Source organism: Strigops habroptila, chromosome 2 (genome assembly GCF_004027225.2).
Source record: "Strigops habroptila isolate Jane chromosome 2, bStrHab1.2.pri, whole genome shotgun sequence".
Lineage (NCBI taxonomy): Eukaryota > Metazoa > Chordata > Aves > Psittaciformes > Psittacidae > Strigops > Strigops habroptila.
The window spans coordinates 49372764-49597221 of NC_044278.2; the positions used below are offsets into that span (position 1 = coordinate 49372764).

Below are 224458 nucleotides of genomic sequence, written 5' to 3' on the forward strand. Positions count from 1 at the left end.
CTAAACCTCCTTGAAATCTGGAAACAAAGAGTTAAGGTAATGCCGGCTAAGCTTCTGAAAATTAGGAATGGAGTTAACAATATATTCTCAACCTTAACTCAGCCCCCTGAAATTGGCAATACCCTGCCAGGGATTATACTGCAATTTCAATTATGTTCCGCTTGCATTCAATGTTTTAAATTACAGCTCTATGAACATTAATTGCTGCAGTGTGGTTATAAATGCAGGAAATTAGAGGACTTCTGCTCCTGACTTCTTAGGCCTTTCTCTCCTCCCTCTCTCTTCCTCCCACCACTAAACCATTAGTTATCAAAGAACAGAGCAGTGCATGGGAGAGGCAGTACAGATAATAGGACAGATCAGGCGTTTTACCTATGTTTTGTAGGTTATTTCAATAATAGTAGGCTGGAATCTTCTTACCAAGGCTATAGTGAGTAATGAGGTATGATAAGAGAGTAATATGTAGGTTTAGTGATGAAAAAGGAACGCAGTGTATGAAACTGAGGGCAATGGTGAAGTAGATTAGAAGTGCAGTAAAGGTGTAAAATTTATCAAACGTGAGGTTGTAGGTCTGATCTTCAAAATCACGACAGGTTATGTTTAGATCAGCTCAACAGAGAGTTTGCTTCAGCAGACACTAGATTGTCTCATGGGTGCCTGAGACTCCAGTGGCATCTCCAGGAGCAAGGTGCTGCTTGTGTGTTATGGATGGTTTTGAGGCATATTTCAAAGGGGGCAGAGTTAAGGCACTGTACAAACTCTCTGGTTTTCGGTGGTTGCAGTTCCTATTATTTTGTCTCCCAGGTTTTCAGAGGTTTTATTTAGCAGAGGTAGGCATCCTCAGTCTATATTAACAATGTCTCAGGACACTGGATTTTCTTGTTATAAAGAAACAAAACAACAACAACAAAAAAAACCCCTTCATTGCTTTTAACATCCTTGCATCAGTTACCTTAGCACAAAGTCTGCCCAGCACAGCACCATGCCAGGACACTGGACTAGCTCATAATACTTGGAAGCAGTAGAGCCAGGTTGCTATAATAATCCACCAAAACTAATTAGCCCTGGTGAGGATACGTGCAGCACCGCCCTCCGACATGGGCTGGTTTTTCCTCCTCAGTCCCCAGAGTCCCAGGAGAGGGTCAAGCTTCAGTAAAGAACCTGTAGATGGAGGTTACAGGAACTGTGGAACTGACCATGGAGGCAGCAAAAAGATTTCAAATGGGGATCTCAACACAGCAGTGGGCAAGAGGGAAAATGGCGAGATTGTGTGTGGAACATTTCATTCAGCTCACAGCCCTTTGACTAAATTCTTGTCCTAACTTTGGCAAATTGCTCCAGGTTAGAGCCAGAAAAGGACTTGGCTGGGCTGTGGTTTCTCAAGCAGAATTATAATGCACATGCTCTGTGTAAAACATGAGCTGTATGTCCAGTGTGGCCTGGATGTCTTGGATTCATTATAAATGCAGTTGAGGATGCATATACTACTATGTAAATGACAGGTCCAAGATTTTCAAGTGCACTGTAGCCGCTTCTGCAGCTGACAGGTTACATCTCCCTAAATCTTGAACAAACATGAAAAAAAAAGAAAAATCCCTAGATTCTGCCTGGGCAAAGTTTTCAGGCTAAACATGAGAAAACATCCTAAAACCCTCAAACTTAAAATTGTCCTAAACTTCAGATCTAACTTTTAGGCTGCCTGTATCTAGAAAAATTATTTTCTTCAGTTAGGAGTTTAAAACACTGGTGAATAAAGGTGTTGAAAACCTTGATTCCAAGAGTCCAGCCAACTGTGCACAGTTGCCTATAGTAACCAGTAGGGAATGATGGGGCTAGCAGTTGCCTCATGAGAATAGAAACTCCCTCTGTCTGCAGCACACTCATGCCAAGATACCAGGCGGAACTCTCAATTATTTTTCAGGCCAGAATGGTACCCTTCCTCGGATGTTACCTCATCCCTCTGCCTGTTCCTTAGGAGGAAATGAACAAAGCATTCAAGAGCCAAGGACTATTTTTGAGTAACATGAAAAGGCAAAAAGAGAAAAACATGAAAAAGTCACTGTAGTTTTCATACCAGAGCACTAATTTGCAAAGCATTTTGGCCATCCTTTACCCTACAGTGTAACCCTCTCAAGTCTGCATTGCTGCTCTCTCCCTTTTATTTTCCTGCCTCTTCAATGTCTGTCATGCTTCAAGAAGGTAAAGAGTGGGATGGAGAACCTGGTACAACACAGCCTATCTCCATTTTGGGTTGCAGAAAGAAACCCCTCTGCCAAACAAAGATGACCCGCATGGAATGGAACAGGTAATCACATGGAAGATTTCAGTTTAGAAGAGATAGAAGTCTCTTAGGAAATTCAATGCTTGTAGTGCACATTTTAATCAATCTGCACAAATGCCAATGTATCATATTTCATATAAAGGTATACCAATATAAATTTAGTCCCTCATCTCGCTTATACCTTCTCCATATATACACGATACACATGTAAATTCTCATGTATTTCACACACCTTCATTTCACACCTGGTTTCTTTTCCTTCCATTTTTTTCCACCCACAAACATTGCTCACACATTCATGCATTCCTCAGGCACACCTATTTCCATTAACTCAAAATTACATAAGCAGTTTTTCTTCATGTACTCTCCCTTGCCATCTTCAGTGTTTATAATCACAGATTCAACCTACACATATATCTTATATATGCTTTTATACCCAGGTGCATAATTGATAGCATATTTTCAGTAGAAAATGTAGATAACATTTCCCACTGTAGGTTGTAGATAACAAGTTCCAACTTCCCTACTGTCCACAGGAAAAGCCCTTAATTCTGCATAAAAGTCCCAACCTTATTTTGGCACTCCACTTCTTTCTCACAATTGCTGGAAAATGCCATTCAGTTATCTCATTGTGTATAGTAAGTAACAGCTCCATCCTTATCTTGTAGTTGTGAGCACTTACTTGCAATTTATTTGCCATTTCCCAGATCCTCCAACCTGTGTGGGACCTTATACTCTCTTCACACCTAACTAAAAATTGTCACTTCTCTGTGATCATAGATGACTTCTGGAATGGCAGTGCAAAGGCTTCATCACATTGTCTTGATGGCCAGCTATCACACTCATCCTGCAAGCTGGGGCTTGCTACTTTTCCCGTATCCAACAGGACAAAATCATAAGAGACTGGGACACATTTTCTCATTAGCTCTGTCCCTTCAGGTCTCTTCTGTTCACCACACATCCACATCTGTGTAAAAATATAAACATAAACATAAAGAGAGAGAGAGGACATAGAGATATGTACACACATATACATACACACATACACACAGAAAGGTCTCTGCTAAGGCCCATTTCTCCAAACCAAATAAATCTACACACTACACAACCTATTAGCTAGTTGAATTGCTTTACTGCTGAGAAATCTGCCTCAGGGAAAGGTTTTCCTTGGGTTGCCATACAGAAATTTAAGCATCCTCCAGCATGGTGGGAACTGCACTGGCCACCCCAATTTTGCGGCTGCAAGCTGACATTCTTTCAGAGGGTTGCTGGGCAAAGGAGAGAACTGACACTTGGGTTTAAGTATATGAACAAGGTGGGACTGTGTCCCTTCCATAAGGGTAGCAATTGAGATGGTATGGAAGGGGAACTGGGCAAGCACCAGCCCCTGAACCAGGAGGTTCAGGGATGGCGTAATAGACGACACAGAGAGATACGGTATGTAGTAGGAAAGGTGATCAACAGTCAACCACTTCAGAAGAAGTGAAGAGTAGCAAACCCTCAGCCCTTGCTTGCTGTCAGCACCCAAGAGCAGGGCTCCAGCTCTGCTGATAATCATTCTCTGGCTCAGCTATAGGTGTGAAGAGTGCCAGGAAGCAAAGCAGAAATGTAGAACCCCTGAGGACTTTCAAGGTGGGAGACAGAGTAGGGATCTGCGTCTGTATACATGTGAAGGAAGCAAGTCTTTCCCTCTATGCACTGAGCAGGTCTGTAAGATACTCTTCTTGAGGCACGGTGTTTCCATCTAGAAAACAGACTGAAAATCCCAAATCGGGGAGGGGGGAGAGGGGGTGCGGCAGGAACCCCAGATAAATCTGAATCTAACATGAAGTGTAACTGTAAGATTTCACAAACATGAGTGTTTTATCAGGAGGCATTTATATAGAGGAAGATGTATTAATTCTGCAGGAACAAGTCCATCTGAGAAAAGAAGTAATCCTACAAGTCTTTTGTAATCATTGTTTTCCCCTCTGCTTCTTTTCTTCATAGTAATTCCCATTAAATGGATCATAGGTCTGTAGTTACAGTCTTTGGGTCAGTAGTCCACATCCAGCCAAGGAAATAAATAATAACAACCTATTGTTTGGTGCTTCACTTCCTGGTAGGAAAATAACATAAGGAGTTTCATTGTCATAATGCATAGTATGCATAGATGACACATGAGGTAGATGAGAGGAGCACATGAAGAGAATGGTCCCTTACAGAATTTTTAGTTCAAGTGTTAAGGCTGTGGTTAGCCTTTGAATGAAAGTGATTTAAGTGCTTTTAGATACTCATTGCAATGAAATGTATACACAACTATTTGGTTTCATATCGTTATGCCCATAAAACACTAAAATATGTATATAATGTGCTTTTATAATGCACATTCGAAATTTCGTGGCATGCCAAAATTCTTCATTTATGACACTGATTCAATACACAGTATATAGGTGGAATTATTGAACAGAAAATTTTAAAGAAACCCAATTGTGTAGAAACAGTAGGATATGATACTGCTCTAGGCTTCACAGCTTAATAAGACTGTATTAACTACAAACAGAAATGTTACAAAATAAACAGATTTTAGATACTAAACAACTGTAGCAATAGATTTAAATATAGATCAAGTCCCCTGAGCGTGCAGGCTTGCTTACATCCAGTTTGCATGTCCCTTTCTAATCCTCCATTTCATGGCACCTACTCATTTGTCTCTAAAAGGCCTGGGATAAAGGCAATCTGAATTTCTCTTTATCGTTTCTAATACAACATTTCACTCAACTTACTTATCGACTGTCAGTAGTATTTGCTTCAAACAGTGTAAGTGTGTGTATTCAGGAAATCCTGCTGACCATGTCCCCTTGGACAAATCCCATTCTTCATGCTACACCCCAGCCTGCCAACCATTTAGATGCCCAGATTCAGCATTTTATCTATCAAAACATTCAGGATGTTTATAATTATGAAAAGGTTTTCTGTTTTGTTTTTTTTTTCTCATAGAGACACAATAATTTTTTCATGTGCCTTCCTGTGGTATGTTCTGTCCCAGTCAACTTTCAGGTCTGAAGCTCATCATGAAGTGCTGTGCCTAAATTGCACAACATTTAAAATTTTAGATTTTTTAATTCTCTGTAGGGACCTAATGAGTCATCAAGCTAGTTCAGTCAATAGAAAACTCCTGCTCTAACATCCCACGGCAGGGCTTGAGAGGGTAGGGGGTAGTTACTCCACAGCCTGCCCTCTCTCATCTGTGTCTTCACTGTGAATACTCACCCACTTATTCTATTTGCAAACTTAAGCCTATTTCACTTAAGTGCTTTCCCAGACAACTAAAAATAGGCTCTTGGAAGTGGTAATTAAGTCAGGACCACATTCACTCACAGGAATTTAGCAGCTTCTGCTGGCAGAATACAATTGTTTTTTCCTCCTCAATCCAGGTCTTTGCAATTGGCCACAGAGGACCTGGAAAGCTTTAATGGTTCAAACCGTTTGCAGTATGATTGCATACTGGCACATTATTAGTCCTTTTGCCTCATTATTCATGCTGCTATTAATTTTTATTTAAAAAAAAAAAAAAGTTGAGAAACAGATTCAGTCTGAGCTCAGACTTGTCATGTGCCCAAAATAAAACAGGATGGTGGAAGACAAGGTGGAGCTAACCTAGAGGACCAGGAGGCTGGAGATGGTGGGTGTTAGGGAGAACCTGTGGAGATGTGAGCAGATACAATTGTGAACTCTGACATACAAGAAGATATTTCAACTGACTGAGATTATAATTTAAGGCTTATTGTACTGTATTTACCCCACATTATATTAACTTCAGTGACTGCAATGACAATTTTGTGTTATTTCTGTCATCGTAACAAGTTGCTGTAAGGCAACTTCTCTTAAAAAAAAAAAATTGAAGTTTTCTTGATTTTTTTTTTCAAATATTAGTTAAACTTGGAAGAAAAAAGTCACCTCCTGGAGTTTTGTTTCACTTTATACTTAAAGTAAGGGAGATCTGTTTGTCCTGTTAGGTTTCAAAAAGCTAGCATGCCTTTATGCACCCGGTGGCCACAGCCCACCCCATTTCAACCCCAACAGGACCTGGTTTTTTGCCCCCTGGCCTTAGAGGCAGTGTGGTGCTGTGCCACCCCATCCACACAGCAAGGAGACCTCCTCCCCACTGCGCACTCCTTGGGTAGGGCCCTCAGGGAAGGCCTGAAGACTGGTATGTGTCTTGTGTCAACCTGAAAGATGGTATGTGTATTCACTCTCCTGCATAAAGCTTTTAAAAACAGAAATAGAGAACTTTCTAGATATATTACCATATATAGGCTTTCTGCAGGATTCCCCAGCACATTCGTGCAGTGAATCCCAATTACTTCAACAACACTGTAGTGCTTGTTCTCACATTGACATCACCGGAGAGATATTTATTCCAACACGAGATGTTTGCTGTGCAGAATATGCCCAATTTTGTTTTACAAAAGCACATTATTACAGTTCATTTTTCATTTTCATCCAAAGATGTATTGTCTCTGGTACCGCATACTCTTAGGGAAAGAAACAACACAAAACAAATATCCAAAATCCCCTTTTTTTTTCATCTAAAGAAACATGCCAGTTCACATGTGTTCCAGCAAGTACACATTCCAGTTCAGTAATTCAAGAATAACACTGGCAAAGCATGTTGTGATTTAGATACTGGCAACATGCTATAAAACCTCTGTAACATGAGAATGTTCAGCCAAATATCAAGTCGAACCAAAGTCCATGCAGCCCACCACTGTTTTTCTAATGGTGGCCACTACCAGTCGCTCAGAGTAGCGTAAAGACAGAACAGACACATAGAGACCATCTTCCCATCTCCAGCTAATTCCAACTTAGGATATTTTGGCCCAGAGCTGTTATGCTTGTATTCAACAGCTCCTGAGGGATATTCTTTATTGAATTAATCCATTTGTTCTAGCATCCACAATATATATGGCAAAGGTCTCTATCTACACACTTTGAAAAGTATTACCTTTTGTTTTGAAACTTCGTGCTGTTACCAGTTGATGCCTTCTATGTGTTGTGCTAAAAGAAGCTGATTATTATCTGTCTTCTCCACTCTCCATCCTGGCCAAGATGTATTTTTTGTGATATTCCCAGCCTTATAGAGGAAGAAATCTCCTCTTTATTTCACTCAACTTGGGCCGAAGTGGTCTTTGCCCTCATTCACCATGCTGAGTGACCAACGAATTAGAAAACAGGGTTGGATAATACTCCCCATTAGTCTGTCCTTTCTGAAATAAAGGCAAAAGTAAAATTCAATGGTTTATTTTGGCCTTTGGTGCACTGGATGTGCATGGAAGTGCTGAATCTCAGAATCCCCAAAGGCAATACCAGTTCGGAAAAACAGAATTCCCTACAGAATTCTCCAGTACACACAGATCAGAAAAAACACAGCCACAATACTATTATAGTGATGCTATAGGCATATTACATTCATAACCAGAATAGTTCCTCTCATAGAGCAGTCACTGATATTTGCTGAGGGATTTTTTCTTTTTTGGTTTTTTGTTTTCTTTTTAATTTATTCTGGATAGCACTGCCAACCCAGCTGGATGGATATTGGTTTTTGGAGCCAGATACACCCTCAGAAATCAAGTCAGTATTTTATAGTGGTGTAATGGATCATTGCTAGATGATGGATACATGCAAAGAATTTCTAATTTCTTTAACTTAAAATGTTCAAAACAGAAAAATAAAAATATGCAAAAATAGTTTGATGATTGTTCTTTGTAATTTTTGTCCTCTGTCATCCCTTTGTGAACATTGTCTCGCCAAAACTACCTAGACAAATTACCTAGGCAGAAGACTTCTATGTGCTCTGAGAGCTTTTAAAATTCAGATATCCTCAAGTTCTTGTTCAGTTTACATTAACATTTACATTTAAACTGACCCCCAGAGATTACTTTTTAAACATAGCTGGATTAATGTTCTCAGTGGATCACATATAATGTTAAGGAAAGTTTAAATGATCATTTTGGCTGCTTAGAATTTTTTCCAGTGTTTAAAAACCTGTAATTGGCTTTTAAAATTTAATTCTAAGATCTTTCAGCCCTTTAAAATCAAGGCTGTTTTCCTTTATTTTACCATTACTATAGGAAAATCTGCAAGTTTCTGTAATGCCTAGTATTGTAAAAACTATATTGCTATAATTGGTATAGCAATAATACAGCCTAAAGAAAAGCATCTGCTGAGATCACTATATTGAATTAAGATTAGTAACCAGCAGTGAGCTTCTGTCACTAAACAGGAATCTGGCACAAAGTTAAAAATCTAGGGTTTTATTCATTACTTGATCTAATGCCTCATCTGAACAGAAAAATCCTTACGCGAAGGTCAGTGTCCCCAGAACGGTTTGATCCTGGGGAGACAATGTGCTGAGATACTCCTTGTGTCATGCCAGTGTAATGCTGAAGATTTGGTCTGGCTCCAAGCAGAGCAAGCTTCTCTACCATGCCCCTCTAGAAAAGTGAATGTATTTTTTTCCTCTCTACTGACTGTACCAGCGATGTAGGCATCTTGCTTTGGAAGCTCCAGATTTTTATATCCAAGTTACACACTTTGAATTGCCTGAAGCAATTCAATGATAATGAAGATATTACCCTTTAGTAATATCTGTTACAAACGGCTCCCCATCATCACAAAGAATGAAGAATTTTGTGGCAAAGGCAGGGCTGCAACCCAGTTCTCTGGGGTGGGAGGCAGCTGATTTAATCACCAGACTTTCTCTTTGCACAGTTTCTTGCCTCATTCACTAAACAATTCCAGTTTTGGGACACAAAAGTGAAAAATGCAAAGTTCTGTCAAAACCAAAGTTGAAAGGTTTAAAGTGACACTGAGTATGCAGTTAGAGACGTTCCTGGATGACCACTATGCCACTGATGAGGGCCACTGACATCAGACTCTGCAGGTCCAAAGGCCGCATATGTTTTCTTCACAAGGTCTGACACTGGGATTGCCAGAGGGAAATTTCCATGTGGGAAAGTTGAGGGACTGTTGCTTTCTCCTTTTAGCAGTTGCCAGTATCCTGCAAACATCCAGTTGAAAGATGGAAAGGGGGCTGCCATGCCCAGCTGCCAGGCCTGGCTATCCTAAAAAGGTGAGCTGCCTGCTAAATTATTCCTTGGTTTGTAGGTCTCAGACATCACTTGTGCCAATCACTGACATGACTGAGAGAAAACAAAACTGCAAGCCATTAAGTGTTTCATGGAGTTGAATCAAAACAAAACCCAAACCACGCAAAAAAAAAAAAAAAAAAAAATCCCCAAACCAAACAGCATGTGCCATTTGCCTTAAATCTGGTGAGACATCATTTTAATCTATGCCTGCATTGAAGATTATGGATTGTACCAATTTAATTTCATTATCAGATCTGCTAGAGCTATAGGGAGGTCACACAAAGGGAAATAAAAAATTAAAGAAAAAAAGAAAGTAAAAAAGAAAGCATTAATTTACCATGCTATTCAGAATGTGGTAACTCTGTACATAAAAACTATGGTAGTCCATTGGATCTTTCTGTTGTCATCCACCTGGCATAGATTATTAGTATAAGCTTTTCTATAACCACTAGCTCTGCTGAAGTTTTGGTCAGCATATTTAGGATGTTCTATATTCTGCTGTGAAAATAAAGTCTAGAAAACGAGCCATGACTATTTCAGGTGGCATTCTCTTTTCTGTTGTGAGATTCCTGATTGTGGTTTCTTTCTTTGCTCTGGCTGTCAACATTCTGATGAAGATTTAGGACCTCACTGTACAAAATATGCCCACTGAAGCATATGTCAGCGGTATGCTTTAAGGCTGAAATAGTAGAATTTTTCTTTGGCTGGAAAAACTTATAAATGACATTTTCCTTTCCACAAAGGTTATTCCAATGCAGTTTTTTTTTTTTTTTTCTGTCTATGAGACAGACTGTATATGAACTAGGTTAATAGCAGCTAATTTTCCTATTATCATTACCCTCTGGGAGTATCATTTTACTAGAAGTAAAATGACATATAATCCTCCCCCCCCAATACCACCATTATTTATTACTAGTCTATTAATAGATCCTGTAACTTGATTTTATTAACAAAAGATATGACTGCGTATTTGGTAGTAACTCTCTTGATATGAAGGCAAAAAGCCACAAGATTAGAATCATATTTTCTCAAAAACACTTTCTAACAATAGACAGAATTCACACCAAAGAACATCTTGCTAAGAATAGATGGAATTATTGTGTAAAAATGCTTCACGCACAATGGAAAAAATTCCAATAATTTTGGCTGGGAGACTATGACAATTTGTGACAAAAAGCAAATGACACTGTCACAAGCGCAGAAAAATGTTTCAGCTCTGCTAGAGTGCTGCTTGATTGCTCACCCCAGCTGAGCGTTTCACACTCTTTTGGAAGAACTTTACCTTTTTAAAAATTTGCCACTTTTATGTAGTTGTCTATCTCCCACATTAAAAATGTAGTTGTGACTATCATACATGAATGAAAATTGATACTACTTTTTCTCTGGATCATGGTTTTCTGAATGTGTATCATCCCAGTGTAACACATCTTGAAGAGGAGGAGTGCTTCAGTACTATCTTCAAAGCTACCCCACTCATCCTCAAAACACAATTTGATGATACCTGCACAAAGTCTGACTACAGTTAGAAGGCCAGTGTGCTGACTGCGTATTACACTAATACTGTATCACACTTCACACTTGCCTTATAAATGTCTGTCTTGACTTTTCAAGCTCCTTCTTCAGCAGAACAGGATCCTACCATTCTTAAATGCTAGTCTGTAATTAGCATAATTAGCAACAGCAGTTTCTTCATTCTCATTTTTAGCATCCCCTTATATCTGGAAGAAAATAAGTCCAGTGTCTTTAGTTTAGAGCTATGATGTGTTTTTCAATGGCGACATAAATCACGTCATCCACTGCAATTACCATGAGAATGGACAGTCCACTGTTAGAGTATAGTTGACATACATGCAGCATGCATGTTTCACATTATATGAACATGTGACTTGAACAAATCACTCTTCAACACAGCTGTTATAACCTAACCAAAGTGAATAGGCTCACCTCCAGCTCCAGCGATGCCACATTGAATGAAGCACCCGCACAGTGCAGAAAGGCGACGCTCCCTGCTGCTGCATGCCCCCCTTCCCTTTGCCTTGTGTCCCACAAGCGAGGTGGGGAGCCGAAAGCCAGGCAGCTCTGCTGCGGTTCTGAGAGCAAGACAGTGAATCTCATTCTCAGTGGGTACTTGGTGGGTCTGCACACTGAAAGCAGGGAGGCCTGACTTTCATTTAGTAAGTCTTTGCTCTGCCAAAGCAACTAAATGTAAATGTCCCCGTGTACCCCATTTAGAGAAATTTAAATCTACTGTAGAAGAATGGATACTTTTTATTAATACATCCTCATTTAGATGTATTTTATTTAAATGCTTTCTTCATTTAATTTTGGACTTGTCTACCCATAAATTTGAAATGATGTAATGAAATCTGTTCCTGGCAGTTCAAACTAAATGTGCAGGTTTGAGTGTAGCAGGGCCACGGCATCAGAAGTCCTGCTATGTTATACAGCTGATAGGAAGGCTAAGTTTAAAGCTCTTCCAGAGGGCACACCTTCAGGAGACAGCTTAATTCCCTTTTTCCACAAGTTACTGTGGCTTTTTCCATGCAAATTTCTTGGTCTTCAGCGTCTTCTCTCATCCTGAGTGAAAAGCACTCCTGCATTTCAGAATCTTTTCAGAGTCATGGCTGGAAGCTACATTCCCGACCCCCCTGCCCCCGCCCCTTTACCTCCCATATTAGCCACAAAATGCAGAACTGCCTCTTTAAAGAGGGAAAAAAAAAAAGTTAGTGAGCGTAGCTTGCACTGATTTTTACGTTCTTTCACATTTTCCTGCCACACTTCCTTTATTTTTGTCTGTCGTTAGGTTAATTGCAATTTCATCCGGCTTAGGCATCTGTCATTTTGTTTATCTTTTCTGTACCATGCATACCAATGGCACTGCATAAGGAACAGTACAAGTGTGTTTATGTTAATAACAACAAGCATACAAGGAATTGTTCTATGTCAGGTGCTATCTTACAGCATCCCATTAAAAGAACTGATTACCAGTGAACACTGAACACCTGTTTTTTACATTCTTTACTAAATGACTAATGTTTATATACAAAGAGAAGGTCACCTCAATTGCAAGCTGTAGCAGCTGGCAATCACATTGCCAAATCCTTGCAAATGTTAGCCAGTTAGCAAAAACAAGTTTTCTTTTTGTGACTTCCAGCTGTCAGCTTTATTTGTTCTCAGCTAACTCAAATACTACCTACACATACAGGATTGCAGGCCAAAGAGCTTCCTGCAACCAGCTGCTGGCACCGACTGTGCCCCGTTATCAATAGCTAAGGTGGTGCAATCACAGTATTTATCTCGACAGAAGACTTCAAAGATTATGGATGAAAGAGGAGTAGGTGCCGTACGTGAGCAATGTGAAGCCGTATAGGGTCCCTAGAGGAGGAGCAAACCCGATTTCCTGCCTGGCTGCGATGGAGGGCAGACGGAAAGGAGGAGAAAAGGAGATACTTCCATTGTTTACAACAGAATAGAAATTCCAGCTCGCAGAGACGGAGAAGCAGAGGCCTGAAAAGACTTAATGACATTCCTCCTGCCTCAAGTGTTCACCTCCAACTGGTCTTTGAGAAACATTTACATAAATACCTTCTATAAGAAGAAGGAGAAAAGTATTCCTAATCTTCCCACAAAACACACACAGAACATGAGAATCTTAACAACACACGCTTCTAGAGGGAAGAATATTTCATTGACATGAAAATCAAAGTAGCACACTACATTATATTCAACAGACACATCTAGTTTGGAGGGAAACAGATTTTCCATATCCCTATCCAAGCAATGCCATGGGCAGAGATAGAGGTATGATTCACAAACCACAGCTTTCAGTTTGCCTGCTCCTAGTACCGCAGGTTAAAAGCCAGCACACTAATCAAAAGAGGAACAAGCTGTCTTTTCAAAGGAAATGGCTTGTATTACAAGGAAACATGCAGAAGTCTTTATGAAAGCTAAGTAGCCAAACAGATCGTTATGGTAGCACCAAAGTAAAAACCAATGTGTTAATTATTATCATTATATACATGCCAACTAAAAGTAAACCAATTTAATTAATAATTTTAATTGTGGGGTTTTATTTCCTTGTTGTAAGAAACTAAAATCTTTCAAATGTGTTTGCGTATTGGTCACAGTCCTACAAATTGTTCAGTAGGAACTTTACTTGTTCTAATCCATGAAGCTGCTCACTCACAGGGCATATGCATTTTGGTGACCAATCTATATTTGAAAATTATGAGGAAAGAATGTAAGTTCTATCTATTTCATGGTTCTGTCTGTTGTTTTAATGTAGTATTTCATATTAAATGTTTTGTCATCTTTCATATTGCTGTATTTACTGAAAGCTGCCTATACATATATATAATCTTTTCCCAGAATTAATACTGCTTTATGCTGCTTCTTTCCATCTCAATCTGTTTTGTAACCCAGACTAAGCCTGAAAATTTTCAGCCAGGAAAAATGTTTATGCTACTAGGCATGGCACGACACATACCTGTGTACATGCAAACACTCCCTCTTGCTGCACAACATTGCAATTTCTTTCTAGCTCTGTAGATCTTTATTAAAAAGTCAATTTATGGGTAATGCTTATCCAAACAAGAGCTGTCATGACAGCATCTGAGTTAAATTAGTGTAGACCATTCATTTTTGGTGCGGTGGAAGTCCTGAATAGCTTTTGCCTTCTGTCTTGTATTACCCGTCAACATTACCTGCTAAGGAGTTTCCCTTTCCCACCTCAGCTGAATTTTCAGTTCTTCACTTAGATAAAAACCTGGAAGCTGGAATGAAAGGAGACTTAAAGATTTAGGTGTCCAATACTGACTTCCAATCAAAGAAAAAGAAAAGAACTGCTTTCTGGTTAAAAGTGGTTGAGCACCAATAACCCTTAAATCTTCTGAAAAATCCCAGCCCAAACAGTGTGTAAGTAAAGCGTATTATGCAGCTAGTCACTTCCTTCAGCTTCCTTAAATCAGTGTGGAATGACACCAGCTCAAGTAATGTTGTTTAAATGGTAGAGCAAAGGGCAACTTATTAGCTGTCTTTGATAGCTGTAAGATTTCTGCACCATTGTGTTATCTCAGTTCTGCAATACCTAATTATATAAATTCTCATAACAGTTATCATGCAGTTTAAAGTGGATGTCATACTCTGCTACCCACATACCTTAATGATAGATTTAAATCAGGTGCTTCCTACCTGGTCAAGACTCTTTCTAGTTGCATCTATGAGAGAACCACAAGTTATTTTTAAATAAAAAGCTTTTTTCCCCCCTCCTTTCTATAGATTCTCCAAAGGAAGGAAGTCTTTACCAGAAGGCTTCTCTGGTCGTTTTCCTTTTACTGGCATAAGAAATGTCATTTGATGGTTTGCCTTGAAACTGAATCCAAACACCTCATCACTGACTGTCCAAGCCCTCTTCCAGCTTGACTTAATTGGCCAGATTAAAATGCGAACAACCTTAAACATTCATCAGAGTGTGACATGTGATACACAGTGTGTTTCTCAGGACACGTTTTTTTGTACTGTCTGCTTTCCTGAACTGTCAGAGATGTGTCAGCACCATGGAGGGGAGCTTACCAAACAATGTCAAGCACCAGGAAAGTTAAAGAGAGAAAGGAGAAAAACCTCTCCAGCAGCAGGAAACTGAGGTCTTCAGACTTTCTGCCTTAAAAACTGAAAAGAAAAAATTCCTTCACAGTAATCATAATTATTTTTGCCACAGTAGTATAACTTAGTAATAAAAAAGAATTGCTATAGAATAAACATATCCTTTGTAGCTACATCAATAAATTACCACGCAAGTGACTGCCTCAGCCTAGGCTGCAGTAGACAGAGTGGTCTACCATGTTACCATACTCAACTGCGGTTTCCAGAACTAAAACAGCATTACGGTACAGTGCTGTTCGTGTGCTAGACCCATGCCTCTGAGCTTCATTCTCAGTGTAACAGTGTAGAACCTTGCAAACATTATATGTAAATTTAATTCTGCCCTGTGATATATATATAGCAGTACTTTCTTTTTTGTAATATGCGAACATATGTTTTTCCAAGGAAAATTAACATCCTCTTAGCACACCAGAGTAGCATCATGCAATGTGGGAACAGAGCAAGAACCCTAAAGAGGGCTCCAGCTCAACAAAGTATGCCAATATTGCATGGTTCAACAAGCTTCATGGTCTCAGCCCTCTATAACTGGAGTCAGATGAATTTCTGAAATTGATTTTCTAGAAGTGGTAGAATTTCAAAGTCAGTGGAATGGGGCAAAATGTACTGATATGTCAGGAAAAAAATGTTAAGGAAGCAGGGGCATCTTTATTCCCCTTTCTGTAAATTCTAAATTTGGCTTCAAGAAACACCTTGTGAACATCAATAGTAAAAAATGTCACTGTGTTGAATGGAAAGAGAAACCCAACAGCTCCAGTTTCTTAAACTATGTATTATTTTGGAGGAAAAGATTTTGTTGAATGACTAGAACTAATATACCTCGCACTATATGCTGCTGTTAATACAAATCACCTTAAAACCCTCCTTAACAGGCGGTTAACAAAAACAGGTAATCTGGTTCTCCCCTTCTGTTTGTAGACAGTGGAGAGAGGCAGCCTTCTAAGGAAAAAAATTTGGGGCAAGACTTCCAGGCGAAGCTGTCTGTGTGAATGGAGCAGCAGTGTCCACTGGTACCCAGTGGCGGCCAACAAGCTGAAGCCTGCTGAGAGGATGACCATGTGCCTGCCTGGGCCATCATTCTCCAGCTGACCCAAAGAAAGAGCTACTCTCCTTCCCATATGGACTATACCGGTCTGCCGGGCCTGACCGGGGAGAAAGCAACCACCGCAAAGGCATTTATTTGCTCTCCGTGGTGCGTGCTGCAAGTTAAAATGCCTGCCCCGGGTATAAATACGAGCGGTTAAATCTACCTTCCTTCTTCCCAAAGCCTTCCTTCCCGGGGTGTGAGCGAAGGCGTACGCGCCGCATTGCTCCGCTCCAGCACAAACACCGGCGTTCGGCGGGGCAGACCCGGGTCCCCGGGGACACCCCAGGCCCGCCCGGCCCGGCCTCGCCCGGCACCGCTTCACGCAGGCGCCCTCTGCCGCCTCCCGGCAGCGCGGCACCGCGGGCCTTTCCCTCCGCCCCGGCCCGCTGTGAGGGGCTGGGCTGCCCTCGGTTCTGCTGCGGCCGGCGGGCAGGTCGCGGTGCCTGGCTTTTGTGGGGCAGGGAGGAGGCAGGAAGGCGTGTGGCTCCTCCAGAGAGCTCTGCAGTGCTGGAGGGCCAGGCCCACGGCGGCCCTCGTGAGGCTTTTCTCTCAGACCTGTCGATTTTTCCTGGACTGAACATCCCAATTATTAACCGTATGTGTGGTTTGAAGCTACCTGAAAGAAACCTTTCAGGGACTGTAGAGATAGGACAAGGGGTAAGGGGTTCAAACTTAAACAGGCGAGATTTAGGTTAGATGGAAGAAAGAAATTCTTCACTGTGAGAGTAAAGGCACTGGCACAGGGTGCCCAGAGAAGCTGTGGCTGCCCCATTCCTGGCAGTGTTCAAGACCAGTATGGACATGGCTTTAAGCAACCTGGTCTAGTGTGAGGTGTCCCTGCCCATGGCAGGGGGGTTGGAACTGAATGATCTTAAGGTCCCTTCCAACCCTAACTATTCTATGATTCTATGAAAGCTTTGCTTTCTCATCTGTAGACCACTCAGCAGGCCACCTTAGGATACCATGTAGTCCTCTTGTGTCTTTCACAAGTGATGTCAATGGCTCGCTACCCTGCAAAGCCTTGCATATGACAGCAACCTTTGATTCTGCTGCTGCTGGTACTCCTGCCTGGTTTCTGCCTTGGTTCGTTCACAAATGAGCATGGTGCAGGCTGTCCACACCTTTTGGTGACCCTGAGTCTGGGCCACCCCGAAGAAACCACAGAAACCACAGAAGTGGCAATGCTTAAAACCACTATAGGACTATCCTTTTCCAGACAGACAAAGATTATTACTATTTTTTTCTTATACTCTGAAAGGTAAAAAAACCCACAAAGTTGTAGCTGTGGACATATACACGAAGTAAGCTACGCAAAGTAAAGCTAGTATAAAACCTGCAAACGTTTGGCATGGATGTTATGAACAATACTTCCCCGTCTAGTCTTGGCAAGTTTGATTTGCAGTCCTTGCTTTTAAACAGCACTCTATATAAATTTCTTGTGCTTTTAAACGTGGGATTTACTTATTTTTACACAGTGCTGCAACAAATTTATGCATCAAGTTTTGCTTCCCAAAGTATGGGACATTAAGTAGTAGAAAGTCTGAACGTGAACATCATCAAGAAAGCAAACTCCTACCCTTTCTTTCGGTTTTTAAAGACCTTTTTAAAGACCTTTTTAAGTTTACTAAAGTAACAATTTGACAGAGAAGGCAACAGCCTGAAGTAAATACCAGCTGTAGAACTAAACAGTTCCTCACATTGCTATAACCTATAGCTTTGTCAATCAATATATTTTCAAAGACAATTTAATGAAATGCTGAGTCTAAAATGTAAAATATCACCATCCATTAACTTTAATAATGTAAAGGCATTCAGTCTTTTAGTGTTTGTACATGTCCATAGGTATCAGACCGGAATTTGGTGAGGTCAGGCCAATGTGTGGCCTCAATATGGCGTAATATCCTGCAGAAGACAGTGGGAGACACAGCACTCACTAGAGGACACCCAAAGGTGGTTTCTTTTCACCAGTTATACAGGTACAACACCTGTGTTACAAGTGACAGAATTTGCTTACCCACACTGTAGATATATTTAAGTACCTAAACAACTGCAATGAAAGCAACAGATAAGAGGCCAAAGCTTTTTAAAGCCTCAAAACTCTACAGAGCAAAGAGGCCCAAGCATATTGCTGCCGTCTCCACAGCAGCAGCTAGCATAGGGCAGTTTTGGTTGGCAGTAATTTCCATGGAGGCAGGAGGATTATAACACAAATGACAAAAACTTTTAGAAGAGTTCTTTCAAATAATGTAGGGCTTTCCAGAGTCTGAACCATAAAACACCCATGGATGAGCTAGAAGTAGAGTCCTCAGTATACCATGGTTTCCATTCTATAGGAAGCATTAATGCTATACGCAAACCCTGCCCTAACATAAGGAAAGCAATTCAATTAGGCAGTATAAAAAATGATAAACAAGAAATTTTTAACCCGAAGGTGATCAACTGTTGTCAGGTTTTTGTTGTATGCGATATTGGCTGTACAGAAAAAACACTGCAGGGCTTGTGATGAGTATGAACTTATAGAAGGCCTGAGTTCTGGGGTGATCTGAAGCCTAAGTTTTGCTTTTTGTGTCCTGAAAAGCTTTAATGATGCCTGAATCATAGAATCAACTAGGCTGGAAAAGACCTTTAAGATCATCAGGTGTGGTATTTTGCTCTGTACATGGGTATAAAGGTAGATTTTCTTTTAAAATCTGATTGAGGAAAATACTGGTTTATTCTCGTTCACTGTGCTGGGAACAAAGCTATAAAAACTGATGTTTCTGGGCTTCTAAAACTCACATGTTAGAGCATGTCAACATGTGAGCATTCAGAATTTTGTCCGAAATTGGCACCAACTCATTTCTCATCCCAGCCCAGGTCTCCAGTAGGTAAGCCAAAGGAATAGCTTCAGGACGTTGTAGCAATGATGCATTATTCCTTGATTTCATCCTAGTGGGCTGCATCTATAAAGAATCCTCAAATTACTGTCCTAAGATTTTAATTTTAAATTAATTTATTTAATCAATATTGAAATTGTTAGAGGAGATAGATTTCCATTAAGGGAATGTGTCAAGAAACTGTGGATAGCCGGTATGAGTCAACAGCACTGCTATTGCATCTGTGGTCTAAAACACTTGGATAAATTATTTTGAGCAGAATCTTTCTCTTTCAACAATTTTGCTTAAATTCATAAGAAACAAACTTTCTTTCATGCCTTTCATGGGAGTAGAGAGTTTCTCAGTCAAGATGAACTTCTTTTAGATTTTACAAATTCCTTCTGCAAGAGTCCCCAGGCTTGAATCAGTTATTTCTCTCAATAGTAACCTTTTCAGCCTGAAGAAGTACAAGTTTTAGGCCATCAGAAATGCCTATAATAAAAAAGAAGAAAAAGGATACATGCAAAATAAGAAAAGTATTATTTGCTGAATGATCAGAAAAGAGGATTCAAATAACTAACACAGACATCACAAATTACATGTTTGTTTTTCTGTCGTAATCCCATTGCCAGGTGGTTACTTTGAGAAGGCTGAACTAAGGTTAGTAGAGTTATTAAGTGTATTTAATCTTCATGTATGTCTATTATAGGACAAGACTCAGTTTCTCAACTAATGTTAATTGGTTTCATTTTATGATGTCAGCTGATAATCTTTTTCCCAGCGATGATTTGGCAAAAAGGCAGCCTGTCCTAAAACTAAGCTGGTATCTGTAGCTACTTGCTTACTACTCACTCTTAATGATATTAAATCACTGATCCTTAGTTCACTCATCCAGGTGTAGTCTGAGCAATGCAAACAATTTTGTGAGTAGTTCACAGACATGAAAACTTCTCCCAACAGCTGTGCATCTAGCATCACACAGAGATTAGATCACTTACCACAGGAGCTGGGTAACAGCATTTTTGTGGTTCCTAATCCAGACTTTGGTCACTAACACCAATCTGCCAAAGTGGACTGATAGGAAAAAGTCTGTGATTTGTAAAAGCTTGAAAGCAGAAGCTTCTCCTATCAAGTCTATCTACTCTGTTGTAAACTGTTTCTGGTTTAAAAGACAAAGAGCTTTTTTTATTGGGACTTTTTGCCGTTTTTGTTTACTCACCAGCACTGGGTTCATCAGAGAGAGCACTTGTAAAAGGCTGTGCTAGTATGGGCTTTCTCTGCTGATTTTTCAGTAACTGAGCACAATTTCTAAGATTTTGTGCAAACAATGGATTAAGCTGTCTTTGGGGTTAAATCTTCCTACTGCAGCATAATTCATCAGAGTGGAGCGCAAGGACAGAGAAAGCTATTAGTTGGAAGTGACCAACATGGATATACCTTCTCAGGATGAAGATGTTGGTCATCTCAAATAAGATGTGGGCCATCAATTTGCAAACTCTTGTAACTCCAAAAGTTAATTCCTGAGAAAGGCTTAGGCAGATGAATACTAGTATAAAGACAGGAACTGCCAAGACTCACATATGCTGCAAAATATATTTTTTATATGTGTTGTATAAATCTGCATTGGCATTCTCCACTGTCAGATGTACCTTCTATAAGCTCTCCAGATTTGAGTGCTAGACCCTCAGTCAACCATGAAGTCACAGACCAGCTATGTCTGTGTAACTTACTCTTTTTGTCTTCCTTCTGAATCTGAATCCCTAAAGTAAAACTGTCCATTCTCATTTTCTGAGTAGAAGACCATTTCAGGCTGAATTCTGCACAGGCAAAACCTGTGTTTTCTGAACCTTTGTCCAGATTTTATCCTCTACTCTTCCCTGTCTTTTTTAAATCACCTTTCTCTCAGTTTACCCTTCTGCTTCTCTCCTTTCGCATTTTCCTGCCTCTCTGTTTTGTCCTCAGTGACTCACTCAACTTTTCTTTTCACCTCCTTTTTTTTACAGTTCTTCAGTATTGCTATTCTCCTATGCCTCCCATGGTTTGCCCTTCATTGCTTTTATTCATGTGTGTTCTTTTGTCTCACTCTTGAACTCCAATTTGCACAAGAAAACATGATGACAAAAAAGAAAAAAAAATCTCTTAAGGCATTGGAGTGGCCATTACAATGATGATGATTTTAATTTAGGTAATTTAAAAAGAATTGAAGTTCTTTGATAGATGTTCTAGAAACAACATGATTTGCAAATAGAGTAATAGGGTAATTTGGGTCGTATGGATTTCTGATAGTTTTCTTCAAACTATCTAGTTTTTCTTTAGTTTAAACCAAGAAATTTTGACAGCATGGCCTTAGGCTGTTACATTGCGTACCAGAGCTTAGCCTTTCTAGACTAAAATTAAAGAGCCACCCTGCAAGATGCCGAGTACTTTCCTAAATTCCCTTTGGCTTCCATGATCAGACTCCTATAAGACCCACTTTTCAGGCTAAAAGCCTGAATTATCTTTCCACACTCAGATTGGTTTTGGTTATATCTACTCCAGAGTACTTTGTATTTGCTACTGCAAGTACAAAGCTTCACTAACCAAAAATTTTCTGAAGCACTGCTAGGTCTCTGAGAATTAAGCAATGCTTTCATCAGAAGCATGCTTTTCTGACTGACAATAGCAATCTTGATATGACTGCTGTTTAAAAGTTCATGTCAAAGCTTGTGAAATTTGTGGTCAAAACTCCTCCTGGCATAGTGTATGGGTGATGTCAATCACAGAATCATAAATTCAAGGTTGGAAAGGACGTCAAGGATCATTTGGTCCAACCTTCCTTGGCAAAAGCATGATCTAGACAAGATGTGCCAGCATGCTGTCCAGCTGAATCTTAAAAGTGTCCAATGCTGGGGAATCCACTGCTTCCCTGGGGAGATTATTCCAATGGCTGGTTGCTCTCATTGTGAAAAATTTTCCTCTTGTTTTCAGTTGGACTCTCACCAGGAGTAATTCTTTCTTCAAATGGATTGTTGACCAGCCTTTTGGGAGAAAGAGCAGAACCCGACAGCAGCTTCTGAGTGAGGTCCAGACTGAGCATGGCAGCTAGAAGGACCCTGGAAGCACTGAAGACTTCCACCAGCTTTGGCGACTGTCTGCATCAGCTTTGAATGCCATTTGGGAATTCTGGACTACTAGCACACCAAGCAGTGTTTACTATTACAGCTGCAAAACATAAGTCCCAGAATTCCTGGATTATCACTGGAAATTAAGCTATTTATAGAGAGATGTCCTGGCGGATACAAACATTTCTGAGAAGTAGCAGCAAGAAGATAAGGTGTTAACGCTTCTGCAGCTAATCACATTGATAGGTCCATGCGGTATGCTTTGATGGCCTGAGCTCACCGAAGATAGGATGAACTGGCATGTGCTGAGTGCCTTCCTGCCAGAGGGGTATTATACCAGTTAGTTGAAAACCCTTACATTAAAAATACTGTCACTTCAACAATCCCATTTTATTCCTACAATAGGTTATAATATTTAAAGCTACACTTAACCAGGGCAGATATCTTGTCTGTCCTCCTGCACAATGCAGGCCATGATCACTCTGTGAACTAGTACAGGTCAGTTCTAAAACGATGTTATTAAGAAAAGCATCCTTCAAGTGGCTTTTGGTAAAGGCACCGTTGGTACAGTATGTGAGTACAGTAGGCATAATTCAGTTAAATGAACATTAAATATACATATCTCTGAAAAACAAACAAAACAAAGTCCACCTATACAGAAGGTCACTCCAGAAATAACTCTCATCAGCAACACTAAAGTGAACTCAGCTACACGACCAAGACATAGCAGTGTTTCAGAGTTAGTTAATAAGAAATAATTCTTTAGGTGAAAATCATTTGTCTCATAGTTTATTTCTGTTCTGCTGAATTCAAACAGCAGATTATGAATGTCACTGGAGAGTCACAGCTGAACCCAGAGAGCTCCTTAAGCAGATGAAGTCACTGGGTTGCTATGTTTATCCCATAGCCCTGCCTCACATTTCTCACAGGCATCTGAAGCTTGTATTATCAGAAGAAGCCTTGGCATCCAGCACAATAGCATGTTTATGTTAAAGAGAAAGGGTCCCACTTGCAAGCGGCAGGACAAGGGCTGTAATCCCAGCAGGAGTGGCAGCACTGGCTTCCTGCACCCTGGGCTGGCGTGGGGAGAATGGGAAATGAGACACTGGCTGCACACTGCAGAATAGAAATTGCAGCTCATGGAGACTGACACACATATGCTAGTGAACAATTCCAGTATCCCCCCAGCTAGGAAAAGCTGGTGTGTGGATTGTGAGCACAGCCCTTATAAATATTTCTTAAAGCAAAGCTTGTAGGTTTTCCCTAGTGGTCCCAGGATCATAGCAGCCAAGTGGAAGCTCCTAAGCAACCAAGGTTTCCAGACTTATCTTCACTGAGTCTGATTCTGTGACAGACCCTTATTCAAAAGTCCCTGGAGACTCCACAGTAACTGCTCAAGTTTCCCCATTCCCACCTGAGCAGTGCTGGAGGAGGTGATGGAGGTGTCATTGGTAAGCCATGCTCAGCGCTGCATGGGAGGTGACACCTAGCATCCAGCCCAGCATTCCTGATGCTGAGCAACTGAAGGTGGTACCAAACAGGGCATAGTCCAGACTCCTCTGTGAACTGCTACAACCTTGCCATAGGCACATGCAGCCAGGCTGGATATGCTGGGGGAAAGTACAGCAAATTATTTGTTTGCCTCACCTGGCCAGCACAGTGGGTTTCAGCAGAAGCAGCTGCTGCCTGCACTCAGCCAGTCGCGTATCGGATGTCCTCAGTGCTGCAAAAGGATGCAATCCCCACGTGAGTCATTGCCATCAAAGAGGACTCTGCTGAAGCTGGGGTGGTTAGATGGGAGCATGATGGGCCCCTTCCCTGCTCTTTTACAAGGTTGTCTTCTGTATCATTTACCTCTGTTTTTCTTTTGCTTTTCTTCAGTTCATTTTGGCTTCTCTTTGAAACAGGATTCCTACTTTCTTACCCTTTTTTCCACATTTGACCCATCACCTGTTAGTCAGCCCCTCAGCCTGTTGTTGTAATTTTAATGAATTGATGTCAATTAACAATAACATTTTTTATTTTTATAGCATCCTAGAATCTGCCTCTTGTTCCTTTTCATTCCCTCTTTTCTTTCTTCTTTTCCCTTGCTGTCCTAGTTTTTCCCCCCTTTGCCTTGCCTGATGCCATTTCTTTTCTGCCGCTGCTCTGTTAATAAGGCAGCATCACACACCCGAGGGACTTCTGCATCCTTGAGTATGGCTTTGGAGTGAGTACAAACAAAACCCAGGGGTCAACAGATATATTTCTATGCCTTCTGTTGCTCCTGTCATACTAAACTTTGATGTATTTATTCCTGTAACTTTCTGTGAGTTGCTACTATCCGTATTTTACTAATGGGAAACTGTCATATGGAAAGACTATGCATCAGATTTCACACATTTGTAACTATGTAAAGCTCAGATGTGAGGTCCACTGAAACAGGTTACTCTGAAAGTCACATATCATAGAATCATAGAATCATAGAATCGTAAGGGTTGGAAAGGACCTTAAGATCATCTAGTTCCAACCCCCCTGCCATGGGCAGGGACACCTTGCCCTAAACCACGTGGTCCAAGGCTCTGTCCAACCTGGCCTTGAACACCGCCAGGGATGGAGCATCCACAACCTCCCTGGGCAACCCATTCCAGTGCTTCACCACCCTCACTGTAAAGAACTTCTTCCTTATATCCAATCTAAACTTCCCCTGTTTAAGTTTGAACCCATTACCCCTTGTCCTACCACTACAGTCCCTAAGGAAGAGTCCCTCCCCAGCATCCTTGTAGGCCCCCTTCAGATACTGGAAGGCTGCTATGAGGTCTCCACGCAGCCTTCTCTTCTCCAGGCTGAACAGCCCCAACTCTCTCAGCCTGTCTTCATACGGGAGGTGCTCCAGCCCTCTTATCAACCTCGTGGCCCTCCTCTGGACTCGCTCCAACAGCATCATGTCCTTTTTATGTTGAGGACACCAGAACTGTATGCAGTACTCCAAGTGAGGTCTCACGAGAGCAGAGTAGAGGGGCAGAATCACCTCCTTCGACCCGCTGGTCACGCTTCTTTTGATGCAGCCCAGGATACGGTTGGTTTTTCTGGGCTGCAAGCACACACTGCTGGCTCATGTTAAGCTTCTCATCAACCAACACCCCCAAGTCCTTTTCTGCAGGGCTGCTCTGAATGTCTTCTCTGCCCAACCTGTAGCAGTGCCTGGGATTGCCCCGACCCAGGTGTAGGACCTTACACTTGGCTTGGTTAAACTTCATAAGGTTGGCATTGGCCCACCTCACAAGCGTGTCAAGGTCCCTCTGGATGGCATCCCTTCCCTCCAGTGTATCAACTGAACCACACAGCTTGGTGTCATCAGCAAACTTGCTGAGGGCGCACTCAATCCCACTGTCCATGTCACCAACAAAGATGTTGAACAGGACCGGTCCCAACACCGATCCCTGAGGGACACCACTCGTTACAGGTTTCCAACTGGACATCGAGCCATTTACCACAACTCTTGGCGTGCGGCCATCGAGCCAGTTTTTTATCCACCGAGTGGTCCATCTATCAAATTGATGTTTCTCCAATTTAGAGACAAGGATGTCATGCGGGACAGTGTCGAACGCTTTGCACAAGTCCAGGTAGATGACGTCAACTGCTCTGCCCCTGTCCATCAGTTCCGTGGCTCCATCACAGAAGGCCACCAAATTGGTCAGGCAGGATTTCCCCTTAGTGAAGCCATGTTGGCTGTCACCAACCACCTCGTTGTCTTTCATGTGCCTTAGCATGTTTTCCAGGAGAAACTGTTCCAAGATTTTGCCAGGCACAGAGGTGAGGCTGACTGGTCTGTAGTTCCCTGGGTCTTCGACCTTCCCCTTCTTGAAAATGGGGGTTATATTACCCTTCTTCCAGTCATCAGGAACTTCACCTGACTGCCAGGATTTTTCAAGTATGATGGACAGTGGTTTAGCAACTTCATTCTCCAGCTCCTTCAGGACCCATGGATGGATTTCATCAGGTCCCATGGACTTGTGCACATTCAGGTTCTTAAGATGGTCTCGAACCTGATCCTCTCCTACGGTGGGCCTAAGGTCTTCATTTTCACAGTCCCTGCATTTGCTTTCCAAGACTTGGGTTGTGTGGTCAGAGCATTTGCTGGTGAAGACTGAGGCAAAGAAGTCATTAAGAACCTCAGCCTTCTCCAAATCCATGGTAGCCAGTTCTCCTGATAGCTTCTGGAGAGGGCCCACATTGTCCCTAGTCTGTCTTTTATTTGCTACGTATCTATAGAATCCTTTCCTGTTATCTTTTACATCTCTTGCCAAACTTAATTCTAGCTGGGCCTTAGCTTTCCTAACCTGGTCCCTAGCTTCTTGGGCAATGCTCCTATATTCTTCCCAGGCCGCCTGTCCTCGCTTCCACCTTCTATACACTTCTTTCTTCCCTCTAAGTTTCCTCAGCAGCTCCTTGTCCATCCATGGAGGTCTCCTGGCCCTCCTGCTGCACTTTCTTCTAGTCGGGATGCAACACTCTTGAGCACGTAGCAGGTGATCCTTGAATATCAACCAGCAGTCTTGGGCCCCCCTGCCCTCTAGGACTGTATCCCATGAAACCTTACTAAGGAGGTTCCTGAAGAGGCCAAAGTCTGCTTTCTTGAAGTCCAGGGCAGTGAGCTTGCTGCATGCTCTTCTCACTGTCCTGAGGATCTCAAACTCAACCATCTTGTGATCACTAGAGCCAAGGCTGCCTTGGAGCGTCACATTTCCAACCAGTCCCTCCCTGTTGGTGAGCACGAGGTCCAGCATGGCACCTCTCCTCGTCGGCTCCTCTACTGCTTGAAAGAGGAAGTTGTCTTCCACACAATCGAGGAACCTCCTGGATTGCTTGTGCCGGGCCATACCGTCCCTCCAACAGATGTCAGGATGGTTGAAGTCCCCCATGAGGACAAGGGCCTGTGAGCGTGAGGCTGCTCCTATCTGTCTGTAGAGCGCTTCATCCACAGAGTCCTCTTGATCAGGCGGCCTGTAACAGATCCCCACCGTAATGTCCCCTGTTGCTGTTTTCCCTTTGATCCTGACCCACAAACACTCTGTTACCTCATCACCCGTCCCCAGACAGAGTTCCATACTCTCTAGCCTATCACTGACATAGATAGCAACACCCCCTCCCTGTCTGCCTGGCCTGTCTTTTCTAAACAGCCTGTAACCTTCCATTCCGACACTCCAGTCATAGGAGCCATCCCACCATGTTTCTGTGATACCAATGACATCATATTCCCGTAGCCTTGCACACATCTCTAATTCCTCTTGCTTGTTCCCCATACTACGGGCGTTTGTATAGAGGCACCTTAGCCGAGCTCCAAATGCAGCCAACTCAATGGCTGGAGCAGCTGGAACATCTCTACATTGCTCCAAGCACTTATTACAGGTGCTGGCAACTGACCAGGAGTGTTGGGATGGACCAGTGCTCCCCTCCCCCAACACATCTAGTTTAAAGCTTTCTGGACCAGCCTGGCAAGCCTCCTACCAAAACAGCTCTTCCCCTTCTTTGTCAGACCAGCTCCACCAGCCTCCAATAGATCTGGCCTCCCAAATGGAGCCCCATGTTCTAAATAGCCAAACCCCTGACTATGGCACCACCATTCTAACCATTTATTAACCTGCCAAACACGCCTAGCTTTTTTAAGGTCCTCCCCTTTGTCCTGGAGAATCGATGAAAAAACTATCTGAGCTCCAGAGCCCCTAACCACCTCTCCCAGGGCTCTGTAGTCCTTCTTAATGTTCTCCAGGCTACTGCTATCTATATCTCTAGCATCCACATGGACCACTAGAAGGGGGTAATAGTCAGCAGGACTTACTAGAGCAGGCAGCCTCTCAGCAACATCCCTGATCCGAGCCTCTGACAGGCAACACACCTCCCTCGAGACTGGATCAGGCCGGCAGATGAGTGCCTCTGTGCCTTTCAAAGTAGAGTCCCCTACTTCTATGACCCTCCGCTTTTTCCTGGAGGCACCAGTAGCGATCCTCTTTACTGATGCATCAGCAGGATGCTCATTACGTGTGGTGGGTGCTTTCTCATTAGCCCCCTGCAGAACTGATAAGCGGTTCTGGGTGGGGACATCAGATTTAGGAGGGAGCCCCTTGTCGTTAATTGTCCTCTTCCTCCTTTTTTTGTTAGTTTTTCTCGTAACTAATTCCCAGCTTCCTGGGTTGCTGCCCTCCTTCTTTCCTATATGAGCAGTGCTAGACGTTTGCAGCCCCTGTGCAGTTTGGGCCTGGAGCAAGCAGCCCAGCTTCCTCTCAGCTGCCCTGGCATCTTTTAGCTCTCCAACAGCCTCCCGCAGCTCAGCCACCTGCTGCAGGAGGACCTCCACCAGGGCGCACCGAGTGCAGCCCTGTCCATTGCGCGCCCTCGCCTCAAGAGACCAGTCGAGGCACTCTCTACACTCCGAGGTCTGCGCCGCAGCCTCCCCTCTCATCGGCTCTGTCTGGGTGCCTACGCTGGCCACCGCCGGGGCAGAGCTCCCAGAGCGGGCCGGGGTCCTGAGGCGAGTGCTCACCCCCCAGCTCGCTGCCCGCCCTGACTGACGTGCCACGCCCTGTTCGCCGCGCTCCTGGTCGCTCGCGCTCCCTGGGATGGGTTTTTCCCCACTGAGGGCTGGTGCCGTCACTCCTGGCACCGCCCCCTGTGAGTCAGCTGCTCGCGTGAGCTGAGCTGCCGGCTCCTGGGCAAGTCCTGTCGAGGGCTTGAGGCTCCCTCGGTCGCTCTTGCCGCTCCGAACTGAGGGTCCTGGGCGCTGTGCTTCCCCCCGCTCCGGTGTTAAAGGCGTCCTCTCTGGAGATACTCACCTCGGCAATTCACTAGAAATCACTAGGAATCTGGCTTTATGTGTTTTCAAATTCACCCAAGATCTAGTACTTTTTATTTGGCCATGGCTAGCTGCTGGATATTACATAGTTCTTTTAGAGATAGATGAAACAGCTCCATATTGGCCAGTTTTATTCCCATACCCGCTACCTACCTATTGGGTACAATGCCTCTAGTTTTCAGTTTCTCGTATGCTTTCTCTCTTCCTTGCAGTCTTTCCTGAGGCCATGTGGGTCAGGCGGGGTGGGCAGATACACATTGTTCTCATCAGCTGATGTCAGTTTTCTGGTAATATTTTGGCAATGTCAGTTCAAAGTGTGATCTATTTTTTTACCTTTCCCAATTTAGACCGTAATGGGTCTGCATATTCAGCTGCTGAAAATAACCTTGGACAGTCAAAATATATATGCTTCTTCAAAATATCATCCTGGGAATTAACCTCGCACTTGGTCTTTTCCAGGTGTATCCCAAGAGAAACAGGGTGATATGATGTTCTGTGAATTGGATCTTAACAGTGCATACTGTACCCCATTCCCAACTATAAGTCAGTATTTGTTGGCATTATAATTCGGAGATGAGATTCACAATAACCGAGAGCCAATACACTCCAAACCACTGCCCTAACTATTGAACAATCTCACCTCTCTCAATCAAGGGAAATAAATTATTTGAGTAGTGGAAAGAGAAATATGTCAGTTGAAAATGTGTTTTCATGAGTGGATTCTGGATCTGACAATGCAGATGTTGGCAAGAATGAAAGGAATCCCAGTTCAGTTTTGAAAAAGTATATTTTCGCAGAGAACATGTCTCTTCTGGGAACCTTTAATTTAATGTACATTGGTTTCCTATTTTAAGAAAACATTTTGCTGTTAAACACTATGCCAGCCAGACTTACATTTTTTAAGCAAAAACTCTTTGTCCTGAAGTATTTTAATGACCAAAAGAGCAGGAAATTGCCTGTGACATTTCAGTTTTTCCATTCTGAGGGAAAAATAGTCCAAGGTCTAAAAATAGCTGTCTCCTGAAAAACACCCTCCCTCTCATCGCTGTAATATACCATAAGCCATGTGACAACAGAGACATTTCTTTCTGAGCCTAGCGTTGGTTTTAATCAGCTAGATCGGCAATTAAGACTCTTTTCATCTAAAACTGCTGACTTGAATAAGAATTTTGTTTACTGACTTAACCCACCTAATTTGATGATCTGCTCTGCAGTACAATGTCTCCAGTTCCTCCCTTTTCCTTTACCCGAACACAAATGATGTTGCTTGGAATTGCATATTCACCTGGGGAGAAAATCTCAGTAGGCTTTGCGCTCCTAGCCTGTTTTACTATTAGGCACTTTTGAGCTTTGTTCACTATTTGAGCATCCCTTTTTGAGAGGAATATTGAGAGAATTATGTTCATACACATTTTGGTCTGTGGTCATGAATGGACAAGTGAGAAGACGGCATGCAATACATAAGGTTTACAAAAAGCATCATGTGGAAGATTAACGCCAAAGAATATGTTGTGGAGGCCAAAGACGGGTGCCTTATCATTATGTCTGGAAACCCAGCAGAACTCAAAGGGAGTCTTGGTATTCAGATCATTCCCCCAGCATTGAATTCAGACATGTGAGTGAATCACAAGACAGTTGTTTATTGTCAATTCAGAAAAAATAAAGCGAGACTGGTTTGTGTGTAGACTGAGGCCAGCGTGGAGACATTCCTAGACAGGGTGGAGCCCACAACGCAAGCGGTGCTGTCACTGGGTAGGCAGCAGGTCTCAGTATGCACCGAAGCCGGAGACGGAGCTTCGTGATATGATCTCTTCAGTGGGGAAATTTGCTGAAGAGGTTCTTGCCCCTTGCCTCTTTACCTCAAGGCCGCGACCCCTCACTCCTATCTGCATTACAGCTTGCTGCCTGTCCTCACATGTGCTGCTGCAAATGACTGTGGGGCCAGGCTACAGCACAGGTCCCTCTATCAGTCTAGGTTAAAAATAGCTTTCCAAAAAAGTTTTGCATTTTTGCGTTTTCAATCAAAATCATTTCAGCTGCCAGATTTTGCAGACAACCCTAAAAATACCTGTACAGCACAACTGAAATGGTAACAAACTGACCAACTGAAAGGTAACTTAGCTTCTCAAATTCTAAAACAACTGTGTCGTGAAAATACACACAAAGAAGCTAGGCTTCCTCGCTGGTCAGGTAAAAGCACAGGTGCTTTACTTTTCTCCAGTGCCAAGAGCTTAATGAACACAAACATTCACCAAAATTTAATGAATCCCACAGCCTTGAGGGACTGAAGTTGGACAGGGTCAATTCCATTGAAATCGATGGAAGCTTTGCCTCTCCCTTGTTTTGAGCTAAGATTTTTTTTCTACTTAGTTTTTCTTCAGGGAAGGCCTGGGAGTTTTAATATAGCGTGGTATTTGACCACAGACTATGTTTTATCAAATATCAAAATATAATGTTGATATAACGGAGTATGTGACTACCAATAGACTGCTGTACTGGAGACCTAGGAAGTACAGCGGGAAAGGATGCCAAAAGATCCATCTAGATGACCCCTCTGTCCTGAGGCAGGCTCCCTCATACCTACAGTCTTCATGGCACTATTTGCCCAAATTTATTTTGACAAAATGTTCTTTTAAAAACCCACACATCTCCTTAGCTAAGCTATTCCAGTGTTTGGCTGGGGAATTTCCTCCCCATCTAGCCTATGTTTGATGCACCACCAGTGTTCCATAGCCACACATCAGCACGGATGAACATAATCCCTGGTGGAAACAGCTGTGGCAGCAATGCAGAAACTTAGCATGTGCCTGATGTCATTTGTTCCTTTTTCTTTTAGCCAGGAAGAATAAATGCAAATTTAGTGAAGATAGCTAATAAACACAGTTGGGGTTATTGGCATTTCTGTGCATATATGAAATGCACAGTTGAAGACAGTTATTTTCTGTTAAAGTTCAGATTCCTTGCCAGGGAATATTGGGGGTTTATTAGTGTGGGGAAATGCTGGCATAAACACATGGATACATCTTTTTTTTTTCCCCTTACAACTACAGTAAGATAAAATCTAATATTATTGTAGGCCCTGTGGGAAGAGATAACAGTTCTATTGACTTGCACATTTAAAACTGAAACCTACCAACATTGTGAAGGACGTATAGTAGAATTCAAACTAGAAACAGTGTATAATAAACAAGCTATTAAATTTCTTGCCTTCATTGAAACACCACTTGAAAGTGCTTTACAGCATTGTAAACAGTCAAAAGATAAATCCTTGCAGCAGATGAAAAAATTACCAATGATGAGACAAGCTGCTGTTTCGGAAGAGACTGGAAGACGGGAGAGGAAATGAAGGTGCTGTAGAGATTCTGTATAAACAGACAGTACACCAAAGTCAAGACGGTATGGAAGATGTGGAGGAAAAACTAGACTTCTAGAACAAGATGAGGTAGTAGCAGCCACAACCAGTCAGACCTGGTTTGCTGGCGTTTTACCTTTTCTTGCAATGTACAGGAATTATTTCATTTTTGTTACATTTTCTTTTCTTCTTCCTCTGAATCCATTTGTATTTTAGAAAACGGAGGACAATGAAAAGAGTAAAACTAAAACTACTTAGATTCCTGTAGCATTTCTTTAAAAGTGTAATAACTTTTTGAGGAGTCTGTTTTCAAGAGATCATCAGTTTTTCAGCACTGTTTATTCATTCCTCCCAACCTCTTTATTTTTTTTTAACTGCCCTCCATTGCAGCATTTGTGACATTTCTCCTTTTCTGTTGTTGTTTATTTTTTAATGGCACTGGCATATGAAATGCCACTTAAGTGACAGATTAATTTCACCTAGCTTTATCTAGCTTAGGTGAAGTTTGCTTGTGTACACCAGAGTTAGCAACTGTAGCTGTTTGCAGCCATTACAGCAGGTTAAAAGAAACAGGTTTTTAGGAAGCATGTCATCTCCCAGCCATTCTAGACATCTATTTTGGAAAAAAGACTGTCTTTGTCTCTAAATTGACGATAAACAGAGCCTGAAGTGACCAGTTTAGTTTAGGTATAGATGTCTCCATCAGATGAATCATACCCTGAAAGTTGTACTGAATATTCCTGGTTACTGAGAATTTGCTGGCAGTTTTGTAATAACTTGTAGAAGTTGTTTCCATCTTTTGCAATACCTTTGGATTTGGTGAAGTGTCTGATGAAGAAGCAAACCCTTGCAGACTTTTTGGCTCTGCCTAAGTGAGGAAATAAGCGCACCTTGCCCGCAGGCAAACATGTTGCAACATAAAATGCAAATAGCTTGAAAGGAAAATAGAAGCATTAAAGACTTGTCTCTTTATGTGCCCTCGAGGAAGAGGAGAAACTAGCAACACCTTCATAAGACAATTCAGGGAAGACTCTGACACAACCATGATGACACTCATATTATTGGTATTAAAAGTCTTGATGTGTCACAAAAACTACTTAGCTACAGAAGTAATTAAATAATAGACAAAATAGCTTAGTACCAACAAGGAAACAAGTTCACATTTAACATATTATTTCACATTTTTCTAACAGGACAGTTAGTTCAAAGTCAACTCTTTGAGCACAGTAAATACCTTACACAAAAAATAAATTAATCAATAACATTTGTATATACAAAAGAGGACAACTGGTAAAACTTAACCACAGGTGGTGTTCAACGGCAATCATCTCAAAGATGAGTAATTCCGCTGGTTCATATACAAAATAGTGTGGCTACTATAGACTAAAATCAAATTCTGCAGTGCCTTGATTCTAAAGCCACTTGTGCTGCCATCCTTATCTCTTGACTATGCTCTTGTTCTGAAACAGCTTGGGGGGATTTATCCTGTCAGCATTTCATGATAGTGTTTGTGGTCACCGGAAATCTGTACAAGAGAGAAAAAATCCCACTTAGCAGCAGGAGGATGACAGCTACAATCCCGACAGGAATGGCAGCACCGGCTTCCTGTGCCACTGGGCTGGAGGGCATGTAGTAAGAAGGAGGAAAAGCAATGCTCTGGTTGTGCGTTACAGAATAGAAATTCCAGCTCACGGGAATCAGGACGCACAGACCAGTGAATATGTAGAAGCAGCCACCCACCAGGAAGAAATGGGTAATAAAAGTTTTGTGAGTGATTCCCATGTAAACATTCCTCAGAGCAAAGATTGTGGCAGTCAGTCCCAGCAAGCCCGTGAACATGGCAATTAACAGGAGACCCTGAGCGGCATAGATTTCAGCAGGGATGAAGGAGTCATAGCCACTGAATTTGTGGCAGAACTGTTCTTTATAGCCAGGTGAGACCTGAAAGTAACTGATGAAGCAGACTTTCCAAATCCCCACCCAGGCAATGCCGGAGGAGATGATGGTGGTGTTGTCCACGTGCCACACTCTCCATTCCACACTTCCCATTGAAACTGTGCATAGGATCCAGCCTACCATACCCAGAGCAAAGGCAGCTAGCTGGAGGTGCGAGCTGCTGACCAGGGAGCTCATCCTCTGGAGGTCTTGTGCTCTGCCGCAGACACAATTGCCATGTGAAGTGAGAGAGGCACTGGAAAGAAACAGTATAAGATTACAAAAGCAATTATTATTTGGGTGAATAGGTGAACCTGATAGTGAAAAAGAAAAAGCGGGAGTGAATATGTGTACAGAGGGAGAATGGTACTCATCTTTCCCCAGCTGTAATGAATTGTTGAAGTTTAATGTCATGGACAAATAACATCTAGGTTTTATTCTGAATATGTCGTTGTATCACAACGAGAAGAATGGGTCTCTGGTTGGCTCCCATTACAATCTCCTTTTTACATCCACAACAGGAAAATTCACATCTTTTTCCAAGCTATTTGCTTCTTTGGTAATGAACCATTATGTTCAAAGATCCTCATACGTATTACTCATAATCACGTTACTGGCTAGGAGAAACTAAATCTGACAAAATCCTCAGGATCCTGGCTGTTGCAAGAGATCCTACAGAGCAGCCGCAGAAGCCATGCTCCATGCTTCTCTCTCCTGGCAGCTGTGTTTTCGGTGCAGCAGCCCAACCTGAACAGACTTTTGCTTTTGTGCTGCCCTGTCTGAGAGCTGCTGAGACCAGCCTTGGGCACAAAACACTGTAGTTCAGAGACATGAGCAAATCCAGGCCACAGAGTCTAATACTTTGACCATTTTTAGATTATTTAACCATGACTATGTTAGCAGGAACACTTGAATTAATCAGAAATATAATGCTCTGCGCAGGGGCTGGAGCCTGGCTGTGCTGCCATTGCTTTCTCACCCTCAAACTTTAACCAAGATTTCTTTAGTCTTCCCCCTTTGCAAATCACACTCATTCATAACCTGTGCAACTTCTCCAGTTCAAATCATCCTAGCACTGCAGTGGAAAAGATTTTAGTCATTTAGCTTAGTAACAGATTTTTGTTTGTTTGTTTGTACATTCTGAGTGCAAATTAGGTGTTTATTCTAATTTAAAAAAAATAATCTGTTGATCTCCCATGTCTTTCATACAACCTTCTCAACTACTATAGGAATCAGAGAAGATGTGGCCTTGAATTTATTATATAGATATGACAGGTTCTAGGGATCTTTACATTTTATGAGCTATCAAATACTTTAACTTCTGGTTTCATTGAATTCAAGACTGGATAAATACTGCTCACTCTAATAAGAAGGTAGATCTGCAACTATGTGTTGTTACTAAAGCGATAACTTTTCTATTTACTTAAGCTAACAGATTCAGTTGGTGATACAATCTAATTGCAAAAATACACCTGTGGAAATCTTAAATTAAAAATATCTTCGTAATAATATAGCCTTAAGCAAACGCTGTCTATCATCTCATACCAGTGCCCACCATATACTTACTTCAGTCTTGGAGCTGATGCCAGTGATAAGAGGATGGGATGGGGTGGTTTTTAATGCCAGCCAAACGCAGCAACATCTGCAGTTTTATCATTTTGGCCTCCCACTTCATCTGTGTATCATCTCTGATAGGACTGATTTCCTGTGGGACATATTAATCTCCATTATTGCAAATGTACATTTAATCCTTTCCTGCATGAAGGAAATTGCTCTGGAATAGCCTCCTGTGTTTTATCTGCTTAAACAGAAACCAATTTATAAATGCTTTCTCGATCTGCTACATTATTTACAAAGTGATTATACCCCCTCTGTCTAATTAACAGTTAACCAGCCACATAGCACATTAGTAGCCCCATAGGACATTAAGAATGGTTTTCTTTCTGTTCCACCTCAAAACAGTGTTGTTTTTGTACATGTCTAGAGATGGGAAGGTGATAGACAGGAAAGAGAGTGACCAAAGGAGGCCTGCACTGTTTCCTTCTGCTTCTGTTTGAATTAGTTGTCCACACAGAGGCCAAGCCTCAACCATATTAAAGTACCATTTTGTGCAGAGCCCATATTTCTGTAACGCTTTTTGTATACATTGTAAGTAGTCGTTTAAACAACTTGGTGCTATCAAGGTCATAAAAGATAGGGAAGCAGGCCAATCCGTGTCATTGAGAGCTGCTCAGAGAATGGTATCAGTGTACGTCTTCAGAGACTGAATTTACTCAGCTGTCTGCTTACAGAAGTAAATGAGATTGTATCCATGATTACTGAGCCTTCTATCAAAGCTTCATGTGCTAAGCTACTTAGCATGGTGTCTAGAATTGAGTTATGAAACTAAATAATAGGAAAATTCTTTTTTCCTGTGAGATTCACAAAATCCACAGAAGCAGCAAACACACAGGATGAAAGAATTCAAGGCTTTCACAAAAATTCTGAAAACACTGGATAATAACCGGCTAACAAAGATAGGCTTTAGATGAGGTATCAAATGTCTAGACACAAAAAATTGCTTATATAAGAAACAATTCATTTTGGCTCATTTCTCCACACCCTGCCCCCTGGAACTTACTTGATCTAACCTGGTATCACTGACAAATCAAGAGCAAAATCAAGGTGACAAAGAAATACATTTGAGACCGACAATGAAGTTGAATTACAATTCTCGTACCCGCCTCGTTTGGAAAATCAGAAGCCTGTACTTAGGACCTCTTGATGTTAAGATTCAGCAAGAACATAAGGAACAAAATATCAAGGTGAAATAGTTACAGGAATTTGCTTATCATATGAAAACATGTCAAAATTAAAACAAAGATCTAGTACTCATTCCAGTCTCTATCATTATGAATATTAATAAACACATTGTAGGTTTTACATCAAATGAGACCAGATATGTATCGCTTGCCAAAAGCAATTGATTTTAAGGGAAGACGTTGGATAAGAACATACTTAGTTTCAAGTTTCTGACATAACCCTAAGCCTGAGCACCACTGGAGGTTGCAGCATCCATGACACCTTGGGCATCCCATGGGACAAGGGCATCCCATGGGACTAGGGCATCGAACTGCAGCGGTCCAGCCAGAGCATCAGCCCAGGTCACGCCATGTGACCGCCTGCCAGCGGGCGAAAAGCACCAGGGGAGCTCGTTTCCCCCTAAATGCAACGAGATACGTTTATTTTCCAGGACTCCGCTGTGCAAACATTTCCAAAGGCGGGGGGGCGGGGAGAAGACTTTTCGCTTGCAGATGCAAGTAAAACCGGGAATGAGCTGCAGAGGGCGTCTCCCTCCAGGATTTCACCCATCCCGGCGGCTCCCTGGCTGTGAGAGGGAACGGAAGGGAAGAGAAAGGAAGGGAAAGGAAGGGAAGGGAAGGGAAGAAAAAAGGAAGGGAAGGAAAAAGGAAGGGAAAGAGAAAGAAAGGGGAAACGCTGCCCAAGCCTCCATCCGTGCGAGATGATGCAGGCACTGAACTCAGCTCCAACACCAGCAGGGCCCTTCCTGTCGGTTTCAAAGACAGAAGCATCCCCTTCGGAAAGGAAGAACTGGATCCATCACTAACTTGTCATTCACATAAAAAAGCGAAGAAATAATTTTCTTTAATAAGACCTTTTGGTCCCTGGGCAAATGCCCTTTCCAGCCTTCTGAGAGAAAAATGTGACAGTTCAGTCCCTGCATGTTTCGAGCTATACTGGATAAAATACAGCTCAAAGCCCAGATCATATGGCAGTCCGTGCTAACACAGACAGTATTGGCATAATCTGTTGGTTGGTTTCATGCTTTAATAATCATATAAGTATTTTTAACTAATTTAATTAGTATAGTAAGATTACCTATATGCTTTGAATAATACAATGATGTAACACGATCACTCTATGAAATTTCCTAAGGCAAATGAACTCAGCATGAATTCAGCCAGCTATTAGTTGGTGTTGCTCACTCAGATTTCAGTATCCAATGTTTGCATGCCAGCTATGTCATGGGACGGAGGTAGCCTGCAAAGGCAATCTTGCCAGGAGGAACAAGCTAGGCCTATATGATGTGTATGTCAGTGGACCAAAAAGCATGACTGAAAACACTTTTCACCCAAAGAAGCAAGTTAAGTAGTGGCTATAGTTCTATCTCAGTGTCCCATGATTTCATCATTTTCATTTAAAATCGATTCAGTCCAATCCACAAGCATTCCAGCAGCTTCTGGGGACAGCCTTTGGGAAGTCCAGAAACGATAGCTAAGAAAGGAGAGCTATTTCTACAAGCTTCTCACCTGATAGTCCCTTGCTATCATTTTATCTCCTAACACATCTTTCATTTCCTTCCCTGCATGGATGTATTTTTAACTAAATACCCTACCTGAGTAAAAGCAAACTGTAAACTTGCTAGCATGCAATGGAAATTTGAGAGAGAAAACAGAAGCTAATGGTAAAAGATGATACATGCTAGTGAATTCATCCAAATACAGAAACTTCAAGGATCCTTTTGTATTTACTGCTTATTTTTATTTAAATCAAGTGTTGCACAGTGAGTAGTCTGTTCATAGAAAGTGTGTTGAGCCACTGCCTGTATTCTTTAGGGGCAGAATGAAACAAGACTTTCCCCCTCTTAGCTACAAGAAACAGAAGAGGGTGCCCAGGAGATGTGTTGACTTTCCTACAACTGCAAGCTTGCTTCTAGGAGGAAAAATGGAGCAAGCTGCTCTCTCAAATGCCAAGTGTTTCACAGAGGGTTTTTGGGGTCATCTGTGCATGAGGCTTACCTTTAGAAAGACTAAAATGAAATGCTGCAGTTGAAGAGATAACAGTCTGTCCTTTGTGGCTACAGCCCCCCCTCCTCATGTTCTCAGCAGCAAACAGAAATGGAGCTGTACTTGAAATTTTGTCAACGCTTCTTTTACTTCCAGTAATTGCTAGTGACAAAAGGCTGGGGCTGTGATATCAGTTCTCAGAGCAGAGAAACCTAAATGGCACCAAATGCATTTCACTTCTGGAATTAATACTGGGTCCTCTGAAAAGCTCTTTTAATTCCATTCAGCAGTCTGTACACATCAGCTGGGTTTCAGATCTGCTTCCTAAAACTCAACCTGCCTTAAGCTCCTGAAAGAAAGATTTGTAAAAGCTGCAGGTAAATGCAGGGAAAACAGTTAGCATGCTTTCTTAATTAGTGCATTTAAATATAATGGGGCTTTTCAGGTTAATGGGTCTCAGACTCCCTCATGGGGTGAGGGCCTGTGCCAGGAGCTGATGTCCATCTTGTGGGGGGCATAAGAGAGTGCCCCCAACTACACAATCACCAGCAAGATTTCTTAAATGCATCATTTTATATGCATGAGCTTCAGAAAGCAGAGGGAAGCCCCAAAGCTTGCCTACCCTGATGTCTGGTACAGAGAAAAGAGCACTAAGGGGTCAGAAGTGTGACTAAGGCAACCGCATGCAGGTCCCAGAGAGCTCACACATGAGTGGGAAGATAAGGGCACTGAATACAGGCCCTCATGAGATGTTCCCCAGCAAGAGCCACCTCCCAGCCAAAAGAACAGGAACTAATGCTGCCTGGTGCCTGTGGGAGAAATGAAGAACACCCAAAGCATTGGCCTGGATGTGCTGCCCAGGCACCCGGTGAGGAGGAATAAGCATTGCCCGTGTGACCGTGCATGTGGAACTGCCCATAGAAGGGGGAATTGGAGGGCACTCAACCTGCAGACCGCAACCTGATGATGAGAGTTTTTCTGCAGACACTGGGTGGGTGGTTGAAAGAAGAGCTTTCCAAAAGGATAGGAGACAATACCTGTTTCTTTGTAAGTGACAGCACAGCTACACCAAAATACACTACAAAATGTAACAACCGAAGAACGAAGTGTGAGTCTCCCTGCCTGCAGCCTGTCTGCCTGTTGAGAGACAGTTTTGCTTTAGGATTTCTACTGCAACTTATGAATACCTTGAAGAGAAAGTTCATGATAAATTCTTCTTATATAAAATACACACAAAGATGTTTTTCCCAGCCTGTGTAAGCAAGAATTAATTTATTTCCATTTTTTTTCATGTTTTAAGCAAATATTTTTGCATTGGATGTTGCCAGACACCACACACATTTTGAAATTAACATTCAAATCTTCCTTTTGTAAAGTTTTACAGCCAAGATGCAGCTTTATTGGTCTATACTGGACATGGTTTACTAACCAAATCCTTTGTTCAATCTAAGTCTCACTGTGGAAAGGGAGTCTAAACCAACCCCAACGGCACAGTAATTAAGAAGGTCTCTTCTTAGCAATATCCTTATGATTTAATGCTTGAAAACTTAATTCTTCAGTTCCCAGTTGGGAAAACATTCTTTATAGGAAACAAATAAATATTTCATTCTCTCCCCATCTGTTCTCTATCAGTACTTCATAAAATAAGTCGTATTAAAAAAAAAGGAGACTTACTTCTGTAGGTCTGCGAGTTGCCTGAGGCTTTGAAGCAGTGTCAGCTGCATGAAGCGAGTTCCAGAAGGGAGGTGGAAAAAAATGCCCCTGCAAATTGTCTGACTTGTTACACTACCAAATAGGTACCTCACAGTTCCTTGTCACTCTCCCACTAAGTCAACAAAGATGTAGGAAGTCAGTTAATCATTAACATATTATAAAAATATTAAAACTTTCCCATATGCCATCTTTTCTAATTGCTCTAAAACACTTACAAAGTACAGGGATAACTCCTGTGGAAAATCCAGTTTTCTGTAAAATACCCTTTCAGAAAATCTGCCTTTGTGATGACAAGATTTTCCAGCCTGCGACCACCACATTGTCCCGGCCTGAAGGACACACAATTCTCATCTGAAAGAAAATGAAATTATTTCATAACTCTTTATTCTTTGTTAGGAGTTTTCCTCCTGTATTTATGCAACCCAAATTAGTTCAGCTCTGCAGTGGGAAGAAATAGAGGGGAGAAGGAGGAGGTTTTCTGAGGAGTGAACTCAAGTTGAACTGGTCTCTTTTTAGACTGTGGTTGGCAGTACCCACACGAGTACAAATAGTACCATGCTTTCTATCTCAGATGCTTTTTAAAAAGAACAAAAACAAGACTTTTTTTTAAATTATATTTGCCTTGCTCTGTGGTTTTCCTATGAATGTAAACAATGATTCTTACAAATCATAGGAGAGTTCTTACCTCTGCTCTGGTTTCTCCTCTTCGAAACCTAGAATAGCAATGTTAAACTCCACTGATGCACTGGCTTCTACAGTGGTAAGATATTTCCAGAGCTGGTGTTGAAAGTCGAGGAAGTTGATTTCATGGAAGTATCCTGAAATGGGAAGCCCTCATCGAAAAATTCTTCACACCTCTAACACACACCATGACTGCTCATTGCCAGCACTAAAGAGGGCTTTAAAATGGCAGTAGTCCATAGCCTTCAGCTTTCTGCATCACCTTTAAGCCAGCTCCCCAGCTCTCTTACTGTATCTTCCAGCTGATGCTGATTCACAGGTTTCATGTGCAGATAGCACAGCCCGGCCATGGCCACAGAGTTTTACCTTCTTCTGCAGCTTACCACCTGGCTGGGATCTCCTCTCTGGCTGGTCACAGCTAGATGGTGTTAGTTTATTGCATAGCCAAACTCAGCTACTCAGGCTTTGCTGTTGCGTGCCAAAACCCCCTGACACATATGGACCCCGATGGGCTTGCTGTCACGTGTTTGACTTGAATATAGCCTTTTGACATGGTGATGGGCCTCCTGATTGAGAAGGACAGCATCCTTGAGCAGTAGGCAGCTGGCAGATAGGTTCCTTTTCTTGGATTTAATAACTGTGTGAGGCAAAATTTGCAGGCAAACCTATTGCTGATTTTACACATGAAGCTGCTGCATGCAGCCTATCTGCCCAACTGTGCGATAGGAGTGGCACCCCCTTCACTACTTCTAGAACAACACTCCTTTTTCCCCCCAAATTCTGTATGTCTGACATAATTCTTCTTGGTCACAAAAAACCCATTATGAAGTTTTAAAGATTAAATTGTACAGAAATATAATGACTTTGATGTATTTGTCAGCCAACATATGGGCAGTGAAGTTTAATTCAACTGGAAATCTACAGTGCCTAGTCTGTGATAGCATAACCAGCAGCGTAAGCACCATTACATTAGTGAGAAATATAATGCACACAAAATGGAATGAAAGCAAGATAAGAAGCAAACAACAGTAGTAAGTGGTTTTCTTCTCAGTAGATGATTGTGACTTCTATAAATGTGTTCCATTTTGGTGTATTAGTGACAAATTACTAGGAAGCAGATGGAAATTAAATAAGTTTCTGAATGCCTTATTTAAAGGAACCCATTTTACACATCAGATTTTATTGTTTGTTGAATGCCAATGGTTAATACTTGTTTTGGGCAGAAAACGTTTGCTTTCTTCCTCTTGTGGCCTTGACCCAAAGCACACTGAAATCAGTGGGAATAGTTCTGCTGACTTCAAAGACCTTTAGATCAAGCCTGGTCCCTTCTGTGGTTTACAATTTCACTGCTAAATACCATAGAACAGGAAATGTTTGTTTCAAGTTATTTTTCCTTTCATTCCCCACATTGAAAAAACAGCCTGAAATCAAGATGCTGTGCAAGATACATTGCCCAACGAGTGGTGTCAAACAGGCAGCAGACAGAGCCCCATAACCAGCTCAGAGGCTCAGCACAAGTACTTTCTCACTTCTTCTTTTGAGACAAAGGTTACCCCCAGAAACACAGCAGCCTCCCTGCATGCAGATTGCCAGCCTGTGGTCAGTGAACTGGGGATTACAGTTATTTCATCCTCACTCTTCGTCACCACTTGTCCTCAGCAGATCAGCAGAGCAGCACCTCTCCAAATCCAACACTGAACCAAAGTGTGGGCCTCTAAAAACCGCAGCTTGAGTCTGAGGAAAATATTTACATAAACACCTTTCCTAGCGGTGTGTATTTATGGTGTCCTTTGAAACCTGGGAAATCCAGAAATCAGACAAACAGCTTGACTGAATTCAACACAACTCAAATCACAAAGTGCTTCACAGCCCAGCATTTTGCCTGTGCCTATTTTGACTATGCCTCTTCAGACACAGATCACACATACATTGTCAACGGTATGTTAAATGACATCGAAAAGCTGGACACTTAAAAGATGAGGATGCATTTTCAAAGAGTGCACAATAATTGCATTGCAATTGTTGCCCCACTGTTGAGGCTAATCCCGTAACAGCCCACTGGACACCTGCATGGATAAACTCTACAGCTGTTGCAATAACAAACACCCAAAAGCAAGATGGGCTTTTGGAGGGGTTAAAATCCCTTGCACTTCATCGTGCATGCCCTGGGAAGGGGGAAGTCAGCTTCCAGGCCAGGGCTTTGGGGTTCCTGTTGCTCTTACAGATAGAGACCACCAGCGGTGGTGGGATGGACGGCCACAGCAGGCTCCTAACACCACCCTGGGACAGGGGTGCTCTTGTCACAGCACAACAAAGGGCTCGGTTGTTAAACAGCTCAACTTTTGCTTTTAGAGTGGTTATCGCTCTCTTCCTCCTGCCAAGTCTGGCTGCGGCTGGGACCGTGCAGCCCAGGGCTTGCCTCTGAAGAGAGGCACCCGCTGCCAAGCTCAACGGACTCCACAGGGAAACACCACACATTATCACATACTCAACTCAATCCCAAACTACGTTCACCCCATTCATAGCTGCCAGCGGGTGCTGCTTGCTTTTGTGGTTGATCCCATCAGCTGGGAGGTTCTCTGGCTCCGGAGAAGTTGGTAACCATTTTGTTGTGCTACTGCCATTATGTCTTGTTAGCTCTGTTTGTACTTTTTCTGTCCAGTGTGGGTGAAATTTAAACACATTTTAGTCTAACACTGCAATAGGCTTAAATTATGAGACATTATACATTGTTCCTCCTAGCAAGAGAGACAGTGTTCAATGCTCAATTTAGGTATTGGAAGCTGGAGAGCCTGTATTTCACCGATGTCTGGATTTGCTTCCTTCCAAACACAGCACTAGTATCCCTATTGATGGTCAAATACTTGTTTAGTGCTTCTTCTATCCAAACTATGTCAGAGATCTTTCGCTCACCATCAATGCCTCAGACTCCCTGCTGACACACTAACAACTCTTCTTTTGTCCTTAACTTTTCCTGGATTGCCCTTATAACTTAGCTAGAAAACTTGCAGAAACTTCCTATGAAGAAGTTGACCCTTTTACTATTGGTCAGTTAAACCCAAGGGGGAAATAGGAACACACAACACACAGCTGCCCAGATTATGTCCGGCATGTGTTGTTTAGATGCTTTCTCCAGAGATCAGGAACCATAGATCCTTTGGAATGGTCTCAGTACCAGGTTTTGATGCAAAATTGAGATGACAGTTACAGACTCGATAATTTCAAGCGGGATGATTTCACTGTGATTGTGACCCAGCAAGGGGCTGATTTAAAACCAGAAGAATTTGTGTTTGGCTTAGCAAGAAACTGATGTTTTTCTCCTGGAGATGCAGAACACAAAAGCTCGCGTGCACAAAATGAAGGGCTGCTAAAATTAGATGCACTTTTGTGGCTTGCGTAGGCTTCTGGTTATTCCCAGGTACCCAAAGTAGGTCATTCAAAGCTTAACAAAGACATTTCCCTCAGACTTGCTGACATGTTAGAGCTGGTGGAAAGACCACCTGATGGGAGGATGTTATCAACACGTTACACTCGGGTTTCGCTCTGGCTCTGCAGCATTTCTGCTCTGTGAGAGCAGTGTTACAACACTGGGCTTTTTTCACTTCATTGACACTGCCTTAGCAGCTTGTTCTTATCAGCCATTAGAAGTCACAAAATAATCAAATTTGTATAAATTTTCATTGAAGGAAACGAAACCAAGAGATCAATAGAAACCTTTAGCTGGTGTGGAGTCATGGAGGCTTTAAAGCTTTACAAAGCAACGCCCTGCACAAATCACAGGGCACTATTAAAGTCCTATGTTAGGAGAAACGTGTGACTCACTGGTTGCTCATTAGATGATCATGGCTATGACCTTGGCTAGAAGAACAACTTCAGGATCATTACTGACAACCCTACAAGGGTTGCTGTGCCTTTAGCCCCCTTCCTGGTTACCGTCATAGCTAAACAATGACTGTGATCTTTCAACTGACAAATACCCTACTAAGATTGATGCAGTAGGAAACAAAAACAAATGTTCTGGTGAGACAGAACATAAAATTGGATTATGCAGAAAACAAAATAGATTGCTTAGGAACTACCTTAACACCACAAGCAGGGTGCCGGTGGGGAGCAGTCCTGCAAGGAGCTCCAGACAGGCAGATTCCTTAAATATGTGAAGGGCAGCTGCATTTCACAAGTGTTTTATTGCAGCAACTCTACCTCAAAGGTAAGACAGCTCTACTTTTATCCTTGTGCTAGTCTCTCATTTGCCTGAGTGCTGGGGAAAGAGGTGTCAGCCTGCCCCTGCTTTGCTTTCCCTCCACGCATTCCATAGCCAGCTCACAAATTACAAGCACAGGAGATGAAAGGCCATTGATCCTCCAAAGCTGTGTGCTCCAGCACACATGGGGGACAGTTTCAGAAAGTGGGGGCAACCACCGGGAAGGAGCCGATGAAGAGAGGTCAGCTTTATGTTGGCCCAGGGAAATGCTTTTACAGACAGCGAGATTTGTCAGTGCAGGAGCACTGGTAAGAGACTCACCCATGTGCAATGCATGATCTCAGAAAACATGAAGATAAACAAAAGCAAACTTAGGAACTAATCAGACCAGTTTGATTTGTGGCAGTTCCTGTAGGTGTATGTGCGGGGGAGTCTGTAATGGAAGAAGACAAATTGTCTGAGATGTGCTGCCCAAAGCACTCAAGCCCGGTTGGCAAACTGAGGGCTTACAGACTCCCACTTATTGTGCTGACCTGTCAGCCTCCCAAAGCCACGAGTTATGATGACTTCTGCTCTTTTAAGACCCCAGTTATAAAACTGTTGGCAATCTAAATATTTACCGAGGTAGTCACACCTTGGTATGTGACCGTGTAACGTAAGAACTGCAAACATCAAAGGTGCCTTTATGGTGACCATAAAATTCTCATTCCAAGTTTCCTGACTTGCAGAGACTTAGCACCCGACCTTCACACTGCACACTGCTGTTCATGACAACAGCACTGTACTGCTGCCACCCCGGAACATTGGCAACTAATCTCTATTTTCACGTCTGCTTTGTGCTCACTGGTTCTCAATAGGTCTTTCTCTGCTAAATGAGTCTCATTTTGCCTGGCTGTGGAAGCATGTACATGGCAACCTTTGCAACCCAGTTTTCATCAGTGAAAGCTCTCTGGTTTAGTCATTATGAGACATTTTCTCTCCTCTATAATCATTTACATGAGTCTTTTCTCATGTTTCCCAGTTTTTCAACTCCTTTGCATTGGATGTGGATAGTAGAACTAGACACGATATTTTAGCTTAGAAAGCTTAGAAAGTTTTCAGTAACATTGCATAGCACGTTTCCAGTGTTCCTCTTCTCTTCCAAGACACTGTTTCAGCCATCATCCTAAAGCTACAGCTCATATTAGCTGTTCATTCACCATGACTCCACACACTTTTTGAGAGTCATTGTTTCCTGGCCTATATGCCACCACCTTGTTCATGTGCTCTCCATCACTTCTCTTTGCATGTTACTGTATGAAATGGCAATTTATTTGAACACACCCAGATGTACTGATCTTGCTCTATACAACTTTTGTCTCCATTGTTTGCCATATATGTGGTGACTGTTACTGGTGCATCTCTTTTGTAATCATCTCTCTTATTCGTGTGGTGGAACTGCCCATCACTTACAAATGCAGGTCTAAATAACTCCACCTTTGCAAAACTAGTGTGACGAGTTTACTCACCTAGCTTTTCCTCTTATTGCAGTAAAAACAGGAGGAAAAGCTATTCTTTTACTTCTCAAACTATAAATGTATACAAACACACACAGAGGATTTGGGGAACAGAGTAACTGAAGAGTTTTGTCAGAATCTCTAGATCTTGCACACCAGAGACATTTCTTCTGCATTCAAATCAAAAGGATTCAGCATGTGCAGGCATTTGACAATTTTGTCAATGTGTGCAATTAATGCTGTGTGCCACAACACCTGGGCTTTTAGAATTTAACGGTGATTTAGGCACCTAAGACATGGATTAATCCCACTTTGATTTCAGTGCCTAAATTAGATTTGTCTCTCTAGAGAAAGAGAAGGATGCAGGGAAGGGAAAGAGACCTGGGTTGAACCACCTCTTTCAGCTTGCCTATGGAGGGAATCCAGGCCAATCGGGCTCCAATTCAGGCCACCAGCTATGTACCTAAATGGTAAGCCAGATCTAGCATCCCATACATGCTGAACAGGAAGAGTTGGGCTTCAATACAGGTATTAATATCAGTGTCTGCACCCAGACACCTCAGACTAGAAAAAAAACAGGAGAAGGGTGCATCTGTAGCTATACCCTCCACAGCTTTTGGCACCCAAGCTGCAATTAGCCAGCACTTTGAACTTGGGTTCAGAGCCTGATGTTATATACTGCATCTGGAGGGTAGGTAGGGCAGCAGGGCAGATTCCAGTCATCCTTCTCCTAGGACTATTTCTGTTTTCTAATGTGCCTACCATGAACTATGCAAGTAGTCCTAGGAACAGAAACCCTGGATCCTCTGCTTCCTATTGATACCCAGATGCTGGGGCTGAATATTTAGGCCTGCTTTGCTCCTGGCTTTCTAAACCATGCTTTTCTGGCAGCTCATGATGACCCAGTTTAAACAGGAATTGGGTATCGCTCTGCCCTCAACCAAAAGCTTGGTGGTAAAGCAAGCTCTGAAGAGGTGGTAATTATGGAAGCAAAACACCAGAGAACAGGCCAGGTGGGTCACTTGGTAGATGTGCAGTGTGCTGTACAGGATGGAAAACACCCTCATCTCCCAGCCCAGGTGACTTAAGCATCTCAGCACACGTAGCTGTCTGGGCTGCCTAGAGCATTAAGATGACTAGAAGGAAAGGACACCTTCTTCCCCCTTGTAATGGGTTCAAACTTAAACAGGGGAAGTTTAGGTTAGATATAAGGAAGAAGTTCTTTACAGTGAGGGTGGTGAAGCACTGGAATGGGTTGCCCAAAGAAGCTGTGGATGCTCCATCCCTGGTGGTGTTCAAGGCCAGGTTGGACAGAGCCTTGGGCGACATGCTTTAGAGTGAGGCGTCCCTGCCCATGGCAGGGGAGTTGGAACTAGATGATCTTAAGGTCCTTTCCAACCCTAACTATTCTATGATTCCTCAATGCTGAGTGCTCATTAGCACCAGAGCTGTGCCAGTGTCTCCTAAGCCAAGAAATGGGCCTTACTGAATGCATTTTACCAGCACCATGGTCTCCTCCTCATGCTGTAAGACTTGCGATCCTGAAATTCCAAGTTGTTCCCTGAAAGTTTAAATTTCAAAGATGCTTTGTATGGTTTGTTTTTTTCACACTACAGTCATTAAGAAAGCCTGCCCTAGCACATGGAGACAGTATGGTTTTGTGGCATCACATATGGACAAAGAGAACAGCAGGGAATCCTCAGCCCTGATGCACTTTACCACTGCATTAGCTTTTCTTCCTTCAGGGCACTGATTCTTCCAGGTTTTCTTGGTTTTCACTTCCTTGAGATCTGTATCACCCTATTATAAAATAAAGCATTTGACTGCTCCACCCCTTTCGGGTCAGTGTTGGCCACTTCGATCATCACAGCTTTATTTCCCTTTTTATCTTTGGAGGAACCACACCTGCCTGTGAAAGCTGCTGAAGCTGTAACTCCTGGGAGTGGCTGTGAATGGTACCCACAATCCTTATGCTTTCGTATTTAAGTTACTGAGATAAATAATCTTACCTTCCATTGCTTACTATTTAGTCTGCAATTGCTCATTGTATTTGAATTTCTCTGAGGCTGTTAGAAAAGACAGAAGCCTAATTTACCAGTAACAAACACTTTATGAAGAGTAGACAGCTGGGAAGAGAAATAGATGTTGAAACTAAACACTTGAAACAATCTTCATTGGGAGGACTTTGTTAATTCCTCTCAGGCTTTTGGACTTTCCAGCTCTACCAAAGTCATGTTTTGTTAAAACTCTTGTAACTATATGACCATTACCTGGTTTACAGAATACGCTCCTCGATTGGGAGGGTTGCAAGTGGTGCTTTCACAAAAACCAGCAGCAAACTACCAACTCTTGCTAAAGCATGTCAGAACACAGCTTTTTCCCAGCTAACACTGGGTCATATGGAAGTTGCCTGGAATGAATGAAGTCTGTGTTAACGTAGTTGCAATTTAGGATGTGCTTATGAGAAGCCTTTCTTTCACTAACTCCATTTAACTGCATGAACACAGATCTAGAATCCTGGAGTCTTCTCCTCACCTGTGACTTGTAGCATGCAGGCTTCATTTAGATACTATTTTGCTGGAGATTTGTGCTACTGAAAATATGATTATTCTTCTATATCTTTCAACACCTCGTACATCAGCTCCACCGCCACAAATCTATTTGCTTTGATTAAAATCTATCCTGTGTCAAGACAGGCAATCACAAATAGCAAATAAAAATACTCCAATAGAAGTGGATGTGCAGTGGCAATCTGGTTGTTCTTTAGTGGTACTATTATATTTTAGGTTAAAGACTCGCCCCTAGCCAGCAGGAGATGCATCTAATTCCTCATCCCTCTTCAACCCAGGAGAGATGCCAGAAACCACCACACCAGTTGTCCAGATGTTCTTGGTATCCCACCTGTGACAGCAGCCGTTCAAAAGCAGCAGCAAGCAGTAACAGTAAGTTTTTGTTAACCTTAACCAGTTAGCAGGTTGTTGCATCCAGAGAAGTGAGAATTAGATCTATAGCAACAGACTCCACTGACATGCTTGGGAGGAGAGGAAGGCACAGCCTAGTCACAAGGCCGTCTCCCCTGCCAAATTTAGGAGACTACCTGCAAGACAGAGATACCAAAGCACCTAAAAACGAAGCTGTTGTGAGGATTTTAATTTAACACAGGAAGTAAAAAACCCAATCAACATCTTACCAGCCCTGTTCTCAGGAAAGGCTCAATTGCTTTGATTAAAATAAAACTCAGCCTAAAATAAACAACAGCCTATCTGCCTACATGGGTATAACCAAGGAAAAGGTCTTAAATGTAACCCATCTAGAAAATACCTGTCCTGCTTCTAGGTGTGCTACTGTAGTCTGAGAGAGAAATTACCTTCTGCTATTTAAACTGCACTGGATTTATTTCAATTCAGATTTTCTCCCGAGATGTATTAAATTAAGTTAACCTACTTCAAATGGAACAGCTTTATTCATGGAAATATAATCAAAAACAGTTGTAGGGAGAATGAAAGCCAGGACTTCAGAGGTGAGTTCTGAAACCACACAGGTAACCCATCTTACAGATTGTGGATCATTGCAGTTAGTTAAGTTACAGCCTGGAACTGCAGTCAGTGAATGCGATGACCAAACTACCACTGCTGACAACTGACAGTATATAATCCAGTACGTTAAAGATGTCATTATTAATTTTTATAACATCTACTCTGTGGGCAGGTTCCACCCAAGTATGTAGAAAAACCAATTATCCTCTAAAAAACACCCCACAACTGAGAAGCCCTTAATTAGAACAAGCCTATGAACTTCTGCAGTAAGTAAGTGACTAGACACCATTAAAAGAGGAGCTATTATTCTATTGTGCACTCATCATAAGGCCTTTGCTAGCTACTGGATTGCCAAGAGATTACTTCAGCTATAAAAACTGATACGATTAAGTGCACCAAAATTAATCACTAGCACTTGATTAGAAAAGAACACCGTAAACCAGTGACTCCTTCGAAATCTCAGGGTCTGAAATAAATACCCCAAAACAGAAAAGAACGAACCTAATTTCAGTTTAAAGAAAAGCTTTTTTTGCCAATTCAAACAGTTTACACAACCTAAACTGTTGTTCCCCTATAGCTGCCATCCTGGATTATACCAAGTGCCAGTAAACCAGGCACGAAGAGGTGGGTCCACGTCCATGCAGAGAGAGAGAAGAAAGGGGTAAAAAACGCTGTCAGAAGTTTAGACAAATCCTACGAATACCCAAGTATTTTCCTTCCCTAGCTTCCTTTTCCCTGACAGTTTCTATGATAAAGACCTTCACAGACAATTACTTTTCAGGATGATTTATCAAGCTATAAAACATTATCTGTGGTCGCCTCTACTACAGATTTGTGCACACTTCGAATCATAGAATCAGAATAGTTTGAGTTGGAAAGGACCTTAAGATCATTTAGTTCCAACCCCCCTGCCATGGGCAGGGACACCTCACACTAGACCATGTTGCCCAAGGCCCTGTCCAACCTGGCCTTGAACACTGCCCCAATAAGGCAGAAAATTCTGCAGTTAATCTGAGAGACCCCATTAAACTGAAATTGAACAGTTTCTGTCAAAGTCTGTTAAAGATGGAGATTTCAGAGTGAGCTGTTCTTGCGAAGAATCTTGAGAACCTCTGACTTTAGATACATGCATATGAAGTATCCTTCTAAACACAGGATGAAGCCGAAACAGTGCAATTGCCCGAGCAGAAAAATCTTAACTCCTTCCCAGGTATACACTCCATAAGTCGTGAGAGACTGATCTATTTTATCCACCTCATAACACATCTTCCTTTCTGCCCTCTCATACTCACTTAAAATACTGAACGGACACGAACACATTTCTGGTACTTACTTACACTGGGAACCTGAGAACGATCAATTAGTCAACATGTTAAATAATCTGTGAAAAGACAGCAAACTACTCCAGACCACAAGGTAACTGGCCTGGCCTTTACAACCTATAGGCACTCTTAACAGACACCATGAGATGGCCAACGCCACATAGCAAACAGTAGGTTTTGATCATTAAAACTGCACACAGAAACTAACTCCTCTACATTGAAATATACAGTTTATTTTCTCAAAGTCAAACAATACCATTTGTCAGTAGGTGAGTGTTTAAGTGTCAGGCAGGAAAACTGTAACATTTTCACTCTGGGCTGCAGGATCCAAACAGCTGGAGAAACATTGTGGAAACCTTTCACTATACAAAGGGATGTAGAGTTGAGAACAACAGTGTGAAGAAACAGCCATCCCCAGGATGTCAAAGGCAAAACATAGCACCAGATTTTTTCAAGAAGCAACAGTATAGCTATTTACAGATTTACATATAACATTGGGAGGCAACCATCTTCAGGTTCACAGCGTGAGAGATTTTCAACAGTTTTAAAAAAGAAAGGAGAGAATGGTGTCTACTCAACTGTTCTGTGAGAAGAATAATATATATATATAGCTTTCACAATATTGCTACCTTTTATCAGAAAGATCTAAATCAAAGTACTGTATACAAACACATGGTAATTATATTATTATTCACATTTCACATACACATTTCAGAGTAACCACAATATGTAAAATTTTTTAAAATGCCACAGATAAAACAATGCACACTTTTCTCCAAGCTAAAAGACAAGCATAATTTATTTGGGAATTGTTTAGTTTTGGGTTTGTTATGGTTAAGGGATAAGTTTAAGGACAAAGGGATCACTTGTCCTAGGAACATAGCAGCATATAACTGTGAGATGCCAGAAGACTACATTTCTGAACTAGGAGGAAGAAACTAAGGTCAGCTGCAGGCCTTGTAAAATGGTAGCTCCATCTGACCTCAACCGATACACATCAACATCATTTCATTAAAGATTTGGTCCAGGTATACAAAGTAGTGCACTATAAGGGGGGCAACAGTCCTTTTAACATTGCACCTGTCTGAACACGAACAGGTTTCAGAAGATTTTTGCTCCCCAATTTCCCAACTCACAAGGAATTTGCTGCTCAGCGTCTCTCCGGTTCTCTCCTCACAAGAGAGGAGTGGGGTAAGAACTACAGAAAACCTTTTAGTGAACGCTGCCACTTCAGGAATAATGGGAAGAATTCTTTTCTCTCTCTTTTCACCACCTAACTATGTCTATTTTCAACCTGCTTAGCTACAGACTGGCATTCACATTAGCCTTGAAAATGGCTTCTTGTTGGGCAACCTGTTTGTCTGTGGAGAGAGAAACATTTTCCGTTCTACAATGGAAATGGCATATACACAAAGTCAGCTAAGACTTTTCTTTGCCTGCAAAACTTTATCTTAACATAGAACTTGACATTTAGACACTACAGAATTTCTCCGTAGGTATCTGAGCAACTCAGCGCAACCTATTACCACGCTAAATCATGAGTTAGCACCCCTGTTTAGAGCTACTGGAAATGATCTGTTATAAGTCAATGGCAGTAATAGAGAACACAACCAGTAATCTGATACTGTGAACTAGCATTGTCTCGTTTATCATTGTGCAATGGAAACAAACAACAAACAAACCCCACTTATGTTCACAGTTACAAAGCAGAACTGCTCTGAGTAGTGCATGGTATTTACATGGCAGAAGTGTTTATATTGCATTTGGTAGTCTGAGGATGTGGAAAGAATGAACAACATTATGTAGGTCAACCACAATATAACTTAACTGGCTATATAAAACCATCACAATTTTGAGCAATCAGAAGAAAAAGAGAAGCACTGTCCTTAGCCTACATTTATTTTCATAAAGTGTAGTGGGTTTGGGGGAAGAAGAATAAACACATGCATAAAAAGCACAAGAAAGAGCAAGTGAGCCTTCTAAATAATTTAGATAAGAAATGTTTTGAACAAAATCAGCACAGTACTTCCAGCCTGTTTCTTAAATCAACTACAACCCGGTAAAGAAAATCACTTGCATTGCAGTAAGAAGGTGTACAAATATGTTTTGCAAAATAATGTTTACAAAAATGTGCAGCAAGGCAGCCATTAGGTGATTTGCAAGCTGGTTTAAGAAGTGTTTAACTGAGACTGATTTTAAAATTATTTTCTGCAAGGGGAAAGTGCCATCCTATATACAATATTACAAAAAAGTGTCTGATGCCACAGGATCAGAGTGACACTACATTTCAGCAATCTGAATATATTAGCTATAAGATGCACGCTTCCCCTATTCAATGTGTCTTTAAAAAACAAAAATAAAAAGCCACTCAATTTAGAACTTCTAAATTTGTGTGCATTCATACATTGCTGTTGGGTTTCCCAGCAGCCTGTACAACATAAAGAAAGTATACACCCTATTCTAAAAACATTGTTTGCATGCACAACTGCCACAGACTTTCAACTTACTAAGCAGAAAGGTTAAGAGTCTATCCTTTCCTGTGGAGCCTTCTGTAAGTTAAGCAATGAGAAACAGCTGTAGAGTCCAGCAATAAAAATGTGTTCTAAAAAATTAAATATATCATCCCAAAAAAATGAAAGAGAGCATTATTGCTGTTGCGGGAGCTATCATTCTCTTGTGCACTTGTTTCTCTACTGGACACTCAGACAAGCCAAGATACTAATTTGTATCCTTGGAAAGTCCCCCATCCCTTCCTTCTTCTTCTCATTTTTCACATCCTTGGTCAAACTCAGTCCTCTTATTTGAGCCGTTCAGGTTGGAGGCTATCAGTCAGACACTTCAGCTGCTCTTCCCCCAGCTTGATCTTGTCCTCAAGCTCTCGCTGCTCAATGATGAGGGCTGACTTCATTTTTACAAAGTGCTCATAGTCTGCTAAGTTCTCCTCACTCAAGTAGTTTGCCAAAATGTCAAAGACAATGCGCTCTCGACGATCCAGGTTCTCCTTCAGTTCCTTTGCATCTTCATGTTGCTGGGTCAGCAGCTTCTGCTTCTCTACCAGTGTCCGCTTAGGAGAAAAGAAAAAGAGTTAAAAATTCACCAGGTTCACCAGGCTGGATCAACAGCTTCAGTGTTTAAGACTCAAGTCTGTTTTATCTGCAAAGAAAAAGACCTTCCTGAGAGGTAGAATAAGGTTGCTCCTTAAAGTTTACTCTTAATAAAATGCATTAACAAACAGAAAAATCATGTGATGAATCAGTGAAAGATGCACCATTAATTTCTATTGGCCTCAACAGCAAGAACTTCAAAGACTACTTTACTATTTAATAGTTCAAAATAGTTACATAAAGTACAGCTGCCTTTGAGAAACATCCACGTTCTCCAAATTAAGACTTCACTCAGCAACATCTTACATCTTCAGTACACGGCACTGAACTTCCACACTGAAACAGCTGTGTTTAGAGAACCCAGAAAGACTAATTAAGAAAGCAATTTCTTCTTACACAGCTCCTGACACTGTGGCATTTTGCTGTTCTGCTGCAATCCGCATGGCTTCTCCATGAAATGCGAAGTCGTGTGGTCTTAAGACATGAGCAAGAGCTGGGGCAAGACAACGGGAGGGAAGTAAAAAAAAGCATTATCTTCCCAAAAGGGCTGTAAACTTTCTGCTTTGTGCCTTCACAAGAGACAAAGTAAGAAAAAGGAGGGTTGAATGGAGACTCACACAACGGAACAGGACAGGAGCTATATCCCATTCACACATATGCATGAGCAATAAGGGTGAGGTTCATTTCACCCAACTTCACCCGTCTATATAATTGACAGCCACACCTGAATCACTCAGCTGCACTCCCTTAGCAGTATTATGGAAAGAAACAGGAGCATTATTAATCTGACCTATTTCAGACGTCTGCCTAGAAGTGATTGCCTTTTTCCAGCAACAGATTATGGCTGGCCTACTCTGACATCAAGAATTCCTGTACAGACTTCCAAACTTAATTAAAAAGTGCCCCTAAGAGGTACCACTCCATTACTTCTAGCTTTGCTTCAGAAATGAATTTTCTTTGAGAAACTATGTCTTCAAATAAACCAGTCTGTTCAAATAAATGTGTCCCTTTTTTTCATTTGAACTTCATGTTAAATCACACATGCTATAATAAGCCCAAAGGATTGACAGAAAAGTGCTTTTGTAGTCTGCAGAATAGTCTTTTCAAGATGGAAGTATGAGACAAATGGGGATACAGACCAGCAAGCTTTAACAGACCTATCTGCCAGAGTCAGATAGGCTCTGCTCAGAGTGGCACACATATCCTGCCTCTTTTTCAAAGACAGCACAAAGCTCAGAGGGCAAAACGCTTTCAGACTTGTGCTCTCAATGTACTTAAAATACACTGCCTAGATGAACTCAGGATTCAAGACAGCTACGGAAGGCAAGTCACAGAAATCACACATTATTAGATAAACTACAGTTTAATTTTCCTTCAAGCTTACGCCAGGGAAAAAAACCCCACTGCAACTTACAAGCAGAACTATCTGCTGCAAAGAGATAGAAGTACTTGTTTTCTGAGTTCACCAGGGGAACTAGGAGCCAAGCCCAAATTTAGGAGCATGGCTACACCACTCTCCAGGGCAGCCCTGCCACTTGTGTGCACACTGAGCAGCAGCAGCAGCAGAATTAGACAGCATCTGATGAACACAGGAGGGCATGTATCAAACAGCTGGTAGCTCAGTTGTAGTGTTACCTGCATAACCTTGGGATGAAATAGCTCTGGTTTTCAAGCCATTTGCTATTACTGTCAACAGACACAAGAACAATCAGATGTTTAGTCCTTCATAACAATTCCTGAGATTTAAGTTGTATGGCTTCTTCTTACCAAGCCTATGGCATGACTAAGATGAACATGAGTAACCTGACAGTTTAAGGAAAGCAAACACTACTTTTATGAACTTTGAATGACACCTCAGTACCTCTGCCCTTGCAGAGGCTTATGGAGTGCCTAAAAGAAGTGGTATGCAGAGAGGAAAAAGGCAAATGAGGCACCTCTTGAATTTGCTTTTACCTCTGTCAAAGATGACTGACACCAGAAATCCTGTTTTGAAGGGTCAAGTGAAATACACTGTAGCAGGCTCAAGACGCCATTCTTGAGGTGGTCCTTTGAGCAACATGTAAATGGCTCAGCAAGCGTAAGGCATAAATGATGTCAGATGGTTTCATCTGTCAGTCTTCAAGCAGAGTGCAGAAGGGTCTTCTGCAGTTAGCATTGCTCTGAAGACCCATTGAAACACAGGACACCTGAAGCTCCTCTGATGGAACAATCTTTGGCTCTTTCTGTTGCGGAGTTTTTTCTCTGTTTTGAACCACAGCCATATGAAGATGAATTCTCTCCATATATTTGACCTCTCAGCATCCAGCTCTTAAACTACTATCCCTGGTACTTGTCCCTAGTGTTGCAATAGCTGGTCTTGTGGATATAGGCACCTGATCATATCTGTGGACTGCTGGTTCAGTGCTTCAGGGTTCTCAGCACACTCTGGCTTTGACTGATAAGGAAAGTAACGAGAAGACACTGGTCTCACTGCATGGAAGGAAGGGCGCTGGTAGCTATTTCAGATGAAGCACCTTCAGAAGCTGAAGCTGAAATACCTGATACTGTTCCTTGTGGCAAGAGAGACCTATGACAGAGCATCTAATAGTCAGAATTAATTCAGCCACGATGATTTGCCTGCTGACAGACTGTTTGTTTAGAAAGTCTGCTGAGCTGTTGGTGGTTCCTAGAAAGTGGAAAAACTATCAGAGTAGTTTATTAGACAGCATCAGCTAAAAAAAATAAATAAATAAAATCAGTGATCACTAGAGATATGTTCTCCAGGGACTGAGGTAATCTCCTGTTTCGTATATATGGTACACTAGTAGTACACCAACATCATCACGTGACCTACAAAATACCAAATGACAACCAAAATTCAAAGCCATGCACATGCAACCCTATATGCATTGTATTTATAGTTGAAGTACCTGGGGACTTGATACATCTGAGAAGCATCTCCGACTAACACTTTTAGATATATTTCTGATGTTACTATGGCAAGACTTTGGTGCCAGTGCTTGAGATGAATGGGGATTAAAATATGTTAGGGATTTGGATTTCTGCCAGTCTAAATTTGACAGCAGAGCACACAGACAATTCCTAACTACCCTTACTACACACCACCTACTCACCTTCTTCCTTTCGCACACCTAGCCAAGAAGCTATTTTTATCACAGCTTTCAAACTGCTTCCTATATGCTCACATCATCTGGTAGCTGTTTCCCCAGCTCACACTCCCATCTTTGAGCCCATTAGGCAACTGCAACCACATTTAGAAAAAAGGAGTCTGAAGAAGGATTAAATTTCTTTAAGTTTCAGAAGCTTTGATCTGCTCTCTAATAAGCTGTCAAATACCTTCCCCTCCCCTCAGTCAGAGAGGGGTCTGGACAGCCATTAAGCAAGTATGTCTGGCAGCAGCTAAGGCCAAATAGCAAAAATACAGCTTTAGACTAGTCCCAGCACTTAACTGGTTCCTACTGGTGAAAGAAGGGAGCATGCTGAAGAAACACAACATGAATCCACAGGCCACTGAAGGAATCCTGTTGCCACACTTAGGTGGGTTGCTGGCATTTCAGTGCACAGCTACAAGCCAAAAATCCCACTTCACGTTCATTTAACTGTAGAAGCTACACCCACTTGACAGATACCTGCTCCCCACCCTCTCTGTTTATTTTAGCTTTTAAGTTTCACACATGCCTGCATCTCTCCCGTTGGTGCACATCTGTATCGCTAGATATCTCCTGCCCAGCTAAGACCTGATGGGATTTGGAGTTAAACAAAATGCTGCCCGCAGAGGTGGAATCCAGTAGGTAAGAGCACCTTGAATGCTCCTGAAATTTTCACATCTGCTGGGATTCCTCCACATCACTATTGGGCTATTCTGCTTGGGGTAAAATATGCTGTCTATTGAAAAATTCTTTTTGCAATGCCTCCCTCCTGCTCCCCCCTCTTTTAAAAAGACTTGTCCTTCCGTCATTTCTTGCTCTTGTTCCTCACTAGGCATTGTGGAGGAAGCTGTAGTATAGGACAAATATTATCTAACAACCTTACAGATTTTTGTCTGTATCTGTTATCTATATCCTTTATCAAGATCCTTGTTGAGTATAAAGAAGCTTTCCACATTACAGCAAAGTGACACTCTTTTCCCCATCTTGAATTGTTACTTTTGTTTGCCTCCTTTTTATGCTCCTATCAGTAGTTCCCTTCTTTCTTTAAGCTTTCACTATGAAGTCTGTTTTCCAGTATGTTGAACCCCAAAACACTGCTTTTTCTTGGCAAGCCACTTGTAGTTCTAGTATTTCAAGCAAAAGCAGCAAGGCAAAGAGAAAAGTTCTAAGAAATCTAAAGCAAATGGCTTTATGAGATTTATTTATTCACTATCCCTCATCTTAAGCTCTCCAATTTAGATAAACAAACCAAGAAAAACTTCCCACAACAGGTTCACTAAACACAGAGATACTCTTATTGGCCTTTCTCACCCGTTCTTCCGCAGAGGTATTTTCATCCAGGTTATTGAGGGCATTTTCCACCCGGGCCAGACGACCTGACAGTGACAGCAGGAGGTTGACCACTTTGTCAAGGTCGCCAATAAACATCTTGAATTTGTCGAACTCATTTGGTTTGCAGACTTCTTTCACAATGGCCTCTACCTCCTCCCCCAGTATATTGTTTGCTTGGATGTCTTCCAGAAGTGTCTCCCGTGCTTCCCTCAGCACCTGCAGCTTCCTACTAATGCTGTCAATAAGTTCTTGCTGTGGAAAATAAAGGACATGAGAATTTATTAGCACTACTGCATTCTTCCCCACTTCTGAAAGTCATGTCAGAAATCTAGCATTTTACTACACTGAAACTCCCATGTGGCTTTGACAATGATCGCACTACAAATAAAAATAAGTATATGCCTAAGGTCTGTACCTCTGGACTCAGAGGTTCACAATGCTCAGCTTGAGACCTGTGTTAAAGCAATTTATCTTTGTGACACAAGATGAAGGACTCCCACCCCTCCCCAGCAAGCATTCCTGCTGCTTCTTTGAACACTTTTGAAGCCAGCTATGGAAGAGCATAAAGTACAGTGCATCCTTTTCTCTCTAAATACCAGGTCCATAATACCTTTCTGAAAAGCTACATTTAGAAAGATAAGGAAAACAATGTACCAGGAAAACAATGCTGTATTTTCCGCATAACACAGTTAAAACTAGGGCACTGTCTAGCTTTTTCTTCCTTTCTGCGTAATGTTAGCATCCCCCCAATAGCAGTCCTTCCGCTCTCAGAGAACCTTAGCTTTAACAGCGCACTACAACATTTCTGTAGGAAAATTGTAATCTCTGTGGCACAAAACAGAGAACAAAATCTACTTTATCATACAAAGCAGCCCTGTGCGAAGCTGTGCAAAGCGGCTCTGCCAAAGGACTGGCTGTCACTGTCCTACCCCAGGTGAATATATCACCTCGCCTACGGTTTGCCGGGGTTTCCCATTGCGTGGGATACACATGCCCAGGCTTAGAAAAAGCATGTCAGGTGCATCACCAGCAGAGCCAGACCAAGAACCCAGATCTCCTCCCTCGGTGACCTGTGTTCCATCTGCGCTGCCTGGCCACCTCCTTGCATCTGGACAAAAGGACTTCTTCAGTGTCCATTAGCTTTCATTTGTGCACAAGGGGTGGGAGTCAGTTCAGCTAGTCATTTACTCTAACATGAGATGAAGCACACCCTAAAAATGCCTCATCCATTTAAATGTAGATGCCTCCTTAGTATTCAGCTAATATCAGGTAAGAAAAATTCCCAAAGCATTCTCTAAACATACACCTCTTAGGGCAACTTCTCAATGAAAATGACATCCTTTAAAGTAGTCACTATTTCATTCCCCTTCCCCTTTTTTTTTTTTTAATTCCTCATGCCATTCTTTAGGAACTCTGCTTTCTAAATGCAAATCTGATAACAAGCCTCCATGATCACCGAGAAACATACTGACTGCAGCTACCGCTCCTAGATGCCACTGAACAATCACTGCCAATTTATTTTGGGAACAACCACCACCAAAAAGTGTGCCATCGTAACAGAAAGCAACTACACCCTGAAAGTTTAACAGCCATTTTGAAAGTAGAAATTCAACACATGGATTATCTAGGCGGGTTTTCTCCCTTTTGATTTAAGATAGTGAGACCAGGTTAATCTGGATTTGGGCTGTTAGTCTGGGTGTCCAAAAGATTAAGGTAGTAAGCAGTTCTACAGATGCCTGCTTTACTGACTGATTAATCTGCAGGATTTGATTCCCCCCACCCTGATCTCTCATTGCAAATGCAGTTTGATTTGGATTATGTAGGTCACAGTGCGACCCTCTCATTTCCCTCAAATGACACGCACATGCACAATACTGCTGTTTCACCACCCGAAACACAAGGGGATACTGTTGTGCTCTGTTATTGAGTTTTTCACTTCAGCAGCCATTTTCCCAGTAGCATCCTATTTAGATGTCCCAAGCAGCTGAAGCTAGCATCTAAAGGATTGCTTTTGCAGGTGAGAAGGCCGTAAGTACTTGCCTCTCCAAGACTGTCATGTCTATTAAAGAGTTGAGTTATGATCACTGCCTGCTTCCTACTCAGACAAAGCAGCCTTTGGATGCAGCAACTGTGGGCTCCCTACATGCTTTTGCTAACCAGCAGAAAACCTGTATTACACACAATATCTACTGAGCCAGAAAAGCTCCAATCTACATCTTGAAACTGGCAGATGAATAATTTATAGCTTTGAATTCTGTACCACTAAGCAGGAAAACAATAAAACCTCATCTTTTTCCCCATAATTCTTGCTGATCTGACTAGCAACACAGAAAGTAGCTCAGCAGAGCGCTGCTCAGGTGGTTCGCTGCTTGGCATGCTTTACATAAATTACTCTGCTCTCAGGTCACCATCTCACATGAATTCAGGCCTAAAAGCAGAACAAACTTGGTATTATTCAATGATTTTTACACTCTTCAGGAGTTGCTGTAACTCTCCCTAAAGACCATGAGGACTTCCTACTCAGCCAAACATGGATTTTCCTTACTAAAAAACCACTTTTGTAGTGTTTTTCAACATCCGTTCAGTATTTTATAATTGTGCTAAATCTACATTTAACTCAGTATGTTAAGACACACACATTCCATTCCTGCTAGCTGAGAATACAGAGATCACTCCCTTCCCCCCCCGTAAATTAATGACTTCATATGAAATTCCCATACTTATTTCAAAATAATAATAATAAAAAATAAAAAGCACCACCACACAATTCTGGTTTGCAGAGAATGATAAATATTACAATGATTCCATGATGGACTGCAATTAAGATCTCTCATAACAGAACTGATTTCAAGGAATCAAGGAACAGGTCCTGGGTGTATGCCTCCTCCAAAATAACTGGTCATAAAGTGTGCTATCCAAGTGTTCAAGTCCTTAACAATCCCTTGTTAAAGTGTTGACAAATATGTGAAGCTGAGCCAATTTATATATTCTGGCTGTTTTATAAAGATGCCTTGACCCACTTAGCATGAGTTTTATGTTTTCTGACAAGATCCAAGATGAAAGCCCACTGAACTGAGTGCTTGCATCCCACTGCATGTTGGAGGAGCACGGAGAGGAGTAAGGAGCAATGTGCGTGTGGCTACAATATGTATATTCAGCGAAGATGACGGGGGAGCTTTGCTAAAAGGTCTTCATTAAATACTTCCTATGTCATATGATTAGTGGTGTATACTGGAGATAAAGGCAGGAGTATACAAAGGGTGAATATGGTTTTCCTGTTAACAGACACTAACACAAATAAATGGCACTTCTATATGCCTGAAGTTTTAGTCTTTAGTCTGTTGGGCAAACAAGGAAGGTTTAACACCCCCCCACACAAACACTCCATAATTAATGAGAAGGAAACTAATTCTAGCAAAAACGATAAACGTGACAATCGTGTGCCACCAGACGAAACCAATTTATTCAAAAAGCAGTGAAATCCTTAATTTGTCTGAGTAGTACAGCTGTTGGATGCAGTGGCTGTCTGGCAGAGGGTAAGGGCAGCTCTTGAGCTGCAACCACACCATGCCCCCAGTGGTGCACACCATATTGAATGGTGCGATGCAGTGGGGGGAGAGGGAAAGAGGGAAGGCTGAGGGAAAGGAAAAAACAGAGTGATAATAGAAAACACTACAGGTCCCTCAAGTGCAGTGGCATCCATTCCTGCACTGAACCAGAGGTGGGGATCTCCTATGGAATCTCTCAACCTTAGAAGGTATTTCTTTGGGACTGGATTATTGAAGGCACCCTGGCAATTCATTATTAAGCAGAGAGCTGATTTCAACTGAAAAGATTTGTACACCACTGCACTAGTGGCTTAAACAGAGTTAAACTACATCACTTTAACTGATCAAACAGACCATTTCCTCCAGCTTATCTGTACTGGGAACTATAATTAAAATATTTTGTGCCAAATAACTAAGGAGATGAGTGTGATGATTTTAACATAGTGCAACACTTTCTCAAACCACAGAAATATCATTATAGCATCATTTTAATACCATAGAATCATAGAATGGTTTGGGTTGGAAGAGACCTTAAAGATCATCCAGTTCCACCCTCCCTGCCACAGGCAGGGACACCTTCCACTAGATCAGGTTGCTCCAAGCCCCGTCCAACCTGGCCTTGAACACTGCCAGGGATGGGGCAGCCACAGCTTCTGTGGGCAGCCTGTTCCAGTGTCTCACCACCCTGATAGTGAAAAATTTCTTACTAGTATCTAATCAAAACCTACCCTCTTCCAGTTTAAAGCCACTTCCCTCTCGTCCTATCCCTTATGCCCTTGTAATAAATCCCTCTCCAGATTTCTTGTAGCCCCCTTATAGAAGCAAGCTGTGGCACAGAGAGGGGCCAGCTAATGGGGGAGGCCTCAGGGCTGCAGGGTCAGTTTCTGGCCTGAGAGAAGAGAAACGCCACTGGGTTTGTTGTTGGAAGCCAGGTGGCAGAGGACATGTCAGGGATGGCCACGAGCTGTGCCCAGTGCAAGGCCAGAGGGCAGGGTCAGCCCCCTGGGATTCCCGAGTGCAGGGACTGCCTGCGGCCAGCACCCCGAAGGCCTTCCCAGGAGGGTGCTGGGTGGAGAGGCGGTGAGTGGGGCTGCGCTTGGGGGGAGCGGTCACCCGGTGGTGTAATGCCATACCCAGCAATGGCGCACCACAAGGGCCCGGGCACCGGGAAAGGCAGGGACACTCAGACACAGGGCAGAACTGGCCCCCAGGGCAAAGGCATGCAAGAGGTAGAATAGGCAAACAAAGGCAGGCAGGGGTTTTTGTTTTGGAAAGATTGCTTTTGGGGTGTTTATTAATTTGTATTTTTGGTTTGGGGCTTTGGTTGCTTTTTGGTGTGTGTTCTTTTTTGGGTTTTCTTTTTTTGTTTGTTTTTGGTTTTTTTTGGGGGGGGTTACCTTTTTTGAGGGGTTTATTGGTTTGTTTTAGGGTTTTGATTTAGTTACTTAGGAACAGGAAAATGAGGGAAAGGCAAGGGACAGGAGAGGAAAGGTGAGGGAAAGGCAAGGAAAAGGAGAAGGACAGGCAAGGGAAAGGAGAGGGAGAGGGAAAGGCGAGTGAAAAGAAGGAAAGGAAAGGGACAGGTGAGGAAAATAAGAGGGAAAGGAGAGGGAAAGGCAAAGGAAAGGAGACGGAAAGGAGAGGGACAGGCAAGGGCAAGGTGAGGGACAGAAGAGGGAAATGCGAGGGAAGACAAGGGAAAGCAGAGGGACAGGAGAGGGAAAGGTGAGCGAAAAGAGAGGGAAAGGACGGGGTAAGAAGAGGGAAAGGAGAGGGAAAGGAGAGGCACAGGCGAGGGAAAGGCAAAGGAAAGCAGAGGGACAGGAGAGGGAAACGTGAGAGAAAGATGGGAGAAACGCGAGGGACATGCGAGAGAAAGAAGAGGGAAATATGAAAGATAGAAAGAAAAAAAAGGAAAAGGTGAGCAAAATATGAAGGACAGAGAAAGGTGTGTGATAGGAGAGTGAAAGACGAGGGAAAGGAGAGAAAATGGAGAGGGACAGAAGAGTAAAAGGTGTGGGGTGGGACAGGTGAGTGAAAGGAGAGGGAAAGGCAAGGGACAGGAAAGCAAAAGGGGAGGGACAGGAGAGCGGAAGGAGAGTGAAAGGTGAGGAAAAAAGAGGGAAAGGCAAGGGAAACGAGAGGGAAAGGAGAATGAAAGGAGAAGGAAAGGAGATGGAAAAGGGAGGGACAGGCGAGGGAAGGAAGAGGGACAGGTGAGGGAAATTTGAGGGAAAGGGGAGGGACAGGCGAGGGACAGGGGAGGGAAAGGGAAGGGAAAGATAATGTAAAGACGATGGACAGATGAGGGAAAGACGAGGGAAAGGAGATGGAGAGGCAAGGGAAAGGAGAGGAAAAGGAGAGGGACAGGCGAGAGACAGATAATAGAAAGACGATGGACAGACGAGGGAAAGGCAAGTGACAGATTAGGGAAAGGCCAGGGAAAGATAACAGAAAGATGAGGGAAAGACGAGAGAAAGGTGAGGAACAGGTTAGGGAAAGGTGAGGAAAAGGTAATGGAAAGACGAAGGAAAGAGGAGGGAAAGGTGAGGAACAGGAGAAAGAAAGGCGAGCGAACTATAATGGAAAGATGAGGGAAAGGCTAGGGACAGGATAGGGAAATGCAAGGGAAATGTTAGGGAAAGATAAGGAAAGATGAGAGAAAGGCAAGGGAAAGGATAGGGAGAGGATAGGGAAATGCAAGGGAAATGTTAGGGAAAGATAAGGAAAGATGAGAGAAAGGCAAGGGAAAGGATAGGGAGAGGATAGGGAAAGGCGAGGGAAAGAGAATGGAAAGAAGAAGGAAAGGTGAGGGAAAGGTAACGGAATGACAAGGGAAAGACTAGGGAAAGGTGAAAGACAGCCAAGGAAAAGATAAGGGACAGGTAACAGGAAGATGTGGGAAAGGAGAGACAGGTGAGAGACAGGTTAGGGAAAGGAGAGGGAAAGATAACGGAAAGACAAGGGAAAGATGAGGGAATGGCGATGGAAAGGTGAGGGACAGGTTCAGGAAAGGTGAGGGAAAGAGAACATAAAGATGAGGGAAAGGCGAGGGAAAGATAACGGAGTGACAAAGAAAAGGAGAGGGACATGCAAGGGACAGAGAGGGAAAGGCGATGGAAAGGCGAGGGTCAAGCATGGGACAGGATAAGGAAAGGAGAGGTATAACAACTGAACGACAAGGGAAAGAGGAGGCAAAAGTGAGGGATAGGAGAGAGACAGGATAGGGAAAGGCAATGGAAAGATAACGGAAAGAAGAAGGAAAGACAAGGGAAAGGAGAGGGAAAGGAGAGGAAAAGATAAAAGAAAGACGAAGGAAAGACAAGTGAAAGGCGAGGGACAGACAAGGGAAAGGCAAGAGAAAGGTAACAGGAAAGATGAAGGAAAGATGAGGGAAAGGAGAAAGAAATGTGAGGGAAATCTAATGAAAAGACAAGGGAAAGACGAGGGAAAGGCTAGGGACGGGACAGGGAAAGGCGAGGGAAAGATAATAAAAGATGAGGGAAAGGCGAGGGAAAGATAATGGAATGACAAGGGAAAGACGAGAGAAAGCCAACGAAAATACAAGGGAAAGGTAAAGGAAAGATGTGGGAAAGACAAGAGACAGGTTAGGGAAAGGCAAGGGAGGTAACAGAAAGACAAGGGAAAGGCGAGGGAAAGGCGAGGGAAAGATAACGAAGAGATGGGAAAGGCGAGGAACAGGATAGGAAAAGGGGAGGGAAAGATAACGGAAACATGAGGGACAGGCGAGGGAAAGGCAAGGAACAGCTGGGGAAAAAAAGGGAAAAGAGAGGCAAAGGAGATGGAAAGGCTAGGGAAAGGAGAGGAAAGGCGAGGGAAAGGCGAGGGAAAGCGAGGGAAAGGCGAGGGAAAGGCGAGGGAAAGGCGAGGGAAAGGAGAGGGACAGGCGAAAGAAAGGAGACAGAAAAGTGAGGGAAAGACGAGGGAAAGATAACGGAAAGATGAGGGAGAGTGAAAGCAGAAGGAAATAGGAGAGACAGGCTAGGGACTGCATAGGAAAAAGTGAGGGAAGGGCGAGGGAAAGGAGATGGAAAGGAGAGCAAAAGATAAAGGAAAGATGAGGGAAACCAGAGAAAGGTGAGGGACAGACAAGGAAAAGACAGGCGAAAGGTAATGGAAGACAAGGGAAAGGTGAGGGACAGGAGAAAGAAAGGAGAGGGAAATATAATAGAAAGATGAGGGAAAGACAGGGGGGAGGCTAGGGACAGGATAGGGAAAGGCGAAGGAAAGGTAAGGAAAGATGAGGGAAGGGTGAGGGAAAGGAGAGAGAAAGATAAGGAAAGATGAGGGAAAGGTGATGGAGAGGGAAAGGTAACGGAATGACTAGGGAAAGACAAGAGAAAGGCGAGAGATAGCCAAGCAAAAGACAAGGGAAAGGTAACGGAAAGACGTGGGAAAGACGAGAGACGGGTGAGAGGCAGTTTAGGGAAAGGCAAGGGAGACAGAATGGAAAGATGAGGGAAAGGCAAGGGAAAGATAATGGAAAGATGACAGAAAGACAAGGGAATGGCGAGGGAAACCCGAGGGACAGGATAGGGAAAGGTGAGGGAAAGAGAACGGAAAGATGAAGAAAAGGTGAGGGACATGTGAGGGACATGCAAAGGAAAGAGAGGGAAAGGAGAGGGAAAGACGAAGAAAAGATAAGGGAAAGGTGAGGGGAAAAATGAGAGAAAGACAAGAGAAAGGCGAGGGACAAGACAGAGAAAAGTGAGAGAAATGCAAAGGAAAGGAGATGGAAACCCGAGGGACAGGCGAGGGATGAGACAGGGAAAAGTGAGGGATAATAACTGAAAGATGAGATAAGGATGAGAGAAAGGCGAGGGATGGTATAGGGAAACGGGGGGGGAAAGATAATGGAAAGATGAGGGACGTGCGAGGGACGTGCGAGGGACAGGAGAGGTAGTGATAAGGGAAAGACTAGGGAAAGATGAGGGGAAGACGAGGGACAATATAGGGAAAAGTGATAGAAAGGAGAGGGAAAAGCGAGGTAATGATAATGGAAAGACGAGGGAAAGGTGAGAGACTGGCTAGAGAAAGGCAAGGGAAAGATAACTGAACGACGAGGGAAAGATGAGGGAAAGGAGAACTATAGGAGAGGGACAGGATAGCAGAAAGACGAAGGACAGGTGAGGGAAAGGCGAGAGAAAGGTGAAGGAAGGTGAGGGACAGGACAGGGAAAGGCGAGGCACAGGTGACAGGGTTAGAGTGAGGGAAAAATGAAAGAACGACAAGGGTAAGAGGAGGGAAAAAGGAAGGAAAAGCAGAAGAGAGGCAGAAGAGAGGCAGAAGAGAGGCAGAAGAGAGGCAGAAGAGAGGCAGAAGAAAGAAGAGGGAAGACAGAAGAGAGAGAGAGCAGAGAGAGAAAGGGAGAAGAGAAGAAAGAGAGAAGTAAGGGGGAAGTAAAGGAGAAGTAAGGGAGAAGTAAGGGACAAAAAAGAAGAAACAGGGAAGAAAGAGAAGAGAGAAGATACAAAAGAGAAGAAAGAAGAAATAGGACAGAAAGAAGGCAGAGAAAAAGAAGATAGAAGAAAACGTGTCTGCACATTCACAATAAAAAGTGTGAAATGAGAGCACAAAAGGAGAACGCAAAAGGAGAGACAGAGAGAAAGGAGAGATAAGGGTCAGAGAAAGGAGGGAGAAAAAGCAGAGAGAAAGGTGAAAGGAGAGAGAATAAGCGGAGGGAGAATGGAGAGAGAACCAAAAAAAAAAGAAAGGGAGAAGAGGGAAGACAGAGAAGAGAGAAGAAATGGAAGAAGAGAGAGAAGAAAGAGAAGAGAGAAGCAAGGGAGAAGCAAGGGAGAAAAAAGAAGAAACAGGGAAGAAAGAGGCAAGATAGAAGAGAGAAGAGAGAGAAAACAAAAAAAGGAAGAAGAAATGAAGAAAGGAGAGAGAAAGGAAAAGAAAGAAGAAAGTGAGAAGAATAAAGAGAAGAAGAAAGAAAAGAAAGAGGGAAGAGAGAAAAAACAGTAGAGAATAAAGAAGAAAGAAGAGAAGAAAGAATAAAGAGAAGAGAGTAGAGAGAAGAAAACGAGATGAAAGAGGGAAGAGAGAAGGTAGAAGAGAGAAAAGAAAGAAGGAGGAGAAGAAAGAAAAAAATAAGAAAGAAAGAGAGAAGAAAGAGAGAAGAAAGAGAGAAGAAAGAGAGAAGAAAGAGAGAAGAAAGAGAGAAGAAAGAGAGAAGAAAGCGAGAAGAAAGAGAGAAGAAAGCGAGAAGAAAGAGAGAAGAAAGCGAGAAGAAAGAGAGAAGAAAGCGAGAAGAAAGAGAGAAGAAAGCGAGAAGAAAGAGAGAAGAAAGAGTACTGCAGGTGAGGTCTTATAAGAGATCAGAGTAGAGAGGAAGAATCACCTCGAGCTGCTGGTCACGCTTCTTTTGATGCAACCAGCATGTGGTTGGCCTTCTGGGCTGCAACCGCACACTGCCAGCTCATGTCAACCAACATCGCCAAGCCCTTCTCAGGGCTGCCCTCAATCCATCCTCTGCACAGCCTGTATTTGTGCTTGGGATTGCCCATCCCAGGTGCAGGATCTTGCAGCTGGCCGTGTTGAACTTCATGAAGAAGTTCCCCTAGTTCCATGGAGATTATCTTGACCTTATATCAGAAATAAAACACCAAAGGATGGGGATGAATGAGAGGGAAAGGCAAGGGAAAGCTAATGGAAAGATGAGAGAAAGAAGAGGGAAATGAGAGGTAAATGCAAGGGAGAGGATATGGAAAGGTGGGGCACATGCGAGGGAAAGATGAGGGAAAGGCAAGAGAAAGATAACGGAAAGATGAGGCAAAGGCGAGAGACATGCGAGGGAAAGATAGTGGACAGATGAAGTAAAGACGAGGGAAAGGTGAGGGAAAGATAATGGAAGACGAGAAAAAGAAGAGGGAAAGAGAAGAGAAAGCTGAGGGAAAGGGAGAAGAGAGGGAGAAGAGAGGGAGAAGAGAGGGAGAAGAGAGGGAGAAGAGAGGGAGAAGAAAGAAGAGGGAAGACAGAGGACAGAAGAAAGAGAGAAAGGGGGAAGAAAGGGAGAAAGGGAGAAGAGGGAAGACAGAGAAAAGAAGAAGGGAGAAGAGAGAGAGGAAAAGGAGAAGAAAGAAGAAAGAGAAGAAAGAGAGAAGAGAGAAGAAAGAGAGGAAAGAGAGGAGAAGAAAAGGAGAGCACAAAAGGAGAGACAAAGGAGAGAGAAAGGCCAGAGAAAGGAGAGAGAGAAAGCAGAGAGAGAAAGGAGAAATGAGAAAGAATAAGTGGAGAGAGAATGGAGAGAGAATGGAGAGCGACAGGGAGAAATGGAGAGAGTTGAGAAGACTGCCTCCCTTACGAAGGGTATCTTCCACTGAATACACCAAGCTGATTAGCTACATCTCCACTACTTTGGGTGGTAGGAGAAGTAGAGAGAAAGGTGTTTTCATGAGCAACAAACCAAATGGACAAAAAAAAAAAGGAAAGGGGGGGGGGAGAAAAGGTGCATAGCCACGTGTGTTCCTTCTCTCTCATGACAAACCCAAACCCTGGACCTAAATTCTAAACTTCAAAAACATGGAACTAAAACCACCACCAGTGGGATACATAAGCACTCCTGTTTCTTTGTACATAGCAAGTGAGAGAAATATACCAGAATCTCAAATGGAAAACAGTATTTGAAAATAACCTCCCCAAAACTTCTCCCCTTGGGACCTTCCACAACATGCATGAAGCTGCAAAAAGCAAATTCACAGTTGGACACATAACACTCTTCCCTGCCCACCTCCCTCCATCCCCCCCGACCAATCCAGACTGATTTTCCAAGTGATCTTTAATATCTAAAAAGCCTTTTATTTAAGGGTGTTTACCTAGCAAACTCACAGTTATGAAATGTGTGCAAATGAGAGCCTCTCACTACACTTTTGAAATGTCTTTTACCTTCTTTTCTGACAAGTCATGATCCAGCTCATCTTCAGAATCTTCCTCACTCTGCTGCTGCTGCTCCTGCATGTCCTTCATTTTAATCAGCAGCTCTGCCTTTGGTGCAGATGTGCTGTAGTAAGTAGAACTGGTCGTCAGGGAGATGGCAGACGGTACGCTCTGCTCCTCTTTCCTGGTAAAAAGTCAAAACTTTCATTAACTGCCTTGACACCTTAGTCACTGCAAAGGAAGGACGATCTTTTAGAGCCATCATTTCACTAAGCAAGCAGGGGGTTCAACAGGAAGCCATTACCTAAGTAAATAGGATAAATAAAAGCCGGTTGTGAAGAACATTTGAACTCAGCACATGCCCATCAAAAGCTAAAACTGAAGTAGTGCAGAAGACCTTTCAACATTACAATGAGTGAAATGGATCCAAGATCCCTCAGCTGGAAACAAAATGTAGTTACATTTTTCCAAGTAGTACAAAGACCTCAGTGTCATAGAAAGTATCCTTTCAGACTTCCAAATGTGGGATACTAGAACCTAAGTATTTATCTTTTTGATTATGGAATTACACATAAACTTCATGAGAAGGCTACAACTGAATTTGGTAACTCCTTTCAAGAAAACAAAAGACCCACAGAACATCAACAGGGATGGAATTAAATGGAACTTCAATCTTTTCTTTGTTCTCATTCACTTCCAGGAAATGTCTCATGCCCACTTCAAGCTGTCTTTTTAAATTTTCATCACATAAGCAAGGTTAAAATATTTTTCCTTCTCTATCCAGTTACTAGACCAGACGATCTTGGTAAAGTATCTAATCACTATGAAATGGAAGAAGTTAGTTATTCCTTAAGTTCTCACACAAATAGTTTTCAACGAGATCTTAGAGGAAACTTTTCATATTGTGCAACATTGTTCTTTTTCTGTCATTAAGGGTTACTTAGCAGTATTATGCTTGACTGCAATTCTGACGGAAAAGTCTCAGAAAAGCCCCAAACCTCAACAGCAGGAAGATCCTTGCCTTCACCCGCCTAGGAAAACTGACACCCTTTGGACAGCAGCTCACAAGGCCTACAGAAAGTAATACTCACTTCTCCTCTGAAATTTTTGGAGAAGGAACTTTTGGCAGGAGCTTCCTGCGCTGTTGAGCTTCTTCTAGGAGGTGTTCATCTTTAGGGAATATACCAACCATCAGATCCATTGTTGTTTTTATTTTCACATTAGGATCTAGTATGTCTGCTAGAGATTTATCTCTTCCCACAATCTCTCTGGCTAGCTCCTCTGACTTCCAGTCTTCAAAGGTCTTCTCTTTGGCCTTTACATAGCTGACTGCTGGTGTGGCAGCACTGCTGTCCTTCAAGTTGCTCCCAGGTTCTTCAGCTGGTTGAGGGTCAACTGGTTTGGTTCTGGCTTCTGGCTCTGGCTCTACACCTTGCCTGGTGTAAGCACAGAATCGTGAATAGGATTGCTCAGAAGTGCTGAGTGTTTTAATTTGGTCCTTTTCCAAACCACTGGGTAAAGCAGGAGGCTCCATGGTACTGACAAGACTTTGCCGACTCTCCTTCTCTGCGCTGCTCTCAGAATGAACTATCTTGATGGGAACCATTTTCACCGTAGTATTGTTGTCTATAACCCTTTCAATTCTGGAAAAGAAGGAAAACTCATCTTTAGAAATGGAAGAACCTTACATTTCAATTCTTATCCCCTCTAATCAGAAGGGAAGCCCAAATATAAAAGGAAGGTAGATAAGAGACCTAGGTAATGGAATCTGTGTATCTCAAACCCTAAATCTACATGTTTTCTTTTCTGCCCACACATGTTACACTGGACTTCTGTTTGTTTCCATGAACATCAGGGTCCAATCTCAGCAGCCAGGACCCAGATTTGAGAGAGTGCCGCTGAACTGCGTTTTACCCCTTTGTGGCCACACATACAGAGGAAAACACGCCTCAAGCTCAAACCTCACTGCCTGACACAGATCCAACAGTGGCCTCAGCTTTTGGCCTAACAGGCAGCTTAACTGCCTGGGGAGTTTGCGATGCTCCCACATTAATTCCCAACTCTTCCAAGGGATGTGACAACAGAGCAGACAGAAGCATCCTGCAGGCTAGGCCTTTGCTGAGCTACAAGAACAGCAAGTAAATCACTCCTGGAAAACCTGGAAATAATTCAAAACTTAATTATATGATTAAAAAAAACCAAAAAACATTTGTATTTGTAAAATTTCACACAAGATACAGAAGTTTAACAGATCTCACCATAATGTCCTAGTTTTCTACTTAAAGAAGAAAAAACAGCCTCTGGAGAGTGTAACACACCATTCTGGATACTCCTTTTAAGAGAAGCTCATAGCACAAATTCTGTACTGCATAGCACAAAGGGCCAACTTGGACATTCGGTCAGGAAAGCTATTCAAAGAGGATCAGATTTTTTAAGTGGACAGTAACATGTTAACATTACTGAAACATCTGTACTGTATGTAAACCATATAAGAAACTAAAGTCTGGTTTGGTGGTTCTGAGCTTGCAGAAAGTATAAAATTATTGTCATACTGTGGGTTTGGAAGCTCTACAGCAAGTGAATGAATATTGCCTACTAGCTAAAGTATCTGGTTTCATCTGGCTGGGTAGCTTGTCGCCTTCCAGATAAGTGACCAAGACATACTATGGCCCTTTTCCTCTAAGTGTGGGTGTGTCACTTTCCTTAAAAATAAACTTACACTTTATTGTGCTGTACTTTTCTTTTGTTGGGAATAGCAAAATCTGTTTGACTTCATATTTTTCAGAAGTTCTACCTTACATTGAAAGATACATTTGCTTCCCAATAAACGTGCAGCTTCCCAATAGGTATTTACTTTCCCCAAGTGCTTTGCAGACATGCTTTGATACTGATCCAACTTTTGGGGCAGGTTTTCCAGCCCATGCTGAACCCCACCACTCCCATTTGGTTGGGTGTTTTCAATCAAGGCATCTGTCATTTTAAAGAGCTCGCTCCTGTGTCTGCTGCTCAGCCCCAGCTCCCTGCCTGCAGACATGGGCTCTCCTCCTCCCTACAGCCTCTGCCCTGACACCTTCTTTTGCTTGTTTTTAAGTAAAGCCCACACCTTTTTGACTCCACCAGACTGTAAGGAGGAACACATTTTCGAATTTGAGGGAAATGCACGCATGCATAAGTCTGTGGGGGGCAACTGGAAGAGAAAAAATGAGCTGACCGCAATTCTCTACCTAAAATGCCTGGCATCTGTTTTGAACCACCGAGTACATTCCTTTCAGCCTAGTAAAAGATTTTCCAGATACCTAAGGCATCATCAAGGCAACTGACTGCAGTCAGAGCAAAGACAGTTCAACACCAGGTGCTTCAGAAATCCTGTTTCTGCAGTCGCCATCCTCCTGATTTCTGAAGGTTTTCCACTTGTGGAACTGTGGCATGAAATTTTAATTTGCGGCAATTCTGCTTGTTGCCACTACAAAGCTTTACTTCAACCACGAGCACAGTCACTCCTTGACCTGAGTGTAAGTTTACTGCAAATCTATTGATGCACATCTACTGATGCACTCTTTTCTTATTGCTAAACAGCCGGGTTCTGCACACCACTAGTATTCCCTCACACTGCATTGTTCTACCTAAAACGCTGCAGGAAACCCTACCACACTCACTCAGTTTATCCTGCTGATGAACCAGACACCTTTCTTAAAGAAAAGTAAATAGCTACACGCTGACATCATCAAACATTAAATGCCCACAGCATGCAAACTGGCATGTCCAAAAGCTCACATGCAAGAAGTCAATAGAAGCAATAAGCCAAATCTAATTAACTGCATATTAAGATAAATCTACTGGACATATTTTTCTCATATGAAATAAATGCCATATAGAAGGTTCAGAGGTGTGGCCCGCATGTCCTCCCATTTTTGCCTTACCTGTTTTACTGAGTAATGTAATTATTAGCTGAGGACAATACATTGTGCAGAAGCAAGAGCTGTCTGGGCTTAAGAATTTTAAATGGTAACAAAAGATTTGCAGGGTAAGTGTATTATCATTGAGATATGGGCATATAATTAGGCACACCTTAGTGCTCACTTCAACATTAAAGCTTAGTAAAAAGGAAGAACAGACACAATTAGCTTTCTATGCAACCTTAGCATCTATTCATTAAGCAATACATTAAGGAAGTCAAAGAAATATATTAAGGAAGTCGTTACTGTCATCTACCTTTGCACAGAGATGCCAGGGCTCACATGATACATAGCACTTTTCATAGTAAATTGTATTATTACTTCATGTTAAAAACACTGCAGCATGAAATGTCACATTTCTCTTCTGGTTACAAGAGGAAAAACATAGAATCATAGAATGGTTCGGGTTGGAAAGGACCTTAAGATCATTTAGTTCCAACACCCCTGCCATGGCATGTTTAGGAAAAAAAGTAATTCATGTTTTCTATGTCATAAGGCACACTGGAAAACAGCATGATTCAGTCTATTCAACTACTTACATTACAGTAAAAAAACTTACTCTAACTACTTTTGCTCAGAGAAGCAACCTCTGTGTTCATTCAGCTTGGAGGTTTTATTTTCATTCTTTAACTATGAATTGTTGTGCCAAAAGATTTATGAAAAGATTCCTGAGCTTCCTGGAAGAGTTTGTTATCTTTTGGGAGAATAATGTTTTATGATATTAGCAGCATATGACAGACACAGAAATCAATTTCAGTCGGTTTGTCTGCGTTTATCTAGCCTGGGAAAACACACACAGTGCTGTGGACCCCTCCGCAGACTACCTGGAGTGCCACATTTCATTGTAAAAGCAACATGAAAACAGTCACGAATTGGCAGGGTACCTTACTGCGTGCACTTCAAAACAGATGTTCTCACAAAGGATACAGCTTCCCTTCCCACATCTGCTTTGTCCCTGCAACAATTCATATTCATATACAGGCTTGGGTGGGGGAAATGATGACAGGGAATCTTCTGATTTCACCCAGACTTATAGAGGAAAATCCATTTGAAACCATCCCTTTCATTTTCTACTACCTACCAGCTGTTAACACCTGAGCAGCATCAGTCAACTAAAGAAACCACAGACCAGTTGAAGGACTTTAATGGTACCAGTTGGAATTTCACACAAGTCTTAGGTCTCTTTATGACATGCTGTCATGGCTCATGCTTAATGAATACAAAGGATGTGCTTTTAGTAAAGAAAATTAAGTCAGCCATTAATAAGGTCTAACTGGGCAAAAAGTGTTAATAAATTAGTAAAGGAGTTACATCTAGTACCTGGCTGGGTTCTCATCCTGTACAGACACAGGAGGTTTATCAGTGAGCTTCTGTGGTGCAAACTGAGGAGAAGGGGACCTTGATGTCTCCATGCCAGGTTTTTGAAGATACCGATACTTGAAAGGTAATACAGACTCGGACTTAAGGTGCGTTTTTTCTTCTAAGTGCTGACAAACATTCTCTGTGGATGACGCTTGCCGGAGCTGCTGTGGATTAGCACTCTTCAATTTTCCATTGAAAGTTGCAGGACTCTGACAGAGAGAGGAGTGGCTGGCAAATACTTCGGCGGAGCTGGGGGACGAGGATGGAAAGGGCCGGCTCGGCGCTACTAGCAGAGATTCAAAAGATGTGCCGAGTGACGGTGCAGGATTATCTGGTCGCCTGTATTTATCTCTTTTAGGTGGTGGTGGCCTCTGAGGAGCAGGTCCACGCTTCTTGTTCAGCAGCACCGGCTCTACCCTATGGTTTTCGTCTCCTTTGCCCTGGGACAGAGAGGAGTGGTTCTCGTTCAAGGTCTGTGGCTCAGAGCAGGGGAGATGAGGCAGGCTACGATCCCTGCTCTTCTCGTTCGCGTTTTCCTGAGAGTATCGGTAATCACTAGGCAATGTCCCAGACCTCCCCCGACTCTCGTGAGGCAGAACCGCAGGCTCTTGCGCATGCAAAGGTCTGACAGATGCTTTCCACTTGAGGCCTAAATTCTGGTCCAGCTGATCCCTCTTCTCCCGTGGGTTTTCCCGCAAGGCCCCTGTGTCAGCTTGCCTAGAGAGAAGAACATGTCATTAGTGTGCTGCTGATTTATTTCCTTCGGTGCGAGGCCACTGCACCGATCCAGGAAGCTTGAACACCAAGATCACATAGAACCTTTAACACCAACTCCTCTGATCTACAGTAACTGTACAGCACAAAACCTTCCTCTCATGTATGGGCACACACATTGTACCTAATCTAATGTGATGAGTCAAAGCATAATGTCAGGCTAAATTAGGGTATGGAGCGCGTAGTTAAATACACAGCACACCTCCAGCACTGATGTGTGTGGCACAGTCAAACATGCAAATGTTGGTAGAAACTATCTTGAGAAGAGGAATTCTAACATTCAAATTTAATTCTCTTTTTGCTTCAGAGTCAGTAACCAAGTATGGAAAACAAATTTCTTCTCTATGCACAAAATTAATACTGCAGTGTCATTTTAAATGTGAATTGAATACCGTGAACTTTAATTATGAATCCGGAGGTTGAATTCTTGCATAACTGGTGAAAAATGAAATGAGTGCAAAGGAAATGTTTGCCGAAGCTAAAAAAAAACAGAGAGGAAAAATTAATATCTACAGAAAAAAGGCAGAAAAGGAAATTCAGAAAGGATTTTCCAGTCAAGCTTATTTTAAACTTGAACTTCTTTTGCCCTGTCAGCACAAATGACAAACAATGGCCAGAAAGGCCTTATCTTAGACAGAAATATTTTTGGGCTCATTCCAATTTCACACTCTCTATTTCTCTAGCCAGAAAACAGGCTTTCGCAGCTCCAGGCTTATGCTTTGCCACAAGACATGTAGTTCATTTGTGCTCACCAGATAAACACAAATTTGGAAAGAAACAGAGGGCAGGGAAAAAAAACCAAGTACCTCTGGAGCCCTGAGAGGAGACAGGTTTGCTCTCTGCTTACAGGAGGCTGAAGAGACACTGTGAGCTTAGAAAAGAAGCTGCAACAGAGAAGTAAAAGCTTTCAGAGGACTGCTAATATAATTTATGCTACTGACGGTGCTGGTCTCTGTATTGTGAAATACTAACCCTGTAGACATGCACAGCTTTCTTTTGAGGGGACTGAAACAGGCATCTTTCCCAGCCTACGTGTAAAGCAAGGCTAACTTGAATTTTCAATCTAAACACGTTATTAATATTACTGTACCAGTTTGGAGAAGAGGTCTATAGGCGGTTGAAATCAGTGTGTATGAAAATGAAATCTGAGATACAGCACATAAGTAATGCGTTAAAGTCCATTATAAATTCAAGAAGAAAAAGAAAAAAAATTGGAGCAATTACACTGCATTACACTGCAATAGTTAATTAAATTAAAACAGATCTTTAAGATGAAGTATTGTGGGAAGACAACTGATTAGATGTTGTCTGATTAGATCAAATTACTTTCAAAATCATTATTTTTCAGTCCTTGGATCTGTAATGTTTCAGCACTTACAGAAAAAAGTTCTAAAAAAATCTTGGCATTGTCATTAAACTGCCTGATGTATCGAAATTTTAATAACTGCACTTCACACTGATTTTTACATGTCAAATAAAATAGTATTGTACTTCCAAGAGAGATGGCTTTTTCCCAATTTAATTCCTGAACAGTCACATACACAAATATCTCTGTCTCCTGTAAAGTGTTAATTTTTAAAATTCAATTTTAATGGGTAATTTTGTATTTAACATGAATGAAAAGCTGAATCTTATTTAAACACAGATCTCTTCATAGTGCTCTTAAGTAAGCGCAGTCGGTTCATTCAACTTCAAGTCATCTGACAAATTCAATGTCAATTCTGTTTTACAAAACAGTATTTATTGACTCCTATTTTAACACTAGAACAACAGTCAAGTTTTGTTAAGTAAAATGATGTAGGCCAGAAAGACCAACGCTACTCAGATTTGGTTACATGGCATCTCTAGAGTCAGATGGTTTTCCCTGGTGAACTCAATGTAAGCAGAACCAGGCCTGTAAATAGTTCCACTTTTAATGGAAATGTTTACCAAATGAAGACTGCAGGCCTTAAGTTTGAAATGCTGTGTTTAAATCAGCGTTTTTGACTGTTCAGATAACCCATGTAGAGTTAGTAATCCCTAGTTAACCCGTGCCAAAAAACTCTTTGGGCCTCTCTATTTTTCACATACACAAGCCATAACATAAGACAGTGTAATAGCTGCACTTAGGTGCATGGGAGAATCAAGGGCATGGCGCAAAATGTCACAAAGACATAAATTACATGCATTACCTCAGCCAGTTTGCAAAGTATACATTGAACTTCGCATGCACATCAGGAATGGGTGTGCTGGTGGAAGCAAACAGGACAGAGGATACCACCAATCTGACATGTTTACATATCCAAAGCATGTAACCAAATGTATTTAATATTACCCTGGCTCAGAAGCAATAAACGCTTTAGTAGTCCTGTCACCTTCCAAGATAGAGTAAAAGGAAATAAAGAACCACAGCACAGAGAAATTTGGAGATGCTACATTTGCAAACGTGGAGATGAAATTCTGATATTACATACGTGCCTTCATACAGCTTCCACAAAATTAATCAAACATTTTGCAGTGCTACAGGAGATGGGCCTGAGGCATTCAACACTGAGGCTATTTTGCATTCAGTGTGAGTGGGTCCTCATGCAAAACATGCTTAATGTTATTTTGGAGAGATTTGAGCTTACTGTTCAGAAAGGAGGAAAAGAAAGCAAGCTTCAAGCCCCAGGAGAACACAGTGGCAAGAACCTGTAAAGGTGTTACATTATTATGAATACCAAGAAGTCCACCAAGCTACTTTAAATCTGTTGGTGCTTCATGCAATGATATGCCCAGAATACAGCTGTTTCGGAAATGAGGCCCATAGCATTATGCAACGAAAACATACGACTGAAAAGAACTCATCATTTATAATCAAACATCACAAAGTGAGACAGACCATTTTAAAATAACCTGAAAACATGACAATTGACTTAATTACCACTTTCATTCTAGATAACAAACCAGTCATCATCACAACCGTTAAATTCTAAGTTATCTTCAAACCTAAAGCTCCCCTACCCCCATGATACAATGCCACAACTGTCCAAATGCAAGAGCCTTCCTGACAGAACAGAATCAAGAAAGCTCACACCACGTTCCCATCCCCGCCATGTGATGACTCGACAGCTTTGACTGTCAGACCACTCACTTAACGTGAACTGCAAAGGAAGCGTCATCAACAGCCATGCTGTTGATACGAAGTGGTATTCAGCAAGGGCGAGTCTAGTAGAGGAGGCTAACATGTGCCTCTTCTACTGTGACTGCTTTTGGTATTTAGGTATAGCAGCCTTCGTATATAAATGGTGGGGGGCAGAAACCCAAAAATGCTTCTAACTGAAATGAAGGAATTGCTTCATCACAAAAACCAGTCCTCCATTGGACCCAGGTCTTCCAGAGGAGGTCTGTGTGGAGAGACAAGAGGCTGCACACTTGTCAGCCAGGTGAGCTCAGCAGGAACTCTGCTCTGTGGCTTGCACGTACCACGTAATGGCCATAGCCACCAAAACCACCACCACCACTTACCACTGTGGGGGTGGAAGTGCATAACAAGTACTTCCTACCCAGATGGGCAAGTACATCTCTCCATTTCCTTCTGGCTCTGTTAGCTTGGGGCATATACGGTCAAGACTGAAATGTAAAGGCTAAGTAATCACTAAGCCGGGGAAATCAACCAAGTCTCCTCCCCAGTCTGGACACTCCCAGGTCACTCCAGCAATAACTCAACAAGCTACACTAACAAACCACAGACAGGTATCAGTAACGTAAGCTATTACATGCAAGTTAAACCATGGAGAGCTACATACACACATAAATACATGTCACTAGGAGCCTGCCAGTGGAGTCAATGAGCAATTACGAAAATGAATCATTATGTGCAGATGCCTATCAGAAGGATAACATTTTGGTTGCCATAAAAAACACCACCAAACCACTTCCTTCATTTGCCCATACTCAGGATTTGACTGTATCTGGACAGAGAGGCAGAATGATCTGATTGAATGTCATATCTCAATAACTGGAAGTCACTTCGATCAACTCAATGTTTCTGCTTTTTATCTGTCTGATTTACTGTTTCTTGAGAACGCTTCAGGCCAAGACAAACAGTGCCACAAGACACTCCAACTTTAAAATCCCAGACTAGATAAGCTTTGCAGAAACGTATTTGCCAACATTTGAAAAATGCATCATTTTTTAAAGACCTCACCTCTGTGCAAAAGTTTCACCATAAAACATAAGCATGGTTATGTAAGCAACAACATGCCCTGCACTTACTTCCAGAAGAAAGCAAATGGAGTGGCTGGTTTTGATTTAGGCTAAATTCCTTCTCAAACACTACAATCTACACTGGAAAAAGGCCTTCATACCTGAGTAAGACTCCTCCATAAAAGTCCTCACCCCTCAATAACAGCAACCCCCTCATAATCAAGGCCACAGTTTTGCAGTCCCTTTAAACTGATCTGAATGCAGATATTTTGCCAGAAGAGGCAGTCTCCTTCTTAGCCCACTCTGATTTTGTCTTCCTGCTCTTTCCATTGTATTAGCAGTAGGAATTGTACAGCCCCAAAATCGGATCAAGGAACTGACCTGGCCCAAAACAGGTAATTTTGTGGCTTAAAGCAGTAGTGAAACACTGTCTTTGCTTATGCCAAAACTATACAGGCAGGGCCCTTGCTGATACACTACATTTTCAGTTGTGAACTTTATGTGCTGAACCTATGTTTTCATTGTGTATCTGCCTGGCACTTGGCACAGTGGAATCCAAAAGCACTTCTGCAACAGTCTGCAAATAAAGAATAGTTTCTCCTACCCCGTATAGTTCTGCTTGAGACCACAACAGGATGCTACAGAGGTGGAATGGGATGCACAGGGCAAGACTGTTCAAAATTTAGGAAAAAGTTTGAGTTCGAATACACATTTTAATCCATGTTGATACAGTCAATGTAATCTAACAGATGTGGCTCACCCCAAATTAGCTTCTACAAGCAAATCATGCATTGGTTTCACTGTCCAGGTGATGAATTTAGTTTCCCAGACATGGCTGTCTTCTACCATTTTGGAAACTTTAAAGATTTAAAGGCATCAGTTCCCCTAAGAGGCGGCAGCTGGAAGCCAAGCGAGATACACTGGGCTATCTCAGGTCTTGCTAGGCACCTGTGTCTAGCCAACTGAATCGAATCCAAGATCTCTATGGATTATAACTTGAGTCAGCACTTCACTCACCTGATATAAGTAAGATGTCTGCACGCATCTGAATCCTCACCTGAGTCCCATTATGCTTTTTCTTTCAGAGGCTCCAGGACCTCAAATGTTCTGAAATCTTTAAAGACAAATGTGTAGAATAGAGGACCCTCAAAAAACCAGATCATTTAATCATCATGATGGCTGTACTGTACTGGTCACTCAAGGAAGAGGCACAGCACATAAATCACTATAAAGCAGTAAGGCTGTTCCCTGACTTGATCTGAAAAGACAGATGATGGCAACTAGCATCGCAGAAGCCCTACTGAAGCAAATGGTCCTAAAACCGAAGCATGTGTTAAGATGAGAAGAATAATGAATGCTTAATGATGAGAGAATGCTCTCCCTCTCTCAAAAAAAAACCAAAACCCCAAAAAGAAAAAGATGCATTGACACACTTCACAATACAACTGAAAGTAAAAACCCAGCAAGATATTTTGTAAAGTATACCCCCTGGCACATCACTGTTACACTACAACCCATTTGTCATGATGCGAGTCTTGGTTTTCCAATTCTGTCTGTGAATGCCTGTTAACATTATCTGTGCCTTGATGGCGGCTATCTGTTTAATCAGTCACACTAAATACAGCTTAGTTGTTGCACCCAAAGCAAAATGTCACTTTAGCTTAACAACCCTTGCATTATCACCTGGCTTTATCACAGAATGAAATATGATAACAGACACTGCTCGGGAGTCCGCTGATGCCACCAGAATCTCCCCTGTCCTGTCTGCATGGCAACATACACAGCAATGGGCTTTAATGTCACAGTCTTCCTCTTTCTAAAAATGTTACCTCCCTCTCCATGAAAATCAGAAATAAATTCAACTGACCCACTCTAATTCTGCAGCAAAGACATGTTGATGGATGAAATGTAGGCCAGTCAGTCAAGGGTAACAGCACAATGCATAGGCCCACAGTAAAAATCAAATCCGATTAAAATTACATTTCTTGTAACAGCATAGGGGCCTTTATGCAGAAGGGAAGAATCTTGTGGGAAAAGGCAGAGGCAGGGATGTTTTTCTTTCTCTAGTTCAGAAAATAAAAGCCCCTCCTCCATTTTGCTGCACATCAAAAATCAATGATAAAAGACAATTTTTCTGCCTGTATTCTTTCTTGATCTACTGTGTGCCTGTCCTAGCACACAGGGGATTGCCTGCATGGAATTAAAATGACTTCTGCTCACTTAAGTCAACCAGTTACCGTGTTCACTACTTATACGCTGAATTCAATCATCAGAATATCCCAGCAGTATTACAAGAGCCATCATATTACACAAATGGCAACCACTGCAGAGACAAAAGACAATACTTTCCAACACTGCTAACAAGGAAATCACAGTCACATTTAAAAAAGCTCAAAGAAAAATGATTGTTTTGCCAACTTATTAAAAAAATCCCCTACATTCCAGTTACTGCTCCTTCGAATAATTTTTTTTTTACATCTAGATCCTTTTTTTTTCTTCTATGCTGTTGCTATTTTCTTGTTGCTATTACTACTGAAACCAGCTGCTTGCAGCTGAACAGAAATTCGTAACACAACAGAAGCTATAAAACCAAACACTTTGTGAATAATAGCTAGGTCACCTGGGTTTCTCAGGCAGGCACCAAAATGAACATGTAGCTCATCTCTAAAAGAAAAGAAAAAAAGCTCCTAAACCAGTTATTTAAATTAATTAGCATGCATGTGCACACATTTCAATAGCCATCTTTTCACTCAGAGCCACACTCACCGCTTGCTTCCAATAGTCACATCCAATTCTCTTACACTCCCAGCTAATATCTCCTGCTGCTGTGGAAAAGGTCTCCGTGTGAGCCTGCACTCCCAGGCTTGCCAGGAAAATAACAAGATGAAAAGCTCTCGCACCACCCCTAGCCCAGAGGAACCCCGAGCCTGGCACCCCGAGCCACAACAACAGCACTGCAGCCCTCGCTCCAGAAAACAAATATTTTTGAAAGGCACTGCCGCCTAATTCCAGCGTGCATGATGCCAACTGTGAAAACAAAAGCTGCTAAAAACAGCGTGTGTGTGTGAGCTTAGGCACACACAGCATCTTAGCTGGAATTAACACACGTTTTCCCCCTATTCTCCCAGCCCATCAGTGAACAGAGCAGTCGATTACGCTAAGCAAAATAGAATTCTGTACCAAGCATTGCATCGTTCCTAATTTGCAACTGTAGCTTCTGCTGATAGGGACAGAAGACACAGCCTGTACTCGAAAGACCTGGAGAACAAAAGAAATACTGTATGAATTAATACTGCAAATTTCTGTTCAGAGCTGACAGAAAAAGGTAATTAAGGCATGTGCCTCTAGCTGTTTCTCTCATGCTTTAACACGAAAGACAAGACAATCTTACCAGGATTTACAGCTGTTTACCCATATTCACTGGATACATGAGCCTTGCATCCTTGCAAATGTGCCAGCCAGTTTGAAAGCCTCGCAGAACTGAATCTGTCTCAACCTCTGCGTCTCATTTACTGTAACACAGAGGATTTTCAAAGCCATGCCTCACAACAGCTGGCTTGTTTTTGCTTGCTTCCTATGATTGACAAGTTAATACAAGCCCCATCAACTTTAACCTTGATAAGTGAAGGCTTGGTCTGTATTGTATGTTACATCATCAGAAACTTCTGACCTCGGGGAAAAGATCTCAGAGACTTCAAAGCTTTTCCTTTCCCCCACCCTCAGCCCCTGGATTTGGTTATTAAAAAAAATAATATTTTAAAAGTCCTTTAATTTTTTAAGGGTTTTTCTTTTCATTTGTGAAAATCATGATCCGCATTTCAGAAACGACAGTTCTGCAAGTTTTAAATATTTAAAATGATTAAAAAAGATCAGTGTGTTACTAGGATCCTTTCTGAACAACGTTCAAATAACCAAGTCTTTAATGCTAGAGGAGAGTCTTCATCAACAGCCCTCCAGCTTGAATTTTTCTCCACGCATTGTGTGCACAGGCGCTCTCTCTTGCAGGAGATTCTGCAGGGGAAGAACTAAATGCTTTCATGCTGCATGAGCAAATTGCCACCCCCACGCTCCATCTTTAGAAACCAAAGGCATCGTGGCCTTCACCAGAGCAAAGCTCAAGCTCCTTTCAGTTTTTCTACAAGAACACATTAAGGGCTTAATAGACAAACTGTGGATGAAGCTCTAATTTTTATTAAAAGATCATTTTAAAAGATGACCACTTTAAGAGGACAACGTGAAACTGCACACAAAATCACATACAGCGGTTAGGTATTATGGTACAGCACTGATACCCAGTTACTATCCCTCTCTAAAATTCTTCTATCTTCCCTAAAATTTTTATATCTACCAAAGCTGTCTATTCGATGTCAAGATACAGAGAGAATGACTTCAAGAAAACTCACCTGTTTACATACTGTAACACAAGTCTGGTTGGCCCATGCCGAGGAATGGATGTTATAGCTGTGATGTTACTTCTTATCACAAAACTTTACTCAAATTTACTGGCATAAACAGTCCCCTGTGTGACAGCAAATCATAATCTATGTTGCCTAAGGGCTTATAGCAGAAGGTGAACATTTCACAGGCTACCTTTTAGTACCAGAACACCATAAAGCCACTCCATACATAAGAAATATATGAACTGTTGCTGCACTGAGGAGACAAATCAGTCACCTATTTCCAAAGATGCTTTTTCATCAAGTAACTCAGGGGAAAATAAAATCTACAATACATCAGCATATGATGCTTGTATGAGTGTAACCACTGGAGACTAGATCTTACATTATCTCTAATCTCCCTACTCAACTGTTATCATTAAAACAGCCACAAGAAGACAGCTGGATTTCAAGCGATGCAACAAAAACGTAAGTCATAGTTTTCATTCTAATCCTCTTTCCAGGGAAAGCAGTAAAACCAAATCAGAACTAAAAAATTGATCAATGTTTACACAATTTATCTCTGTTTCTCTCTCCACAAACTTTTTTGTGTGCTGTTTCTTTTGCTCACCCCCAACTTCAGTACCTTCAGAATCACTTCTAAGACTTCTCCCAGCTTCTCACACTTCATAACACATTTGGGAGCAGGGGAGGAAACTTTCCATAAGAAGAAACTACTTCCTTTTATCAGACCACGGTGTCCTCACATACCCCTAGCTGTCACTACATGCACAGTGGTGAACAGATGTGCCAGCAGAAATTAAGCAAAAAGAACTTCGCTCAGTTAAGAAGAAGACGGAATAGAAAACAAGGGATATGCGACAAGGGGTTAGAAAGAGGGATTCAAAATTCACCTACCAAAGGCAGAGGGAGAAGCCACACTTTCAAGGGTGTGGGGAATGAGAAAATTGGACAGGGGAGGAACAGGGCTGCATTACTGTAACGTACTGTAAACCAAGCACAGGCTTTGGAGACAGTCTAGCACCTATTTAACGAGATCCATCAGCTGCTGATGAGCCAGAGTGGAGCATCCCACCAACCTGCAGGACATGCACCTGACATCTGCTGGGCTGAGTGCCGCTAGGAGGATGAGGAACGAGAAGGCAATGGGAAGTGCCTGCAAGGTTCAGCACTCTCGTTTAGCCACAACCAGTCCTAGATCCCAAAATAATGCATTTGGGATGCTCTTGGAAGAACCATACACCTCACCTCTCAGATCAAGCACCCTGGAAGTTTTAAAGCGGACAGCAGGAGGAAGAAAAAGACTACAAGTGGGACAATTTATCATGCAACTCCTGCCTTGATCCTGAGGCATGAGAAGAATTTGGTTCAAAACTCGACTACTTGAAGAGCTACCCTGTGCCAGTGGCCATATGTATTTAGACTAATCTTTCCTGAAAGAGCAGGAATCCACGCTGTGATATTTAATTTTGAAAAGGCCATTTACAAACATGAGGGGAATATTTTTAAAAGGAACACGCCAGATGGTATAATGCTGAGAGATAACATGAGACAAGATACAACATATGAAACTCCGAGAAAATGCATAACACCCACCAAAAACCCCAGACCACCCTTTTTCCTCCCCTTTCTCTGTCCCCTCCAATGGCTGGATTAAACAGTAATTACAAGGACATCCACCAGGGAATGAAAGTCCCACCTAAATAAGGAAAATTCAGAACTATTCAAGCAAAACAATGTCTAAACACAATAAAGTTAAAAAAAAAAAAAAGAAAAAGATGAGGTACAAATTTTTAAAGGTGTTAGAACAAAAAAAAGGAAAAAAAAAAAAAAAAAAAGAGTTGCTTTTTCAAACACAGGTATCTGCCAGACAGATTATAGAGCCAAAAGTACAGTAATAAAAATACAAAGAAAACAAGGCCACAGCAGAAAACTGACATGGACTCCCCTCCATATCTCCGTAAGCAAAGAACAGCCTATGTGGGAATTACTGTCAGACGCTGTCCACCATTTACTGGGTACTCATGAGTTACCTGGACTGTATGACCTGAAACTCCCACAGGAAGTTGCTGAAATAGTATCTGTGATGCACAACCACACATTCCTCTGATACCTGGGCAACTGCTTGGGCGAAGTGAAACATGCAATGTTTGGGAAGGGAAGGCATGAAGGTGTTGAAAACAGAGAATGAGAGAAAGAGAGCAAAAGTAGACCAAAATACTCATTATGAATATGAAGAACTTTGGAACCACAAACCTAACATCTAAATTAAGCCAAGAGGTAGAAATTATATGAAGAGATTCAGCAGCTGCATTAACTAGCCTGTTAAAATGATAAAGAATCATTTGGGCTTGTGCAAAGGAGATATGTCTTGGATGCACTACTATTCTCAGAAAGACACTGAGAATATACTCACTACACATGTTGACAACACAGATCTGGATTACAGAGACTTTTTGACTTTTAGAAGATTCTAAAATAAAAAAATTAAAAAAAAAATTACCCTCACCAGAGGCTTTTAAAAACTTGACTGCTATGGGACAAAGTCCTCACAACACCCCATAATAGAACTGATTAGATCTAAATGATTTACAAAAGGGTGAAAACGAAGGTGGCAACAGTTGCTGCTATGAGGAAATTATATTGAGTAATAAAGACATAAGCCAAAGATTTTGTACCATTGAGCAAATGGGCATAAGACAACAGATGAAATTCAGATTTAACAAATGCAAAGTAATCCTCAGGACAGCTGTTTCTGTACTTCAGCAACACATACAATGATGTATAACTGAAATTACTGCTATGTGGGAAGGAAAAGTTGGATTTCACACACCCCATTCTATGAACATATCATCTCTGTACTCCACAGCAATAAAGCAAACAAAACCCCAGTCAAGATAAATGAAACATTATGTACTTTATGAATTCATAGTGCACCCTAACGCTGTTGCAGTTCTCTCACTGCGCCAAAAGGAACACGTGAATGTGGAAAGCCACAGAAGAAGGAAATAAGGATGGGCAAAGTCATACAACAGCTTTCACAGAGGAGATACCCTACTCACCACCTGCAAAAGAGGTGCTCTTCCTCACAACACATCAATACAAAAAGCTATGGATCTCAAAAGTCGATGTGAGTCCAAAACCAGTTAAGACATTTTTCTGAAAGAAAAATTTTCAAGGGCTGTTAACCACAAATCCTTAGGACTGCAAGGATACCCTGCGGCATGGCTCCCTGTTTGCCTTGGTTTTATTTTCTCCGAGCATCTGCTACTGTTCAGTCAGAGAAAGGAAACCTGCTTAGGTAGACCTTTGGCCTGTGCTTTTATGTATCAACTTCCATCAACTTCCTATATGTATCAGCAATTCAAAGTTACACTGTCCCTGTATGAAGCATGACATTTATTTAGCCGTCATTAGTCACATACACTAGCACTCTGGAAAGACACAGTGATTCATGGCAATAAAACACGTACTAATTGCAAGTATTTACAGAAATCTAAGGAAGACAAAAGGCGGCAAGGGACTCCTGACACATTAACAGATGCTGCTGGACTCTGTCTCCCTTGTTGCCTCTATCTGCATGGGAAGAGACACAGAAACGTTTTCCCAGTTTCAGACAAAATACAAACTTTGTAACAACCTAAGACCGTACTGCATCATCCATTAGACCATATGATAAACACAACGACTTCAGTGGCAAGAAACAGTGGTCTGACGCCTGAAGAATCCTTATCTCATGATAAAGAAATGCTTATGTAAATAGAAAGGGCTTCAGCAGCTCACATACTTGAAAATCTTTGTTAACAGCTAAAAGCCTGTGATGATGCACGTTGGCTCTTCTGCACTTCCTCCGGATGACAGCAAATAGTTGCACTTAACTTGCTGGAAAGGGAAAATTGCCCCCCCCCCCTTTTTTTTTAATTATGTCTTTTTTTACTTCTCACTTCATGTAAGAAGGCATTTGCGTGTGCCTTCTAAATTTATTATCGGTAGGAATTCAGGTATCTGAAGCATTACTTCAACCAAACTGGTATATTCTGGCTACATGAAAAGCATGTTTTCTTTTTCCTTTAACAGAATAATTGATCTTCCTCAAAAAAGAACACTTCAACCTTTGTAACAGTCCTTACTATACTTACATTGATTTCAAAAGAGAACACTTCACTTTATAAGCTCTTGAATAAAATGAACGTAGAAATGGTTAGTACACTGCATATTAGATAAAAAACCGTAATCATTCATATTTATAATTTATTTTCTACAAAATAGTACTTGTTAGGTTAGCAAACTCATAGGAAATATTTCTTTCCTTTAGAAGAATTTATGTGAAAAATTACAAGACCTGTAGATGAAGTGTAAAACAGAGAACTCAGACCTCTTTCGCATGATAAAATATTGAAGTTTGTTAACACAGGCATGAAATGTTTGCCCAAGTAATTTTTCACTGATTTGTAAGGAAGCAGTTGCACAAGATCATACTATTTCTTCCTCAAGAAGAAAAGGAAAGACGGTGAGAACATTTTGCTTATATAGCTCTGGTGATGTCTTGATATGTTCTACAATGAATGACTGAGACACACTCACCCTGCAATATTCATTCAGGAAAATCTTCTCAGTTTTACTCTAACAATGTATACACAGTAAATGAACAAAATCCATACCAGACACAATGCCTGCAAGCAGAGTTCTGCTTAACTATTTAAGCAAATGGCCCTTTTGCTACATATAAAAAGTCCAAACCTCCACAAACCAACCAACCAGAAAACACCTTCAAGTCTTGCATTTCAATACTCAGTTCTCAGTTAAGCAGATACTACCACTGTATATTGCTACTAGAATACATTTTTTGACAGGACAGTAAAAACCCCAAAATGTGTAACTTAAATTTATTGAAGTTATAAAAAAACTGGGTAGTTCCTAAGAGTATTTCCAAAGTCTAATTTATCTTCCAGTGTATAATTTACACCATTTATCACTGTAAGCATGAGATTACACGAGAAACTCATTTCTCCACATGTGTAATGTGGTTTTCCCCTCTGATAGTTAGCCCTTATAGATATATAGCCCCAACTCCTATAATGGTCACAAACCAAAACAAGCTCAGAGAAATAACTACCAAAACATGCATATATGTTTTATATGTGTATACATATATACACAGACATCCATATATCCTTGAGATATAGAAACACATATATAAATGGAGTATCACTCATTCAAAAATATCAGTTTCCTTGAATTTGGGAACCTCTCTATATACTCCTGTTTCTGGCTTGTCAGAGATTTTTTAGGACATTGAACTTGGGCATTTAGGTCAACTTCGGCATCAAGTAATGATTTTTACTTTGGTTTTGTATGGTAAAGGCTGTTCCTCTGTCCTCAAGAGCTCAGACACGAGCAACTACTAAGGCATGGAAGATCTAAATGAAATATCTTACAGTGTTTAGAGTCGAGTCATGCTGTGGTCCTATACTTGACATGCATATGCTCTTGTACTTGACACCTATTAAATGTTGAAAGATTTTCTATGACTTGTGATCTCGTAAATCCTTTTTCACTTTTTGAAGTTATGTAATTTTCACAGAAATTGCAGAAGCAAATTAATAGCGGCACAAGTCAAATGTTCTTAGAAAGTAAATAAAAGCAATTTATCTACCGTGAACGTCTCTAGTAGATGGCAATCTTAAGAATTAGATCACAGAGCACTATTCTTTGATGCAGATTGATGTTTACATGTGCTGCGTCATCCAGCAGGAAGCTTCACAGACTACAGGTTGGAGCACACATTTCCATCTTTAACCTTCTGAAGGGCTATGTTGGTTTAGAAATTGTGGAGACTTCTATAGGGAAGTTAATTATATAACCGGCGTACGCTATTTGACAAATACAGAGACATAGACGCATTTAAAAGATAGACTTTCCATCTGTGAAAAGCTAAGCGTTAGTAACTAATCTGAGACAGAAGGAGTAGCATCACTAAAATAAGAGAATCAATTCTTGGTTTACAGCTCATTAGACTTGTGTAATGCTTTTAAGCAGACCTAAAGTTAAGAACATACTTAGAATCGCATCAAGCCTCAGTATAAAAATATCAGCTTATGGTAGATGATTGCCTGCATGCTTGCATGCATGTAAATTCGTAACAAGAGTGGTTTGGTTCTTGCATGACAGATGATAATGGCTACTATGGACCACTACTTTCCCTTCCTATAAAAATAATACTCCGAGCTAATAAATACTGCAGTTCAGAAGAACATGTTGTAGCTTTGCTAAAAAGGGAGACGAAACAACCTGAATTCACTGGAAGCACTCAGTAACCTCAGAGGGGAAAAATACAGCCCATAGGTGAAAGGAGTTCACAAATTATCTTCATCAGCTTAAAAAATTCCCAACTTTTAGAAGTAATGTTAATTTAATGTTTTACAACTGTGTGTTAAAAAAGAGCAGCACCAAAAAAATACTGTAGCAAAATGAACCAGTGGCAAAACGCCCAGGAGAAAAAAATTGCTTAGCCTGCACTTTTTTTTTTTTTTTAACCATTTTCTGTTACAATACTCCAACCCTTTTTCATTCTAGATTCAGGACATTAAACCTGAACCTTATATTTCACCTGAAAATAATGAGGGAAGCTGTGATGGGAAACATTCAAAGCTTATTTAAAAGCCAAGTTATGAAATTCTTTTTATTTGTTAGGCTTTTTTCCAAAACAACTGGAGGGGAAGGAGGCCACAGGCACCCTGTATCATTGGACAGTCTCTAACCTAGAGAAGGCACCCATGGACACCACAGCTGGCTCTCAGCTTGGGTCCCCACGCATTTAACCCACATAAATGCTGGGCAGCTCCTGTGACCGGCATGGCCACGGTGCCTTTGGTAGCACAAAGGCCTCAGCAGCACAAAATAAGGACCATCAGCAATATAATCCAAACCCAAGTTTTCAAAGGAAGTACTAAATATGACCACAAGGTTTGGTTAATATTAATGTCCAAGAACATACCATGGATTAAGGAGATCTGCTAGCCATTTGCAGTGCTAGCTTTTAAAAGTAGGAAAACTAAATGCCTATAGGGCAGCTCAAAAACAGTAAAATCATTTCATGTCATGATGTGTCCAGTTCCTTTTGTGCACAAGAATTCCTTGTTAAAAAGGATTGTGCTAAAAAGAATTCCTTGTGCACAAGAATTGCTTGTTAAAAAAAGAGCACACGGAAATACATATTCTTTCCCAGAGGGCAGCCATGCATCATCATGCACGTTCACGACACAGGAATTAAATGCCCAAATGAGAGATTTTATTTAGTTTTTTTGAATACGAGAAGACGTACAAGCTCTCTGCATGACACAAATGCTGAGGGAAAGACTGCAAAAGTGACCGTTTTACAAAACGTTTTGTAATGCAGTGAAATGGCCAAATACTTCATCTGAAACAGTATGTCAAAATAGGCTTTGGCTTAAAAAAAAAGAAGTTACTGCAGCTGGTGCCCAGTCATGTGATTTTCATGGATTCCCTGATTATAAAGCGAGAATTGTGCTGCACAAACACTGCTAAAATGCTGGCGTAGGAGTATCATTCACACGCTTTTGTGATTAGGATTCAGCACTGCTGGATGGAAATCATTTGACTTGTCCAGAGATGCCGTTTGCCTACAGAAGCTCATCTGCTCCCGGCTGATCATGCTGCCGCCTCCCCCTCTCCCTCCCCTCCAGCCCAATCTCCCCTCCATGCACATGCGCGCACAGACTGACATCCTCATGGGCTATTCATTTTGAAATCACTATGGTAAGTACAAAGGGCTACAAGGAATTAGAAAAATAGCAGATGACCTCTTCAGCGGGGCCATAAGCAATGCAAAACACAAACAGAGAAAACCACAAATAAATACTAATTTTTGACAAGCTTTTACAGTCACGACTACAGTATGTGTTTGCTACAGTTCATCATTTCTCTCCCCTTGAGAGATTAATACCATTTACAGAGCTGAGGAAAGCCCACAGAAGTTATTTTTCCTATACATGTGTTTCTTCTGCTAGGAAACCCGGAGCCACCAAGCCTGGTGATAGCAGTGTGTGCATAATCTCAGCTCAGCTTCCACACACCACTTCAGCAGCCGCACTAGCAGCAATCACTGAAATCACTGCTTACATTACAACGGCTCCAGCAAACAGTGGGCCAGGAGGAGGACAGCCCCCTACATGCAACACATTTAAGGACTTTAACTGCATTGTGTATACAGTCATACATTTGAAAAGGGTCTGAAAATATCGTATAGTTTCATTAAAACATGAATTAGCAAAGAAATCAGCAGAGCTGATCAGATGGGAAAATAACTTTTGGTGGCTTCTGTTCATATACTGCATTTGGTAAAGGCACAAGTAGAGATAAGTCCAATTTACAGCACTACTGTGTTCCAGTAGCATGCTGGCTTTGCCAAGGATAACACTGGAAAACTCCTTAGGGAAACCTCAAGCATTCCCTCAACCCCGCCTCCCCTTCCTCCACCAAAAACCTGTAACTGATAATATGAAGAATACCTGAATCATTTCATGCAGACAAGTAAGAATCATCTGGCTCTGAACAAACTGTAATACACACAACACTTGAGAATTTCTTCAAACTTACCCTAGAGTCCCTATAAATTTCAGTCCTAACATTAATTCTATCATGCAGGTTGAAATATGTGGGGAGAAGGAGGGAAACAAGGGAAAACAGCATTGCAAAAACTCTGAAATCATCATAGTAAATCTTCCAGTCCAGGTCAGGAAAAGATCACATCAGAGCTGTCGTAAGGAATCTCTTAAAGCAAGAAATTAAGAAATACTTACCTTACAGTGCAGTTCCTTTCATCCAGATTGTTAACTTTAGAGAAAATACGCTCCCCATCCTCCTTTAAATCCTCTGCTTGCCTCCTTACTTCAACTGAGACTTCCTAAAAGTGGTTTACAGCAGAAGTAAGACACCAAGTCATCATGTTTCAGACTCCCAAAAACTCTATGATTATGGAACCTCTTATTTGTGGGTTTGCTCTGTTTGAATATACATGAAGCCAACAGCACAGCATGTCTTAATCTTGTTTGGTTTTAAGTGGTACAGTATGCTATGTGACCTCTTGCGCAGCACTACCAACCTGCCGGCACTCGAGTTACTGCTCTACTTTGTTGATCTACAGAAGAGCTTAACATTTATATCAGTGTTTGCAACTTCCACTTGGCAAAGACAAAAAAATAATGTGGCAAAGAAGTTAGAGGAGAGTTGCTCCCGTTTTAGAAGATGCAAGTATGCACCAGCTTTTGAATCCCTGAGTGCGTACTTCAGTTTCTCAGCAAAACACACATCATCGCTGTTCCAGAGTTTTATTATCTCACTATCTTCAAACCACCACACCCAAAGCACAGCTTTGCATTACAAACCCTGAACCTACAGGAAACTTAATTGCACATTAGCACTGGAATCATCTGAATCACATATGCGAAAACATCTTTACTTACTCGAGTCTGTTGTAAGCATCTTCAATGCACTTATCACCATATTATCCAGGTGCCTAAGCAGGTGTCTGCTTTTTGCCCCAGGAGGCCTATACTGAACTTGAAGGCACTGACTAATAAACCAGAAATGCATACATGGAATAGATGATATGATGATTTTCTGCTGGGTAGGCAATTATTAAATAATTCAGTTAATTTAATTTTCAAAATAACTTCCAGGTGAATATTTCCAGTGCTTGGAATCTCTACCCTAATAAATTATCCGCATAGTTAAGTCTGCACGTAGAGTTCAAAAATAACTTTTGCCAAACTTAAAGGCGCACAAAAAAATTAAAGAAAAAAGAATCCACAACTTTTAGAGATCAATGTATTTGTTTCTTTTCGAGTTATTCTCATTCTAATCCCTGTCTACACACACACACACACAGAGGTGCCATGTGGATGTGTGTGTATGTATGTATGCATGCAATGTTATTAGCAAGAGAGGAAAAAGTAATATACAACTGCATTGCCTCAGTTCTTTTCTTGCATAAGGTGAAGTTCAACACAGGCTGAACACACTATGACTCCTTATACAATGAGGCAATCTTGGAGCAGCTTGAACAACATCTTTTAAACAGAGAACTTAAGAGACTTGGTTTCTCTGTTTACTTCCCCTGCCACCTGCCAACCATTCCCTGGCCCTGCTCAGTTAAAAATTAACTTAATATTTACTTGCAAGTTGAACAGACATTTGGCATCCCTCTAAGGAATAAATTTATACATCTTAAATCAAGCAAACTGACATAAAACACTAAGCAGTTTCACCTGTTGCTAAAGTGTAGCTTTAACAGGCGTATTTTTACTCTCTAAATTTTATTAGGCAGAAGTTTTGTCCTACGTAGCTTTTGCATCAAGCCAGTTTATAAGAAAAGAGGAAATCCATGGAAAATTATTAAACCATTAACAAGATCGGACAAAAGTAGGCATTATTTACCCTTGGAATATTTTTATTCATAGTTTCAGAGAATGGAAAGCCTTAAAATGGGGAAGGCAGCCACACCAATGAAGAAAATTATGGGTGAAGATTGCTTTGATAGTCCTATACCTCTACTGTAAAAAGAGGATATTATCAAATCAACATTTGACTACAACACACAAGACATGACTTTATCCAATTGTTCTCTGATACACTTAATTCCTGTGCAACGCAAACTTCGATCAGCTTACTGACAAAAGGCAAACACCATACTACACCGGGTTCCTAAACTGGAAATCTTCATAAAAATCCCCTTCCACCACTCTCCTGTCCCCCCACCTGGGCAACTGAAAGGATAAAAGCAAAAGATACTTATACCTGTTTGTAGAAATCAGTAGAGGGGGATGATCTAGACCTCTCGTGGGTGTACTGGGGCTTCTCATGTTGTTCGTGGCCTGCATCAAGGATATTATCGGCTGAATGGTACCTCCCTGAGTTCCGCGGCTCTATAGGCTTCCGCTGCTCCTTCCATGACGCCTGATACTCTGCAAAGGTTCCCAGGCGCTGCGGCTGCTCAGATTTCACAATCCTATCAGCAGCCTTACTGCTGCTACTATGGTGGACGTTATCTTTTGAAGCATGTGCAGTTTCTAGTCCAAGAGAGGCTGCCCGACCTCTTCTCTCATACCATGAGTCCTCTCCCTCCTGTCCACTGTGAACTTTCCTATCTGGCCTCTCAGGCTGTCCCTCAGCTAGACTGTAGGGAGCTGGTTTCTGTGGTGGTCTCCTTTGTGCAGGCTTACTTGTTTCTTCAAAAAATTTCCACCTGTCTGCAAATGAGCCTAGGGCTTCTTCAGATGGATTTGGACAGCAGTGAGCACGGCACTCACCCTCTGTAATCCCCACCTCATTCATCTTCTCTGGTTCAGAGTAAGACTTCATTTTTTGCTCTGTTGTGAACCTCTTCCTGGCTCCGATGCGAGAAACGTGATGAGTGCCGCTCCCTGTGGGGTTCGGTTTACCTTGTGTAGCCTCAAGGAATCCAGACACATCTTCAGAAACCAAAGATAACGAAGAGTTGTAACTACCAGTTTTCCGCTCGGGTGACCTGGGGAGATATTCAGCAGGGCTGGGCTCCAAGTCCCGCCGTTTGAAGGATGTCGCCCTCAGAACCCTGGCCTGGGCTTCCTTGAGGTGATCTTTGTAGGTGGTGGTAAAGTTAGTGTCTGGGGAGGCAGTGACATTTTCTGCTGAATCTGGCTTCCAGGTCTCTTTGCACTCCTCTGTTTCAGGTGACCCTACTAACGTAGCAGTGCTTCTACTCTTCTGCAGCTTTGCTCTTCTCATTTGGATCTCGTTTCTCAGGGTTGTTGCAAAACGATCACTTCTTCGTGCCTGTTTAGACAAGTGAGTGTCAAATGGGGCCTGCCGCTCTGTTACCACTTCTGAGCTGTTGTTAGACTGCTTTTTCCCTTCCTGAGCTAAAGAGTGCAGCATTGGGGTCTTCTGAGGAGAAATCTTGCTACTCTCATCTTTCCCCCACCTAAAATCTTTCTGAGCAGATCTGTTTTCAGTGGTAAGGACACAGCCCTTTACATACTCCTGTTGACCATACCTGGTTTCACTTTCCTCAGAGCTGTTCTCAAAGTTTTTCTTTTGTCCAGACTTTTCAGTGTGATTGGGTTTTCTAGCCTCTTCTACTACAGCACACCTAGCATCCCCCTCTCTGTCCAATGGGTGATGACTGCTGCTCTCACACCCTTTCAGTGAAGATTCAACAGATTGTTGAGGTAGATAGTATTTTGGTTTTTGGACCATTGTGACAACTGCAAGATTTTCTTGAGATCCGAGAGATGGATCAGTCCCCACTCCAGGTTTCCAGCTGTCATCCTTGAGTTGTTGTGGCTTTGAGCTTCCCTGAGCAGGCTGTTTTACCGTCACGCAGTAATAGCGACTCTGTCCAGTGTTGTCCATCTTCTGTTCAGCAGAACTGTTCAAAGAAGAGGAAGCGTTGAGGTGACTGGCTGGGTTTGGACTGTAGCCATGAAAATGATCTGTAGGTAACTCCTGAATGCCACTATAGGACAGATAATGTTGCTGATCTTTAGGCGCAGCTAAGATTCTTGCATTGTGAAAAAAAGTGCTTTCATCACTGTACTGGTGCTGGTGGTGGTAACTGTAGGTAGGCTGTGCAAACCGAACATCAGTGCTGGACAAGGACGACTGCAGTTTGTTCACAGTTCCTGCGTTACTACTGTACCTTTCACCAGTTGAAGAAAAAGTGTGTTCTGAATTGAGATCGGATTTATAATTTGAGCTGCTGACCCTCCTGTCACATGCCCTGGAGGGCCGCCGCTGCTGCTCCACAGTTTCCAAGCTCCAGTCACTCCTGGGCTGAGATCGATTCAGGGCTGTAAAGTGCTGCGTGCTGGCACCCTCTGAGTACACAGGGCCATGGGCTTTCTCATGGCCTTTCGTAGCAGCAAAGCTGTCACTACGAAGCGGTGGAGGTGGCGGGGGAGGAGATGAAGACTTCTTCTTATCAGGAACATACCACACAGGTCCAAAACTGGATCTTCCAGAGCTGGTGAGCTTGGCATCGGAGTGTTCCTCTATTCTAGGACTTCTATTGTTTTCATATTGGACAGGAGCTGGCAAATACCCAGGTTTGTCCTCTATTCCACTGCTGTCACTCAAGAACTGGCCTGACTTGTTTCCATGCTTAGAAGTCTCCCAGTGGCCTACTTTATATAGCATGTTCTCTGTTGAAGAAGTGTCTGCGTTGGATAGAGTGTGGTCAGGGGTGCTAGAACTTGTGGAGAAAGACCCGTAGGCTGAATCCCGCTTACTTTGGCTCCCTAGATGATCAATGCTACTATTAGACCTTGCAGAAGAAAGTCTTCCGTACTGGGCTACTTGTGGAGTGTGGTCCCAGCTGTCCATACTTCCCAAACTGCTGAACTGGTCAGAAGTGCGATGTAGACTTGACTGATCCCATGAGTTTGACAGGTCATGAGAAGAACAACTATGGTAGGAAACAAACAAAAAGCCTCGGCGTAAATATGCCAGTCAAAAAATGCCACAACATTATTATAAATATACAGCCACCAATTTTCCTAACATTGATTAAGATCTATCTGCATAGCAGTTACTCAAGACAATCTATTAAAATTGGAAGTTTGAACACAAAGTCAGGGCTTTATACTCTGCCACTGATTCAGAGCTTGAAATTTTACTAACTTCCCTTTCTGAGTTTACCAGTAAGTAATACCCCTTTATCTCCTTGAAGGATCCCCTCTCCCTCTGCAAGTTGTTGATTTTTCTGATTTTGCTTTTAGACAAATTTAGTTTGGGGTCATTACCTCCCTCTTTCCCATGACAAACATCAGCTTATTTTTCAGCTTATTTTCCAGGCACCCTGATTCTTCCAGTGATTAAAACTCACGTACCTCCCTGCTCATCTTTTGTAATCTTACCCTAAACTTCTTCAGCCCATAAAGTTATTCCCTTGTCCTGCTTATCCAAATCTGCCAATTCATTTAATATTTTAATTTCTAAACAGTTTCTAAACGGAGGTTCACTAAAAACATTTGCCTCAAATGCCACCACTTATAGTTCTGAGCCTCCGCATGCACCTTACCAATGTGGTTTCAAACCACTCTCAGGTTGACACCTTCACAACGTCATCATCCAGTTCCACAACACTGACAGGAAAATGATAGGAGGAGATGCCAGAGCAATGTAAACTTTGCATGGCCAAAACTAAACTTCTGACCTTCCTTCAACAATCCTTCCTGCCAGCAGTTCCCCTCGCCACTCTTTCCTCCACAGAAACATCATCTTTGATACTATACTTTCTCTGGATCATTTGCCTAGGACACTCTTTCAAAATCTTGCTGCTTCTGTTGTTTTCCTACCTAATCAGTTTTGTTCTGTTTTCTTTCTTTTCTGTCTTTCGCAGCACCCACCTCCTGTCAATCCAATTCACTGATACTGGGACGATAGTCTTTCCAATTATTCTCATCACATCTCCCTGTTTGAACTTCACTGGCAGCTCCTCCTGTTTTTATATACCAAATTCAAATTCTTGCCCTTGCATGCAAAGCCCCTTGGTAGAAATCCCAGAATTATTCCACTTCCCTGTAGCTATAATTAAATGAAACATCTATCAAATCTTGTGCAGTAAAGAAACCTGTGAAAGCTAGCAATGAAATTAGATTAGTCCACATAAAAAATACAAAGAGTGATACAGATCTTTTTTTCTGTCAAAAATATTGCAAAGGTCAACTCAATAGTTCTTTGGAATTAAGCACTAACATGAGAATTGCTTTTCTCCCCCCATCTATTACTGTAGCCTTTGTAACTTTTTTACACAACATGGTCAGAAGCAATTTATGCTTCTGACATAAGAGAAGGTATACTTGTGCTTATTTTCTAAAAGCATTTTATTAACAATATGCACTAGCACTGGCCTCCTCTTGTGGGTTTTTTGTTCTTTCATTCTTCTATTTTCAGCAATCTAAAACATCTTGCTGAATACTTAAAAGTATCTTAATTGTCATCTTGGGCAGATACTGTGGTTCATGTAAATAGTGTCTTGGGTCATTAATAGGATCTCCTTTGTTAATGAAGAATGTAAGCCAGATATTGCTATGAGTTTCTGTGATTTCTCCCCTTCTTCAGATATTGCTACGAGTTTCTGTGATTTCTCCCCTTCTTCAGCACTAAGATATTTTGGCACTGATTAAAATAAAGATGACACTTGTCAGAAAGCTTCAATTTGCAAGTCTCACGTAGGTCTGCTGGTACCAAATGTGAAGCAGATATTAGCAGCATAAGAGGTCAAAGCTCTGTTAGAAAATGCCTCATGGAAACCCAAGAGATGCAGCAAAAGTTTCAAAGAGAGGACGAGAAAGTTTCTTGTGGTGCGTTACTCCGAAGCCCTTAACTGCAGGGCAATCGTCCCATGAACCCTGACATGGAAGAGAGCACAACAGCCATTTCTCTGGCAGAGCCTGGCATCCCAGGATATCCTTTTCTCAGTGTTTTTTTTGAGAGCGGATTCACAAAAGCACCTACACTGCTGGTCAATGTGTGGCAAGTAAAGTCCAGGAATAATCTACAAACACCATCCTTGACTATTTTTGGCCAATAAGCACACTTCCCCTGCCAAATCCTGGGGCATGAGCTGCTGCTTCTGGGCCCTCCCAGAAATTACATCATCTCAGCAAATCAGACCACATGGGATTACAAACCAGATGTACCTGACCCTAACTGCCCAAAACCTCAGTTTAAGCAGCCTTCTCAAAGCATACCCACACCTATGAGGCCAGAACGAAGTTGAAGAGGTTGTTGGCTTCAACTGCACACCAGGGACATGAAAAAAATATCATACAGTCCTCTACTATAGTATATCCTACTGGAAGAAAATGCAGGGTCTGAACTTTCAGGGACTTAAGACAGCTCACATCCACAACTACCAGAAAAGCGCACTCAACCTTAGTTTAGGGTGGGTTAGAAAAGTTTGCATCCATGTTGTTAAGGTATAACTTCTGAAAAAAAGACAGCAGAAGACTCACAGAGGGAAATAAAAGCACCAAAAGCTTATGAGGTCTAATGCTCTAGTCTTGCGTGAGAGGCACTTATACCTGCCAGAACTACCCTCTCTCCTACCTACACTGATAGTCTCTCATGGTCTGTTTTCCTCTGGTTTCATGCACCCTCTCAAAGGTCAAAATTCAGTAGGTTGGCAAAAAAACTCAAAACATCTCCCCCTCCCCCCCAACCCAATTTGTCCATAGCTTAATCTAGTATCAACCTAGGTAGTAATTTTCAGAGGTTTGTTTAGTCCAGCCATGCCCCATCTCACAACACTCAAAATCCAGATAAATCCTTTCCTTGGAAGAGCACAAAAACATCTCTTCCTCCTCTCTGAACTCGTTTTACAAGTGATTTAGTTTTCACACTCACAGAGAGAATGCAGGCAGGCACATTCAGGGAATTTTAGGCTGTGAATACCAATCTCAGATGCTTAGCTCAAGGAAGGACAAGAAATTCCAGAAACAGCCGGAGCATGGGATCCTTGGGATAGAAATATTCCCTCCTCAGGCTATTTCTATTATCTTTTTGCATACTGCTGCTTTCAGCTACTGACCGCTGTGTCTCTGGTTCAGCTTAGTGCTTCACTTGAGAGTGCACTGTGCTGCTTGGTTTTGTGAGCTGTACTTTCAAAGTGGGGAATCTCTGAAGCTGCTCACGTTTTCTTTCTGCAGAATCCCTCTCTGCAACTGGGATACCCGAATACTTCAAATACCCAAGTCCTTGGCCCAGCACTCTGGGAATGCTGGGCCTCCAGCAGCCCCAGTATGAAATCAGCTCTGCCACTGAAACTGTCTTGGGCAACAGACACCAGGACTGACAGATCTCCCAAATACATCACCTTTCAAGTGGGCAGCACAGATAGGCAAGGGGTTTAGCATGGCAGTGCCCCGGCAACCCTGGTATTAGACTGTGCTAAAGCCACTAAAACTTTCAGCAGCATCTGAGAAAGAATTTGCCCTTTTTATTAATACTGATGTCTACCAGCAGTTGCTGCTATTTCTGTTACGTGGGGGAAGAGGATTGCTCTATTCCCCTCCCCATTTTCTTTTACGCCCACAATTTCCTGCCCAAAGTTCATTTTCAAACTGGCCTTGAACCAAATTAATTCTTTTTTAAATATTGTGATTAGCCCAGCTCCTATAAAATCACACTTTGAGACGTGTCTCGTAGTGTTTTACTTTTACCAGATACAAGGACAACTATCAGGAAGAGCAAGAAGCATATACTGATTCACAGTTCAGTTAGAAGACTCAGTAGTCTGAAAGCAGAAATATCTGAGAGTTCCTGATAGCAATGCTATAAAGTTCTTACAAATTTTGGAATTTTGTTCCTAGGTACAAGGACTTTTACTGTCTTCAGTAAAAAAATCTTCAAACCCTTTCTGTCTAAATGTTAACGCATTCATACTTTATTCAAGAGCAGATAGCACGTTATTTTAAAAACAGTAGAGAGATTCCGAGGAAAACAAAAGTTGTACAAATTATTGTAAAAATGAAAGTAAAATAAAATCTTGAAGTACTAATGTTCTTCTAACTATCATGATAAATTAACACCAAGAAGTAATGATGGGGAACATACAGCAGTCGGTAGAGGAAATGCAAGCCTGCTTTCCAAACTGGGATTGTATACCAGATTTATTTTCTTTAAGGTCAGCATAACTATGGGCCAAAGGGAACTGAGAAGAAAAAAAACCAAAAGAATAAAGAAAACCAAACTATAGAAATCCCTCATGGAAATGCTGAAGAATGTCACCTATGAGCAGGAAACAAACAAGAACCTGTCATCAGACACAAATAGGCATTACCTGAAAGTTTAACATTTCACAACTAAAACTGCATGGGTGCCAGCCCTTCTCTTGTAGTGTTGAATGAGACTTAACAAATATCAAGGTGCTTTAAACAGGGACTGAAAATCATTGGTCTTATTACCTCTCTACATGAGCAAGAGCACAGCTGTAGGGCAGATCAGATTACAGAAAGACAGTTCAGCTAATAAAATCAGTAACACCTTAAAGTCCAACAGTAAAACATTCTGCACCCTCCCTTTAGCAAAAGGTTTTTTAATAGTCTGCAACAGTATTTTTCAGTTTCTTCTCCCCTTACTATTTCACTTTCAGAATGTTAATTTTGATGGTTTCTTTTTGCTCAGAAAGGCTTAAGATTTTACCAGTGGTCACTGAAAAGAAATGCCGAGCAAGTAACATAACCTTTTGACTGCCTTTAAAGCTAGCGTCTTACCTTTCAGTCACATGCACATATCACATACTGTTCTGAAATCCACTCATCCATATGTCAAAATTTCCCATGGTCCCCCTTCAAGCCTTGAAAGGACAGGCAACACTAAAAATGTGTAATAGGACGATTCTGCATTTGTTGTTCTAAGAAAACACTCAACGACATGATCTGTGTTCTTACTGTCTCGCCGTGGGAGCTTACTGCGTGTAACTTCAGCAGAGACTCACCTTGCATGGTAGCGCGAGTGCCAGGAAGCGCAGGCATTGGAGGAGGAAAGGTGTGACGTGGCTGTCTCGGGTTGACTTTCTGTAAATTTGGTTGCGTGCCAGGAGTGAGGCCTGCAGGCTAGGTCATTTCTCCTGCGAACGAGAGAGGTACAGATACTGGTTTAGTGCAAGCAGTTTGGTAAGGTGACACGCAGCACAAAATCTACCAGGGCAGTAGTCAAACGTTATACAGGTAGGACAGAAGAATAATGACTTTAAAAGACAGCAAATGAGGTGACTTTCTACATGCATGTCAGTTTTGAAAAGACACAAGAATTTGTTTAAAATATCTGAGATGCAATGAGATGCCAAATGGCAATACTCTCCAAGGTCTCTGCTTGGGTGTGCTGTTTTGTTTTGTTTTGTTTTTTTGTTTTGTTTTGCTTTGGGTTTAATTTTATTTATTTTGGGGGTGAGGTGGTTTTTATGAGGGGCAGAGACAGGCAAACAAGTTTTAAAGTAGCTGACATGTATCCAGAGCTTTAATAGTGAAAGCTAATACTGAAGACTAATGACTCTCTTGCAACATGACCACAGTACAGTAGCACTTTACAAGGTTCTACTGTAATAGGCAGGTGCTTATGAGAGGAGGGGGAAGAGTTAATGACAGGAAGGAATAAAGCCATGTACATTGTTTCAAACAAGTTAGTAAGAATGACATAACTAATAATATTAACTCCAGCCAAGTTCTGCTTCAGCTCTTAAACTGTTTGGCACCACAGGTATGCAGGATTTTTTTTTTTTTTTAAGAATACACCTCTAAAATAGTTCAGCAATTCATCTACGTCCCCAAATATCTACTCGGATATCACCTCCAAATGTATGTGCTCATGTAACTGTACAGATCCCTTTGGAGAAATACAACAATAAGTTGTTAGAGCTTTGTACCTTGCAAACCTTTCTGCAAAACTGCTCTACACTCCTCTGCCCCTTCCTTCTGTTCGTTCAGGAGTTAGTAGCAATAGCTTGCACCTCCTTCCAAGGACTTCCTGTTTGTAACACCTCTCAGCACTCATGAAATAAGTGCATTCCCTCCCCCTCCCCGTTACATAATCCTTCTGGGTGGAATTCATCAACTTCTGATTCCATGAGCAGATGCTGAGCACAGGCCAAGTGTCTAGACCCTCTTAGTCACCCAGGAATGAAGCAGGAACTTCTGCAAGGTAATTCATCCCTCCCTTCTCTTTGGCTCATCCTGGAGAAAGTGTAATTTAAAATTTAGACAAGGTATGAGGTGAGACAAATCCCAGCCTTCCAAGTCACCGTCTGAAACAAACACTTACAGGAACTTAGCTCTTAAGGCTTTTTTTATGCACTTAGCTATTGCACTTACGTATTTATGAAGTTTATTACTGCCAGGTTACATAATTTGTTTAAGTTACAAAAGTAATCTGCTAAACTGAAAAAGTGTTCCCTATCTTCAACTTGAACTCTAAAGGCAGTTCTACATTGTTTTACCAATTCCCCCATTTTATAAACTTGGCCTATCAGCCAGCCACTGGATTTGGAAAACAAAGCTAAAGCTCATTATAAACCCAATATGTTCAAAACAGGTCAGATTTGAGTACACGGCTTTTTGCAATACATTCAGGAAGATCTGATGAATTCAATGATAAATTGCCTTTCCAAACTCTGCATGCAAGACTAAAAAAGGAGAGTAATAATTCTACAGGGAATCTGTAATTTCACTAAGAACTGTAGCATCATTACTGTCACTAAAAAAAGAAGTAATTGTTTCCATAAACAAAAGCCTACTCTTCTCAGCATGACAAAAGAGGAAACAGTTAAGCAGAGCATCACTGTTGTTCTTTCTTGGTAGGAAATGAAATTCAGAGGGAGTGGAGAATCCCAAATACCCTCAGTGCAAACAAGTGCAAAAGATTCTGCTCAGCCATGTGATGCTGGGCTCCAGACAGCCCTTGTATACTTCAAGGGCTCCAAGCCTGTGTTCAGGTATGGAAAAAAACCCCATTCCACTGTTCAGCTGTGCAGAACATGGAAGGGTTTGCTCCCCTCACAGCTCACCTCTAAAGGTACTGATACCCGCTTGGCAAACCACAAATTCAATAGACCTCCTAGGCATCAATTCAACAAAAAGGTTTATCTATTATGAGACAATTACTTTTCCATGATGCACTACTAAGGAAGCACAAGACTAGAAACTAGCACAACACAAACAATGTGTGGACAGCAAGGAAAGGTTGGGAAGAGGGCTTCTGTGATGGTTTGCTATGGGCTTGGCAACTGGTAGGAGGAATCCAATCAGCAGGAAGGAACAGAAGGGATGCATTAAGTAAATCAGTACTGTACCTCATGGAACTTCTCAAGATCTTCATAAGATAGTTCCTCGCTATGTGAACATCATTTTCAGATGGCATTTTCTGTGCTACAATATCCACCACCACTTTCATCTTCCTGAGCAGCCAAGCAAGGGGAAGAGCAGACTGGACTGAGTGGTGACATGAGGCAAGTCAAGGGGACTGTTTCCTTTTATTTTTTTTTCTTCTATTTGTGAACGCAAGTATATTTTGAGACTTTATTGGTTTTGGGTTTTTTTTTTTTTTTAGAACTAAGTCTGAACAGCCTAAACACACTGGGGCACTGGTGGGATACTCAGAAGGTGGAATCACGTAGATACCTGCTTTTGTTGAAGTCAACAAAATGACTAAAAATTAATTTACTGTGGATACTGTGCAATGCTTTCTGCTGGATTCTCACCAGCAGAATTTAAATTACTAAATTTAATTACATTTACTATGTCCTGCACTTCAAGAAACACTTTTTTTTCTAATAAGTGGAGTACAGCATGAATATTGATTCCAAACCTCAGCACAAATGCATAGAAGGACTGGAGAGAAAAGATTAAAATACTCAAAACAGGAACATTCTGCAGGCAACTAAAGATGCTGGAAGCTGAGCATTTATATTCTAATGTAATAGCTCTGTGTTAATTCTGAGTGACAGAATGAGATCATCTGAACCTACAACCTAGAAAACCTCTTGCATTAATGGAAGCATTAATAAAAGCATTTCCCTGAGAGTGTCTTTCTACCAGTGCTTTTACAAAAGCTGCTGGAAGGAAAATGCTGGTAAGCTTCGAAGATATGATAGAAAGGGGAAAAAACCCCAATGTCTATTGACTGTAAGCAATCCGTTAGATAGTGGTCCCAATGACATGTGTGCGCAAATTCTTCAGCAATAAAGCAACCTTTCCAATCCAGTTTTTCAGAATAAATCTGTCCTTTTCTATTTACTGCTTGAAAGTCATTAAGAACAACATTATGAATTTCACAGGCTACAGAGTTTAGACATACTCGTTTAGACTGCTGCAGCAATACTGAGGAGGTTGACTGGATGGAGGTGGGGAGGGGGAGGGAGTAGAGAAAAAATGTACTTCCTTGACCAAGCGAGAAAAACAATTAAACTGGACAAGCAGGTTTATCTGTAAACAACTAAAGTCAGAAAAATATCTTAAAAATGAAAAGCAGACAGGAAATTGGATAGTTTCAGTTTACCGAATCTTTATTTTCCATTTACTGAATCAACTGAACTACCTCAGCATACAATAGTATTAATGAATACGGGCCATTTCCTCTGTTTTCACACACATTCTGAATTCCTTTAGTAAAGGTTCAGGTAAAAGGCTAGCAGACACAGCAGAGGCATGTATTCCCCCTCCCCAACAGAATTTGTTTTATTCTCGTCTACCAAAGAGCTCCCTTGTGACAACCCTCTTGCAGCTGGAGTCTCATAGCAAAAGGACAGGCAGTTCCAAGGACCTGCGTCCATGTGGGAAGCCATTTCTAGGATTTACTTGACGTTTGGTTCCAGCCCTCCGCTGAACAGACAGAAGGCCTGACTGCTGGCTCCCACAGACGTGTAAGGCTGCACATCTTCCTTCACTGCGAGCAGCTGCAGCTACACACGGCAGAGGCTTGAGGGGTATTTCTGAAATGGAAACCTGGCTTTTCATACCTCTTGCTCGTCTTGTTGCTGGCCCCTTCTCTTTAGCCCAAAGGAGAGGTTTCAAAACCAGCAGCAGTGACATACCCACACAAGGACAGTCCGGCCCATATCAGGAACAAGGTAATGAACAGTTTCTAAGGAGATTTTCCAGGTAAAACTCTGGAAATGTGAAAATGAACACGAGTCATGCTAATGGAGCATTTTAACCAGGCCTGCCCAGCCACTTCCCCTCAAAGGCTATCTGCTGTTACTTCACGTCCTTACGGTGCCTGAAATGCACCGACCCGTACGCCTGCTTTTCGCCTTGAACCTGAGCAACTGTTCAAAACGGCTGATCCCGGCGGGGAGGGGGAGAGCGGGAGCAGCCCCGCCCCGGGGTCAACACCGCGCGAGCGAGGCCGCCACGCCCAGGCTTTAACCGCTCCCCTCCGCTCCCCAGCACGGGAGCGGCGCGGCGGCGCCCCCTGCCGGCGGCACCGCGCCGCTCACAGAGCGGGCTCTGCCGCCTCAGCGCCCCCGCCCCTCATGCCTTGTTCAGCTGTATCAGCTGCACCAGGACATAAAAACAAAGTTTACACAAGAATTCACGAGTTTTATGATTTGTCCCTGCCTATGGCAGGAGGGTGGAACTGGAGGTCTCTAAGGTCCCTTCCAACACTAACCTGTGTAGGTGATTCTATGATTCTATAATTTAAAAGGAAGGACAAGTCAATGGCTTCTGTGAGAACTGAACTGTTACACAACGCCAGCACTAATTTTCAGTTAAAACTCTTGAGCTGATTATTTATATTACATACCGTTTTAAAAATTACACGCAGTTTTCAGTCACTTTAGTTTCTACAGAACATTTCTGTTCACAAAGCTGCAGACCACCGTTTCACAGCGTAGTCCATGCGTTTCAGGGTACAACTTTCCTGCAAGCCCCAGAATGTGGGAACCAGACAGTGTAGTTAAGCTGAACTACAGCTTTCAAAATGAAATTCTCCCCCCTTCATTACCAAGATGTCACCCAAGACTTTTCAGCAGCAAAGCAAAGCCTTTCTCCAGCACTTTGTTTTTAAAATAGCCCAAGTTCACATCTTCACCATTGCAGCAGGAGGTCCAAACTACTTACAGTTATAAACCTTGCATAACCAGGACTTTGTCCTGATTCCAGTGGAACGTAAGTGGCTGCACGGCCGCCCTGCCTGCATGCCAAGGATGCAATGCTAGGGAAATGAAGAAAGGCTGCAGCACAGGGATAAAAATGTAAACCTACATGTGCTTAGAAGTCAAATGCACAGTTCATCGGCACTCTCAAGCAAGAAGCACGCTCGGACAATGCACATACCAAATGGCACGTCTCACAAGGTGCCCTCGGATTGTTTCAAAACCAAATAAACCAGATCATGCTGCAGTTGTTTGTGCTACAGAAAATTTCCTCTCATACATTGTTAAGAAGCTGGTTACAAACAGTATTGCCTCACATCAGCCATGTAAGTTAACTGCGAGTGGTTCAGTCCTTGGGATCTCCTCAGCAAGCCACTCATCCACTGTTTTTAGCCCACACAGAGAAAATGCCAAGAATTTGTAGTGACAGCACAGGTGCTCTTTCTTGTCCCCTTATAAATCCCACACAGATTCATAGTTCCCAGCTTTCTCACCTTACCTCTTTTAAAATAACACTAGGCCAGACATACCAACACTTCATTAATGAATTTTCTGTAAACCTGTAAGTGCTGGGGGAAAAAACCTCCTTCCAAGACTTTTTTTTTTTTTTTCCCTTCAGTTCACCATCCTGTGCTCAATGGATTAAAATACACTAGAAGACCAACATATAATGAAATTAAAGGGATATGCAAAAACCACTGTAAATAAAGTACTAAATCACTCATTCAATTTATGGAAAACATTTTTTGGGTTTTTTTTTAGTCTTCTGAATCCTTGGAGAAATAAAAAGGAGGATAAAAACCATCATGAAGCTGCAGTGGCCTCAAATAATAAGAAATTAACAATGTCACCATTTTTCATTAAAAAAAAAAATAGTTCAGTGTCTTTTTCCCTGCAGATTGTGAAGACATCATGCCACTGCCAACCCTGGGAGCTCATGATTAGAACAGGATCTTTTTTTTTCTAAAAAGAAAAGATAAAATTGCTATGTGAACAAATCAAATATTTTTTGGAATGAGCACTTAATTGGTCAAAAAGTCTTCTTTCTTTCTTCTTACCCTCCCTTCAAATAGAAAACAACATTCCTTTCTAAAGAGTACTGAAGGAGTCATTGCCCTCCACAAAGACATTAGGTGTTTTCTCTCTCAGGCAACTCTATTCATAGAATTCAAACTACTTTATATAATGTTAGTCACCACTGGCACATCTATTTGCCAAGATAATATAGGAATGAAGTATCTAAAATAAAACTATATAAGGAATGTGAAAGCTTCTTGTGTGATGCTCAATAATTCAATACATCCATGAGTTCTCCTAATCTAGGCTCAAACAGTTGTTATCAATTCCACTAAAAAAAGCTTTTCTTCTATTAAAAAAAGCCTTAGGTTAAGTGAAAGACAATCCTCTCCTCCTTTCCCCTTGCCATTTTCAGTGTTGTCCTGCCTCCTTACATACCTGTCAATATCTTTGGATGTAAAGGAAACCAAGCAATGGGTAAAAGTGACATTAAAAGGAGGGCAAAGCATCCAAAACTTGAGGTTGAACAGTTTTCCTGAACACAGTTATTCTTCCACTTTATTTCTTCCTCATTTCTTTGAAAATGGAGAAAGGGAGTGGTGTGTATGTGTGAAACAATATGAGAAGGAAGAAAACCACAGAAAGTTCCCTAATATTTTCATGCAACAATTCCATATTAAGGGATCCCCCTCAAATTAAAAACTCTCACAATACACTTTGAAGTAAACCTTCACTGTCATTTTGAATAACCAATTATTCAAAAAGTTATACACATACACATCTATACATATGATATGTACATATATATATAGAGATACACATATATGCAAAATCACTTTTAAGGCTTTTCAAAATTTAAAATATGCCCACAACTTCTGTCCAGGTTTTGCACTTCAACCACCGGTTTTTGGTCTTCCCAATATATCAAAGCCTTCCTAAAACCTGACCCACAGCCTGCTTCTGAATTGTCCCCCTGCTGCTTTCTGGAGCATCACAGCCTGAACCACTCTGTTCTCCTTTCGTAAGGCTGTGCTACTGCCTTTCACTCAGATTCAGCCTTGGAAGACCCAACTTCCTGCTGTCCTGGGGCTAGACAGCAGCCATTCAAATGCTTTTCCTACGCGCTAAGTACACACTATGCCAGCATTCACACCGCCTATCCAGGAGGTCCTTACACATCCTTTCAAGGAGGGATGGTAAATTTAGGCTTTATTTGGGTGAGCCACACAGTGGCTACATAAAACCCCTCTCAATAGCCAGCAAACAGGGGGCCTTCATAGCTGAGGCAGAAATATCAAGACTTGAAATTTTAAGTTAACTGTGTAGACATCACACCCTTGCTTTTATAGAGATTAAGCTTAAAATGTGTAAAATGACTGTTCATAGTGACTAATAAACCTGAAAAAGTACTGGTAAATATAATCACAGGAAGTATTTCAAGTCAATGCCTGTTACATCTGCCTTTTCACACCTTTTGGATCTATAATGAGCTTTTTAAAAACAACACAGACCATCTCCTCTATTTCACACTCACTCCCTGAATACAAAAAATGCCTGAATGGAACTTTATTTGGGATGAAAATTTGTTGAAGGTTCTTATATGAGTATCTGCTCAAGATCAAATGGAAATGCTTTCACATCATAATTATCAAATGCTGCTTAGATGAGATTAAAAAACCCCAGTACTCCAGCTAAACAGCCTAGGAAAGTGAATTTAAAGGTGAAGCTCTTAGTATCAGAAATCATCAACAGCAACATTACTGTTAGTTTGCAAAATGTGCACTGTTCTCCAAAATAAACACAGGAGGGATGAGATATACAAGTTCTCATTACTACTGGCAACACTTGAGCCATACCAGAGTTTTTGTTCCAAGACTCTGCTCCTCTATTACCAGCAGCACGAACCCCATCTGCTTGCCAGAGCCACCTTTTCTTGCATATTAGCAGCTATTCTTTCAGGAAAATCCCTTGTGACAATACTTCACTTGAATGGGATGAATCAATGATGAAAATTAATCAGCTCGGTATATGAAAAAAGCCTCTTCTCTGACCTCAGACAGCTGAGCCCCGCTGCCTACATCCCCTTGTCCAGTGACAGCCGCAGGCAAAAACCTCAAAGAACAGAATTTTCAGACAAAAAAAAGTAATCAGCAGCCTTGTCATCCTAAGACAAATCTGACCACCCTAGCGTACTGAACTCTTTTCAAAGTTTAAATGATTTTCATGAGCAGAAAAAAACTAAATGAAAATTGGGCTCCCAATCACCTTTGCGAATCCCTCTTACTTACCAAAGAGTAAACTATTTTGCTTTCTGGTTAAAATTTACTGAAAACACATTATAGTTGAAGAAAATTGTGTCTTAATTAAGGAAAGCTGTTAATACTGCAGAGCCACAAAGCAATGAACAAGCCTGGTCTAACAGCAGTCCACTCAATTACTTGCAACAAATTTTTGTAGCCTCACCTTCTGTAGTGGCAGCTCAACCATCTCCTTGGATAGAGCCACCAGCGCGATTTCCCCTGGAGCACCATCACCGCCTTCATCTTTACATCCTTTCCTTTCTCCAGCCCCCATCTCACATTTATTTGGGGTTGGCTATTCCCACCTTCCCCTCTCAAGAGCAGGGCAAGCCCGCACTCTCTTTGCAGGCCAGTTCATACAGTCTTTTCCCACTTGTGTCTTTATGCTGGCAGCCTTTTTTTGTGGATCTACTGTAGTTTCAGAAGGAAAGTTGCAGTGATAGAAGATGGTGCTGCAGACAGTAATAAAGTTAAACCATGTAAGAAAACATTGAATATATAACCAAATCCAGTGTATCAGGCTAGTAATTATACTAGAGTTAAGAGCTCTATCAATGGCTGGTAAGAATTATTTTTAATGGTTTAGATGAATTGCCTTCTAAATCTATTTAGTTTAGAGATAATCTGCAGGCCTGAATTCAAATTAGGCTTTGGAGCTGAACCTTCTAAAACCTACAGAATTTCAAACACATCTACATGCAAAACCCCCACACTATCTATAAGCTAAGAATAATCAACATAATATGCCCTCAAAAATATAACCCCACACCGTGTGTGGATGTGTGTATTGACTGACCTTCAACATGAATGAAGAAAACACAAGAAGACAAGGATCTGCCTTTTGTTCCTTCAGAATCCACAGGACATTTCAGAAGTACATAAACAAGATCACCAAACAAAATACTCAAAAAGAAATCTCTCTTTCTCCCAGCTCCCTCTGCTCCAGTCCACCCAACCCAATTTACTCCTGACATACCCTACATTAGCAATTGAGCTGTCTCTAGCCTATAAATCTTCAAAGCAGTATCTTGAGCTTTGTAAAAATCTTGCTCTCAACACCTCTGGATTCACAATACCATAAATATAAATTTCCATGCATAAAAAAATCAACCCAGCCCCTGTCCTTCTGTATGGTGGAAATTACTTATCCAGCTTCTGAAACACAGAAGCTATGTTAACACACAGAGGTCGCAGCACCACCAATCTCTAATAACAAACCATGTTGTTCTCAATCACAAACAGCTTCTGTTTTCTTCAGGAAATTATTACTATCCCCCTCTCATCCAGTCTGAATCACCACCACACTAAGACGTCCTAATGTTCTAACGACATCCTGACATTACAAGATGAACAGTGCTATTCCAGGGGTAACAGTTTCCCGTTTCTTGAATTTCTGCATCAGTATTCTCAACCTTCCAACTATTTCTGTGTCAGAGCAACAGGCAAATTCAGGCTTTCCCACTTTCTGAAACCCCCAAATACAGCAGCAGAAATGACCTGGGTTCAGCAAGACCTAAGAGAAAGAATACTGAAAAATCATAGAATAGTTAGGGTTGAGAAGGACCTTAAGATCATCTAGTTCCAACCCCCCTGCCATGGGCAGGGACACCTCACACTAAACCATGTCACCCAAGACTCCATCCAACCTGGCCTTGAACACCACCAGGGATGGAGCATTCACAACTTCCTTGGGCAACCCATTCCAATGCTTCACCACCCTCACTGTAAAGAACTTCTTCCTTAAATCGAACCTAAACTTCCCCTGTTTAAGTCTGAACCCATTACCCCTTGCCCTACCACTACAGTCCCTAAGGAAGAGTCCCTCCCCAGCATCCTTGTAGGCCCCCTTCAGGTACTGAAAGGCTGCTATGAGGTCTCCACGCATCCTTCTCTTCTCCAGGCTGAACAGCCCCAACTTTCTCAGCCTTTCTTCATACAGGAGGTGCTCCAGCCCCCTTATCAACCTCGTGGCCCTCCTCTGGACTTGCTCCAACAGCTTCATGTTGTCTTATGTTGAGGACACCAGAACTGTACACAGTACTCCAAGTGGGGTCTCACGAGAACAGAGTAGAGGGGGGCAGGATCACCTCCTTTGAGCTGTTGGTCATGCTTCTTATGATGCAGCCCAGGATATGGTTGGTTTCTGGGCTACAAGTGCACACTGAAGCCAGCTCATGTTAAGTTTCTCATCAACCAACACCCCCAAGTCCTTCTCTGCAGGGCTGCTCTGAATCTCTTCTCTGCCCAACATGTAGCTGTTCCTGGGATTGCCCCGACCCAGGTGTAGGACTTTGCACTTGGCTTGGTTAAACTTCATGAAGTTGGCATCGGCCCACCTCACAAGCGTGTCAAGGTCCCTCTGGATGGCACAAAATACCATCAGCCAACAGGACCAGGAAGGGAATTCATTCAGAATGACAAACTTGTGGCCTAATTTAGACTTCCTTATCCAAAAGCCTTTTCTACACCTTTGTGGAACCGTGCTGGTAGTGGTGGCATAGAAATGCAGAAGATAATGCAACCTCCACAATACATTATTGACAAAATTGTTCACGAAAAGCAATGGCTAAAACAGATGCACTGCAGTAATGGTATTTAATGAAATAAATTTTTAGAACAATAACGCAGATCTCCATTACCAACAACACAGTCCTTTTTAGCCAGAAAAAACATTGGAATAAGAAGCAGAATCAACTCAACAGGCCCACATGAAGTCTTTTTGCCCACCTACTTAAGAGCTTGCACTTGTTAGGTATTCACATATTGCTTCTCAGCCTATTCTCAAAACACTTGGGATTCTCAAGTAATCTTCCAAATAAATACTGGCCATGTCACACAGCATCTAGGACCCATTTATTCCAGCTTAGCCATAACTGAGACAAAAGATGAGTGCAATACTGTAGAAAAAAATTACAATATCTTCCACATTAACAAAGAACTGAATAAGCTTTTTATGCAGAAACTTTCCCTTGAGGCATCTTGGTCTCAGAAGGATGGCAGAGATTTGAAAGGAAAAACTGCTCCATAAAAAAAGTAAAGTATTGGGAGGGGAGGGGGAGTGGGTGGAACAAAACCTCCTCTTCTGGAGCAGCCCCTTCTGGACTACACATTCAAGCATTTATAGTGCTTCCACTGAATGTGACATTTGGAGATAGCTGTGCAACTGTAAATCACGCTGTGATATATGGCACTTTTTTAAAAAAGGATTTTTATTGTCATAACAACTCTTTTCAGATTAAAACAGACATTAGAGTTTTGGCACATTACAGAATTCATAATTTGTGCATGAAATCTCAGCTGCCTTGATGTGTTGGAAGCCCAAGGCGTAAGGTGGTTATAGTTGCACAATCACCTTCTGAAGCAACTTCTCTCTCCTCACCTCCCAGGGGCTGCTCAAGTTTCAGGTGGAGAAGCTAATTGTTCAATTCCAAGTTACATCCCCTTCTTAATCTCCAACTGATGACTGCAGCTGTAACAGCACTATGACAAGAAGAACAATTTGAAACATGCATCCATATACAATTTCTCCACTGGAAAGGGCAGATATTTTCCTGCAACTTCTTGGAGCATGAGCTCCTCTCCTCCTATGCCTGTATTAATTCTACCTGTGTTAATTCAGGCCCAATCTCTCCAACATTTTGTGTAGAGACTGAAGTAGAGGGGATCTGCATGGTCAGGTAAAACACTGTCAGTGCTGTACCACTATCAGCAAGAGCTGCTACCAGATGGGCACCTTACCCTGAGAAAGAGATGGGGGTTGCGGAGAGCCAAGTGAAAGCAGCTGGCTCCTCTGCGGAGGCTGGCTCTACACCCTGCTTCATCTCCTGACATTCTGTTCTGTCAGAAACAGAGCTGGACCCAAACTTCAATTCTCCCTGCTACAAAACCTGCTGATAAGGACACAGTGGTTAAGCAAGACTAAGATCCAGCTGATGGCCACAGAAGCAGGAATGGATAAGAATGACCTTTCTTCCTCTGCATCATCTCTGTTACACTTGAGTATCTGGGTCATCCAGAGACAGTGATACACCTCTTCTTATTGCAAAGGGACTAGCAGCTGTGCCTGGAGAAGATGGGCCCCTTTGTTCTCTGCACATAATACTGTACCTACAGACTTGTCCCTGTCTCCATCCCTATCCAAATCTTCCTCCCTCCATCACACACACAGAAACAGAGGGGTACGTCTGAATCCTGAAAATAGAGGGCTTAATTTCTTCTCTCCATAACATGAGACCCTTCCAGAAATGGAGACACCAGGCATGAGTGACAGTTCACAAAAAGGAAATCCAATGAATGCAAGGATATCAAACTGGCAACACCCCTGCCAAAGATTCACCCACAGCAGCCACCTCATCCCCTGCCCCACAGAAACTGTAGTGGACAAGGACAAGTGGCTGTCCCCTGTGCCACTGGCCCCAAGGCAGCAGCTCCCAGAGCTGCCGGACCAAGCCATGGGTCCAGGTGAAGAACCCACAAAAAAACCAAAACCCAATCCCTCTACTTAACCTTTTACTGCAACAATGCTGTTTCCCTTCATCTGTATGCTCTGGGAACACGTGCAGGCCTTCTTTTAAGTAAATACATGGCAGCCTTAAAACACATAAAACCGCTTAGAGCTGGAAGTTTAAAAGCGACCAGACAACTCTGATTTCTGGCATTCCCAAAGCAGAACTGATTTTGTTTAATGGATAACGTTCTTGCAGGCTTTGAGGCTTATTTTGTAGAAAGTGAACATGCCAAGATATGCACCCTATTTAACATCATTAGACTTGAAAGCTGGGTTCAGTCACTTCACAGTAAAATGAAAGCTACTTTCCAAGCAAGATTGAAAACAGAATCCCTTCACAGCAATAACACCACAAGTCTTCCATAGATTATTCCTCTTCCAGTCCACCTCACACCACTCCTTCAGATCTCAATCTTTAGGCACCCTAATTATCACCAAGAATAAGTTTTACAAGCAAGTCAATCTGGCAAAAATAAAACTAAAAAACCACAAGTTGAAACATGTGCTTGGATACAAAGAAATCAGATTGGAAACTATCTCCATGATTTTCCAAGGGCAGATCAGTTACAATGGATGACAAAACATAGGGAAAAAAGCTCTAGCTAATACTTGTAAATAGCTAACTCCTGCTGCCAAAGTTTGTGTGTAAGAAGCTGCAGGGGCTCCCGGCATCCCTCTGAAGTGATTTAGTTTAATAACTCCATTTCTCTGTGCACTCTTTCCATACAAAGCCAGGTATGGATCCTGATGCAAGGTATCTACAGACAGTCTCACAACAAATAACAGTATTGTATTTACATGCAAGTTGTAACACTGGCATTAGGGTGGTACAGACCTCCCTTGGGGAAGTTTAAATAGCCTCAAAGGATAGAAAAGACATCTTTCACATCTAAAAAAGATCACTGATGAGATCTCTGAAAGAGGGACACCAACTACTACATATGAGCTACAAGTGATTACTGAAAGTATAGTATTTTATAGCTTTACTCAAAGTTCAGTGAGGTCAGCAGAAACGTGTGATGTGTTTTATATGCCAATGCTCTGCTACGTATTATTATGCTTTATTATAAACCAACAGTAACCCTCAGAAGTTGACCATAACTCTCCTGGGATCCTGTCTCACAAATACAAAGGCAGTTCGTATCTGAGCAGCTCACGCTGGAGGGAAGCTCCATTCGTGCCACTAGATTAAGGATTTCTCTAATGGAGCTGGCTCTTCTGTCTGGTCACCACTAAGCAGATAGAGACAGAAACACATCCTGAGCCCATGCTGCTCCGGCACCTCACCTTCACAGCATATGTTCTTGAAGAGCAGGAAGAAGCGACCGCCTGGCATTGAGAAAAAAAATCCTACTCTGCCAAATTTATGATTTAACATCCCCTCCCCTTCCCCTTTCCAAAACTGCGTAAAACAAGTGTATTTAAAAGTTTTATTTTGTTTTGTTTTCCAGATTTGGTCACTACTGCATATTCCACTCCTTCCCAAGGAGAAATCCCACGATCCCTTCTTTAGATTTACAGGGAGGAACAAACAATTTTGCTCTCACATGTTTATCAGCATACTAGTTTCCTCCTGCACTGTTCCATAAAAATCCCCTCGCATCCTTGTGTAACCTCTGTGCATGTTGGGAAACTGCTCGCAGCCTGGGAAACTTTTTCCACTGAATTTTCTTTTCCCACCAATAAAAGCTCAAGCCTGAAAAAACAGGCCTCGACACTGACAGACTGACGCTGCTACTCCATTTGTCCTAATGATACTTACTGGGATGAAGAGACCAGCCCAAGAAAATTCGTTGTAGACCTCTTAAGAAAGTAGCAACTGCAAACCACCCCAGCGCATGGCCTCGCTGGGAGAGGAGTGGTTTTGGTCAGCAACACAAAGCACGCTGAATCCAGGTCTGTGTAGCAACACAAAGCACGCTCAATTCTGTGCTTCTGTGACTCTGTGAATCCAGGTCTGTGTGACAAACGTGAGGCAAACTGTCAAGCAAACCACAAACCACTCTTCTCGAGTTACCTCCCCTCTTCCACCGCTGCCTACTCCACTTCAGCAATCCTATTATGAAATTTTAATCAGACATATTTGAGACAACCCTGCACAGCTTCCCCTGCCTCCTCCCTCCCAAGGACAAGTTAATAAGACACAAAAAAAGTCAAGAGAAAGGCAGCCCAAGCACTTCCTTAGCCCAGGGATGGGATAATGACAGGGGGGAAGAGCTGCTGGAGATGACCTAGCTGCCCTGCCTCCTGGCCAGCCTGGCAGGAGCCTCTCCCCGCAGGCACAGCCCTTGGTACCTACCCCGGCAGCGCCTCCTTCCCGTACCCCTTCCTCAGGGACCTGGCTGGCAGGCAAGCCTCCACGTCAGGGAGCGGGACCAGGCCAAGAAAGGCGCGGCAGGGCCCCAGCAGCGGGCCGGGCAGCACGCGTGGGGCACAGGTGGCACCCGCCTGGGCAGCAGGCAATGCTGGTGGAGCAGAGCATGGGACCCCGCGGCCCTCCGCGACCGACTGTCCTCCTCCTGCGCTAATCCGCGCCGCTGTGCCAGCTTAGGGGATATAATTAGACTCACAAAGGAGCCTTGTTACTGCTCCCTGCTAAGAGGCCACAGCAGTTTTGATTAGTCATACCGGCGACTCCACCAAGCCGCTCCGGTGAACGCTGCCTATGGAGCTCAGCAAAGCCCCAAAAATGACACCAGAGGACTGCTCCTGGAGGAGGAGGGATTCTTATTTTTGATCTGAAGTTTGACGTGGCAAGTGGACAATACACTGAGATTATGCTGCTGAAACTTTTTCTCAGCTGTTCCATCCTTTCTTTTTGCAATCTTCTAAGAAAATATGTGGGTGAATAGACCTGTCTTAGGCACTGCCTTGTGAGGAAGTTAATGTCACCTGTGAGATGGCAAATCTGTTCAAGGTACACAGCTAAAAGAAAAGAGTGGTGAGACACTGGACAGGTTTCCCAGAGAAGCTGTGGATGCTCCATCCATGGCAGTGTTCAAGGCCAGGTTGGACGGGACTTTGAGCAACCTGGTCTAGTGGAAGGTGCCCCTGCCCATGGCAGGGGGTTAGAACTAGATGTTTTTTAAGGTCTCTTCCAACCCAAACCATTCCAGAATTCTATGACATGACATAACACTCTGGGCCTCTTAAGATCTGATGGGCTGTCAATAGCGTTTTAAGAGTTACAGATGTTTCTCCTACACATTAAAACCAACCAGCCAGTTTTCTCAGGAGGCAGCACTTCCCCAGAAAGAGAGGCAGCCTGTGATAGCCCTAGAAATAAATAACCTCAGCGCTCAGAAAAGCATTGGATATCAACACCTATGGAGAAAAGTGGCAGGCATGTCCTTCCATCCCCCGGGGAAACTAATGTTACAGATTCTGAGGAACTCTTTCAAAGGAATATTTATTTTAATAATCTTTTGAAAAAATAAGCTTTATTCTATAGTCACACCATTAATCCCCTGCTGCTGGCCAGATTTGCATATATAAGCTTACTATAGTTGCTGACCATCAGCATACCTGAAGATATAAAGGATACAGTAAGAGGCTGCATAGAGATTATTTGGGGAAAATCGAAATTATTACTTCTGATGTATCCTTAAGGATCAGCCCAGGAGAATGAGAAGGAGAAACTTCTTACGTACTGGCCTATGTGCCGAGATCAGGTTTTCCTTACATTCACTGACCCATTACGCTAAACACACAGTGACTATCTGTTTTTATTGGTTCTGTGCTGGCTGTACTGCAGCATTGTTACCGACTAACCCACATCCTGCATATGAAAAATTAATGGCTTTTCACAGATTAAAGGAATATGTGCTTATAGTTGCAAAAGAAATGCTGGAAGTACCATGGATTTGCAGAAATCTTCAAATTTCAGGAGCGGGGAGGAGGTTGGCAAAAGGGCAAGAAGCAGACTTCTTTTATGCAGGCATATTTGGATTTTAATAAGAAATCTCGTTAAGGCAGCATATGGCAGAACTACACGATTACACAAATCCAAGAGCTCCACTGTGTGAACTTGCTGGATGTTAGATGGCATTATGGCTAAAACTTTCCCAGCCAGGCTGCAATATTTATCAAAAAATGACTGCACTTGATATGAAAGTGAGAGTATTGATTTCTCACAGATGTTAAAGCTAAAAAAAAAATAAAAATGTCTAAAACCCATGGAGTTACTGTTGTGTGAATGAAGATGCAAAGTCCAGCTGACAAACACTATCCTATAGTTGGTGAGTTATTTGGCAAAACAGAAAAGTAAAATAAAGTGGAACTTTTTCCCCGAACTTTCAACAGCAAGTCCATCTTCACTCGAAGTAACAGAAAAATAAACTGCATAGAGTGCCACTGAATCCACTGTTTGAAAAAGAATTACATTGGTACAGTGGTAAAAAAAGAGGAAAAACAAGTTAAAAAGCAGTGGTCTTCGTAATTTTCAAGGAAAAGAAAACTTGAATCTCAAAATATAGTTGACTAATAAGGATTTTTAATTGGGCTTTAAAAACTTTTTCTTCTTCAGTCTTAATCTGCAATCAGATACTAATGAGCTGTCCTGCTAGACTGCAGCCAGAACAGCAAACAGACAAAGCAAGCTCATCTTACCTTCACTACAGGGACTGCTGGGCATGGCACTGCATTTGCTGGAAAACAGCTGTCATGTAATTGCTATGAAAGCATTTATAAAAGACTAGTTGAAATATTAAAAATATCCCTGAAAGGACTGGGATTATTAATGCACCTATTTTACACATAAGATCCAAAGATCAGAGAAGGTGGGTGACCAGATAAATGCCACGCATAAAGATTCTGTCCTGTCAAAGAATACTTTTCAGTCAAGTATTTTGAGGGCAAAGACCCCTCTCACCCAAGGCCTTATCTCAAGTGTAAACCTGCCTCTCTCCAAGAGAGCACAAGTAAATAACCTAGGATCATTACTCTAGCTGCTGTTGGATTGCAGCATAGAAGGAAAAGGAACCTACAGCCAACTTTGCACATTCGGCATTAATGCAGATGTGCTTACAAAGATATGCCACTGGATTTGTAATCACGACGGTATCGAGTCTATGAAGTACCAAAAAACTTTTCTTTAAGAACAGCTCTTTTCTTCAGAGGAAACTCTATGTTCACAGTTCAAAGGAAACCCCTGCATGCCACAATCTGAGCTTCCAGAAGGTTCTACCTCCTTTAAAATCAAACACCATCTAAGAGCTTCGCAGTTCAAAACCAGAACGGGTCAAGAGTTACTCCCCCCGACCCCCTTTTCACCTCTCCCATCCTTGGAATAAGAAGAGAGCAACTTGGTGAAAAGCTTTTCCTGGGAACACACACATCAGTTTCACTGGGAAAGGTTTTAATAACCAAAGCTGTGGGGAGTAACCCACCCATCACCAAGAGCAGCGCCACAGGAAAAGCAGCATCTGCAATCAAGCCAAAGGTGCCCATCCCAGTTTCTTCTCCACCTGACTCTGGCTGCCAACACGGACTTCACTCCCCTCCAAGCCTCTCACCTGTCCTTCCTCAGGCATATGGCTTTTTGCCAAAAATACAAAGACGAAAAACAGTTAAAAACATACGTGTGTTCCCTTCGAGCTCTTCTGGGAAGCACATTTGGGATGCTTTTGCCTAGGCTCACCTTCCTGCATCATTAAAATACATACTACCACATTTAATTCAGGAATGCTTATCTAAAACACACTGTGAGTGTTCTAAGACAGAAATTTCTGAATTATACACGTATTTTTGAAATCCCATAAACCATTTAATGAAAATAATAGCCACAAGAGAGCGCTACCAGCAAAGGATTCAACCATGAGGAAAACCAGAGACTTGAAGCTATTCAGAATAAAAAGAAATAAAAGTACATCTATTGTGGTGAGGCAGTCTCATTTGCACATTTAAAAGAAAGCCTCAGACATTTAATTGCTATAGCTGTGATCTTCAGAAGTTGGGAGAGATTCTGGGTGTCTCTGTTTTTGTGTGGGGACTTTGAGACATGTTCACTGCTCTTTCCCTTTGTTTTCAAAGGGGGATTACTCAGCAGGTTTTGGATTTTAGGCACCTTTAAAGTGACTCACTCCAAATGAGACACCTGAAATTAACAGGTTGTTTTCCGATAGCACTTGGGTGTTTTGTTTTTTTTTTTTGAACATTTGTAACTCACTAAAACTCAATGCAATGAGCTAAAACATCAAAACTGTGTTTGTGGCTTTGCTGTTTGTTTTTGGTCTCCTTGCACTCTCTGAATACCTTGTACTCCCGTCTTACTTAGCTTTCCAAGAAAAGTGCTGACAAATTCTAACAACAACAACAACAACAACAACAAAGTCAGCCTATTTTTCTGGAAGCAGCAAATGGAACTGCAGCATGTCTTTCTACAAAAACCAGGAGGAGTTCTTGTTTTTGCATTTTCAGCCTCTAGTATCTTATCATAAAAGGAAGTGACTCCCAAAAAGTATCTCTAAAAAAACCTGACCTACAACTTGAAGACAAAAGAATAAAAATATAACCATGTGCTTAACTGAGGGATTTCTGAGGGGAGGGAGGGGCTCTAAAAGATATAAAGGAATAAAAGCAACCTATTAATATTCAGATGCCTTAGAATGGCAAATTGAACCAGTATTTTGACGGACAAGTTACTGACAGCGTTCTATGAGACAGGTATCTGTCCAAATCACTAAAATTTTAGCAAAGCAGCATATCCTATTCTCACCTGCCGACATTCTCACAGAGATCTACACAATCACCTTTTACCTTGCTCTCAACCATAGCAAGTGTGTAGTATTGCTCTTTGCTTTCTCCTCCCATGTAACCAGTTGGTCTGACCTTCCATCAGCCAGCCACCCTGTGTTTGAAAACAGGGCAAACAGCAATGCTGCACTACAGTCAACAGTGCCTCTTTTAAAAGAAGCCATGCTGGAAATAGTATTACCTTGTCGCAGCACAGCAGAGTAGCTCTTTTCCTACCTCACAACATTTTAAGTTGCATTTTACGTAAAACAAACTAGAGAGACCTGCAAAATGCTCTGCTTCAGTCTGTGAAAACAAATAAATGCAAATAAATTATTGCGTCTCCGTGCCCTTAAAGCCTTCAGTCATTAACTTGAGCAAATCAGGATTTCACCATCACAGTTTGCTCCAGTTTTCCTTGTACTTCAGCCCAACTGTACAGGCTTGAGCAGGATGGAACAGCAATTTAATTTATAAGTAAGATATGCACTGTCGACAATGAGGTATTAAGCTGTATGAGGTATGACATCACCAATCTTCCTGCCTGCTAAATTCACAATAGACTACCATGATAAAGCTGTCATATTCTGGAACTGTTTTTCCTTGCTCTGTCTTGGGGAACTAAACAGGCACATCTGGATGTATGAGACAGAAGTACTGATCTTGGGATTTATGGTGTATCATATAAGCTACATAAATACTTTCCCCCCCATCCTTATTTTATGCATATTCTGCTACCTTTTCATAGTTAGATAGCATTAAACTACTGATGTCATTCTCTTAGCTCAGTTTCTCCCATGATTTGTCAGAATCCCTCTAGTGGATAATAAAACTTTTTTTTTTTAAATGAGTATTTATCATCTGGAAGCATCTAAAATGCTTCACATACTGAAAAAACCAGCTACAAGCAGTGGTTCCAGCAGGGTTTACTTTCAAATACCTTGGAAATTATCACGCTATATAAGCACAGTGCTAAAGAAATTAATCTTTAACATAAATACAAAAAATGCTTCACTCAGTAGTAACATTGAAGAAAAATGCAGCCTCTGACATGGAAAACACTAACAGCAGCAGCAGGAGTCAAAATACACGGGCAGGTGGGGGGTTACGCTGTCTCACAATGACTGAGGTGAAGTATCTGGAGCAAGGAACAGGAAGCAGAGCAGCCTTTGGACACACTCCCACCACCACCTTTGCCCAGGACAGAGCTAGCAAGCACAGCAGCACACAGCTACCTACACCAGCCCAACATGCTGCCTTCAGCAAGAAGGAACTTGCCATGTCCTTGGAGCACACAGCCGTGGAAACCCTTGTGTTGCTTGTGGCCAGAAACAATGGGTGTGTTTTGCCTCCCAGCCGCTTACCACAATGAGCTTAACCTTCCATAGCTGTCCCAAACCAGCTGAGTTTCCTCAGAAACCACATTCCAAATACCAGTGTTTCCACAGAGGTGTGGTGCATTCCCACACCTATTTCAGCTGTGATTTACCTAACCATGTCCAAGGTGACCCAAAAACAGGAGAGAGGAAAGAGAGTTCCTCCAGTCCCAGGGCATTTCAGGAGACAGCCCAGCCTTAGTTTGTCTCATTCCTGGTTAAAACACTATAGCCAAATGATGCAAATTACTGAGCCTCCACAAAGAACAACGCCACGAGCTGAGATGCTTCAGGTTTTATTTGGGAAAGCTATTTTGCTCTGACAAGTCCTATGCCAGATCAGATTTTGAAGATATTACCATTCCCCAGAGCGCTTTCTTTCCATCAGTTGCCACCCCTCGTTCAGCTGCCCACCAGCCAGCAAGGCTGCTCCATGAGCCACACCAAAGAACTGACTCTGATTTCAACTGCAACCCAGCAGAAATTTCCCCAAACCCTGGCTTTTGTCACTGGCCTTCCTCTGCAGTCAGCATGAAGCTGGACTAAATGCAGTAAGGGCCGTATAACTCAGCAGTGTGGTAGCGTGTGTCTCTGTGCCAGACTTTGTTTTGCCAGGTGATCCAGTATTACGCAGATTGAGCAGCAATGACCGTAAAATAATGGGCTTCTTGTATAAAAGATAAGATGCAAATTTGTTCAGTTATTCAGTAACTAAAGCTGCAACACTCTTGCATTCCTGGCCTTCTTTTAAGTGGTCCTGTTTCCGGAGTTAAGGGTTGGATTCAGAAATTGTTTTAAAACCTTCTTATAATCTCTTCAAGTTGGAAGCTGTTACATGTAGTTACTTGACCAAGTAGAGCATAAAATATCTACACTCAATATGGTAGGCTACTTGACACTGAAATATTTAAGAAGCGGAAAAGTTCTTAATCTTGTCAGTCATTTAATCTTCAGGAGGTGAAATATGTAACCTGAAATAAAAGTACCACATGAGAACTGCGGCACACTGAAATAGGAGTATTATTACTACTCTCCTGAAGTTGCACATGTCCATGTCAAAGTTCTTGCTAGTGCCTAAAAACCCATTGCTTTTAAGTGCTTAAAAGCAACCCCAAACAATTCAATGTTTCAAAACATATGCCACATATACAAAAGCATTTTCCAAATGCAAAGAAGATTCCTGACATAAAAACATTATATATTTGGTCTTTAATGGATTTTAATGGGCTTACAATTCTGTTTCAATCAGGAGTCTGCAGAGATCTACAGTATTGTTACACACAATCTCCTCTGTGTGTGCATGTGAAAGCACTATGTGAAACAGGTAAGTCTTCAGACCCTCACATTTCAGACGGCTCACCAGTTTCCCCCTCTCACACAAGGGGATACATATCACAGTTTCCACCACCTACATTGACATTTTCCAGTGAAAAGCAGTTCTAAGAATAAATCCAATGTACCACCTGGTAAAAAGCTATGGTTAAATCCTGTAAGTGCTTGTATACTTTTTCATCTTCAGTCATGTGAGTGCTCTCACTAAATTGGATGAGACCAGTCATGCTCAAAATTAACCATTTCAACAAGTGCATGCAGGATTGAAGAAAAAAACCCCTAAAACCCACTCATGACTCACAGGTTGTTACCGTCTGATGCATATTCCATTCCACAAAAAAGCAACATTACCCAATTTTGGTAAGTACTTCACAAAACTGAATTGTATTGCCACAAGTAACCTTCTAAATAGGTATATTCAAATTATAGAGGATTCCTTTTACCTACAAGGAAACGTCTATGCCTTCCTAGTACTCCAAACATTGCCCTAATGGAGTTGACTTGATAAAAACATGGTGACATCTGTTGTATTTTTGGCTTTCCGTTATTCAGGCTTTACAAGCTAGATTTTTTAGATTTGTGAAGAAATAAATTATGAAAGTTGCCATAAGACAAAAACATGTCAGTCACAAAATGCATATTGAGGAAGTCCTGACAGTTGTACAAGACAAACACCTAAAACCATGAGACAACAATTTGCTTTTTGAAACCAGGGACAATACAGCACCAACTGGAGGAATCAAAGCCTCAAGTGTCTATTAGCATGTCACTAACAGCATGAATCAAATCACGATAAGGCAACTACGAAACAGGTGAGCTGGGCAGAAAATCAAGAAGTCAAAGTGCTTTTTAGATGTACACCCCACCAGAAAGACAGCTGGCATGGGAAACATCCAAACACCTGGGTGGTACTGCTAAGGTCATGGTGAAGGGAACACGGATTCACACTGTTGTTAGTTAAGTGACTGCACCAACAGCTAGGCAACCAGAGAAAACGGTCCTTGTCAGGGCTCTTCCAAGGTATAATTTGGTAAAAATATGATGAAAGTGTGCGTTCCTCCTTTTGTCATGTCCATTCCTTCCATCAGTAGCACAGGATCACATAACTGAAGGAGGAGGACAAGGAGCACAGCAGAAGCCTGGCCAGCCCTGGGTGTGCTCATGGAGGAGGTGGGGGGCATGCCTGAAGGGAGGGGAGCTCCATGCCAGCTGGCCTCCTCTGCAGAATCCCACTGAGCACGCATGTACAGAGCGGCTTATTTGTCATTTGTTCTGCTGAACACTCCTTCATGGAAGGATCCTGCTGGGATTGCTAGGCACTCCTTAAAACACAGGTCATGCACCCCGAGGGCTCCTGAACCAGGCCTGTAGGTGCTGTGCAACTCACACAACATGTTATGCTTGTGCTTATCTGGTTCCTGCCATCCTGCCATGAGCCATCGTAGCTCACCAGCAGCACCAAAGGAGAGAAACACAGGCCCCAGCCTTGTGATGCCCTATCACATATCCTGACACACATGGCTTGCTCTTCTCTCCGTCACAAGACCTGGCTGGAATCAGGGGCTGGCAGGACATTCCATCTGGCACATACTTCTGCTCAGAGCAGAAGAGTGGGCCTACCGCAGCACACTGACCCAGTTCTCAAGTAAATTCACAAAACAGGAATTCAACAGCCCAGCCCTTCCACGGACTGCAGCCACACAGAAATGTTCAAGCCTTCAACTTTAAAGCTGTGTGCATCTGTTACAAGTATCCACTCCCAAAGTGTGTATCCTGAAGATTTGCAGAGGCACATGCTGTTCACATTAATTCCAAGAAAAAAAGGTAGCGAGGGGCTATCAAACCTGCCGCCTTCTTACAGCAATGGAACGTGCATGCAGATACAGCCCTGGAAAGCCCTACTGCAGTTCCCTGCCTATTTCCAAAGTCTGGCTGAAAATACAGGCATTAAAAACAAACAAACAAACAACAAAAATCTGTTCTTGGTCAGTTAAGGACAAGCCAATCTTTAGACAGGAAGAATTATGGCTACTGGGCAGCAAGAGAGAAATCACTTCTATCTGTTCTGCTGTAACAAACACTAGTTCCAGAAGCAATGAGATCAAATTTATCAGCAAAATAATTTTAATCCTACTCAACAGTGGTACTCCACAAATGCATTTGGTTTACTGAGCAATACTTAACCATAGCTGTGGACTAAATACGTACAATACTTGCTTAACATCTGCAAAACTACATGCATTTTTCTGCTTGTTTCCTATACGAACTATTTTTGGTATCCATAAAATTAGAACTATCAAGTGACCAGACAAGGGCAAGAGGCAGAACTCACCGTCCTCCACCGGTATCTTTTAACTGTACAGGAAACACAAATCCCTGATCTTCCCAAGTCATCTCACAAATTGATACCGCCAAGTTTCACAGAGTACTCCTGCAGCCACAAGGAGCTACAAAGCGCACAGCTAGGTGCTCCACAAGTCACAAATAGATTAAGACTGGATCCCCTTGCTGAGTTACACAGTACCTGCTGCAGAAAGGTCACTGGTGGTGCTGAGCATGTTTCTGCTCAGAACATGGCAAAATTTCAGTGATCTCCCATCTGAATGCTGTGACTGACTGTCAGGTTTTTATTCCCACCTTTCTGCTGAGGTCTCTGAGGCAATACTGAACAACTCTGGAGCCCTCGTGACATTCATTAAACACTCTTCTTCTACTGTGCTTCAGTTAAATGACAGGCTGTCTTCATGAAGTGCCATGCAAATAAAAATTACCTTAACTTTCCACGTCTAGGTGTTTGTAGTTCAGGTATCACAACATTCACTTCCCTCATTAAGATTTTGCATAGTAAATTTCAGCACTCAAACTATGCCTCTGATGGGAAGTTTGCTCTCCCTCTCTTTCCCTCCTCAGTCCCTCAGGATGCCTCAGCATTGCAAAACCAGCTTGCACTTTGGCCACATAAAGGCACCAAAATGAAATGCCATGGGAAGGAAAAGAAAACGCATCCACTCGCATGCATACGTAACATGGCCAGAACAACTCCAGAGCTTTAAGGCTGTTTGCCAGGCATTGGCAGTACATGCAGAGTTGGTCAAGTTAAACTGACAGTCCAACTTCCTGTCATCAGCAGGCCCTAAGGGTAAAGAACTCCACGGCTGCTCCCTCTCTTACCCATCTGTTTCCACTGCCACTAACAGATGATTCAAGCACCCAACAGGACAACCCCACACAACTTCTTAGGGTGGCTCCCAAAGGCCATATAATCCCACCCTTCCTTTAACATTCATAAACCACAAATGGAAGCGTCACCTATGTGTCAATTGTTCACAGTTTAAAGTGTCTCATGAATTCAGAGTGAAAAATTATTCCAAACTTTCATGGATTTGTGGTATACACTTATGTCTAGCCTGTGCAAAGGAAGAGAAATTATATTTAGTAATGAGAAGGGAATTTAAGTTAGAAGTGTATGCAGAACAGTTAAATTATACAGAATATGGTAACCACCTCAATATCAATACTCACAGCAATTCTACATGTGTATATATAGACACGCACACATCTTTTCAAAACCAAGACATTCACATACAATTCCTGTAAGAAATATCCTAAGCAGTTTCCTTTCCCTTTTCCTAAGAAAGGAATCTACTCAGGAAACAACTCAGAACTACACTGAAGAACTAGCACATAATTTAGATGTGTTGTTTTGACAAATCCACTTGAGAAAACAACACAAAGCCTCCTGAGTCCTCTTTTAATCCAAGAGCAGAAGTACACCGCACTTGTTCAACCATCAATATACGCAAGCTACTTAAACATCATGTTTGTTGTTGAGCCAGTTGCACAGTCCAGATTTGGTTTAGACCACAGCTATGCAATGTTTCCAAAAAATTCAGCAAAGCATGCATGCTGATAGCCAGCACATTTATGCTGAGTAGCACTGCAGGCACTTTTATGTAGAGATCAATGTTATTTTCCCTATGCAAGTCAAGCATCAGACTCTTTAAAAAACAGTGGGTAAAAATAATTTTGTGGAAGCCAGCTACCACTGCTGAACACCAGCCCCTTGAGAAACTTTTGCCACAGGCACAATGTTAAGTACTGTGAATGAAATGTTACTCACTATAGCAAAACTTTTTCACTTGGTCTTGGCTGTAGGCACATGAGACTTCTCAACCAAAAATAGCATGCCCTACTGCTTCCCAGGTACGGTAATAGTTAGATCAATATTAGATCAGGATGTGGCATTACTGCACGAAGGAGTGATAGATCAGGATGTGGCATTACTGCATGAACGAGTGACCTGTATGGAGGAATTTTACATGGACAAGCTTCTCAGCAGTGACAAGTAAAACCTGATTTTTCTGAATTAACTCTACTGACATTAATAGGAAGTTCTCTAATTTTCTGAATAATTTTGTTTAAAAGTAATTTTTCCACATCCTGACAGTTTTAAAATAAGTTTGCTTTTCACTTCAGGATGAGTCGAGAAATAGATACCACGAACAACCCTAGGGGAAAAAAGTTTTCAACACAAAACCTAGATCTTGGCTTCCCAAGCTAACTCTCACAGATAGCAAGGATAAACATGATTAAAGCAAAGATTCTTTTAATCTTCAGGACTGGGTTGTCGAACTTCAAACAATTTGTCTATTTTGTGCTTCAGATTATCACACTGATACCCACAGGTAATAAAATGTTAAATCAATGCTGTAGAGAAGCATCACAGTGCTAGACAGAGGACACAGGGCAAGCAGACAAAATGATGGTACAACGACTTGCAGCTCAGTACTTCCATCTTATATGTAATTCAGTGAAAGGGAATTGTGGGACTATCCCCAGTCTCCCCAGAGAACGGTCAGGGTGGATCTAAATAAGACTGAAATAGTCTAAAAATTCCAAGGCAGCCATTTCAAGATTGCTGTAATTAATTAAAGTGCAGACTGCCTCTGAAAAGTGGTGGTCCTATCCAGCTGAAAACCTACTTCCCCAAGTAATTCTGCAGTCAGATCAGTTGCCTGATCCAATTCAATCCAGACCTGCAGGAGTGCTTATACAAAGACTAAACAACTGGTTTGCTTAAAGACCGGACTGTTTAAAGCACTCATAAAAATTCAGCCTAAGATTTAGGGCAAACAAAACCAAACAATACTGTTGTTCAAACCTTAACTTCTGAAAGAAAGCATGCAACAAGGCTTTTATAAAAACCTGCATCATTTGAACTTCCAACAGGAAGAGAAAAGCTATTTCAGCACACAGACAGCAGTGCATGAGAACAAGCTGGCCAAGAATAAAATGAGACTGGGTGTTAAAAGGTTTCTGACCGTCAAAGGACTGATGTCCTAAGGCAACTTTCCAAGACAAAGAGCAAAGTTGAAAAACCACAGACAAAAACCCTGGCTAATTTCATTCAATAAGTTTTAGGAAATTTTATCTAACATTATGCAGGCTTGTCAGTGACCCAAAAGGCTCTTGCGGGTTTTGGGAGCTATGGAAGTCTTCATGAACTTAAGAGTAATTTTTTTTCACTACCAGCAGCACTATTTCAGCCTCTTGGCTAGAACAGCTAGGTTGCTTTTGCCCACTGCACATGTGCTAGGGAAGGAAAGAGAGGAGGGATGAGAAAGGACTGATGAAAATCCATCAGCTCTGCACCAGACTGCACACAGGCATGCATAGCAATGTGGCCCTGTTGCCTACAAAGAATGGCTACAAATCCCCAGCAGCAAATCAGTGCTTGATTAGCTGTATGAAAGTCCTCTAAAATGACATGCGCGAAGTGCTCATGGATGACAAGAATGGCACAGCTGTGTCTCTTTTGAAGGTATTTCAGCCTCAAACGTTCTGCCATTTCCAAAGATAGATCAGAATTCACAGATTTTGAGCAAGTCACCATCATGAAACCGGAAAGCAGAAAGAAAGAGGGCATCTTTCCACTTGGTCTGAAGCTTTTCATAGTAATTAAGACTTGCTGTCTTGGCAGATTCGTCAATGTCTATAAAACTTCTCAACCCTGAAATTCTCCCCTTCTGTGGCAGACACAGCTGATGTAACCTCCACTAACAAAAGTGCTTTTACTGGAATAGCCAGTGCAAGTTGGAACTTCTGAACATCAACATGATTTATAATAGTTATGAATGCCTTTTATTAGCTTTAGTGCTGCAAAAGTTTTGAGAGAGCTTCTGGAAGTAGCTCTTGGTGAGGATATAAACTGTCACCTGTGAAAGAGATTCAGGTTCCCATAATTCCTTCTGTTAAAAACACCCTCTTAAACCAAAGGTGAAGAGCATGCTTTTGTAACAGTCCTCATTAAGACAGCCTCAAACAGTGGTTGTATTTATAGACTGGATCATCGTACCTGTCAAACCCCAATCCTCAGCATTTTGTTTTGTGACTTTTTTTTTTTTTTTTTAATTATTCTAACAGAGACGCCCAAAATACTCACATGAAAGACTGGTTGGTGTAACTTGACAAAAGAAATTCATTAGAAGGTTCTGATTTATCAGAGTAGAAATTTAATAAGAAAATTCTGTTGTTCAAATTTCCTGAATTTTTTTCAGAAGCTACAAGATTTAATCTACTTTAACATCTATTCACTTTTGTCAAAATTATTTTATGAAACTTATACTTAATTCAAGCTAGTAAAAAAAAGTGTGAACTTACTTAGAAGTCGTAAGTCAAAATGACAAAACAAAAACTTTCCATGACAAAAATGTGCTCTGTTTTGATAAACTGTTTCAGTTTTTCCGCTTCACTAATAACTAACTGAACGTAGTCCTTACTGAAACCACATAAGAAATACTTCAGACCTCAAACATTCTCACTAAGTGGGGAAAATGCTTTTTCAAATTCTTCCCATGTAACCCACTCCTCACAACCCAACTGGCATGCACAGCAAAGCACATTAAAAAGCATTGCCCATGTTTGCACTCCAAAGGCAGGGAAGTAGGGCGGGCTGGACAGCCTGTTTCAGGCCCTGCACTTCAGAAAGACAGAAAGGAACAGAGTCCCAACTCACCACATCACAACAGTATTCATAGTAGTAAACATACTGCCTCAGTTTTTGCTCTGATCAATGGGCTACCTTTCCCCACGTCTTCTACCATAAAGGGTCTGTGTTCAAGGAGGAGGTAACACCACACAATATGCACATTAACAGCACTGAATGAAAGTCATTATCATGCCAAGCCTTGGCAGATTTAGTTGCCCAGTAGCTTATAGCCCAGAACACATTTCCAGCTGAACAACACAAGCTTACCTTTTTACTACAAGCTTCAGTGTCTTGTGTGAACCTTTCACCAGGCAGATTGCTTCTTGTCGGAAGCCAGAGAGGCCCACATCATTGATGCCAACAATTTCATCCCCAGCCAGTAACTTGTCCACAGCTGCAGCTTTGCTTCCATCTTCAATCTGAAGAAAAAGCATATCAAACAGTAGAATTACTGAGGTTGCATAGTACCACCTTTAAAATAAGTTAATGAGCTTTCAGAATTGGTTTCACACAAAAATTAATACAATAATTAACTGCTTAAAGTAATTTAAAAAGAAGACTCAGGGGACACCTTATATCAGCCTTCCAGTACCTAAACGTGGCCTACAAGAAATCTGGAGATGAACTTTTTACAAGGGCGTGTAGGGCTAGAACAAGGGGACAAGGCTTCAAGCCGAAAGAGGGTAGCTTTAGGTTAGACATTAGGAAGAAATTCTTCAGTGTGAGGGTGATGAGATGCTGGCACAGGTTGCCCAGAGAAGCTGTGGCTGCCCCATCCCTGGAAGAGTTTAAGGCCAGGTTGGACGGGGCTTGGAGCAACCTGGTCTAGTGGAAGGTGTCCCTGCCCATGGCAGGGAGTTGGAAATGGATGTTCTTTAAGGTCTCTTCCAACCTAAACCATTCTATGATTCAAAAATGGTATAAGAGTAATGACACAGAGACAATTAGAATAGGAAAGAAATGGAAGGGAGGAAGTCTCCTGAGAAAGCAAGAAAACTTGATGGAAATTTGGGAATCAAAAGCATCTGTGATCTTGAGCTCTGTTCAATACTGTACAGGTAATCATGCTTGCAAATAGAGCTTTGGGCAGACATCTTAAAATCTGGTTCTCTAGAGAAAGTAACCAATAGTATTAACCATATAGCCAGTGAACTCCAAAAGCTGGCATGCAATGAAACCCCCAAATACTGCTTAACAAGCTGGTCTAGAAAATAAAGTTATTTTCGTCAGGTACAAAGAACTGCCATCTTCTGAGGCACCAAAGTCTATCAACAATGAGATAAAACCAGAGAAACCTAACTTCACAAATTCTGAAGCTCACAGTACAGGTTTTAGGAACACCCCAGCAATGAAAGTATAAATCAAATAACCTAATAAAAAAAGCAATATCTCTTGATGAAAGTACATTAGGATGATCTCATACACCACAGCAATCTCACTGCAAGCAGATAAAAGCTCTCTTTATGCAAGTTCAGGATAAATGTTCTTAAAAATCTTCAGGCCTGTACATCTAAGCCAAAAAGAATGCCATGAAAAATGCTTAGTCTTATATCCCATTCTAAAAAGCTCACTATTAATACTAATCAAGCAACTTTATTTCTAGAACTTATCTTAATAAAAACACAGATAATTAAAGACAGAGCAAGTTTCTACATCATTATACATCTAGTTCTCAAGCTATGACCTGCCCTCTGACCTGCCTGCATATCATCTGAACATCAAGAATTTACCAGAATACCGAATTAGCGCTGCCAATCTTCAGTGAAGTTGAAAACATGGGAGCAGCATTGGAAATGGCTTATATGCAAGGAAAGATTTCAATTCAGGAATGTCAGGAGTGGCTGCCATTCAAGGAACTTTTAAGTCAGGCAGAGCCGAAAAAGGAAACAGGCAACCTGAGGCTTATGTATCTCAAGATTCCTAACAGGCAATTGCAAGTCTTTCAACAGTTCAGATGCATTTCTGGGCTATTACTTAGTAAACTGTTTGGAGGTCTGAAGCCCAATAGGATAGAAAAGCAGTGCGAAAACATTAATGAAAGTCACAGCTAAATCACTAGAACTCGAGAGAGGAGGTCAAATGAGGTGGAGGGACAGAAGTATCTTCTAGGAGGACACAATTTAAACTCCAAAATGTAAATGCCAACCAGTTGCAGCCCTTACACTCCAAGCAAGGCACCAACCTAATAACAAAGCGTGAGAAGCCCCTGTGCCCTACGACCTAGGCCTGAAGACCAAACCAGGGTCTTTTTTTTTTTTGTCTTAAAAAAAAACCCCAGACCAGTCTCCTAGGGTTTCAAGGAATGTTCATTGTTCTCAGTCAGCATGTTTGTTTTTTCTTCAGGCTGGCAATGCACTGACAGCAGGGAGTATTCCGTTACCCCCTCTGAGTTTTAATTTCAGCAGGGGGACTCCACATTCCACACAGTGCAGGCTTTCCAAGAGACTCTGGCTGTCCAAAACAACATTAATAAGAAAAACATAAAAACATATTTAAAAAATCAAAACCTAAGCATAAAGCTGAAGCTGTTCTCACGAAAACTCCAGTGGCTTTCTTTAACACCTTGCCTCCATATCAGCTGCAGCCAAGGAGAATAAAAACTACACATCCATTCACAGTAAAAGTCTCTCTGAGCTGAACAAATCTAAACATAAATATTTCGTACTCAGATCCCCAAATGTCTGTATGAATGTGATTCCACTTGGCAATGCATGTTTAAGTGGAAATGGGAAAGTTTAGCTAGACAGGAAAAATACGGTTTCTTCAGTTATAGTAGAAATCCTTAAGTCATGACTGAAAAAAGGCATTAGGCTTTGCACACATGTAAGAAACACAGCCAAAAGAAAATCCATGAGGAAAAGACCTCTTCAAAAACTTGCCTCCTCTGCTCAAACTTGGACAGTCTATTCCAGCTTCTCTCTCAGGTTTTCTCTTTTCCTGTTTACTAGTCTTACTGTTTATTGTTTTTATTTATTCACCCCTTGAGAAACTTTCCATCTCATCAGACCTCCACTAGACGGAAAAAAACAAAATACCAAAACCCATAAATATTTTAAAACTAGCAAATACACTTGAAAATTTCACAACTATTTTTCACACTTCAACCATGAATGTATTTCACACACCCATCTACAGAGTCAGCTATGCTGTGCACAGGATTTAAGCTCAAGTTTTCAGATTTAAGCCTATATTATTTATCTAAATAGCAACCATTTGATTTTGAATTTCAGGTGCCCAGAAAAACCAGGTAAATAGCTGAAAATGAAGCCTTGAAAATGCAGCAGGACATTTTAAGATGAAGTCTTTCAAGAACTGTTAAAAAGAAGAGGTCTGCCTCAGTCGCTGTCAGCAGGCCAGTATGACTGGACATAACCCTAAATGACCCCTCTGCTCAGCCTGCAGTACTTGCATCAACCAAATGCCCAGAAAGTATACATCTTAACATTTTTATAGCAATAGCAGGAATCAGAAAGCACATAACAGAAAAACTAACACCACCTTATTTTCTTATAAATAGCAGACATAAGCTTTTCAAAAAACAGGTATACTTAACATTGCCTACCTTGGATAAGCAAAGAGTTCTAGAAATGCCCTCAAACCGTGATTCCAAAATGTATTAAAAAAAATCATACCCCTCTTACTATGAGAGTAAACACCATGACTTCCTACCCTTAGCAGGGATGATGATATTGCTACCAAAAAAGTGTTTTCAAAAGGAGATGAAAAGGATGTTTGTTGACGAAAAGCATCTGTTTAGACAGTCTCCAACTCTCACCCTGTGTCCCCGATGACCCCCCTACAGCCAAGAGCAAAGGCAAACTTTGCGATCCGTGCACCAGGGAGGATTGGAACCGCAGACTTCTGCCGCCACAATGGTATCTGCATTAATCGTCATGTCTTCCAAAATTTATTTTTGCTTATAAAATATCATATCCACAAAACAGGAAGAGACACTTACTTACACAAGATGCAGATGTAGATAACAGAATAAAAAAGTATGCGATTTTAAAAACAACACACATGTAACTCTGGAATGTGAAATTCTTCCTGTGAAAAGGAGAGAACTTTAAAATGGGTGAAGAGCTGAACCATGGAGAAAAGCCTAACAGCTAAATACACAAACACATTGAAAGGATGCTTACAAGCCTGTATGTCCAGTGTTGGTAATACATGAAGAAAGGAAAATAATGGCCTATATCTGCAGCTTTAAAATGCTGCAGTGTTGATGGTGAGCACCACTTCTACAATGTGACCCCTTCACTCCTGTGTTTATCAGGTCTGACGCTTTACTTAAAATACCTGCATTCTTCTATAGGCACCTGTATAAACAAGCAGGAGACAGGCTGGGGAAATGCCCTGTCACACAAGAGATCTAGTTTTGTTTACAGTGACGACAGTTTCTTGTCCCTGCTCTCTTTGGACAGCTTTGGGAGACAAACACAGGAAAAAACAGTGCCATTTATCAGCATTCTGTTATCAGCCATGAAACTATTTTATCATAATTCACTCCTCGTACAGCCAAAAAATGATTCTGTGGATGTCTGTCTTATGAGCATCTAATACAATTTTTTTCAAAACGCTAACAATCTTTTTATGAGATCTTCAGAACAAGTAAAATGTAGGAAGTGTTAATTGTTTTGATTTGCACAAAGTTAAAACACAGGAGAAATACCTTTACACTTCAAGCCTGGCATTTGTGTAACTTTGAGGAATCAACATACAAGTCACAAAAACTCTGAACAGGCAAGAAACCCACCTTGGCCACCTGCCCTTTCAACGTGTCCCCCATGACGCCGTGCCAACAGCGCACTGGCAGAAGCTCTGCCTTCTGTCAACAACTGGTTCTTAAAAATCAATCTTTATGAAGGGTAGAGCTTAGTAGTAAGAGTTTATCATGGCCCTTTCTAATTGCTCTTTACTTGGTGTATTTAAACATTCGGATGTTTAAAAACTAGCAATCTTTTTGTTGTTGTTTTGGGTTTTTGTTTTAAAGAAAGCATCATATTTTGAAAAGGTGTCTCTTGCTACAGTCCTTTAAGTATTTATTCAATTTTTATAATTGTGCCCTCTCCACTGTTTTGATTAAGGGCTTGCAGCCACTTCCACTAGGCCATTTTTGTGGAGGATTTATTACAGCTGTAAAAATTTGACTCCAGGCTGAAAGCTAACTTCAGGGTTCCTCAAACCAAAGCGTTTAGCAAGTATGGTAAAACACCCACCATTTTCCTTTTTAAAAATTCATACGTATACATAAACTGATTAATACTTTATTTCAACGTACATTCAAAACAGTACCTACCATTAGCCTGTGAGAAGACCTTTCTGACTATAAATCAGTTACTATTTCTAAGAAAATACTGTTGTTATATCTTGGACTATTCAAATCACAGGGCCATTACGAGGTCAGCAAATTAAGGACCAATTGAAGGATTTAAAGTTAAAAGTTTAATGAATCTTCTCCCCCAGAAACCAATGATAATTTCCAGATGAAAAGTATCAGGAAGAGAGACTTCATGTAGGTTTTTTAAAATAAACATCTGACATTCTGTTTTAAGTTGTTTTTCAAAGTGGATCCATTGTTTCAGCAACAGAAGTTGGAAATATTTCATCCCCACTGGACACTTGCACTAGAATTAAAAAACAACAACAAACAAAACCCAACCAAACAAAACAAAACCAAAAACACCTTGATGCTTTAAAAGCATAGAAGTAATACATCAGGAAAAGGAAGGTGGGGCTGCTTAGTGTCAGGGATGGTTTTCTGCTATTAGTACCTAAGCTTTGATAGACACACTTTACAGCTTCTAAATAAAATTTGATTTTTCCAACACAGTGAGATTTACCACAATATCATTTAGAAGCATATCCAGAGCTTTTCAGCCTGCATAACCCACATCAGCAGGCCTGTGTGTATTTCTCCTCCACAGAGGAACTAAACAGGTACAAACTGTAGTCTTTGGGGCTCTTTCTACACAAGACCCTCCAGGGCAGCACAAGCCAGTCACAGAAGCTTCCTAGCCCTTACAGTCCTGACAACCCCAGGCTGGCACCTAGGCAAGAGCAAAGCAAAAATGGACCCAGCCTACCTGGAGATAAGAGTAAGGCCAAGACAAGAGTGGAAGAGGGAGATGCTGCAAGCAGAGGCAGTGGAAGAAGCCAGCTGATCCTGATCCTGTGGTCCTGATCCTGAATCTGGAGAACCCCAATCTCATCTCTCCCTCACACCAATATAACATATGCAAAGCACGGGTCAAGCTTTGATTTTTTTCTTAGTACCTCATCAACATCTAGACATTTTCCTGCTGCTGTTACTTAGTACAGCATTCCTCTGGCCGAGCTGTACATGTCTTACTCAAGAATTACTGAGAAATAACTCCCATGTACTTTTACCCAAGAGTTTGGTTTTGCATTTTACAGAAGCTAATGGCATTCAACCCAGAGGAACCCATTTTACACAGTTCTTAAACGTCTTCTTATCTTTATTCCAAAATGACAAAATAACCTGCATAAGAAAGTAGCACATACCTGTGCTATGAAAAAAAAATAAAATAAAAAAAAGCCAGAAGGCCAAAGGAGAATTCTTTCTCTATAGGCAGTTTACTTATTTTAACAAACCTCCTACCAGAGAAGTTTGTTGAAAGGGTTAGGTTACCCATGTTTGCTTGTGCAAGTTTACTTATGGATGATTATATATAGGCTGTTTATATATGTAATCTGTGCGGTTAACATTAAGCATTTTTTATAGGTCTACATTTTTGTACTTTTAACTACTATGAACCATGATAAGAATGGTTAAAAAAAGAGGTTATGCATAGAAACAACTCACATTTTATCTTTTCAAACTGATAACAGGAACAGACTTCCAAGAAGAAAAATACGACCTGACAATGTAATCTTTACGATCATAAGGTTCAAGGCTTTTTACTTTGCAACTACCATACACTTCCAACAAGGTTGGCTTATCTTTCTGCCTTCCTGTCCACCCAAGGAAAATAATGTCACAGTTTGCCAATGTGCCCTTGACAATAACATACTGAATGCAATCCAACAGCCTGTAAAAGCACTGCTCAACTAGGGAAAGAGTAGGACTTACTGACAAATCAAAGAAAAAAAATACAGGAGCTGTGCATTAATTACAAAGGAAAAGTCAGGTTTCATCAACTTATAGTTTGTTTGTGAAGAATTTTGTCATGCCTCCAAGATAGACATTGAAAAACCAAGTAGACAGCAACAGAATACTTACTGAGAATAAATTTCACCTATTTCATTCAGTCGATCATCTATGTCTACAGACTGCTGTGGTTTCCAGAAAAAAGCAACACTTCCAGACACAGGTAAGACACTTCCAGACACTGATTAAGACCCAGCAACAGGGGCTTCACTGCCTGTTAATTTCAAAAAGCACTGCGATGGGTCTGCCAAAAGCCACAGGAATTTTAGAAATGGTATTAGGTTTCCATTTGAAATACTTTCTTCTGAACAACCCCTTTTTAACATGATATGACAAACTCATACCATCATTGAGTTATAGTCAAGCCTGCTATTTGGGACCTTTCATTTCTGTCATAGCACAGATGCTTGTTTTCAGACAGTAAGAAAACACAACATTCCCCAATAATTCTTGCAAGAATATTCTTATCAACTCCTGAAAATTTGATTTTATCACGAAAATAAAAGTAATTTTAAATAGTTACTGCTGCAGTATTCATTTAAGAACTCACTGCTACACAGTCGAGTGAGCAGAACATAACACGTCTAAACAACAATCCAGCAGACATAAGCATTAATGAATGACCTGCTCTCATAATAATGGATAGCAATTTCTTCAACAAGATTTCCCCTTTGAAGTATTACTCAACTTCAAGGAGAAAAGTATCACTAAGGTGCTGAATTTTAAAACACATCTTATTTGTTCATTCCCTTACCCATGCCTCTGAGGGGAAAAGCAAACCAAAACACACCAACCCTGAAAAAACACTACCCAAAAAAAAAAACCCACCTCCAAAAGAAGAGTCAGGCTCCTCCTAAAATTTGAGGGGTTTAAAATTTGACATCAGACTTTGTTCTTCACATTAACTCTTGCTTGCTGTTCAGAACTGATATTCAGGCTCACAAAGCATACAAATTACAGACTGAACCCTGCCTTTGCCACCATCTTCATCAACAATTTCAGTATTTAAAGCAAAGTTCAAACAAGACTCTTTCCTCCCCTGCCGCGGTGATAAAATAAGCAACAAACCCTAAAGCTGTCTTAATTCATCATTATATAAATTATACAACCCCCTTTACTGTAAGCATGTAGTACTTCAAACTGAACAGATGCAGGTATCTGTCACCACTCTACCAAAACCATGTTTCTGCTGTACACTCTGTATGCAATTTCAATTCTCCTTTCTTAAAGCAATAGAAACTCGGAAGCTAGAGAGATGACCCTCAAGAAAACAAAAATGCTTATTGTTACAGAAACCAAGGTCTGGGTAACCTTGCCCTTAGCTTCTCCTCTGTTCTTATTTATTAGTGTCCCAGTAAAGGAAGAGAGTTTCACCCACTCCACTTTTGCCCAGAATTCAAAAGGACTAAGAAAGCAAATGCTAAATACAGCATTAAATATATTTTTCTAGGGCAGGAACTGCAACGTATTTGCTTCTAAAATTATCAAACAACATTCACAAAGCAAGTTGCAGAAAGGACTTCATGGCAGTTCCTGCCCAAGCTGTTCTACCTTGTCAGCTTGCAGTATCTCAGCTGACTGGTATGGTCAGACATCACACATTACAGAGACAGACTGCTAATACATTGTAAATCTCTCATGATGCCTCAGTAATAAAAGCATGTCAATAAAAAGTCTACCAAATGTTTTTCACGCAGTTTATTGACAAGATGAAATAGTACCCACCCACCTTCCCCGGACACACACTCATCTGAGCAGGGCATGAAACATCCATGCAGCTAGAATAAAGCACCAACATCCTAAGCCTGTTCTGAATGAGGAACCTGAAAAGAGCAAATTCCAATTCTGCAGAGAAGCTCTAGTCTATAGCAATTTATACCTCTAGGCATCATTCACATTACGGTATCCTGCCCTTTTTCCCCTAACCATCAGTACTCTGTTGCCTCTGTTTAATAATTTAGATTAAACATAAATAAATAAAGCTTTCTTAAAAACCAAAAAAATTAAAAATTCCTTTTTTTCTAAACAGATCTGGGCATTCAAAATTTCAGGTCCTTCATACTGTGCACCTGTTCTATACACTATTCCTTACAACTCTGTCACTTAATGTCATCACAGGACATTAGAAGAATTCCCTTCCTCATGAAAAATTTACTAGAGGAATAAGATATGTGAGCATTTTTGGCATCTCTGTATCTTGCCACCTTTTCTGTACTTTAGATGTCTAATTCTACCTAGGATTGATGTGAGACAATTAACTAATAAGATAATTATACTGGGTCATGTAATTCAAATTCACATGACAAAGGTTACTTTTTTCTTGAGAAATTACAGGATTGTGCTGTGACTTAGCAACTACTGCACTAAAATCACCTGGATTAAAATAATGGAAGTTTACACAAAACATAGAGATAGGAGCTTCAAAAAGCTGCATAGAGTTAGCAGTAAATGGTGATGTAGCACAGGAGAATTCTCATACTCTGAAATTAGAGTAAGCTTACTACTCTAAATGGACATTTTCCAAATTGGCTTTCCATTGGTAGCTCATTTTCAAAAGCTTCATTGTATAACACATGTTGCCGACATAATTAGCTCTAAGAGCAGTCACATTACTCTGAAGGTTTAAAAAAAAAAAGAAAAGTAGTTTTAAAGAAATACCAAAACATTACACACACAATTAGCTTCTTTTCCTGACTAAGAAAGTATATATTTAATCACGACAACACTACTCAGTTTGACAAACATCTGTATTTGTTTGGCAGAAGTGTCATATGTGCAGATGCACTTACTAAAAAGACACATCCTGCTCATGCAGCACAAATCACAACTCCACCAGGCAGCACTTGCTCAAGTATGAGTGGAATCTTGGGGAAGAATGTTTGCACAATAATTCTTGCACAACAGAAGAAAATTTGTAATTGTATTTATATTCTCCCACATTGGTGGAAAGACCACTGTATGCCAGGTCAACATATGTATGCCTTATGTCTCCCATTGCTGCCTATGCTGGTGAACATGAACACTTCTCAGAAGCATGTATTCCAGCAGTATGCAACCATACTAATGAAAAATTCATGTCTTAGCATGTCAGTTTAGGATGTCAGCGTTGCCAGGAGGTTGACTGTTCTGAATACTGCACTGCACAGGAGATTCTAAACTTGCACATCTTGATAACTGAAAGACCATTAAAGACTGCCTGTACCAACGTTCCGAAATTAATCTGTAACACGGTTAAGGAAACTGAGTATTTTATAGAAGCCACAAGATACTGTCTGTATTATTTATGAACACCATGAAGCAGCTGTTTTCCTTTGAGACAAGACAGGTCTTAAAAGGCTAACATTGAAGTATGCAAGAGCTGGGAGCAAAGCAGTATTTTAACCCACTGTTTGATAGTCCTGACAATTTCCCACAGGCATATTCTTATGACCACCTTCAGAGAAAAGCAACATGGTCTTCTGAAGAGCCTGCCTGCTGTAGGCAGTACTTACATTCAAAACTTGCCTTTCATTCTTGAGCCTGTCACCACAACCTGCCTTCCCCCAAAAGCATATTCTGAGCATAGACCTGATTCTTCAAATGGAGAAGTGCAAAGGATTCCCTAGACAAAAAGCCTCTATTTTATGCATAGGATCTGTGCATGTAGGCTGAGATTCAATCATAAAGGAGGAACATTTTTGGAAACACCAACTTGGAGGCTTAAATTTCAAAGCAAAGCTTAAACTCATCCTGCAAAGATCATTAGGTCACAAAGCATTACAGGACTTACGTATATGTTGAGTTCAACAAGAACTTCCAAAATAACTAAAAACAACAGAGAATCTACTCTTCTGAATGATATTCAGGTATTTAAACCGTGTACTACAACAGCTACACGCTGCAAAATTTTGTCTGTACTGTATTTAAATGATTTCTAAATTCAGTAATTTTTATATCCTAAATTGTAGGAAAACCTTTTATTAAGATTTTATTTATGATGGTAAAAGAAAGTTGAAGGTTTGACTAAACCAGCAACTGGAAAGCCTTATGCTTTACAAATGAAAGAGGCAACATGTTTTGCATCATGTATTTTGGGGAGAGAGGCTGAATAGTCTCCTATGGGGTAACTTGATATTTTGTGATTCAGGAAACCGTAATATTTGGTGAAGATTCTGCTATGCATCTAAGACTACGATCATCATTACATTAGTTGCATCACAAAATCACAGACTCATAGAATACAATAGTTTGGGTTGGAAGGGACCTTCAAAGGTCATCTAGTCCAATCTCCCTGCAGCAGTGAGCAGGGACATGAGGACGAAAACTTTTTTTAAATAAAAGCTGCATTTAGAGGCATGTAATTCCAATAACACTTTTGTTTCTGAAGATGCCTTCCACCTTTGCCTCATGCCTGCCATCATTCTTGATGACCGACTGTGCTGGCTTAGACTTCACTGGTACATGCCTACCTGCAGGGCTGAACTATGCCACTTCCAGAAACTTGAGGAATGTCTTGCCTTCTTAGGTAAATCCATCATCCAGCTGGTTGTCTATCATGTCCCAGCTGAATCTTAAAACCTATAGCTGAAGCTTACTTCAGGCTGTGCATTAGCGTATGCAACCTTTCCAACACGGCAGTTCGTTGCCTTCTTTTACCACAGAAGTCTGGTTCTCAAAACAGCCTCAAAATTTGTCTGAATGAGTGCATTTTTACCAACCAGTAAATCCTTCCTGGAATTCCTCATAGTTGCTAGAAGAATAAGTGGGTGCACTTTCAGATGCTGAAAAAAAATTGAGTGGTAATCACCCCGTGGCTCTGTCTCCCAGTAGTTGTGCTGAGGAGTAGGCTGCAGCTGAATAGATTGGGGTTTTAGGCGATGGAGATTCTCCCATCCTTTAAATGCTAATGGAAACACATTTTGATCTCAGCTTACTAGGAAGGGGCTTTGGAAAAGATGTTCTTTAAGCCAAACATCTGACAGATGTGGCTTATTCACAGAGAAGAGTAAGTGCAGGTTTCTCTCTGCTTCCCTGAGTGTTTATGCATTTCATGTTTCTCATTATAGACGTAAACACTAGGAGCTGAAATCTGTACCTCAGAATGCCCACTCACCTTTCCCCAGAAACCATCCTAGTCATGGTCTGCAAAAGAGAATAAAAAAAGAAGGGGGGAGGGAAGAAATCACATTCTCTTTGTATTCTCACCCCAGCCCTGCCAGTCTGGGGCTGCTTCTGCACAGCAGTTGAGGAGCACAATGGGGTGCTGGGACACTGCAAACTAGTGGTTAGGGCAGTCTCCCAGCCATAGGAGGTGTGAATTCGACCTGCCCCCAAGCAGAGGAAGAAATGTCTCCCATTTTGTAGACATCCATCCCAACATTTGGATAGAACATAAAAGACGAGCAAGCACCACTTCTGCTGCTGCCTAGTTTGTTTTGAAAGGAGAGTAATTAGTCATCTCCAACTCAGAAAGACTAAGGAAAAAAGAAAGGGGTGGGGAGGGAACAAACAGGAGTTCACCCTAAGCTTGTGGTTTACAAATTTGCTTTGCTATTGCAGTCCTGACTCTCTTTGAATGAACAGGGTTCAGGTTATTTCTCTGTTCAGATGTTCATATCAGGATACTTCTTTAAGTAGCTTCTTGCTTAACCTCCCTTAACAGGGAGGTTTCTGGATTACCTATTTCAAGTGTCTAATGGCTATAAACTGTATATGGATGGACTTCAAGAGCTAAACATCAGACACTGTGATGACCAGTGTGTAAGCCTCCAGAGTGTTTTGTTTGGCCCAGCTACGGACCCGAAGACTGGTTAATTCATTTTTTGAATATTTGTCATCTTAGCTCTTGAAGATGAACCTTGCTATTTTTGCCAAGAACTGTAAGTCTCCTTTGAACAAGAAAAACAAACGGTATACCTGAAAGTAGATTTGGAGCTTTTGCTTTTGTTTGTTTAATATTAAAAGGGTGTGCTATTACTACAGATCAAAGTTGAAGGCTGTTGAAAATAAGAATGATTGCAAACCTCTTGTTAAAGTCATCAGTACAAACCCACTGTTTTTTATTGGACAGTTATCCCTATGCTTCCTGTGTTGTTGTTAGTTTCTCTACCACAAGAATAGCTAAGGACTGTGAGAAGCCCAAGTTCAGATATTTTAGTTCCTCCTGTTTATATACATTTAGTGTTTCAGAAACATGGGTCTGTACCTTCAAATGCACCTTGGCAAGAGAAAAACATCACACAGACACACCAGAAAGACATGGAGCTATGTGAATTTGGAGGACAGTTGCACTGGTATTCTTGGGTTTTGTTCTTGTCTCTAGAGGTGCAGATGTACCTTCTGAGAGTACATCCCAAAACTCTCAGCTTCCACCCAGTAAGCAAAAAAACACTCTTCACTTCTAGTCGACTGTGGAGAAAACCACATTTGTTCTTTCCAAGATACAGGAAGACAGAGAAGCTAGCAATAGTACATTCAAGTTGGTCTGGGTCAGTACCACACAGCAGATATTAGCAGTATTGTGCCAATGTGGGCTGTGGTCGATGCCTCTTTTTGAGCCACTCTGAGGGAAGAACTGCATCCTTTTACATTAGGGGGTTTCCAGAGCATGAGTAAGACTGAAGTGCAGGAAGTTAGATAACTGTGCAACAAAAGACCTAAAATCCCCCTTCATTATTTGAGGGAAGCTGCAGGGACTCCTTCTGCGTTCACATACTTTATTTTCTGAGCTGTATGAAGTAACTGTAAGACAAAACATTTCATGAAGCTTTCTCAAGTGTATGGACATTACCAGTTAAAGCAAGTATAGTGTATCTACTAGAGAGCACCTCCTCCTTCCTTAATTTTCTAAGCCAGTAGTTTAATGCTTCTGTATAGCAAAAGCAGAAATTTTCTTACTCTGAAATATTAGCTATTTACATGAAGCAGAGAGACTGGTTGGCTACATAGAGGATTTTAGAGCTACAACAGATCTGTAACAGTTATCAGCCAAAGGTTTTTCCTTGTCTGGCCATCATCCAGTTTAAGTTTACAAATAAAATTTCACTGCATTTTTCAAGTGGTTATCCAAACCACAAGTTTGTTTTTGTCTTCCACTAATAGTTTTCTCATTACAAATACTAATTCCTCTCTCCTCCCTCCTTTACCAGTTATCTGCTATAGTTACTACTTGTATTTCAAGACTCTTTCAAAATTTGAATTAACATTCTGAAAGTATTATCTTTTTAATATATGCCCTTTCAATTCTTCACTGTTTTACTGTTTGTATTATAGAATTTCTTTTGTATGGTGGTTCTTTCACGAAGTTTAAAGGCTGTGATCCAGAGAAATATCCATGTATGATTTTCTGGAATACTGTTGTACTTCGTTTCATATTGGGAGTATCATATTACCTATTTATCAGTGAGGCACAAAATGCAGAAGTACAAGACCTCTCAGTTGGTTAGTTTCATTATTAACACCAGTAACTGAAGCACTTCTGGGGTCCAATACACAGCTACATTTGTATAGCAACTTACTAGGAATAGAAAAAAAAAGTCTACAAAGAGTATTCCTTCTACTTCTGAAGTTCACCCTCTCAGACCTACTTGGCATAGCCACTATAGTATGGATTGCATTAAAAGCTACTAGTTTTCCCCATTCATTACTTCACTGTAAACAAATCTCCAGAGGAAGAGAGGTAGCATAAACTCTATTACACATGCAAAGTTCTCTACAAAGATCTTCTAAAATATACACGACCAGACAGTCTGCTGCCACAGCGCCAGCAATATCATCTGACATCAGAACTGTAGCTGTCACTATCTATAGTATCTATTGATACTATCTCAGTATCATTTTTCCAAGAAGTTAGCACAAAACAGTGAATAAACTGGCATACTTAAAGATGCTATGATTTACTCACTAAAATAGCTTAAAGCTGTAAAAATGTAATTTTAATATGTTTCCTACAAACAGGAAACTAAAGGTTCAAAGCTTAATAAAAACATTGCCTACTTTACACTAAACCAAAAGTGAATTTTCAGGATTCTCGGGGACAGCCTGTCAAATGCAAACAAGGCAAAACTGGCTGAGTTTAAAAATTGTGCAACTTAAAAAAAATGGCGTTGTGATAAGGAACACAAGCCTCCTTCTCCTGATAGTGTTATTAATTGGTAATGCTGTTCCTTCCGGGCTGGCATTAGGTTGCACCTCTGCCTCTCATTCTTCTCTTTGTGAAAAGAAAACATTTTTTTTCTCCAGGATGATAATTTAGATTAGGAGGCAATACAAGCAGCTTGTTAATTATACATATGCATAAGGAGCACAACAGTTGATCTGCTTGTCAAGAGGGTTTAAAATACAAGCAGCACAAAAAACCCGCTCATTTAGAAAACTGAGTCTTCAACCACAAGATGACAAGTAAAAAAGTGCAGCTCATTTACTGATTAAAGAAGTCTTACATAAGATTTATCAGCACATACGCAAATCCTGTGCAAAAGAAAAATAACACGAAAAGTGACATTTTAATCCACTTCCTGGATATTTTCAGAACAGTGCATGATACGTTTAAGGAGCACCTTTAAAGCAACTCCATTTTGCAACACGTCACGTTTTTTAAGAACACAGTGGAAGAAGTTACTTTAACTCCAAAACCCCAATAGTTAGTCTCTTTTCAGAGAGCAGCAGCATCCTTAACCTACCATGCTGTACCAGGTTTTCAAAAGTAACAGCTATTTTCCCAATTAAAAAAAAAAGGGGGGGGGGGGGGGAAACAGGGAAATGGGAAAAATAACATAAAACTAAGTTAAAAATGCCCTCACAGAAATTCATTTGCGACAGGTCTGCTTTTACGCTGCCGTATTACTGAAGGGGGGAAAACCAGGGTAATTCCATCAGCCTGTCGTTGCACACCCACCTCGTCTCCCAGAGCTCCTGCCCACCAGCTCAAGGGTATCAGCCGGAGAACTGGCTCTGAGTGTCCCTGAGGTTCCACAGATGCATGGGTGCAGAAAGATCTATGCGATGCCTTCGTAAGCAGTGCTCCTATTTGTGCAAACACGGTGCTGTACAGAAGGTCTCAAACGCGGCCTTGTGCCTCCTTGAAGGCACTCTCACAAGCGTCCCACCCCATCCACATCTGTTGTGAAACACTTAGGCTCTAATACCAGCAAATCACAGCACAGAAAAACATTTTAAGTAGGAATTTTGCCCTTTCACCCTAAAATAAAGACCCTTCTCTTTGCTTTCAAGCATAACGATTTTACTCTGGAGCGTTCTCCTGCAGTGTACCTTTATACACCTATCTCAAGTATAAATTCCATTGAAATATTTATACTACTGTAATATTAATGGGGTTGAAATATTTACAGATTTGCCTGAGATTATCGAACATGCAGCTTGTCTTTGGGAAAAAAGTTACAACTTATGAAATCTGAGTTAAGGTTTCTCTCATTTTGTGGCTGTCAAATTTACAATAGCTTGTATCAGGCTGTGTATTGTTTGCAAATGATCACATCCCAGAGGCTACACAAACTGATAGATGGAAGAGATGAAACACAGAACCACCCTCCAGCCTTCAAAATCTGCCTGTCTGCTCGGTCAATGGCACAGAAGTGCAAAAGAGCATTTTAAGGAGCTTTGGGGGGTTGGGGGGGGGAGCTAACATTTTTTGTAGCATGAGAAGACATGTAGCAAAGTATGAATCTTACTGTACACCAATGTGACTAAAGCAGTGTGCCAAGCCAAAAACTGATCCAAATCAATTACCTGGGAAGAAGGAAAAAAAACAAAGTAACTCCATCAAGTGAGGTATATTCTTCAGCAGTTGTTCTGTGGCTGAAGAGACAAAACACCTCGCTGTTAAATGGACACACTGGAAATATTTAAGAGCATTAAGGAATTATTTTTGGGTAATGTCTAAACATGTTGACATTTAACAAGTTTTCTTTTAGCCTCACAGAAAATGCCACATGACACCACTCATGAAAAGCTTACTTTTTTTTTTACTTTTTTTTTTTTTAAAAGGAAGCTTTACAGATTGCACAAGACAGATAAACAAATGGAATACTGCTACAGAGAACCATACCAAGCTCTGTCCCATAGTATGGAATAACCACAAACATCAAATACCTACTGCTTTAATTGGCATGAAAGCAGTATTGTGACATACTTGCTATTTCTTCGCATTGAGCAACAGCAAAAGAGGATCACTACCCAAAGTACTTAATGTTAGAGCACATTCCTATTAAATTCATAGTTTGCTGAAACGCTGGGCAGGCAGAATTGAGACACAGCAAGACTTTACTAGTTCATTTCTCTGAACTCAAGGAGAATTTTGAGGGAATGCTTGCAGAATGACGAGGCTAGATAAGAAACTCCTCAGCTAATTTTGGCCAGCTCCCAAACTGAAATGGTTTAACAGAGTTGTTTGAATTTGGAAGTGGGTTAAAAAAAAAAAAAAAAAAAAAGAACAAAATTATCTGGATCGTGACATTTTACATCTGACTTGCAGGAAACAAAACAAAAAAAGTCATTCTGTTAAGTATTTTCACTTTTAAGACAGAAAATATTAACCAAGGAAAGAAGAGGACAAATAAAAGTGCTTGGACTCTCTAGCAGCATGCCTAAAGCTCAAGGTTAAAGTACAACTGACCCCACACAGAGCCATTTGAACATGTGCCAAATGCAAGAAGTTAGGAAGTTTCATGCTCTGCTAAGGCGATTTTCACATCACTCATTGACTTCATCTCAGATCAAAAGCGCTAAAAGAAAAACTGTGCAGAGAATCTGATTACAGATGGTTTTTACTGATGCTTTCTACTTAATCTCCTCTGGAATGTGAGGTCGTAGCCCTCCCATATTTTAAAAGGGATCTATATACTATAAGCACACTCAACTATTGTCAGTGTACAATTAATATTTCGCTTTTTCATCTGAGCAATGTAACTTAAGCAGTTTATTGCAGCCCAGATCCCCACCCACAAAACATCTATAAGGCTTTATGGCTTCAGATGCAATTGTACTTTCCACAGTGCTCATCAATTTGTAAATACAAAGCTGTTTTGTACATTGTAGTTATCTCTATTACAGCCTGTAAAGGTGCAAGGGCTGAAGCAGTACTCAGTGCTGTAAGGAATGCCTTAACCCTTCAGGATTTGCTGGCCCAGGAGGAATGTACTTATATTATGAAGATACATGGTTCACTTCACTTTCTGTTTTGCCCATGTAACAAGACATGTCACAGAGTAGGTTTTAATCATAGAATAGTTAGGGTTGGAAAGGACCTTAAGACCTTCTAGTTCCAACCCCCCTGCCATGGGCAGGGACACCTCGCACTAAACCATGTCGCCCAAGGCTCTGTCCAACCTGGCCTTGAACACCACCAGGGATGGAGCATCCACAACTTCCTTGGGCAACCCATTCCAGTGCCTCACCACCCTCACTGTAAAGAACTTCTTCCTTATATCTAACCTAAACTTCCCCTGTTTAAGTTTGAAGCCCTTACCCCTTGTCCTACCACTACAGTCCCTAAGGAAGAGTCCCTCCTCAGCACCCTTGTAGGCCCCCTTCAGGTACTGGAAGGCTGCTATGAGGTCTCCACGCATCCTTCTCTTCTCCAGGCTGAACAGCCCCAGCTTCCTCAGCCTGTCTTCATACAGGAGGTGCTCCAGCCCCCTCATCAACCTCGTGGCCCTCCTCTGGACTTGCTCCAACAGCTCCATGTTGTCTTATGTTGAGGACACCAGAACTGTACACAGCACTCCAAGTTGGGTCTCACGAGAGTAGAGAGGCAGAATCACCTCCTTCGACCTGCTGGTCATGCTTCTTTTGATGAAGCCCAGTATACAGTTGACTTTCTGGGCCAACAAAATGCAGAAAATCCAAGGCCTATCTACAATGGACAGAAGACTCATTCTTCTCCTAAGTCTAAACCTCCAAACATTTAAGAATAAATGAGACTAGCTTACTTTAACCTCTTCTCCCAGAGATATTCTCCTTATTAAAAATTCCCTTTGTCACACATCCACATAACAAGTAACAACAACAAAAAAACCCTGAACTTTCTGCTCAAGATTTATTATGACACTTACTGCTGGATATGCTCTTCTATTGGCAGAGAAAAGGCAATATACCATAACTAATGCACAAACCCTTAATGATTTGAAATCTACGTTCTTCCTTTCATTAAAAATCTCAACGATTGTGAAAGCATAAAACTGAAGGTGGTCAAAATATTCTACTTGAAAATATACATTAAAGCAAACATTCTTTGAAAATAAAAGGTCTTGGAGAACTTGGTCAAAAATCCTTCCTTTGCTGTTCCTTACAGCATTGACCCTCTCTCTCTTCCAGTAGTCAAATGAAAAGGTCATGAAGAGAGAGGAAAAGTCTTTTTGCTTTTCTGTTTTCAAACTCCAAGTCAGTTTTTTATTTTTCAGTAACTGTCCTGTGCCTTCCAATCCTGTGCCTTCTTTTAAAAATCACAACTAACAATTTCTGTTATAATAACACAATAAATCATGACACATAAACAATGTTAATTTTTTCCCCCCCTTAGTGTAATGTACAGATGTTTAAATACAAGCCATAATGCTGGTTCTCTGAATAAAATTTAAACTGTAGTGAGTGTAAAGCCTTTTGAATCCTTGTGTGACAAGCATTACATCGGATGAAAGTAGATCAATAATCCTAGAAAAGTCAGCTACACAGCTCTTTCTTCCTTAGTTTTTGAAGGGGTCAGGCTCTTGGACTTTGACACCTCATGTTTTTACATTCTTTACTTATTTGGCTAGAACTCCATTCTCTACGTACCTGCTTGTTTCACAATTAGAAATATGAAGGGGTGCTGAAGATATTCACATACAGATAATCTTCACCTTAGGGGCCCTTCTCCCTCATTTCATACTGTATGCATGTACATGCACGCACTTGTATATACTGTAAATGTAGCAAACTAAAACAGTAAAAGTCAGCTGCCCCCAAGTTTAACTGTACAAACAACAAAAAGCTTGCACCGTCATGGTCTTCTAGAGCCACACTCAAGCACCAAGACATGTCTACACTGCAATAATATAGTTCAAGCACACTGTTCCTCACCCAGAGAACTTACAAGGGAAGTACACAAGAAAATGCACTGTGATTCACTGGAACACTAGCCATTGATTCAGTCCGTTACAGGAAGCATCTACTACAAGGTAAGTACAAAGCAAACAAACACGTTTGATAAACCTTAGAATAAGCATGAACTGAAATTAAAACTGTGGGTCAAGAAGTCAACGCAGTAACAGGTTGAGAAGAGAGGCTCACTAACCTTTCATGCAAGAGTAACATACAATAACAAATGTAGAGAGGTAGTCTTACTCAAAGCAATGATGGGTTTTGTTTTACACCCTTCTTGACTTGGAGTAAGTCTACAGCTGAGACTAATCAGCACATTCAACTCTTAGACCTTCTGTACAGTCGACTCCCAAAGCTTCCTCTGCTACACCATCAGCTGGGAAAGGGCTCCCAAGCATGGATGAACGTACACAATTAGGGTAAGAAATCACACTCCTGCTCTCAGATCAGGGACTCAGCATAACCTGGCTACAATTTCAGGCATTTCTCTAGTTTGCAGTCTCCTGGGCCTCTTGAAACGATGTTCCACAACCCCAAATCACAGGAGGTGCCAAATGAACTTGTGGCCAACTTCAATCCAGCTGAGTTGCTAGCTTGAATCATTATCCCAACATAATCCTGGCTCAAGTTTCTCTGCTACAGTCTCCTTCAAGCAAATAAATATGTAGGCAGAGAGAAAACAGGCAGAACAATCAGACAGCTTTCCCAAAAGGAAATTTATTTCCAACATCCCAGCTTCCATGGCCTTACTTACCTGTTTCATGGTAAGTAAAACTGTGAATGTTGCTCATGTATTTTACTGTTGTGTGTCCAAAATCAGAGAAAAGTAGACAAATGCTTTCTTAAAATTATAGAAGGGCATGTCTACCACTACATGTAGTAGTGGTAGACATGTAGTACTACATGTAGTGCTACCCTCAAGCCCAGAGAGCCTACGCAGCATTCCCAGTAAAATGACTTGGGATAAACACAAGCAAAACAAACCTAAACGCATTCACTCCAGCAAAAAAAATCTCATGCTGCAATACTCAATTCATAATCAACAAAAGGGAACTTTTGGGGGGTGCACTCAATCCAAATATTTAGCTTTGCAGAAAATAAATCCAATAATGCACACGTAGTGCATACTAGCAAAGTGATTGAGACAATCACTCCAAACAACTTGAGCTGTTCAAAATACCTATTCTCTCCTTATCCGGATGGTTACACATACAGGTGGACAATAAGAAATTAAAGCTTCTCAATTCTGAACTGCTTTGAGCCAATTAGTCCTACAGTAATCAGATTAACATTAGAAGGAAGATGTTCTTGATTATTGCTAATAAGTGCCTCCTTTGCAGGAAACATTATTTGCAACCTTTTTAAGCAGTTTGAATGCAGAAGTCAAGGATTCAACATGTGTGAAAGCATAACTCCAGCAGTCCCTAACCCTTGGGAACAGGGCTCTCAAGGCCAGGCTTAAGACATTTAGCAGAGTTGCATGAGAAAGCTTGACAGCTATCTCTTCATGCTATTTTTTCTGCTACAGATAGTGGACCAATCACCAAAACCATCAAAACAGCTTTTTTTTTTTTTTTTCCCCCCATAAATCCTGATTTCAAATGTGAATGGGTAAAGGGAAATGGAGTCATGAGGGCATGCTACACAGCGCCTAAAGTTTCTTTCTTGAATGAGCAGGCCAGAGTGTCTATTATAGGTTAGGGGGTTTCCTTGGTTTGGGAGGGGGGAGAAGGGTAAAAAGGATGTAAACGAAATGTTAAATCCAACCCAAGCCAGCAGCACAGCTGTTCAGACACAGCAGGAGGGATCTGGATATTGTACTTACTGAATCAGCTAAAGAGGGCTAAGTAAATTGATGTTCATAATGAGAGCTGTAGAATTCCATTCATACAATGGGTGGCAATGGGCCAAGGACAACTAGTTAAAAATAAAAGATATAGAAAGATTAAAAAGCAAAACCATGTATGCAATATAGAACTAGAAAAGGGCCAGATAATCCTGCACATGCAACTATAAAACTACTCCCTTTCAGCAAGGGCATTCCAAGAATATACCCTTCCAATGATAAAAATGGGAACAAATCAGGTAATACTCAATAGATGGATGAAAGAGAAAAACTGACCATTTGAGAGTTCTTATTTCACATTAATACTTCACCATTATCACTAGTGAACTTGATAAAACTCTACTTAAGAGTAAAAAGTGCAATTTGAATGAGTCTTTGTTCATCTCACCTAGATGTCAAATAAAAATAATACTATTTCTGTGAATTTGTCTTCCCTTGAATGTTTTGGAAAATTTGAAAGATCAAGGTGATAAAGCCTCAAAAATCAAGATACCAAGAACTCAGAACAATACTAGAGTATTTTTTAATTACGATTGCATGGGTAGGAGTTTGCAGAGATTCTTTTCAACATCCTTCATCCACACAGGTAAGCTGCTATTAGAGTAAAGATGCAAGATGAAACAACAGATAAGTGAAGTAAAAGTGAAGTAGAAGGAGAGGCTGTCATGAGTAAAGATAGTTTGCTTGGTCACCAAAACTAGTTCCTTGCTATTCTCTGCATTGAGGACGACTCCGGCTAATAGCAAAGAACGCATTCTCCTCCTTCCACCATGCTTCCCCTTCCTGCCTCCCCACTCACAGCTGAAATCCCATTGATATGGAGTCTCTGGGTGGAGTAACCTAACTTCTTCAACAAAGCAGCTTGCCTTTTTCCCAGACAAATGACTTGGCTGAACTTAAGAATCTCCTTTCGCTATTAAAAAATTCCACAATAACTGCAGTTCTAAGAAAAATCCCAGAATATAATGTGGAAAAACCCTACTGAATTAGGCTTGCAAGAGACAGCAAGTCTTAAAAGAGTTTATTTCAACAGAATTGTCACTCAAATATCAGCAAACTGCACAGATCACACTGAAAGGAAACCGAACAACATAAATCAGGTGACTATTGTAGCTTCACCAACAAAATCCTAACTCTAGCTCTTTACAAAATGGCAAGACAGCTGAATCTTAGCCGAGTTGCTAAAAACGGCTGCATGCATTTAATTAAGTCAAAATCGAAGCCAGATGGCACACGCTGCTTTTCCAATAGACTGGATGCTGTCACAAGAGGCACTACTTAAGCATTCCTTGATGATTCCTGGCACCAGTGGCTACAAAATCTCTTTCTACAATCTACCATACACTCCTCTTTTTTTTTTTTTTCCAGTTACCAAGCCTTTAAAGAGGGTGGGAAGGAGGAAAAAGAGAGCCCCTGAGATAAATTGACTCAGTGTGTGGAATGCAAGGCAAACATTCCTGTACAAATTCAGATTTGATTTATTTTCTTTAGAAAACTCCAGCTGCAGGAGAAACCCCCCAGTTGATGGTCTTTGCCTTATACCCCCTAGGGTCATCACCTGTCTTACATGGAGAAAATAAAAACAGGTAAATATACTTCTAAAGTACTGCACAGCAGATGATGTTAATACTTCAGCCAGTAATAAATGCAAGTGAACTGGCTAAAAAAGGCCTCAAGAATTTAGAAGCGTGTGGCTGAAAGGAAACATTAACATTTCATCTCTGGACTGCACAACCTCTCGGTGAAAAACGACAGTGTAGGCTTGTGCGGTCAGCACACATGCAGTAAACTCCTACTCATCAGGAAGACTAGCAAGTTATCGCCCGGTTATAGCCAGCCAAAGTTATACTGGAATGAGCCAGAACTGAGTGGCAATAGCTATTTTACTTCCAGTACTGTACCCTCCAATACATGGCAGTAAACAGAGAAAGCATGAGCCATGTTGCGGGTCATGCTTGTCCATGCTTGCACTAGCCAGGCAGAAAGCCTAGCAAAGTGTGTCTGGAAGGCAGTAGGGAGGAAAAGAACACCAGAAGTTAACACATATGAAAAATATGCTACTGACAGAACACCTCTGTTTGATTTTTACTTTGAGATTTCTCTGTCCTAGAATTACTTAAGCAGCTGCCATATTGCTCCCAAAAGGATTCCTGAACATGTTTAGAGCAAAAGGTGGGAATCATTATGTCTTTTGAATAGACAAGGAGAGCTCAGAGGCCGCTCCTTGTATTCTCTCTCCACATTTCCACCAAACCACCTGTAAAAGTGAACCACAATTAGTGTATCTCATTGTTCCAGTAATCTACCATAAAGCATACACACGGACAAAGGCATAAGACTATAATTTTAGGTTATTCCTAACTGAATGATCCCTTACCAAGCAATACCGGGGACTAGGGTTTACTCAAGTTCTTAATCGTGTTTGCCACTTTCATATATATCCAACCTCTCATTAAAACAGAAATTACACACTTGTGCTGCGTATCTTACTGCTTGTACAATCTGTTAACAATAATTTCCAGTATTGCTGAGAACAAAAACCCATCTGCTGAAAAGGGTGGATGTTTTTAAGAATTTCAGCAGAACAATTCTTCTCTCCTGGTTTGTTTAAAGCTCCATTAATCTTAATGCAAAAGAAAACAGTTTCCTTTAACAGCCAAATTCTTGACCTTGAGCTGTTCCAGTGTTGGAGTTGGGGGCTGGGGTAGAAAGGGTATGGACTGACCACAACTAAAAGTTGAAGAGTAAAAACACACAGACAGAATAGAAAGCAGAAAAAAAAAATAATCCACAAAGCAAACCAAATATTATCTCTGTGAAAGACTACCGTCTCCACTCCTGCCATGGAAACCTGCACATCATCACCTCAAAATTTTTGTTACTCATTTTCAGATAGATTTTTAAAGATTAGTAGCGATGAAGGTTATCAAAAGACAACCAAGAATGCAAAGGTTAATGGCTTCTAAGTCACCCATCCTAGCCACTGACCCACATCATTAGCCATTAATTAGAGTATTTACAGAATAATGTTGCAAACGAAATCCAGCCTACTAGGCAGCACTATTTTCAGTGTAAAAAAATTAGTTACAGATACTTTCTTTGTAGACATTGAAGATGTCCTTTATTTAGATCCTTTAATTTTCTTGATACAAGATGGATTTACTCATAACATCATTCCTATATGAACCCAACTCAGAGTTGGACAAAATAAGATCTTTAAATCTAAAAATATTCTTAACGGGCAACATTCACAGGGCTTCTCACATAGAGGTTTTACACTCCCCTACCCACTGCTTTTCCATTACTGTACCTGTTTACATTTCTAAGTGCTCAGCACAGCACAACCAGAGAGTAAAATCTGCCCTTGTTACCAGGACATTACTACGTGACAAACCCAGGTGGCAGAACACATTTGAGCTGACTCTAAAATGGCATTAAATTGCCTGTGATTTATCTTAATACTTTAAGTTGCATTAAAGCATGAGTTCCTCATTACATCTTGTAAGGCACAAATTTAATCACTTGACAGTATTTGCCCAGCATTAACCGTGGCCAAGAAGAGGGTGTGCAGCACTTTCTGTAGCATGATTTCAAGGTCTCCCACACCAGCACCACCTAACCCAGAAGAACAGTTCCTCAAGGCAGCTTTTAACTGAAATGCTGCTACAGCTGAGATTTTTTAATGGCCCTAAGATTGGCAAGTTGGTCCCTTCTCCCAAGTAACAAGGACAAGAGGAAATGGCCTCAAGTTGCACCAGAGGAGGTTTAGATTGGATGTTAGGAAAAATTTCTTCACCGGAAGGGTTGTCAAGCACTAAAACAGGCTGCCCAGGGAAGCGGTTGAGTCACCACCCCTGGAGGTGTTTAAAAAGATGTGTAGATATGGTGCTTAGGGACATAGATTAGAGGTGGACTTGGCAGCATTAGCTACTGGTTGGAGTCTGTGATCTTAAAGGTCTTTTCCAATCTGAACAATTCTATGATTCTGTGCTTCCAAATGTTTGACGGGCCATCTTGTACGGAAAAGGTAACGACTGTAAAGACTGGACTAAGGACAAGACCTAATTTTGCTTACAAACTGGAGGTTCTCATTTGACTGTGCTTTTAGTTTAGTTGACAGTCATAGACACATCAGAAGGTACAGAGACAATGCTGTCATTTGGATTACATTCACAAATCTGGATTTTCTTCTGCAGGTGCAGAAGGCTGTTTGTAAAACTAGAGGTATGCTGACCACTATTGTCCTCTTGGTACAAAGAAAGCCCTTATTTTTTGCACAAGACGAAGAAATGTTTCAGACCATCTTCTGTGCTGACTCAGACAGTTTTTGACCAAAATTATCTGTTTACCGTACAGTTCTGCATGGTTTATTTAAAGTCGCATACCAAAGTGCCTGTTATTTCTGTAAGAACACTTATATGAAGACACTTTTGAAGCCTGAAGAATGTATTGTTCTTAATAATCTGTTCATCAACCAGCAGTAGTGATATGACTCAAGTGACAGAGCTTCATACCCAGCCTCAACAGCTACTTCAGTGTTAAAACCTGAGAACAATTGCTGCCATGCACAGGAAACTACAAGCTCAGTCTCCTCATTACTTCATTGGAAGCAGAAGCAGTTCAGCCTTGTTATAGCTTTCTACGGATCCAACCAAGCTGGGTTGGAGCCACATAAAGATGGATCCATCGTTCTGTGGATCCAGAAGACTTACAAGTTATTTGTATAAAATATTTTGTTCCCAAACCAGGAAAGTGGTGACCAGCATAAACACTTAATGCCAAGTAATACTTTAACCGAGTGGCCTCCTCCATCTTCCTCAACTTGCAACAGAAGAAACTGTGTAATAGAGCAATCGAAACAGCAGAGCAAACACAGCAGGTGGTCCTGTCTTAAAAGACTTCCTCCAATGGATTTTGAAATTTTACACTTAGCCTGGTATGCACCCAAATACATTAAAGAGCCTAAAATGTTAAACATCAGAGGCAAACCAAACATTTACAAAATACAGGGTCTATTATTTTGGACAAACCTTGCTGCAATCACGAAAGAATGTTTCCTTTGGCTGCTATTATGCTCACTTCCATTTATTTATATACAGTAAAAAGCAAACAGTATTTCCTTACCTTGTTTTTTTTTAATTGTCTACAGATGGTACAAAATGGTAGAATGATAAGGCTGGAGGACAGTCTTCTATTGAACAGATGGATACGCGAATTTTTCTAGTATGAGAATTTTACTGCTTATCTCAGTTAGAGAAGAGATAGGGTCCAGCACCTACACATTTCTTGAAAAGTTTCTTTTTCATCCAAACAAATAGGAAAAAAAAAAGAAAAAACCCAACAAAAGATACTGGTTTTACAATGACACCCTTAAAATTGCCTAATTTACTTCAATCGTAGTAATAACAGACTACCACTGTATTCTTTCTTTGAAAGCACTGGAATACTGAGCTTGCTAAGCTTCTCTGAGTGAAAAGGTTAGAAAGCACAAATCCTTCATCAATTAGTCTTTATTAAGGTTCTCCAGAACAACTGTAAGCACAGATCACAAATCTCTTCTCAGTTATTTAACAAAATACAAAAATCTGAGTTAGTTCTATACTAGAGAAAGATCTAAAAATGCTGAGCGCAAACTGAGCAGCTCACAAAATAGTTTGTCTGGCCTATTTCTCCACATTTTATTTCAAGTTTTTTTATACCAATATTATCTCCTTATGTATAACTACAACAAATCAATGGGCAGAAATAGAAAACTAAGCAACTGAGGTGAAACCTAAGTGTGCTTCCTTGCAGACAAACATGAGCAGTATGGCATCTTCTGGTTAATTAGCCCATTTACAGTAAACCCAACCCACGGGTCAGCTAAGAAGTCAGCCTGCTGTATTTTCCAATCAGCCAGCCCACACAGTATGTTGGGAGCAATGATATTTTCTCCTAAGTAAACCATAGTTGAGTTCATACAGATGTAACTGAACAAGGGTGTGACAAAATAACAGAAAAAGGAGATTACAAAGGAAGCCAGAATCTTACACTGAAGTTTCTTTGGCCAAAATGAGATTCCCAGAGAGACGTGTTTTCTCTCAACAAATCCTGAAGCTGGATAAAGGCCCTTGACCTAGCTCACAACATAACCTTACATGCCCCTATTTTCCAATAATCTCATTTTTCACACAAGTTACCTTAAATAAACCCCACAATTATTCAATGACCTGTCATTTTAAGGAAGTTCACGCACAGCTCAGAACTCTTCTTGAAATCAGGGAAGCAATATTATAACTACGGCTTTAACGCAGAACAAAAGCTGCACAGCTTCCTAGAGCCTGAGAAAAACAAATGATGTCTGTAGGTGGACAACGCTGGATAAGTGAATTATGTTTTCTAAGCACTTAGAGAAATGGAAAAAAACAAATACAGCCAGGTAATGCTACACCACAGAGAGAAAAAGAACATACCAAAAAACCACAGAAAGCATTATTAATGTATGCAAGTGGGTTTGGGCCCAGCCATCCTCAAATGTCAAGCCTCAGAGTCAGAAGATCTGGGGAAAAAAGCTTTTAAGATCAATGAGTCAGGACAGTCCAACAAATTCAGAACAGAACTGGCGGGACAGAAGTCCAACAAATAGGACTGTCTTACTGAGAAATAGCTTCCTCCTATCACGAAGAAAGGGCCAGTTATTCAATTAAGCAATAAGTTAAAGAATGCTTATTAATGTATATAAAATAACAAGGCTATGGACTATTGTTATGCAAGAATACACCAAAAAAAAAAATAAAAAAACACACCCAACCCAAAACAAACCCTCCCCAAAAAAACCCACCAAACACACACACACACACACAAAAAAAAAAAAAAAAACACCAAACAAAAACGTACCAAAAACCAACCCAACCAAAAAATGCCACAAAATAAAGCATGATCAGGTTTTGCTGGTAATCATCCCTGACCAGAAATCGGGATCAGGTTCTTGTCTTATAAACAAAGCAAAGGAGCACTTATGGAATGAAAAATACAGCTGCTTGTTAAAACTGCTTTTCGCCACGTGTCTATGAGATCAAGCACATCACCTGCACTGCAACTCAGGTTTTATTTCAAATGATTCTCTAAAGAGCAACAGGACCATACAACTTTATTTTGTATACAGCCTTTCCTGCTCACTTAAAAATCACAATGCTGCTATTCTAACCAATGCCAAAAAGCAAACTAGAAACTCCTGGAGATTGAGAAAGGAGCCTTAGTATTTGATCTGAGAAGCCAAAATCAATAAATTGGAGCTGCAGTCATGAACTCTGCAGATCCCAAGTAAAGATCTGTGTATAATACACTTGCACACAGCAAGATGTTGCATTGCCATTAACAGTCAAGCAAAGCATTCTGTAAAATTTTCAAGAAGTTTCAGAGAGAATACCAAAAATTCCTACATATCAGAGCACTTTCTTACAAAACAAAGAACTAGTAGAACAGTCACAAAACAAAGCACCAGAAAAAGGGAGGAAAAAACCACTATCACAACAACCTTCAACAAATTAATACCAGACTATGTTTTAAAGCAACTCATACCTCAGAGTATAACCTCTCACTTAAAACAACACTGCTACCTCACAAAATGAAAGCAATATATGAAAGTAATCTCTATAGTGGCCCCACAACAGCCCTGAGAAATTCAGGCAAGCACAGGTGTAACAGTTTCTACCAAATTATACCCTACAGAAGAGATGGCATTAGCAGCAGTGTGATTTCTGCAGGTTTCTGTCTCATCATTGAGTTAAAATACTTAGAAGGACTCAACACAAAGAATTACCCAGGCAATACACCATTTACGTTTACTCTCTCCCCTTCCCATATTCCCACCCAGCAAAAAGAAAAAAAAGTGTTTCATACATTTTTTAACAGCATTTCTTACCAAAACTGTCATGGAATTAAAAAAAAATTCCTCTCTGAAAAACCCCATTAGGAGAAAAGATGGGATGGAAATAAAAAGGCCAGTTTCACAATATAGAGAGGATACCAAAACCATCTCACTGGCATCTACACTATGGCCTGTGCTGTTCAGTTTGGTTTTGTTTGTTTGGAGCAGGTTGGTTGGGGTTTTTGTTTGTGTTGGGCTTTTTTGGTGGTTTGTTTTTGTTTTGTTTTTAAATAAGCGATCTGCATGAGGATGAACAAAGTTTACTCATGATGCAAGACTACCTGGATTAGTCAAAACTGCACTGGCTCCACAGAGCCATACAATAAAGTCTGCATTGATTACAGTCACTGTAAGTAAGGCAACACACACTCCCCCATACACTCACAAGCAATAAACACAGACCCATGGGCAAGCACTGGGGAGCCTGCCAGAGATCTTCACATGCATCATGTTAGGCCATGCTCTGAAAACAGCAGTTCAGTGGCCAACAGCAGATGAGTAAATAAAGCACGTGGAATTATTAGAAAGGGAATGGCTTTCCCTTCTCCCTCACACATGATGGTACTGTCAATCAGTCCCCTATGTTACCATAAAGTGAAAGTTTCATGTAGTTCTTGTCATCCCACCCAAGCATCAATCTGCAGAATTTGTAAGTGTAAGGGAGAAGAACAGGCTGGTCGGAGATACTGACCATTGTTGATATGAGGAGAATTTAATCAGAACAGATCTGAGCTTAGAAAAGATGTGACAAGAAGAACTATTATATAGTATTATATATTAGTCTATAACACATGAATCTGTAACACATACTATCACAAATCCACCTAATGGAGATGGCCAGTTATTTTTCATAAATATGATAAAGCCAGTTTGACAGCTGTGTAACATAGCTCCTTTTTCTTAAAAGCATGTATGAAACATTGTTAGTAGATACTGAGCAAGGCAAAAGTTTAAAATCAGTCCTGCCACAAATTTGCCAATTGACTTTTAAACACAAATGATTCAGACAGCCCTAATTTGCTGACTATTCAAGGACTGTATCAAAAAGAAGGTAAAGAGGAGAAATAATAATTGAAAAAAACACCCACAAAACCAAACCAACACTATACTGCTTCTTACCATTTAGTAATACTTCAATTATTAACTCCCAGCTACTTCCAAAAACAGGAAATGAGATCAGGTAGACTTTGTCCCTACTCACTATGGCTGTCCTCCTGTTCCTAGAAACAGCAGACGTGACTGCTCAGACAATATCCTTGTCTCATGATGCTGAGGAGGAAGGTGGCGGGGGTGGGGGGGGGGGGAGGAAGAGAAAATCAATCCATAACACAAAGAGCACATTAAACTGGTTATACAGCAGCTACTACAAAATGTATGACCTTAGCAAGTCGAGACTAACAAAAAATAATTTCCTTTTTGGTTTCAAAGTAACAATACCATCAACAATTACAGGTAAGGCATTTTTAGAAAGAGGTGCAAGGTCACAATGTCTCTAAGCAATGTGATAGTCAGGAGTAGCAGATGTTATTTGCAAGAGTAAACAGGTTTTTGAGAACAGCACTGGAAGACTGCATCCATAAAACCGATATTCATAGGGTGGCTATCTCAAATGTAGGAGCTACAAAAAGCAGAGCTCTGACTCTGGAGCAGGGACAAATACATCAAATAACACAGGAAAATAACTAAAGTCAACATATTTATTCTATAAAAATCCTTAAAGTGTACAGCACCATTTAGCCTGTAAGATTCATGGCAACATTGCATGTGGAGGAATAAGACTATTTCGAACATACTTAAATGTCAAACAGAAGCTTTTGAAAAATGCAATAAATTGATACAAATCTGTGTTGCCATTTATTAGATTTATAAAACCGGAAATGTTACTGACTGGAAAGCACAGCTAGCTTATCAGGCTCTCTGGGTTGGGCTGGACAGTAGATGACTCATTATCCTGTCCGTGCATGCTGACAGGCTCATCACCCATAGATTCACCAGTGCCAACAGTTATCATTTATGAAATAAAAGATTTTCAGCTGAGAATCTTAAAGCTTCATGAGGAAATTGCAATTCCAATCCCTAAATAAAGCTAACAAATACTCAGTTTTTACAAAAGCTCAGAATATCAAGGCCAAGTTAGGATCAAACAAAATTAGTCCAGTCACATGAACGTACGACTAAATAGAAACAGCTCACGTAAGTTTTCTTCTTACTTGCAGTGACTTCCTAAATACACACTTGAATAAAATGAGCAGGAATCTTCCTAGGCAACACAACTTCAATTGAAATTACTGGTCTCGTAGGTTTTGCAGAGTTACCCTGTAACTATTTTTGTCCTCGGTGAACCAGCAGGATATATTCTCTTAGCACTGAGAATACCAGTTCTCCCTAAGCGTATGAAATCTAAAATGTGACACAAATTAGAAGGCTGCCCTCTGAGAATACAGAGAAACGTTCCTGCCATTAAACAGAAACTGCAGCAAATCAGGAAAAATATGTCTCGCCGTTGATGGAAATCTTTGGCAAGACCAAGATGTTTTCCTCATCAATGGGGATGCCCAATACATCATTACAGTTCATGACCTTCATGTTAAGAGCTTATCATGTTTGCAAATGCATTAGCCACATTTATTTCCCACAGACCTTTCTTTCTGAAACTACAAAGCAACCAGAAACTATGCCTTGATACATCTCCCACACTCAAGGAGTCAGAAAGCTGAGTCCAGCCAGGTTATTACAGAGCCACAGTACATTAGTATGACACAGGCTCCCTTAGGAAGTTTTCCTTGTGAGAATTACAAGCACAAAACTGATACAGCCAAACAGATAACCACAAATTGCTGCTATTGTGATCTTGTGTAATTACCTCCAGTGCTACTGCACACCTCTCAGGTCTCCACTCCCAAACAAATCATGGGATTGTCTTAAAGTGTGGCACACAAATGCCACAGCTGTGTGCTGATCATCTCCAACAGGAAAGCACAAGTTTTCACCTTCAACAATTACATATTTGTAGCATTTCACAAAGTTCGCTAAAGTATTCTTCAGGCAGCTTGCAGCATGTTGTTGGTCTGGCAGACAAGCAGATTCCTCTCAAAGAGGAATCTGAAAGGAGAGCAGAACTGAAGTTTCTTGTCACCAGTAGCAGTGGTACAGCTCAGACTCGAAGAAATTTACGCTTCCACCTTCAATACTTGTTAAGGGAACAAAGCACTTCAAGCACGTTTTCTTCAAGCACTTCTTGTTTAATTTTCAATGTGAAGCCTACAGACGACAGGGTATATTGCTTAAACCAAGCCAAAGTGGACAACCTCATGCTTTAATCCTTCTGAGTTTTTTTTTACGATCCACGTGGGCTATCCATAAAAGTGGAAGGGCTACATCTCGCTCTACTAAACAGAAGTAAATTTCATATCACCAGAGAACATGTGGTGTGTCCACACATTTTCTAGCTAGACCACCATCTTTCAGAACTTCATGCTTTATGCTGTATGGTTAACTTTTGTACTTGGCATTTCTTGGGATAATAGGGAGCCACCACTAGCAGATATAGTCACTAGTTGCAAAATGCTGCAAGTCATTACACAAGGGTTCAAATCCGTAATCAAGTCTGACACACCATCACCATCTTCAATGCAAGTCTCAAAGGTGGATCAACACTTGCAGACTAATGAGTGTTATCATGTCCCAGACTGCTTCCACACATTTTTGGCCATTTTGCTTAAGTAGCCATCAAGTCTTATAAAAGTGGTTACTCTGTCCATCAACATTAAGAAGTAGTGGGCTCTAGAGGTATTTTCCACTCAGAATATACACTGCTGGAAGAAAAGACAGACAGTATTTGTCACTACGCGCTCATGAACCAGAAGAACTAGAACTAGTTTAAAAAAAATAAAAAAAAAGTCTATCAGTTCTGTACAATCCCCTACGCATTGTTTGCTCAGCTTACCTTTAAGCAATACTCAGTATGTTACTCCATTGATATTGTCTGATTCAAATATTTATTTCTACTGCCATGTCACCACTTGCAGTGTCTTACTTGAACTGTCTGCCAACATGCTTCAAGGAATGAGATAAAGCGCTCTACAGGTGAAAAAAATGCTGATGGCAATTCAACCTGTACAAGCTGATTCTTACCCACACTGTTGTATTATTTTCAATATGCAATGACTATTTCAATTTTTTTCCAAGGAACACAAGCAGATAAATCTATAACAATGGCACAGGAAAAATCCTGTGGCTGACGGAGATTTTTCAGACAAACAGAGAATTTGTTTGGCTCAACATCCAGCAAAAAAAGCCCCCAGAAACCAATCAAACAAGTCAGCATCTTTTTAGCATCTGTTTTTCAAAGGGAATTTATCATACTTATTACGTAATTAATTGTTTAGGATCTGGAAATAATCCGAATTCCAAAGCAGAAATAAAATGCTTGACATATATGAACAAGTGGATGTGCACCAACAGAATTACACAAAACTACAGGCCTCCATTTACGTGGGAAGTGTCTCAGAAGAAAAAGTCACTGAGGCTTGTTATACCTTAGTACCAAAGAACTTTTAACATGTTCCCACCTAGTGTACAGCACATCATCTTTTGTTTTCACTCAAAACAGGTTATAATTCAGATGTATTTACACATCATTAAGGACAGTGCACCAAACTATGAGAACTATTATTGTGCAAGTAATGACAAAACTAAGGAACCCAAATTAAGGAGATGATAAATACAATTTTGTTTTCAACCCTAAACATTTTATGGGGTTTATTTTCACTGCTAGATGGGCCCTTTGAAAAGAGAATGGGCAGATTTAAGGATTTTCTACCCCTCAGAGAAAAAGCTACAAAGAAAGCTTTACCTCCAAACACTAACATGACACTAAAGTTAAGAATCACTGACAAGAGCAAGAAATAATACAAGATATAGAAACATTAGAGATATGACATTAAATAGAATCATTTAATGATAACTTGTATCTAAGTAATCTCAACGATTTTTCCAAAACTACTGAAGAAATTGTCCTTTAAAAGGAGAAATCAGGGATAAAATATAAGGACTGACTGAAGAAATTCCAACACTACCCCCTCTATTCTCAAAAGTCATCTGGAGTTTAAGTGATAAAGGAAAATACTGTACTATTTCAGAGTAACACCTGATCTCATATCTTATATAAACAATCTAATGATCATGGAAAAACAGGGATTCAAAGCTGTGTTTAACTACCAACAAAGCGACATATTTTCGTTTGAGTATCCTGCAAACACAATGCAATACAAAACAAACCCCATTTCTTCCTGTACTTAACCTGAATGATATCAGTCAAAAGTTTCACTGTTCGGTTCCTCTGTGACTAATTAACGGCTTTATTGATTACAGATCATACAATTTGCTAGCATTTACTCTGCAATCATGTAACTCAAAGCATTTTGGTTTGGAGTCCCTCCGTTCATTTCTGTTTCTTCAGTAACTAAATACCTGTGAATGGTCAAAATACTAAAAGGGTCTATCAATTCACAACCCAACTTTGATACTGAGCCAAATAACTTGTTTTACATTAAGCAAGTATCTTTCTAAAAAAAGAAACCCAAAACACTACTAAGCAACAGAAAAGATTAAGCAACATGCCTTGGAACTTTACTCTTAAGGTTAGAAACTATTACTGTTATTTCAAACATGTTAAGTCTTCATGTTTGTTAAGACTAAATATCTGTTGAATTTTGGCCTGTGGTTCAATTTCCTCAAGTAAAATATATTTTATCACTTTTTAAGTTTGCCACTTTTTAAGTATGTCGCTTTCCAGCACCTTACTCGATTTTCAACATCTTCTTAATAAACTGGAAGCCTGTGTAAACTGTTGTGCGCCAGATTAAAACCCCACCTATTTATGGTGACTGCAGCCTTGTTTGTAACACCCAAGACTCCACACTCTCCCTTTTTTGTGATGCCACTGATCTTAATCTTCACATGGTTGCCTATCCAAAATCTTAAGACTTTTCTTGTCTTCCAAGAGAATCCCCATCCCATGTGCACAACTAACTGCATTACAATGAGAAGTGCTTCCACAGAGATACAGCTTACAGGGCTTTTCCCTCAAGAGCTTTGAGACTGAGATCCAGCATTCAGTAACCAAAATTAAATCTTGAAGTTCATAAGATTTAATTATAGCCCTTGAAACTCTAGAAGAAACTGGGATCCATCATCAGAGTTTTGGTCAGCTAAGGAAATGGATCTGTGAACGTAAATCAGATAAGAACAAAATGCATTTGAAACTGCCACTTTTTTTTGTCTTAAGAAAAAAAAAAAAACCCAAACCCAAAAATAAAAGACTATAATGTGCTAAAGGTCATAAGGTGTTCCTGCTTTCCTTCCAAAACTGCAAGCTTTGAATAATATGTGCTCAAGAATGGAAAATTCTGTCACTGTACATTAAATCTAGTTCTGCTTTTTAAAATGTATTAACTACTACATCATTCTCCTTATGCCTCAACTCACAGCCTAATAAGAACGGGAAATAACTCTCAGAATATCACAGAAAGGAGACACATTCTTCTGATGCTTTGCTACAATTCAATCATCACCTGGACAACTATCATTAAACACCACAAAACATCCATTAACCTTGCTAGACACTCTTCAAAAACTAATGTTGGATGAGACGTCTTAGCTGTATGAGTCAGAGAGGCAGCGAGAAAACAATGTGCTCTCTTGCACACCAATATTCACAGGGTACTTTTTCAGGTCACAGCCTGCTAAGCGTACTCCGGCTTTGAATTAAAAAAGCAGACTGGTTACTTTCAAATACAACTACAAAAATGTAAAAATCGCTGTTCTTCCTGCAAGCTCCTAATTTCCTCTTCATTGTACCACAAGTTTCAATACAAACAAGCGCAGATACCTTTTTGTTGCTCTCATTTCCGTATTATACCTTTCTAATAAAGTAGTGCCTAAGCCATGGTTGGACAAAAATCTGCTTATGTCCTCATCTTACTCTAAGATCCATTTCAGTAATTAATCACAGGTGGTATCGGCCACTTCACTACTCAAAGTTGATTGATGCTTCCCCATCACAAGATCAGATTTTCTTTCAGCAGTTGATGAATTTGCCACACTTCAATTAGTTCGGCAGAAACTTTCCACTATGCGAGTTAGCCTCAAACCTTCAATTTTCTTAAATTTAAACTGAAATGGTTCATCCAGTTCCAAGAAACAAACGAAGAAATAAAAGGAAGAAATAAATGCTTATGTTGAAAAGCAAAACCGGTAACTTAATTTGAAACACTCTAATGACACCCGCTTCAGTAAAAGGAGTAATCTGACAGTATCCAGGATGCACACATGGTTGTCTACATGCATATATGCATTATATTACTTGAGTTCAACATCTTTGAAAGCATCCAGCTATTAGAAGTCTCAATCAACTACAAGTCCTGTGGGGAGATCCTCCATCCTAAACATTTTGTAGGCTTGAAGCCAAGCAGAGAGGTGCCAAGAAAAAGGGAAGGAGGCCATATAAGACAAACTGCATGTGGCTGAAAAAGGCAAAACAAGATTTGGAGCTAGGGATAGAAATAGCAGACTAAGAGAAACTGGTAAAGAAAGATTTTTGTCTGTTGAATTGAATCTGGAACCACTCGGGTGAGGAAAATGATAAGGGATAAAGATTTGTAGGTAAGAAAGAGGTAAAACTGGATCAGGTTAAAGGAAATTCAGAACAGGCTGGGACCAAGTATTGGAAAGAAAAGACAACTAAAATACACTCTCTCCAGAACCTGGAGGCTGGGTTCTTAAATCCAAACATACCTCTGGCAGCAGCAAACCTAAACCTGGTGGGCAAGGTACCCCAGTCACCTTCTAGTGTTGACCCCCACAAGAAACAACCACCTATTGTTGCTCCTGATAGTCTACGATGCCACATTTCCTTTGTCTTCTCTAAAAAGACTAAAAGCAAACTAACATAAAACCTATTACAAAAATAAACAATACAAAATTTACAGAGCAAATAACTCTGTAGAATGATTTAAGACTTCTGTAATTCAAAGTTCTATATACAACCCTAGCCCGCACTCCTTACAACCATATATGATAACATGCCAAATTTTATGGTGAAATAGCATGCTTTCTCCTTCCTCTCACGGATTTACTGCAAACAAGTTACTGTCCAGTGCCTAAAGATTGACCGGGGGGCTACTTTTCAGGACATGAACTGCCAACTGTGTTTTAGAAGGTGGAAGCCAGTCTTGTTATTAACAGTCAAACACATCCATGAAGAATTCTCCTTTAAACATTTTGTAACAGTCTAGATCTAGAAGCAGCTTTCCAGTGACCCAGAAGTAGCTTAATTAGAACTGAAACTGCTACAAAAAAAGTAAAAGTCAGAAACATAGAAGAAAACTTTTCAGTCCAAAGTTCAAACTCATTTTAAAAGAGTAATAATCCCTAGCACTAGGTTATTAGAAGGTATACAACTGATTTTTTATTTCACATCAAAACAAGCTGCACAAATAAGTCTTCACAGAAACTTCCCCAAAGACTACTTGAAGAAAAGAAAACCTGGCCATAACAAACTGCAGCCAGCATCAATCAAATATCCCAGAAAACTCCAAACCTTTGAAAAAAGAGATTGCCACAACAAATGCAGACCTAGTTATGACATGTCATGACTTAACTGAAGTGTTGATTTAGTCAACATGCTCCCCTAGATGTTCAAATGTGAAGTATTTATTTGGTAGCAAAACAATAAAATGAGCAAAACTGCTTTCTTTTAGCTTTGATCTTAATAACAGTTATGACCATTTTGTCCTCAAAGGAGGGATGGATGCATTTTTTTGAAATCACGAGATGAAGAAAGAGCACAGGTCTGGATTCAAACTGTTCAGTAATGAAAATTCAGAAGTCGCAAATTCTTATCTCCTATTTTCCACACTTCAGATTAATTCTCACTGGAAGTCAGGTGGACTACAGCCTGTAAGTCACTGTGGGACGTGTGATTGTATTACCATGATGCTGCCACTCCCTGCTGCTCATTTTCACTCCCTCTAATCAGCTAATTAAATTGCTCATGCAACATTTCCCCAGTCAGTTTTCAGCAAAATAAACTAGATCACTGCAAACCAGCGTTTGCAGCACCGGATTAAGGATGGAGAGTCTGTGCTAGTCCAGTACCTTTAGGTCAAAATGTGGGGTGAATGTACCAATCATTGATACAATACATTGGAGCAAACAGTAGCCTCCGATTAGTGCTGGGGATGTGCAGATGAAAGTGAATTTTTAAGTGTGCCTGCAATTATAAGAAAACACACATGTGCTCCCTTCATTCTGCTTAAACTTGTATCCGATGTTATAACCTTAGACAATGATGAACTGTAAGTTCTCCATCATTCTTCAAGCCACTGACAGCGTCTATCTATGAAGGAGCTGTAAGTCAGTCATAGTCATCAGAAATTGAAGGAAATTCAACTGGTCAGCAAGGATGTGTGTTTTGGCTACAAAAATATATTGCCTTACGAAGCTTTATTGCTAACAAATGTTCCAAATCTCACAGATTCAAATGTCTGCTTGACCTTTCCTATAAGAAGTCCACATTATGAGGTTTTTTTTCCTCCTATACAGGTGCTGACAGCTTGTCTCACTCCATTCATCTCTTCTACTTTTCTGAGGCACTGAGAGAATCTGCACATTTTGGGTAGGTAGGGGGGTTAATTTTGTAATTAAATTACAAGTTTACATTAATTGTACACTAATGTACACTTCAGTACATCATTTATGACAAACACTGGAGATAATAGAAAACAATGCTTTCTGCTTGTGTGAAAAAGAATTTGCTCCCAAGAGAAACACACAACTATTCGTACTCATAGGGTTTCCATATATTTTTGGGTTCTGGGTTTTACTAGAAAGACTATGAAGTCTATAATGCTTCAGCACTTCTGTGTCAGGTCTGTTTCATAAGAAACAGGCATCTGTGAAGTAGGGAAATATTCTTAGTCCTGTTGAACAGCAGATACCAAGGCAAAGATGCCATACAACTCCATGCAACAAGAGACTTGTGGCAAAAGAGGTAATTAATTTAATAAATCTCCCAATTTTCAATTCACCAACATTTCCAGTTCCTTGCTTCTCACAGGGTTGTGTTGAAGCTTTGCAAACTTGGACTCAACACTGATTTCATGGAACCAAACCACTGAAGTGCCACATGTCTCTCTCCCTTCTCACGTTTTAATCACCTACACTTCTGACATAACAGGTCACAGCTACAATATTTTTTAAGATGACAATTCCCTTAATCAGCCAGAAGAAATTCAGTTGAGCAACAGAAGACTTGCCCTGCACCCCTCCCTAAAATCAGATTGGGCAATCACAGAAACTCCTCAGGTCTCCAAGGTGTCAGGAAAGGCACAGCCCTCCTCCCTGCTCTTGATAGCAATCTCCCCCAGCAGTCAGGGAAAACATCAAGTTCCCAGAAGGTAAAGACTGCAGAAAAAAAGTTTATTTTGCTAACAGATCACTGTAGCTTAAGTTTTATAAGCAAGGGAGCAAATTGTTGGGGTTTACATTTTACAAAACAGGGAAAAGGAAGAAGAATAGGAACTACAAAAATTCTTGTACATACTAAGCATACATAGTTTAAAAGGAGAAAAAAAAATTACCTTAAAGTTTTGCCCTACCAATTTTTTGGAAACTAGAAGTAACATTATGGCATTAAGACCTGCATTTAAGAGCATCCAGTATTTGTATAATATCTTCCAGCCTCAGCAGAAGACACTGCTTTTTGATTTTACAGAAGCCTTTATATTTAGAAATAAAGGCACTTCATCAAAATAGTCATGTCAGAAACAGATTACAAATTGTTTATAAAAGCTGATTTTTCAAGGCCAGGTTGAACAGAGCCTTGGGCAACATGGTCTACTGGGAGGTGTCCCTGCCCATGGCAGGGAGGTTGGAACTAGATGATCTTAAGGTCCTTTCCAACCCAAACTGTTCTATGATTTTGAAAGTGTACATTTCTCTTAAATCTTGACTTAACTATTCTAAACATTAGTTATATTTAACAGATCCATAAAGCTTCAAGTTTTCCCTGTTATCATCTTTCCACAAACACCCAACAAAACACTACCTTATGTCAACACAGTATGTTTGCATCATTCTTTTATTTAAATAAATGAGCATGAAATGGCGCTTTGCTATTCCATAAAACAAACAACTGCAAATGCCTCTAATGAAAATCTAATGTTCTTCTTTCGTCTGGATCAACAATGTATGTATTTGTAAAGGAAAGAAAGCAATTTACAATACTGTAACGATTTCATTATCCAGAATCTAATACTCACCAGGAGTTGGAGAATTCATTATATCAGATACCGGCCAGCTAGCCACCCACAAACTCATTTTTGCATCTAATTTGTCTAAGAAAATTAACACAGTGATGACTAACCGATACTGTGTAGGAAGAATTTCACTTCCTCTACCATGAAATCATGTTTCTATGATACTATCCTAAAGTATTAGAGAATTATACTGAAAAAAACATAGCTTCCAAATAAAATATTGTTACTCCCCAACAGTATATTTTTTACAGTATTCATCACAGAATCACAGATGTATTTCCTAAAGAATGATGAAGAGTTTATATGTATTTGGGAAACTGGGAGATACTGCTTTGTTTCATAATTTATGTTGGAAGCTTTCAAAGCAAGTGTATAACAAAGTATGTTTTATCTCAAGAGACAGAAAAAAATCCAAAATAATCTGATTTTATAGCTTTGTGGAGGGATTTTGAGAACAATCATCTATTTCATTGAAGAGGAATAGTACTGAAAGCTGCAATTCCAAGTGCAGTGTAGGTACCTGTGCTTTTGAACAAACTTATTGTACTCTCATGATTCCAAGATCTCTTTCTACTTCAGCTATTCAGACTTGATGGCAAGCCCATTACAGAAAGAATATAACAAAAAGACTGAGGATGAAGAACTTGTTATTTTAAAATTAAAGTGTCTAGCCATTTTAAAAGACTCTAGATTTTGTTTCAAGTAAGTTTCAGTAATACTTGGGTCTTTTTCCATTTAAGAGAAAAAGCCCAACATACAATGAAGTTCATGCTTTTCCACTTAAAAACGCTCTGAATTAGTTTCACCAGGTTATGCTACAACAAAACCAAACTTCACACATCAGCATGAGCATTAATTATTACAATCTCTGCCAAACTGTTTAGAAATAACTGCCTCTGCTATTAGAACATTAAACACCCTGTTGTAGATGAGAAGCACACAGCAAAGAACTATAGTACTGTGAGTACAGAAATGGTCTAGATCTCAGAACCATGACTGACAGAGCAGCTAAGAACCTGGAGCAAAGAAAGCATCTGATAAGGCCATCTTCAAGTAACAACAGGGCTCCCGACCATGATCCACCTTCCTTCTTAAAGCCATTCAGCTTGAAAAATGACTGCAAGAACAGATGAAATTGCACTATTACTAGCTATCCAAAGGGATACAGCCTCTCAAGCACTGCAGTAGAGGTCCCCATATATTCCCCATTTCCAGCTTTCAGCCACTGAAACTATACTTTGTCCTTTGTACCACCCTTGACCAACAAGCCACTCCACATCCTTCAAAAACCTCCTTAGTAGCTACAATTCTTTAGAAACTCAGTATCTGAGAAACATGACAACAGTATTTCCTAACCTATTTATCAGAGTTGAAGAATGTGAATAAGTAAGTAGAACTCCTCAAATATTTCAGAGAATCTAATAACGTGGAAATTGAGAGAGAGATTTTAAAGGGGTGAGAGCAAGGCTGGGAGCAGAGGGCGAAGCTCCCATTATATACAGGGTTAGACAGGAGAAGTATAGGAACACAGCAAGTGAAGCCTTCCTCTCAGTGCCAATGCTACTCTGCCTTTGCCTCAACAGTTTAAAGCTTTCAATTCATTTTATGGTTTCATCAGGGTTCAGAAGAACTCTGAAATAACCACCTCTTTTCTATCATCACACACTTTACTCCATCTGTTTCTACTTTAAGAGCCAACCCAAGAATTGTGCACCTGACAAAAGCTATTTAGTTTCTCAAAGCAGCAATTTGCTACATTTCCAACATTTACCAAACAGTCAGCTCTCTCTCAGGGAGTTCAGCACACCATAAGGACCCTCAGGTACACACAAAAGACCACTAAAAAGATGCCCCAATAACTTGTTATGTTGCAGAAGCCATTCTCGTATCTTCATGACCCGACCTGTGCTTACCAAGAATGCCCCAAATTAATCAGAGAGTGAATAGTAATACTGTATTAACTTACGGGGAGGAGAAGGAAGTTCTCTAACATCACAAACATTGTCCTCCTTGGTAGGTTACGATTCTCCCCCAGTTAGCTCAAATAATCAAACTGAAAAGTGATGTTCTTGTGATGTTCAGAAACAAAGCACAACCAGAGAAGACATTTCCAACAGTTTTAGGTATAGCCACACACATTGCAAATAAGCAGACAATAATCTTGATCGACTATACTTCATCTTACTACACATACCTACAAAGGCACCTAGGTATGTGTCGAGGAACCATGGGTTTCCTCAGCTTCTCACACAGTTGATGGCAAATGGTAGGCACCTGCAGAAAGCAATTCAGAGCACTCCAGTCATGTCTAATTAAAACACTACAAATCACCTTCCAAAAACATCTACTTCTATTAAACATCTAGCTTAAGTCTGGGTGAACACCACCAAAACTCTGCTGCTTGGCAAAGCTTGTATGAAGGATACAAACACATTCTTCAAGTGCATCAAAACCAGGTTACAGTTCAAGACTTTGTAGATGTTTCCTATCACTGAATGAATGCACTTAAACAAAAAGCATTCAGTTATCCATTCCATAAACCTTACACTCCATCTTGCTTGTATATCACCATGTCTGTGAAGTTACAAGTAGTCAAAAAATAAGAATTCCTTAAAATTCACCACCAGAGTGGCAATAATATTGTTAGTGGGGGAGAGGATGTGGATAGCACTTTCAAGAAACTGGAAACACTGGTTTATGTGGAATTAGAAAGTTTCCAAATTTGTTTATCACCTTAAAGATAAGCAAAAAAAAAACAAGGAAGAAAACTGCCACAAACACCAAAAAAAACCCCAAACCCACAAAACCCAAAAACCAGAAGGACATTCATAAGTTTTACAGAGAGGCTTTAGTATTTTTCTTTACACATATATATATTTAAAAAACAAACAAACCAACCAAACTTCAATTAACCTTATATCAAACAGGCTCAAAATAAAGACAATAGAAAGCAAATCTGCGTAGATAAAACAGATGAAGTCTCAACATAACAGCATCAATTCTCACTTTACCTCTCTGGGAAACGCTTCACGCACTGTATCTCTTACATGTACAGCAAGTAAAAAAGTCTGCTTACTGGCTGGGACTCATCTCAAACTTCTATAACAAAGTGACCCACAGAACTAGATACATATTAGGTATTCTCTGTATAGATTATGATTGCATAGGAAGACAAATGGCTTTCCTCAAGAAGAAAAAGCTGACACATATGATGTAATATTGGCTTGGTTAATACCACACAGTTGTTTTCTCTAACCTATTCATGACCAGGTTTCATTTCCCATTTACCTCGTTCTTTCCACACTCCCACACTTTAAATATTCATTAAGTGGGAGAACACACAATGAATGAAGTTCTGCAGGAAAAAAATATATACAGTCTAATGTACAGTCTATTGAGTAAAGCATATGTAGCATATACATAAACACCACAGAAGCCCACAGTTTTTTCCTCCTAAAAAAAACCAACCAAAAACACAAACCAACAAAACAACAACATAAGCATGACGGATAACTAGGTAATAAATGGTGTTACTGGCAATCTTCTGACAACAGCAAGTAATAACTAGAAGTCTCTTGCTGTTCTTTTATGCTAACGCCTATGGTAGCATCCAAAATTCATACTGAAAAGTAGCCCAACAGACACTAACAATGAGAAGTTTAAATCGTCCTTTAAATAGACTAAATTAATAAGCATTCAAATAGGCAATTTCACCGTCTAACTCCTACTGTAGTAACTATTCCCACAACACACACCAATTCCTCTGCCAGACTGCAGACATGAAGGTTTCTGTTTTCATTTTGTTTTAAACTAAAAAATCATGACAGATTTAACAGTTTTTGCCTAAATAGGTGGAAGGGGGAAATGCAGAGGAGAGAAAACCAAGCAGTGTGGAAGCAGCCACTATTTCCCAAAGTCAGAAGTTTGGTCGTTGTGAGGAAGTTTCCTAGTTCTGGTTTTAAACACAGCATTCTGGTGCCTCAGAAGGACTTTTGTCCTGAAATGCAGTGTGAAATGCACAAAGAAAACTGCAGTTTCAGGACTGCAGCGCACGCACCCCATTTCTCAAATCATACCCTCACACTGTTGACTCCTAAGCATGTAACTGAACTGACTTGAAACTTCTTAAGTCACAAGCCTTTGAATCCATCCTTTCATTTCAACTTCCTACAGTTTGTAGATCACATGTAGCAATATTCGGGATAGCTTTAAAATGCAACTTCCAATACCAGTGGCATTTCAACTGTTCATGTTCTTGGGGGGAAAAGCGGGGGGGAGGAGAAGAAAAAACCACACACACAAAAAAAACCCACCCAAAAGAAAACAAACTCTCAAGCCTCAGACTTCCACAGCCAGACCATTTATACTACACAAGTGTGGTGGGTTCCACTCTGCCAGTACAGTATCAGTCGTAATAAAGAACTCATTCAACAGCCATTAAAGTACTAAAATTGAGAGCATTCCTTCATCATTCAGCTAACGAAAGTAAAAAGCAATAATATCTTCTTGCATCAAAGCAAACTAACTCCGCTTTTCCAGTAACAGACCTTGGATCCAGCAACCGTACACAAAGGTAAACAGCACTCAGAACAGTTTCTATAGCACTGAAAAAACCCTAACTTTCAACATATTTGACAAGGAAAAAGATAAATAGCTACATGATACTATTTAATCCTAAAACATTCAAATATGTAAACATTTCTTAAAATTTCTCAACTATCAAATTCAACAGCACAAAGGTCTAACTCAGACCAATCTTTCCAAAGAATAAATCCCTCTTGTAAGTTAAGAAGCTGAATGAAGGCTTCAAAGGAAATATAGAACGTGATCTGACACATTCTTCTAAAATTGCTGATTAAGATACGTGTTCAAATGATGGCGTATACTGCTCAGTAATTTTAGTTGTTTCTGATGATCAAAAGAATATGAATAGAAAGTAAAATAGAATGAATACTCCTTCCTGTATTATCTTTCTAGAACTGAAGTGAATGAAATTCATCAGCATATGGAGAACTGCATTAGAACTCTTTCTCCGCCACAGTACAATGGCTTCTAATAACCTGAAAGTCAGCTGTTCACGCAAATTACTGCATTTATGTTGAAGTGGTCAGTAATTTGCCAGGATTACCACTAAATGAGGGCTTTCTGGACATCAAGCTTCACAGCCAAGTTTAAGAATTGTTAATGTCTACGAGCAATGCCCCTCACCTCAAACACCTAACTTGAGGGAGGCAACTGGTGTTTATGTTTGAAAATGTCTTTTTTTGATTCATTCATATACAGCACCACTAAAGCTTTCTTTCCCTCTAAATATTGTTACAGTATAGCAATCCAAGTAATTTCTTTTAGTTATATGTTTAAGGCTCCAAAGGATAAAGAATTACTTAGTAATCACTTCACTTACTACTGAAATAATAAACTGATACAAATCCCATGGAGAAGTCCTGCAGACAATTACTAGAAAAGCATTCCATTACACAATTTAAAAAACTACTATGTGAAACAAATTACAATTCACACCTAAACATAGCACATTAGGAAAGCGCAATGGAATAAAGACAAATAAACAAATCTTTGGAGTCTGTCTGATACTGCTGCTTCTTGAAAGACAGCACCTCCACCTGGGGCATGAATTCAGGACTGATTCAGGAGACAAGAACTCTATCTACTAAATCAACAACAAAACTTCTTGCAACAGTCCAGGTTTCACTTGGAAATCTTGCCGAAATACCAGCCAAGCCCAGCCTTGATTAGCCTGCAATGAGATCATAGCTTCAGGAGGTATGGCTGTAAAGCTTGTAAAGCTGATACTAAAGAGGAATTTATTTAAACGATACATTAATCTTTCTTGAAATGCATAAACTATAGTGTTTTCATATTTATTAATGTAATAAGGATAATGTTGGCTGCAGAACAACTTCAGAGTTCTGAAGGATATTGTTAATACAGGAAGTGAAATGACTTTCCATCCATCACCCACAATCAATGCTGTGACTGACACTACAAGTTGGGCATCTCAGATAAGAGTCGTTTTAAAGTAAAAGTAATCAAGATAATGCAGCTATGGGATATTTTCACAAGATTCACATTTAAGCACCCTGACTTTTCGTTTTCATTATTTCCAGTAAGATCTCCCCTCTTGAGAGTTTCTTTCTTTAAAACCACCACCACCACAACTGAGGCTTGTGTGACTCCTCATTAAAGTCCTTGAAGTTGTCATTTCACCTTCTGTTGAAATACACATGTTGCTATAAAAAGAGAGTCCTTTCTTTCAAGATGTCAAATTAGGCAAGAACAAGCTGCCTTTAGGCAATTTTTTTTTGGAATGTTATCATATACACATGCAGAGATCAGAAAAAATGTAAAGCTTTTTTTTTTTTTTAAAGGGACATTATCAAAATCATAGCAAGCAACAATGACAACGCTAAAAGACTTTCCTTAAATATTAGCAACACCACTTGCACGTGGGTGGGGCAAGTTTTAGAAGACCAGCTACATTTAAAGATCGAGCAAGCTGCATCATGCACCGTTTTTCTCTGTACCTACTGCAGCAACAACAAAAAGGACAAGGAAAAAATCTCCAACGAAATACCAAAAAAACCTCCAAACCCAAACAAGAAGCCTTGCACCTGGCAGGTGAACTTGATATTCTGCTTACTTGGTTCAGGACTATTTCTCCAAAGAGAAATATTATTGTATACATAGAATAATACTACCTTTCTATCACAGAACAAAATGCCACCATGAATCAGGGAAGCCTTCCCACCCAGCAAGGGCAGGGCCCACTACCAGGCACCAGCAGCAAGACTGTGGGCTGACCTCTCACCCAGGGCAAAGCGCTTTCCCTGGTGACATTAATCATAGAATAGCCTGGGTTGGAAGGGACCTTTAAAGGTTATCTAGCCCAATCCCCCTGCAGTGCACAGGGACAGAATTCCAGTGGCTGAACACACGCTTTATCCTCCTGCTAAGGCTGGACACATTTTTCTCCTCTTTAGCATGCTTTCCCCTCCCTTATTATTGGTAGTTTGGTAGATCAAAGAACACTGTTTTAATTAATTAGATATCCAGCTAGTAAATTCCCACATAGTGTTTGCAGCTCTTCCTGCCCTAGATATTGGTAATAAAAAAATTCCCTTCCTGTCAGCAAGTGAAATAGCCACACAACCAGAGAAACTAACACCATCCAAAAGGTACGATATACAGAAAGTGCTGCAAAACAACATACACTTGCTCACTGTTTTTAAAATTACAGTATTTGCTGGTTGTACTTTTCTGGCAGTTATAATAGTTGTGCCACATATGCTAAGGAAAGCAGGAAATATTTACACCAAAGACTTCCCAGCATTTACATAAAGGTGTAACTTTCTTCAAAGGTTGATCGTGCTTTTGAGACAGGAGACAGGCAGAATTCTAGAAATCCCCCGTAAGCAGCTGCTATCTGAGACTCCATTCACACCTTGTCACATTCCTCTCCTTAAAAAGCAGCAGTTGGCATCATCCATCCTCACTTCCCCAGAGCTACCCTGGACCAGAGCAAGACAGAGCTCTCTAGCCAGCTCACACTTAAGCACAGTTTGGATCCACAAAACCAGTTTTCCCAAAGGTATCCTGAAGGATTTGGCCCAGGGGGTCTTCCTGGATCCCTCCCACTGACCAGCCACCAGCCTACCCGAGAAGGGATGGCACGCACCACAGAGAGAGAAGAGCAGGTGAAGCAGCATCTCCTCATCTGTGGCAGCCTGGTGATCCCCACATGCATGCAGGAAGGGGGTAACTCAAGTTGAGCTGAGACAAACTTTACATCTCCTGCTGCAAGGAGGGACTATTTTAACCCCCAGTATTAAATTAGTCGTCCCAGTAGCTTTCCACCACTAGAAGTGGTACAGAATAACACAAAACCCAACACCAAGGTGAGTGGGTCAAATCAAAAGGAAGGTTTTGCAGCTGAAGAATTGTAGTCCTGGAGACACAGGGGACATGAGCTCCAGCCCCTGGTTTCAAAACTACTTCTGTACACTTGCATCCAACAACAGCAAATGAAAACACACTCCAAAATTTAGACCCAAGGACCCAGGTTGTCAGCACCCAGGTTTCTCTTCCACACAGCAGCATGGTTTCAGGAGGTATCAAGACTGTGGTTCCACTTAACTATTCCTTTGCAACAAACCTGATTTACAAGGTTCCCATCCCCAGACACTTCTCTCCATGTACCACAGGCATGTTCTCATGCCTCATACTTCAGCTTGTTACTTAATACCTAGGTAACATTATGAATAAGTATCACTGATCAGTCTTTAGATGTAGCACTCATTTGCCATTTCCAAAAAGGTGGAATTATTTGATCTGGCATTTGATAGCTAGTATATGCATAGTATGTAGCTCCTTTCTCCTTTCCTCAAATGCTCCCACAGGTTTGATACTCTGTAATTCAGGGTGCTGGTAAGAAGCCAACAGACAGGCAGTCATTTTTCAGTATGTGCATCATCTGCCACTGACCGCTGTTTCCTGAAAAGTAGGCAAGAGATCTAGGAAAAAGGTGGTTTCAAAAGTCCTAACTTGGGAAGTCCATAATGCAGTTGTTTCAAGGGTGGGAGAAGGGTGAAGGGAACCAACTAGACAACTCACAATGAAGACAACTGAAAAATAAGATTTGAGTAATTTCTGCCGTGGATTGAACAGGACTTGTTGACCTCTGACACTCTCTGTGCACTTCTAAAATGGGAACGGGCAGAATCCACAGGACTTGTAGACAAAGCATATATCTTTCCTAAAGATCTTGAGCAAAATGTGCTTTGCCAATGTGGATTTTTTTTTTCCCAACTACATATGGATCTATTTTAAAGTGTTTTCACTGTGCAACAAGACAGCTGTCTTAACAGCAAAACCCAGCAATTACTGGTTCTTAAGTTAAAACGCACCCAGATGAAAAACATTTTCTAGAAAACGTGATGTATGTGTTTAACTCGTGTCTGATACACTGAGATTAAAGCTGTGAGTATGCAAGGACATAAAAAAAAGGCAATGAGAAAAAAACACAAGGCAACCAAAAAGTGCCTGGGTACCCAGGAGCCTCCCCCTCCCCCGTCTTCGGAGCATGGATCCGGCCACTATCCACAAGACCTTTTGTTCACAGAAGGAGGAAGATACAAAAGGTTATCCTAATTATTTTGAGTTTGCAAGTGCAGCGGCAGCGGAGAAAACTCGGCCTCAGAGCCGGGAGTTCTAACCTCCATGCCCCAGTGCGCCAGGGGCACTGTGGGGAGGGAAGGGCCCAGCACCGGGTTACGGGCTGCTCTGGCAGCAGCGGGGTCCCCTACAGCGCCCACAAGGACTGCACTAGGTTTTTAGCGGGGAACAAGAGCGACCAGAGGCAGCAGGTCGGGGCCGGGAGGCTGACTGTGCCCAACAACCTGTTGGCCTCAGACCCGCTCGGATGCGCCCCGGGCTGGGCGGCGGGTGCCGCAGCACCCACGGGTCCCGGCTCCCCGGGCGCTAACGGCCGCCTTGGTCCCTCGGAGCGCCGCCGTGAGGAAGCCGGCCCGGCCGCACCTGCGCTGGGGCCGGCGGCACCGCCGCAGCCGCCCCGCCCCGCGGTGCGCCCCGGGCTGCGGGCAGGCGGCGTGGCCGGGCCCGCTGCCACCGCGGGGCTGTCACCGCCAAAATGGAGCCGGCCGGACTCACCACCCCGCCCCCCGGCGCCTCTCACCTTGGTGATGATGAGGGGTTCCCCGTGCTCCCGTCCGCCCTTCAGAGTGAAGCCCCAGGGAGCCCCGCCGCTCAGCTGCACCTCCACCAGCTTGTAGCCCTCCGCTGCCCGCTGCTCCACCATCACCACCACCGGCCCCGGCTCCACCAGCACGGCGCCGAGCCGCGGGTCGCCGCCAGCCAGCCGCTCCCGTCCGCTCCGCAGCCCCACGTCCTCCATGCAGCACCCGCGCCGCCAGCGGCGCCCGTCGCGGCCGGGGCTCGCCCGCCTCTGCCGGCCACTTCCCGCTGAGCGCCAGGCGGCGGCAGTCCGCGGAGACACCTAACCGCCCCGCCGCGCCGTCCAGCCCAGCCCCATCGGCGGCCAGAGGGCCGCTCCCGCTCCCGCCCCCCCCCCCTCCTCCTTCTCCGCAGCCCGCGGTATTGTTTCACGCCGAGGCCAGAACCCGGCGGCGGCAGTGGCGAGGGGGCGGCTCCAACTTGTGGCAACTTGGCGGCGGGGCAAGCGCCGCCGAGCAACGCGGGACGCCGGGCGGAGCGCAGCGGGGCGAGGCGCCCCCGCCTCCCTCCTTCTTTCTCTCTCGTCCCGAAGAGTGCGAAACCCGCTCTCCACCGCGGACTGCCCCAGCGGGGGAGACCTTGGCCCCTCCCCAAAAGCGGGCAGCCCCGCAGCGCGATCCCCCCGGGCGACGAGTTGGAGGAGGGGGAGAGGAGCGCAGCAGCGGGCCGGCCGCCAGACAAAGACGGCGGCGAGAAGGTCCGTGAGCCCCGAGTCGCGCCGGGGCCGTGCCGCCCTGCCCCGCCACACGCAGGGGGGGACCGCGCTTCTCCTTCACCCCCCGTCCCCAAACAAAAGCGGCAAGCAGGTGGAGCACGGCCACACCGCCCCGGCCCTACGCATGGGGGTAGAGAGGGGCAGCCGGCCGCTGCGGCCTGCCTCCAGCCAGCGACGCCCCGCCCTCGCGGTGCCAGGCGGCGGGGGACCGCGCCGCGCCGGCCGGGGAGTGGAGCAGAGAGGAGGGGCGGCCCTTCCCGCCCCGCCGCGGTGCGCGGGGAAGGCGGCCAGGAGGGGGAGGGTTCAGCAGCGCTGGGGGCGCCGGGGCGGGAGGGAGCCGGGCAGCGCGGCGGGAGGGCAGGTCAGGGGGCAGCCGCGGCGGGAGCCGGGGGAGGTGCTTCCTCCCGGCCGCTGCCCCCGCCCCGTGCTGTCTCCACCACTTGTGGGGCGGGAGGGGCCGTGCCCGGCCAGCCCGCCTCGCTGTCCCTGCGAGACCCTCTAGCGGCAGGTGGGGGCGAGGCGGGCCGGGCTGAGGTGAGGCTCGGCCCCGGCCCCGGCCCCGGCCCCGGTCCCGGTCCCGGTCCCGGTCCTGGTCCCGAGTCCGGCTCCGGGAGGGCTGCTCCCGCCTTCCGCGGTGCCCTAGGGTGGCTGACAGTTCACAAATCAGACTTCTTTATTTTGAATGACACCTTTCTGTTGCCTTTCCTCCTTTAATGTTACCAGTGGAAAGCTAATAGGCTGCTATGTAAAGTTCTTCATGCATGTAAGCTTGACAAGCCAAAGCAAGACAGGAATTTTCTTTTGTCAGATTGGACAAATTTCTCTTCACATCTTTTATATCCTCCCCCTCTGTGGGATTTGAAGCTTGTTCAGAACCCAGCTGGAGACTTGTGCTCTTCTTAAAATATTGCGATAATTTTATTACTTGAATTTCTGCAGCTTCTGCCAGTCTTCATAAGGTTTCAGGTAGTCATAAAGAACAAAGGATTTAGTAAATGTATTCTAAAATACTACTTTTAACTTCTGTGATAAGAAAACCAGTGGTGACTGTATTTGTCTAACAAAAGCCTCAATGACAAAATCGCTTGCATCTTGTTACACTTGTCAAATGTTGTCTGAGTATACAGAAGTTAGCAATGGAAGGTAGAAATGCAAGATACATCAGGGTGCCATAAATGCATCAAAGGAAGTAACAGACTTTTTCACATGAAGGACAGAGAATGTCACAGGTATGACCAATGTGGTGTAAGAGGGATTCCTTTCTGTAGTAACATGTGCCATTAACATTATCAAAGATACTTTGCAGTGGTACACGAAAGTTACCCAAATGCCTCCTCCTGCTATGCAAAAGGAGCTATGGGACTTTATCAAGAGATGGCTCTCACAAACCCAGTTTGCGAGTCCCTGCTCTGTAGCAACATAAGCTTTCCGCAGCAAACCAGGCTCCTTCTACAGTATTTCACCTGCTTCCCTACCTTGGTACTTGAAGCTTAATTAACAATTTCAAGCGAAATTCTGTTCTACAGAATTGACTCAGCCTTCATTCTTTCTGTTGCACAAGTCACATACCTGTTCTCTACTTAGTCACTGAGATTGCCAAAACTCTGAATAAATTCGTCTATGGCAGGATTTTCTTCAAACAATATCAGGCATGGTTTGCTCTTAAGGTACAACCTGTTTTGCCTTTGTGACTAGACACCACTTATCTTTTCCTTAAGAAATTGAATTGTGCAGGATACCTGCAGGATGACTCTAGAACAGGATGTTTTACCCTCAGTCTTGAAAGCATTCATTGTGCTGGACCTTACAATGCCAGCAGGGTTTTTTCCCCCTCCAGCAGCTGAGAAATTTGAAAGTAGAGTCTTCTGACTCATAGTCAGAGAGTAAAGAACTGAGGTGAGTTAAGCCTTTACAACCTCCCACTGTTTGTTACCACTCCTTTCCTGGAGCTAACCACCAAACATCATAGTTTGGTGAAAAGACAAAATGCCTCTGCCTCAGCCATTTGAAATTAAAAATTCATGCCCTGGGGCATGCATAGCTCATTTACAATTAGAGCTAAGATGCTGGTCTATAAAGTGGAGCAGCTGATCCATGGCACATGTTCTGCTCTGTTAGCTCAGTTACAGGGGTTGCAACCTCCAGCAAAGATGCAGAGCAGACTCGTACATATCCTCAGTGACATTGGCCAAAATAACCTAGCTATTTGACAATTATACCAATGCGGCTGCTTCTATGTAATCAGCTGCCATAGTTGCTGAAGAAATACTATGTTAGTCACCAGTGGGTGGAAGAAATGTTGATAGATAAAAATGTATGTACAGTGTGTTCTCTACACAGTGAAGATGAAAAGATTCAAAAAACCCTTTTCTGAAGGCTAGAGTTTTGTGAGAATACTATGAATCCAGTGAGAATACTGACAGAACTCAGAGGAAAAATGGATTACAGGATAGGAGTTATGTACTTGCATATCTCCAGAGAGCTCTCTACAGACTTCAATTCCACTGGTACAGCAATCTGTAATATTACTGTTGAAATCTGTAGGGCATGTCAAGGTGACGTTCCCTGGCAGGATCAGAGCCTGGGGGCATGATGCTTCCTGTAGTTGAAGTAACTCTGCTTCATCAACAGGCTACTTTTGATCAGGCAGCGTGCAGTAAACACTAATCACGAGGTTTCCTTTGTTGGTTTGGTCACTAATTTTTACCCATAAGCTGTCAACCTGTTCATTGCTGCTTTTCTAAGACAGCTCTGTGCTCTCAATCTATTATTTACTTTTTTTTTACATAAAGGGCAACCCCCTCCTTCCTTGCCTATCCCTTCTGCATAGTATATAGCCATCAAGTGCAGCTCTCCAGTCATGCAATTCATCCCACCACGTTTCAGCAGTACCTATTAGGTCATAGCTTTCCACCTGCACCATGGCTTCTGCTCCTCCCTCTTTGAAACTCTAGTGTCTGAAAATAACCATCACAAAGACCAAAACGATTGAAATAATGGTAAGAAGTTCCTTAGTGGATGGATTTTTTGATCAAGTAACTCAAGATTTGGCAAGCTGCTGACAGTTTATTGTGGAGTCTGAAAGTCCTGAGAACCTGGAGAAACAGGTTGGGTAGCAGCCCAGGAGGCAGATGTCCTCGCATAGCTGGGAATCAGGAGGGTTTCCTTTGGAAACCTGCCATGTTTCTACTGATGGATTCAGCATAATCATGCTCTTCCACAAAACACTTTGATTTCAACAAATTATCCATTTTCTCAGAATGAAAAGTACCATGTTGAAAAACTCCAGCAGGATGTCTCCTCTATGATTTAAGCACTTTTAAAACCTTTTCCAAGTGTGTCTTGTTTCTCCTGTATTGCAAATAAAGCTTCATCGGCAAATAATTAGTGCTGAAAAAACCCTCAGAAGTTCTCAACCTTTCAGATAAATACTCAAATATATGTTGAATTCTTCAGTTCTTTAGGACCAAAAAAATCTTATGTGTTCACTATCTAGGACTTTTATAGAGCTGAAATTTGTGAAAGAATAGTGTTTCATATTATACTGTGGCGTTTCTATCCCCATGAAGTTTTTGATTCAAACTTTGTTCAATTCTTACTTATCCTCACAACATCACCTATGCTTTGTACCTCAGAGCACTTTGCTGAGGGTAAGAGCATGCACTGCAGAACAAACTGTGGCTATGAATGACCAAGAAAAAAGACCAAGATTTGCTAGCAATAACATTCTTGGCTCAGATCTTGAGACCTATTAGACCGATAGCCAGAGAAGAAGAAGATGAGTCCAACACAGATTCTTGTAATCCATAGCCTGCTTTAGAGTTTATAATTTTCATGATTTTGCATGATAACAAGATAGATTGAAAGTCAAAGAAAAGGGCAACAGCAACTCCTCATGTGGTTGCAGAGTCAGAAGACAACACTGAGGAGGTGAATACGTAACCAGCTTTCCCTGGGGTTGGGGTTTTCAGCTGGTAGTCAAGTTCAGGCAGAAGTTAAGTCATGCCTTGGGCCATAGTCCCTCTGGTGTCTGTATACTTGTTCCTTTTCCAGTTCCTGCATTAGGGCCCTTTGTCAAATCGTATTACAATATCTCAGACTATCACTTTTCAAATAAACCAAAAAGCAGAGTGAGAGCACACAGGTTGAAGCACTGGTGCATAACAGCCTGTACTGTTTCATTGTCAGCAGGCTAACGCCTGGACACAGTTTGGGAAATAGTGTAAGACACTGGCTGTTAGTACGAGGTAGTATGGATGAAACTACCCTTTTTTATTTGGGGAAGAGAATTCAGCTGTGTATGCATATATATATGTACACACACTATGTAGCTATATTTGGTCATATGTTTCTGTGTGGCAACTTCATTAACCTGAGATTTTTGGTTTTGCTTCATGAATTTCTGTCATTTCAGTGAAGCATCACTTATTTATTCTTGCTGCTGCATTTCTGGTTATGGTACATTAGAGATTGTTTCTCATTGTCCCTTTTCTTTGGTAACACACGCTATGTGGTAACATTCTCTATGCAAACTGTGCTGTGCCACTTGCCCTGATGTGCCAAAACCCAGGTACTGGCCCATTTTAATTTCATGAAGGACATAGCCTTGGAGGCTTACAAGAAGTTTTTGACGCATTTAAACTCTGATATCACTGCATGTTATGTCTAAATTCTGTACTTGATGAAGATGATTACTGGAGCAGGAGTGATCAGGGAAAATGCCAAAGGGAGGGTTTCAAATGCTTTTTTTGCAGAGAATGCTGTGAAGGCTTCTAAAAGGGTAGATAGACAGCAAGAGGCCAGAGTATGCATGAAGAGGCCAGAGTATGCATGAGAACAGACAAAAGACTTGTAATCTGGTATTTTTCACTTGGACTTTGTCTTCATTTTCTAGCTAACCCCAAACAAACCTTCCTTTTTCTGCCTATCAGCAATGTATAAATAAATCTCTCAGTGCATTCTATAAATAAACACAATTCCTTCATTACAAATGACCTTTCTACTCTCAGCTTGGTTACACAGAACATGAACCGCGTCCAGGTGAAGGTCATAGGCTGTAGCATCTTGTGAGAGTCCATCTAAGCATGTGTGCAGCATGAAGTAAATGTTGGTTGGGTTATTTTTGCAGTGCTAAGGCAGTTTGCCCTAAAGTATCAGGTATACACAAGAGGCTATGGTCCAGCAGTGCCAGACTACATGATTTGGTGATTTTAGGGCTGATACAAGGCTTGTTTGAGCATGCCCAGGAGTCCAGAGGGCAGAAGTTCTTTCTGTCCATGCCACCTCTCCATAGACTGCTGTGCCCCTTTATACTAAGAGGTATAGGTGTGGTCTCCTCTTGAGAGACCAAGGCAGAACAGTTTGCAGTTTGTGGGATGTTTGAGGGAATCCTATCATCTTACAGTGACAAAAAGTGCCAACACCCAGATTAGCTTTTCCTGGCTTCTGTTGGACTTAAAAAGGATACCACTGTCAGAGGTACTGCTTTGTTAGCCTGAATTTTGTGTAAAGCGTACTCATGTCAGTGGGACATCATAGTGAGTAACATCCTGAGGAAACAGATGCCTGGGGAGGGAAGAGGAGGGGGTATTGCTTATCTTCTGTGATAACATAGATCCTGTTACAAATCCAAAGTTTAATTTATTTTAATTTATTTTCAAAGTCTGAATTTTGGAGTATTAAGGGTACACAGAGGATTTCATTTGGAACACTGCATTTTCTGAAGCTGTTTCAGGACCAACGAATTTCTTGAAGTCATGTTCCCAGGAAGGTGGCTAATGGGAGTAGCTGAAGTAGCCAAGCTGTAATATAAATGTATAGTGTAGTGGTATTGCTCACCTGAAGGTATATCCAGTAAACTTCTTTGGATACTTAGGTGTTAGTCTCATTACTTTGTCCACCCTGGACAATGGAGTCGTGATCTTCAGTCCTGAAGAACAGAAGAGTCAAAAGAGTGCACCTTAAGTGCTTCCTGCACTATAACGTCTCTGCTGTTATTACTGCCTCTCCGCTTGATTCCCTAAGCCAGCTAAGCCATGCTTTTGGGCTTTTTGCTCATTTCAGAAACTACCAGACAACAATTCACGGAGCAGACAGTTGCAGATTTCCTTCACCCAGCCCAGTGATGCTGCAGGGTTGACTGCTGGCCATGTGGCCACTGGAATGGAAAGAAACACAGTGATGCTCATGGGACTTCAAAGGGGAGCACTGGCTGGTCCCTGTGGGCTGGACCTGGACTGCACGCTTTGTCAGAATTCCCTTCAGTACTTGGTTACAGTGTTCAAACAAGACCATCTAACTGGCCATGGTACGCTGACATTCTTAGCAATTTAATTAAGAGCCTTGGAGAGTTCTTGCACTGTAAGAGATGTGAAATTAGTGCTGTAATGTATTTTGATTTGGTTACATAGACTGGCTTGGGAATAGAGGTTTTATGAGATCATTTTCTACTGCTAATGGGCTTTGAAAATATAATTTCTGGGTGGTGGGAGATATAATCTAACAAGATCCCACAGTCTAACAGTCATAACAAGGATATAAGAGTATCCCACCTAATTTCTCCTGAGAGAACCAACTAACGTAACCTCTAAAAGAGAATGCGGAAGTAGCGGGGCCTATGATACTTTTGGAAGATACTGAGGACGGGGTAGGCATTCAACATCTTGTAGGCTACTCTCTACATGCTTACAAACATTAAGATCCAATTTTCAGTATCACTGTGTGTGGAGAAGATAATGTTCTGTCACAGTCTTTTTCATCAATCAGTTCCTATGCAAACTGTGTCTCATGTAGTCTGTGTAGGTGTGGGACAAGGTCTCTTTATTACATGTATGCTGAAAGGGAGGTATCTTTTTGTTAGTGATTAGTGATTAATGGTGGAATTAGTGATTAATGGTGGAATTTGTCCAGAAATGTGGCCACAAAATCTGTCCTAATGCGGGTTCAAAGACTGTAATATTCTTAGCATTGGCATAGAGAATTGGGGATTTTTTTCTTCCAATCCCTAAGCAAAAATTCTTTTCTCTAGTTTACAGATGCATTTTTTCACTCAGTCACTTTGTACTTCATCCATATAAACCACATTTCCTAATTTAAATGCGTAATAGGCACAGTTTCAATAACTAATTTATGTATGTTTCTTCACTAAAGTTAGGTAGGATAACCTTTCCCCACAGAAGGTATATAAGTCAGTAAAATACATGTAACACAATTTCATCAAATACACAGAATTACTGAGATGTACAAATGCACACTCATTTTATGTACTTATGTTTTCATTCTTAAAGAAAAGAACTCAAGCATTATAGTTTTTATGCAAAGGAGACACATTAATTCTCATCCTTTAAAATTAATGTTCAGCATCCTTAAATGTAAATGAATAATTTACAACTCTGTAATTATATTCAAATCTCTGAGGGAAGGGAAGCGATACCTCTGGTTTTCTTCCAGTTTTTAATGGAGTCTATAGCTGTTGTGGCAGATGTTACACTTTGAGTATCAGTATTGTTCCAATATCCCTGCCTAAATTTGCAGAAAACTTGAAATCAAAATAATGGGGTGTGAATTTCCCCATTCATTTCAGTTATGCGTTAAGTGTTAATGCCAGTTTAAAATTAGCTTTAAAAATTAGAACTGATAATTATGGGAGGACACATAATTTCTTCCAAAGTAAATCTAATTGTAGAAGGTCTGTGTGGATAAAATGAAGAACCATGCTAAGCATACAGAAGATTTGTATGTTAAGGCCTTTAAGAACATATTGTAGGATCTGTTGGGTAGATCATAACTGGTTTATTGCATCCATTTAGCTTGAAGACAGACTTAACTTTCATCAGTTTGGGATATGTTACGTCAGGTAATGTGTAAAAGACCATGAGATCACGAATCATTGACAAAATGTAGTTTTTTATGTTTGTAAGGTATCTAAGATCTTCATCAGGAGCTGTAAATTCAGGCAGGGATGCACTGAACTGTACACAAAACCAAAATTAAATTCTCCTCTGTCTCTATGCCCATAAATTCCCTTCTTCTATTTAAACCACTGCTGTAGTCCCAGATTTAATTAAAACAGTGATTAAAGTATCTGTAACTGCATACTCAAGCATAAGCTGTAGCACACTCCTTAACAGTGGAAATGCATGCCTGTCATATTTTTGTAAACCTGTTGCTTTCCCTTAGAAGCAGGCAAGCCCATGGACTGGACTGAAACGTTATGTCCCAGGTCCAAGGAGAGCATGAGCAGGTATTTCTAAAAGCTGTGTGTATGGAGTACATGCTTGTTCTTATTGCAAGGAGCACAGTATTTTCCTCTGTTGCCAACGTACGAAACCAGGACTGGAATTTTCAGTGTTGTGCAATGTTGTACTTATGCTGTGAGCTTGATTGATAGGTATTTGCAATGCCAGGGTTTTTTCTTTTTTTTTTCTTAATGTTGCTTGTATGTGTGCTAATGGTTGTCTGCAAGCTACAACATTTGCTTAACCGAGGTCCTGCCTTGGTGCAGAAATGAGACATTCTGTGTTTCTGGCTCTGTTTTGTACCACTGGACAGCAGTGAGAACTGTGTCAGTAATTTCAGAGGCAAGGGAATTAGGACTTGTAGAACAATGTAAGTTTTATTGAATACTGAATAACAAGGCAAAATAACTCTTCTCTTACTTTCATTAGTTTTCTGTTTTCTTTGCCTTTGTCCCCAGCTTTTATCCTCTTATTTTCATAATCATGAGAAGCCAAATTAATCTCGGGTATAAGACTGCCAAACCAGCTTTGAATTTGTTTGACTGTTCTGACTCTTTATGCTTCTAGCCCAGCAACAAGGGCCAGAGACTAGCTAGATCTTATCAGCTGAGGTGTTGGGTGGCTCATTAGTTTGACAGATTCATCTCCCATTCAGCATCAGATGCCCACATGTAAAGACACATCTACTTGTATCATGGCAGGAATCCATTCACTCATGACTCATTTTATTTCCTTTTTGTATTAGGTATGCCACAGGTCATATGCTTTGCTTCCGATAAAAATCAGTTATTCCATCTGTAAGTAACTGCATAATTAAATCCTGAGACAGTAGGAGGGAAGGGACCCAGAAGAAGAACACTCTTCCACTCAGAGAAGTAAAGCGATAAAAATAGGTGGCAAAACAGCTGGCAAAACTGTGGAGAGAAAAAGAAAAATCTCCAGAGTGTAAGACTGCAAATTGAGGAATGAAAGTAGTTTCAAAGTGTCTGAGAGAAGTTAAAATAATGAAATGGTAAATCCAGAGGGGAAAACTAGAAGATCAGAGCCAGGATCAATGAAAACAAATGATAAGGAGAAAAAGCAAAACAGACAAAACATTCCCATCTGTCAGCCAGAACAAACAATCAGGGTAACAACTTGACATGCTTTTCTGATTTTTGAAGGAAGGAAGGAAAATGGCAGCAAAAATAGCGAGGAGGACAGTTTAAAAACGTGATAGTGGAGGTGAAAGGCTTCTATTCAACAGTTTCTGAAATAATCTGTTTGCAGTTCTAGTTGTAAACCGGGCATATAAATTGGCTTTCAAATGAGAGCAAACATAATTTATTTTAATTTATATATATTTGCATTGGATATGTGGTGTATGATGGCTTTATTTTAGATAATATTCTGTCTTTGTAGTATTGTTTTAATTGCTCTTTAGTAGCCAAGTAGATTGAAATGCAGTATCTTGACAGAGAGGTGGCAACTCTGTGCACTGCTGCTCTAGTGGAGGTGGAGTAAAATCTGACGAGTCCCAACCTTGTACAGACAACAGAGCCTTGTACTGACAACAGAGCCTTGTACTGACAACAGAGGTAGTACAGTACTCTCCTTTACCTCAAAAAGAGTTTGTATTTCTGGAGCAGGCCAATCTGGTTTGTAACCTTGCTGTCCCCAGTATAGTTTTGTATACATGGCAGTAACAAAACATAGGATTGCAACATCCAAGTCACTCTCCTGTCCTCATCCATGAAGCAGGAAAATCTCTTTACACTGAAAAGCAGCAGAAACATCCAGCAAAAACATTCAGCTTCAAACTCAGCTGCCTGGACTTCAGAATCTTCGATGATGCCTATGCCTAAGTTCCCATTATAGTGACTGGAGCCTATGCAGCTCACCACGTGCATTTAATTTAGGAAGAGCTGAACAGCTCTCTAGACTTAAGTCTAGACTAATCTTATCTGCTAAAGATCTTGATTGACTATAGTGGGAGCACAGACACCTTGCTGATGTACAGACACCTGTGTGTAGGAGTCTGAATCTGCAAGCTAACATCCTGCTCTTCAGGTGAGGAACCCCAGGCAGAGCACTGGGGAGTCCCCCAGGAGCAGGCTGGGTGGACGCACAGCGTGCCTGGCAGCCTGGGCTCCAGCTGCCACCCAAGCCCTGACACTGCTGTCCCGCACCAGGAGGCTGCACGGCCCCCACCAGCCGCCAGCAGGCTGGTGAGCTTGGTGCGTTTGTTCTTGTGCTGGGATCAAGTATAAGGTATGTTGTGTAGTGAAAAACGCAGCAAGTACCATTTTACTCAGGACTGGTGGATATTTTCTCTACTAAGGGCAAACATACTGGCTGAAGACTCTGTGTTTTATAACCCCTGCATGCAAAACATCCCACTGTCATTCACCAGACCTTCACAATTCTGCTAAATTGTTCTGGGCCATTGGGAGAAAAAAAAAAAAAAAGAAAAAGTTGGGTCATTTGTTCGTATAAGGACAAATTATAAAATCCATGCCTGTTATTTAACATTCAGTTCACTCTAGTTCTGCTGGCAGTGCTCCCTCCTGTATTTCCTGACCATGTCACTACAAACAAGCTTTTTGGAGGGGTGATGGCTGATACAGGCAGTTTGAAATGCAGCTGAGAGGGGGAGTTCCTTTTTGTATTTATGATTGTATTTGCTGCTGTATCTAATAGGACCTCTGACTTAAAAGATGTTGTTTAGCTTATAAAGTAAAATCAAATATTACAGGTCCTGTTTTCATATTAAACCCTTACCAAATTTAAAAAAAGAAAAATATTCTTGAGAAATCAAACATTCTGGTATTTTCCATGTCAAGCTGATCCAATGCAGACAGCACAGACCAAAGAGAAGAATTTTTGTGCTTGTGGTTTAAATAGGATGAGGTTGATATCGTCTTCTTCAATGTAATCTCTTTCTACAGTGATAGGATATCGTGTTTCTAATTTTAATTAAAAAGATGGGTGGGTTGGATCACTAAAACTGAGATATGGGTTTAGGATGTGAATGTATAGCCCTGCTCCTCCCTATAAAGGCTGGGACTGCTTGTGTCTGGACTCATCTTTTCAATTAATTTGCAGTAATTAAAGGGTGCTGTGTGGGATGGGGCTAAAGAGAAACACAATTAAAATGTAATGCTTCTCCTTTGGTATCTGCATCCTTATTTATTTTAAACTATCTTCAATGCTCTGAAGAGTTTAAGTTCCTGTATCACATACTGTGCAAGCAGAAATATGTGAGTGAACTGCTGCCAATGGCTCTGAGCAAGCATGGGGCATGATTCAGATTACACTGTGTTTTCTTGTTTGGATCTGATCTCCTTGCTAGCTGAGGCTGAGAAAGGCAGCTCTAGGGGATTTACTTCTAGCAGCAGCAGCAGCACATGATCCATCAATCGCGTGATTCTCACCACCAAGGACTAATGGGGAGGGTGAAGAAAAAGTGAATGCTGCCTTGGGGAAGCAACATCATTTTCTTCTGCTCGTGGGGCCCTTCCACCAGCTGGACGCTTCATGGCTTCTCCCAGGTTAGAAACCTACTGCTGCCCGAACCAGGATGCGGCCACACAGCTAGTGATGAACTTCCAGCCTGAAGTCTTCTGCGGAGTTTGCATTGGCAGCGCCTCCATCAGTCTGCTACTGACCGTCCTGCAGCTCCTGCCGAAGAAGGGACAGAGCTCGCGGAAGATGCCCAAAGCCTCCTCCTCTTCCACCATCCTTCTCCTTATCTCCATTTGTGACATCCTTGGTAGCTTAGGTAAGTGCCAGCTTGATGTCTCTCACCCTTTCTGTAGCAGGCTCTTGTTGCTCTGAGGTACCACAGCCAAATGAAGCGGGTGAGTGAACAACAGAGATTTCTGAGGGAAACATGCTGCATGTATTCACAGGAAGATTTGGGCCAAGTGAGATCAGTAAGTGATGGGCCTCTGGGGAGAAAGGTCTTGTTTGGTAGTTATATTTTAGAAGTAAAAGCTCTTGACAAATCTACACCAAAATATCTGCTTTAAAACATATTAAAATTCAGAACAGTGGCTGGTTCTCAGAGTAAGGCATAAAAGTAGAGGCAAGGCAGCACATTTAAAACTAAAGCTGACATTAAACACTTAGCCAATCTGTAGGACGACATTTGAAAAACACTTCTTATATGTCTTCAAATCCTCTCAGACCAAGTTTGCCATCTTGTTTGCATGGCAGCCACTCCTCTGGGCACATCACAGAGACAGCAAACGAGTTTGAATTGCAGCTGTCCACAGATCATGCTGGACACAGGCTTTTGAAGTGCAAGCAGAGCTCCCTTATCAAGGACAACCTGCTGCCAGGCCCCTGGCTGATAGGCTGGAGGAATAAAACAACAGAGAACAAAACAAAATTAATTAGTCAAAATGAAACTAATGTGTCTAAATCTGTCCCATCAGTGTATGGCATTTACTGCCATAGGTATAAATTAGGTATAAATTACCATGACACATGCTATGAAAAGGCAAGATGAGTTTGTTTCTGCAATAACATTTTTTTCCACTTACGTTAGATAACAGAAGTAGTGCTGTTTTGTAAGTCTCTTGCTGCCTGGGAAGAGAGTGTAATTTCAGCTCTTTTCCCCTTTTATACCTAGCAAGGTTCTCTCATGGTACATAGTAAGTACCAATATTAAAACAAATCATACAGGGGGAAATAAAAAAAGACAGATATGGGAAAAACATGTGCATTCACCTGGAAAAGGTCCTTTCAGTTAGATGAGGACAGCAACAGATAAAGTTATTTTTCTCCCTTTCTCTTTCACTGGCAAACTCAAACTATTTATCCATCATTGTCTTTGAATTAAACTCATTTTGGTGGGTCGGAAACCATTCTCTCTGGGTGGGAAACCTGGTGGCTTTGTTCTGCTGTATGTTGGTGTTTCAATGCCTATTTCAAGCAAATACAGAAAATCTCACTAACAAACTGTAAGTTCATTTAAAAAAAAAAGTGTATTGTTCCCACGTAATACCAAAGCCCTCTTTATTCAGTCCTGTGACAGAGAGGAAAAAAGCTGCTTGTAAAAGTGAAGACAGTGAAAAGTGGTAAATAACTCTTTTCTGCAATGAGGACTTATAGAAAAATGAACATTAGTGTATGACTATATGCTGGTAAAATTGTAAATAGTTAGCTTCTGCTTTATGTCAATCAGTTAAATGCCACCCAATTTATTTTAGGGAAGTGTGTGACAGCATCTGTAAGTAAGTGGGATTTTAATCTACATAACATTTCAAGTCCCGTCAGCTTCAGACTCTTGGGGCTACTTTCCCTGAGTGATTACACCAGTGTTTAAATAGTGCAGTTGTTCTGCTGTGCCCCTCTGCAGCCATAGCCTTCCTGTGGACACATAAAATCTGGGCTGTGATGTGAAATACGTGGCAGGGGAGAAGCATGTGACTGAAATCACGCCAGCACATCCAAAGCATTAATACATTTTTTTCTTCAGGTATGATCTTCAGATCAAGCGTATGGCTAGGCTTCCCAGGCTTCATAGCTAACATTTCTGTGGTGAACGGGACCAGCATGTGGCCTTCTGTTTTCTGCGTGGGGAGTGCGGTAGGTAAAGAGATCTCTCCCCTTCCTCCTGTTCCCGGTTGACAGTTCCTCCATGTGGGAAGTCTGAAAGGCAAACCACTGCGTCTGAAAGGAAATTTGGCTGTGACTCAGAGCCTGGGTATGATGGTTTCGGCCTCTGCCACACCCCTGCAAGTGTGGTCATGCCTCCTTCCGAAAGCCTGGATCAGGGCGGACAGGATGCTAGATGCCACACAGTGCACATGAGGACGCAGGGCAGCATCAGTTACACCAGTCCCAAGCTTTTTGTAGTACTCACTTGTCACAGGAATAGTAGGATAGTGAAGGACACGCCTGTACCAAAGTCAGGGCTGTGGAGGCATAGGGGTATGGGCATTCCCAGATGGGCTCTGAAGCCACTGGTTTGGTTTGTGCTGGCACAGCATCACCAATGTGCTGGCAACTCCGTAGCATGAAGGTATCTATCTGCCCACCTTCTCCAGCAGAAATTATAGCCTGCATGGTGGCAGCAGGGATCAACTGAAACCAGCAACTCGGGTTGCTCAAATTAGCTTTTGCAGCATGAGTGCCTGTTTTAGACACAGAAGGACTGCAGGATAAATACAGCCAAAGATGCAAAGCTGCTGGCAGAAGGTCTGTCCCTGCCGTGTAGCATTACAGTTCAGATTGCTACTAATATGTTCATTGACCACATCTGGCCAAGTCTAATTAAGTATCTTCTGGACTAAAATGCAAAAATAAAAAAATGTAAATCTGCAAAAGTGCAGATTAAAACTCAGTTTCAAATATTACAGTCACAGTGCAGTCAGAGACATACAATTTGAGTTTACTGTGCACGAAAAAGGCCATGTTATACCCAAACATGGAGAATGACAATTAAAACAGGTTATCACTTTACCTAAATCCGACAGAACATAGGATGCCCAATGAATTCATGCATGAGCAGTAACGGTATTAGCTTTGCAATTCAAAGTTTACAATGTAGAAGATGGTATGCTTCATGTAAACAAAATTATTCAGCTCCAGTAGTTTTAGAATAAAACAGTATGTGCCAAATTGAATTGACTGTACCTTATATGCCTATATAATGACAACTTTAGACATGACAGTGTTGTTCCATAGAATTAAATACCAGTTGTATGTATCTGTCAATTCTCAGTTCCATCATACATGTTTAAGTTTTGCTTATTAGATAGAAACGGAATTTTTTTTCTTAGAGGAAGAGAAAACCAACATCATCAATATCTCGTAGCAAGAATATCCTATTGAAAACCCATGTTTCCCTATGTCTTAAATGTCAATTTGTGGGCCTTAACACAAAAAATAGTATTTTTAAACAGTGACAAAGATACTGCATGCAGACTGAGTGATTGTCATTTGGATCTCAGGTTAGATGGTGAGCAGCACAGCAGTCTGCCACAGTTTTTATTTCCCCTTTTCTTGGGCTCCAGCAAAGTACTGTAATTTGAGTCATTTGCTAAATTTAGATTTAATTATATTGGAATGAAAATAACCCTCCTTCCACTCGCTTCCCCATACTTATTCTCATCTGAGTTAGTAAAATGTTTCTGTTTCTATTTTATTTTCCTTTTAGTACTATTTTACTTTTAGTACTATTATTTCATTTAAGCACAAGCCAATACAAACTCCAAATAGTGAGGTCTTTAGGCATCTCCTTTGAATAACATCATCTGGTTTGCAGAGGGGTACTGTAGCAAAATGTGTCATTTTGCTAAAAAGTGAGATAGCGTGTGAAGATTTTGGGGGTTTCAGTACATCCGATTTGTATTATTTTTTGAGACAGTCTTGTCTATATTGGATTTTATGGGTGGAAAGACCCCACAGTTTATTTTTGTGTGTGTGTGTATAGTAAATTGTGCATTTTTCAACTGCAGCAAATATGTGCAGGTAAAGTTACATGCTGAGTGCTATGGGTAAAGGGCATCAGAAAGAAACAGGAATTTTATTTTCTGACTTCTGTGCACTAGGAAAATGTCATGGTGTTTGAATTAAATACTGACTAATTTGTGCTGCAAATGTCTAGAGGTAGGGTCTACACCCATGGTGAAAGCAAATATTCCCCAGCTTGATCTGTCTTTTGGAGGAAAGAATGATAGATCTCTATTCTCTGAGGTTTGGCTCAGTAACAAGTATGTTGGTTTCCAGCTGTAAAATAATGCTACTATGGAGCCATGCTAAAGGATATCCAGATAAGAACTGAAAGAGGGCTTGGAGGGAAGGTAATCTGAATATTAAACCAGTTTCAGACTATTACAAAGAGCCAGCTCTTATGGGAAGAAATTTGGCATTGATAAACAGTGGCAAAGCAAGGTCACTTATATAGGCTCATGGGAAAAATGCTTAGGGTCAGCTCATGAACGCTGTGGAATTTAACTTGACTCGAACCTCTACCCTTTGGATTTTTATTGAAGAAATCAGTCAGGGAGTTCAGTATGGATAATATTTCCAAAGGCGAGTGATATTTTTGCTAATGACCTTTTTTTTCTTAAAAACCATTCCCTGAATTGGTATCTTTTACATGAGGAATATGCCCATCACATGCAAAACTCACAATATGCATGCCCACTGTGGTGATATTTTCATGCCTCAGTTATTGAGAAACTACTAAAATTTTAACCTAAAATGAAAACTTTCTCACTATAAATTTCTTTGGGCTTCACTCACAACAGTGAGGGTTAGGATGGAGAGGTAAATAACAGGTCTTCTAAACAACAGGAAAAGCTGTGAAAGCAAATGCTTTGCAATTAACCTATGACTTGACCCATTCGCGACAGCAATGCTGTTCCTGTGATTTTGGGTAAGATTTCATACTTCATCATTTCAGCTGGAAAATACACATCTAACAAACAAATCACCAGGCTAAAAGTTTGAGTCCCTCCCCTATCCCCAGTGGTCCTTGAGAAGCAGCTGTGACATTCAGCGCTTTTTTCCTCTGCAGATGTGGATCCAGCTATTGTATAGTGCTGGCTTCTGGTGGTTGTTTTGCTATGCCGTTGATTCTTACTTGGTGGTAAGAAGATCAGCAGGACTGAGGTACCAGCATTAAAGCTCTGAATTTGTTGTTTTCCTTCCAGCAGTGTATATCCATGTTTGTCTGCAGCTATCGAAGTGTGTAAGTGAAGCTTGTACAAATATCTGATGTTCATATGGTTACCAGGTAATGATACGGATGAGTGGTGTGCTAAATGCTGAAATTGCCAAGGCAATGCTCAGATATTGATTTGTTTATGTCTAACTGGAATTTAAATGTAACTGAATTCATTTAACCTTTGGAAAAATAGAGAGCAGGTTGAGCTCTATAAACTTTATTGCAGCAAGATAACTATTTCTGTCCCTGCTCTGTACTTAAAATTGATTCTTGCAGAAAAAAGGAAAAGAAGTGTTATCCTGAAAATAAAAAAGTGTGTGTTTAGGGAGGTGTTGAATTTGATACAGTTCATTCCTCAGATTTTCTATTTTATCTGCTTCTCAATATTGTCATTGTTATGCTTCTGGTCACATTTGTAAAGTTTTAAAGAAGAATTTTACACATTTAATATATGTTTTTCTGCAATGCTTGTAACAGAAGAACCTAAACCCCTTGGAAAGTACCATGCTGGACAGAAAATACGAGGTGTTTCTAGGTTGGCTGTTAGAAGGGCAAAATGACCTTCAGTTGCTACTGCTAAACATGGAATTATGTGACTCTGTTCCGAGATAGTACTGAGCAATCGGGTATTGGAGACATGGTTTTTCTGGCAGATGTTATCAAAATGGGGATTTTTGGATTAACTTCAGCCTGTGGAGAATAAACCTGATTTTGTGAAGTCACATAGTTCTAGTCTGAAACAGCTGGGACATACCTCCTTCCCCCATACCTGTTAACCAAAAAACTCATGTATACGTGGGCTTGATTGTGTTCAAAGCCTGATCGGATGCGGCTTTGAGCAACCTGGTCTACTGGAAGCAGAACCTGCCTGTGGCAGGGGGGTTGGAACTACATGCTCTTTAAGGACCCTTCCAACCCAAAACACTATGTGATTCTGTGATCAGAGTAAACAAAGAAAGACTTTCTAACACACAGATCTGAATCTCCCTAAGATGGGAGCAATACCTAACTTTGAAAGTTAAACATAATTCTCTGCAGATTACAGAAGGGTGGTTTATTTGACTGTTTAACTCCACTCTTAAGTTTTAATCCCCTACTTTACTCTCTGCAGGAGAAACAAAGGATGCAGGGGTTCCTTCTGGAGATTTGGGGATAAGGGTTGGAGAACGTGGGACTTCTGTGTGCAAGCCTGAACAACCACTTTGGCTTATCCTGTTTCTGAAGGGACATCGAGCCCCACCTGCTTTTCTCAGTTTAATGTACTTCTAGTGTTGTTCTGCACCCTTTCATAGCTGTAAAGCTCTGTTTCAGCGAGGGTCCTATTTTTATGTTGCAATGTAGAAAGCGTAAGGTTTGGTATCTTTAATTATGCTTGTCCTGTTTGTTGCCTGCAGTACAATTGTGCTGTACCACATGATGACATGGGGCCTCGCCGTGATGCTCTGCGTGGAGGGAATTGCACTGCTTTACTACCCTTCTCTCTCCAGGTAAGCAGGGCTCTGGGAACAGACTGCAAGATCATAGCACTCTCTGGTCATCTGAATGTCTTTTGGTCAGCTTGTCCAAATGTTGGGCTTTTTTAGTCTTTGAGAAGTGTTCCACTGAGCCAGTGAGTATTCTAGAAATACCTGCCTGGGTTTTAGGGTAATGCCAGGCAATACAGGCACTTGGGCATGCTACAGGGCTGTGATACTGCTTCTGCTGTGAACCACTCTTCTCCCAGTTCTGGTTTTAGCTTTGCATTTGTTCCTTTAAATTTGAGAAAAATGCATAGGTAGTCCATGTTAAAAATCAGCTTTGTGTTGCATGTGAACTGGTGGTGAAGGTCTGTGAATTGAAAGCTTATCATCTGTTTGCTTCATTCCTTTTATTTTTTTAAGTTAAATGTGACATAGAATAACCAGAACTGTCAGCTGTGGGGAAAAAAATATGCATAAGCTGTTAATAATTTCTTCTCAGCTGTGAAAATGGCTTGGAGCATGCAATCCCACACTACATCACAACCTACGCCCCGCTCCTGCTGGTGCTGGTGGTCAACCCAATCCTATTCAGGAGGACAGTATCAGCAGGTATGTTCCTAATGGCCAGCATCAATCACAATGTGTTACTTAGCAATGTAACAGTACTGTAAAAAGTCATGCCTGTGTATTCAGTGATGTGGGATAGCTCCTCATTAAATCATAAAGATACAGCGAAGGGTGGGAGGGAGTTGCCTATTGAAATGAAGATTCCATCTTGATGGGAAATTTGCCCTAGAGACACTCTGATGACGTACTTAAGCTATGCTGTTAAAAACCTTTACTGCAGATTGTCAAAGGTGTTTCTATGTTACTAAATTACTCTTGATTTAAAGTATTTGAAGCAGTGTATAGTGGATGCTTAGCTCTACTTAGTATTGGTACCAATCTGGATTTTGGAACATAATTTGTTCTGGTTTAAAGATAACGTTGGTGAGATCTGTTAGTTGGTTTAACTTCTTAGCAGCCCTGCAGCTAAAAAAAAAACCAAAAAAAAGATCAGAATTTTATCACTCCTGATTCTGAGATGATGAAACGCATGGGAATTGTCCACAACTAAGATGGAATCTTGAAGTTCCCATTTCATTTATTATCCAGTGCTTTGAAGAAATGAGACTGAAAAGATCCACAGATTCAGTGCATTCTTTACATGTAATATGACCAGTGTTAGATGTTTGTGGTACCTGAATTCATACTTATCTATGCATTGAATACATAAAAACAGCAACAGAAGACCTTGTGTTCTCAGTTCAGTCTTCATCCCATCCATCCTGTGTCCCTCAGTAATACTAATTTTCAAAGAAACAGTTGTTCCTTTAAAAAGTTGTTCCTATAAAAAATTGCTCTTTTATGGGAAAATACACACTGAATATTTGTGTTTGTGCGTATGTATATTCCTCGTGATATCTGGACAGCATGTGGCATGTCTATTTTGTTGACATTACTCCTTTAAGTTTTAGAGGTGTAGCCAATGCTATATCAATTACTTAATGAAATGTAATGTGTATAATAGGATAGAATGTATTTTATTTTAGTCTAAACATCACATAATAAATATATCACACATTATATAGAAGTTGTAAGCACTACCTTCTGTTATAAAACAAAAGTATGCTGACCATACTGTTTTCTGTTTTCAGTGGGATTGAGAAAAGAAAAACCATCTAGTCACCTAGTGGGATATCACTCATTTTAGGAATCCATAATGGATGTACTTTTGAGATTCCTTGATGATGGTCCTTCCAGCTTCTGAGCTGCTGCTGGAGACAAATCCATCCATTCCTTTGTTCCCTCTTAACAGATGTCTATCTTCTGGATCCTTGTGCCTATAGCTAACAAGATACATGTATATTAATGAACATGATTGTATACTTTCCAGTTGCCTCCTTACTGAAAGGGAGACAAGGGATTTACACAGAGAATGAAAGACGTCTGGGGACAGAGATTCAGATCCGCTTCTTCAAAATTATGCTGGTATTCGTTATTTGGTAAGAGGTGCATTACTTTGTTTTAAACTGCCTTTTTCCCAGCTGGAGTGGGTCAGGGATAAGAATAGAGTCTGATGGGTTGCTTCATTTGTCGGGTTTTTTTGTGCTTGGAAGGGAAGGTGTCTCAGGAAGAAGTAGTTCTAAACTAGTTCACAAAGTAGCTGAATCATTCATGTAGCATCAGAAGGCTGTGAGGAAATGATAAAAACGTTTAACCAACAGGAAGATAATAACCCCAAGGAACAATAGCCAAAAAAAAAAAGGTTGGGCATAGGCTAAAGCTGTCTGGAACAGCAGCTACCCAGCATTGTGGGCTGATAGACAGCTTTCTGTACTCAAGATTTCTCAGAGCTTCTGGTCACCAAACACATCACTGAAAACCTACAGTAAATAAGCTTGTAAGACTGGGTTCATGGCCCTGACTATGATTATATAATGCTGTCACCTCTGTGGTCTGCAGATCCTAAGTGTGTGAAAAAAGAACGGATATTGACTGGAAAAGTAGGGTTATATGCAGAAATCTTCATATGATTGTGTTTGAAATTTCTGATGATTTAATGTTTTTTGGGTTTTGTTTGGGTTTTTTTTTTTTTAATATTCTGTCTTCCTCCATGAAAATAGTACTTTGGGGTAGGACAGGAAAAAAATAGTGAGGAGAGGAGGTCAGGGAACAAGGGAATTTGGGAAGGAGGGAGGGTGCAGCTTCATTCCCATATCCCCACTCCTTTGCTTCAACAGCACCATCCAGTGTGAAAGATTCTGTAGTAGTGACTGGAACTGGAGGTTCTAGATGCACACAGCAAAACTGTGACAATGTTTTTTACCACAATCTCACAGCAGTAGATGCACCAGAAGGAGTGGTGGTCTACTCTACAAGGGTTTGTGCAATGATCTAGGAAAAAGCAGTCACGGCTGTGAAGTGTTTACTACCTACGTGGGTATCACAAGCAACAGGGGGAGGAAGGAAATGGTCCTGGAGTAGTAAAATGACTTGGCCAAACTGAACAGTCTCCACAACTACTTATCTTTTTTTATACACAGGGACATTAATGCATGTTACATTGCTTTAAAAGGATGAACAGGGAGAAAGACTGCATTTTAACTTCTTCTGGCTGCTGTATACTGGAGAGCTCTGGAGAGAAATGATTGTTTTTTCTTGGGAAATAACAGAGTCCGCTTGGCTTGGGAGAGAGGTTCCTAGTGCAAAGTGTGGGGTAGCCAGCAGGGGCAGGGGACAGCAGCAAAGGGTCCTGCAGCATGGCTTCCTGGAAATTACTGCAATAACAAGGAGCACAGATTTAGCCAGGCTTTCAGGGCTGTGGAATGAAAGTGCCCAGAGGCACCACAGAAGTGTGTTGCAACCTAAGGAATGGTGGCCAGCTTGCAGGTGTGGGAGCAAACATGAAACAAAAGATCAGTTCCCCAAGGACACAGTGGGGACATTTGTTTATTTCCATTATGTCTCATTCTGGGTTTTCCTATTAAAAAAAAATAATCACAGTTCTAGTTTTGGATTTTGTTCTCCTAATAAAACATAAGCTTTAGAGTGTAAAAGCTCTCTCTACTCTTACTGTAGGTTAAGACTGAGGCAGTCCCATGCCAGAAGCTTAGGGAAGATTCCTTTCCATCCCAGAAGTCAAATATGAGATGAGTTTGTCAAAGAAAGCAGGTTGGGGCAAAAGAGGCTACAAGACATGCCTGCAGATTTAGGAGGGGAGAACAGAAGGTCTTACACTGTGATAAAAACATAGTTGCAGGAAGGACATGTATAAACCCCTTCAGAAAGTATAACATGGATGCTGATGGTTTAATTTCTGAAACTGCAGTAGAACTATAAAGAAATACTGGTTTAGAAGTCATAAGAAATTACAGCCATTTGCTATAACCTTTATTTAACGTAGAATATCTTCAGTTTCCTTCACAGGATGAGGCTTGATTATGCTCATCCTTCTTGGAATAGAAATTACCAAAATGTGATGGTATTTTCAAGGGTTTTAAAGTCAACTTTTGTTTTGCTTCATAGTTTTTTTACAGACATTTTTAAAGTCTGCTGTAATTTAACCCTGAAATTCTAACTCCAGCTAGAGTTTCTGCAGCTTTTTACAACAAGTATGCATATATTTGGTTTCCTTATCTTTGAGCACTACCCTTTTAAGACACAAGCAAAAGAAGTCAGCATGCATGATGTTCCCGTTATGGATCACAGTTGTTCATCATCTCAATTTTATCCCGCAATTTACTGTTCTGCAGCAAGCTCGAATGATCAGGCTCAATTATTATTTTTGTTGTTGTTGTTATATTGATTTCTTTGTCTGTGCCTGGACTAGTAGGTAAGTGGGCTTTGATCATGATCTCAGAGACCAACTAGTCCCTTCAGACTGAGTCTTAACATTAAAAAAACCTCCCTTTCCTTATTAGTGACCCTAATTTGAAGTTAAAGCGTATTTTGCATATACAAACATATCTATATAACTGTCTTGTTCTTTTTTACTCCTGCAATAGCTGGTCATCCAATATCATCAATGAGAGCCTTTTGTTCTATCTCGAAATGCAGCCAGATATCAATGAAACACCCCTGAAAAACATCAGAAGTGCTGCACTGATCACGTGGATTATTATGGTAGGTCAGCTGTGACATCGCTTAGTTTTAGAAATTGCTTTTTTAAGACTGGTGGAACAGCACCAGCCTAGTGGACGATTCATGATTTTGGAGGATATAAATACCCTGAAAATCAAGGAAGAAAGGCAGAAAGTAAGAGAGAGGAAGGAGCAGTCACTGTGAGCACTTTTCACATATAAACTTTGCCAGAAATGTACCGTACCAAAGGCCAACTTTTTCTCCCATTTACTGGAGGATGCATTTTCTCTGTGAGGGATTGCTACCCATTTTAAGACACATTACAATGATTTCTATTCTAACCTTGCTAACCTCTGCCATAATGCCAGCTATAAAATTTTTGCTCACAATTCCTTAAGGTTCTTCAGTAAAATAGTCATTTTCTGGTAATTGTCTGTTTGTAACTAGAGTTTTTGTTATCATAAAGAATAATTGCATCTTTTATCATGATGTTTGGATAATTTTTTGTGACAAATGCATAAACAATATTGAAAGCGGTGCACCAAAAAATAGCTGTAAGATCCTGGCCTCTTACTGTACCCTACCCTCTCTTCTCCTAATGGAAATTTTAATGAGGGATTTTTCAGAGGTCATATTGCAGGTTCCTTTTCCAAGACAGTTTATTCTGGGGCTGCTGAATACCTGTAAGGCCTGAGCATGCTTTGTGTAGTTAAGCCCCTGAACAGTTTTGTGCTAAAGGGTTAAGCAGTGCAACTGATTTGATCCAACCTCCTCCTCTGACAAGGAGTGAACACATTAATGTGACAGGGTCCTTGCTCTTGCTCACCTGGAGAGCAAGAGGTCAGGTCTGTGAACTGAGCTATTTTTTAAATTGGCTGTAAAAATAATTTGCTCTTTTCTCGTGAGAAAAATTGTAACAGCTCAAGCCATTTACTTGCCAAGCATCCCATGGCACTGGGAACAGACACAATTCGTTTGGAAATCGCTTGGGATTTTCTGTCAGTGTCTCTCCCTGTTTTTCTGTCCCACTTTGATGGACATTTTCACTGGCTCAGGAATCTGCAGCAATTCCAGACAGATCAATTCCTGCTATTTTAAAAAACTTGAGTGAGTATGCCAGTGTCTACTTTCATGTATTTGACTTGGCTTCTAGTGAAAAATATAATATTTGCTTTTGTGAATAAAAAAAGTCTAGAGCTTGTAGGGAAAGTTAAAAACACACCAGGGGATTGACCAGCTGAAATTAATGTTAGAAATCCATTTGGTGCTTATTGTTCACTGGGGTGGCCTCAGCATATCGGAACAACAGGTCATGGTATTTTGCTAGAGTTGAAAATAGAGCCTTGCAGGTGTAACTCCTGTTGAACTTCTCTTTCCTAGGGGGTTCTTAACCCAATGCAAGGGTTCCTCTTCACATTAGCATTCTATGGCTGGACTGGATGGAGGGTGGACCTAAAATGGCAAAAAAGAGAAATACCCTGGGAATCAATGTCCTCATCCACTGTGGGTGAAAATACCTATCCTTCACCAGTGAACTACCAGAACAACATCCATGATTCAAAGAAGACAGCAGCAACTGACAGCCAGCAGACCGATCAGGCTATAAGCATGATGTCTGAAGGTAACACTAGCAGTGATGACAGATTAACTAGGAGCTCTCCCATCTACCAGGGCTGGTAGTTTGTAGGCACAGAGCTGGATCCGACTTCTGATGTTCCCATGTCATCATGTGAAACTGTTGCACTCTCTGGAATTAGGTTTGTGCCCAATAGCTTGATGTCATTTCCTGTAACTTGTGTGTGTGTGAGAGAGAGGGAGCGTGTGAGGCAGAGATATTATGATTTGGCTTCATTTGCCTTACAGGATATGTGTTAACAGGTATAAAGGCCTAATCCTTTTTCAACAGGAGTGTATCTCTGCAAAGATCTATGTTACTTATGATTGATTTTCATCCATTTTGTTTTAATCTCTCTTGTAACCTTCATATGGTAGAAGTCTTTTGTTTAAATAAATGAACTGTTAGTATGCTGAGTTTTTAAATGTCTTGCCTTGCTTGCTCTGCTTAGCATAAAATTCCTCATCCAAAATTACTCTCTGGGATTTCTGAGAAAACATTTCCAGCCTTGACACCCTGGTAAAACATTAGTGACAGCAAACTTTGACATAAGCACGAATATTTCCTGTTTGTGCAGACTATCACTCACATAGTCTTCTTTTAGCTTGTGTATATGAAGTTTTGTTTTGATTTTGTCTAGGGAGCTGACAGCTTAAAAAAGATAAAAAATAAAGTCAAGCCCAGCCTAGACTCCATAAACACACCAGAATAATGGTTCCAGTTCACTCCTGGTTCAAGCAAAAATAACCCTTCAAACTGGCTGTAGTATGAATTCAGTTTGATCCTTATATATACTTGTCTACCAATATCATGACTGTTAAGGGCAGCTGCATTAAGAGATAACATTTGCAAAAAAACCCTAGATGATCTGAGTGCTCATCAAAAACCAGAATAAGTAGAATCAATAGTCCTTTTCTGAGGTGTGCTCTATTTTATGTCTTCATCTCCTGAACGAAGAGATATTACATCCATTCTCCTTATCTTCTCAGATACATGCCTTTTATGGTGCAATGCCCTAGATACCGATATGCAAACAATTCCACAGATTGGTTGAAAGTTAAGAAAAAATGATGACTGTGTCTACCCCAGGCTTTTAACTTCATGTCAGAAGTAGAATTAGTACCATTTAAGTCTGTTTATGCTAGGAGCTGTTTACAATACAGTTTGACTGATGGCATGGTAGAAGCCCCTTGAGCCCAGGTAGCCTCCCTCCTTTCCTTCAGCGTGTGGCCAGGGCCAGGCATAAAACAAAACCTACTTTTAAAACCCTGTTCACATCCCCTTTGGCTGAACTTCACTGGCTGTCCACACCTTTCTTTTCCAACCCAGTTCAGTCCCAGCTATTGTAAAATAAATATATTGTTAAAGACAGCTGGAAGGTTAGTGCAATAATAACATGAAGCTTAAGCTGCTGTGTTACTCAGGGGACTCCCAGGATGGTTAGAGATGCAGGATCAGCAGAAACTATACAGAAAGTATATTGATTTGCTATTTTAAATAAATCGCCTTCTTGAACTGGTCGTTTGATAGGACAGTGTTAAAAAACCATCGGATAATTATTTAGGCAGATCATTACAGAGCTGTGGTTGGTTTGTAGCAAACCTTTTATGCCGTGCCCTGTAGAAACCTTTGTGGTTTTATGGCTTTATATTGCTGTTGTAGTTGTCAAAAATACTGGCAGATCACCAGATTCTTTCTTTTCATCACAGTCATTTGTTTCCTAGCTAGGTATGAAGAAAGCACAGGGCCTTGGGAGCAGATTATATCCATCCTTTTGAAACAGACACCACATTTTCAGTGCAATACTCATCAAGGCTGGGTTCAAAAGAGCAGGAAAAAGGTGGAGGTGGAATTGTTGGTAAATCTTTTCAGATGCTAGGGTGTGGGCCAAGCTACAAACCCCTAAAACCAAATGAACAGGCTCTGGCTTCTCAGGAACAATCATGTGGCATGAAAGCACTTGGGAGGTGACAGGCCCTGTGAGGGCTCAACAACTAATCCCACCTTCCTTTTGCTGCTCCAGGGCACACATGGGACAGGGACAGACACGGTGCCCCAGCCCCAGCTCCCCAAGGCCGTGAGCAGCCCCTGAGCAGTGCCTGGTGGCTGCAGGTAATGGAGCACTCCTGTGACTGGGAGAGCCTCCTGCAAGGGCCCTGCTTTGCTCCCCTGCTTTTCTTGTTCTTGTTCCTTCAAGGTTGTCCTTGGAATGTGTGTGGTGTGTCTGCCAGTAATCCATTGGGATGTCTTCAGGAAAAATCAGGACTCATCTGAGAGCTTAAGAAAGACAACTAACCTAATTCTGATGCACTGAGAAAGTGATATGGGACACTGCAGGGCAAACCAACAGTGGTTTTTGACTTAGAAGTAGGTGTGAGGAGTTTCCTTACTACTCGTTCCCAGTCTCTGGTGGACGCACACGAGGCATTTCTCCACAGCTTAGAATGGGGTGATAACTGGTTCTGCTCGTGTGTAACCGTGACCACATTTGATTTCACCCTGCGCAGACTTTGTTTTTACCTCACTGTTCAACAGTTCAGGCAAAGCATTGCCTTCTTCAAGTGTTGCCAGGGTTGCCCATCTCTTCCCACTATTAGCGTGCTGTTGAGGTGATCTCCCCATTGCCCCTGCTGCCTGTGCTTGCTGCTTGCACGTCATGGGGCAGTCTTGGGCTGCTGCAGCCAGCTTCATTTTTGGGGAAATTAACTGTGTGCTCCAAGGGTCAGCAAGGGTGCACTGTAGAATCATAGAATCAACTAGGTTGGGAAAAAGCCCAATCATTACGCCAGGACTGTCAAGCACACCACTAAACCATGTCACTGAGGGCAAACTGATCTCCCCTCATGGCTGCCCCTCATGATCTCCCGTCGCAAACACACCTCATCTGCCCCATCATAGTGCCCCACACTATATAGCTGCCACCCCTACCCCTCATGGCCACCCCTCATCTCCCCTCAAGATCTCCCCTCATGGCCACCCCTCACAGCCCATGGCTGCCCCTGCTCACACCTCACGATCTCCCCTCACAATCACCCAATCACTCCCCTCATGATTTTCCCTCATGGCCACCCCTGCTCTCCCCTCCCAATCTCCCCTCACCTCTCACGGCTGTCCCTCCTGTCCCCTCATGATCTTCCCTCATCCCTCATGGCTGCCTCTCCTGTCCCCTCACTATTTCCCCTCATGGCCTCCCCTCCTGTACCCTCACGATCTCTCCTCGTGACCGCCCTACCTCTCCCCTCATGATCTTCCCTCATGGCTGCCCCTGCTCCCCCGTCATGATCTCCCCTCACCTCTCATGGCTGCCTTTCCTGTCCCCTCATGATCTCCCCTCACTCCTCATGACTGTCCCACCTCTCCCCTGTAACACTACCCTAAACAGTGCCCTCTGACACTTGCCATCCACTCACCACTGAGAGGAACTGTGTTCTTATCAGCATATAGAAAAACATCCATGTTTTCATTCTCATGACAATTTGTGTCTGCGTAGTCATCATAGCATGTTAATTCCAGCATCTGGATTTCCAGCCTATAATCTCTTCAAATGCACTTGTTTCTAGGCACGTGCTGGCCACTGCTCTGGTAAGTGTGAGAACTGCTTGTATCTGGTACGAGTACTTCTTTTCTAAGGTGTGTTTCAAACATGGCTTGAGTTAACAAGGGAGAGATCCTGTCAATACTGAAGTTCATAGACGCAGTCAGAATCTATGGTCTTTGTTTTATGCTGTCTGTGGGAAGGGTTCCCTTCCATAGTCGCACAGCTCTCCAGTTCATGAGCAGGAATGCAGCTGTTTCTCTGGAATAGCAAGGTGTGACTCAAAGAACTAAAGAGGGAACGAGATCAGATATTGTGTAATTAATACAATAGATGTGGCTAAAGTGCTGTTTTGAGAGTACAAAAATTGTCAATTTTACCTTCTTGTATCTGGGGCATGTTAGAGCACAACAAAACCTTTCTGAATTTATTGAAAGTTAAAAAAAAAAAGTAAATTTAGAAAAGTAGTTGAATCCATGCTCTGAAATAAAATTGCTGTACTGGAATCTCATAAAAAGGATATCTGTGCATACAGGGCAGTGCAGTGGAATTGCTTCTGTTTAACACTCTCTTTGCCTCCCAGCCAGCTTATCAAATCCAACCACACGCTGTAAGTGTTCTCTGTATTCACCAAAAGTTATTTTTAAGCCCTCAAAGATAAAAAGAAAACTTCCAGGATAAGTGTCTTCTCGTATCCTGTAATACCTTCTTAAACACCCCTAGCTGTTCTCTGTTTCTAGAAGAGGGCATATGGAACTGGATTTGACCTGCCAGCCTCATATATTTAATTACTATTTTATTTGGCCAGATGTTCAGGCTAATTGCAAACCTGAAATGCGAGCACTAGAAAATAATGGACTACTTGAATAGGCAGAGTTCTTTGCATACCAAAGCTCTGCGTTTATGAGGTCCACCATATGTCTGAATACCAAAATCCTAACTCCAGTTCTCACTAAGCCCTTCCTCTGGTCTTGTAGACCAAAGACATGGACAAAGCTAGAAAGTGAAATGCTAAATGTTATCTATCTTTCCTCCTTCCCACATAACAGGACTCAGAAGTCGTCCTTGTGTATTCATGAAAAAAAGTTATCTGATCTTCTAACATTTTCTTAATTTTCACAGATTCCTCAAGTTTACAGTAATCCTGGATGGAAATCACTAAACCACATGGCAGCTAATGTAATTTTAAGACAAGTCAGATGATGGCTGGCTCACTCATCCTTTAAGGGGCGACACGCATCTGTGGGGACATTGAAGTTGGCAGCTGAAGAAGATACAGTCTTACTGAGACAAAAATAGAGAGCACAGTCAAATCCAGGGGTACATCTGAATCTGTTTTCCTGGGTGGTTCCTATTCCCTCAGATCCACTGTGAGCTGTATGGAAAATTGGTTCTCCCACCTCATCTCTGTAAGCAAACTCTTAAGCATTCAGAGCTTTCAAAAGGCTGAATTCAGAGAGCTGAACTCATTGGGGGGTTTGTAGGTAAAGGTTTCAAAAGGCTGAGAAAATTCACTGAGTAGCATTCGAGTTTACACCAAAACAAAACCCCGAAGTGAACTAAAGCGCTTTCTTCCACACACCTCACAAGACCGGGTGCCTTTCTAGCTCTCTCCAGCTTCTGTGTGCTCACACTATACAAGATTGAAAGAGTCCTAGAGAAGAAATCAGACCATCATACTTAGAGAGAGAAGCACTGTAGCCATCCCTAGACCTTTGACAGCCCCATGGTCATGGTTCAGAGTGCGCTCCCATCTAGCCTACCCTCACCGCTTCTCTATATGTTTAAACATGTGCAGTGAGGACCTGCTAGGCTGTGAACCTGCATGACTCAATCTGCAGAAAGGACCAGCAGGCACAGATATGCTTTTGTGTGTGCTGTGTAATTGAAAGCCCTGATAAGATATTCTGCTGTTGAGGGTATTGTTAGAGTGAGGGTTGGAAGGCTGAGGGGCTGGGTCACCTTGACGGAGCCCACCACATCCAACAGGGCTCTGTGAATTGGGTCAGACGCTATGCAATAGAAATATCAGTGAGACCCAAAGGTGACATCCACACACAGAAAAGCTCGTGTTTCTAACTAATATAGAAACATGTCTCAGAGGTAGAAAGCTCAGCTCTAAATCTCAGTTTGGATGCCTTCAGGATTAGGGAGCATTTAGAGCCCTGTAAATTAGTTCAGGCTTCTCCGTGTTTTGCAGGAGTGATTATTCTGTGAAGTGATCAGCTGATAACAAAAAAATAAAGCTGATGGGCTCCTTCAATGCCTCATATATCATGTGTGTTTGAACATGTTAGTATAGGATAAGGCAGGTGCAGGCCAATTGTATTTATTGGTGCATTTGTTAACGTGATCACTTATAATGCCATAGACTCTAATATGTTCTTAGTTGTATTTGCTTCTACAGGACTGTGTGGCTGAGCCTACATTTTTCTCATTTTTGTCTTTCAAGTACCTTTTACAAGCAGAATGAGAGGTAAAAATGCAACACTGTGTTAAAGAACTACTAGAAAAAGGTATCTGTTATTTAGCTGCATTACAGTAGGTTCCTTTTATGCGCAAATGACTATCACACCCTTAGTTTTAGAAAAAGCTATAATGTATCTGGAAAGCTGGACTAATATAAAAACAACCCATGGAATCAGAGCTAGAGTTTGATTCCAAGCCCAAAGCTGCGTGGTGTGGTCAAAGTAACATAGACATGTAGGACACAGGAATGCCAGCTTGTGTGGGTATTCATACTGAGCATGCTAGTTGATGTTAGTATGCACTGAGGATAACAAGGGAGAATTCCCTGCAGGGATTTACCTGTGTATGGTGAGGAAACAAATACCTCAGAGTGGAAGTGTCCTAATTTTCCCTTTCCTTGCTCCAAAAAGAATTAGCTTCTGATGAAGGTGAAATGAGCAATCCCACTGAAATAAAAATATCCCATGATGTTGAGTGAGGAATATATTCTGGGTAACTTGCAAACAAGAGTAGGATTCTGCAGACAGAAAGTCTTAGCCACAAGAAGCTGCGAGAGTCCCTTTAGTCAGAATGATTGCCGGAATTTATTTTGGGCCCTGTGGAGCACTGTGATCTGCCGCTGCTTGAGCCTTTGGCAGACAGCATAGAGTATTTTGCAGTTACTTAGCAGACATGTAGACAAGTAGCTTAAGCGGTTGCTTTTCTCCCCAGCAGACTCTATTTCTCTATCCAGCTTGGAGTTTCTCCTACTACTTTTTTATGGAAAACCTTCTGTGAGAAGAGTGTAGCTTTTATGCAGGAAGCTGTAGGGCTGGTTTAAATTCACATTTTCATTTCATTTGGTTAAACAGTTTAAAAACCTGGTGACTAGACCAGGGGAAAGCTCTGTTTCAAAAGCCAATGGAGGGTTAAGAAGAGCTTCAGCTTTCACAGCAATGGTATGAATCCATTTTTACCTTAGTGATTAGGGATTGAAACCCACTGTCACCTGGTGACACAGCGTTGCCTTCTCTGAAAACAGTCTGTAATCTTAATTTGGCTTCCAAAATGCAGGCGTTCATTTTGTGGGAGCTGCCCCAGGGGACATGCACTGGAAGTGCCTGGGCCTGATATCTACTTCATGTATCATGGCCCCATGGTGGTCCAGGTGACCCTGCTGGAGCAGGGAGATGAACCAGCTGGCCCACAGAGGTTTCTTCCCACCTCAACAAGTGTGTGAGTTAAAGCCTCCTGTGATCTGGGCTCTCACCCTCACCCCATTAAGCCTTTTGGTCAGGTGTTGGGCACAGACTACTGGAAGTTAAAGAAGCTCGTGTTATTGTTTCTGAGCTGGGAGCACGCACCAGGCATTTTCTAGTCTGAGCCTTTTGAGGGATCTTGAGACTAAATTCACTCTAGAAAATGAGGGAGCAGGTGGCTTTGCTGTGAGTCACATGATAGCTGCCATCCCCAGAGAGGAAGGGAATTCCAGTCTGCTGTGGTTAGAAACTATTATTTCTAACAACCATGCATGTTAGTGTGTCTCTCTGCAACGCCTCTGAATGAGAATCGCCCATGCATTTATATTTACAAATATGAGTACAGTATGAGTACACTAACGATCAATTGCCGATACTAACGATCAATTGCCGAGGTGAGTATCTCCAGAGAGGACGCCTTTAACACCGGAGCGGGGGGAAGCACAGCGTCCCGGAGCCTCAGTTCGGAGCGGCAAGAGCGACCGAGGGAGCCTCAAGCCCTCGACAGGACTTGCCCAGGAGCCGGCAGCTCAGCTGACGCGAGCAGCTGACTCACAGGGGGCGGTGCCAGGAGTGGCGGCACCAGCCCTCAGTGGGGAAAAACCCATCCCAGGGAGCGCGGGCGACCAGGGCGCGGCACGTCAGTCAGGGCGCGGCGCGGCAGTTGGCAGCGAGTGGGATGGTGAGCACTCACCAGGACCAGGGCCCGCTCAGCGAGCTCTGCCCCGGCGGTGGCCAGCGTAGGCACCCAGACAGAGCCGGTGAGAGGGGAGGCTGCGGCGCAGACCTCGGAGTGTAGAGATTGCCTCAACTGGTCTCTTGAGGCGAGGGTGCACAATGGACAGGGCTGCACTCGGTGCGCCCTGGTGGAGGTCCTCCTGCAGCAGGTGGCTGAGCTGCGGGAGGCTGTTGGAGAGCTAAAAGATGCCAGGGCAGCTGAGAGGAAGCTGGGCTGCTTGCTCCAGGCCCAAACTGCACAGGGGCCGCAAACGTCCAGCATTGCTCATATAGGAAAGAAGGAGGGCAGCAACCCAGGAAGCTGGGAATTAGTCACGAGAAAAACTAACAAAAAAAGGAGGAAGAGGACAATTAACGACAAGGGGCTTCCTCCTAAATCTGACGTCCCCACCCAGAACAGCTCCGCAGTTCTGCAGGGGGCTAATGAGAAAGCAGGATGCTCCTTAGGTGTGGTGGGTGCTGATGCACCAGTAAAGAGGATCACTACTGGTGCCTCCAGGAAAAAGCGGAGGGTCCTAGTAGGGGACTCTACTTTGAAAGGCACAGAGGCAGCCATCTGCTGGCCTGATCCAGTCTCGAGGAAGGTGTGTTGCCTGCCAGGGGCTCAGATCAGGGATGTTGCTGAGAGGCTGCCTGCTCTAGTAAGTCCTGCTGACTGTTACCCCCTTCTAGTGGTCCATGTGGGTGCTAGAGATATAGATAGCAGTAGCCTGGAGAACATTAAGAAGGACTACAGAGCCTTGGGAGAGGTGGTTAGGGGCTCTGGAGCTCAGATAGTTTTTTCATCGATTCTCCAGGGCAAAGGGGAGGACCTTAAAAAAGCTAGGCGTGTCTGGCAGGTTAATAAATGGTTAGAATGCTGGTGCCATAGTCAGGGGTTTGGCTATTTAGAACATGGGGCTCCATTTGGGAGGTCTGACAAAGAAGGGGAAGAGCTGTTTTGGTAGGAGGCTTGCCAGGCTGGTCAAGAAAGCTTTAAACTAGATGTGTTGGGGGAGGGGAGCACTGGTCCATCCCAACACTCCTGGTCAGTTGCCAGCACCTGTAATAAGTGCTTGGAGCGATGTAGAGATGTTCCAGCTGCCCCAGCCATTGAGTTGGCTGCATTTGGAGCTCTGCTAAGGTGCCTCTATACAAACGCCCGTAGTATGGGGAACAAGCAAGAGGAATTAGAGATGTGTGCAAGGCTACGGGAATATGATGTCATTGGTATCACAGAAACATGGTGGGATGGCTCCTATGACTGCAGTGTCGGAATGGAAGGTTACAGGCTGTTTAGAAAAGACAGGCCAGGCAGACGGGGAGGGGGCATTGCTATCTATGCCAGTGATAGGCTAGAGAGTATGGAACTCTGTCTGGGGACGGGTGATGAGGTAACAGAATGTTTGTGGGTCAGGATCAAAGGGAAAACAGCAATGAGGGACATTACGATGGGGATCTGTTACAGGCCGCCTGATCAAGAGGACTCTGTGGATGAAGCGCTCTACAGACAGATAGGAGCAGCCTCACGCTTGCAGGCTCTTGTCCTCATGGGAGACTTCAACCATCCTGACATCTGTTGGAGGGACGGTACGGCCCGGCACAAGCAGTCCAGGAGGTTCCTCGATTGTGTGGAAGACAACTTCCTCTTTCAAGCAGTAGAGGAGCCGACGAGGAGAGGTGCCATGCTGGACCTTGTGCTCACCAACAGGGAGGGACTGGTTGGAAATGTAACGCTCCAGGGCAGCCTTGGCTCTAGTGATCACGAGATGGTTGAGTTTGAGATCCTCAGGACAGTGAGAAGAGCATGCAGCAAGCTCACTGCCCTGGACTTCAAGAAAGCAGACTTTGACCTCTTCAGGAACCTCCTTAGTAAGGTTTCATGGGATACAGTCCTAGAGGGCAGGGGGGCCCAAGACTGCTGGTTGATATTCAAGGATCACCTGCTACGTGCTCAAGAGTGTTGCATCCCGACTAGAAGAAAGTGCAGCAGGAGGGCCAGGAGACCTCCATGGATGGACAAGGAGCTGCTGAGGAAACTTAGAGGGAAGAAAGAAGTATATAGAAGGTGGAAGCGAGGACAGGCGGCCTGGGAAGAATATAGGAGCATTGCCCAAGAAGCTAGGGACCAGGTTAGGAAAGCTGAGGCCCAGCTAGAATTAAGTTTGGCAAGGGATGTAAAAGATAACAGGAAAGGATTCTATAGATACGTAGCAAATAAAAGACAGACTAGGGACAATGTGGGCCCTCTCCAGAAGCTATCAGGAGAACTGGCTACCATGGATTTGGAGAAGGCTGAGGTTCTTAATGACTTCTTTGCCTCAGTCTTCACCAGCAAATGCTCTGACCACACCACGAAAGTCTTGGAAAGCAAATGCAGGGACTGTGAGAACGAAGACCTTAGGCCCACTGTAGGAGAGGATCAGGTTCGAGACCATCTTAAGAACCTGAATGTGCACAAGTCCATGGGACCTGATGAAATCCATCCACGGGTCCTGAAGGAGCTGGCGAATGAAGTTGCTAAACCACTGTCCATCATATTTGAAAAATCCTGGCAGTCAGGTGAAGTTCCTGATGACTGGAAGAAGTGTAATATAACCCCATTTTCAAGAAGGGGAAGGTGGAAGACCCAGGGAACTACAGACCAGTCAGCCTCACCTCTGTGCCTGGCAAAATCTTGGAACAGTTTCTCCTGGAAAACATGCTAATGCACATGAAAAACAACAAGGTGGTTGGTGACAGCCAACACGGCTTCACTAAGGGGAAGTCCTGCCTGACCAATTTGGTGGCCTTCTATGATGGAGCCACGGAACTGCTGGACAGGGGCAGAGCAGTTGACGTCATCTACCTGGACTTGTGCAAAGCGTTCGACACTGTCCCGCATGACATCCTTGTCTCTAAATTGGAGAGACATCAATTTGATAGATGGACCACTCGGTGGATAAAAAACTGGCTTGATGGCCGCACGCCAAGAGTTGTGGTAAATGGCTCGATGTCCAGTTGGAAAGCTGTAACGAGTGGTGTCCCTCAGGGATCGGTGTTGGGACCGGTCCTGTTCAACATCTCTGTTGGCGACATGGACAGTGGGATTGAGTGCGCCCTCAGCAAGTTTGCCAACGACACCAAGCTATGTGGTTCAGTTGGTACGCTGGAGGGAAGGGATGCCATCCAGAGGGACCTTGACACGCTTGTGAGGTGGGCCGATGCCAACCTTATGAAGTTTAACCAAGCCAAGTGTAAGGTCCTACGCCTGGGTCAGGGCAATCCCAGGCACTGCTACAGGTTGGGCAGAGAAGAGATTCAGAGCAGCCCTGTGGAGAAGGACTTGGGGGTGTTGGTTGATGAGAAGCTTAACATGAGCCAGCAGTGTGCACTTGCAGCCCAGAAAGCCAACCGTATCCTGGGCTGCATCAAAAGAATCGTGACCAGCAGGTCGAAGGAGGTGATCCTGCCCCTCTACTCTGCTCTTGTGAGACCTCACTTGGAGTACTGCATACAGTTCTGGTGTCCTCAACATAAAAAGGACATGGAGCTGTTGGAGCGAGTCCAGAGGAGGGCCACGAGGATGATAAGAGGGCTGGAGCACCTCCTGTATGAGGACAGGCTGAGAGAGTTGGGGCTGTTCAGCCTGGAGAAGAGAAGGCTGCGTGGAGACCTCATAGCAGCCTTCCAGTATCTGAAGGGGGTCTACAAGGATGCTGGGGAGGGACTCTTCCTTAGGGACTGTAGTGGTAGGACAAGGGGTAATGGCTTCAAACTTAAACAGGGGAAGTTTAGATTAGATATAAGGAAGAAGTTCTTTACAGTGAGGGCGGTGAAGCACTGGAATGGGTTGCCCAGGGAGGTTGTGGATGCTCCATCCCTGGTGGTGTTCAAAGCCAGGTTGGACAGAGCCTTGGACCATGTGGTTTAGAGCAAGGTGTCCCTGCCTATGGCAGGGGGTTGGAACTAGATGATCTTAAGGTCCTTTCCAACCCTTACGATTCTATTATTCTATGATTCTATGATCTTAATCTGAATAAAAGCTTAGAACAGGTAATTTCGCCTCTGAAGCTTGAATAGAAGAAACTGGGTATTCTTTGCTTCCCCAAAGGTAAAAATAACATTTATATAAAAATAACGCAGTCAATTTAAGACATAATATCAGTCAATTGAAAAAAAATAGTCAATATGCCAAAAAAGCCCGCCTAGTAGTTTCTGTTGCCTGAATGCAATGGGAGGACAGCTGGGAAAGCCACCTAAGCATTCATTGGTAAAGACATATGATGTATAAAAGGACTCTTTATTGTTCATTTATAAATGAGAAGATCTACAGCTAGAACAAACCCAAGACAGCTTTCAAGACCCCACTTCTCTTTTTAACATCAGGAGGGGTGTCTTATTGCACTTTTTTTGTCAGGCCTTGTTCTTTCACCAGGGTATATGAGTGGCAGCACTTCATTCCCATCCCCAGGAGAAGGGCAGAGTGGGAAGCAAGCATGCTGACACTGTGGAAACCATCCAGTGATGAAAGTGATGGGAAGACTTCATCTCTTGGTTGGTGGGGCTTGCTCATTCTGTTTTGAGGTGGCAAGAAGCCTTTTAAGATTTCAGGCTTCTCCATAGGGGACATTTGTCTCTTTGCAAAGCCAGCACTTTAAGCAGGGGATGCTGGCAATGAGGCAGCTCACTACTGCCTGTGGATCTGTCCTGTCATGAGTGGTGGTTCTTGATGAGATCATCTCTTTTTGTGTGCCGGTGTTGCATTGGGATGAGATTCAAGCAGCCTCTGTCCTCACTTCTGTGGGAAGGAAGCTGAGTCTAAAAGAGTGGAGAAGAGCTGTGGCAGATTGAGATCATAGAATCACAGAACGGTTTGGGTTGGAAGGGACCTTGAGACCATCCAGTTCCAACCACCCTTCTGCGGGCAGGGACACCTTCCACTAGATGAGGTTGCTCAAAGCCCTGTCCAACTTGGCCTTGAACACTGCCAGGGATGGGGCAGCCACAGCTTCTCTGGGCAACCTGCGCCAGTGTCTCACCACCCTTATAGTAAAGAATTTCTTCCTAAGAGGTTCCTCCCTTTGGAAAGCAGGATGATGGCATGTCTGTTAACAAACACAACCTGTGTCAATGAAGCCTTGTCCTACCCTAGTTTTTCACCAGCTTTCCTCTGCCTCCTATGATCTACTGAATGCTTTCACACAGCATAGCCAAGAAAGACTCAGAGGGTAAATGGAGGCCTTGGATACCTGCTCTCCACCTGCCTCTGTTGAGATAACCACCCATTTACACATCTGTAAGCCTCCTGAAGTCTTGAAAATATGTAAAATCAAATGTGACCTCTTTTATCATGCTTATTTAAAGAGGTAGGTTTTAAAGTCAGGCGTTTAAAACAATGCAGTAGGGTTTCTTGTGCAATGTGAGGAACCAGCTGTGCTGGCTGGGTTGTCCTTGCAGAGTGCTCTCCCTTCAGAGGGCACCAAGGCTCAGGACAGCATGAAAACACTGGCAGCCATTCATCACAGCTGTAGCCACATGATAGCGTCTGCTCCTGTTTTGCCTGCTACAGCAGATCTTGAATGGATTTCCTTGAGGAAAAGGGAAAAAAGCAACACCACAATTTTCTCTTTAGGCTAAAGCACTTGAGGGAGCACCACATTTTATGTGGCAATGAAAGGATGTCCTCCCACCCTGCCCCTGGTCATGCACCTCCATGTGACAGGGTGACAGGGAGAACAGCATTCTTCTCACCAGCTCTTTCCTCAAGGCACCAAGCAGGACTTGCCAAGGATCAGAGGCATTGCCCCAGCCATGCTAAGTACTCTGGGTGACAACCCAGCTCTGCTAATGCGTCGAGTCAGGCAGTCAGCCTTCTCCTAGGAATGCAGTTACACTCAGAACAATACGGCAGAGGCTAAGTAAGGAGGCTTTTTCCTTAGTTCCCAAGGATTTTATAGTCTGAAAGCTGGTATACCTTGATTCCTTCAATGTAATGTTTGAATTTAAAATGAAAGAAAAAAATAAATCACATCTACATTAACAAAATACTTTTTGCCAAAGACAAAAGACTTTTAAATAAGTATCTTTAAATGCAATAGAGGCCTTTCTCCTTTGATTGCTCGGTCTCATGCTAGTGAGCTCCATGACTTCAGTGGTAATGAGGCTGATGTAGAATAACTGGAAACCTGTGAAAAGCATGAGCTGGAGACTCACAGTCAGCCACAAGGGTCTGAGACTTCTTCCTCTCTTTTGGGTACATTTATCCTCCCACAGGGAGCAGGGTGGTGGGACATGCAGGTGGCCATGTTGCTGCTGCTGCTGTCCCAGCCATCACACCAGTCCTGCTTCTGCCTCTGGGAGCCCCTCTACCGTGCTTATGAAACAATTTCTTCACTGGGCTAAAAGGAGGAGAGAAACACAAGCTATGCTGACCTTGCAGTCCGGTGGTAGGAGGCCCCTTGCTCCAGTTTGGTAGCATTGATTTTTACAGAGGAAACCCAGGGAGCTGTGAGCTGCAAGGGATGGTCCAGATGTCCCCAGCATC

General features: G+C 41.7%; 3 protein-coding genes across 16 annotated transcripts; 1 reads left to right on the forward strand and 2 right to left on the reverse strand.

Annotated features, from left to right (window-relative positions):
* Positions 1–33787: 33787 nt before the first annotated feature.
* CLDN34 (claudin 34) lies at positions 33788–34432 on the reverse strand. The gene has a single exon (XM_030476412.1). The coding sequence runs from the start codon at positions 34430–34432 to the stop codon at positions 33788–33790; it is 645 nt and encodes a 214-aa protein (XP_030332272.1).
* Positions 34433–52183: 17751 nt separating this feature from the next.
* Positions 52184–185288, reverse strand: SHROOM2 (shroom family member 2). 13 transcript variants are annotated; one of them, XM_030475620.1, is made up of 10 exons: positions 184603–185288; positions 133837–133988; positions 104164–104295; positions 96480–99126; positions 94484–94587; positions 76282–77040; positions 72097–72648; positions 71015–71189; positions 59535–59807; positions 52184–55034 (listed from the first exon to the last, which is right to left on the reverse strand). In XM_030475620.1, the coding sequence occupies exons 1-10, from the start codon at positions 184819–184821 to the stop codon at positions 54768–54770; spliced, it is 5280 nt and encodes a 1759-aa protein (XP_030331480.1). In that variant the 5' UTR covers positions 184822–185288; the 3' UTR covers positions 52184–54767. The 13 variants fall into 13 exon arrangements, with proteins under 13 accessions (XP_030331480.1, XP_030331481.1, XP_030331482.1 ...); XM_030475621.1 differs by lacking the exon at positions 184603–185288 and adding an exon at positions 166436–166726; XM_030475622.1 differs by lacking the exons at positions 94484–94587; positions 96480–99126; positions 104164–104295; positions 133837–133988; positions 184603–185288 and adding exons at positions 77904–77981; positions 79707–79767; positions 82282–82378; positions 84445–84522; positions 84656–84863.
* On the forward strand, positions 185166–210398 carry GPR143 (G protein-coupled receptor 143). Of its 2 annotated transcripts, XM_030475634.1 has the most exons (9): positions 185166–185358; positions 196985–197373; positions 199078–199187; positions 202126–202220; positions 203670–203762; positions 204235–204344; positions 205672–205780; positions 208283–208400; positions 209739–210398. In XM_030475634.1, the coding sequence occupies exons 2-9, from the start codon at positions 197130–197132 to the stop codon at positions 210036–210038; spliced, it is 1179 nt and encodes a 392-aa protein (XP_030331494.1). In that variant the 5' UTR covers positions 185166–185358; positions 196985–197129; the 3' UTR covers positions 210039–210398. The 2 variants fall into 2 exon arrangements, with proteins under 2 accessions (XP_030331494.1, XP_030331493.1); XM_030475633.1 differs by lacking the exon at positions 185166–185358 and having other exon boundaries at positions 186005–197373.
* Positions 210399–224458: the final 14060 nt, after the last annotated feature.

Excerpts from the sequence above, each read along its gene's own strand:
- CLDN34 (XM_030476412.1), bottom strand. The coding sequence starts at position 34,432 with ATGAGCTCCCTGGTCAGCAGCTCGCACCTCCAGCTAGCTGCCTTTGCT.
- SHROOM2 (XM_030475620.1), bottom strand. The coding sequence starts at position 184,821 with ATGGAGGACGTGGGGCTGCGGAGCGGACGGGAGCGGCTGGCTGGCGGC. Across the intron at positions 72,649-76,281 it reads CAGGATGAGAACCCAGCCAG|AATTGAAAGGGTTATAGACA; the intron begins GTACTAGATGTA and ends CTTCTTTTCCAG. Across the intron at positions 59,808-71,014 it reads ATGACTTGTCAGAAAAGAAG|CAAGAACTTATTGACAGCAT; the intron begins GTAAAAGACATT and ends TATTTTCCACAG.
- GPR143 (XM_030475634.1), top strand. The coding sequence starts at position 197,130 with ATGGCTTCTCCCAGGTTAGAAACCTACTGCTGCCCGAACCAGGATGCG. Across the intron at positions 197,374-199,077 it reads TGACATCCTTGGTAGCTTAG|GTATGATCTTCAGATCAAGC; the intron begins GTAAGTGCCAGC and ends TTTTTTCTTCAG. Across the intron at positions 199,188-202,125 it reads TTTTCTGCGTGGGGAGTGCG|ATGTGGATCCAGCTATTGTA; the intron begins GTAGGTAAAGAG and ends TTTCCTCTGCAG.